At 58.3% G+C, this 219,006-nt stretch overlaps 10 protein-coding genes across 15 annotated transcripts; 7 read left to right on the forward strand and 3 right to left on the reverse strand.

Moving 5' to 3' along the window:
• Window positions 1-1,998: 1,998 nt before the first annotated feature.
• Window positions 1,999-20,506, forward strand: THAP8 (THAP domain containing 8). Its single transcript, XM_075915104.2, has 4 exons — window positions 1,999-2,167; window positions 6,458-6,650; window positions 8,912-10,006; window positions 19,958-20,506. Exons 1-4 carry the CDS (start codon window positions 2,085-2,087, stop codon window positions 20,102-20,104), a joined length of 1,518 nt encoding a protein of 505 aa, XP_075771219.1. The 5' UTR covers window positions 1,999-2,084; the 3' UTR covers window positions 20,105-20,506.
• A 13,829-nt stretch (window positions 20,507-34,335) lies between these two features.
• On the forward strand, window positions 34,336-66,683 carry CLIP3 (CAP-Gly domain containing linker protein 3). 2 transcript variants are annotated; one of them, XM_075915305.2, is made up of 14 exons: window positions 34,336-34,468; window positions 37,912-38,066; window positions 51,986-52,125; window positions 52,754-52,847; window positions 53,549-53,710; window positions 54,112-54,230; window positions 55,642-55,878; window positions 57,757-57,892; window positions 58,086-58,214; window positions 58,910-59,044; window positions 59,215-59,338; window positions 59,833-59,901; window positions 61,076-61,148; window positions 63,241-66,683. In XM_075915305.2, the coding sequence occupies exons 2-13, from the start codon at window positions 37,931-37,933 to the stop codon at window positions 61,146-61,148; spliced, it is 1,554 nt and encodes a 517-aa protein (XP_075771420.1). In that variant the 5' UTR covers window positions 34,336-34,468; window positions 37,912-37,930; the 3' UTR covers window positions 63,241-66,683. The 2 variants fall into 2 exon arrangements, with proteins under 2 accessions (XP_075771420.1, XP_075771416.1); XM_075915301.2 differs by having other exon boundaries at window positions 59,833-59,897.
• A 2,719-nt stretch (window positions 66,684-69,402) lies between these two features.
• Window positions 69,403-78,538, forward strand: ALKBH6 (alkB homolog 6, nucleotide demethylase). Its single transcript, XM_089769939.1, has 7 exons — window positions 69,403-69,936; window positions 70,069-70,181; window positions 70,708-70,776; window positions 74,122-74,182; window positions 75,498-75,649; window positions 76,512-76,628; window positions 77,715-78,538. Exons 1-7 carry the CDS (start codon window positions 69,858-69,860, stop codon window positions 77,985-77,987), a joined length of 864 nt encoding a protein of 287 aa, XP_089626065.1. The 5' UTR covers window positions 69,403-69,857; the 3' UTR covers window positions 77,988-78,538.
• A 3,042-nt stretch (window positions 78,539-81,580) lies between these two features.
• On the forward strand, window positions 81,581-109,314 carry SYNE4 (spectrin repeat containing nuclear envelope family member 4). The gene is made up of 13 exons (XM_089769938.1): window positions 81,581-81,666; window positions 85,446-85,525; window positions 92,437-92,690; window positions 93,199-93,349; window positions 95,061-95,243; window positions 95,934-96,071; window positions 101,245-101,439; window positions 102,746-103,028; window positions 103,545-103,651; window positions 105,039-105,129; window positions 106,394-106,548; window positions 107,216-107,277; window positions 108,092-109,314. The coding sequence occupies exons 3-13, from the start codon at window positions 92,563-92,565 to the stop codon at window positions 108,348-108,350; spliced, it is 1,752 nt and encodes a 583-aa protein (XP_089626064.1). The 5' UTR covers window positions 81,581-81,666; window positions 85,446-85,525; window positions 92,437-92,562; the 3' UTR covers window positions 108,351-109,314.
• Window positions 109,315-117,401: 8,087 nt separating this feature from the next.
• On the reverse strand, window positions 117,402-150,766 carry LOC102457390 (Golgi-pH regulating cation channel-like). 2 transcript variants are annotated; one of them, XM_089769941.1, is made up of 20 exons: window positions 150,596-150,766; window positions 147,096-147,162; window positions 144,630-144,718; window positions 138,181-138,300; window positions 137,744-137,788; window positions 134,282-134,515; window positions 133,647-133,752; window positions 133,043-133,107; window positions 132,056-132,239; window positions 131,031-131,130; window positions 130,008-130,101; window positions 128,821-128,891; window positions 128,091-128,197; window positions 127,638-127,696; window positions 126,597-126,700; window positions 125,025-125,104; window positions 123,778-123,839; window positions 123,241-123,293; window positions 122,594-122,624; window positions 117,402-119,518 (listed from the first exon to the last, which is right to left on the reverse strand). In XM_089769941.1, exons 1-20 carry the CDS (start codon window positions 150,722-150,724, stop codon window positions 119,477-119,479), a joined length of 1,842 nt encoding a protein of 613 aa, XP_089626067.1. In that variant the 5' UTR covers window positions 150,725-150,766; the 3' UTR covers window positions 117,402-119,476. The 2 variants fall into 2 exon arrangements, with proteins under 2 accessions (XP_089626067.1, XP_089626066.1); XM_089769940.1 differs by lacking the exon at window positions 128,821-128,891 and adding an exon at window positions 129,364-129,437.
• A 3,491-nt stretch (window positions 150,767-154,257) lies between these two features.
• Window positions 154,258-168,205, forward strand: CAPNS1 (calpain small subunit 1). The gene is made up of 11 exons (XM_075915339.2): window positions 154,258-154,412; window positions 158,140-158,378; window positions 161,447-161,480; window positions 162,987-163,076; window positions 163,527-163,584; window positions 164,112-164,176; window positions 164,627-164,695; window positions 165,342-165,420; window positions 165,516-165,632; window positions 166,843-166,901; window positions 167,323-168,205. Exons 2-11 carry the CDS (start codon window positions 158,182-158,184, stop codon window positions 167,347-167,349), a joined length of 795 nt encoding a protein of 264 aa, XP_075771454.2. The 5' UTR covers window positions 154,258-154,412; window positions 158,140-158,181; the 3' UTR covers window positions 167,350-168,205.
• Window positions 168,206-171,878: 3,673 nt separating this feature from the next.
• On the forward strand, window positions 171,879-186,973 carry LOC102462455 (synaptosomal-associated protein 25-like). The gene is made up of 8 exons (XM_075915335.2): window positions 171,879-171,929; window positions 180,235-180,384; window positions 181,156-181,197; window positions 181,782-181,830; window positions 183,030-183,147; window positions 183,411-183,545; window positions 184,020-184,164; window positions 185,463-186,973. Exons 2-8 carry the CDS (start codon window positions 180,313-180,315, stop codon window positions 185,529-185,531), a joined length of 630 nt encoding a protein of 209 aa, XP_075771450.1. The 5' UTR covers window positions 171,879-171,929; window positions 180,235-180,312; the 3' UTR covers window positions 185,532-186,973.
• Window positions 186,974-187,643: 670 nt separating this feature from the next.
• On the reverse strand, window positions 187,644-194,767 carry COX7A1 (cytochrome c oxidase subunit 7A1). The gene is made up of 4 exons (XM_075915341.2): window positions 194,629-194,767; window positions 190,049-190,138; window positions 188,754-188,838; window positions 187,644-187,993 (listed from the first exon to the last, which is right to left on the reverse strand). Exons 1-4 carry the CDS (start codon window positions 194,641-194,643, stop codon window positions 187,935-187,937), a joined length of 249 nt encoding a protein of 82 aa, XP_075771456.1. The 5' UTR covers window positions 194,644-194,767; the 3' UTR covers window positions 187,644-187,934.
• On the forward strand, window positions 193,207-205,282 carry LOC106732585 (ribonuclease T2-like). 3 transcript variants are annotated; one of them, XM_075915333.2, is made up of 10 exons: window positions 193,207-193,252; window positions 196,363-196,447; window positions 197,306-197,363; window positions 198,062-198,129; window positions 198,226-198,283; window positions 198,770-198,834; window positions 199,118-199,231; window positions 201,752-201,800; window positions 201,977-202,051; window positions 202,468-205,282. In XM_075915333.2, the coding sequence occupies exons 2-10, from the start codon at window positions 196,368-196,370 to the stop codon at window positions 202,633-202,635; spliced, it is 735 nt and encodes a 244-aa protein (XP_075771448.2). In that variant the 5' UTR covers window positions 193,207-193,252; window positions 196,363-196,367; the 3' UTR covers window positions 202,636-205,282. The 3 variants fall into 3 exon arrangements, with proteins under 3 accessions (XP_075771448.2, XP_075771447.2, XP_075771449.2); XM_075915332.2 differs by lacking the exon at window positions 193,207-193,252 and adding an exon at window positions 195,848-196,119; XM_075915334.2 differs by lacking the exon at window positions 193,207-193,252 and adding an exon at window positions 196,218-196,238.
• Window positions 205,283-205,420: 138 nt separating this feature from the next.
• Window positions 205,421-216,452, reverse strand: LOC102458629 (ras-related protein ORAB-1-like). Of its 2 annotated transcripts, XM_089769942.1 has the most exons (8): window positions 216,291-216,444; window positions 213,193-213,277; window positions 212,755-212,827; window positions 211,920-212,015; window positions 208,622-208,717; window positions 207,347-207,478; window positions 206,610-206,835; window positions 206,277-206,410 (listed from the first exon to the last, which is right to left on the reverse strand). In XM_089769942.1, the coding sequence occupies exons 2-7, from the start codon at window positions 213,213-213,215 to the stop codon at window positions 206,611-206,613; spliced, it is 645 nt and encodes a 214-aa protein (XP_089626068.1). In that variant the 5' UTR covers window positions 213,216-213,277; window positions 216,291-216,444; the 3' UTR covers window positions 206,277-206,410; window position 206,610. The 2 variants fall into 2 exon arrangements, with proteins under 2 accessions (XP_075771425.2, XP_089626068.1); XM_075915310.2 differs by lacking the exon at window positions 206,610-206,835 and having other exon boundaries at window positions 205,421-206,410; window positions 216,291-216,452.
• Window positions 216,453-219,006: the final 2,554 nt, after the last annotated feature.

Raw genomic sequence — 219,006 nt, forward strand, 5'->3', positions numbered from 1 at the left:
GATGGTGATTTTATTTTAGTGGAGCACCTGTTCTATAGCTTGGAGCAACAGTTCCAGGGTGAATAGGTTATTGTTTTCTGAATGGAGAGTGGTGGCAGAGTCTTTATGAATTTTCATTTGTGAAACAATCAAGGAGAAATAGTACAAGAACTGGCTGTCTCCAAGTTATAATTTTTTTTATTAAACGTTGTTATATTCCATTTTGACCATTGCGGTTATGTAAAACAAGGGTTTTATCTCTGAATAGGAAGCTTCTTATGTGAAAGTGGTGATCACTATCCTATTAAAATTGAGTAGAGAGGAAACTAGTCTTTTAGGTGTAAGTTTCCAGGAGATTACACACTGCACCACAGAAACAAAAAATGCCTGCTACAAAAATTACTGCTGCACCAGAGAAATAAAGTGCATGTTTTAAAATTGGCACTAAGGATTCATTTCAATAGGATTCTCAAGATTTGAAGCTTTTTTGTATTTTAAAGAGGTTTGTTTGATCAACTTTGTGGTTTCCTTAGAAATAAATGATGCTCCAGTTTCAGTTGCAGTCTCTGGGTCATACTGCACTACACTTTCCAGGTCATACTGCACTACACTTTCCTTCTCTTTTATTCTGTCCTATCCTTGTATGCTGTTTCTTCTGGACTTTTCAGTATATACAAGCCTTGAATGTATTTTAGTGAGTGCTCATTCTGCTAACCATGCATCCAACCAGAGAATAACAAAAAGACAATAAGGCTGTGACTAGACTGGCAAGTTTTTCCGGAAAATCAGCCGCTTTTCCGGAAAAACTTGACAGCTGTCTACACTGGCCGCTTGAATTTCTGCAAAAGCACTGACGATCTCATGTGTTCTTGCGGAAATACTATGCTGATCCCGTTACGGCAAAAGTCCTTTTGCGCAAAACTTTTGCGTAAAAGGGCCAGCGTAGACAGCTCAGATTTGTTTTTCGCAAAAAATCCCCGATCGCGAAAATGGCGAGCGGGGCTTTTTTGCGGAAAAGCGCATCTAGACTGGCACGAACACTTTTCCGCAAAAAGTGCTTTTGTGGAAAAGTGTCCATGCCAATCTAGACGCTCTTTTCCAAAAATGCTTTTAACGGAAAAGTTTTCCGTTAAAATCATTTCCGGAAAATCATGCCAGTTTAGACGTAGCCTAAAAGTGTGGGGTGTCCCTCGTGCTTCTCAGCCCCCCCCCTTCTCAGCTGCCTGTTCCCTCCTGTGATGACCCTGGAGATCAACTCCTCTCAGAACCGCCCCTCCCCCTCCTGTGGTGCTACCCCCCCATCAACTCCTCTCAGAACCGCCCCTCCCCCTCCTGTGGTGCTACCCCCCCATCAACTCCTCTCAGAACCGCCCCTCCCCCTCCTGTGGTGCTACCCCCCCATCAACTCCTCTCAGAACCGCCCCTCCCCCTCCTGTGTTGCTACCCCCCATCAACTCCTCTCAGAACCGCCCCTCCCCCTCCTGTGTTGCTACCCCCCATCAACTCCTCTCAGAACCACCCCTCCCCATCCTGTGGTGACACCCCCCCATCAACTCCTCTCAGAACCGCCCCTCCCCCTCCTGTGGTGCTACCCCCCCCATCAACTCCTCTCAGAACCGCCCCTCCCCCTCCTGTGGTGCTACCCCCCCATCAACTCCTCTCAGAACCGCCCCTCCCCCTCCTGTGGTGCTACCCCCCCATCAACTCCTCTCAGAACCGCCCCTCCCCCTCCTGTGGTGCTACCCCCCCCATCAACTCCTCTCAGAACTGCCCCTCCCCCTCCTGTGGTGACACCCCCCCATCAACTCCTCTCAGAACCGCCTCTCCCCCTCCTGTGGTGCTACCCCCCCCATCAACTCCTCTCAGAACCGCCCCTCCCCCTCCTGTGGTGCTACCCCCCCCCCATCAACTCCTCTCAGAACCGCCCCTCCCCCCCCGTGGTGACGCCTCCCCTGCCGTTCTGTTGACATGGCGGGAATCACTCGGACGGGAGGGGAGGGGAGGAGGGACAGGAGTCCCATGCGTCACCACGCAGGACGCCCCCTGCGTGAGGGCGCGGCGCGGGTCACGTGCGAGGGGAGCCGGCCCGGCGCGGGCGAGCGACGATGCCCAAGTACTGCCGCGCGCCCAACTGCTCCAACTCCGCCGGACAGCGCCGGCCGGGCGGCGAGCGCCTCAGCTTCTATAGGTCAGAGCCTCGCGCGCGCGCGGCCTTACGTCAGCAGCCGTCGCCCCCTCTCCCCCCCGCTCCCCCGCGGCAGCGCGCGCTGGCAACGGCAGGGGCAGGTAGCGGCGGGGCGGGGCAGAGGAGGGGTAGGGCACGGCGGGGGGGGGACATTGTGGAGTGGGCAGGAAGCAGTGGGGGGAGGGGCAGGAAGCAGTGGGCGTGGCCAGGAGGTGGGGGGAGGGGCAGGAGGCAGTGAGGTGAAGGGGAGGACTGAGGATGTGGCAGGTGGGGGGGGGAGGGGGAAGACGAGTGGGCAGGAAGCAGTGGGCGTGGCCAGGAGGTGGGGGGAGGGGCAGGAGGCAGTGAGGTGAAGGGGAGGACTGAGGATGTGGCAGGTGGGGGGGGGGGGGGAGGAGATAGTGAGGGGAGGGGGGGGGAAGACTGGAGTGGGCAGGAAGCAGTGGGCGTGGCCAGGAGGTGGGGGGAGGGGCAGGAGGCAGTGAGGTGAAGGGGAGGACTGAGGATGTGGCAGGGGGGGGGGGAGGAGATAGTGAGGGGAGGGGGAAGACTGGAGTGGGCAGGAAGCAGTGGGCGTGGCCAGGAGGTGGGGGAGGGGCAGGAGGCAGTGAGGTGAAGGGGAGGACTGTGGATGTGGCAGGTGGGCAGGTGGAGATAGTGAGGGGAGGGGGAAGACTGGAGTGGGCAGGAAGCAGTGGGTGGGGGGAGGGGCAATGAGGTGAAGGGGAGGACTGTGGAGGTGGCAGGGGGAGGAAGCAGTGAGGGGAGTGGGAGGACTGTGGAGGTAGCAGCAGAGGGTTGGGGGCAGGGGAGAACTGCTGGGGAGACAAATAAGCTATAAAGGGATGGAGCAAGTCATGGCCCCTATTAAAGAGGATCGTTTGTCTGACATGATTATAGCGTCAGAGGGTAGCCAAGTTAGTCTATAACTAGAAAAACTTTTAAAAAAATGAATAGTCCAGCAGCACCTTAAGGACTAACAAAGCACGTAGATGGTATCATGAGCTTTTGTGGGCACAGCCCTCTTCCACAGATGACTGGAGTATTAAAAGTTCAGATGATTATAGCAGCAAGTAAGTTTGTTAAGAGGGAGTGGAATTCTCCTCCCCCATTAGGGTGCTGTCAGTGGGTGAGGATCATGTGCTGGGTGTTGCCAGGTGCTGGCTGACACTTGCGGGGAAGGCAGGCTCTGTATTTAACAGCAATGAGCCTGAGTGCTGCACGGTTACAGGGTTGCTTACAACACCTGGGTGTAGCCGTAGTTAATGGGTCTTAGGCACTGTATGAAATGGGGCAGGGAAATGTCCTGTGAAGCAATAAACTTTCAGTGCATCTGTGACTATGGAATCTTCACAACTGCTCTGCAATGACTTTGCTGCAGTATCAGCATTTATATATAACAACAATGACCGTACTGGGTCAGACCAAAGGTCCATCCAGCCCAGTATCCTGTCTCCTGCCAGTGGCCAATGCCAGGTGCCCCAGAGAGAATAAACCCAACAGGTAATCCTCAAGTGATCCATCTCCTTTTGCCTGTTCCTGGCTTCTGACAAACAGGCTAAGGACACCATTCCTACCAACCCTGACTATTAAGCATACTATTAATACTAGACGATTTATCTGGCGTTCCTTGGGTCTTTAACTCAAATAAGTGGTTTTTTTTCCTTCATGTAAATCATTGCTCTGGGGTGAGGAGTTCAGTATGTAGGTTACCCTGGGGAGGGAGGACTACCCCAGGCCTCTCTCACTGCAGCAGTTTGGGGCCAGGCAAGAAGTGTCTATGGCCAGTGCCGGGGTGCATGTCCCCCAGCTGGGAGACAGACACACAAAGACGCCTGCCTGTCCTCATTCCCATCTCTGGCCCCTTGCTGACTCCAGTGATCGTATACAGTATAAATGTTCCTGCTAACAGAACCCTCCCCTTCCGTATTATGAGACACAGTCACATTTCAGACACATCCTATTGTCCTGACACAGCTAGACCCTGGCCTTGGTTTAAGTTATAAGAGAGAGCAGTATACCAAATTGGTGGTTCTAGCGCTTACTATGTAGGAATTCTTGGACAAACAGACTCACTGACAGACCAACAAACTTTCTAAAATGTATAGTAGATATAAGACTCCTGAACATATGATGCATTGGTGCAAGTAAAATATACATATAGTCTGGTCTTGTGTACCTTCTCCTGCTCTATGCTGGATCAGACATCTGCACCAGTGACTAATACCTGAAGCTTCAAGGGAAGGCTAAAAATACACACCTGTAATACACCTGTGCGTTGCACTAAGGATTCCTACCTGAATCTGCAGTAATCAGTTGCTGCTCTGAGTATTAAGATTGATTGCTTCATCTTAGCAACTACTTAAATGTGAATTTTTTTTTGTGCTTGTAAGAAAAAAATGAGAAGACATGGATTGTTCCTCGCAACTGGTTTAGTAGCATCCGTCCTTCTCATAGAAGGCAGAATTGTTTGTAGAAGTGCTAGTGGTATTGGTTTCTGGCTGAGCCTATGCAGCCTGCTACCTTGGGAGGTAGGGGAAGGAAGCGCATGGTGTCCAGTGTGATGGGGTGAGGTCACAGTCGACCCCTTGGGGGTGACTCCTGGGATGCTGACATGGCCACTGCCACTCGCCTCCCTGCTCTCAAGGATTCCTTACCGCCCGGTCCTGCTGAGCCAGCTCTGCTGGTCTCCCCCAGCCAAGGCCCCGAGCTAAGGTCCCTGCTCCCACTGAGGAGTCCCCTTTTCAGGTACAAGGAAAGTGCAGTGTAGGGCCCAGCTTCCTGGGATACCACTCCACAGATGGGAGCAAACCTCAAAGAATTAGATAAGGGTAAGCCACCTCTAACAATGAAAGGGGGAATGTACATACTGGTTGCCCCCCCTCCCCTCCAGATCACAATTATTAACACTGAGTTTGATTAAAAAATAAAAATGATTTTATTAAGTACAAGCAGTAGGATATAAGTGGTTATAAGTGAGAACAGACAGAGCAAAGTAGGTTACAAATAAAAAGAAACAAACGCTTAGCTAATTCTGCACTGAAACCTCAGCACAAAACTCTTTAAACTCACCCTAAAACCTCTTTTCCAGCTGCCCCTCCAAACCAGGGCTGTCTCCCCACCCTGATGTCTTCAGCTCCTTTCCTTTAGGTGCAGCCCAGCCAGAAAACCCAGAGCTCTGCTTTCCTATTCTTTTTGTTAAGGAGTTAGGCCCACTCCCTACCAACCCCTGCTCAGACTTAAGGACAGAAGAGATTGGTTAACAGTTGCTCATCAAGACTTTGAGGGTAACACCCTCCATGTCCCACATTCAGGGTACTTCTACATTGCAGAAATTTTCTGGGATACCTCTGGTATCCCAGAAAAACTCTGTCGCATCCAGGGAACGTGTTTGCTCTTTCACTTTTTTTTGTGGAAGTGCAGATGTGCTCTTTCAGAAGGAAGAAGGGATCTTCTGAAGGAGGGGGATTTTCCGAAATTTGGCCCAGTGTAGACTGGTCAAATTTTGGAAAAGCCTCTTCCGGAAAAAAAAATCGGAAAAAGCTGTAGTGTAGACCTAGTCTCACACATTTGAAACCCACAAAGTATTCCCAACTCCATATGTCTAATTTTACATACACAAATGATTCATACATCAAAGATAAGCAGAACCAGCGGATCATGACATGAAGATTGATAGGTTACATGAAATAATTCGTTCAAAACACCTTTAAGTTATGTATATTCATGTCCATAAGTCCATTTCATAAAGAATGGGGGGAGGGCGGTCTGTCACATCAAACATTTGGAATGCTGGAATACTGCCCTGGAATGGATATTCAGTCTCTGCCAGCAGAATCCTGGTGTCAGCTGCCATCTCATTACCTGTTATCTCTTTGGATATTTGATAGAACGTGGGCCAAGAGCAATGCCCTGGGAACAAAGTGTTCTCTAATCTTTTCCATCCATGCGTGGAATACATTTTTATGTGCACCAATGCATGTGTGAATGTGCACCACCAGTAGAAACAAAAAAACTTAGCTGTGCTAATCAGCTGAGCAGCATTTGAATCTCTCCTGAGCAGCCACACACACACACAGCTTACACGGAACACCACCAGGGAGTCATAGGCCCTTTTTTCTAGCTCTAGGGCTAACTCACTGCTTGAATTCTGGCAAATCCCTTCAACTTTCAGTGCATTGATTTCCCCACCTGTAAAATGGGGATCATAACATAGACCCGCCTCAAAGTGGGCTGTGAAGCTAAATCAATGCATGTTTGTGGTGCTGAAGACCTCTTGTGATGTACATGCAGGTTTCCCTTGCATAATCCGGAACGACTCCACCAATGGCTCTCTCAGATGAAACAAGAGAAGTGGGTACCTACCAGATACCAGCATTTATGCAGCGAGCATTTTGCTCCATCATGTTTCGAGTACAGGTGGGGGGTTCGCTATCTAAAGCCTGATGCTGTCCCCACCATCTTTCAACTGTCTGAAAACCCCCTGGTAAGTTCTTGGTCATCAACTGATGTGGGGACTCAGTGGGGAATGCTTGGGAGAGGGTTTTACAAAATCACTGACTTGGGGAGGGAGCATGGCTGAGTAGTTAGTGTAGAGAACAGAGTTCTATTTCTAACTCTTGGAAGGAATTATCCCCACTTTTGTATTTGGGAAAACTGCAGCATAGAACTATGAAGGGACTCAAAGAGCTTTTGAGTTATATTCCCCAGAAAGTGGGGTCCAATGGTTAGAGCATGCGGGGCTGGGTTTTATTCCCAACTTTGTTACTGACTGTGTGACCTTGGATAAGTCTCTTCCCCTCTGTAGCCTAGTCGTCCCAACATAAAACAGGAAGGCTGTGTCTAGACTGGCAAGTTTTTCCGCAAAATCATCTGCTTTTGCGGAAAAACTTGCCAGCTGTCTACACTGGCCGCTTGAATTTCCGGAAAAGCACTGACGATCTCATGTAAGATCATCAGTGCTTTTCTGGAAATACTATGCTGCTCCCGTTCGGGCAAAAGTCTTTTTCTGAAAGACTTTTGCGCAAAATGGCCAGTGTAGACAGCACAGTACTGTTTTCCGCAAAAAAGCCCCGATCGCGAAAATGGCGATCGGGGCTTTTTTGCGGAAAACTGCGTCTAGATTGGCCACGGACACTTTTCCGCAAAAAGTGCTTTTGCAGAAAAGCGTCCTGCCAATCTAGACGTGCTTTTCCGAAAATGCTTTTAACGGAAAACTTTTGTAAAACCCTCTCCCAAAACTTTTCCGTTAAAAGCATTTTCAGAAAATCATGCCAGTGTAGACGTAGCCGAAGAATGATACTGTTCCGTGGTTACATAATTAGATGCGTTTTAACATCCCTAGTGTAAATCTGGCAAGATAATTAGAAACCAGCCTAGTCACTGCCAGGCGTGCCCACTTGTTTATCAGGCTACTCACAGTCTTTCATGCCCTTAGCTCCCAGCGCAAAGAGTTCGAGTATAAACATCTGTCATGTGACTCTTAACAAGGATAATAGCAATGGAAGTAAATAATTGCCTAACTGGAACTAGGAAGGGGAAGGGAGGAGTGTATGAATGTGTCTGACTGTGCATGCCTGTGCAAGATGCTGGATTGACGACTCAGGACCCCAGAGGCAGGCTTTTGACAGCAGTTTAAGTACAGGCAGTTCCTGCAAAGCCCTGGGAATGGGAGATAGTAATGCAGTTGCGTATCTGGCCAGTAGGAAAACCTAAAGCCACTTGGCACTGTTCTAAGGTGTAAAGGAGCCTCAAAGTGAGCAGAAACAGCTGCTTAAGCCTCCCTCTTGTCAGAGGTCTCCCCAGCTGACATAGAGCAGGTGTAAGGTCCCCGAGTGCAACAACAGGCATGGGGGTAGATTAGGGCAGGGCCAGCGCACACAACACTGTGACTGTTCTCTGGTCTCATAGGCCAGGAGTGGGCAGTAATTTTTGCATGAATTTTGGTACATGGTCACTGGCTGGCTCCAGGTCTCCCGGAAGGGGTGTGGTCTCGGATAGAAGGTGTGGGGCTACAGAGAGAGCGTGTGACTCTGAAAGAGAGAGACAGTGCAAGACAGACTTTGTGACACAGATTGTGTGTGTGTGGTGCAGAGATTGTGTGGCACAGGCTGGGTGTGTATGACAGTGACACCAGGTGTGTGCTGGCTGCTGCTGGGTAGGTTTCTGAGAGAACCCGCATGCTGTCTCTTTTAGATGTCCTGCTTTGTTGTCTCCCCCCTCCTCCCTTTGCAGAGATGAGGTATGGAGGGGAAGTGTGTGTATGAAATCTTAGAAACAGTGCACTCCTTCTTAAGACAGACTCCTGGGAGCAGCTCTGCTGCAGGATGGAGCAAGGTGGGGGGAGGGGCAGCTGAACACAGGCTGCTGGCTATAAGTATGCATACGCTGCTAATCAGCTGGATGGGCTGGAGAGAAATTCTTGGTGGGCTGGATCCAGCTCCCGGGCCTGATTTTGCCCATGTCTGTCATAGGCCCTGTAGGGGGTAGATGGGGTTGTGGCCAGAGTGCACTGTTTTGTGTCGTTTCTGCTCCCCAAGGCCCATAGGAGAAAGAGCATAACAGGTCACCCCAATGCTGCTGTAATGGACGCTAGAAGCTAGGTGGGGCTCTCCCACAGCATAGGGGAATGCAAAGGGAGCTTCTAGCCACCTCTTCCTCCTGCCCTAACCAGGGCAGGTAATGGGGCTTCCTCACCATTGCATTGTTCTTCAGAAGCAAACATGTTGTTTCTTTGGTGGCTTGCAGAAACGGGAGAATCCTGCCCGGCCTTCATGTGAAACACAGGCCAAGAAGCTAATTGTTGAGAGCAGCACGGACAGGACTTTGCAGGGGCCACAGGCCATGGCTACCCACCCCACTCATGACACACTGGAAGCTCTCGCCATAGCTATCGACCCAGGTCTGTCCTCTGCCCCGATCTACGTGGAAGCTCAGCCCTCTGTCTCGGATCTGGACCTCCAAGCCCTCTCCTCCCCACTGGTTGGGGCAGTGAACCTGATGCCTCTTGTTCAGATCGTGGAGCCACTCAACGCTGTGGCACTGGCTGTGGCCACCCCCTCGGAGGGTGTAGAGTCCATTCCCGTCCATCTCCCGGGCCAGCCGTTCTCTTCCACCGTGGAGCAGCATGTGGATTTCTCTGTCGAGGCCGCTCCAGACTCTTTTGTGGCAGATGTGCCTGAGCACTTTGCCACAGAGATCATGGTCTCTTGTGAGGACGCTGCTGTGGTGGCCCAGCCTGAAGGCACCTTTGCTGCTGAGCAGTCGCATACGCTGATGGCCACGGTGGACCAAAAGGAGATCTCCAGCCAGGGCACCCTCTTCGTTGAGAATGTGTCCATCCAGCCCCTCCTGGAAACCGATCCCTCCACCGCAGCTGTCCTCAGCTCCCTGCAGGTGTCGACCACCCAAATGGTGGCGTATTTTGAGACCATCCCCACAGCACCGGTGGTGTCCTCCTGTGCCATGGGGCCACTGACCTCCAGTGCCTCGCCTCCCGAAACGGTTTTGTCCTCAGCCCTGACAGTGCCCATCGTTTCCACAGTGCCCATTGTGTCGAACTACGCCACAGGCTCTTTGGATGATGATTCTTCGTCTTCCACCATCGAGGTGGAGCTCTGTGCCGAAGCCCTGGAGGAGCAACTTGAGGAGCACCGCTACCACAAGAACGAGCTGACCACCGAGCAGCTGGTCGACCTGGTAATGGGCCTGCAGAAGAAGGTCAAGGTGCTGCAGCAGAGGCACCGGCGTCACTGCACTAAACTGGAAGCCATGGAGGGTGTCGTAGAGCAGCTGAGGAAGGAGAGCCTCGTGTCGGAGGAGAAACTCAAGCTGTTGGAGATGGTAGGTTGGGCACCTCTAAGGAGAGTGGGGAGAGGGCTTGACTCCCTGCTTGCCTGTCTACGGGTATGTTGATGCTTGCCAGGTATCTCATCACCCTTAGCATGAGGCAGTATTGTCTGTCCCTGCTGTAGGTAAGCTTTCTGAAACTACCAGCCCCTAGGAGCACATTCTCTGCCTTCCAGGTCTCCGCATGCTCTGCTGTCTCTGCACAGGTTAGTGATAGACATGCACAATAACGCCCAGGTCCGTAGCATGTACCCAGCTCTGTTTTCTGAACACTTGACAGCTCTTAGATCCACTATTCCCATAAAGCAGCTTGTAAGACTCAATTCATGATCACCACTTTACTTCTCTCTCTCCCATCCACCACCTAGGCATCTATATTGATGATAAACTTAGTCTTGTTTTCACTATGTTCAGAAATTCCAGTGATAGTAGATAAAAATGTTGGAAACAAATAGTCGCAGAATCATAACACACTTTCTAGAGATTAAATTTAACTAGCACATGGCATTCCCACAAAACCCACCAATGAACCCCCTTGATAGACATCTTTGCACTGAGGGATAGCCAACGAAGACAAGATAGCCTACCCCAAGTCCTTTCCTCAGTGTTTTCAACCAGTATGGTTGAGATCCCTTCTCGTAAGATGAAGCCCCTGTGAGCTTGTTCTTACAGAATGAAGGAATAAGGGGGATGTGTGTCTATAAGCGCCCTTTAGAAATAGTCCTCCAAACCCTTGTTTTAGTTTGCCAACTGGATAAACCCCCTATGGCTTAATTTTTCAGTGTGTTGCTTTCCTGTTGATTTCATTTCTCTCCATTGGTATTCGTCTCAGTATGTGAATGGCCTCCATTGTGAAGCTTACAATGCTTCATTTGCATGTAGCCAAATCAGAGAGAGAAATGTTTCTTAGCTCCTTTATGGTGGATCTAAGGCAAGTCACCTTATGTTGCTTTACAAACATAATTTTTGTACAGAAATGTAACTCCTTAAGGGTACCCTATATGTGCATCTCACAATGATCAAAGGGACCAGTATGAAACCAGCTTCCAGTAGAAACCTTATATGGACCTTTGATGAACTAGAATGTAATACAGACCCAGGAACCTTTGTGCCCTCTGCCAATTGGCAGCAGGAGATCCCTGGGTCTCATTCGTGTATGCATCCATGGGTGTGAATGCAGTATGTGTAAGATGTATCTGTGCCTGTTGCATTCAGGGAGGCTTGTAGGCTAGCTGGAGTACAGCTACAAGACGTGTGGCTGCAGTGCAGACATACCCACAGGTGCTGTCATGGTAGTATCCTTGCACCACACAATCTTTCATGTCCTTTGAGACAGCGCAGGGCACTTATCCCCCGTGTACAGGTGGGGGACTGAGGCATGGAGAGGCTAAGTGACTTGCCTGAGGTCATAGAGGATGCCTGTGGCTGTCTCCCCCAAGCCCTAAGCTAGTGCTTTAAACCACTGGACCACCCTTCTAAGTAGCTGTATCCTGTACAGTGATTTAGGAGTCTGCACTGCCTCTCACAGCTATGGGCCTTTAGCTCAAGCAGAAGCAACTTATATAGTTAGAGCTAGGGGTCTCATGTTCAATCCCCACAAACAGCCTGAGCAGGATGTCATTATAGGCTCTGAATGCCCCATGTGTGGGAATGCACAACGAGGAATTTTTTCTTGCTTTAGGAACAGATTGTATGGCCTCTTGTTCCCTGTACTGTATGCAGAGATAGATTCACTTTTCTTAGTTGAACAGCTCCACGGAAGATGGGGCTAAGTGTGTTTTTGTGGGGACTAGGTGTTGCTGTTCCAAATGGTGGTGTTGCTGCTTGGCAGGGGTGGCAGCAATTTTTGGTGGAGGGGATCACTCCAAAATTTTGGAAAGTGGTCAAGGGCAGCACTTTTCTGTGGAGGAGGTGCGGGGTCTGGGATGGAGGTTGGGTGCAGAAGGGCACAAGGGTAAGGGAGTGGGGTGCAGGAGATGTTGTGAGGTCTGAGAGGGAGTTTGGGTGAAGTAGGGGGTTGTGACCTGGGTCAGGGGATTGGGGTGTAGGGTAAGGGAGGGAGTATGGGAGCAGGGGAGGTGTCTGGTTTTGGGGAGGAGTTCTAGGAGGAGGTGCAAAGTCTGGGGGGAAGAGGAAAAGAGGATGCAGACCGCAGAGGGTTTGGGTGGTGACCTGGGGCAGAGGAATGGGGTGCAGGGTCTGGGAGGCTGTTTGGGTGCGCTAGAGAATTCTGACCTGGGGGAGGGGTGTAGAAGGGGTTACAGGATCTGGGAGGGAGTTATGACCTGGGGTGGCGGGGTGCAAAGAGTTTGGATGGTGACCTGAGTGAGGGAGTTGGGGTGCAGGAGGCAGTGGGGTGCCGGAGGCAGTCTCTGGGTGGGATGCGCTTAGCTATGCAGCTCCCAGCCCTGCAGCGCCCCAAAGCAGGTTGGACTCCTCCCTGATGCAGCCCCAGATCACTTTAAATTGCAGGCTGCTCTCTCCCCGCGGCTCTCAGCTCCCGGTGGGGGAAGAGGCTTGTGCTGCTGCAACCCCCCAGGCCAAACTCAGTTCCTGTTGGCTGGTTGTTTCCAGCCACTAGGAGCTGAGGATTGGGTTGGGGTCAGGGAGATCACATGAAATCCGCCCCTCCCTGCAGAATAGAGAGCCCACAGACTTGGCTTTAAACCATGGCAGATATGTGTCTGAGGGTCCCTGCAGAGTGGTCCGCGGGCCAGATCCGGTAGCTTGGGGGGCCAGATCCAGTGTCTGGACAGTATTTTTCCCAGGCCTGTGCTATGGGATTCAAGGCTACAACAGCCATTTGAATGTTGTTCCCATGTGGCTGCCCTGTATGAGAAGCAGGGGGAGAGAGCTTTTGCTGCAAGCAGGGGTTTGCATGCCAAGTCGAACCACTGACTCTTATGTCTCATTGACCTACAACCCCTTGGTTGCAGGTCAGTGAGACATAGGCAGCAAGGCGGGGGTTAGTCGATAGGATTAACTGAGAAGCCCAGGCTTATTGGTTAATCATGTAGTCAACTACATGTTGGCATTCTCAGTTACTAACTGGCCAGTCAGGCACACACCTTATTTGAAACTGGAAATACACAATCAGACAGCAGCAGAGACAAAAGGAAAAACTCGCATACAGTATAGTGCTGTGTTAAAGGTAAGCTACTAAAAAAAAGGGAAACCATTATTTTTCTTCATAGGAAAACACTGTATTAAGTCAGTGTTCATTTGTGAACTTTTGAAAGAACAACCATAAAGTTTTGTTCGCTCCCTTTATCAGTGAAAGAGAGAGATGCACAATTGTTGTCTCGTCATTCCCCCTCCCCCCGGTAACAATGATTTACACTGGGCTTAATAATGAACAAACGTGATTTTATTAAATACAAAAAGTAGGATTTATGTTGTTGCAAGTGATAACAGACAGATCGAAGTAAATTACTATAAAGCTAAGTAAAACAAAAAATGTCAGCTAAGCTTAATACGCCAAGAAACTTAGAGGAAAATTACCTCATCCAAAATGGGTTCCAGCACCAGGTTACCTGTCCACATGTTTTGGCAGGACCAGTCATAATCCAGGTTTACAGGAAAAGCAAGACTATTCAAAGATCATTGTCCCAAGTTCTGGGCCTTTTAAGTTCCTTGAGTTACTAATTGCCTTCATTAGCACATCTGGATATATAAGCAGACTTAGACTTCATATTTCTAACTTCTAATACAGGAAAGATATGCGCACACAAATATAATGTACATATTCAGCAGATTGCAAGCTTTTCAATGATAGGTTACATGCCACATTATGCATATAGCATATTTGAGTCCGGCATGTTCATATTGAAAAGCAAATTTTTACAAAGAATATGGGGGTGCAATGTCACAGCAATTGATGGATCTATCTTCCATGAACTTATCTAATTCTTTTTTGAACCATGTCGTAGGCTTGGCCTTCACAACATCCCCTGGCAAAGAGTTCCACAGGTTAACTGATTGCTGGAAGAATTCTTCTGTCAACCTAGCACTGTCCACACCAGAGTTTTACTTAACTACATCGCTTGGTGTGGCTCTTTCATGCTCCTGAACTTTCTAGCATAGAGCTGGCCTGTGCTATGGGACCTTTCCAGCCTCAGTTGTGGATGAATGGAAGTCGTAGCCCTTCACAGCTTTCAGTCTGGCACTGAATTGGTGTAGAAGGGTAAGCAGAATCCTTCATTGATTACTGTGGCAGGGAAATGTCACAATAAAAAATGTCTGGACTCAACCATTCAGTATCTTGTAATGGGGGTATAGTTGGGTCAGAACTTTGTGTGGGGGAGAAGGTCTCAAAGCTTGTGACTCACTGGCCTTGAGTTCATTCCCCTTTGGAAGCAAACAAACTTTCCTGTTGGTGCTGCTGCAGCTCTGGCAGTACTACCCCTGCTGCACACTCAGGTTGAGTCCCACCATCCTGGGCTCTGTCTGCTTGGGGGCTCCGACCCTTTCTTATCTTTCTGCCTGGGCCCAAGGAACATGCCGCAGAAGCAAACGACACTCCATGGTCCACCTGCCTTAGGCCCCTGAAGACCAGTGCTGGCCCCTTGCAATATGCACCCCAGTTACTCAAGTCCACCCTCTTCCAGAGCATCACCCTCTCTGCTGTTTGACTCCTCAGGGGCACGAGACCGTTGATGTGCACAACACCGAGACTTTAACAAAAGGGATCTAAAACAATCACTCTGTGCTTTAGGCTGCACAAAAGACACACAGATCCAGATAAAACATAAACACCTGCACGCATTCCCTGCATCAGTTTCCTCACCCCTCTGAAAGATTCTTTGAGCTTCGATTGGAGTAAAAAAGTATGAGGAGCCTTTTATTGACTTTTTGGGCTGAGAAATGACACACAATTTAAACCTTTAAGCCAGGCACTTGTGCGGCTGCTCAGGAGATTCATATGCCACCCAGCTCGTTAGCAGAGTGCCCACAGCTAGGTTTCCTTTCCGTTGTTGGTGCACATTCACACATGCACATAATTTATTCTGCACATGGATGGAAAAAATTAGTTAGAACATTGTACAGAACCATCCTCTTATAGTGCGTGGCTTTTCCTCTGAGCTATAGTCTCTTTTTCCTCTCCAGAGAGCTCCCCTACCCTGACCAGTGCTGCACTCAGAAAAGCTGTCCCCTGCCATGAAAGTATGTTTCTTTTTTCCCCTCTCTATGGTCTCTGAGTTCATAAGGCTTAGCAGTAACATGAAGTTTGTTTCTCCCCTGCTGAGGAGTTCCAGTGCTCCAAACCAAAGGCCTCTTTGGAGGTGCTATAGAAAGCCAGTCCTGAGGTGCTCCCATTTAAATGAAACATTCAGGTCAATGACTGTCCTTGGTCTGGAAGAGAGGCAGTTAGCCCAGTGATACAGCAATATCATTAGATCAGCCAATACTTAGATTCCTCACTGTTACAGAATTCCATTCTTGCAAACAACACAAGCTAGACAAGTGGCTCAGGTGCCAGCACGGGGTACAGGAGACCCAAGTTCAGTTCTCTGCACTGCTACAGACCCCCTGTATGACCTAGCACCAGTCTCTTCCCTCTTTGGATATTGGTTCCCTGTGTGCATGATGGGGATAATAGTAAATCTGAGAACTTTCTGCATCTCCCCTGCCCCTTGTTCAGCTGTGAATTCTCCACGCGGTGGAGCTGGGTTGTTCAGAACCCCGTCTGCAATCCTAAGGAGAAAGGTCTTCCTATTGACCTATGCCATAACCTTCTATGCCCAGCTGTCTTTTGTGGGAGTGGTTTGCATCAGACCTGAAATGCTGAATCAGCAGTGGTTCTTGATTAGCATGCCCGTTCTGAGGTGTGTTCGGTCATGATCCTCTCCCGTCACTGGGCTGGAATGCAAAAAGATTCACACAAAGCTCTTGTATTAGGAGGATTTTAATGGTGAACCTTGAAGTTTCCCTTTACGCATAAACGTCTTGAGGTGGGATGTTTTTTTTTTTTAATTAAGAATTTTAGCATGATAGCTGAGTTTTCTTTTTGCAGGGAAGGGGCTCGGGGGGGCGGGTAAGGGGAGGGAGGGCTTCCCTTCCCTCCCACTCCTGCAAGGGATCCCCCCCTTTCCTCTGGTCCTACATGTCTCCTTAACTATAAAGGAGGCATTGCTTGCAGTGTATGGCTCCAGACTGCCAGACACTGTTCCCTGCTGCAGCCAGCCTATTCAGGGAACCCCGGGGAAGGAGGAGGAGAGAAGATGCTGGCCTGCTGTGGCCTCCCCTTCCTCCCAAAAGGTGTCCCATGAAAGAAGGCTTGGGGGCTACCCTTCCCTCCTGCTCTGGGAACAGATTTCCCTCCACCCACCTCTGGTCCTGCATGCCTCCTTACCAGCGAAAGGAGTTTTGCTGGCAGCCTGTAGAGACTGGGAAGCAGCTCCATCCTCTTTTTCACTGCCGCCTCCTGAAATGCCGCAGGCCTCCAGCACCTGGAGTTCCCTCCCGCCAGGTCTCCTGCGCACGCCTCTCCCATGTGCAGGAGAGGAACCGGAAGTATGCAGCAATGCGGCTCCCAGGACCCCCCCCACAGCGTTTCACGGCTGTGGGGACCTGCCGCCCTCCCCCCCTCAAGGGCCAGATGAAATTGTTTGGCATCTGGATCTGGCCTGGGGGCCGGAGGTTCCCCATCTCTGAACTAGATAAATACATGTGGAGGGAATGTATCCTCTTGTCCTTCAGGTTGCAGATTGAAATCAAATCTCTTCACACCGCTGTACACAAGCATCTCTACCACGTGTTTCATTGAATGCAGTACAAAGTAGGCATCTTCTTTGCTCATAAATCTGTTCTTCCAGAGCAGTCTGTCCCCCAGAACTCCCATTCGTCTGCTATCAGGGTCACACCCATAGCTCCTTCCCCAGGTGCTCTTGCCTAGCCGCTGTTAGCAGCCAGGGCTGTTTCTCAGTTTGTGGCCTAACTCTTGATGTGACATGCAACCTGTTTCCTTGGACAGTCATCCAGCCATGTCTGCAGCTGCCTTCGCTACATCAAGGAGCTTTTTTTAGCCTAAAAGGGAGTGCTTGGCCAGATCCCTTGGCTAAAATGATGTCTGTGTGTTTGTTTGGATCCAAGATTTGTTTGCTGGTAGCCTTTAGTCCTTTCAGCATAACAGTATTTTTACTTAAAAAAACAACAAATGGTCTGGTATCACTTTATAGACTAACAAAACACATAGATGGTATCATGAGCTTTCGTGGGCAGAGCCCACTTCTTCAGATGACTGGAGTTAGCTCTGGTCATCTGAAGAAGTGGGCTCTGCCCACAAAAGCTCATGATACCATCTACGTGTTTTGTTAGTCTATAAAGTGATACCAGACCATTTGTTGTTTTTTTCAGTAACAGACTAACTCGGCTACCCCCTGAAGTATTTTTACCCTCGCTCTCTTTCCTGTAGCATTCTGGAGTAGAGGGTATGGGAGAGGTAGGTGAAGCAGAATTATATTGCATTAAGCATGATCTGTTACCCTGGCCAGGCTAAGATCATAGCATCATGGAAGATTAGGGTAGGAAGAAGGGATGTGACAGTTTTAACCGGTAAGCATGCCCTTAATGGGTGATGCTGAGTGGTTTCAGTTAACCAGTGGGGGCTGGAGCAGCTCCCTGCCCACCAAGCATTCGGAGCAGCCCCTGTCTGTGGCAAGCCCAGCATGTCCCTGGCAGAAGTAGCCTCTGTCTGCCGCTGCGGCAGGGAAGGGTGACCCACTTAATTGGTTAACTGGTTAAACGTGAAGTAAACTTCACATTTAACCGGTTAACCAATTATACAGGAAGAGTAGGAAGAGACCTCAGTAGGTCATCCAGTCCAACAGTGCTCAAAGCAGGACCAACCCCAACTAATTCCTAACAAGATAATGCAGTTGTCCCCTCTAGCCTGAAAAAAGAAATCGGCTGATCTGTGGACGTGATGGTTCTGCCCTTGGAGAAACTGACCCGATTGGCTTCCCTTATTACCACTCTTAATCCATGATAGTTACAGCATTGAAATCCAGACCCTACCTTGTTCCCATGTTGATGAATGGCTTGAGGCCTTGAATAGAGGAGTGGCAGTGTCTTGCTTCTAGGCCAGAGGTTTAAATGGAGGTTTCAGACCTATGCCTGCGGTTCCCCTCACAAAGAGGCCTTTTCCTCACAGCCTGGGCAAGAGAGGCCAAGGAATGTACAGGTCACTGAGACTGAACTCCTGTGTCACTTCCCTTCTCTGTGATCTGCAGGATCCACTCTAGGTCTGAGAGGGGAGAGTTCAGCCTGCAGGGTCCTATGGTCTTTGGCTTCTCTGCTGAGGCTGTCAACGAGGGGTCTAAGCACACCTCTGGTTTCTGCACCGTTGTTTGCTAGCCACTGGAGTAAGACCCACTAAGCTTGTTTTGTCCAGGGGCCATTAGACTGTCAGATGGGAATGACTCGTTCATTGTTACCCGGGGCTGGATCTAATAAGCAATCTGCAGCTAGCGGCACAGAGTCTAATGCAGGGGAGGGTAATAATTTTTGCAGAGGCAGCACTCCATTAATTTTGATAAGTCAGGAGCCAGTTCTGGGCCCCTAGAAGGAGTGGAGAAGAGATTGAGAGAGAGAAAGAATGAAAGAGAAAGAGGTGTGTGTGTGTGTGTGTGTGTGTGTGTGTGTGTGTGTGTGTGTGTGTGTGTGTGTGAGAGAGAGAGAGAGAGAGACTTTGTGACACAGATGGCATATACCATGTTAGTGAATTGCAGGTTTATGAGCCCTTTATGTTGTGGCTTATTGCCATCAAGTGCCAGCAATGTCCCTCTGCCATGTACATTGGCCAGACTGGACAGTCTCTGCACCAAAGGATAAATGGACACAAATCAGGCATCACACATGTAACACACACACCTGTACGGGAACATTTTAACCTCCCTAGACATTTAGGATTTAAAAGCAGCTATTCTAGAAAGAATTTTATCACCCAATTACAGAGGGAGACAGCTGAACTGGAGTTCATTTACAAGTTCACCACAATCAACTTGGGCTTGATTAAAGATCTTAGCTGGTTAACGAACTAAAAAGGCAATTTCCCTCTCTTTGATATTTGCATTTCCCCATCACATGCTACAAATGAGACCCATCCAGCCTGAGTTAATTAGTTTCATTATCACTGGTCCTACAATTGAGAGGTAATTTCTTTTGCTGTTATATGTACCCTGGATTCTGTAATTTCCACTCCAACTCCTCTGATGAAGCGGGTTTTACCCACGAAAGCGCATGACCTAATAAATGAGTGAGTCTCTAAAGTGCCACAGGACTGCTCATTGTTTTTAACATTACCGATTCACACTGCTGCCCCTCTGAGACTTTTTCATGTGTTATATGAAACGAATAGGAGGGACCGAGGGGCACCAGTGCCCAAGACCACAGCAGTGGCAGGGAAATGGTTAAGTGAGAGAGACCAAGATCTTCTTGACAAGTGATCTGCCTCTAATGCTGCAAAGGAAGGCAAAAAACTCTAATGCTGCCAGTCTGACCTGGGGAAGATTCCTTCTCATCTTTACATTTGGTGACCAGTTCCACCCTGAGCAGCAAGAACCAGCTAGCCAAGCACAAGACAATGTGTCTACACTGCAGTACAAAACCCCATAGCACTAAGTCTTGGCACCCAGGTCTATTGACGTGAGCTGCAGGGCTAAATTTGCAGTGTAGGTGCTCGACAGGAGCCCAGGCTCTGAGACCCACTGCCTTGCAGGGTTTGAGTCTGGGTTCCAGTCCAAGCCTGACCGTTTATGCTGCAATTTTGAGGCTCCCCTTCCGAGTCAGCCAATACCCAGCCATGGCCATGCTGTGGATCTTTCATTGCAACGTAGAATACACAGAAATGCCACCTCTGAGCCCCGGTCCAGCCTGTCACGTAAGCAGTACTGCAGGAAAACATCCGCCGGCAAAACCTTTACCTTCCCTCTTGCTCTCCCCCAGGCTTGCCTGCAGTCCAGCACCGTGATGCCAGAAAGTGGCAGCACAGTTGCCATCATCTGCCAGGAGGAAGACCGGGCTCTAGTGTATGCTGTTCCCCAGCTCCCGGAGGAAGGGAATGAGAGAATCATCCACGTGGAAGAGCAGTAACCAGAGACCCACGCGCTAGAGCCCTCCATGCTCTGCTGCAGAGCTGCACATTCAGGGATCGCTCAGGTTGCTCTCCCCTTCCACAGGAGTGACAATTCCAGTGGTGTTGGCAATGGCGCGACATCTGTGCATTCAATGGCCTTAATGCTGTAGCACCTTATTTCGGTGGGGACGGAGAGGTGGGTGTTTCAAGTTGGAATGATTGATTGTAAAGGGTCTTTTCTTGGGGGAGCAAGTTGCAGGCTATGGTCATGCATCCAATGCCCCGAGCATCAGCACCAGGGTAATAACCACTGATTAAAAGCTGATCTTGCCTTAGTTACTCATGTACTCACTCTGCCTGCGTATAAGCTGGTTGCTTTGGTGAGAGAGACAATGAAAATAAACGGGGTGTGTGTATAAGCCAAGCCAACTTTCCCTTTCTTAAGCTGCTGAAAACCACCTCTCAGATCTCTGCTTTGCTGCTGCCCTGTGTCTGCTGCCTTCTTGGCTCTGTTGGAGCAGTTAACCTAACCGACCCCCTGGGTCATCCTTTTAATAAGCCGCTCCCTCACATTGCTGCTGTGGCATCTTAACACATTTCTCAGCCCATGCCTAGGTGTCTGTGCAAACAGGAAATGGAGTGAGCAGACTGAACTAGCAATGCTGGGCTAGAAATATTGAGGATACCTCTGTGTGGTATCTGGACTGCTGAGGTCCTGGTGGGATGTGGGGGAGCTGTATCAATTAACACAGACCAGCTGTGTTGTCATCCAAACTGCTGTAGTTACAAAATTCTCTGCCCGTGTCCTGGGCTTTGTGCAGCTTGCCATGATATTTAAATGGCTTGTTCTAGGCAGTATTGGCAATCCCAAGCTCACCCTCTGGCAGACGGGAAGCAGAGAGGGTCCAAACTGTGGGGAGTTATGAAAGGAGCATCAATCCCTTCCCCGCCCAGAATCAGGCAACCTCTGGGTGGCTGTGGGATCAGTACAGGGCTGGGGGCTCAGCTTCCTCCAGCTGGAAGAAGTTTTTCACTTCCTAGTCAGGTCACATGGTGGCTACCCAGCTGCGCCTGGGACGGGGCAGCCACCAGCCATTCCTCTGGGAGCAGCTGGGGCACAGCAGCATGGCTCTGCTGAGGAAGTGAGCGGGACTGACATTTTTAGTGCCCGCCCACACAGGTAGAGGGAGCCCTGCCCAGGACCCCTTGTTCTTGCAGATACGTGGCGATCCCTGAGACTTGCAGTGAGAGACAGACCCATCGAACCCTTCCCCACACTCAACAGAACCGCCAGGATGATTTCAATGTTTATTTCTCCTCTGCTGGCCCCCCACAGCTGTCAGCCGGGTTCTCCCCCTTTTCTCCCTGGCTGGGCGCACTCGATGGCAGCAGCTCAGTGAAGGGTCTGGTTTTGTTCTTCCCTCCATTTAGCAGCGGGATGGGAATCAATGGTTGCTCCAGCATCAGGGCACTTTCTCTGCCCAGTCACTAAACCCGCAGGCAGGTCACCCCCTTCAGTCCTTGCTTCCGGGCACGACTTGTCTCACGCTGAAAGTCCAACGAGGCCTTTGCATGGGCAGACGTCCTGCTGCTCTGGGTAGGACTTTTGCTCAGACTGTGGCCTCTTCTTGGGCTGGGGACCTTCTCAAGTTCACCTCTAGGCTTCCCTGGCTGCTCTCAACTTCCCACCTCAGTAAAGGCTCCAGTCCTAATGCTCCTGGAAGCAGGGTCTTTCTCCCCTGGGCTCTAGAGGAGCTGGGGACATGCAGGATGCACCGGCTGGAATTGGAGTTGGCTGGTGAGAGTGGTGCTGGCATTCCCCATCCCAGGCTGAGCGGCACAGTGGGGCTGAAGAAACCCCCCAGCTGATGGAGGGGGCGGGAGAGTCAGGTCTCCAGGAGCTGGGGGGTTGGTTTGTTGGGCTGCAGAGGGCAGATGCCAAGGGAGTGATGATCTTCAGCCTGAGAGGCTGGAGCCTCCTGCCAGAAACGCTCCAGGCTGGAGGCCTCTTCCTAGGGAAATACACGGGGGGGGGGGGGGGGGGAGCACTGAGGAGATCTCAGGGGCAGGGGCAGCTCTCGGCCAGGCTATGAATCAGGGATCCCATTTCTCCCCCACATGTTGGCCCATTCCAAAGGGACTGGAGTAACCCTCCCTGAGGCCCAGGTGCATGGCCCAGGGTCTCCCCGCTCCTTCTCCACCCCTTCCCCAAGCTCTGCCCCTTGTCCACCTCATCTCCACTCCCTCCCCCAAGCAAAACATAGCCCTGGGGAGGGAATACAGGGGCCTGGCGTGGCCGCTGCAGGTCTCACGCTCCCCCACTCACCACGTGGGCAGTGGGAGCCAGAGCAGCCTGCTCCACCCTCCCAGCCCCACTTCTGCTCCACCCCCGTGTCCCAAGGAGCAGGCTCTGCCACCCCAGCCTCTGTGAGACCCAGCCCCGCAGGGTGTGAAAGGACGTGATGACTTGTCCTCTGCTCCCTGAGGGGGCTCAGTGGCCAGCTGCACCTGTCTGGGAGGCTGACAAGCCCCAGGACCCGGCCGACAGCTGGGGGAGAGGGGGAGGCTCCTCTTAGCACCCACCAAGACCCTGTGGAAGGGCCCAGGGGAGCACAATGCGCAGGAGGGGAAGCTAGAGGGCAGGCAGGGCTCCTGCCCTAGATGAAGGGACTTGGGGGCAGAGGGACGGAGCCTGCTCCTCAGAGGGGGAGGAGAGTTTCTGCCAGGAGCTCCTTTTCCCCTGCTCGCTCCCCACGGCCAGGCACCTGGAGGTGGGGCAGGAGCTGCTGGCTCCTCACAGGCTCAGCCCCTGCAGGGCCTGGGGCAGCTGTTGCAGGATGGCATGAAGCTGGTGTATAAGCTCGGTTGTCACGTCGTTCTGCTGCAAGAGAACAAGATCCTGTCAGAGACTCCGTCACCCCCAGGCCTGTGGGGCATCAGGCCCTACAGCATAGCCACCCGGATTCACCCTCCCCACCCCCGGCTTGGCAGCTTGGGGGCTCCCGTGTCAGCCCCTCCCTGTAGGATGAGCTTCCCCCCCCCACCCTGCCAGCTCTGTCCCCTCCTACCCCCCAGGACACAGCTTGTGCGCAGAGCCTCTCCCCTGCACTCCCAGGGGCTCTAGCAGGGGCAGGAGGAAAGCTGGGTGGGGGCAGCTCCGGGGAAGGGGGAGGGTCGGACGCCCCTGCAAGGATGGGAAGGAGGCCCCAGCCCTGCCCCGCTCTCCTGCGTCTGCTCCGGCTGCTCACCACGTAGCCCAGGAGCTGCAGGGCCTGCCCCAGTAGGGCGTAAGCCGGGACCTGGCTGGTGGGTGGAGAGCAGCGCTGTCCGCAGGAAGAAATCTCTCTGCTGCTCTGAGAAGAGCTTCCCAAAGACCTGAAACCAAGGAAACACGAGGCTTTAGCCGACAGCCCAGAGCCCAGCTCCAACTCCTGGGGCTAGAACAGCACCGTCCGCCAGTGCCCCGGCAGAGCCGAGAGCGCCAACTCCTGGGGCTAGAACAGCACCGTCCGCCAGTGCCCCGGCAGAGCCGAGAGCGCCAACTCCTGGGGCTAGAACAGCACCGTCCGCCAGTGCCCCGGCAGAGCCGAGAGCGCCAACTCCTGGGGCTAGAACAGCACCGTCCGCCAGTGCCCCGGCAGAGCCGAGAGCGCCACCTCCTGGGGCTAGAACAGCACCGTCCGCCAGTGCCCCGGCAGAGCCGAGAGCGCCACCTCCTGGGGCTAGAACAGCACCGTCCGCCAGTGCCCCGGCAGAGCCGAGAGCGCCAACTCCTGGGGCTAGAACAGCACCGTCCGCCAGTGCCCCGGCAGAGCCGAGAGCGCCACCTCCTGGGGCTAGAACAGCACCGTCCGCCAGTGCCCCGGCAGAGCCGAGAGCGCCAACTCCTGGGGCTAGAACAGCACCGTCCGCCAGTGCCCCGGCAGAGCCGAGAGCGCCACCTCCTGGGGCTAGAACAGCACCGTCCGCCAGTGCCCCGGCAGGGGCCGAGAGCGCCAACTCCTGGGGCTAGAACAGCACCGTCCGCCAGTGCCCCGGCAGGGGCCGAGAGCGCCAACTCCTGGGGCTAGAACAGCACCGTCCGCCAGTGCCCCGGCAGGGGCCGAGAGCGCCAACTCCTGGGGCTAGAACAGCACCGTCCGCCAGTGCCCCGGCAGAGCCGAGAGCGCCAACTCCTGGGGCTAGAACAGCACCGTCCGCCAGTGCCCCGGCAGAGCCGAGAGCGCCACCTCCTGGGGCTAGAACAGCACCGTCCGCCAGTGCCCCGGCAGAGCCGAGAGCGCCAACTCCTGGGGCTAGAACAGCACCGTCCGCCAGTGCCCCGGCAGGGGCCGAGAGCGCCAACTCCTGGGGCTAGAACAGCACCGTCCGCCAGTGCCCCGGCAGGGGCCGAGAGCTCCTGCAGCCAAGGCTGCTCTTCCCCAGGAGGCTTTCAGGGTGGCCTGGCACAGGGAAGCCCCTTTATTCCAAGCTCACAGGCATGTGGGGACCCTGAGCCTCTGGTGGCTCTCACTGGTGGGAGGGGCTGTGGTGGGCTGGCAGTGGATCTCCGTGCATGGCAGCAGCTCACGGAGACAACAAGGGGCCCTGTCCTGCTCCCAGCAGAGAGATCTGCCCCTCGGTGGCTAGAGGCATGTGGGGTTTGGAGCCCTGCTCCCTCAGCACTGTGACGTCTCCAGCAGCCGGATCTGGCATCTGCAGCTCATCGGTTCCTTCCCGGGGAATCCGAAGTGCAGGGAGACAAAGACCAGGAGACTCAGTCACCCCCCAGAGACGAACCCAGGAAACTTCGCTTCTGCTGGAGCCATTCAGCGTGTGGGAGGGGGACAAGCTGACAGCCTCTCTGACATGGGGTCTGCAGAGCAACGCTCTGGGGCTGCACTTGTCCATCCAGAAGCTGCTCCACCACCTGCTCTGTGGCGCTGTGGGGATCCCCCATTTCCCCTGGACTCCAGCCCTGGGTGCTGGCGTGTTCCTGGATGGCGATGTTCTCACCACAGTCGTGCAAAGCAGGGGTCGATGATTTTCTTCTTGTGCCACAAACAGACGCAATGTGGGTCAGCGCAAGGTGTTTCTTTGGCAGCACGGCTGAAAGCTGGCACCCAGCCACTCTCTGGCCGGCCCTGGAGACAGGAGTTGGGCGCATGTGGCCCATCTTGGATTGGAGTCGCTGGGTCCCTTATGCAGTTCCCAGCTTGGGTGCACAGGGAGCAGGGAACCAGCCAGGCTGGCAAGCAGTTCGGTTACCCTGTGCTCTGCTCCCAGGCCCTCGGTCCCAGCCAGGGAAACAAGGAGCAGAGAGACGCCCAGAGCCCTTGGCCTGCATTAGCCCCCACTGACCCAGTGTGACATGATTGGAGGTTTTTGTTGCAGTACGTTTGCCCCTAATGTTGTACAGTGTGGGCCAAGTGAGGTGTCTAGTGAAAGCTGGCGCCTTGCTGAGTCTCGGTGCGCTGCTCATAGGCCTGTGGTGTTTTTGTGTGAGGTGATGAGTGTCGTCTCTGTACTTGTATTGCAAATGTTTGCTTCTGGGAGACATCAACAGGCCTCGCCCACCAACTGTGGAAGGGTGGATAGTCCAGTGACTCGCAGCCCTTGACTGATCATCAGTCTTGGATGGTGCAACCCACATCTAAGGGATGTTGCTGCAAACTTGCAGACCAGCTGGTGGGCAGCGGCTGATGCCCAAAAAGGACATAGACAGGTGAGTTGCTCGTGTGACAAACTCCGGTTTGGGAGGTGCGTTCACACAGAGAGCAATGAGACTCCCTCCGCATGGGCAAGGAGATGAAAAGGGCCCTGGGGATTCTGCTAAGAGCCTGCACCAGGCACAGTGTCATTGGCGTAGTAACTTGTTCCTGTCACAATCCTGCCTGTTCGAATGGCGCAGAGCAAATGAACCAGCTTCGGAACAAGACCAAGTCCTGCCTGGATTCAGCAGGGCTGAGATGTATTGTTGGATCCAGGCAAGGTTCTGACGGCTGCCCACGGAGGTCAGTGCTTGGTTGTCAGACCAGCTGTTCTCCCTCAGGGGTCCAGGGCAGTGTCCCCTGGGAGCTGAGCTCTTGGGCAGCTGCCCAGGAGACCTTCAAATTCTGCCCAGCTGATTAGTAGAGCACCCACAGCCGGCAGTATGTGTTTCCACTGGTGGTGTACATCTCATGCCTTGGTGAATGGAACAAAATTTATTCCACACATGGATAGGGACAATTAGAGGGAGCACTGGCCTGTGGAGCCATGTGAGCAGGGTTCAGCAGGTCCATGGAAATAAACTGCAGAGCAGGGCTGGCACGAGAGGCACCAAGGCTCAGCCAAAGCCGAGCAGCTTAGCTTTGTGGGGCCCTGTGGCCTGGGCGGATGCCCGGCTTGTTATCCCGAAGCCCACCCCTGGTTTTTAATCTGCTGCTATGGGAGATGCAGAAGCTGGGCTGCTGTGGAGCCGGGCTGGGGAATTTTTATGGCTTATTGGGGGCGTCTCAGAAAGAAACAGGCTGAGAGCTCCGGTGTGAGACAAAGCGTCTTGTGCAGCTTTATTCCATGGGGCAGGCGATAGGAGGCCTGAGCCTGAGACAATCATGTATCAAAGGAGATATGCGAATGGGGCAAATGAAATCCACAGCCTGCCTGTCAGCCTTGCAGGAGCCGCAAGTACAAACAAGATTCTCTTGCAACTGAGGAGCGTGTCCTGAGATGAAAAAGGGCTGGGTGCTGAACCTAAAATGTCTTCCACAGGCTCACTAAATACCTTTAAAAATTCCTAGCAAATTTAGGAACCAGCACCCAAGAGAAAAGAAAAGAAAAGAAACCCCTTACAGCTCTCAGGTGATCTATTCCTGGGGGCGTGTCTGTTCATTGAGCATTACAACTAGGAAATCTCCCGGGTGCTGTCAGTTTTTTGTATCTCTGCCATGGGTTTTGCCTTTTCGTTTCCTGGTTTCAAGAGAATCCCAGCCAGAGTTCTGGCATGGGCCAGTGGCTTTTGCAGGCGTGGTAGCTCTTCCCCATCCATCTGCCATTGCTGGCTTCACAGACGAGTTGGCAGGGGATCCTTGCTGAGATTTCCATGTGAGGCTGAAAGAGCAACTTCTACCTCCTCCAGGCAGTCTGGTTGGTTGCTCAGGGCACTCCTGGGATGCTGGAGGAATCCCTTGGGACCAAGTGGGGATTTTACACCCCTTGTTATGTTACATGTGAGATCCACTGTCCTATAATAACCCCATGGGTGTGACTCAGTTTCCCTGCGCATTGCACCAATACCTAGATGGGGATGGAATTTATGTGTGACAACCTCCCGCAGGTACCCAATGGCTGATGCCTTTTGTACCCTGTGGGGGCGGGCGGGAGGGCAGCTGGTGATACCTTTTGCCAGGAAACAGGACAGATGCTGGAGGAGGAGCTGGCTGGGGGGCTGGGACCGGGCTGCTGGGAGTGGGTCAGTCTGGGCTGGCTTAGTGGGCAGGAAAAGAGCCAGGCCGTGGCTCGGGGCCCCCTCTCTCCAGGATGGCTTGTACTGGCCGCTCCTGGTTTCTGTGCTGACAAGTCTGTTCTGTGCAGCAATGTGGAGCTGGCAGGAGCCAGCTTCCCAAGCCAGGATGACACACTTGGGCTGGCCAGACTCATGGGGGGAGGACCTCTAAAACCAGCTGTACTGACAGCACCGAGAGGCCGGACTGAAACTTGGGCTCTGCAGCCCCTCCCCCACCTCCGGCCTTGGTCTCCAAGCCGCGTCCCAGGGCCTCTCCACAGCTGGGCTTGGGGGCAATCGCATGAGCCCCGCTGCCCCCAGGTGAGTGTCACACACGGAGACTTGCTGGGTGGGGACACAGAACCCAGCAGGATGGGCAAGTCTCATAGACTCATAGACTTTAAGGTCAGAAGGGACCATTATGATCATCTAGTGTGACCCCCTGCACAGTGCAGGCCACAGAATCTCACCCACCCCTCCCAGAATAATCCTCTCACCTATATCTCAGATATTGAAGCATTCAAATACTTTGAAGACCCCAAGATGCAGAGAATCCTCCAGCTGTGATCTGTACCCCATGCTACAGAGGAAGGCGAAAAACCTCCAGGGCCTCTGCCAATCTTCCCTGGAGGAAAATTCCTTCCCGACCTCAGATATGGCGATCAGCTAAACCCTGAGCATGTGGGCAAGACTCACCAGCCAGACACCCAGAAAGTTCTCTATAGTAACTCCTATCATCCCTCCATTGACCTATTTCCCACTGATAATGAATGGTCAATTAGTTACCAAGATCATGTTATCTCCTCAAACCATCCCCTTCATAAACCCATCTAGTTTAATCTTGAAACCAGATAGATCTTTTGCCCCCACTACTTCCCTTGGAAGGCCGTTCCAGAACCTCACTCCTCTAATGGTTAGAAACCTTCGTCTAATCTTAAGTCTAAACTTCCTACTAGCCAGGTTATATCCATTTGTTCTTGTGTCCACATTAGTATTAAGCTTAAATAATTCCTCTCCCTCCCTGGTATTTATCCCTCTAATATATTTAAAGAGTGCAATCATGTCCCCCCTCAACCTTCTTTTGGTTAAGGTAAACAAGCCAAGCTCCTTAAGTCTCCTTTCATAAGACAGGTTTTCCATTCCTCAGATCATCCTAGTGGCCCTTCTTTGCACCTGTTCCAGTTTGAATTCATCCTTCTTAAACATGGAAGACCAGAACTGCATACAGTATTCCAAATGGGGTCTCACCAATGCCTTGTATAATGGCACTAACACCTCCTTATCTCTACTGGAAATACCTCGCCTAATACATCCCAAGACCGTATTAGCCTTTTTCACGGCCATGTCACAATGGCGGCTCATAGTCATCCTATAATCAACCAGGACTCCAAGGCCCTTCTCCTCCTCCGTTACTTCCAACTGATGTGTCCCCAGCTTATAACTAAAATTCTTGTTATTAATCCCTAAATGCATAACCTTACACTTCTCACTATTAAATTTCATCCTATTGCTATCACTCCAATTTACGAGATCATCCAGATCTTCCTGTATGATATCCCGATCCTTTTCTGAATTGGCAATAGCTCCCAACTTTGTGTCATCCGCAAATTTTATCAGGACACTTCCACTTTTGGTGCCAAGGTCAGCGATAAAAAGATTAAATAAAATTGGCCCCAAAACTGATCCCTGAGGAACTCCGCTAGTAACCTTCCTCCAACCTGACAGTTCACCTTTCAATATAACCCGCTGTAGTCTCCCCTTTAACCAGTTGCTTATCCACCTCTCAACTTTCATATTAATCCCTATCTTTTCCAATGTAACCAATAATTCCTCATGTGGTACTGTATCAAATGCCTTACTAAAGTCGAGGTAGATTAGATCCACTGCATTTCCTTTATCTAAAAAATCTGTTACTTTATCAAAAAAGGAGATCAGGTTGGTTTGACACGATATGCCTTTTGTAAAACCATGTTGTAATTTGTCCCAATTGCCATTAGCCTCAATGTCTCTAACTACTTTCTCCTTCAAAATTTTTTCCAAGATCTTGCATACTACAGATGTCAAACTTACAGGCCTATAGTTACCCGGGTCGCTTTTTTTCCCCTTTCTTAAAAATAGGAACTATATTAGCAATTCTCCAGTCAAATGGTACAACCCCTGAGTTTAGAGATTTATTAAAAAATTTTGCTAATGGACTTGCAAGTTCATGTGCCAGTTCCTTTAATATTCTTGGATGAAGATTATCTGGGCCCCCCGATTTACTCCCATTAAGCTGTTCGAGTTTGTCTTTTACCTCGGATATGGTAATATCTACCTCCATATCCTTAGTCCTATTTGTTATGTTACCATTATCCCTAAGCTTTTCATTAGCCTCATTAAAGACTGAAGCAAAGTATTTGTTTAGATATTGGGCCATTCCTAGATTATCCTTAACCTCCACTCCATCCTTAGTAATTAGCGGTCCTACTTCTTCTTTTTTTGTTTTTTTCCTATTTATATGACTATAAAACCTTTTACTATTAGTTTTAATTCCCTTTGCAAGGTCCAACTCTACCTGACTTTTAGCCTTTCTCACTTTGTCCCTACATGCTCTAACCTCAATAAGGTAGCTTTCTTTACTGATCCCTCCCATTTTCCACTCCTTATATGCTTTCTGCTTTTTCTTAATCACCTCTCTGAGATGCTTGCTCATCCAGCTTGGTCTAACACACCTGCCTATAATTTTTTTCCCTTTTCTTGGGATACAGGCTTCTGACAGCTTCTTCAACTTTAACTTAAAATAATTCCAGGCCTCCTCCACCTCAAGATCCATAATTTCTTTAGTCCAATCAACTTCCCTAACTAATTTCCTTAATTTATTAAAGTTAGCCCTTTTGAAATCAAAAACCCTAGTCTCAGATTTATTTTTGTTTATCCTTCCATTTAATTTGAACTGAATTAGCTCATGATCACTCGAGCCAAGGTTGTCCCCTACAACCATTTCATCTATGAGGTCCTCGCTACTCACCAAAACCAAATCTAAAATAGCATCCCCCCTTGTTGGTTCAGCAACTACTTGATGAAGGAATTCATCAGCTATCACATCTAGGAAAATCTGAGCCCTATTATTATTACTAGCACTTGTTCTCCAGTCTATATCTGGAAAGTTGAAATCTCCCATTGGGTAGGATTTCACATTATTGGGTCACATTATTGGGTAGGATTGCCAAGTGTCCGGTTTTGAACCGGACCATCCAGTATTTGAGCTTTCTGTTCGGGAAACCAATTGAAAAAATAGAAATGAGATAATATAAATGTCGGGTATTTTCTAAATAAGATGTATTGTAGATTGTGATGTCATGTCAAGCATGTCTGGTATTTTTATTGAAACGATTTGGCAACCCTATTGGGTTGTAATAGGAAATTGCAGGTCACCGTGGCACCTCCTGGTGTGTGCTCGTCCCATGTTCTGTGCAAAGTGGGCCAGCGGAGGTGCCTAATGACAGTGGAAGCTCGGCTGATTCTATGCTTGCTGCTCATGGACTTGTATGATTGTTCTGTGAAAAGTGATGGAAAGGGGCTCTGTTTGAAATGTGCTCTGGCTGACAGACAGCAATAGGCCTCAACCACCCATTGTGCGGAGTGGTTATTCAGTAATGAACTGGGCTCCTTAGCGATGCGGCATGGACAAAGGCTTTCAAGGTTGCCAATCAACAGCTGAGGAAGGCGGCTGGGGACCTGCAGACCAGCAAGTACCCCACGGTTGCCTGCCTGAAGGACGTGGGCAGGTCACTCAATCATGCGATCAGCTCCAGTTTGGGCGGTTCCAGGAGAACAACGGATTTCCCGCCGTATGGGCAGCCTCGCGGCATCACTCAGGGCTGTGGGAAATCGGTGCGGGCGGCCACAGTCCGATCAGCGGGACCCCAGCACAGACATGGCGGCCAGCAGAATTCTACCTCGCATCTCTTAAAGAGGAGGATTAACCATGTCAATAGAAAATCCCCTTCTGTCGGTGCGGATGGCAGGCGTACAGTGCCAAACCGCTGCCTCACCAGTGTCAGGCTCTCTGCAAACTCAGGCAGAGCCTGCATCCGGCACATTCTGATTTGCAAGGGAAACAGCCAAAGCTTTATATATTTTCTTTCCTTGATGCAAAAGTTGAGGCCCTGGGGAATGCTTGGGTGGTCTGGAGACACCTCTGCTCCCACTAGTTCTTCAGGGGCACCCCCCATTCTTTGTGAAGCCAGGTGCTCACAGGAATGCAGCCCTAGCTGGTGTGGTGCTGCTGGGTGCTTTCTAGCACACAGCGGCAGGGTGCAGCATTGGCCTGCTGCAGCGTTTGCTCCCGCACGAGCTGCGTATGTGCAAATTGATTCTCTCCGGGCCGAGCAGCTGCGTGGAAAAGCTCTCTCGCCTCCCGAACGAGCGGATGCTTGACTAGCATCCACTGTACTTGCTCTAAACATAAATCTCCCAGGGGCATTGCAGCCTCCATTTTGTCCAGTGTGTGTGGCAGGAGAGCCGCTGATGGGGGAGGGGGGGAAACGGAGTTTTATAGCTGCTCTTAAGGTGATTTGTAGTAATGGACGGGCTCCATGCCAGCTCCCTCAGCTGATTTACCGGCAAAATTTCTCACGCTTGAGACAAAGGATCACACACACTCTGCAGAAGTGGGCCTTCTCCACTGGAAAGCTTTTCTCTAGAGCTGGGAGGGACTTTACTACCCGCTCTCCATCCTGACCTCTGAGCTCCTCGCCTGATTTGGCTTCTGCCTTTATCAAGGTGGGGGTGTCCAATATTGAAGGGGAAAGAGGTCATGCTTGAGCAATGACTTGTAAACCCCCCGCAAGTCTGCCCACCATGAGGAGTGGGGGAGTAGTTGCCATTTTGACGGTGTACGTTCATCATTAGGCTCCAGAGTTATCATTCTTTGCCGGCTGCCTTCCCAAACAGAGGAAGCTGCTGTAGATGGGGATGCTGTACAAAGGGCCCGGGTTGGGCAGCACTTGGAAGGGATGCATAGCTTGAAACGGTTACGAGCTATAAAGGCTTTGAGTGACAGGCAATGCCCATGGGTGGGAAGGAAGTCCACAGAATCATGGGGTGTTTGGATTGAGGGTGGGTCTCCCATCTCGGTTCTGTTCATCCCGGCCAGGATTCGTCATTAGGGTTCTGATCTGCAGCTCAGAGGAGGATGCTCCTTAATCACGGGGGGAGGTGGGCAGTAGCCCAGGGGTGCCTAAAACCCTTGGGCACAAGAGGGGCTTAAGCACTGAACTCCAGTCTCCGGATCTTGCCCCGGACAGTGGAGCATGGCTGTGCACTGTGAACACACCACAAGCCCCACCCCAGAGGCAGCTGCATTTCCATGGGCAGGGTGTGCAGCCACAGTCCCTATGCACTTTGGGGTCCCATTTTTGGGGAGAGGCATCTAAGTCACCCCCCCAAGACTGTGCCCACTCTTCCTTCCAGTGCCTCTCTACCTACGCAGCCCTCCACTTCTCTATAGCTCTGCTCACCCTGTTTTATTCCCATATCCCCTGTTCCTCTCCAGCAACCCCCGTCCCCCGGCTCCTACACCCCATCCTAGGGCCACCTGCACCTCCATCCTCTTCTGCTGGGCACACCCTGCCTCCTTGCACTCCTCTCTAATCACCATAGATCGCCTGCTCTGCCCTGTACAACCCGCAGACCCCTTCTCCTACTCCACCCCATAGCCTGTTCTCCCCCCTTCTCCTCTGTGCCCCATAGCACCTGTTCACTCACACAGCCCCCACCCCCTGTTCTTCTCCTGTGACCTCACACACCCAGAGCCTCCTCCGACCCCATCCCCCTTGTTCTCCCCCTAGAGTCCCCATAGGCAGTAACCCCCATCCCAAACCAAGTCTCCTGCCCCTCGCTGTTCTCTCAGCTTACTCCACAGCCTCCTGCTCCCCTATAGCTCCTATAGCCCCGCTCGCCTCTCAACCCCACCCCCCTTCTCTAGTCCCACAGCCCCCTGCTCCCCTATAGCTCCTATAGCCCCGCTCGCCTCTCAACCCCACCCCCCTTCTCTAGTCCCACAGCCCCCTGCTCCCCTATAGCTCCTATAGCCCCGCTCGCCTCTCAACCCCACCCCCCTTCTCTAGTCCCACAGCCCCCTGCTCCCCTATAGCTCCTATAGCCCCGCTCGCCTCTCAACCCCACCCCTCTTCTCTAGTCCCACAGCCCCCTGCTCCCCTATAGCTCCTATAGCCCCGCTCGCCTCTCAACCCCACCCCTCTTCTCTAGTCCCACAGCCCCCTGCTCCCCTATAGCTCCTATAGCCCCGCTCGCCTCTCAACCCCACCCCCTTCTCTAGTCCCACAGCCCCCTGCTCCCCTATAGCTCCTATAGCCCCGCTCGCCTCTCAACCCCACCCCTCTTCTCTAGTCCCACAGCCCCCTGCTCCCCTATAGCTCCTATAGCCCCGCTCGCCTCTCAACCCCACCCCTCTTCTCTAGTCCCACAGCCCCCTGCTCCCCTATAGCTCCTATAGCCCCGCTCGCCTCTCAACCCCACCCCCTTCTCTAGTCCCACAGCCCCCTGCTCCCCTATAGCTCCTATAGCCCCGCTCGCCTCTCAACCCCACCCCCTTCTCTAGTCCCACAGCCCCCTGCTCCCCTATAGCTCCTATAGCCCCGCTCGCCTCTCAACCCCACCCCCTTCTCTAGTCCCACAGCCCCCTGCTCCCCTATAGCTCCTATAGCCCAGCACCCCTCTCTCCCCCCACATCCCACGCACAGCCCCAGCTCCCCTATGGCTCGGCTCCCCCGGGCCGGCAGCCCACCCCCCGAGGAGGCGGGGATGCGCCGCTGATGCTGGTGCTGATGCTGCGGCGGCGCATGGGCTCTGAGCGGCTCCGGACCCAGCGCCAGCCCCGCGCCCGGGCCCCGAGCAGACGGAGCGACCCGCGGTAGGTGCGGCCGGGCGGCCCCTTCGGCCCCGATACCTCCGCCCCGGGGGAGGGCAGGGGTGGGGGGCGGGTGTTTATCGGGGCCCGGCCGAGATCAGCGCCCCCCCGCCGGGGGGAGATCAGATCCCGCCCCTTCCCCATCGTCCCCAGACCCCGGTAGCCCATCGCCCCCCCCATCGTCCCCCATCGTCCCTCCATCGCCCCCAGCCCCCCGGTAGCCCATCGCCCCCTCCATCGCCCCCCCATCGTCCCCAGCCCCCCGGTAACCCATCGCCCCCCCCATCGTCCCTCCATCGTCCCCAGCCCCCCCCGGTAACCCATCGCCCCCCCCATCGTCCCTCCATCGTCCCCAGCCCCCCCGGTAACCCATCGCCCCCCCCATCGTCCCTCCATCGTCCCCAGCCCCCCCGGTAACCCATCGCCCCCCCCCATCGTCCCTCCATCGTCCCCAGCCCCCCCGGTAACCCATCCCCCCCCCCATCGCCCCTCCATCGTCCCCAGACCCCTGGTAGCCCATCGCCCCCCCATCGCCCCTCCATCGTCCCCAGCCCCCCCGGTAACCCATCGCCCCGCCCATCGTCCCTCCATCGTCCCCAGACCCCGGTAGCCCATCGCCCCCCCCATCGTCCTCCATCGTCCCCAGACCCCGGTAGCCCATCGCCCCCCCCATCATCCCTCCATCGTCCCCAGCCCCCCGGTAGCCCATCGCCCCCCCCCCATCGTCCCTCCATCGTCCCTCCAACGTCCCCAGCCCCCCGGTAGCCCATTGCCCCCCCACCGTCCCTCCATCCTCCCTAGCTCCTCTTCTGCCCACATTGCCCCCAGCCCCCCGGTAGCCCGTCGCCCACCCCATCGTCCCCCCCCCTGGTACGCGATCACCCCGCTCCTTCCCCATCCATGGCTGAGCCCCCGTATCCCATCGCCCTCCCCTCCCATCACCCATCGCCCTCCCACCCCTGTACCCCATTTCCCCCACTCCTTCCCCATCCATGGCTAACCCCTAACACCCCACCTCCCATTGCCCCTAAATAACCTCCATCACCCTCTCTTCCTCCCCTTCCATCACCCCACTAACCTGCCTGTTCCCCATCCCCCACCCTGCCCCCTTCCTTTCCCTGTCCACCACCATCATCCCCAATCTCCCTGTATCCCACCCCTCCTCTCCTCCCATCTCCCCACTCCCACAGATCACCTCCCTGTACCTCTCCCTTCCCCTCACCCCATTGTCTCCAACCCACCTGCCTGTTCCCATTACCCCACAGCCTCTTCCCCATCCACAGGTCACCCCTGTACCCCACTTCCCATCAGCCCCCAGACAACCCTCCTGTACCCCATCCCCCACCCTCCCCATCCCCCAGCCAACCCACCTGTACCTTGTCCCCCCATTCTTCGCCTCTCTACCCCATTACTCCCACTCCCCATCCACAGATCCCCCATCCCCAGTACCCTACCTCCCATCACCCCCACATGTACCCATCCCCCATCCTCCTCTCCCTTCCTTCCCCTGTCCACCCCATCACCCCCCTGTACTCCAGTCACCCATCACCCCACATGTGCCCCACTCCCATACTGCCCTAACCATGCCCCTCTTTACCCCAGACATTGTCCCATCTCCCCGCAATGGCCATATTCCCCCAGTGCCCCTCCATCCCCCAACTACCCCATCACCCCACCTGTCCCCATCACCCTTTCCCATCTGTGCCCCAGTGCCCCACCCCTCCATCCCCCAACTACCCCGTCACCCCACCTGTCCCCATCACCCTTTCCCATATGTGCCCCAGTGCCCCCACCCCTCCATCCCCCAACTATCCCATCCCCCACCTGTCCCCATCACCCCTTCCCATCTGTGTCCCAGTGCCCCCACCCCTACATCCCCCAACTATCCCATCCCCCACCTGTCCCCCATCACCCCTTCCCATCTGTGCCCCAGTGCCCCCACCCCTCCATCCCCCCAATTACCCCATCCCCCACCTGTCCCCATCACCCCTTCCCATCTGTGTCCCAGTGCCCCACCCCTCCATCCCCCAACTACCCCATCCCCTACCTGTCCCCATCACCCCTTCCCATCTGTGTCCCAGTACCCCCACCCCTCCATCCCCCCAACTACCCCATCCCCCCACCTGTCCCCCATCACCCCTTCCCATCTGTGTCCCAGTGCCCCCTCCCCTCCATCCCCCCAACTACCCCATCTCCCCACCTGTCCCCTATCGCCCCTTCCCATCTGTGTCCCAGTGCCCCACCCCTCCATCCCCCTCCATCCCCCCCTACCTGTCCCCATCACCCCTTCCCATCTGTGTCCCAGTACCCCCACCCCTCCATCCCCCCAACTACCCCATCCCCCACCTGTCCCCCATCACCCCTTCCCATCTGTGTCCCAGTGCCCCCTCCCCTCCATCCCCCCAACTACCCCATCTCCCCACCTGTCCCCCATCACCTGTTCCCATCTGTACCCCGGTGCCCCCACCCCTCCATCTCTCCAACTACCCCATCATCCCCACACCCCCTCTTTTGAGACCAACTCCCCTGCTTTCCCTTTCCCATTGTACACAAGGGCAGGGGAAGCCCCATCCATAGTGGGGCAGAACTTCTGGGCCGCAGGACAGGCCTGGCTCATCTTTCCCATAGACACCTGTGGGGGTGGGGGCTTTCCTATGCAAGAGCAGGAGCCAGCAGTGTGTGATCTGGTGAGCAGGGTGGGGAGAGTGGGTTAGAGCCTCTGTCACCAGCTCTGGGAGGGCAGTGGGGTCTAGTGGTTAGTGTCAGGACGCTAGAGCTCTGTCACCAGCTCTGGGAGGGCAGTGGGGTCTAGTGGTTAGTGTCAGGACGCCAGAGCTCTGTCGCCAGCTCTGGGAGGGCAGTGGGATCTATTGGTTAGAGCAGGAAGGACTGGGAATCAGGACTCTTGGGTGCTATTCCTAATGCTGGAAGGGGAATGAAGTCTAGTGGTTACTGCAGGGGAGATTTGGCTTTGGGGTTCGATTCCCAGCTCTGAGATAGGGGGCGGTCTTTCTGTTGGGATTGCTGGGAGACACAGCCAGCTGATAACTCAAGGCCCTCTCTGTGTGGAAGAGGGGGGGCAGTGAACCCCAGGCTGAGTGAGTCCGGGGGAGAACTGATGAAAAGGCAGGAGTGGGGTCTAGTGTTTAGAGAAGGGGACTGGAATTTGACACTGGATTTCAGTTCCTGGTTCTGCCTTATCTTGTGATGCGGTGAGGAAATCCTGTCACCGGTCTGTGCCTCAGTTTCCCCTGACTGTTTTCGTAGTGTGTGGGGTCAGTATGGGAGGGGGGCTATGGGGCTTAACATGAATGTGAGCACGTGGGACGGAGGGTGCCGCGGAGATGCCAGGGGGGCAGTGAGCTGATCCTTGGGCGGGGGCAGGGCTTGGTGGGTTCTCCTGATGGCCCCAAGGACTGGACATTTCTCTTTCCCCTCTCCCACAGCCAGGAGTAACAACCAGCCATGACCAAAGACGACTCAGCCGAGCTTCCCTCTGAGGGGGCGCGCCAGCCGCTGGAATTCCAGAGCCCTGTGCTGGAACGGAGAAAGAAACCCATCGTCCACCCCTCCGCCCCAGCACCCTTGCCCAAGGATTATGGTGAGATCTCCCCGCCACCTACTCTCACTCCCTTCCCATTCCCCATTTCTGCCCTGGCTTGGGACCCAGGGACCCCCTCGCCTGAGATAGCTGTGGGGGTAACATTTCCCCTTGCCAAAGGGCCTAGTCAGCTAGCAAGAGGTAGTGTGGCCTACTGGCTAGGCCATGGAAGATGGGTTTTGTTCCCAGCTCTATCACTGATCTTCCAATCTCTGCCTCAAGTCCCCCTCCAGCCTGTATCGACTATGCACTCTCTAGGGCAGATGGTGTGTGTGCGTGGCTTGCTGTGTAGCACGCAGTATGGTGAGACCCTGGGGCCTGGCTATGACACAAGAGCAGCAGCGGGTACTCAGAACTTCTGGAGACCAGACCCTAGCCTAAAAATCCCACTGCTCTTAGTTGGGGAACTCAGAGCCCCATTTTACAGAGGAGGAAATTTTGCTATGCCTCAGTTTCCCCCAATCACCAAACAGGCAGAGCAGGATTAGAACGCAAGTTTCTCTTGTCCTAAGCGGCTGCTATATTCACTAGGCAACACTGCCTCCCCAGATTGACTGGAGAATGAGGAGGAGGCGGTGATGTTCTTCTCCCCACGTAGCGCTGTGTCATTCAGCTTTTAATCCCAGGGCCAAACACCCAGGAATTTGAATCCTCCTTATCCACCATGTGTCCGCCACTCACTCCCCCGCCCCCCATCACAACGGCTCACCACTGCTCAGCCAGAGCCAGCTCGGAGCCAGGATCTTCATGGCCCAGTCAGTCCCCGGTGTCTCGGCTGAGGCTGCCAACAAGTGACCGAGTTGTCTGACTTCTGAGAAAATGGGCTGAGACTGGCCAAATTTGCCCCTTGTCAGTGCTCATGTAAATCAGCCATGGCAACCGAGGCAGATCTGAGCACAGACTCAGGACCTGTTTGTGCCAGGTAGGGAGATGCTTGTTATTCTCAGGGATGTGAGCTGGAGGGGTTACGCTGGGGATTAGTTATTCACAGATGAGCACCTCTGAATTTGCATAACACCACCCTCACCAGGGGGAGTTCTGTTGTCACTAGACCGACAACTTGCGTGAGGAAAAAAAAAATCACTAGGCTAGATTTGAACCTGTGACCCACATGTTTTGAAACCCTGCCTCTGGGAGGGACTAGCTCTGCAGCCCTCTAGTTTACCCACACCAGGCCCTCTCACAGGACCTGTTCCAGGTTAACCATCAGTGGAGCTGAGCCGGGGACAAATCGGCAGGTGATCGGCTTCTAAACACAGCCCAGTGACTCAGTGTTGCTAGATGCAGACATAGTGCGTCATCAGATGCCATTGATTCTGGAAAGGCTCCTTAACCCCCAGCTGCTTTTGTACGAATTTGGCTAGGACCGTGGCCAGAGCAGTACAGATTTTTGTTTGGGGGGCTGGGTTGATAAGAAAAGGACACGTGTTTCGCCAGCAACAGAAGGGGGGGTTGACTCTGGATCTTTTCTGTATTATTATTGGATTATGCTGCGAGTATTTTGGCAAATAAGATTAGCTGCGAGACCCATGCTAGGAATATGAATGTGCTGATGCAATAAGATTGGTGGGGGGGGGAGAGTTTTTGTAGCACGGATTGCATGGGAGACCCAAGGGCTCTGTGCGGGTCTCCAGCTGCCTAGACTTTGCTGTGATTAATTTAAGAAAAAAACAATTTAAAGTGAAAGGAAGATGGAGTGGAAGACTGATCCAGTTTGCTTGAGACTCGGCAGGGAGAGGGTCAGTCCTTGGTTTTGTTACTGTGATCTGGGAAACGTCCCTCAATCTTTCTGGGCCTCAGTTTCCCCACCTTGAAAATGGGGAGATCAACCCTGCCTTTGTCTCTTTGGAGTGTGCGCTCTCAGGGACAGGAGCTGTCACTCACTCTGTGTCTCTGCCGTGCGCAGCACAATGGTGCTCGGATTTTGGTGGAGCTATAATCAGCACGGGTGGAAATGTGGGTGACTGGTGCCTGCGGGAAGTGGGGGTACAGGGAGGGCACCTGGAGGGGCCAGGAGAGGTCTCTCCATTTAGCAAATAAAATGTTGGCAGGGGCACAGGGGCACCTCCCAAGTGCTCCCACGAGTCACCTGTGGCACCTGTGAAGGCATCAGACGGATGGCCCCAGAGAGACAGAAACACGGTTGACTTGTCTCCAGAGCAAACTGCCCCCCAAGCTGACCTGGAGACGGAGAGAGTGTTCCAGCTCCACTGCCCCTTTAGGCCCTGATTCTGTGCTTGCTGTGAGCTGAGACCTATGGGTCACTACCTGCCTGGCTAGGACTGGAATCAGTGACCTACAGGTCTCAACCCACACGGTTTCTTATGCAGCTAAGACAGTCATTTGTTTGCTAATAATGATTGTCCTTTATTTAATGTATTTATTAGTAGTAATACTCCAGTGGCCAGAAGCCCCATATACAGACCAGGACTCCACTGTGCTAGGTGCAGTACATTTGTTTGGCTATTAAGAGTATTACGGTAAAACCGAGACTCCCCAATCACAGACCAGGACTCCAATGTACCCGGTGCTATATGTTTTCATTGCTATTAGCTGTATTATGAACGTAGATGCCCCAGGGACAGAGCAGGACTCCACTGTGCCAGGTGCGGTACATTTTTATTGCTTTTAGATGTATTATGGTAGAACCTAGATGCCCCAGTGACAGATCAGAACTCCACTCTGCCTGGTGCGGTACATGTGTATGGCTATTAGGTGTATTATGGTAGAACCTAGATGCCCCAGGGACAGAGCAGGAACCACTGTGCCAAGTGCAGTACATTTGTATGGCTATTAGGTATATTATGGTACAACCTAGATGCTCCAGTCACAGACCAGGACTCCACTGTGCCAGGTGCTGTACATTTGTATGGCTATTAGGTGTATTATGGTAGAACCTAGAAGGCCCAGTCACAGACCAGGACTCCACTATACCAGGTGCTGTACATTTGTATGGCTATTAGGTGTATTATGGTAGAACCTAGACAGCCCAGTGACAGACCAGGACTCCACTATATCAGGTGCTGTACATTTGTATGGCTATTAGGTGTATTATGGTAGAACCTAGATGCTCCAGTCACAGACCAGGACTCCACTGTGCCAGGTGCTGTACATTTGTATGGCTATTAGGTGTATTATGGTAGAACCTAGACAGCCCAGTGACAGACCAGGACTCCACTATATCAGGTGCTGTACATTTGTATGGCTATTAGGTGTATTATGGTAGAACCTAGACAACCCAGTGACAGACCAGGACTCCACTATACCAGGTGCTGTACATTTGTATGGCTATTAGGTGTATTATGGTAGAACCTAGACAACCCAGTGACAGACCAGGACTCCACTATACCAGGTGCTGTACATTTGTATGGCTATTAGGTGTATTATGGTAGAACCTAGATGCCCCATTTAGCTTAAGGAGCTGGGCTTTCTGCTCCGAGAGGCCTGCGTTCAAGGCCCACTCCCACCCTGCAGTGGCTGCTCTGGGCAGGACCGGGAGAACGGTGAAGTCTTAGGCCGTTGGGCACTTTTACAGCATTTCCCACTATTAGCAACCCTCAGAATCAGCAGGCTTGGAAGCAGCTGCCCGGGCTGGCGATGGCTCCCAGAATGTTTCCTGCCAAATGCAAAGAGCAGCTGATGTGATGCAAATGGGCGGCTGGCTCAGTCTAGTAGAACCCAGCAAAGGCAAATGAAAGGCCGGGGTGCTGGGATTGAGAACGCACGGGGCTGGGGAATGGGACCTTTCCCATGGAAGGCGGCCCAACTCCGATCCAGGGCAGGGTGGGGGATTGGCTGATTCAAGGGGCAGGGAATGGGACGCAAGGCCTTTCCCCTCTTGGGAATCCAGTACCTGGGAGTGTGGGGCTTGGGATAAAGGACTTCTCCCTTCTGGGGGTGTGGGCTATGATCTGGCCCTAGACTGGGAAGACTGGCTGGGGAATGGTTCTCTTAGGGTCGCATTTCTCAAACTGTGGGTCCTGATCCCCTGGGGGTCACAAGCAACTTAAGGGGGGGTCACAAAGTTTGAGTCCCCCGTGCTAGGGGATTGATCCTGTGATCGGAGGGTGAGGGGAGGAGGAGGAGCCAAGCAAGGCAGCTGCCTGGTTTGCAGAGATGCCATCAATCTGGCAACATTCACCAGAGCGAAACAGACTCAAAAGCCTCCCCATCACACAATCCAGCTCTTGTGCTGATCACAGCCTGTGTTTTATCCCCATAGGCAGCCTCCTGACAGGCCATTCTGAACAGCTCTAGATCTATAGCTCAGCCCCTGAGTCAATTAGCTGATTGAAACCATGTTTATTCCTCCCCAAATCAACTTGAGAAATGAAAAGTACAGTGCAGTGCATTAGAGCAGGTTCTGCTTTTATGAAATAGAGTAGAAGACATACCTGATGATGCCCGGCTCCTTCAAGGCAGGGGGCTGGGGGGTGGGGGGTGCAGAGTCAGGGCAGGGCCCTAGGGGGTGGAGGGCAGGAAGCTGGGGGCATGCAGGAGGGAGGGTTGAGGGTGAGAAGAGGCTCAGGGTAGGGAGGTCCCATTTACTGAGATTTTCTCTCCCAGCCCCACAGCCGGTGGGGCCTTTTTCTTCCCCACTCCCTTGTTGGCAGGTTCCTTCTCTCTTCCCCCCAGTTCCCCTTGCTGGCATGGGCCTTCTTTCTCCCCCACAGATCCTTGGCTGGCAGGGGCCTTCTCCCTCCCTCCCTCCCGCTGTCCAGCAAGGCTTTCTCCTGCCCCCGCAACAGTGCTGCGGTCAAGGGCCAGGAGGCAAAGGGTTTGGGGCACAGGGTCTACTTGCCCAGTCTGGTGGCAGGCAAGATGGTGAGTCCAAGCCCCAGCTCTCTCATCTCTAGGTGGTGTGGCTACCCCCAGTGGCCACTCTGCAGTGTAGCTCTCCCCATCACATCTCTCCAAATAGCAGCCCCCTCCCTTTCCGTGTTCTGGAAAACAGTCCCATTCCCGACACTCCTCATTGTCCTGGCACAACCAGATCCTGACCTTGCTTTAAGCGTGGGTCAGAGGAAGTCCAATACCAAATTTGGTGGCCCTCGCTCTTACCATTTGGGAGGAATTCGTGAACAAAGAGACTCACAGACGGACAGATGAGCTCACAGACAGACACACTCTAAAATAGATGCGTAGATTATGGTAGTGACTGGATCCCCTGTCCTAAACCAGGACCCTTTGTGCTGGGTGTGTGGACACGGAGTGAGAGAAAGTCACTGCCCAAAGAGATGATGAGTGTTGGGGGAAACTGAGGCACAGAGGGAGGCCATGGCTGCCTCAAGGCCGCAGAGCTATGGCTAGTGCCCAAAGGTCCCAAATCCCCAGTCAGTGCATCATCCACTCCAGCATGCTGCCTCCCCGTTTTAAAGACATTTTCCTTTTTTTTAATGAAAGGAAAGGGATTTTTGAAATAGATTAGTGATTTGAGGTGCTGTTACAGGAGGGGGCCCACCTGGGGTCAAGATCCTTAGAAAGGCTGAGCAGCTCTTCCCCCTCCCAACCACTTGCCACTTCTGGAAATCTTGGCTTCCTATTTAAGAAAAAGAAAGAGAGAAATCAAACCTCTCTACGTGGGTCAGAGAAACACCGAAACACTGGGAAGTGTTACAGCTGAAAACAATTCATAGAGCTCTTCCCTAAGGCCTTGGTACTCACCCCCCCACCCCCAGCACTGGAGGCACCACAGTGACCTGTTTTGCTGCCCAGACGCCGCGTGAGATGGCCCCTGCCCAAAAAGCTTCCAGTCTGAAGAGACCAGGCAAAGCAAGGCTGGATTATTCCCCCGCTAGCACAGCTACGGCACCCGAGGGGCAGAGAAGGCAGGGTCTTAACTGCAGGGCCTAGGACAGGGCCAGGGGTCTGTAGCCAAGTCCAGGGAGACGGCACCTTGCTTAGGGAGCTGCCAGGAAGTGTTTGTCAGGTGGAAGGGGGCGTAACACTCCTGTTGTGCTTTGCTAAAGCTGCTTTAGGTTTTGGGTTTTAAACTCGGGCTTGAGCCTGTGGGACTAGGCCAGAGATGGCCAGCCCACGGCTCTCGAGCTCTTATTAGGGTTGCCATATGTCCGGTTTTTCCTGGCCATGGCCTTGTTTTCCCATGTTAAATTGCCGCCCGGCTGGCTTCTTTACAACACAAAATAAAAATTGGGAAGGGGGTGGCAGCACCTGGCTTCAAGAGAACGTTCGACTGCCTTTCGGAGCCGCCCGCCTGGACAGGTCACAGCCGCTCTGTGTACACGCCCTGGCACCTGGGGGAAAAGCACGTGGCAGTGGATCTGCATGTGCCCGGGTCAGTCCTGCTCCCCGCCGGCCGATTCTCTCCCCCCCACTCCCATCCCCGCTCTCCCCGACACCCTCCCAGCAAGCCCTGCTTCCTGCTGGCTGGTTCTCCTCCTCCCGATCTCCCCCGACTCCCCCCGATCTCCTCCAGCCATCCCCAGTGCCGCAGACCCTGCCCCCGACCAGCCCTGCTTCCCTCCAGCTGCCCCCCCGATCTCCACCAGCCAGCCCTGCTGCCCCGACCCCCCCCAGCCAGCCCTGCTTCCCGCCAGCAGCTCCCCGATCTCCCCCAGCCAGCACCGCTGCCCCAGACCCTGCCCCCGACCAGCCCTGCTTCCCTCCAGCTGCCCCCCCGATCTCCACCAGCCAGCCCTGCTTCCCCGACCCCCCCCCCCCAGCCAGCCCTGCTTCCCGCCAGCAGCTCCCCGATTTCCCCCAGCCAGCACCGCTGCCCCAGACCCTGCCCCCGACCAGCCCTGCTTCCCTCCAGCTGCCCCCCCGATCTCCACCAGCCAGCCCTGCTGCCCCGACCACCCCCAGCCAGCCCTGCTTCCCGCCAGCAGCTCCCCGATCTCTACCAGCCAGCCCTGCTGCCCCGACCCCCCCCCCCAGCCAGCCCTGCTTCCCGCCAGCAGCTCCCCGATCTCCCCCAGCCAGCACCGCTGCCCCAGACCCTGCCCCCGACCAGCCCTGCTTCCCTCCAGCTGCCCCCCCGATCTCCACCAGCCAGCCCTGCTGCCCCGACCCCCCCCAGCCAGCCCTGCTTCCCGCCAGCAGCTCCCCGATCTCCACCAGCCAGCCCTGCTGCCCCGACCCCCCCCCCCAGCCAGCCCTGCTTCCCGCCAGCAGCTCCCCGATCTCCCCCAGCCAGCACCGCTGCCCCAGACCCTGCCCCCGACCAGCCCTGCTTCCCTCCAGCTGCCCCCCCGATCTCCACCAGCCAGCCCTGCTTCCCCGACCCCCCCCCAGCCAGCCCTGCTTCCCGCCAGCAGCTCCCCGATCTCCCCCAGCCAGCACCGCTGCCCCTGACCCCTCCCACCAGCCCTACTTTCCATCCCCCCCTCCTCCCGGCCAGTCCCGCTCCCCTCCCAGCTGGTACCTTCTCCACAACCCCCCCTCCCCCCCCCCGATCAAGTGTGTCTGGTATTTTTTCTGAAGCTACCTGGTAACCCTAGATCGGGTGAGACCGAGGTGTTAATAAAAGAATACATCTGGGGCTGCCTGGCTCTGGGGGAGGGGAGGTTTAACTGGTAATTCAGAGTAAGGGGTTTATTTCGGAATCGCCCTTCTCTGCCCCGTGTAGACGTGGGCAGTTATTCCAGGCTAGTCAATTTCCAAAATGGCGACTGCCCGGGAACATGCTAATGAAACGCGGGATATTTAAATCCTGTGCTTCGTTTGCAATTTTGGTCACCCTCGTTAGCCTCCCTATTTCGAACTAGGGGGCTAGTGTAGACAAACCATAACGGGTTGGCCACCCCTGGACTAGGCAGTAAAACTCATGCTGGTTTAGTGGCGCTGGAACATATGTATAGTCCCTTGCCCTTGTCCTCCTGAGCGGGGGCTGGGAGCCGGGCCGTATCTCCAGGAGGGGGACCCAGACAGGCATGCGGGGGCCGAGGCTAGAGCCAGAGCTGAAGGTGGGAGCCAGGAGCCCAGGCGCAGGGCGGCAGCAGAGCCCTGGGTAAAGCATGGGAGTGCTGCACAGTGTTCCCTGTAAACTGAGCGCTTGGGCGGCCAACCAGGAGAAATGTAAATGCTGCCCAGCTGATTAGCAGAGTTCCCATAGCTGGCAGCAGGTATTTCTCCTGGTGGTGCACGTCTGCACGTGCCTCGGTGCACAGAACAAAATGTGTTCTGCACATGGATGAAAAAAATTAGAGGGAACCCTGCCACAGCACCTTCCCCCACATATGCACTGATTTCAACAGCAGCCAGCTCCAAGCCCCTCTCACTCGCCTCACGTGTCCCCACCCGGTGGCCTTCCCTCTGCGCCTGGCTTCTGCGCTGCACATCCAAGAGGCCGTGTGTGTGGTGTCAAGGCACATCCCCCCCCCCTCACACGTGGCGATCCGGCTGAATCCGCTGGTGTGGCTCTGTGCACAGAGGGTCAGAGAGCTGCTGTTCCCTAGAGATGCCGTGTCTGGCGTGGCTCTGTGCACAGAGGGTCTGAGAGCTGCTGTTCCCTAGAGATGCCGTGTCTGGCGTGGCTCTGTGCACAGAGGGTCTGAGAGCTGCTGTTCCCTAGAGATGCCGTGTCCGGCGTGGCTCTGTGCACAGAGGGTCTGAGAGCTGCTGTTCCCTAGAGATGCCGTGTCCGGCGTGGCTCTGTGCACAGAGGGTCTGAGAGCTGCTGTTCCCTAGAGATGCCGTGTCCGGCGTGGCTCTGTGCACAGAGGGTCTGAGAGCTGCCGTGCCCTAGAGATGCTGTGTCCGGCGTGGCTCTGTGCACAGAGGGTCTGAGAGCTGCTGTTCCCTAGAGATGCCGTGTCTGGCGTGGCTCTGTGCACAGACGGTCTGAGAGCTGCTGTTCCCTAGAGATGCCGTGTCCGGCGTGGCTCTGTGCACAGAGGGTCTGAGAGCTGCTGTTCCCTAGAGATGCCGTGTCTGGCGTGGCTCTGTGCACAGACAGTCTGAGATCTGCTGTTCCCTAGAGATGCCGTGTCTGGCGTGGCTCTGTGCACAGAGGGTCTGAGATCTGCTGTTCCCTAGAGATGCCGTGTCTGGCGTGGCTCTGTGCACAGACGGTCTGAGAGCTGCTGTTCCCTAGAGATGCCGTGTCCGGCGTGGCTCTGTGCACAGAGGGTCTGAGAGCTGCTGTTCCCTAGAGATGCCGTGTCCGGCATGGCTCTGTGCACAGACAGTCTGAGAGCTGCCGTGCCCTAGAGATGCCGTGTCTGGCGTGGCTCTGTGCACAGACGGTCTGAGAGCTGCTGTTCCCTAGAGATGCCGTGTCTGGCGTGGCTCTGTGCACAGAGGGTCTGAGAGCTGCTGTTCCCTAGAGATGCCGTGTCCGGCGTGGCTCTGTGCACAGAGGGTCTGAGAGCTGCTGTTCCCTAGAGATGCCGTGTCTGGCGTGGCTCTGTGCACAGACGGTCTGAGAGCTGCTGTTCCCTAGAGATGCCGTGTCCAGCGTGGCTCTGTGCACAGAGGGTCTGAGAGCTGCTGTTCCCTAGAGATGCCGTGTCTGGCGTGGCTCTGTGCACAGACAGTCTGAGATCTGCTGTTCCCTAGAGATGCCGTGTCTGGCGTGGCTCTGTGCACAGAGGGTCTGAGATCTGCTGTTCCCTAGAGATGCCGTGTCTGGCGTGGCTCTGTGCACAGACGGTCTGAGAGCTGCTGTTCCCTAGAGATGCCGTGTCCGGCGTGGCTCTGTGCACAGAGGGTCTGAGAGCTGCTGTTCCCTAGAGATGCCGTGTCCGGCATGGCTCTGTGCACAGACAGTCTGAGAGCTGCCGTGCCCTAGAGATGCCGTGTCTGGCGTGGCTCTGTGCACAGACGGTCTGAGAGCTGCTGTTCCCTAGAGATGCCGTGTCCGGCGTGGCTCTGTGCACAGATGGTCTGAGAGCTGCTGTTCCCTAGAGATGCCGTGTCTGGCGTGGCTCTGTGCACAGAGGGTCTGAGAGCTGCTGTTCCCTAGAGATGCCGTGTCCGGCGTGGCTCTGTGCACAGAGGGTCTGAGAGCTGCTGTTCCCTAGAGATGCCGTGTCTGGCGTGGCTCTGTGCACAGAGGGTCTGAGAGCTGCTGTTCCCTAGAGATGCCGTGTCCGGCGTGGCTCTGTGCACAGAGGGTCTGAGAGCTGCCATGCCCTAGAGATGCTGCAAGGCTCCCGCATCACAGTCACCCGTGCGTGCAGCTCAGGCAGGGTTTCATAGGAAGCTTTGCTGGGGGCGGGGGAGGAAGAGCCAGACGCTGTGGTTCCCTTGCAGGCTGAGGCAAGCTCTTGCGTTAGTGCCCGTTGCCTGGCTATGTCTCCCTCGGCCGCCTGCAGAGGGGATGAATGTGACTGCAGCAGCCCGGGTATGTCAAATTCACAGAGCTGTTGGCTTGCTCGGCTGCTACCCCTGGGCCTTGGGGAATTCAAAGGACCCATGAGTCAGGGCTGAGTCAGTGCCCCAAGGTGATGCTGTGGGGGGATCGGTCCAGCAGAGTGTGGGCACAGAGGCTGGTAGGAGATACTCCTTCCTCCCTCTCAATTAGTACCACCCCCGGCACTGCTGCAGGGAGTAATGTGTGTGGCCCAGTAGGGGGCGCTCTGCCTTGTATTCAGTGCTGCCCCAGGACCCCAGTGGGGGTGCTGTGGGGCAGGGGTTCAATAGGGGGCGCTCTTCCTTGGTAGTCAGGGCTGATCCCAGTGTGGGTGTTGTGCTGCAGGGCATCAGTAGGGGGCGCTTTCCCCCTGCATTCAGGGCTAACCCCAGTGGGTCACTAGGGGCGCTTCCAGATCAAACGCAAAACCGAAACTGGAACTCAGGGATGGGCAATAATTTGTGGTGGGGGCCACTCCAAGATTTTGGTAAGTGGTCAAGGGCCACACTTTTCTATGGAGGGAGTGCGGGGTCTGGGACGGAGGCTGGGTACAGAAGGGAGCTCAGGGTAGGGGACTGGGGTGCAGGAAGGGAGGTGGGGTCTGAGTGGGAGTTTGGATGAAGGAGGGAGTTGTGACCTGGGGGAGGGGTGCAGCGAGTTTGGGTGGTGACCTAGGGGTGCAGGGTCAGGGAGGGGGTACGGGTGCTGGGGGAGGGGTGCAGAAGGGAGTGCGGGGTCCGGGAGGGGGAGTGACCTGGGGGAAAGGGAGTGCAGAGGGTTGGAGTGGTGACCTGGGTGTGGGAGGAAGTGGGGTGTCAGGTACAGACTCTGGCTGGGAGGCGGTTGCCTAGGTGACTCCCAGCCAGCAGCCCAGCGGCACCCTCAGGCAGGCTCCAGTTTCCAGCCAATGGGAGCTGTGAAGATTGTGCTGGGGGTGGGGGCAGCACACGAAGTCTCCTCACCCCCGTGGTCTCCCCCTCCTCTGCGAGAGGCACCCCGTGCAGAAAGGCCCATGGCCCCAGCAGCCAGCCTCTTGGAGCGGCCTGGGGCCTGCCTGAGGGTGCCGGTGGGCTGCGGGCCGGATTCAAAGGGAGCAGCCCGGGCCAGAGGGATTCTCCTGCTGCTGCAGTCCAGGGGCGGCGGGTATCATAGGCTCTGCCTTCCCAAACTGCCAGGCCTGGCCCCGCCCATGCTCTGCCCCCAGAACACCTACTGTAAGCGTACCAGGGCAGAGCATTGCTGCCCCCAGTGCCCGTCCTCCCTGTGCCCCTGGGCCAGCGATGCGGGGGCTGCGCGCTCTCCTCCCTCCCCGTGGTGCTGGGGGGCGGGGCCTGGGTAGAAGGGATGGGGGGTTTCCTCTCCGAGCTCTACCTTCACCCACTGTCCATGCTACAGTTAACCCACTTCCCTGAGACGCTGGCGTGACTATGCCATGGGTAGAGCCCTGCCGTCCATGTGGATGACGATGTGGATATCTGCGGCTGATTTTTGCAGATATGGATACAGATGCAGATACACGTTTTTTGTTTAGAGCCCTGCAAATTTTCAGATATCTACTTTATAACCATGGGTATAGGCATGGATGCAGGTATCTGCTTTATAGCCATGGGTATCCATATACATGCAGATATCCGGTTTATATCTATGGGTATCTGCATGGATGCAGAAATCTGTTTTATATCTATAGCTATGTGCATGGATGCAGATATCCGCTTTATAGCCACGGGAATCTGCATGGATGCAGATATCCAATTTATATCTATGGGTACTCACATGAATGCAAATATCCACTTTATATCTCAGAGTATCCGCATGGATGCAGATATCTGTGCATCATTTTTGCAGAGGCAGATATGGATACAAGTTTTGTATCCTTGCCGGACTGTCATCATGGGCCGCTGACATTGGTGGGAGACAGATTTCCATGTAGACGCACATGCAGCTAAGACAGTGCTTCCTAGTGTAGAACAGGCCTAAGACAAGTTTTCACTCGCACCCTGAGCAAACACCCATTGCCAGCTGGCCAGATGTTACGGGGGGACGAGATCAGAATTCTAAACTGGACCAGCACGTGACTGTCGGATTCCTAACGGGGCTTGTTCTGGGCACGAGCTGTTAGGAACTTGTGGCCACAGAAAAACCACCGGGTGGGATTTGAAGGGCTGATCACTGGCCAGAGCCCTTAGTGGAGCCGAGGTGACTCTCTGATCCGTGCCCTGCGCCAGGGCACTAGAAGAGCCCCCATATCCACGCAGGGGGATCCCAGAAGCTTTGTATTTTGGATCTCTCTGCCACACTTATAGTTCTGGGGGCCAGTGACGTAGCGTCACTTGATCAGCACGTCTCTAGATCATCTGTTAGCTCCAGAGCGGAGTCCATCAATAGCCCAGGGCTGGCAGGGGCCTGTCCGCTGGGAGACGGCGCAGCCGGTGACAGGGTCGTTTGTGTTTGCCTGCCTGTGTGACAACGGAAGGGCTAGTTAGAAAACTTTGTTGGGACTTCAGGCGACTTTCAGGGCTATGTCTTGGATTGGCGTTCGACAATGTGCATTTTCCTCATCGGCGTGCAGAATACTTTTTGTCATGTGCACCAAGGCACATGCAGATAGCAACCACCAATAGCAACCCCCAAGGCACCACCAATAGCAACGCATGCTGCCAGCTGGGGGCGCTCTGCTAATCAGCTGGGCGGCACTTGAATCTCTCCTGGGTAGCCGCCCAAGCGCTCAGCTTACTGGGAACCCTGGCGCTTAACTCCACTAGCCACCTCCTGGGGTCTTGCAGGAGGAGCAACACGGCCGAGGCAGGCAGATGACCTGGACATACCCAGTAGGACACACGACTCTGCCCAAGAGAGGCGATGGCTCCAGGGAGTGCCCAGCTGGACCCTGGAGTGGGAGTCCAAGCGCAGTTGGCCTGACCTGTGACCAATGACTCCTTCAGGAGTGCAGAGGAGAAACCAAATGGCTGCTCCCAAATCCCATCCAGCATATGGAGCATCTCCATGGCCTTCCCTGTCCTGGCATCACATGGAATCGCTAACCAGCAGGCCTTTAAACTGGCTCCCCCTTCCTGCGGTGACGGGGGTGGGCCACAGCTCATGTGGAGGTTTTCAGGGCAGCTGGACGAGCTCGTCGGTTGGTGAATAAAGCTGAGATTCTGGAGAGCGAGCGAGAAGGCTGGAGAGGGGCAGGACTGGAGCGCCGGGACATGCTGGCTTGGCTGAGCCCTGGTGGACAGGATACCTGCATGCTATTTGCGACCACCTCCATCCAGGGGCTGGTGTCAATGAAAATGCTCCGAAAATGCCCCGACTCTTCATCACTCCCAGCTCTGCCACTGGCCTGCTGGGTGACTTTGTGCATATCCCGTCTCTGCGCTGTGCCTCAGTTTCCCCTCCCATTTCTGACTACATAGGCAGTCTCCCTCTTTGTCCGTGCAGTACACAGCACAGGGGGCCCTGCTCTGTGTTGGGACCTCTAGGTGTTACGGTCATACAGGCTGGCTATGGCCTGGCCTCGATTTTGGATGGGGTGCTACCGTAATGCCCCTAATAAAGGGGAAATCCCTCTTCCCCCTTTTAAAGACCTTCTTTCTCTTTTCAGCTTTCACTTTCTTTGACCCGAATGACCCGGCTTGCCAGGAAATCCTCTATGACCCCCAGACCACAGTCCCGGAGCTGTTTGCCATCATCCGACAGTGGGTCCCCCAGGTGCAACATAAGATTGACGTCATAGGCAGCGAGGTGAGTGGGGGGTGTGGGCGGCACCTTACCCAACGCCTGCGTGTGTGGCCCGGCACTGGAGAGAGGCTGCCGGCCGCCTGCCCTGGGATGCGCCAGCGGGGCTGCAGCTGGTGGAACTGGTACATCCTGCTCAGAGAAGGGTCTGGTTGCGCTGAGGCCGGAAACCAGCCTGCAGGAAATTCCGAAGGGGATCTGGTGGGCTGAGAGCCGGGAGTCCTGGGTTCTAGTCCCGGTTCTGGGAGGGGTGTGGGGCTGAGCGGGGGAGAGCCGAGGAGAGCTGGGAGTCGGGACGGCTGGGTTTTACCTTCAGCACTGCTTCTAATTCACTGGGTGGCCTAGGCAAATCCCTGCCCCGCTTTGTGCCTCAGTTTCCCCCTTGTGGCAAAGGGGCAGTGCCCACCTTGGCGATCTCCAGGGCAGATGGGCACCGTGACGCTGCTGTTAGAAACCTCCCCTCGGACCCTGAAACTCGCTTGTCCCCTGCACCTGTCAAGCTGCCGCCACGGGGGACCCTGACATGGGGTGCAGTGGGATGGAAGTGGGGAACGCGGCCTGACCAGTTCTGATGCACCCTTCCCCCCGCCTGCCCCTTTTCCCCCTCCCCCGGCCCCATCTCCTCTCTCCCCAGATCCTGAAGCGTGGTTGCCATGTCAACGACCGGGATGGCTTGACCGACATGACGCTGCTTCATTACGCCTGCAAAGCCGGCGCGCACGGTGTCGGTGAGCCGGGGGGCGAAGGGGCGGGGAGAGGGCTGCAGGCTGGGAGGTGGGGGAAGGGCTCCGGCTGCATGGGGGTGGGGTTTCCTTTGGGGGCGTCACCCTCTAATTCCAGCCCAGGTGTGAAGGGCCGACTCTTGTAGTTGGGGGCCGGGGGAGCCTGGAGAAATTGGGACAATTCAAAGGACTCAGGCTCCCAAAGGGCTTGGCCCCCCGCCCGCCCCTGCATGGGCCCTTTTGCCACTTCGAGGGGGACGCTGGCAGCCACGGGCCCGTGAGGCGGGGCTAGCGGGGTAGGGCCCGTTCTCAGCGCCCGTCCTTTCTCCCACACCCCGGGGCAGGTGGGTTACTCAGGGCTCTCCCCAGCAGCTGGGATGTCTCTGTTGGCTGGGCCCGTTGCACCTTTCCCCATACAGAGCTCCCTGCAGGGGTAGGCTTCTCCTGGCCCCCTGGAGCAGGGCAGCTGGCAGCCCACTGAAACCCCCAGGGCAGCTCCCCCCTCAGGCCAGTGGGCTCAGGCTCTCGGCAGACCCAGGCTGGCGTCCGTCACAGTCCGGGTAATTTGGGCTTTCCCCCAGTCACCATGGCTGTTAGGGCCCCATGGCCCCGGGGGGACCCACCGCCCCTCTGCCTTCCTCTCGCCTGCAGTGTGCGGCTGTCCCGTAGCCTTGGGGGCGGGTTCTGACCCCCTCCCCTCCCCCCAGGTGACCCTGCCGCTGCCGTCCGCCTCTCCAACCAGCTGCTGGCCCTGGGGGCGGACGTGACCCTGCGGAGCCGCTGGACCAACATGAACGCGCTGCACTACGCCGCCTACTTCGACGTGCCCGAGCTCATCCGCATCCTGCTCAAAAGCTCCAAGCCCAGAGGTGAGCCAGAGCGATGGGGAGGGAGGGGGGACGTTTCCCCGACTCCAGCCGGGGCCCCCCGAGCCTACCGCCCAGAGGCTCTGGGCTTGTGCTGGGCTGGCCCCTGTGGCCCCAGCCATGTTTCTGCAACCAGCGAGTGTCAGAGCCCCAAGGAAGGCGCCAGGACTCCTGGGTTCCGCCTCAGCTCTGGGAGGGGAGTGGGGTCTAGTGGTTGGAGCAGGGGGCTGGGACTCAGGAGTCCTGGGTGCTGTTGCAATTCTGCCATTGACTCGCTGTGGGACCTTGGACAAATCCCTCCCTCCCCCGCCTCTGTTTCCCCTCAAGTCCCTGGCACGAGGGCTGGTCCGTCCCCGGCAGGGCCTGACGCCCCCCCGGGGCCCTGTCTGCGCTTTGCCTTGCAGTGCTCAACTCCACCTGCAGCGACTTCAACCACGGCACGGCGCTGCACATCGCGGCCTCCAACCTGTGCCTGGGGGCCGTGAAGTGTCTGCTGGAGCACGGGGCCAACCCCACGGTCAGGGTGAGAGCCCCGGCAGGCCTGAGAGCTGGAACTGAACTGCTCGGGGGGGGGGGGGTCACAGCTTAAGCAAACACGAGACCAGCGGGGGGCAGACACCTGAGGGAACCCCAGATTCTCAGGTTATGGACCAGTGGCAGAGAGAGGGGAGCTGGCATCAAACAAGGGACCTGACTGGCAGGATATGGACTCGGGGAAGGGAGAGGGGAGGATATGGACTCGGGGGAGGGAGAGGGGAGCTGATTGACAGGGTATGGCCTTGGGGGAGGGAGAGGGGAGCTGATTGGCTGGATATGGACTGGGGGAGGGAGAGGGGAGGATATGGACTGGGAAAGGAAGAGGGGAGCTGACTGGCAGGGTAAGGACTGGGGGGAGGGAGAGGGGAGCTGACTGGCAGGGTAAGGACTGGGGGGAGGGAGAGGGGAGCTGACTGGCAGGGTAAGGACTGGGGGGAGGGAGAGGGGAGCTGACTGGCAGGGTAAGGACTGGGGGGAGGGAGAGGGGAGCTGACTGGCAGGGTAAGGACTGGGGGGAGGGAGAGGGGAGCTGACTGGCAGGGTAAGGACTGGGGGGAGGGAGAGGGGAGCTGACTGGCAGGGTAAGGACTGGGGGGAGGGAGAGGGGAGCTGATTGGCTGGATATGGACTGGGGGAGGGAGAGAGGAGCTGACTGGCAGGGTAAGGACTGGGGGAGGGAGAGGGGAGCTGATTGGCTGGATATGGACTGGGGGAGGGAGAGGGGAGGATATGGACTGGGGGAGGGAGAGAGGAGCTGACTGGCAGGGTAAGGACTGGGGGAGGGAGAGGGGAGCTGATTGGCTGGATATGGACTGGGGGAGGGAGAGGGGAGGATATGGACTGGGGGAGGGAGAGAGGAGCTGACTGGCAGGGTAAGGACTGGGGGAGGGAGAGGGGAGCTGATTGGCTGGATATGGACTGGGGGAGGGAGAGGGGAGGATATGGACTGGGGGAGGGAGAGGAGCTGACTGGCAGGGTAAGGACTGGGGGAGGGAGAGGGGAGCTGATTGGCTGGATATGGACTGGGGGAGGGAGAGGGGAGGATATGGACTGGGAAAGGAAGAGGGGAGCTGACTGGCAGGGTAAGGACTGGGGGGAGGGAGAGGGGAGCTGATTGGCTGGATATGGACTGGGGGAGGGAGAGGGGAGGATATGGACTGGGAAAGGAAGAGGGGAGCTGACTGGCAGGGTAAGGACTGGGGGGAGGGAGAGGGGAGCTGACTGGCAGGGTAAGGACTGGGGGGAAGAGAGGGGGAGGTGGCAGCAAAGAGGGGCCCTGACTCTGGATATGGCCCGGGGGTGGGGGAGCGCACACAGACACTCTCTGGTGCCCCCCTCCTCCAGCTGCCCCGTCCCCTCCCCCCGTCGCAGCCTCCCTCCCGCTCTCCCCCCTGCAGAACAGCAAAGGGCAGGTGCCGGCCGACGTGGTGCCCGACCCCATGGACATGACGCTGGACAAGGCCGAGGCGGCCATGGTGGCCAAGGATCTGAAGCAGCTGCTGCTGGACGCGGTGCCTCTGAGCTGCAACCTGCCCAAGGTCACGCTGCCCAACTACGACAACATCCCTGGCAACCTCATGCTCACCTCCCTGGGCCTCAAGCTGGGGGAACGCGTCCTGGTGGACGGGCAGAAGGTACCGGCCCATCGGCCCCCTCCCGCGAAGGGGCAGGGCCCGGGCTGGGGCTTGGACAGGGAACTCCTCTGCCCCGGTGCTGTTGTGGAGAGAGAGGGCTGGGGCGTCCTCTCTCCCTCTGCCACAGCCCCCGGGCAGCCTGCACCCCAGGTCCCTCGTCTCCAGCCCCACCCTAGAGCCTGTGCTCCCAGCCAGAGCCCTAACACCCCTGCAGCCCTCCCGCACCCTGAACCCCTCATCCCTGGCCCACCCCAGAGCCCTTACCCCCCCCCCCACATACCCCAACCCTCTACCTCAGCCCTCAGCTCCTCATCCCTGACCCCACCTCGGAGCCCCTCAGTGAACCCCAACCCTCTACCCCTGCCTTGAGACACCCCCCCCCACACACACGCCAAACCCCTTGGCCTCACCCCCACCCCATGAACGTTGGTTTTTTGTACCCATTCAGAGGTGAAGTTTCACACACCTCCATACTGGTGCACATAACCAAATTAATTCCGCACGTAGGTGGGAACAGTTAGAGGGAAGGTTGGTGGGGGTCTCAGTAGAGGGTGCTTTCTCCTGGGTATCAGCGCTGGCTCTAGTGCAGCAGTAGGGGGCGCTGTGCGGCAGGTAGCTGGGTGGTGGCTCAGCAGGGGGCACTCGCCTCTCAGTGCCAAGGGCTGGCCCCAGTAGGGGGCGCTGTGCGGCAGGTAGCTGGGTGGTGGCTCAGCAGGGGGCACTCGCCTCTCAGTGCCAAGGGCTGGCCCCAGTAGGGGGCGCTGTGCGGCAGGTAGCTGGGTGGTGGCTCAGCAGGGGGCACTCGCCTCTCAGTGCCAAGGGCTGGCCCCAGTAGGGGGCGCTGTGCGGCAGGTAGCTGGGTGGTGGCTCAGCAGGGGGCACTCGCCTCTCAGTGCCAAGGGCTGGCCCCAGTAGGGGGCGCTGTGCGGCAGGTAGCTGGGTGGTGGCTCAGCAGGGGGCACTCTCCTCTCAGTGCCAAGGGCTGGCCCCAGTAGGGGGCGCTGTGCGGCAGGTAGCTGGGTGGTGGCTCAGCAGGGGGCACTCTCCTCTCAGTGCCAAGGGCTGGCCCCAGTAGGGGGCGCTGTGCGGCAGGTAGCTGGGTGGTGGCTCAGCAGGGGGCACTCTCCTCTCAGTGCCAAGGGCTGGCCCCAGTAGGGGGCGCTGTGCGGCAGGTAGCTGGGTGGTGGCTCAGCAGGGGGCACTCGCCTCTCAGTGCCAAGGGCTGGCCCCAGTAGGGGGCGCTGTGCGGCAGGTAGCTGGGTGGTGGCTCAGCAGGGGGCACTCGCCTCTCAGTGCCAAGGGCTGGCCCCAGTAGGGGGCGCTGTGCGGCAGGTAGCTGGGTGGTGGCTCAGCAGGGGGCACTCGCCTCTCAGTGCCAAGGGCTGGCCCCAGTAGGGGGCGCTGTGCGGCAGGTAGCTGGGTGGTGGCTCAGCAGGGGGCACTCTCCTCTCAGTGCCAAGGGCTGGCCCCAGTAGGGGGCGCTGTGCGGCAGGTAGCTGGGTGGTGGCTCAGCAGGGGGCACTCTCCTCTCAGTGCCAAGGGCTGGCCCCAGTAGGGGGCGCTGTGCGGCAGGTAGCTGGGTGATGGCTCAGCAGGGGGCACTCTCCTCTCAGTGCCAAGGGCTGGCCCCAGTAGGGGGCGCTGTGCGGCAGGTAGCTGGGTGGTGGCTCAGCAGGAGCTGCGTGCTCTTGGTGCCTGTGCCCCCCATGTGCGGTGCAGCAGGGAGAGGGATGGAGGGGTCGGTAGGGGCTGCGTGCTCTTGGTGTCTGTGCTGTCCCCCATGTGGCAGTAGGGGGTGCTGTGCGGCAGGGAGCGAGTGGGCGGGGGCTGGGTAAGGTTCTAGCATCTGGCTCCGACGCTGAGTCTGCGTCTCTGTAGCTGGGCACCCTGCGTTTCTGCGGCACGACGGAGTTCGCTAGTGGCCAGTGGGTCGGAGTGGAGCTGGATGAGCCGGAAGGCAAGAACGATGGAAGCGTGGGAGGAATACGCTACTTCATTTGCCCTCCGAAGCAAGGTAAACGGGGGCGTGCTTGGAGCAGGGAGCCAGGACTCCGGGACTCGGCGCCTAGCTCTGGGGTGGGAGGGGGGTCTCTGGCGCGGCCTGGGTTCCCCTCTCGGGAAGGGGCTCAGTGGTTAGGCATCCGGGGCTGTACAGCTACGCAGTGTCTGAGCCCCCATTCACTGTTGTTGGGTTTGTCCCTTCCCAGGAGTTTTCGCCTCTGTGTCTAAAATCACCAAAGCCACAGACCAGATGCCGTCTTCAGTCACGTCCACCCCCAAAACGCCCCGCATGGACTTCGCCCGCATGGCCGGGAAGGGCCGCAAGGACAAGAAAGGTAGCGGGGCCGCTCTAGGGGCAAACCCGCTGGGGGCTGGGAGCCAGGATTCCTGGGTTCTCTTCCCGGCTCTGCCCCTTTCCCTCCACCCCTCGATCGTCCCCCTCTGGAAGGCTCATGAATCTGACTTTGCGGGCTGCGGGGCGGGGTCTTGACATGGCAGCCCAGAGGTGACGGGGGCAGGGCTCTGCTAGATGAGCCGGGAGCCCCCCCAGAGCCGCGATTTGGATCCCGCCTGCCCTGGTGGGGGAGGTGAAAGCCCCCGCAGGCTGGGACAGCAACGTGCTGAAGGGCAAATTTGCATGCTATTTACATATGCAAATTGGAAAGGCCCAGCCTCCCCACAAACCAACCCCACCAGTTCTCCCCACCCACATGCATCGTTCCTCCCCATATTCCATCCAGTGTCCTCCCCTCCACCTCCTGACCCCTTTCCACCCTCTCCTTCAGCCCGCCCGGGCCTGGCATCTCCCGCCAAGGGCCTGGCCCCCGCCCCCTGCTCCCTCTAAGTCGCTCATTGGAGGAGAGAGGAAAAGGGGACGGCAGGGAGGCAGCCGGATTGGTTGGCAGGCGGGCAGGGGGAGGAGTTTCATTCCCTGCCCTTCCCCGCCCTCTCTGGCCCCAGGCTCCCAGCTGGGGCAGGTGCGGCTAGAGGGCTGGCCAGCGCCCGGCGGCCTCACTGCCTTTCCGCTCAGCCCTCAGGAAGAAGTCTCCTTCCGTGGGCAGCCTGGACCGAGAAGGGCTGAAGATCGAGCTCGGGGACCAGGTGCTGGTGGCAGGGCAGAAGCAGGGCATCATCCGGTTCTACGGCAAGACGGACTTTGCGCCGGGTGAGGAGGCAGGGCTGCCGGCTGCCGGCTGGCGGGTGGGAAAGGCTGTGAGCCTCTTACGGCCCGCGGACCCCACAGGGTCTTTTAGGTCTGGCTGGAGTCCAGGGCGCTGGGGTTTGGTTCCTCGTGCCGAGAAATCGAGAGCTGATGGCTCCTTATCCCCTCGCCAGGTTACTGGTTTGGCATCGAACTGGACAAGCCCACCGGGAAACACGACGGCTCGGTCTTCGGGGTCCGATACTTCGCCTGCCCCCCCAAACACGGAGTTTTTGCTCCTCCTTCCAGGGTCCAGAGGTACGTCCCTCTGGCTCCGGCCACGCGGGTCTGGGTGAGGGTGAGCGATGGCCGTCTGGCGGCTGGCTCCCTGCTGGCTGTAGCTCGAGGCTGGGTGCCTGGGCTTGTAACACTCCAGGACCTGGGTTCTAATCCTACCTCTTGGAGGAGAGTGAATGCAATTTCCTGGGCTCTGATTCTAATGGGCAAGGCCATGTCTGCCTCCAAATCATCCCTTTGAGTAGCGGATCATTGCATGGGGGCCTCAGCTGAGGAAAGTGGCTTCCTCCAGATTATCTGCCTCTGGCCCTTAAGAGGGTTGGGGACAGACCTCAGGCCTTGTGTATGCTTGATCCCCGTCAGCAGCGCATGAGGCCCTGTACTAGCCATGACACTGGTGCAAAAAGCATCGAACGCTGGTGGGTGGAATCTGGGCAGATCCCTGGTGTAGGTTCATTGTGGCTTCACCTCCCTTGATCAGTTCTCTCCTGGCCCCCTTCCCCCACCTTTTGCAGAGTCGGCGGCCCCAAAGACTCCCAGGGAGATGGCAGTTCAGTGAAGAAGGTGCACCAAGTCACTAGTAGGTATACTATGGATCCTCTGCCTTTCCATCCTTCTCCCGCCCCCCAGCAATGGGAGGGACCAAGGGCCAAGCCTGTCTCCCCTTGTGACTCCACTGGCTTTGCACCAGAGGTGACTTTAATAAAACCTCGGGGGGGGGCTTTGCATCTACCATAAGAGCCTCCCTTGCACAGATGGGGAAACTGAGGTGCAGAGTAAATTAAATTAATGGAGATTGCCTATCTCCTAGAACTGAAAGGGACCTTGAAAGGTCATTGAGTCCAGTCCCCTGCCTTCTCAGCAGGACCAGGTACCATCCTGGACAAATTTTTGCCCTGAATCCCTAAATGGTCTCTGCAAGGATTGAACTCACAATCCTGGGTTTAGCAGGCCAATGCTTAAACCACTGAGCTATCTCCCCCCACTGGGTTATATAGGGGGGTGTGTCTTTGGCAGAGTGGACTACATGAGCGAGCCTCCTTTGCCTCAGTGGGCCGCAAGATTGAAATCAGCCATGTGTGCTAACCAGGATCCCGAGAATTTACACTGACTTTACATCAAATCTCTGCCCGGCCTCTGCCCACCTCCTCTCCCCAGCATGTCCCGCCCCTGCTCCTCCCCCTCCCTCCCAGCACGTCTGGGGTGCCAGTGATTCAGGGCGTATGAGCTCTGGGAGGGAGGGAGAGGCGCAGGGATGGGAGGAGAATCAGCTGATTCATGGCACTCCGGGAGTGCTGGGAGGAAGGGGGAGGTGTAGGTATGTGCTAAGCGAGTGGTGTGGGGGAAAGGGACAGAGAGGGGGTTCACAGGCCAAACATGGAACCTCAGTGGGCTGCAGGATGCCCACCCCTGCTCTAACCACTACTCCATGCTCCCTTCATTCTGCCAGTGCCACTCCCTCACCCATACTGCTAGTGCCGCCCTCAAAGCAGCAGCAGCCTGCCACCCCTCCCCGGTTTTAGCTGAGTCTCGGCATCTCCACACTCGTTTGTAACCACCGTGCAGGGCATCGAATCCAGGCGTCCCAGGCGAGCCCCCTAACCACTAGGCAGCACTGCCTCCTGCCAAGACATTGATCGCAATGAGCTTAGCTTAGGCCCGTGCCCGCTACAGGTCTTGTGATGGAGAGGGGGGTTTGTCGGAGGGTTCTCGGTGGCTGACGCCGCTGAAGTGACTGTGTTGTCCCATCTCTCGCAGTGTCACAGCCAAAGCGCAACTTCACGGCGGTCAGGACCCCAAAAGACATCACATCAGAAAACTCCATCTCTAGGTAAGGCTGGGGAGGAGCTGGGGGTGAAGGCCAGAGCTCTCCCATCTGGGCTTGGGGGAAGAGCCATCCCCACCCTGGGGCCTGGCCAGAGAAAGGACCCTCCGCCCCCCCGCATCCAGCAGCATGCTCTGTAGCAGCTCCAACCCCGCCCAGCTTGCAACTGGAGCCAATGGAGAAGAGTGCAGTGCAAGTTCCCTGTGCTGGAAGCTGCTCTCCGGCTGGGGCGAGGCAGCTGGAGGAGCCAGACAATCAGCGAGCCCCTTAGGAATTGTAATGTACGGGGGTCACACTCGGGCCCCCAGCAGTGAAATATATAGTAGGCAGCTGTCCCTTTCTCCACCCTTGCCCTCTGCTGGCCCAATGGGGTTATAGCTGTCCCAGTCCCCATCTCTGGCTCCTTGTGCCCCCCTGTGGTCATTTTACAGTGCAACTGTCCCTCCAACCAGACGCCTCCCTTCCCATTTTATGAGAAGCAATTCCAGGCACATCCCATTGTCCTAGCACAACCAAACCCTGACCTTGCTCTTTAAGATATGATAAGAGCAAACTGCCTACCAAATGTGGTGGTCCTAGATCTCACCATTTAAGAGGCATTCTTGAATGGACTCACAGATGGACAGACAGACAGATGCACGTTCTAAAATATAGTGTAAGAAGATTATGGTAGCACCTCAGTCATGGACAGGGGCCCCTTTCTGCTAGGGTTGTACCTTTTAATTGCTATTAGGTGTATTATGGTAGCTCCTAGGCACCCCAGTCATGGGTCAGAACCCAGTTGTGCTAGGGGGACTGTACGTTTTATTGCAATTAAGTGTTTAACAGTAGCACCCCCCCAGGCAAGACCCCCATGGTGCTACATACTGTATGTTTTTATTGCTATCAGGTGCATTATGGTAGTGCTTAGGAGCCCCAGTCTTGGACCAGGCTCTTGTGGTGCCAGGTGTTATACATTTCTGTTGCTGTTAGGTGTATTATGGTAGTGCCTAGGAGCCTATGTTGGACCAGGCTCCCATGGTACCCGGCCTTATATTTCTGTTATTAGGTGTATTATGGTAGCACCTAGGTGCCCCAGTCTTAGAGCAGGCTCCCGTGGTGCCAGGCACTGTATATTTCTGTTGCTATTAAGTGTATTACGGTAGTGCCTAGATGCCCCAGTCTTGGAGCAGGCTCCCGTGGTGCCAGGGGCTGTATATTTCTGTTGCTATTAGGTGTATTACGGTAGTGCCTAGGAGCCCCAGAAGAGCCAGGCACTGTACATTTCTGTTGCTATTAAGTGTATTACGGTAGCACCTAGGAGCCTCAGAAGAGCCAGGCACTGTACATTTCTGTTGCTATTAGGTGTATTACGGTAGCACCTAGGAGCCCCAGAAGAGCCAGGCACTGTACATTTCTGTTGCTATTAGGTGTATTACAGTAGCACCTAGGAGCCCCAAAAGAGCCAGGCACTGTACATGTCTGTTGCTATTAGGTGTATTACAGTAGCACCTAGGAGCCCCAGAAGAGCCAGGCACTGTACATTTCTGTTGCTATTAGGTGTATTACGGTAGCACCTAGGAGCCCCAGAAGAGCCAGGCACTGTACATTTCTGTTGCTATTAGGTGTATTACAGTAGCGCCTAGGAGCCCCAGAAGAGCCAGGCACTGTACATGTCTGTTGCTATTAGGTGTATTACAGTAGCGCCTAGGAGCCCCAGAAGAGCCAGGCACTGTACATGTCTGTTGCTATTAGGTGTATTACAGTAGCACCTAGGAGCCCCAGAAGAGCCAGGCACTGTACATGTCTGTTGCTATTAGGTGTATTACAGTAGCACCTAGGAGCCCCAGAAGAGCCAGGCACTGTACATGTCTGTTGCTATTAGGTGTATTACGGTAGCACCTAGGAGCCCCAGAAGAGCCAGGCACTGTACATGTCTGTTGCTATTAGGTGTATTACGGTAGCACCTAGGCGCCCCAGTTTTGGAGCAGGCTCCTGTGGTGCCAGGCACTGTACAGACACTGACCACAAAGCCAGTCTCTGCCCCGCTTCCTTCTCATTTCCTCTTCCCGGCTGCGAGCTGCTAGGCGAGCGCTTCCCCCTCTCTCGTTTCTTTCAGATTACTCTTCTGCTGCTGGTTCCCCTGGATGCTGCGCGCGGAGATGCAGTCCTAAGGCCACGGCGCTCGCCCCTGCCCTCCTCCGCTCTGTCCTCTGCTCTCCAACTAACCGAAAGACTGCTCTCCCCGTCGGGCTCTCCCCTCCCCCCCGGTCGCAGTTCTAGTGAACCCCAGTGCCTTGGTACCATTGAACGTCGCCCCGTCGTCCGTGAGAAAGGCTGCACTGACCCCACCCCCACGTGCGTACGCACCCCCACCCCACGTAGACGTGATATGGGCTCGGAGGCTCCCCTTTGATTTCTCCCCCGACCCCCTTCAGGGAGTGGTGCCACAAACGCCAAGCGTCTCGGGTACCGATTTCCCTCTGCGGTTCGATTGCTCTCAGCCTGACACCCGGGCGAGGCTGATCCAGCGCCCCCCGAACCCGGCCCTTTGTTTTGCTCCTCAACGAAACTTGATCTAACCTGGCCTGTCTCTGCATTACTGCAGCGGCATGGACAGGGTCACATCATAACACCCCGAGTGTGGCAGCAGCGCTCCTCCCCAGCCTAAGCCACCTTTTTCAGGTACTGCTCTCTTTCAGGATGAATGGTATTAGATTGCTCAGTCCCTTCCAGGGAGGAGAAACTGGTCCCAGGGCCATCTTTATCCATATGCAGAAAACAAAGCAGTGTAGGACACCTGAAAATGTGGGGCACCACTGGGTCTTAAGACCCATCCCCCTACCTCTTTCTGTCCCTGTTCTGTGGCTTTGCTTCCTCCAGAAAGCACCTAGGTCACTTGTAAGTGACCTAGCTTGCTGGAGCTATTAGCAACACATGGATCTCATGAAAGAGACATTTGAGTGTAAGGAAGCCAATTCACAGGCCAAGCCCCGGTCAGTTTCTGAAGTTGCCGTGGGAGCCGTAACTGAGTTTAAAATTTGCTTTAGACATATTCCATTAGTGTGTGCTGAAATGTATAAAATCACAGCCCTAAAAATCGTCATCGGCCCCCCCACGCCCGTGGAGCACCAGTTTAATAGCACCACATCAACCCGAAGGACAATCTTGACTGGTCCTGTGTTGGGCTGTAAAGAGCAGTGAGATTTGGGGACGCTCTGAAAGCAGTGGAGAGAGCCCCAGTCCCTCAGGCATTCGCTCTGGGGTGCACAGGTCAGTCACTATGGGGGGAAATCTGTAAGGTAGATCAGTGCTTACAACGATTGCTAAGCACTCCCCTCGTAACACAACCCCACCAGGGGCCAACTGATGTTGGCTTCAAAGTTTGGAGTAGCTTGCACCAGTTCAGGGCAGATTTGAGGGGTCGGGTCTCAACACAGCGGGTTGCCAGACACACCCTGATCCCTCCTTCATTCTCATTTATTCGCTCCCTTCAGCGCGATTACTTTGTATTTGCAGGCAAACCCGCCAGACTTTTTTCCTTTCGAGCGGTTTACAAAAAAAAAGTATATTTTTAAAAGAAAATCACCCTTACTATTTTAAAAGAAAAATTAGCCACGGACAAATGGGAGCTGGCACGTTGCTGTTCCCCACCGAGCCGAAGGTCTTGTCTAGACACGGACATTGTCCCACTTACAGCAATCCAGTGTAGTTATACAAAGTTCCCTCTAATCTTGTCCATCCATGTGTAGATTTTTTCCATCTATGTGCGGAATATTTTTTTTCCGTGTGCTGAGGCACGCGTGAATGTGCACCACCAGTAGAAACACAACCAACCTGTGCTAATCAGCTGGCCAGCATTTGGATTTCTCCTGAGCAGCTGCACAAGCACAGCTTACAGGGAACGCAGGATGGGGAACAAGCTATATCCGGCTACAAGTCACCTTTATCCCTTGTGACTAAGCCTACACAGGAGTTGGATTGCTGCACCAGGATCAGTGAAAAATCGCAGCTCTGGCCCCTGTGGTTGCGGCAGCACAAATTCTGTGTGTAGAATTGGTGCAAGGGTCTCTCCACTCATGGCCACAAGCTTGGTAAATAGAACCTGCCACTCACCTGCTTCAGCCAGCTTTTAGCTGGCATGAGCCAGGATACAGGTGCCTCGTACTGGGGCAGCTTATTCCGCGTCCCATGTGGGAATAGCTACCCCGGTGTAAGCACTCTGAGCTGGGGATAACTGCGTCCACGCTGGAGGGGGCCTTGCCTGGTCTGGAGAAAGGGCTTTCGGGGCAGGCCAGGGGTCGGGAATGCTGGAAAGCTGGAGGTGTCCGGGATGTTCCCAACCGCCTCCGAGCGTCTTTCAGGTGAGCGGCTGCTTTAGAGGATGGTGTCGTGCTCCCTAAGTGGCCAGGCGTGGCTCCGGGCAGCTGAAGGTATTGCAGGCTGCTGTCTGGGCTAGCTGGAAGGGTACTACCCAAGACAGGGTGTGGTTATTGCTAGAAACCAGGAGCAGCTGCCTAGACTCTCTCTCCATCCATCTCATTTTATCCTTACATCCATCCATCCTATTCCTCCACCCATCGTTCCTCCTGCCTCTGGCCTCGAATCCATCCCTCTATCCTCCACCATTGCTGCCATGTCCCCTAACGTCCTGAGGCAGCTAGGTCCAGTGGTTAGAGCTGGGACAGCTAGGACGCCTGGATTCTCATCCTGAAAGGGAAACCCGTTCCTGACACCAGGAAAAGCATGCTGGGCATGGGAATAGAGAGCCAGGACTGCTGGCAAGGATCATGGCTCAGTGTTTAGAGGGGGGAGACTCCTGGATTTTCTTCCTAGCTCTGCTCAGCACCTTATGGGCAAGCCCCTGCGCCTCGTGTGTGCCTCAGTTTCCCTATCTGCAAAACAGGGATGAGGCCATTGCCCCACCTCACTGAGGGACCATGAAGCTTGCATAATGAAAAGGCTTTGAGACCCTCAGTGCAGTGGCTGCCCCTGCGAAAGGAACAGAAAGCCTAGACTGGCCCCGAATGTTGTCCTTTCAGCTGTTACGGCACTAAACACAGGCGTAGCCTCCTCCTCTTCGCTCCCTCTCCAGCCCAATAAAAAGTTCCATCCCCTCTCATGTTCTTTTCTCTAGCAATAAAACCCTTGCAATTGCTCAGCTTTGCCCTTGTCACTAGGGGTATCTTGGGTCTTCCCCATTCCATCCGCATCTCGAGTCACCCCGGCCGAGCTTGCGTTTCCGATGCTCACCGTCAGGGCCGCCAGCGACACGCTAACCTGGCCCCGGTCTGGCTCCGCCTCCTTTGCAGTGGTCCTCCGTGTTTGTATAATAGAAATCACGTCGGGCGAAGTCTCTTTAACACTATTTTTAAGATTTGTAACCCACGCTCCTTGTCAATTGTTTAGCGAGTGGCTTGTTTCTCCCGCTGCTGAGCTCACTGTTGACTCTGCATGCCTTGTTCCTTCTCCCTTCCATCCAGGCGCTCTGGAAAATTCAGCATGAGAAGAAATCAATATGCCTATTGCTTATCTGTCATTAATAAAGAGTGTTTCTATGTGCATTGTGTAAAAGGTCTCTGGCTTTTCCTCCTCTCTGCACTGCGCTGCCCCATCCCCCCGACTCCAACCAGCTCATGTTTCGGGAGCAAGATGAGGTGAGGGAGAGAAGGAAGGTGGCATCTCAGCAGGGGGGTTAAAACAAAACTCACGCCCTCCTCCGCAGCATTGCACTCCACAATCACAAGCCAATGAGGTTTTAAGGTCACGCTTTTCTCCGCAGCTATGTGGGCCAGAACATGAGTGTTGCTTTCTCCAGCATGCACTGAATAGCTCTGAGAATTGCAGAAGAAGAGGGTTGAGAGAGACCTCAGGAGGTCATCTAGTCCAGCCCCCTGTGCAAAGCAGGGGCGGGGGGGGGGGGGAAGCATAAGGGGTTGGCCAGCCCCTGGGCGGGAGGAGCTGGCTACTAGCCAGCAGGAGGACTAGTGGGGTCAGAGGGCCAGTGACCCTGCCCCCCACATCACCAGCAGGAAATGGAGCAGCATAGCCAAAGAGCAGCATGAGCTGGTGAGTGCGGGGGGCTGGGGGGGAAGATGTCTGCTGCTGGAGCCAGCCCTACTAGTCCCCTGGGGCCACCTTGTCTGAGGGAAAAGGCAGGGTGGGCGTGGAGGAAGGATGGGACAGAGCAGGGGCAGGACTAGAGCAGAGAGAGACAGGGTCTGGGGTGGAGGGGGGGTTGTCCTGGCCCTTCCCCTGGTGGGGGGGGCCTCATGAGGCCGGTGCACCCCCCTGTTCCCCCTCACCAGATGCCTCTGCCCCTTCAGGTAGCTGCAGGCTGCTCTCAAATCCCTGCTCACGTGTGTCTTCTGCAGACAGCCCAGATCCCTCAGCCTCTCCTCATAAATCATCTGCCCTAGTCCCATGGTCTTTCCCACCTCCAGCCCTGCCTCCGAGCCAGCATCCTTCCCATCAGAGCATCTGAGGAAGCAAGACTCTCCGCTGTGCTCCCAGGGATCCCTCTGGCACGCTGCAGCATCAAGCCCCATGATTCTGGGTGTTTCTGGGTGTCACTGAGCAGCGCTCTGTTGGTGGGGGGAGTGGTGAGGGACACGGGGCAGGGTATGCGGCTCCAGATAGAGTGCAGCTATTCCTGCCTTCCAGCACAACAGCCTCTGGGCTCTGCCTGTCCTGCCAGGAGAGCTGAACCAGTGGATGACTTAGCGCCGGGACAGAAGGAGTGATCGTGGTGCGGGAGGGGGAACAGATGAGGGAACGAAGGGGCACACACAGCCCTGGCCGTGCGGGGTGCTCACAGGGCTGCTGGCATGGAGGGAGAATGGGGGATCTTGGTGCGGGAGGAGGGACTGAGGGCGCAATGAACCCCTGGCTAGGGGGATACTGGGAGACCCTGGTATGGGGCAAATTGGGTGGAGGGGGGTGGCACAAGCCCCTGGCAATGGCACAAGGAGAACAAGGAGCACAGAGAATCCCAGCCATTAGGAATGGGGGGGTACACAGAGCCCCTGGGGTGGGGGGACATCGAGCCCCGGGGGTGGGGGAAGGAGAATGGGGGGCACACAGAGCCCCTGGGGTGGGGGGGACATGGAGCCCCGGGGGTGGGGGAAGGAGAATGGGGGGCAGGGGAATGGGGGGCACACGGAGCCCCTGGGGTGGGGGGGACATGGAGCCCCGGGGGTGGGGGAAGGAGAATGGGGGGCAGGGGAATGGGGGGCACACGGAGCCCCTGGGGGGGGAAGAGGGGGAAACACGGAACCCATGGGAAGGGGGGGTGGGGGAAGGAGAATGGGGGGCACCTGGAACCCCTGGGATGGGGGAGGGGCAATGAGGGGGGAAGGAGGCCACGGGGATGGGCTGGAAGGTCTCCCCGCCCTGTGCTGGCTGCGCTCGCTCACGTGGTGTTGTCAGGGGCGGGGTGGGTGGGGCTCCCGCTGCCTAGATTAGAACCTTGAGGCGCTCGAGGCCCGCCCCCATTGGCTGAAGTCGGCCCCTCCTTTTGCAAGAGCCGATTGGCCACTCCGCTCTCGCTTTTCCCCCTCCTCCGCTGATTGGCTCAGCGGTGGCTTCTGATTGGAGGGAGGGGGCGTCGGTCAAGAGGTCCCCGGAAGTGGCTGTGCTGGTTTCTCAGGTAGGGAGGGAGGGTCTAGGCTCAACCAGTGGAGCTTTTCCCATGAGCCTCTGCGAGCCCGGGCTCCTGGGGTCTGCCCCTGGCTGGGGGGGGAGGGGTAGCCAGGGCTCCTGGGGTCTGCCCCTGGCTGGGGGGGAGGGGTAGCCAGGGCTCCTGGGGTCTGCCCCTGGCTGGGGGGGGAGGGGTAGCCAGGGCTCCTGGGGTCTGCCCCTGGCTGGGGGGGGAGGGGTAGCCAGGGCTCCTGGGGTCTGCCCCTGGCTGGGGGGGGAGGGGTAGCCAGGGCTCCTGGGGTCTGCCCCTGGCTGGGGGGGGAGGGGTAGCCAGGGCTCCTGGGGTCTGCCCCTGGCTGGGGGGGGAGGGGTAGCCAGGGCTCCTGGGGTCTGCCCCTGGCTGGGGGGGAGGGGTAGCCAGGGCTCCTGGGGTCTGCCCCTGGCTGGGGGGGGAGGGGTAGCCAGGGCTCCTGGGGTCTGCCCCTGGCTGGGGGGGGAGGGGTAGCCAGGGCTCCTGGGGTCTGCCCCTGGCTGGGGGGGAGGGGTAGCCAGGGCTCCTGGGGTCTGCCCCTGGCTGGGGGGGAGGGGTAGCCAGGGCTCCTGGGGTCTGCCCCTGGCTGGGGGGGAGGGGTAGCCAGGGCTCCTGGGGTCTGCCCCTGGCTGGGGGGGGGGTAGCCAGGGCTCCTGGGGTCTGCCCCTGGCTGGGGGGCGGAGGCAGTGGGGTTCAGAGGTTAGAGCAGGGGGCTGGGATTCGGCTCCCCGGGGGTCTGCCCTGGTGACCCTGGGACAAGTTGCTGCCTGGCTCCCTGCCTCAGTTTCCCTGGATACGAGGTGAGGCTGGCCCTGTACGGACGCCGCGGTGGGATGTCAAGGCTCGATCCGTGCCCCCTGCTAAAGCCAGTTGCGCTGCAGATCAGTGGTTCTCAGCCCTGCTCCCCGTTCAGGAACCTCAGTCTCCAGCCCGGTGTCCCAGGGCTGGGGCATGTGACTTAGCTTTACTGACCTGATCAGTCAACCCTGCTTTGCCACCCCTTACTGCCTGCTCTTGAAACACCCCTCAGCCTTGTCCTGTGATCCCTTCGGGGGGTGACTCCTAGGATGAGAAACACTGATCCAGAGGAGTTGACGTGCCCCCTGGAAGGTCTCTGTGTACCCCCAGGAATACACGTTCCTCAGGGTGAGCGCCACAGCTGTACAATGCCTGTTGGACTCTCCGTGCAGCTTGGAGACTTTGAGGGTTTGCTCCTGTTTGTGGCTCTGAGATAGCTAATGGTGCCTCCTCTGCTTCCTTTCCATGGATCTGCCGCAGTCCCAGGAGGGGAACCCAGAAGACTGGACCATCCAGCCATTGCAGGCCCCTTGTTTGAAATGGAAGAGCCCGGCACCAAGATCCCGGCACTGGAGGCCTTTCGTGTAGAGCAGGTAACCAGCTAGTGAATGGGAGTAAAGGAGGGAGAGGTTTAAACGGGGGGGGTTTAGCCTGTGGTTGTCCTCCACTAGTGTAAAACCCTCGCCTGGATAAGAAAAGTGCTGTGGAGGGAGGCCCGTTCTATGCGTGGAAAGGGAGTTCAGGCTGCGAGGTGCATTCAGCCATTGGGTTCTCTGCTCCCATGATGTGGGGAGTGGAAGGGCAAATAGCATAGATCCTACTAGTGGGTTTGTCTGAGGGGCACCTGTCTCGCTGAGACCCAGCAAACTCATTGCATAGGGTGTTTGCAAGGTTGGCATAGAACTTGGTGGATAGAGCACTGGGCTGGCAATTGGGGGACATGGTGTCTGTTGTTGATTTGGCCTGTGAGGTGACTTTGGGCAAATCTCATTCCATTTCAGTGCCTCAGTTTCCCAGTCGGTCAAATGGGGAGGATGACCCTGGCCTCCCTTTGTAAAGTGCTTTGGGGCCTACTGACGAATAGCTGCTGGTGGTGTTATTAGTATGTTTTGATTGCAGGCTCCTCCAACGGTCTATTATGTGCCAGACTTCATCTCAGAGTCGGAGGAGGCCTGTCTCCTGCACCAGGTACGTGTGATTTCCACTGGGTTTCCTATCTCCATGGTATAAGAGGCCTGCTGCTGCTCTTGCAGGGAAGAGTTCCCTGCCTGATTCCGATAAGAGCAGGCTGGTTTGTCTGTTCACTTCCCTTTTGATCTCGATCCCAGTCCCTTCGTGCACAGACAGACCCAGCCTTTGTAGATGTGGAGTCCCCGTGTCCTCCCACCGCCCACCCCATCCCGGTGCGATAGGCCCAGTAGACACCTTACGTACATTGGCGTGTTACAGTAGCACCTTGAGATCTCAACTCAGACCAGACCCCCTTGTGCTGGGCGTGGCACGGACCCAGAGCGAGAGGGACAGTCCCTGCCCCAGAAGCCTAGCAGCCTCCGTAGGTGGGAGGGGTCGTTAGCCCCATCGACTATATATTTTAGAGAGTCTGCCTGTTTGTTCCAGAACTCCTCCTAAAGGGGAGGAGCTAGGAGCACCAAATTCAGTACAGGCAGTTCCGACTTATGTCAGATACGCAGTTACGAACAGAGCTTTTCTCGCCCCGGAGGATGGGAGCGGCGGGATGCCCAGATGCGCCGTGGTCCACCGCCCCCGTCCTCTGGGGCGAGAAAAGCTGCTCCCCATCTCCCTGGTCTGCAGGGAGACGGGGAGCAAAGCCTTGGAGCACGCCCGCAGCGGGACAGCCCAAGCACGCCTGGTCTGTCCTACTGCGGGCGTGCTCCAAGGCTTTGCTCCCCGTCTCCCTGGTCTGACCAGCAGACCAGGGAGATGGGGAGCAAAGCCTCGGAGCACGCCAGCAGTGGGACAGCCGCGGCGCGCCTGGACTGTCCCGCTGTCCGCGTGCTCTGCGGCTTTGCTCCGCGTCTCCCAGGTCAGCAGACCAGGGAGACGGAGCAAAGCTGTGGAGGACTTGGGCGGTCCCGCCACCCCCGTCTCCCTGGTTTCCTGGGGGGGTGCAGCTAGTGCCCCCCCCCCCCCCCCAGTAGACCAGGCTTTTCTTGCCTACCTCTGGGGTAGAGCAGCTGGGGGCTGCCGGGTTGGTCCCGCAGCGCCGCTCCGGACCAACCCGGCAGCACCCCAGCTGCTCTGCCCCAGGCGTCCCCAAGTCAGCCGCTGCTGAAACTGACCGGCGGCTGACTACAGGAAGCCAGAGGCAGAGTTGCTCTGCCCCAGGCTTCCTGGAATCAGCCGCTGATCAGTTTCAGCAGCAGCTGACTTGGGGACGCCTGGGGTTCTTAAGTTGAATCTGTATGTAAGTCAGAACTGGCGTCCAGATTCAGCCGCGGTTGAAACTGATCAGTTTCAGCCGCGGCTGACGCCAATTCCGACTTACATACAGATTCAACTTAAGAACAAACCTACAGTCCCTATCTTGTACGTAACCCGGGGACTGCCTGTATTCAGCTTCCTCTGATCGTAACTTAAAGCAGGGTTAGGGAAGCTTTTTTGGGATGGGGGCTGCTGACCCACGGAAAAATCAGTCGGGCGGGGGGCTGCAGGGGCTGGCTTGCCAATGTGGGCTCCCTGATGCTGGGGGCAGGAGCCCCGGGGGCCAGGGCCAGGCAAGCCAGGTACCACATCTGGCCCCTGGGCCTAAAGGCACGTCCACACAGCCGAAATAAGCTACGCTGCTTGAGCTACGTCAGTTGCGTAGCTGAAGTGGAAATGGCTAATTTTGGCTTTTGGCGCTGTCTCCACAGCCGGAAGTCCAAGATCTTCCTCCAACTTCCCTTATGCCTTGTAAAATTAAGTTCCAGGCATCGGAGTGAGAAGTCCTCCAGCTTGTCGTTCTTTTGACATGAGGTCGAAATAACGGCTTGTAGTGTAGACACGGGCTATGTTATTTTGGAATAATGTCAGTTATTCCGAAACGACGCTGCGGTGTAGACGTACCCTCAGGTTCCCCACCCCGGCTTAAAGCCAGGAGAGGATTTGCTTGTGCTGCCTTTGTAAGCATGAGATCGCTTTTTGAATTTAAGTGCAATCCAGGATCCACCTCAAACCCAAATCCCCTGGCCCCACCCCCTTTGTGCCTCTTCTCTGAGGCCGCGCCCCTGCTCACTCCATCCTCCCTCCTTCCCCCATCCTACTGCACTTTCACCAGGCTGGGGCAGAGGATTGGGTGTAGGTTCTGGACTTGGATTAAGGGATTTGGAATACGAGAGGGGCTCTGAGCTGAGCTCGGGGCAGGCAGTTGGGGTGCTGGAGGGGTTCTAGGTGCAGGCTCCCGGAGGGCGTTTGGATGCAGAAGTGCTCAGGGCTTGGGGTGCAGGAGGAGGTTCCTGACTGGGGCAGGGGTTCAGGATGTGGGCTCCGACTGGGCCCTGCTTTCTTCGGGTGGCTCCTGGGTGGTGGTGCCATGGGGCTAAGGCAGGCTCACTCCTGCCCTGGCCCTGCACCACTCCCGGAAGCAGCCAGCAAACTCCATCCCAAGTCCTGTTGTGCCCCCCACTCTGCTCTGTGGAGAGAGGTGGGGGGGGGCACTGTGACATCAGCGCCCCTTTTCTCCCTCCCCTGCCCTGCACAGCAAGCAATAGGCTCCTGGGGGGGGGGGGGGGGGCGGAGGGCAGGCAGCTCCAAGGCAAAGGGCAGGAGATGCGCAGCAGTAGGGAGAGGGGCAGCTGAAGCGCTGGCACTTAACAGCCTCTTGGCCAAACCAGCCAGGATCCCCGTCAGAGGCTCCAAGATCGACCAGTAGATCCCGATCGACTGGTTGGTGACCACTGTGCTAGGACAATGGGATGTGCCTGGAATGGGACTGCGTCTCGTGCCAACCACACGGAAAAGAGGCAGAATCCCCAGGCACATGAAAGGGGCTAGCTGGGGGTGCCCCCCTCCCCTGGTCTGGGACTGCCCCCGCCCTGAGCCTCCCAACCTCCAGGTGCCCATTAGGGAGGGCAGGGGGGCTGAATCCCTTCCCCCCAAATCCTACGGGACATTGCTGGCTGGTCCCCCTTTGTCAGGGAACGAGGGGGAAGTGCAAGGGGAAAGCGCCCAGCTTGCTGCATTCCGCACTGGCTGGGGAGCGCGGGGGCAGACTGGCTGCGCACTTGGCTCTCGCTCCCTGACAGGGACCGGAAGGGGAAAGGGAAGCAGCCCCGGGGGAATCGGAGTTCCAGGTCAGAGTGCTAGTGTCTGTGGGATTCGAATATCGGTTCCCGCGGCGACCAATCGCGATTAATATTTTCAGTCACTTGACAGCTCCGATTATCAGCTCTGCCTGGCAGGGCTGGTCCCCTACTCTGTGCCCGGCAGTGCCAGCACAGTGGGTCCCACGCTGTCCCAGACACTTTGTTCTCCCCCCCGCTCCCTCCCCCCCAAGCAAAGGCCTCTCAGCCCTTCCCTGTGTTCGCCCCACAGGTCTATGCTGCCCCCAAGCCCAAGTGGACCCAGCTGTCCGGAAGGAAGCTGCAGAACTGGGGTGAGTTCTCTGCGTCCCTGTGGCGGGCGCCCAGGTGACCCCAGGGGCTGGGGAATTGGCTCCCACCCGGGGTCTAGTCGGGGTCGGTCAGGATCAGAAGGCGTCCGCTTTGGAAGCCAGGCAGAGCAGCCGGCCTCAGGGCGGGGAGGCGTGTGCTTTGGCTGGGGAACAGCCGGGACTCGCTGTCTGCAGAGCTGAGGGGACGTGTACAGCGACCCTGCCTCGGTTTCCCCAATCTCACGCCACTCCCTGGCAGGCGAGGCTCCCTCCAGCGTGGGTATTTCAGCCCCTTTCCTCCAGGGCCAGGTTTGTTGCTCGAGGACCGCCCCACAGGTAACCCAGGCCCCTCCTCCGTCCCAGGCTGCCGGGGGCTGCCCTCAGTCAGGTCTTCCCGTTAGCGGGAGAGTCTCCCTGAGCCCAGCCCCCTCCAGGGGACCCCGGGACCCAGACTCCTCCACCAGTGTTGCTCCAGAGGGGACTCCTTGCTGCCGCTTGTCCGGGGCTTAATCAGCTTCCCGGCAAAACGCCTCTGGAGCGATGGGCCCTCTAATCCTTCCGTCCATGCTGGGGTGACGCATGGGGAGGGGGGTATGTGCCCCTCCCCACGCCGTGGGGGGAGGGGTGCGACGGCGCGTCGGGGAGCCTCCGGCCCTGCACCCTCATCCGCAGCCAGACCTGACTCTTCGCCAGCCAGTACAATAAAAGGTTTATTGCTTCTCCATGATCCAGTGCAGCGCAGGCTCCATGTTCCACAGGAGCCAGGGCAGACAGCCTAGTCCTCTTGGGGGGGGCCTTTCACCCGCTGGGCCTTGGCCTATGCGCCTCCCCCCAGGGCTCCCTCCCCCACTGGGCCCTGCACACAGACGCACACACAGTCTCTGCAGACAAGCGTCAGGCAGGAGGGATCACACAGCACAGCAACCAGTGAATGCAAAACCAGAGTGGATCCAGGTTGGACAACCCCTCCCCACTCCCCCCGTACGTCACAAGGGCCCAGCAGCCGGTGTGGCCAGGCCTCTGGGTGCAGGGACTTGCAGGGGCAGGGAGGGTGCCTCAGTGACTGGGCCAGGGAGCAGTGGTTCCCAGCCTTGTTTCTACCAGGGACTGGCAAACCCATTCACAAACTTTCGGCAGCCGGGTAACATTTAATTCGCATATTTCGCCGGAGCTGGTAAATCCTGGCGAGCGGCCAGTAGGGGGCGACTCCGCCCAGCAGGGCGGGTGGGGGTGTCACACAACACCTCCCTCCCTGGATCTCTGGGCCCTGACGGGTCCCTCCCGTCGCCGGCTCCCCTCTGTATTCTCTGCCTCCCAGGAGGGCTGCCCCACCCCAAAGGGATGGTCCCGGAGAAGATGCCAGCCTGGCTGCAGAGCTACGCTGAGAAAGTCTCCGTCCTCGGCGCCTTTGGAGGGAAACTGGCCAACCACGTACTAGTGAACGAATACCTCCCCGGGCAGGGGATCATGGTAACGCCACTCGCCGGCTGCCTCGAGACTCGACTTCAGGGCGGCTTCCCCAGCCTGGGGCAGCCTCCGAGACTCACCTGATCAGCATCTGGGGGGCAAACCCTACTGCAGAGGGGCAGAGTCCAGAGAGCCAAAACGGGGCTCTCCCAGGAGTGTCCTGGTTAGTGAGGGGGTGGGAAGGAGGGCCTGGGAGCCAGGATTCTATCCCTGGCTCTGGCGGGGGACTGATACCTAGTAGTTAGATCCGAGGGCTGGGAATCAGGGCTCCTGGGTTCGTCCCCGGCTCTGGGTGGGAAGTGGGGTTTAGTGGCTAGACTTGGGGGGGTTCTGTGTCTGGATTCCTGGCTGCCATTGTCCTCTTACCTTTCCATAGGCCCAATGTTCCTTCTAATCTTTTCCATCCATGTGCGGAATAAAATGTGTTGTATGCACCAAGGCCTGTGCGAATGTGCACCGCCAGTAGAAACAAAACCCAGCTATGGGGGCTCTGCTAATCAGCTGGGCAGCATTGAAATCTCTCCTGAGTGGCTGTACAAGCGCCCAGCTTACCGGGACCCCTGGAGCCTTCAGATTGCTTCCCAGCCATGTTTCTATCTCGGGTGTGGAGCACGGCACCAGTGACATGAGCCCAGGGCACGTACACCCCTGCGCTCACTCCCGGCTTTGCCTTGTGCGCTGGCGGGGAAGGCTGGCATGTCAGGCAGGCATCTGCTCCGCAGCGGGGCCTGTGTGTGATGGGTTGGCACCCGGGTCTTTGGTGTGTAGATCCGTGTTCCACGCTGGGTGCTGAGAGGAGAGCCGGGGTGGGGGGAGAGAGATCCTTCTGTGTTTGTGTTTCGTCTGATACCTTGGCTCCCCCTAGCCACATGAAGACGGGCCTCTGTACTTCCCTACCGTCACCACCATCAGCCTGGGATCGCACACGCTGCTGGACTTCTACCGTCCGGTCAGCAGAGGGCAGCAGGCGGCCAGCGAGCAGGTGAGCCAGAAAGAATTGCAAACAGCCGCCGGAACATCCCATTTTATTTTCTCCCCTTTGGGCTTGGTGGCAGTTCTGAAAAATAAAAACAAATTGGTTTGGGTCGGGGCATTTCCTGCTGCTCGGAGATGAATCAGAAAGTTTGGTTGGGGTTTGCTCCCAAGCGGGAATTTGTACCTGGTCCCTTCCGGGCTGAAACCCCCGAGCTGGGCATTGTGTGGGGTGCGAAGGCTAGTAACAGCAGGAGCTGCACAAACGCAGAACAGAAAGGCCTCCCCTGCCCCATAGAACTGCTCTACTTCCTACCGGGAGTCGAGGCGTAAATTGCCTTCTCCCTCTCCCCTACCCCAAATTTATGACTGGCCAAAATGACCAAATTGGCAAATAGTTTGGCATTGGCCAAAATCACATCTTTCATTGAATCAACTAATGGTCTGAGATGGTTTGCCCGGCTGTGCTACAGTTCACAAGACGGTGTGCCCGAAAGGGAATCACACGGTCCCTGAGATCCGCACCTCTGAAAGGGAGCTGAGAAAATAACACCACTTCTGTTTGTACTTTGTGTCACCATTTCTCTCTCTCTTTTTTTTTTTTTTAAATGGATGAGTCAGTGTCATTTTTTTGTCCTGTCAAGGCCTGTGGCGGAGCAGAGAAGAAGGGTGGCTGAGTGGTTAGGGAGCTACATGGGGATTTTGGAGTCCTGGGTTTGAGTCCCTGCTCTGCTAGTGCCATCTTTTATGACCTTGGGCAAGTCACTTAGCCTCCCTGGGCCTCCGGTCCGTAAGGTGGAGATCTTTATATTACAGTAGCGTCTCAGAGCCCTAATTCTGATCAGGAACCCACCTTGTCCAAAGGGCTTCACAAACGCAGAACAGAAAGGCCTCCCCTGCCCCGACAGAACTGCTCTACTTCCTACCGAGGGTGGAGGGGTAAATCCATTGCCGACAGCCAGACACTCAGCCGGTGCCCATCACTGTGGTCTCTGATGGAGCAAGTTCCTGCCCTTCTTAATCTGGGGTCCAGATCTGTGGGGCGGCTGCAGACAGACCTGGCTTCCCCCTGAGCATGCGCTGCTGTCCTTCCCAGGTGGCTGCGCCCCAGACGGCGGAGCAACGCCACTTCTTGTCCCTGCTGCTGGAGCCGCGCAGCCTCCTGGTCCTGCGTGAGGACATGTACGTCCGGTACCTGCATGGGATCCAGCCCACCACCTCCGACGCCGTCACGCAGAAGGTGGCCAACGCGGCAGCCTGTGGCGCGGGGCTTGGGGATGAGCTGCGCCGGGGAACCCGGGTCTCACTCACCATCCGCCACGTCCCCAAGGTGCTGAAAACGGCCATCTTCCTGGGCAGAGGGAAGTGAGGGGAGGAGTTTGCTCCCTCGCCCGGTTCTGGGCTGAGAACCCTGCTGTGAAACATGCAATTAACGAGGGGCAGGGTGGCCCCGCCGAGACCCCTCTCGCTGCGCATGGGGAGGACGGAGAGAGCCGGCCCGCAGGAGGCGAGAAGAGGAGCCGTGGGGGGCGCAGAGCCTTGGACAGGATGCAGCATGGCCTAGTGCTTAGAGCCGGAGGGCAGCGTGTAATGGAGTCCTGGCTCAGGGAGGGGTGTGGGGTCTAGTGGTTAGATGAGACCTCCTGGGTTCTGTTTCCAGGAGGGAGTGGTCGGAGCAGGCGATCGGAAGCCAGGACTTCTGGTTTCCGACTGCCCAGTGTTGCGGCTGCTTCACTGTGCGACCGTAAGGGACTCTGCCGTTGCCGCTCAGTGCCTCAGTTTCCCTGTTGTGCAGGGGTGGCTCTCTGTTTGCAAAGCCCTCTGAGCACTGCAGAAGTGTGCAGCCCACTCGCCTCCTGGTGCCGCCCGTCAGACACGTTCACGTGAAACACCAATAAAGGGCTTGGCCGTGACTCTCCACCCACGAGTGTTGTACTTTCCGAGCTGGCCCCGAGCTCTGGCTGATGGAAGAACTGGGGTAGGGAGCGGCTCCGGCTCGGCAGGGGGTTAGCGCCTCCAGAAGGAGGCGAGGAGGCTGACGGGGGTGCACTGGGGGACCCAGCACGGAAGCCAGGAACACCAGCTACTGTTCTATTGCTGACACTGGGAGGAGAGCGGGGTCTAGTGGTTAGAGCAGCAGGGGAAAAGGGTCAGGGCCCCTGGGCTCTATAAGCCTGGCTCTGAAAAGAGCATGCTCAGAGCCCGGGAGTCAGGACGCCTGGGTTAAGTCAGGGCGTTGCTGTATGCCTCAGTTTCCCCATCAGTAAAAGGGGAGAAATGTCCTACACCTCCCCTCCCCCTGAGGGGCTTAATTCACAAGCACAGGTGAAGCGCCGGGAGAGCCCCGATGGCAGGTGCCGAAATGCACAGCGTGGCTGTCATGGCCAGCTCCTGCGTCAAGCGGGGGGGGGGGAGGCGCCAGGGGGCGCCAGTTGGTGGGAATAGGCCATTGCCCCCCTGGATATTGATTTCACCCTGTGGGAGTCGGGCCTTCGTCACATGCATCGGAGGGAAGGTGGTAGAGGGGCTAAGAGCCTGGCTGGGCACCGCCCCCTTGGTTCTGCGCTCCGGCTGTGGTGTGCACCGGCCGTGGGAAAACCGCGGGGCTGGCGTGGGGCATCGCAGTGCCGCAGCCGCCTCTCCTGGCTCGGGGCAAGAAGAACAGGAGGCAGCAGGGCTCGAAGAGATGGCGGGGGAGGGAGGGGATCGCTCACGGACTTTCCCCCGCTCTGTACATACGGCAGAGCCAGCTCTGGGAGGGAGCCTGGCTGGTCCTGCATTCGAGTCCTAGCTCTGCCCCTGTCTTTGTTTCCCTGGGCTACAGCACTTAGCCGCTCCGTGCCTCAGTTTCCCCATCTGTCACGGGGGGAGGGTGATGCCGCGGCCCTACCTCTCCGAGGGGTTGCGAGGCCCTTGGCGATGGGCACTAGAGAAGCGTGGTAGATCTGCACCGCGGGGGGCTGTCGCGCACAGTCCCCCTGAACCGCTCCCGTCTCCTCGGGGGAAATGGGGCAGAGGGGAGGGGCTGGGTGTCCTGGGGGTTCCTAAGCGGGAATGAAGGGGACTTGCTCCATTCTCAGTCGGTGGCCCGAAGGGATGGGCTTTGAGCTCAGTGATTTATGCAGCGCCTAGCACAATGGGGGCCTTGTTCAAGGGCGGGGTCCCTCAGCGCTACCGTAGTACACCTAATACGCCTGGCACAAAGCGGTCCTGGAGTGGGAGCGGGCCCTCAGGTGTGACTGTATAAATCGTCAGCTGGTCTTCCCAGCTGCACGGCCCAGGCCAGGGATTCCCAGCCAGCCCTCCATCTCCAGCCCCTCTCTGGTGGTCGAGCTAGAGTGCACCGGACGCCGTCCCGTCTTGATTTAAAGGCTCTAGTGAGGGGGATTTCTCCCCCAGCCTCCAGGCCCTGGATCAGTTGTCCTGTTGGTTCATTCCCTCGCTGTTTAAACGTTTGCCTCTTTCCCTGTCTGCAGCCTTGTGTGCCGGTGCACCAAGCTCCCCCCGCCTGCCTAGCTACTTACCGACCGGATCAAGCAGCCTTTCGACGTTCCCTGAGCTAATTCCGCTCGGGCTCTGCACATGGGGAGACCTGCCGGCCTCTTCCCCCTCTCAGACAGGACTGGCTTTGGGGCCCAGCCTTCGGGTCTATGGTGGGGCATGGGGCAGGGCTGTAGCATGGTGCGTGGTGCCCATTTCTCTGCTCCCCAGGGCCCAGCGGGGTGCGTTAGAGCAGGCTGCTGTCCTTCCTGTCGCCACGGGGAGGGGCTGCTGTACACGCAGGGCGTGCAGATGGGTTATCAGGTCTCCCCACAAAGGTCCCATTCAGTTCCCCTCCAACTCTCCAAGAAATGGCCTTTGCAGATACAAGATCCTGCCTCTGAATGCGGACAGGTCAGGGAAGGGAGAGCCCGGGGAAGTTTCAATGGGGCGAGATTAGAGTTTCCCTTTGTTGGGCTGCAATGCAGCCGGGTTCCTGCTCATCCGTGGCCGTGGTGATGTTCTGATTAAGGCCTTTGGGGACCGCCCCGTGCGGGACAGAGCTGTGCCTTGCCTTGTCTTCCAGCATCTGCCATCAGCCAGCCTGTGTGGGAAGGGAATTCGACCCCTAGAGCCGTCTCAGTTCCCCCTAGCCTGGGGGAGGGCTACAGAAGCAGGATTGGGACTCGGATAGTCCCAGCTCTGTGGAGGGAAAAAGGCGGGGGCGGGAGCAGGGAGACAGGACTCCTGGGTTCTCATTGGAGTTCTGGGAGAGCAGTGAGGTCTAGTGGTTGGAGCAGAGAGGCGGCTGGGAGTTGGAACTCCTGGAGGAGGAGAGTGAAGTCTAGTGGTTAGAGCAGGGAGGCGGGACTCCTGGGTTCTCACCCCTGCCCCAGCTCTGGGAGGGGGCTTGTCTAGTGCTTCGAGTGCGTACGGGAGCCCGGACTCGGGTTTTATTCCTGGCTCTGTCACTGCGTCTTCCTGCTCCTCAGTTTCCCCATCTCTGGGGCGACTCTCACCCTGCTGGGGAGCTGCAGTGGCATCCGTCCGGCGCTCAAACCCTCGTGCGGTCGCATTTCCTGGCACCTCTCTGTCAACCCAGGCTGTCTGGGGCCAGACCAGCCACTGAACTGGGTTCCTCTTTGCCCCGGCTGAGCCCGGGGGGCGGGGAACGCCCCAGTGCGATGCCCCTCCTGGTGCTGAGCCCCTGGCCCCCTCTGCGCCCAGCCGAGCCGCTTTGCATGCGCCCTGTTTGTTTGAGCAGCTGGGTTGGGCTGGGCTTCCGCTCTCTCGTACCTGTCAGGGGAAGGTCAAGTTACTTGGCACCCGCCAGCCTCCCTCTGCCTGCGCTGCCTTTGTGCTGTTTTCCTGGCCCAGCGCCCCTGCCCCGCGAGCGCGCCGGGAGATCGCTCGCCACCCGTCTCCGGCCAGGTGGGGAGATGCGCGGGGCAGGGGGCGGGGCTGTTAGCGATTGATCAGCCGGGCAGGTGCAAAGGGGCCTCGGGGCTCGGTGGAACTGCGGCTCCGGCGGGTCGCGGAGGATCTGAATTCAGCTGGCTGCTTGGCAGGTAGGGTGCGGGCAGCGCCCTGGGCGGGCCGGACCCGGCGTTACGGGCCATTCAGCTTTCAGCCTCTCTGAGCTGCTGCCAGCCATGCTGCTCTCGGCTCCGCATCTGTCACGGGGGTGAGGGAAATCGGAAAGAAAGGGTCCGGTGCTCGTAGCAGGGACTGCAGGGTGGGTCCTGATCATAATTACAGCCTGGCCCCCCATCTCGTGGGGGAGTCTGTGCTGCACCTATCACAGTGGGGGGGCCGGTTTTGTTTGGGGAGGGGCTGTGCTGTGCCCAGCACAATAGGGGCTCCTGATGCGGGAGGGGGGCTGGTCTGTGCTGTGCCTGGAGCAGCCGGGGGCCCGGGCAGGGTCTCGCATGCGGCGGGGTGGTGCCGGGATCCACGTAACCGGCAGCAGCACTAGAAACACGAGGCTCCGTTCTCCCCTCCAAGCCGCCCCAGGCTCCCGCTAGCTCGGAGCCGCTTCCCGGCCGGAGCCACGTTCCCAGAGCTGAGCAGGAGGAGCAGGTGCGCTCGGCAAGGTCAATATTGATTCTGTAGCTTTCCCCCAGGCTGCAGGCCGGAGACGTGGCCGGGCGATGACAAAGTGCAAAGTTTGTGGCTTGCCTGGGGCTGGCAGGACATCGCGGTTCGGGTAGGGGGGCCGTGCCTTAAAGGGGACGCGCTGCAGGAAAGATGGGTTAAGCAAGCCAGGATCGGGCCCCATGGTCCTGTGTAATGTCACGGGCCCTCCAGGCCTTGGCTTGTAGGAGCTGTCTGGGCAGGGTGGGGGATCTAACCAGGGGCTCCTGGTGGCTTTGCTGGCAGCCCCACATGCCTGCACCTGGCCGGAGCGGGCCCTGCCTGGCTACAAAGGGTTTCCTGCCTATCTGGCCCTGCCTTGTAAAGCACTTTGAGGCCTCCCGTTGCTGAGAGCGAGAGTCTCCCCCCCCCCCATCCCCCCGTCTTCTGTGTCCCAGAAATTAATTTGCCATTTCTCCATTGGAGAATACGAACTAGGGGATGGAGAGTTCTTCCTCCCCAGCCCCCTCTTCTCTTTGCTGCTCACCGTTCGATTGCAGGTGGGAAAACAGAAGGGTGGGTGTTAGGGCTGCCACTGATCTCGGTCACTGTGCGGGCCCCGATCTCGGTCGCTGTGTGTCTGGGCGGCGCCCGGCCCGACGGGCCCTGATCTCGGTCGCTGTGTGTCTGGGCGGCACCCGGCCCGACGGGCCCTGATCTCGGTCACTGTGTGTCTGGGCGGCACCCGGCCCGACGGGCCCTGATCTCGGTCGCTGTGTGTCTGGGCGGCGCCCGGCCCGACGGGGCCCTGATCTCGGTCGCTGTGTGTCTGGGCGGCACCTGGCCCAATGGGCCCTGATCTCGGTCACTGTGTGTCTGGGCGCCCGGCCCGACGGGCCCTGATCTCGGTCACTGTGTGTCTGGGCGCCCGGCCCGACGGGGCCCTGATCTCGGTCACTGTGTGTCTGGGCGGCGCCCGGCCCGACGGGGCCCTGATCTCGGTCACTGTGTGTCTGGGCGGCGCCCGGCCCGACGGGGCCCTGATCTCGGTCACTGTGTGTCTGGGCGGCGCCCGGCCCGACGGGCCCTGATCTCGGTCACTGTGTGTCTGGGCGGCGCCCGGCCCGACGGGCCCTGATCTCGGTCACTGTGTGTCTGGGCGGCGCCCGGCCCGACGGGGCCCTGATCTCGGTCACTGTGTGTCTGGGTGGCGCCCGGCCCGACGGGCCCTGATCTCGGTCACTCTGTGTCTGGGCGGCGCCCGGCCCGACGGGGCCCTGATCTCGGTCACTGTGTGTCTGGGCGGCGCCCGGCCCGACGGGCCCTGATCTCGGTCACTGTGTGTCTGGGCGGCGCCCGGCCCGACGGGCCCTGATCTCGGTCACTGTGTGTCTGGGCGGCGCCCGGCCCGACGGGGCCCTGATCTCGGTCACTGTGTGTCTGGGCGGCGCCCGGCCCGACGGGGCCCTGATCTCGGTCACTGTGTGTCTGGGCGGCACCCGGCCCGACGGGCCCCGATCTCGGTCACTGTGTGTCTGGGCGGCACCCGGCCCGACGGGCCCCGATCTCGGTCACTGTGTGTCTGGGCGGCACCCGGCCCGACGGGCCCCGATCTCGGTCACTGTGTGTCTGGGCGGCGCCCGGCCGGACGGGCCCTGATCTCGGTCACTGTGTGTCTGGGCGGCACCCGGCCCGACGGGCCCTGACCTCGGTCACTGTGTGTCTGGGCGGCACCCGGCCCGACGGGCCCCGATCTCGGTCACTGTGTGTCTGGGCGGCACCCGGCCCGACGGGGCCCTGATCTCGGTCACTGTGTGTCTGGGTGGCGCCCGGCCCGACGGGCCCTGATCTCGGTCACTGTGTGTCTGGGCGGCGCCCGGCCCGACGGGGCCCTGATCTCGGTCACTCTGTGTCTGGGCGGCGCCCGGCCCGACGGGGCCCTGATCTCGGTCACTCTGTGTCTGGGCGGCGCCCGGCCCGACGGTGCCCTGATCTCGGTCACTGTGTGTCTGGGTGGCGCCCGGCCCGACGGGGCCCTGATCTCGGTCACTCTGTGTCTGGGCGGCGCCCGGCCCGACGGGGCCCTGATCTCGGTCACTGTGTGTCTGGGCGGCGCCCGGCCCGACGGGCCCTGATCTCGGTCACTGTGTGTCTGGGCGGCGCCCGGCCTGACGGGCCCTGATCTCGGTCACTGTGTGTCTGGGCACCCGGCCCGACGGGGCCCTGATCTCGGTCACTGTGTGTCTGGGCGGCGCCCGGCCCGACGGGGCCCTGATCTCGGTCACTGTGTGTCTGGGCGGCGCCCGGCCCGACGGGGCCCTGATCTCGGTCACTGTGTGTCTGGGCGGCGCCCGGCCCGACGGGGCCCTGATCTCGGTCACTGTGTGTCTGGGCGGCGCCCGGCCCGACGAGGCCCTGATCTCGGTCACTGTGTGTCTGGGCGACGCCCGGCCCGACAGGGCCCTGATCTCGGTCGCTGTGTGTCTGGGCGGCGCCCGGCCCGACGGGCCCTGATCTCGGTCACTGTGTGTCTGGGCGGCGCCCGGCCCGACGGGCCCTGATCTCGGTCACTGTGTGTCTGGGCGGCGCCCGGCCCGACGGGCCCTGATCTCGGTCACTGTGTGTCTGGGCGGCGCCCGGCCTGACGGGCCCTGATCTCGGTCACTGTGTGTCTGGGCAGCGCCCGGCCCGACGGGCCCTGATCTCGGTCACTGTGTGTCTGGGCGGCACCCGGCCCGACGGGCCCCGATCTCGGTCACTGTGTGTCTGGGCGGCGCCCGGCCTGACGGGCCCTGATCTCGGTCACTGTGTGTCTGGGCGCCCGGCCCGACGGGGCCCTGATCTCGGTCACTGTGTGTCTGGGCGGCGCCCGGCCCGACGGGCCCTGATCTCGGTCACTCTGTGTCTGGGCGGCGCCCGGCCCGACGGGCCCTGATCTCGGTCACTGTGTGTCTGGGCAGCGCCCGGCCCGACGGGCCCTGATCTCGGTCACTGTGTGTCTGGGCGGCGCCCGGCCCGACGGGCCCTGATCTCGGTCACTGTGTGTCTGGGCGGCGCCCGGCCCGACGGGCCCTGATCTCGCTTTTTCATGCTGTCTTCCAGTGAGTTCAGCCGCCACTCACAGCGCAAAGGACCGAATGGTGTTTCAGACTTGGAGAACTGGGGTTCAGCAGCTAAAGCAAAATACATTTTGTGTTTCTCAGTTTGCTGCCTTCCAGGGCTCGGCCTCGCGATAGAAACATCTCCCTGAAACCTTTTTCTTCTCTCTCCTTAGCAAAGAATTTGTGGCAGCCCCAACACCCAACCTCCTGTTTTCTCCCTTTGGAATCTAACGGGGACCAGCAAAGGATTTGGGTAAGAGGGGCTGGGGAGGAAGAAATATCCATCCCTTATTTCGTATTCTCCCATGAAGAAACAGCAGATTATTGTCTGGGACGCAGACGTGGGGGGAGATAATGAGAATCCCGAGCTCTTAGCAGAGGGAAGCCTCCAAGTGCTTTACAAGGCAGGGCTGTATCAGTATCTCCATGTTTACAGAGGGGAAACTGAGGCACAGAGCAGTGCTGTGACTTGCCTCAATGACTCTGCCGTTGTCATCTGCAGCTGTGGCATCGCCACCTGCCCAGTCGTCAATAAAAATGTTCCCTCTATTTTTTTTCCCATCCATGAGCGGAATACATTTTGTTCTGTGCGCTGAGGCAGGTGTGGATGTGCACCACCCAAGGCAACACATGCTGCCGGCTGTGGAGTTTCTGCCACTGGGCGTCATTTGAAGCTCTGCTGGGTGGCTGCCCAGATGCACAGCTTACCGGGAGCCCTGATCGATACCTGTCCGCCCAATTTCCAGGATCCGCCATGGCCCTCCCCCGCTTCACTTTGCAGGCCCCTCCCCCTGCGACCTCCCCCTGTTCTCTCCCAAACAGGGACAGTCACAAAGTCATGATCAAAGTCCAGAGGCGGCAGAATCCAGGACTTCACGCTGTAGCTCACAAAGAACAAGAATTTCCATGGTTAAGGGAGCAAAGGTGGAGCAGAAAATCAGCAGGCAGTTCCAATGGGTTTCACTTTTTTTATATTGGAGGATTTACCTGATGTCACTTAGGTTCAGGGGTGGGGGTGGGGGGCTCAGGGCAAGGGGTGGAGGGTGCAGGAGTCAGGGAAGGGGGCTGGGAGGTGGGGGGGCTCAGGGCAGGGTCTGATGGGTGCAGGAATCAAGGCAGGATGTTGGGGGCTCAAGGCAAGGGATGGGAGGGGTAGGCGGAAGGCCTGTCAGACGGGCCTGGCCAACGCTACAGGCCACACGGGCCGGGTGCCAAGGTCTCCGCTGGAGGCAGGGACGGTCTCGCCACGGTCACAGCTGCTGCTCAGACTCTAGGCCCAGGGACGGGGCGCTCTCCATGGCCACCCGGCACTGTGGGGCCCTCCCACGCCACCCCACGGCCAGGCAAGCCCCTGACCCTCGCAAGCCCCACCTGACGTCCCAGGGCCCAACCCCTGGGCTTTGACCCCGGAGCTCGTGGCTGCACTGGAGAGAAGCCGGGTGGGGTGCGGGGGCAGAAAGCGAAGCAGGTGAGGCCCCGGCGGTGCCGGAGATCAGGGGTTTGGGTCCCCTGGCTCGCTCCTCCGTACGCCTGCTTGCCAGGGGCGCCCGGGCCGGCCCGAACAAACCGCTCATTCCAGGGGACGGCACATGGAGCCTGCGCAGGGGGAGCCAAAATCCAGCCTGTCCTCTGGGGTCTCCTCTCACACCGCTGCCTGAGCAGGGAGGGAGGGAAACACTCACATTTCAGACCGTTGCCCCTCCGCCCTTCCCAGCCTGTGTGTGCATCTGGCACCGCCGGCAGCTTCCCCATGTAGGACCCCCGCTCTGTGCCCCTCCCTACATCCCCTGGGCTCCCACCATTACCCCCGGCCAGGGCAGCCTCGCTGCTGGTGACCCCAAACCGGCTCTGGCTACGCCCCAGCTCCAAGTACAGGCTTTCCCTTGGCCGAGCACTTTCCCCGGCAGCAGGCAACGGCTGGAGCTCTGCCACCAGGGATGCAGGCAAAAGCAGCAGCACGAGCCTGGGGGCAGAGCCCTACAGCGGAATGCCACCGACCTTGGTTCTAGTCCTGGCACTGCCTTTTTCTGTGCCTCAGTTTCCCCTCCCACCCTTTGTCGAGTTAGACTGAAAGCTCGCTGGGGCAGGTCCGTCTTAGCAGGAAGGGGCCCAGGACAGAGCCGCCAATCAGCACTGTGGTCTATATACTGTATATTTGAGAGTTTGTGCGTCTGTCTGTCCTGCCGCCCATGAGTCTGTTCAAGACCTCCTTCCAAACGGGACGAGCCAGGACCACCCCATGCGGCGGGCAGCCTCCTCTTACAGCAACTGAAAGCAAGGGCAGGGCTTGGTTGCGCCAGGACAATGGGATGTGCCTGGAATGCGACTGTTTCGCATCACACAGAAAGGGAGGGCTCTGATAGCAGGGACTGTTATACTCCAGAATGACCACACGGGGGCAGCAAGCGTGGCCCCCACCACCCCAACAGCCCTGGAGAGCCACAGAGCAGCTGCCGACCAGGCAGTGCAGCACCAGCCATCCCGGTTGGCCCAGAGAAGAGGCCTCCGCCACTCTAACAGCCCGGGAGAGCCATGGAGCAGCCACCAGCAGCCACCAGCAGGTCCAGGGAGCCTGAGCCGACCCCTCCCGCCCGGCTCTGCCCGAGGCAGTGAGCAAGGCTTGGGAGACTGGCTGAAAGCAATCAGAAATCCTCCCTTCCCCCAGCCCTTCAGCATCCCTGAACGTTGCATCCCTTGCCCCAGCACCAGCTCTCAGCTGGGAGCCAGATCGGTCCAGCCTGGCTGTAGGTCTCCCCTTGGCCCTCTGCTCAGCTCCACCCGCCCCCCCTCCCCCCCCGCAGCCTGGGTCTCCCCGGATGGGCCCTGGGAGGCAGAGACCAGCCAGATCCACGTCCACACTGGCCCCTGGCGGGCGGGCAGGATTCTCCAGAGGCTGTTCCACCCCAGTGTGGCGCGGGGGGGGGGGGGGGGGTCTCAGCGTGCCTGCGACTCAGGGCCCACCGAGGCCGGTCACCCCCGCCCAGGGGGGCCAGAATCATGCCCGGGCTGACAGTGCTGGCTGCAGGGGGGCGACCAGGCCCCTGCACTGTGCCCGGCGGGGTGGGGGCGGGGGGAATGGTGGACTCCGGGCCCCTCTGTGTGTTTTTCATTGTTGAAACGCAATCGAATTGGCTTTTTCCGCCTCTTCCGAAGGGCGCGGCTGTTTGCCGAGCGCGGGGTCTGTGTGCTCAGGACCTGGGGGCTCCGCGGGCGGCTTCATTCCAGAGGGGGACGGCCCCCGGGAGGGGGAAAGGCCCAGCCAGGCAGGCGAGCGAAGGCGACGGGGGCGCGCTCAGACTTGCAGGGCGCTGCTGGAAGCCGGCCCGCGTCACCGTTTCTTTATGTCGCGTGAGGCAGCCCCGGAGGGGAGTGGGTGGAGCGGTGGGTGCTGGGCAGCAGGACGCCTGGGTTCTTTCCCCAGCTGCCAGAGGACAGTGGCGTCTAGTGGTTAGAGCAGGAAGGCCTGGGAGTCAAAATTCCTGGGATCTAATCTCTGCCCGGCTCTGGCAGGGGATTGCGGTCTGGTGGGCTAGTCAGGGCCTGGGAAGCAGGACTCCTGGGTTCTGTCATCGTCTCAGGAGCTGGGTGGAGGGGCGGGTTCTTTACCTCTGTAACTGACACCACGAGGCCAGGGCAGTGAAATGCCAAGCCCTGTGTATCCGGGGATACTGTGATTTCTGAAGGTTTAGTGCCAAGGGGCTGTAGGCAGCAGCTCTGGCTCCTAGTCCTGGCTTTCCCCTGACGTTTTGTGGCCTCCCCATGTGGTTGAAGCCCACCCAGCAATGAAGGGGCCCATCCGTGGCCCCCCCTCGCTGTGTGCCCCCTCCACGGCTCCCCTAGCTCGCTGTGCGATGCTGCCGGAAGACGTTCCCCCGGCACCGCCGGCCGGGATCCATGCGCTGAAGCTGGTGGCCTGGAAACCGCCCAGCAACTGTCCGGGGAGGGGTGTTAAGGCTCCTGGGGCACAACAAACAAATCTCAGGCTGGTTGGCGCGCAGGCTGCTGGGGAGCAGAGGACAGGGCAGGCGGGGGAGGGAGTCGCCCGCGCTGCCAGGGGCCTTCCGGGTTTGGCTTTCAGATCTCCTGCCTGGCAAAGGAGGCGGCAGATGCCAGGCAGCTCCCTGCCGGCTGCGGCAGACCCTAGGCAGTGAGTTCTGTTGTGGGGCGGGGGCGTGCTGCAGGCTGGCACAGCTGGAGGGGAGAGACCTCTGGCCGGCGGGCGGGGTGGCAGGTGGGGGCTGATGTGATGAGACCCTGCCTGTGTTGCTGCCCAGCACTGTTTCCTTGTGCCCCCCTCCATCTGGCCTTGTACTTGGCTTAGAAACTCTCTAAGGAGGAGAATGTACAGCGCCTAGCACAGCAGGGTCCTGAGCCATAGCTGGGGTGCCCTATCCCCTACCGTAATACACCCAATAGCCATGCACCTGTACAGTACCTGGCACAGTACTGGGGGCCCTAGACACTACCATAATTCACCTAATAGGAATAAAAATGCACAGTCCTTAGTACGGTGAGATACTGGGGTGCCGAGGTGCTACTGTAATACACCTAGTAATAATAGTGCTGTTCCCTTGGCTTGAGCCCCTGGGAGAGGTCTTGCAGGCAATGTTCCCTCTCTTTTGTTCTGTCAATGTGTGGAATACATTTTGTTACATGCACCAAGGCATGTGCAGATGTGCACCACCAATTGGAACGCCTGCTGCCGGCTGGGGGCGCTTGATCCGCTGGGCAGCATCTGAATCTCTCCTGGGTGGCCGCCCAAGCGCCCTGCTTACAGGGAACGTCGCTTGCAAGGTTCTCTGTGCCCGAGAAGCCCTGTCCCGCTGCCCCCCGTCAGAGTCACGCTCCTAATTCTTGCTTCCAGGCGTCAGCCAGCCAGGCAGGTGCCTGCAGAACCAGGAAGGTTTCTCCCGCCCCTCCCGCGATGCACAGTTGTAATCTGAGTGCTGGGAAGGGCAAATTTCCTCTTCCACTGGGGACTGGCTGCAGCTGGGGGCGAGGCACTGGATGGGGTGCCCAATGCTCTGGGGTGGTCTTAGATGCCTGGCTGGTGGAGCTCACATGCTCCAGGTCCAACAGATGCCCAGATTCGGGGCCAGGAAGGAATTTCCCCCATGTCGGATTGGCAGGGACATTGGGAGTTTGGTTTTTTTTTTTTGGCTTTCTTGCAGCAGGGGCTGCTGGGATCATCCAGGCACGTCTCACCTAATCAGGTCTCTGCCGGGACAGGGGGCTCGGGCCCTGCTGGCCCCTCGGTCTCTGCTGGCCTCCGCCTGCCATTCGCAGTTTGATCTCAGTCCAGCTTGGTGCGAGACACGTGGGCGGAACAGCCTGTCCGGGAGAGCGCGCTGCAGGAGGGCAGGCACGCCGAGTTAATGTTCCCCTGCCTCTGCCTGCTCCCACCACGCCCTGCTGCCCTTCCCCGGCCCGGGCATTGCTCTGCCCGGCTAGTGTGCTTCAGGCGGGCACCCCTCCTCGGGCAGCTCCATGCGGGCGCTTGGCTGGCTCCCTGGGCCGGTCCTGGCAGAGGGCACGGCTGCGTTAGCTGCAGTGAGATCTCTGGCTGTCGGGTGCAAGTTCCGGGGGCGCCCATGAGCCCCTTTCAGCAGAGCAGCCATAATAGCAGCAGGAGCCGGGCCACGGCCCGTGAAACGAGACAAAGTCAGACTGGAAAGAGTGGGCGCCGTTCCCCCCGCAAGGGGCAGGCCGGTTTCTCCAGCGCTGGACGCAGGAAGGGGCAGGCTGGGTCAGACGAAGGGTTTCCAGTCCCCCCTGGCTTCCCGGATATCAAACGCAGGTTGCCCTGGAGCAGGACCCGGCTCTTGCACTCGGAAGGCAGGATAAGGGACACCTGGAAGGGAGCTTAGGTGGGGTCTGGAGTGGCCTAGGAGCTAGGGCAGCCTCCTGGGGGACCAGGGAGGTGGGTTTGCTACCCACTCCCAGGAGCAGCTGGCCACCCAACACCAGCCTTGCAATGGACAGACCTGGCACCCTTGGGACATAGGAAGGATAAAGGGGGCCAATGCCAGGTGCCTGTGGACAGAACAAGGCAATTTTAAGGGATCCAACTTCTCTTCTCTCTCCCCTGTTCCACGTCCCTGTCTCTGCCTCCCTCCCCAGTCATATGTCTACACTGCCACTGCCACCCTAGTTTGAACTAGGCTGGCTAATGTAGGCATTCGAACTTGCAAACGAAGCCTGGGATTTAAATATCCCCGACTTTATTTGCATGTTCCCAGGCGCAAGGAGGTTTAACGGTAGTTTGAATTAGGAGCTTTAATTCGAACTACCTAGCCTGTGCCGCGTGTGGCTGCGGGTAGGGAGTTTAAACTACGAGGCATTTAAAAATGGCAGCGCCCGGGAACATGCAAATAAAGCCCAGGATATTTAAATCCCAGGCTTCGTTTGCAAATTCGAATGCCTGCATTAGCCTCCCTACTTGGAACTAGAGGGCTAGTGTAGACGTACCCTTAGATTCCCAGGTCCTCCGCCAAGGCAGGCTGCTGCTGGGATGTGCCATCTGTCAGCAAATGGCTCCCTGGCTCCCTGCCATTAGCCCAGTCGTGTCCCGCAGCCGGCACAAGCCCTGGTTGCCACCTACGCCTGCTCTCCACCTGGGGGTGGCAGATTTAAGCCTCCTTTGCTCTCTGTGTTCTTGGCCCAGCCTGCACCCTGCTGTGTCACTTAGAGCCGCCGCGGAGCAGGGCCGAGACCCGTCACACTGCGGAGCGCTCTGGCTTCCCCTCCCTGACCTACCTACCCCCCATGGGCCCGGGGGGGCAGAGACGAGCCCCTGTGCAGCGAGTCCCAGCCACACCCCTCACCTGCTCCGTATGCCACCTGCACCCTGGCAGGGGGGACTGGGCAGGCTGCGGGAGGTGGCGGGGCGGGTTCTCGGAGGCTGGTTCCACCCATTTCCAGGCTCCCCTGTGTGGTGACACCCTTCACCCCCCCCTTGGGGATTCCAGGGGCCTCCCCAGCCTGGCTGTACTTTACGAGAGCAGACCTGCCCCCACCCCCCTGCAGAGGCAGGATTCTCTCTGCACCTGTTGCCCGTAGGACTTCCTGTCGCCCCACCGGGGCCTTGCACTCTGGGTTCTGACCCGGCCTGCTGGGCGACTCTCCCAGTGCCGTCAGCGTCAGACGAGATCCCTTTGTGCCCAGACAGGCCTGGCAGGAGGGAAGTGCCGTCATGGGCCCTCGGCCGACGCTCCGGGCTCATCCAGACTCCTGGTCCCCCCCGAGCTGCCTGCTGCCCCCGCGGGGATTGTGACGTGTGGGGAGCCGGAGATGCAAAGGAGCAGCCGGGCTTGGAGCTCTGGGCCTGCTCGTCTGAAGCCTGGGATGTCCCCTGCACACTGCGGGGAGCCGGTGCCCGGCTGCGGCGTCTGCGCAGCCTCCGTGGAGAAACGGATCAGGTGAGGCCGGGATCCAGTATCCGGGGGTGGGGGGAGAAGGCGACACCCAGCATCCGGGCGTGTGGGGAGGGGTGTCGGCCTTTCTGAGTCCCACCACCTGCAATGGGGCTATGACCCACCTCGTCCCACCACCTGCAATGGGGCTATGACCCACCTCGCCCCACCACCTGCAATGGGGCTATGACCCACCTCGTCCCACCACCTGCAATGGGGCTATGACCCATCTCTTCCCAGCATCCTTTGAGGGGGCAAAGGACCGTGGGGCGTTGGTCCAGGGGTCGTACTGTGGGCAGCAGGAAAAAGGGGGAAAAGAGCTGAGGCGAGGCGGGTGTGGGAGGGGGAGGCGAGAGGGGGCCGGATTGTATTGGAGGGGGGCTGAGTCTGTCTCTCCGGGAGACGCCAGACCTCCCCGGCCGCTGCACCAAGCTTCCCCGTCCTGCCGGGCCGTGGCAGCCTGGAGGAGCTGGGATGGCCGGGTGCTGTGAGGTTCCTTGCGGTCTCCCTGCAGGGCTGAGCAGGCCTGCCGGCTGCACGAGCTGGTCCTGGACTCCCTGTCCCGCTTCCAGGACTGGCTGCAGGCGGCGGAGCGGTGGGCTGCCTCCCCTGCCTCTGCCCAGGTGCCCTTCCCTGTGGCCAAGGAAGAGCTCAAAAAGTTTGAGGTGAGAAAACAGCAGGGAAGAAAGGGCAGCGGGGACCAGTGGGTGGAGCAATAGGCTGGGACTGCGGCCACCTGGGTTCTGCTCCTAGCTCTGCCACCCTCCTGTGGAGTGACCGTGGGCCAGCCCTTGTGCCCCCACGTGCCTCAGTTTCCCCTCCTACCTGTTGTCTAAACACTTAGCACAGTGGATTGGCATGTAGGTGCTACCGTAATACACGTAATAGTGCGCAGCATGATGAGGCCCCAAACTCCAACAGGGCTTTTAGACAATTCCGAAATATACCTAATCAGACTCGCTCCAGTGGGGCCTCAAACCCTGATGGGGACTGTAGATGCTACCGTAATATTCCTAATAAAGCTCAGGCATTGGGATCCAGGTGCTGGATGGGGACCGGTAGCTGCTACCGACATTAACCTAAAAGGGTTCAGTGCGGCGACAGTAGGTGGTGGAGTCCTCAGCCATTACATAATACTGGGGGGAATTACTGCTTTCTTCTGCGCAGGGATGTTGGCACAGCGGGAGGAGAACCGGGCTGGCAGAAAAGCTCCTCGGGGGAGGCCCTGAGTTGTGTTTATTTAAGTCCTTTTATTTCAAAGGTGCCAGGAAAAGCAAATCCACAGAAGCTCAAACAAGGGAAACACTTACCCCCCCCTCCCCCCAGTCCTTCCCCTTGGCAAGAGGCTAACGAGTTCTCCCATTTCCATGGTGATTCATGGATCTCGGTAGCTCCTTGGGACCCTTCATTTAGATTCACATTCCCCCCTCCCTGGCCTGGGTTATTTCCATTTGACAGACAGGGAAAGAGAGAAAGTGTCTCACCCCAGTGGCTGTGTCTAGGCTACACAGTTCTTCTGGAAAAAAATACACAAATTGCAAACCGCAATTTGCGTATCTTTTTCCGCTTCTTTTTTCAGAAGAGGCTTTTCCGACATGTGTCCCATCTACACTGGGCCAAATGTCGGGAAAAAAGCTTTTTCGGAACATCCCTTCTTCCTCGTAAGACGAGGGATGCTGAAAAACCACATCTGCTCTTCCAAAAAAAATTTCGGAAGAGCAGACGCATTCCTTGGATGTGGCAGAGTTTTTCTGGGATACCTCTGGTATCGCCAGAAAAACTCTGCAGTCTAGATGTACCCAGTGAGGGTCAGTCTACACTGCAGTGTTTTTTGGGGAAAAACCAGCCCGTTATTCCGGAAAAACAATACTTGCATCCACACTGCCCTTGAGTTCTTCCAAGGGAAAATTGAAAGACTGGAGGGGGTTTTCTGATGGCAGTAAACCTTATTCTACGAGGAAGAAACCTTTTGCCAAAAAAGCTTTTTCAGAAAAAGGCGTGTGTGTGGACACAGAAGAGGGCGTTCTTTCGAAAGACACAAGGAAATAACACAACTACCCTGGTGGCCACGCCGCCCAGACTAATCACAACTTAAAGGCGAGATAGCGTCCAATCAATGTGGCCGCTATCTTTCGAAAAAGCACGTTGCTTTTTCGTTGCGCTTTTGCTGTGTGGACGCTCTCTTTCGAAATACGCTTTTCTGGACGATCTCTTCTGGAAAAGCTTCTTCTGAAAGAGGCCTGCAGTCTAGACAGAGCCTGAGAGAACTGGGAACAGAACCCAGGGGTCCTACTGCCCTGCCCCCTTGCTCTAACCACTAGCCCTTACTCCCCTGCTGGAGGTGGGAGTAGTACTGGTGTCCCTTCCTCCCTCGAGGTGCTGCAAAGGCAGATCCAGGAGAAGCTGCACCACCTGGAGTCCTTAAACAGGCAGTACCGGCAGCTGGTTCAGGCCAGTGGCACCAGTTTGCAGGGCCGGCTCCGGGCTGTGGTCCAGGACAGCAACCAACGCTGGGACAACCTGCAGAAGCGAGCTGCTGCCATCCTCAAGAGGCTGAAGGTACCGTGCAGCTGGTCCCAAGGTGGGAGGGGCATTGGCACGGTGGGGAGGGAGCTCCGGGCGCCATCGGGTCCAGGAATTTGGGGTTATTAATGGGCAGATAAATGTGTCCCTGTGTCTCCTGCCTCCCAGTGATATTTGTTTATACTGGGGGTCCCTTGATGAGTAGGGAGACCCGGACAGGGAAACAGATCAGCTCCTCGGCTGGTGTAAAATAGAGCAGCACTGATCAGAGGGGGATCTGGCCCAGGACGTGACATTGATCAGGCCAGATTCGTGAACTCAGCTGAGCAAAGTGTCGGGAACGTGGGGCTCCCGGCCAGGCATCTGACCGATGAGTATTATCACTGATTCCCCATTTGTCACACGGGCGCCCCCGGATGCCACAGCCATGGCCCAGTACCCCGCTGTGCCCAGTGCCGAACAGACACCCAACAGCAACTGTCTGCCCCACAGAGATGCTTCGGCTTCAGGCCAGAACAGAGGGGTTTCTGAAAATTATCCGCTGTTTCTGCAAGCGGGTCTGTTGAGAATTCACAATCCTGGGCCTGGCTGATCGTAATCCGTAATCGCCAGCACCATCAGAGGGAGGCCAGCCACAGGCTTGCAAATGGAGACACTTGGCTGTCCGACTTCCCGCCAGACCTGTGGGCTTGGCTGGATTTTTGTTTGTTTCCTTCCCCCCACCAGTATGTTGTCAGCCAGCGGGAGGAGTTTGAGTGGGAGCGGGAGACCGTGCAGGTGAGGCTCACGGAGCTGGATCTGCGGCTCACGGATGTGGAACATTTCTCAGGAGGCAGCTCGCTGGAGAAAATTGTGCAGTTGCAGGTACAATGGGAGTGTTCTCTCGTGAAGGGTAAGGGATCGGGGGAGGGGCTGTATATATCACATTGGCCCTTCGCAGCTTCCGGATGCAGCCGTGCAATGCACACGTCCGTGCAGCCGTGCAACGCACACTTCAGTGTAACTGTGCAACGCCCGTCTGTACAACTGTGCAATGCACACGTCCGTGCAGCCGTGGAATGCACACTTCCGTGCAGCCGTGCAACGCACACTTCAGTGTAACTGTGCAACGCCCGTCTGTACAACTGTGCAATGCACACGTCCATGCAGCGGTGGAATGCACACTTCCGTGCAGCCGTGCAATGCACATTTGTTCAACCGCGCAATGCACATGTCTGTGCAGCCGTGCAATGCGACCACATCTGAGACTGATCTGGCATAATATGGGTCCAACATGCTGGGGGGCAGATCTGCAGGGAGCAGGGCAAAGCTGAGTAGAGTGCTCTCATGGAATTGGTCCTGCCCCCAGTGTGACTCTAGGGGGCGCTGCACTGCAGGCACCAGGCGCAGGACTCAGCAGGGGGTGCTCTCCTCTCTGACTCAGTGCGCACCCCAGTGTCCTACCGCGGTGGATAAACAGCTGCCACATCCCATCCCAGAGGTGGCTGCATTTCCAGGCTGGGCGAAGTGGATCCTTGCCTGTTTTTCCCCAGCAGGGAGGGCTCCTAGTTCAGGAGTTTTAAATTAATGTCCGTGAGGAGCTTTGAACAAGAAGGGCTTTTAATACCAAAGCAGCCCGTTGTTCTGCGGGCTGGTAGCGCGAGCGGCAGCAAAGTGAGAGTGGGAGGCGCACGTGCAGACACACGCACACACCCTGACCCTCTGTTTACACAGACAGTGTTGTTGGTTCACCGAAGGGGGAATTTATTTCTAGATGGTGACGTGCAGCCGGACTGGTTTCGGGTCCCTGTTTCACTTAACCGCTCAGGTGCTGAGATGCCAAAACACTCAGCTAAACGGTAGTGACCAAAGGGTTAAAAAACACAGAACGGGGTAATTCCAGCCTGAAAATGTGGCCCAGTGATGCGCTAGCATCTGCCTTCCAAGGGTCCCCAAACACCTTAATAACCTCAGTCCCCCAGGGATACACGTCAGTATCCTCTCAGTTTTACAGACGAGGAAACTGAGGTACAGACCAGGGAGGTGACTCTGCCCAAGTCTTACAGGGAGGCGAGGAAGAGAACCCAGATGTTCAAACACAAGCTCAGTCTTCCCCAGTACTCAGAGTCATTCAGATCTGGGTGGGTTGGGTTGGTCTCAAATCTCCTAGGAAGTTACCTCTCCTCTCTTGTGCTAGTTTGAGTCTCAGCTCTCTCGCACACACAGAGCAGGGCTCGGCCCCTCCATCTGGGGACAGGGGGCAGCAGACGCCCCACCCCTGTGTTATTAACCTGTTTAGTAAACTTTAGAAGTCTGAAGGGACAAGGTGTGGGGGTTTTCACAGAGGAAACCAAAATATTTCCTGCTATCAGCTGGGCCAAAGAGCTGCGTGAGGATGAATTGCTGCAGGCTGCCTGTATAAAACACCTGACTGGGGCCTGGGGCTGGGACCCTTTCGGGTTTGGATCACTAGTTCCCATTGGGCTGTGGTCAATAGGAACTGGAACATGAAGGGTGTGTCTCTGGACGGATAGTTGGCCACCCAGTGTGAAATGAGGTTGGCAGGCCGCAGGCCGGTAGCACCTTTCCCCCCAAGCATCCCTCCTGCGTTCCTTGGCAGATCGCAAAGGAGGCAGTATCATAGGCCCCATTTTACAGGTGGGGAAACTGAGGCACAGAATGAGGGCGTGGCTCCCGACCCAGCCATCTCAGACACCTTACACCCATGTCTGTGTGGATGGACTTTGTCCTTCTGCTGAAGGCACCGAGCAGCAGTAAAACCGCTCAGGGCTGATTGGTCTCCGGAAGCCTCCCGGGGCGGGGAGGGAACAGGTGTTGAGGTCTATTAGCAGACCTCGGCTTGCTCAAACCAGCCGGCCTGGAAACCGGGGATGCCAGATCGATGCTGAGATTAGTTTATTGCTTCGGGTATCGCTCGCACCTGTTCTGGGCTGCGCCACAGCACGTAATAAACCCAACGGCTCAGCTGCTGCAGTGCTGCGACCTTGGGCGCCCAGCGGGTTACACATTACAGGGGCGCGCACGCCCACAGCTGTGGGACCCACCATTCGTGGGGCTTGCCCGTCTCTCTAGGGCACCAATGAGACTGGGGCGCTAGGGCAGGAGTGGGCAAAAGGGCCTCCGTGGGCCGGCTTCAGCCCACCAAGCGGATTGATCCAGCTCACAGAGGCCCTGCTGATCCCCCACCCCCAGGCCAACTAGGGCCTGTCCCGAAGCCTCCACCCGCCCTGCCAGGAGCACATGGTGCTTTGAAGCGCCGCGTGCTGCTCGCAGGGCGGGGGAGGGGGTGAGCGGAGGAGGCTTTGCGCGCTCCCCTGCCCCCAGGCCAATCAGGGTCGGGGGGGGGGGGGTGGAGCTGCGTGAAGCTTCCTTCGCCCTGGCCCTGGCCCTGCAAGGAGCCCGTGGCACTTCAAAGTGCCACGTGCTCCTCTCAGGGTGGGAGGAGGCTTCCTGTGCTCCCCTAACCCAGACCCTGCTTGACCTGGGAGTGGGGGAGAGTGCCAAGCCTCTTCCAGGGCATGGGTGCCCAGTGGAAAGGGCGGACAAAGGGGCTCCCCCACCTCCAGACCAATAATGGTCTGGGGGTGGGGTAGCTCTGCCTCTTGCCATTTAGGCCCCGCCCCTTCCGGGGTGGCCTGGGGCTACTTCGAAAATTTTTGAAGTGGCACTTAGGCAAAAATTATTACCCACCCCTGCACTAGGGGGTGCTGTACTGCAGGGTGGGGCACTCTCCCTGACAGTATGAATCCCAGAGCAGCACCAGGGGGCGCTGTGCTGCAGGGCTCAGCAGGGGCACTCCCCCAGTGCTGCACCAGGGGGCACTGTGCTGCAGGGCTCAGCAGGGGCACTCCCCCAGTGCTGCACCAGGGGGCGCTGTGCTGCAGGGCTCAGCAGGGGCACTCCCCCAGTGCTGCACCAGGGGGCGCTGTGCTGCAGGGTTCAGCAGGGCACTCCCACAGGGCTGCACCAGGGGGCACTGTGCTGCAGGGCTCAGCAGGGGCACTCCCCCAGTGCTGCACCAGGGAGCGCTGTGCTGCAGGGCTCAGCAGGGGCACTCCCCCAGTGCTGCACCAGGGGGCGCTGTGCTGCAGGGCTCAGCAGGGGCACTCCCCCAGTGCTGCACCAGGGAGCGCTGTGCTGCAGGGCTCAGCAGGGGCACTCCCCCAGTGCTGCACCAGGGGGCGCTGTGCTGCAGGGCTCAGCAGGGGCACTCCCCCAGTGCTGCACCAGGGGGCGCTGTGCTGCAGGGCTCAGCAGGGGCACTCCCCCAGTGCTGCACCAGGGGGCGCTGTGCTGCAGGGCTCAGCAGGGGCACTCCCCCAGTGCTGCACCAGGGAGCGCTGTGCTGCAGGGCTCAGCAGGGGCACTCCCCCAGTGCTGCACCAGGGAGCGCTGTGCTGCAGGGCTCAGCAGGGGCACTCCCCCAGTGCTGCACCAGGGGGCACTGTGCTGCAGGGCTCAGCAGGGGCACTCCCCCAGTGCTGCACCAGGGGGCGCTGTGCTGCAGGGCTCAGCAGGGGCACTCCCCCAGTGCTGCACCAGGGGGCGCTGTGCTGCAGGGCTCAGCAGGGGCACTCCCCCAGTGCTGCACCAGGGGGCGCTGTGCTGCAGGGCTCAGCAGGGGCACTCCCCCAGTGCTGCACCAGGGGGCGCTGTGCTGCGGGGCTCAGCAGGGGCACTCCCCCAGTGCTGCACCAGGGAGCGCTGTGCTGCAGGGCTCAGCAGGGGCACTCCCCCAGTGCTGCACCAGGGGGCGCTGTGCTGCGGGGCTCAGCAGGGGCACTCCCCCAGTGCTGCACCAGGGGGCGCTGTGCTGCGGGGCTCAGCAGGGGCACTCCCCCAGTGCTGCACCAGGGAGCGCTGTGCTGCGGGGCTCAGCAGGGGCACTCCCCCAGTGCTGCACCAGGGGGCGCTGTGCTGCAGGGCTCAGCAGGGGCACTCCCCCAGTGCTGCACCAGGGGGCGCTGTGCTGCAGGGCTCAGCAGGGGCACTCCCCCAGTGCTGCACCAGGGGGCGCTGTGCTGCAGGGCTCAGCAGGGGCACTCCCCCAGTGCTGCACCAGGGGCGCTGTGCTGCAGGGCTCAGCAGGGGCACTCCCCCAGGGCTGCACCAGGGGGCGCTGTGCTGCAGGGCTCAGCAGGGGCACTCCCCCAGTGCTGCACCAGGGGGCGCTGTGCTGCGGGGCTCAGCAGGGCAATCCCACAGGGCTGCACCAGGGGGCGCTGTGCTGCAGGGCTCAGCAGGGGCACTCCCCCAGTGCTGCACCAGGGGGCGCTGTGCTGCAGGGCTCAGCAGGGGCACTCCCCCAGGGCTGCACCAGGGGGCGCTGTGCTGCAGGGCTCAGCAGGGGCACTCCCCCAGGGCTGCACCAGGGGGCGCTGTGCTGCGAGGCTCAGCAGGGGCACTCCCCCAGTGCTGCACCAGGGGGCGCTGTGCTGCGGGGCTCAGCAGGGGCACTCCCACAGGGCTGCACCAGGGGGCACTGTGCTGCAGGGTTCAGCAGGGCAACCCCACAGGGCTGCACCAGGGGGCGCTGTGCTGCAGGGCTCAGCAGGGGCACTCCCCCAGTGCTGCACCAGGGGGCGCTGTGCTGCAGGGTTCAGCAGGGCAATCCCCCAGTGCTGCACCAGGGGGCGCTGTGCTGCGGGGCTCAGCAGGGGCACTCCCACAGGGCTGCACCAGGGGGCACTGTGCTGCAGGGTTCAGCAGGGCAATCCCACAGGGCTGCACCAGGGGGCGCTGTGCTGCAGGGTTCAGCAGGGCAATCCTACAGGGCTGCACCAGGGGGCGCTGTGCTGCAGGGTTCAGCAGGGCAATCCTACAGGGCTGCACCAGGGGGCGCTGTGCTGCAGGGTTCAGCAGGGCAATCCCACAGGGCTGCACCAGGGGGCGCTGTGCTGCCGGCGGTCTTCTGGGCAAGATATAGACCTGAGGTCCTACCCATAAGATTTCCCTGGCAGTTTGCAGGGAGCAAGGAGGGTCCAGACCCATTGCCTGTGCTAACGTTGCCCCCTCTCTGCCTGGGACTCTGCCCCAGGAGTTCCAGGAGGCCGTGCAGTCCAATGCGGAGCGACTTGACTGGCTGCTGGTGTCCGGCGAGCGGCTGATCCAGAGGAGCGAGCCGCAGGACGCTGAGATCCTGGAGGAGGAGCTGCAGGATCTGAGCTGCTACTGCCAGGAGGTCTTCTGGCGGGTGTCCCGCTTCCGCCGCCGGCTGGTCAGCATGAGGCTGGTATGTGTGGGATGGAGCCTGCGCCACGGGGCACAGCAGCTAAATCCTCACCGGGCAGCTGGGTGATCTTGTGCTGCAGTCTTGATAGCTCTCCCCGGCTCCATGGGGCCACAGGGCTAGCAGTGGGGGTAGCTCTCCCTTTACAGTCAGTGCTGACTGCAGTGCCCCATGGTGGCATGAGGGGGAGCTCTTCTGCAAAGTGGGGTGGGCGCAGTAGGGGGCGCTCTCCCCTAGCATTGAGGGCTGAGCACTAGGGGGCACTGTACTGCAGGAGGCGGTGGTGGCATGTGCCAGTCTGAGTCAGCTGGTTCCAGTGGCCCTGCTGCAAGGAGTCCTCATGGTGCAGGCTTGGTGGCAGAGGCTGCCCTTGTTCTGCGGGGGGGGGGGGGAGAGATCTAGCCTGCGGGGGCTCATTGTGGTGCTTTTCCTAGAGTTGGGCCATGTGAGCTGCTGCTTTTTTACCTTCCTACGTACCCCTCTGCCTTTTCAGCTGGTTAGAATATTCTTCCCTTCTTCTCAGCTGCTGTGTGAGTCATCGCTCTGCCGCTGTTAAATGGCTGCTGGGTGTTCTGCCCCAGAGGTGGCTGCATCTCAGCACTGAGTCAGGGAGCTCTGTATCAACAGCTGCTCTGCCCCACCCCAGAGGTGGCTGCATCTCATCACTGTGTCAGGGAGCTCTGTATCAACAGCTGCTCTGCCCCACCCCAGAGGTGGCTGCATCTCAGCACTGAGTCAGGGAGCTCTGTATCAACAGCTGCTCTGCCCCGCCCCAGAGGTGGCTGCATCTCAGCACTGAGTCAGGGAGCTCTGTATCAACAGCTGCTCTGCCCCAGAGGTGGCTGCATCTCAGCACTGAGTCAGGGAGCTCTGTATCAACAGCTGCTCTGCCCCAGAGGTGGCTGCATCTCAGCACTGTGTCAGGGAGCTCTGTATCAACAGCTGCTCTGCCCCAGAGGTGGCTGCATCTCAGCCCTGGGGAAGGGATAAACAACTGCTGTTGTATCCACAGAGCTAGATGAGGTGATATGTTTCCAAAGCATTTGGGGATCATAAGGCAAGGTATTATAATTTACAAGCTGGTGCGTGAGTCACTGCCTTCTGCTGTTAGAATTTTAAAAAAATGGCTTGAATGTGTGTCATAGCACCTGTACTGCCAATGATGACGGGATTCTCCAGTAGCTCAGGTGGCAAGAGCTTTGAAGCAGGGGTATTGGAAGGGTTAGTTAGGCTACCAGAGGGGAGATGGGAAGGCCTGGGAGACAGACAGCAGCTCCCTGCTGACCCTCCTTGCTTGCCCACCCACAAGGTCTTCGAGGATGAGTGGCTGTCAGACCGAGACACAGATGTGGAGTCTGACTGCTTCGAAGATGCATCCCTGGAGTCTGAGGTCCAGGGTGAAACTGGGGGGTCCCTTCCCACTGCTTGGATCTACCAGTCCACCCCACACAAGGCTGTCTGCTGCCAGCACCACCACCGGTTTGAGGCTGCCGGGGGGGACACCTTGGACCTGGAGTGGGACCCCTCGGTGGACGTGGGGGGGTCCACATCCCACGATGAAGAGGATTCGTCTTATTACAGCGCCATCACAGGTACGGGCTGCCGTGGGTCGTGAGCCCTGGCTGCCTGAATTGGGGATCCCACAGGCATGGCGAGCGGTGCCCACCCTGGAGCGGGGAGGGGGGCGGGGAGAGGAGTCCTTAAAGGGCCAGAGTCTCCCAGGCTGCCCCAGATGATGGGCAGGGGTTGGAACCCAGGAGTCCTGACTGCCCCACACTCCATAAAGATTCCTCCCCCCCACACACACACGGCAGGGGAGGGCCAGGCTAAAAGGGCCAGTCCCCCCCCCCCGACAATGACCCAGCTGCCACCTCCCTCCTATGCCAGCTGGGCCAGAGCGAAGGGATTCTGGAGATGGAAGGGGCTGGACAGACCCTCCCCCCGTGCTTTAAAGGGGGCAGCGGGGAGCTCTCAGCAGCGCTCGACGTGCCCGGGGGAGGGGGTGCTGCCCTGGGCCGGCCTGGCACTGCTGCAGCAGGTCCTGCAGGTGTGGGGGCCCCGGGGGACCTTTGAAAGGGGCAGATGCCACCAGCCGCCTCCCCTCTCAGGTGTGTGCCCGTGGGAGGAACCGGGCCGGGGCTGCAGACACCAGCTGAGCCCGCCCGCCAGCTGGCCGTGCGGGTGCAGGAGCGGCGCCAGCCACGAGGAACGGAAGGTAGGCTGCTGCCGTGGTCCCCCCGAGGGGCTGGGCTTGAGACGGGGCACCGGGCAGGGCCATGCCGCTCAGGGCAGAGCCTCGGACAGTAGGTGAGAGCTGCGGACGGGCGGGGACAAACCGAACCCCTGGGAGAGGGACCGCAGGGGCTGGTGTTTGGCCCTGACCCCCCCAGCCAGCTGTGTCCTGGGGGGCTCCTCCTCTCCACTGCACCCCTGCGGAGTCCAGGCTCTGGGGGGGAGGGGGAGGCTGGACCGTCTTGTTTAACAGCCCTTTGGCCTCCCCCCACTGCCGGCACCTCTGCAGTGGCCCAGGGGTTCGCTTAATTCCCAGGGCCCCTTGGCTTGTTTTTTCCCTCCCCACAGAGAATCCGTCCCTGTCCCGTTCTCCCTCCCCTGGGCATCTGCTTTCCAGCCACAGCCCTGTGGCGAGTCCAGGCCGCGCGGAGCTACGCAGGCACCACCCAGAGCCAGTAACCGAGCAGGGCCCCACCCTGTTAGCCCCTCCCTGCCTCACACAGCACGGCAGATCTCTGTGGGGAGCCAGTGCAGGGTCACGCAGTGCTGGGACTTGAACCCCTGTTTCCTGAGTCCCAGCTAAGCACCTGTCCGGCCAAGCTCTGGTTAGCTCTAAACCAGCCATAGCCTGGTCAGGAGCAGGGGGAGCGTCCCTTGCCTAACACAATCCCCTGCTGCTAAGGTGCTTCACTGTGAGCCAGAGTCAAACTGAGTCCGACTTAAGATGGTAAGAGGGGGTGGTGCCTAGTGGTTATAGCTGGAGGGAGCCTGGACTCCTGGGTTCACTCCCTGGCTCTGGGATGGGGAGTGGGTCCAGCGATTATAGCGGGGGGCGGGGCTGTCCATCAGGACTCCTACGTCCTAGCCCAATGTTCCCTCTAGTCATTTCCATCCTTGTGTGGAATAATTGTATGTGCACCAAGGCATGTGCGCACCACTAGCAGAAACACAAACCTAGCTGTGGGCGCTCTGCTAATCAGCTGGGCGGCTTTGGAATCTCTCCTGGGCCATTACACAAGTGCCCAGCTTACAGGGAACCCTCCCGCTCTGGGAGGGGAGTGGGGTCTAGTGGGAGGAGCACCAGGCAGTGGGGCACAGGACTCCTGGGTTCTGTTCCCAGCTCTGGGAAGGGGAGGGATTTGGCACTAGTGTAGGGCGATGGGAGGTGCTGGGATTGGCCCTGCCGTGGGCAGGGGGCTGGACTCGATGACCTCCTGAGCTCTCTTCCAGCCCTGGGATTCTGTGACTCCTGTTACACCCAGTTAGGGGGTGATCTGGGACAGTGCCCGGTTCCCCACGCCCTGGACCCCAGGGGAGGAGCTGTCGGGGTAATGGAGGAGGCTTTGGCTGAGCATGACTGTTGTTAACAGCGGGAGACGCCGGCGCGGCTGGGCTCCCAGGATGGGCTTTGTCTCTCCCCGGGGACTGGAAGGAAACAGGAAGTTGCCAGGGGCAGTTCTGGTAAGTGATTTGGTTCCTGGCCCATCACAGAGCAGCCTGGCTGACCCCTGTTCAGCTGCTACCAAGAAAGCCCCTATGAAGCCTAATCGTAGACCCAGGGAATACTGGAACGGGGAGGGACCACAAGAGTTCGAGTCCAGTCCCCTGCCCTCACGGCAGGACCAAGCAGCATCGCCCGTCCCTGCCAGGCATCTGTCCATCCTGCTCTTAAATATCCCCAGGGATGGAGACTCCACAACCCCCCTCGGCAGGTGGGACGTTCTTCCTAATGTCCAACCTCAACCTCCCTGGCTGCAGTTTAAGCCCCTGGCGTCCTGTCCTGTCCTCAGAGGCCAAGCAGAACCATTCTCCTCCCTTCTCCTTGTGTAACCTTTTAGGTACCTGAAAACCGCTCTCCTGTGCCCTCTCAGTCTTCTCTTTTCCAGACTAAACCAGCCCAGTTCTTCAGTCGTCCCTCACAGCTCATGGTTTCTAGACCTCGAGTTGTTTTTGTTGCTCGTCTTTAGACCTTCTCCAGTGTCTCCACATCTTTCATGAATTGTGATGCCCAGAACTGGCTCCCATCCCCCCGCCCTGAGCCTTCTCATCCCCCCATTCTCCTGCCCCAAGCCCCCCATCCCCTCAACCCCCAAACCCCTTTGATCCATTTCACACGGGTACTATCCTATCGCACCTCCCCAACCTGCTACCCCTGGCCCCACGGGGCTGCCTGTAAGAAATGTAAGTTACTGTCACCCCGGCTCTGTGCGCGCTGCTCTTGGTCCCTCCTGCCTGGAGTTTTGGCTCTCGATGGGCTTCAATTTGCCCTTCTGTTGCTGGAGTTCTGCTGGGTGGGGGGACTCGCCAGGAACCGGACTGAGACCCGACACACTCAGGTCACTGAAGAGCCATCGGCTGGTAGAATTTACTGCCGTGGGTCAGTAGCAAAGCTGCACCCCCAGGCAACGGGCTTGCTCACTCCACCAGCTCTGTGGCTCCCCGTTATTAACTCTGCTGGGCCTCCTCCTGATGCCGAGTGCCTCGCACTCTGTAGCCCCTCTGCCCTCCCGTGAGGCTGGTACCCCCACTGCGCAGAAAGGGAAACTGAGGCTCAGCGTGGCTAAGTGATTTGCCCAAGCGCTTGGTGCAAAGCCGGGATTCGAACCCAGCCCTGCCAAGTCCCAGCTTGGTGTCTTCATAACGGAGGCTGCTGCCACCCCCAGCCTGGCATGTCTCTGGGAGCCCTGCCCCCTGGCAGTCATGCCCCCGCCTTTCTCTCCCTTAGGCGATGCCCCTCTGCAGGGCGGCCAGCTCCCCCCGGGCCTGGTGCAGCGGGACGTGGCCGGCTGTGAGACAGAAGCGCTGGCCTTTGACCCCGAGCGGATCCAGAGCTGGCTGGGCCAGGCCTGTGTGGAGCAGGGCAAGCCGGAAGCCACGCAGGTGAGCGCTGCTGCCTCCGGGAGGGAGCGGGGGTCTCAGGCCAGGCACCCCCCTTCCCCAGCCCCAAGCTCCAGGCCGCCGCCCCTCCCCTGCTGGGGCAGCACGGTGGTCCAGGATCAGCCCTGTGACCTCTCCGTGTCTGGGATCCCCACACCATGGGGGAACCCAAGGGGGAGCTGCTAGTGCAATGGGATTTGGGCTGGGGGACCCCCCTGGCCCCAGTGTCTCCTCCCTGGCCAGCAGGGCCAAGCGTGGGTCGTCGCAGCAGCGGGTGGCGCAAGACAAGGATTTGGTTAGTAACCTGCAGGCAGGGCAAGGTGGCTGCGACTCTGCCGTGGTACCTGGTGCTGGGATCCTGTTAGGGTTCTGAAGCTAAGTAGGGTTGTGTCTGGTGGTTCTTGGGAAGGGAGACCCACTTGTGCTGGAAAGAGCTGGGCCTGCCTATGTAACCCCCTTCCTGGATAGGGCATCCTGGCTCCCTAGATCTCTCCCTTTCAGGCCTGGAGCCCCTGCTCCGGACAGCACCGCTCCTGCTGTGAAGTTTTGTGCCCTGCCATGAGTTTAAGTTTGGGAAGTGGGCTCAGGGCTGGTACCCCGATGCGGTGGCTGCCCTGAGTTCGAGGCAGCCTGCACTAACTCCCCCGCCCCGGATCTCTTCCCTTTGCAGCCCGGCGAGAGGAGTCGGGCCAGTCCCGGCTCTGAGGACGTGGCTATCGTCATGGAGACGGGGTAGGGGCTAATGCTTGGAGCCAGGGTGGGGGCGGGGCAGGAATGAGGCAGACAAATGCCCTTTGCCCCCCGTCCAACTCCCCAGCCCCAGGCCTGGCAACTCCCCACCTCCCAGCTCACCCTCCGGACACAAGCTCCCAGCAACCCGCTGCCCCCAGCCGTGTTCCTGGCGTGTGGGGCAGGGATTATGACGGTGCCTCAGTGTCCCCTGGCCCAGGCGTCCCCTCTGGGGCTCCTGCCCTGTGAAGCGTTACGGAGGGCAGGAGCAGATGTGCCCAAGGGTGTCTGGCGCAATCTGAGCTCAGCCGGCGGCACAGTCTCCCGACGGGCTCTGGAGCCTGGTTGCACTGGGACACGAGGGGCAGAGGCACTGGGAATGGGCTTCCCAGCCAGCTAGCCAAAAAGCCAGCCCGGTCTTGCTAGCATCCCCATCTCCTTGCATCTAACTACTCCCAGTCCCTTCCCAATCCCAGTCAGACCAGACCCTCTCCCACACCCACCCACCTGGCATTTACCTGCCCCTCCGGACAGCCCTGCCAACCCTCCCACGCCTCCCACAGTCTTCTGGAACGAGACTCTCCGGGCCAAAACGGCCTCCCTTCTTCACTCCCCTCTGCGGAGGAGGGCACTTGCTCCACAGCCAGGGGGCAGCGCAGTGCAGAGAGAGGGACACTGGGAGCAGCAAGTCCCATTGGAGCCCATTCCCGTTTCCAGTGGCAGGGAGTTCCACAGCTCGTGCGTCTCTTTACCCTGCAGGGAGGGTGTTGAGCAGTCGCAGGCCTCCCTTGTGACTCTCGTTCTGTTTCCTTCCAAGCGCCAACTCTAATCCTGCCACCTCCTGTTGCCCCCGGCCCAAGGTGCAGCTCTTGGTTCTCTCAGGTCAGCCTCAGCCGGGCCCCAGGCTCCTGGTTGGAGTGAAGAGGCTGCTGCTGTCGGCCGCTGCGCTGCTTCTGCTCCTCCTGGCCAGCGTCTCCCTCCTCTTCCCAGCTGACACAGCCTGCTCCAAAGCCAACGACTATGCCCGCTCCTTCCACTTCATGCTGACCTACGTCAACGGGCCACCTCCTACGTAGGAGTGGGGAGAAGATGCCAATGGGAGCCCATGGCTCCCCCAGCGCTGGGGTGGCTCCTAGGAGAGGGGCTGTTTTCCATGACTCGGGGCTGCCCTGGAGTGGATTTTCCTCCGGCATCTGCCATGGGGAAGGTGACACTGGTTCCTGGCAGGGGTGGCCGGCATGGCACCACGGAGCCCCCATCTCTGTGATAACAAAGGGCCCTGCCTCTCCTGCAGCAGAGCAGCCAGGAAAAGCTCTTTGCAAGAGACCCCCTAATCCAGTGTCCTGTCTCCCATCTTCCTCCAGCTCTGGAGGAAGGTCCCACCCTTTCATGGGGACCAGTTATGCAAGGAACCTTTTGGATCCCTCCGGGGACTTTGGAAGAAGCGTGATGAGCCCTGCCAGAGGCTGCCCCACCCCCAGAGCTGACCCACCTTTCTCGGCTACTGTAGGGCCACAGTGAACTGGTACCAGCCTCTTTGGGGCTGGGGAAACCAGCGCCGAGGGGTGGGATCACGTTGCCGCGCAGGTTTTGGGTGAAGGACGTGAACTTTACCATGCATAACTCAGTCAGGGAGCGCGTCTCATTGTTAGGGTGAATAGCTCGAGTCTAAGGCGTGTTTTCTAGCACCAGGGCAGCATTTCTGACCTGAGAGATTCTGGGGGGCCGGGTGTTCCTTAGTTCTGAAGCAACCACAAGTCACACAAAGTCAACGCTACGAGGCCTTCCACTGGGTCAGATTCCCATTGGCACTCAAAGCTCAGCTGCAATGGAGAATTTTCCGACCAGACCAATTTCCTGAGGCCATCTGCCTGCCGAGGGGCTGGGCTGGCAACACAGGGGCTCCTGGATCAGAGGGCTGGTGGGACCTGCTGACCTCATGTGGCTCCTTCCAGCCGTTAACGTCTGTGATGCGGGTTTATTGCGATACTTGGCGCTGCCTACACAGCACTTATTGTGAAATAAAGCGCGATTCCAAAACACCCCTCACTCCTCGTTGACAGAGCTGTTGGAATAGCGAGCCCGAAATAATGGGCACGCTCAAAAGATGCGGGATAGTATTTCAGGATACCTCCATTATCCCAAAATAGCACTGCAATGTAGACATAGCCTTAGTGGGCCTGTGGCTGCCCTGCAGGGTGGCAGATTTCAACTGCATCACTAGCCCAAAGTCCCTTGTAAATTAGCCCCAAAGGTCACCCATCCATTTAGTAAAACCATGGTTTTTTAATCAGATTCTGAGAAAAACAGGTGTGTCGACAAATCTCTGGTCCAGAATAGATTTGAAAAAAGTGACAAACGAAAAGAAGACTACTTCACGCAGTGCACGGTTAACCTGTGGAACTCATTGCTGGAGGATGTTGTGAAGACCAGGTCTTTAATAAGGTTAAAAAAAAACTAGATACATTCATGGAGGTTAGGTCCATCAATGGCTATTAGCCGTAGAAATGGTGTCCCCAGCCGCTGTTTGCCAGAAGCTGGGAATGGGTGACAGGGGAGGGATCACTTAATGATTCCCTGTTCTGTTCACTCCCTCTGGGACACCTGGCATTGGCCACTGTGGGCAGACAGGACACTGGGCTAGATGGACCTTTGGTCTGAGCCAGCCTGGCCGTTCTCACGTTCTAATGTTCTACCAGCCCCAGCAGTTCATCCACATTAGCAACAAAGCTATGAGACGACTCTCCAGGAGACCTTGAATGATCTACAAATCAAAAGCAGTCTTCCAAAAAGTGGAAACTAGGTCAAATGACAGGGGAATATTAACAACCCACTCGAGTAGGAAGGGGCAAGATTTGAAAGGCAAAGGCACAAAACAAGGTCAGGCCAGCAAGAGACATAAAGGGTACCAAGAAGACATTCTATAAACGTATTAGAAGCAAGAGGAAGACCAAGGACAGGGTAGGCCCTTTACTCAAGGAAGAAGGAAAAACAAGACCAGAAAATGTGGAAATGATGGAGGTGGTGCTAGTGTAGTATTGGCTTAGTAGAGTGAATGCTGGAGAAAATGAGATGGGTTCAGAAATTAAAATAGGAAAGGAGCAAGTTAAAGTTTACTTAGCCAAGTTAGTTGTCTTTAATCACTGGAGCCTGATAAAAAGCATCCTCGAGGAGCTGACTGAGGAGCTATATGAGCCATTAGCTATCATCTTTGGAAAGTCATGGGAAATGAGAGAGACTCTAAAAGACTTGAAAACAGCAACTCCAGTGCCCGTCGGTCAAAAGGCAAGCCATGTGCAAACATCTAGAAGATAATAAGGTGATAAGTTACTAGCAGCATGGCTTTGTAAAGACCAAATCATGTCAAACCAACCTGATGCGTAACAGTTCTGGGCACCACATGTCAGGAAAGATGTGGGCACATTGGAGACGGTCCAGAGAAGAGCAACAACAGAGGATCAAAGGTCTAGAAAACGTGACCTGTGAGGGAAGAGTGAACGAACTGGGTTTGGGTCCCATCACTCTTTCCTTTTTTTCCTGAGTGTTGGATTGACAGGCAGCATAGCCTAGTGGGCAGAGCACTGCACTGCAGCTGTGGGGTGTGTTCCTGTTCTGCCACTGACTGGCCTGTGAACATTCCCGTCCTGTGTCTCAGTTTCCTCTCCCAGCCTGTGTCTAGTGAAAGTGAGCGCGCTTCAGGGCAGGGACTGTGTGTCGCGTGGGCTGTGTGTACAGCGCCTAGCGCAGTAGGGCCTGTTGGTGCCAAACTGACAGACCATAATCACCCCCTCTGAGCTCGCCCCGCCCACCCCAATGCCTGGGGGGGGGGGGGGTGAACAGCAGGTGAAATGATTCACTGCCCTTCACTTTGTCCTTGGCTCAAAGCTGGTTTATTGTCCCTGCTCAGTAGCTCCCAGGCAAAGCAAGCGCCAGGCCGCAGGGGTGCTGGGTGAAAGGCCCATTGCGCTTGAATTAACCCCCCTTTGTGGGACTCTGCAACCTGCCCTCCTCCCTCCCGGGGCCTTCCCGGACAGGTGGGTGAGAAGCGGTGGGCGGGGTCAGCGATGGGGCTGCCCTGTGGCTGCAGGGACTCAGCGTTGGACATGGGGCCACTGGCTGACGACCCCGTAGAGGGCGACCCCGGGGCAGCTGGTGGGGGTCAGGTCGCGGTGCCCCTTCAGGGTGGAGCTGCGGCTCAGGACGCCCCGGGAGACGGCGCATCGGACCAGACGCCTGGCGGTGCTCAGGGCTCTGCCTGCAGGACAAAGCAGCCCCCAGTGAATCCCGCCCTGGCCCTAGGGCAAGGCGAACGCCTCGGGCCCTGCGCTTCTGGGATCCCCACTGCTGAGAATTCACCATCCGCCGGCCGGGCCGGGGGCCCCGCTCCCAGCGTCCCGCCTTGGGTCCCGCAAGCCCTTTGGCCGGGCCTGGGGGTGACCTCGAGAAATCCCCTTCCCCCGCCCACGCTCTCGATGGGCCACATTGATGTCACGCTGCCCTCCCCCGGCCAGTACCCCAGACTGGCGCCCTACGGGGGGCGCTCGGCCATGCTGGAGCCCAGTGAGGCCCAGGGCAGATCCCTCCCTGAACCCCAGCCCCTGCCCCCAAATCTCCCAGCTGGGAGGGGCAGCGAGGACCAGTTCATCCAGCCAGAGGGATAGTTACACCGGGAGGGACGCAGGCCCAGCCGCCAGCCTGGAGGAGGGCTGCAGCCCAGTGAGCCGAGTTCTGGCAGGATCAACTCGCCCACAGCTGCCTCTCCCCCGCAGCTGGGGGTCTGGGTGCACCCCTCCCCCCATTCCCTCTTTGTGGCCAAAAGCAGTACATTCTCCAGGCTCCAGCTCCCCCGAGTGCCGTCTCCGCTTCCCCTTGGGGCTGCCAGGACTAGGTACGTTCCCGGAGGACAGGCCATGCTGGTGTCCCTGCCTCTGCTTGGCAGGAGCTGGGAACGGGCCACGGGAGGGATTCCCTGTTCTGCTCACTCCCTCCGGGGCCCCCGGCTTTGGCCGCTGTCGGCCGACAGGACACTGGGCTCCATGGGCCTTTGGTCCCACCCAGTCTGGCCGCTCGTGTGTTCTTGGGCTGGGGCGGTGACCCCGGCTCTGCCCCTCTGCCGTGGGGAGGCCCCGCCCCACTTGTAGCCGATGTCGGCCCGGCCCCGCGTGTCCGTGTGGTCGTTCTGGATTCCTCTGACCTCCTGGCTGCAGGCGGCCTGCGAAGTGCAGTGATCCCCTTGTGTGCGGTGGATGACGACGTGGGGCACCAGGGTTTTCAGCGGGACCTTGCTCTTTGGGGGTCGGGCCCCTCACTGTTGGTGTGAGACAATGGTGGGGCAGCCTGCGCCACGCAGTGGGGGGAGAAAGGGGTCAGGCCCAGGGCTGGTGCTCTGAGCGGGGCTGGAGCTGCCGCAATGGGGCCAGCCGGCCAGCAAAGGCCGTGGGCTGGTGGTCCAAGGTGCCCCGGGGCCAGGGAAGCTCCTACCCAGGGTGTGTGACTCAGTGGCCGCCTGTCTCCTCTGCCCCCCCTGCATCCCTGCAGCCTGTCCTCGCCGCTCTGCGCCTTTTCCCTCTCCCCAGACCCAAGATCTGCTCTCCCAATGCAGACGCACATGACCCCAGGACCTTCCAGAGATGGGGCAACCAGGGGGGAATCCAGGGCCCGGCCCCGGGCCTGACCCAGCCACTCACTGAAAGGAACAGAAAGGACATTCCCCTATCATCCCTCTCCAGTGCGTCCACATCCTTGCTGTAGCAGGGGGTCCAGAACTGGACACAGTACTCCAGGGGTGCGTCTAGACTGGCAAGTTTTTCCGCAAAAGCAGCCTCTTTTGCAGAAAAACTTGCCAGCTGTCTACACTGGCCGCTTGAATTTGCACAAGAGCACTGACGAGCTCATGTAAGATTCTGTGTTCTTGCGCAAATACCATGATGCTCCCGCTCAGGGACAAGCGGGTATTTGCGCAAGAGGGCCAGTGTAGACAGGGGAGGACTGTTTTGTGCAAAAAAGCCCTGATGGCGAAAATGGCGATCGGGGCTTTCTTGCACAAAACAGCGTCTAGATTGGCACGGACGCTTTTCTGCAAAAAGTGCTTTTGCGCAAAAGCGTCTGTGCCCATCTAGACACTCTTTTCCGCAAATGCTTTTAACGGAAAAACTGTGGCCTCACCAGAGCTGAATAAAGGGGAATAATCACTTCTCTAGATCTGCGGGCAATGCTCCTCCTAATGCCCCCTAATATGCCATTCGCCTTCTTGGCTACAAGGGCACCCTGTTGACTCATATCCATCTTCTCATCCACTGTGATCCCCAGATCCTAGGGGAGCACCAGGCACTGCTAGCTTCACTGTGCAGCAGGGGGCGCTGTAGCCACCCCAAGCTAGGAGATGCCTGGAGCCCGGAGGAAGGGAATATGAGGGGGTCCCTGCACCGGCCCTGCCTCTCCGTGGGCCAGCAAGGTGCACCCACAGGTGGGACCTGCCTTGCTCCCCCTCCTGCCCAAGGCTCTTGGCTGCCAGTGCATTTGCTCTGGTTCATCCCAGGTCAGACAGGCTGAGCTGGCCGTTTTCCTGACCCCTCAGCAGCTACAAGCCCCCCCGGCCCCGCCCGGCTCCCTGCCAGGGTCCCCCCCATCCCAGGCAGCCTGGAGCAATGGAGGGCTCCGATCCGCTGTCTGGTCCTTCCTATCCCAAAGCACAGACGAGGGGCCACCCACCCGCAGCCCCCAGCCCTTCCCGGCTGTGGCAGAACAAAGGGCCCTGCACTGGGTCTATCAACCCTCGGCACCCTTGGGGGCGTTTGATGGGTCATGACCACGGGGGCGAATCTCCCGCCAGCCACTCACACCAGGGAGCCAAGGCCAGCCTTAGGGAAAACGGTGCCCTGGGTGAACGTGTGGTTTGGTGTCCCTGACCCCCATGGACATGGTACCCACCCTTTCCCCTGGACCCCAAATAGAGATCTCCTATGCCCAGCCCCCTCCCACCCACAGACCACCCCCACGGCCGAGTGCCCCCTCTCAGGCCCCGAGGGAGTCCAGCACCAAAACAGGAGCCATTCTGTGCACAAGATGTGAAAATTCTGCCCAGTTGCTCAATAAATAAATGGGGAGGCTCCAGCCCGGCCGGGGCAAGTACCAGACACTGGCTGCGTGGAGGTGGGAGGCCATCCTGCAGCCTTCCCCTGGCCCCGCCAGCCCCAGGGGCTCAGCCTGGTGCCACAGGACCATCCTGCTCCACCAGTCAGACCCCTTTGCACCGGCTCCCACCCCGGTGGGCACCCTGGGCCAGCCCGAGGCTGCAGGAGAACGCAGTATGGCCCATGCAGCTGGGACAGCTGGCATGTGCCCGCTGAGGGAAGGGGCTTGTCCATGTTCCCCCCGTGCCAGGGGGCAGCTGGCCAGCCCAGAGGGCAGAGCTGGGGACCCAGAGGAGCAAGTGAAGCAGTTGCTGTATGCCACCGTGGCTGAAAACAGTGTGTTGGGGGGGGGGCCAATCACAGCTATTAAACAGGGGATGAGCAAGAGCTTCACACTGTTCCTCCATGGGGCATGCGCCTTGGCACTGCCCGCAGCTCCATGCCTCCCTCTTCACCCATCTCTTACATCGGGGCAGCCAAGAAGTGGCCCGCCAAGCCACTGGATTCGGCCCACAGGCTGCCGACGGGGCCCGCAGGCACAGAGTAGCCCCACGCTGCTTTAAGTCGCTGGCTGCTCCCTGTGGCTCTCTGCTCTGGGTGCTGGGGGAGGCTTCACATGCTGCCCGCACCCCTAGCAAAAGCTCTAGCTCAGAAACCGCCAATGGGAGCGGAGAGATTTTGCTGGAGGCTGGGGGCAGTGCCTGATCCCTCCCCCCGCCCAGGTCCCGAAGTGGAGAGCAGCCAGCCCTTTTGAGCTGTGACAGGTAGGGAGCCTGCCTTGGGGTCCTGCAGGGCTGCTGGCCAGGAGCTGCACCCCAGCTACGCTCCTCCCTCTGACCGGAATCCTCTCCTACACCCATACCCCTGCCCACACCCTGCACCCCAAGCCTCAGCCCCAGGACACAACCCCCCACCTTCGCCCAACCTCCCTCCCAGACCCACAGCCTCTCCTGCACCCCAATCCCTTACCCCAAGCTTCTTTCTGCACCCAACCTCCCTCCCAGGCCTCGCACCCTTCCATAGAAAAATGTGGCCCTTGACCACTTACTAAAATCCATCAAAAATTATTGCCCACACCTGTCTTAAACGGAACTGGTCAAGTTCAGAACAGTCTGATTCGCTATTTGGTGTTTGAGTCAATGAACCCTGTAAACAAATCGAGCCTGGAAATGCAGGGAACTTGACTCAAAGCAGAGACGCAGGCTGGGCTGCAGCAGCTGAGCTGACAGATGAATTCAATCAAAGCCTTCAGCTACTGCTTTCTGGCTCTCAGAGAACATAAGAACGGCCAGACCGAGTCAGACCAAGGGTCCGCCTAGCCCAGCATCCTGCCTGCTGTTAGCGGCCAAAGCCAGGTGCCTCCAAGGGAACTAACACAACAGGGAATCACTGAATGATTCACCCAGTCCCAGCTCCTGGCAAAGAGGCTGGGGCCACCATCCCTGCCCACCCTGCCCAATAGCACTGATGGACCTGTCCTCCAAGAATTTATTTAGCTTTTTTTTTTTTTTGAGCCCTGGTAAAGTCTTGATCTGCACAACATCCTCTGGCAGGGAGTTCCACAGGTTGACTGTGTGTAGTACCTCCTTTGGTTTGTATTGAAGTCGCTACATAATTTCATTTAGTGACCCCTACTTCTTGTGTTATGGGGAGGAGTTAAACTCTTCTTCATTCCCTTTCTCTACACCACTCATATCCCCTCTTCGTCATCTGTTTTCCAAGCTGAAAAGTCCCAAGTTGATTAATCTGTCCTTATAGGGCAGCCGTTCCAAACACGTCATAATTTTTGTTGCTCTTTGAGATGAAGCAAACATCTGCACCCAATATTCAAGGTGTGGGTGTATCTTGGATTTATATAAAGGAATAATATATTCACTGTCTTATTCTCTATCCTTTTTAATGATTTCCAGCAGTCTATTTGCTTTTTTGACTGCTGCTGCACACTGGATATTTTCAGAGAACTCTCCCCAATGACTCCAAGACCTCGCTCTTGAGTGATAACAGCTAATTTAGTCCCCATCATTTTATAGGTGGAGCTGGGTTTTCCAATGTGCATCACTTTGCATTTATCAACCTTTAGTGTCATCTGCCATTTTGCTGTCCAGTCACCTAGTTTGGTGAGGGCCTCCGGGAGCTTGACCCAGCTCTGAGAGCTTGGATCCTGTGGTTAACCGGTGGAACTCCTTGCCGCTGAGGCTTGTGAACAGAACAGAACAGCCAGAGTTAGCGCGCTGACTGGGAAATAACCACAACTGAGAGAAACACTCACAAGCCAAGGAACAAACCAGTAAGGGGGCCAGAGGGCACATTCCCTGCAGCCAATAGGGATGAAATCTTCATGGGGGCTGCTGGCTTGAGCTCCTCCGAAGACACAGGCTCCCAAGTCTCCCCTGCATCAGTGGGAGTTAGGCGCCTACATCACATTGGGCAACTGGGCCCCTCACAGGGTGCTGGGGCGCAGCCGGGTTCAGGGCTGTGTAGTGACCCCTGCCATTCTGACAGCCTAGGCAAAGATTTAAAGGCTGTTTGAAGTGGCCACTGCAGCTGCCCCAGGAGTTAAGAAAGGTAAAAAGTTGAGGCCTGCCTAGAGCCACTGGCCCCGCCACAGTCCCCAGGTTCTCTGCTGCAGCCTCTCCCTGTGTCTAGTAACTCCGCGGCCACCACACAGGCTCTGAGCCAGCCCTGCTGCTGCGCCAGGTGCTGTACAAACCAGCCCAGCACATGCCCTGCTCCATGGAGCTGGCCAGCCAAGCAAGCTGGCTCTTGGTGGAAATCCTTGAGGACACAGCCTCCTTCCGTGCAGCACCTGGCACAACAGGGCCCCTGCCTTGGCCAGGGCAAGACTTGTGTCTACACAGCAGCTGGCTACGTGAGCCCTGCTCTGTTTGTTGGCGGCCAGAGGGCTGGGAGCCTGAGGCAGAGACCCTGGCTCCAAGGGGAAGGCGCAGGGCCGAAACGTCACTGTGGAAATTAACACACACACACACACACGGATGGTTTCAAATCGTGACTTTTTTTGTTGTTGCCATTAGTGGGTGTAACACAAATCAGTCCCCCGCCACAAAGCAAAAGCAATACCCCATGCCCCCGCAATCGGGACACAACGGACAGCGGTGGGGGCAGAATGTGACCCCCCACAGCCTCTCAGTTTGAAATCAAAAGTCGGGGGCAAGGGGCCCTCCTGGCTCAGTCAGAGCTGGCAGGAAGTGGGGAGAAGGGAAAAATCTCCCAGGAGACACGGCATCAGGGGACCAACTGCCTCCAGACCCACGAAATCAATGTAAACACAACGGAGGGGAGGGTGCCTCAGGGCGAGGGATGGGCACAGGCTGGTGTGGGGGAGGCGGAGGATTATTACATTCCAGTAGGGAAAGGTTTGGGGTGGGAGGGTGAGGACGTGCCAGGCTAATGGGGCGTGGGGAGGGGCTTAACGGTGAGGACATGCCAGGCCATCAGTGTCAATCTCTGAAGGCTCCCGTGGGTTCCACTATGCCCACAGTGTGGGGAAGGGCCCTGGGGCTCCAGCTGGGGGAAGCCAGACAGGGGCAGCAGCAGCCCCGGGAAAGGCTCAGGGCCCAGCGCCCGTGGGGGGAATTGGGAAACCGCACCTGCAAGGGGAGAGGGGTTGGGGGGCTGCTCAGCGGTGCCCAGAGGTCCGGCGGGCCGCCCCTCGCGTAGATCCACGGGCTGCCCCGATTCCGCAGGGCCCTCGAGGGGCACAGGGAAGGGGCAGGTCTGGCAGGGCTCCGGGGCCGAGCTGTTCGGTGGCCCCCGTTGCCCTGTGACTGTACCGTGGGCTCAGGGTGGAGGAGAGGGAGTTGGGGGGAAAGGGCGCTGGCCCCGCTGGCAGGCTCATCAGTACGACGCCGGGAGCAGCTGCTCTGCTGGCGAGAAAGGCAGGTGGCCCCGCGAGGCCAGGGAGCCGGTGGGCCTCGCCCGGCGGGGGTGGGGACAGGCTCTCTGGCTGTTACCGGGGCTGCTGCTCCTCCTCAGGTCCAGGCAGCAGCCACGTGTTCGCCCTGGCACCAGGCACCGACTCGTGACCCTGGCGAGTTCCAGAACGGGGGTCTCTGGCCACAGGCCCAGCGGCGGATCTTGGCACGAGCTCTGGGGCAGGCAAGTCCTGGTCCTTCATCTGCCTCACCGGGTGGCCAGCAGCTGGGGGAGAAAACCCTGAGTGGCCCCCGCTGGAGTGGAAGAGGCTCGGCAGCAGCTGGCACGTCTGCGGACGCCAGGCCACGGCGCAGCCGCCTGGAGACTCCCCTGTCCAGAGTCAGCGCCGAGCGGGATCCCAGGCTGCGGCGTCCCCAGGGCCGGCGGCAGAAGCACGCGGGTTCCTCGGGCCGGAAAGAGGAAGCGTCCGTCTGGGCAGCAGAACGTGAGGGGTCCGGTGGTCCCGACCGAAGCCAAGCAGGAGCCGTGCTGGGGGCGGAGACATCCGGCCACTGCCCCAGGACACAGCTGGCACACGGAGAGCCATGCCCGCAGCCCCAGAACCAGACTCCCTACCCCAGTCCTGCCCCCATCACCGCCCCCGCATGCCTCCCCCACACAAAGCCGCTGGCCTCTCAACATACAACAGGGCCTCACCCTACTCAGATCTACCTCCCTTGCCCCTAGCACACACCCGGCCGTTGGGCACGGTCCGGAAAGACGGGCGCACGAACCCCGTTAGTGGCACGCCTAATACACGTCTGCCCACCACTCCCCACATGCATCCCAACAGGCCCCATTAGAAAACCACGTGCACGTGTCCAGGCAACGCCGCTCCCTGGTGGGACGGGGGCCGGCAGTCTCCAGCAGTTCCCCGCCCGGTCTAAGCCACTTCGCGTAGGAAGCCAATCCTGGCCAAGGCGCGTCCTGGTCTTCCTCCCCAGGCGGGGGCTGCTAGCAGGGGGAGCTCCCCAGTCCACGAAAGCCCAAGTATTAGAAACGTAAAGGTAATAAAATAATCTTTTAACCATATACAAATATATATATTAAAAGAAACCCCCCAGCAGCGCTCCTTCGCCGGCGGGCCGCCGAGGGAAGCCAGGCCTGTCCTGCAGCGCAGTGTGCCGATTCCTGCCTCACTCCATCTTGGACATCTCAAACTTCGTGGTCACTATTTCCTGGGGCCGGGAAGAGAAGAGAGCCCGCGTCAGGTGCCACGGGGAGGAGAATCGTGTCCCCCACGCCTAGGGCAGCAGCTTGCTCGCCAGCCGAGCGCTGGCCCCCGAGATCACCACGCCGGCCACCTCTGGGGCGGGGGGTGGAAGGCAGTGAGCCGGGCTTGCTCATGGTGCCGTCCCTTGGGAACGGGGACACAAGGGCACGGGGCCGGGAGGGAAGGAAAACGCTGCGCCCAAGGGGACACAAAGGCAGAACGGTGTCACCCAGCATGGATCGGGGGGGCCCTCCTGTTTTGTGGCGGTGCCAAGGGCATCTCTGGTGATCAGGAGTGGTCGGCTCCCCGCAGCACAGCGCCCCCTAGTGCTGCACTGACAGGGGAGAGCCCCCCCCAAGGGAACACCCACCCGGCTCCCCGCAGCACAGCGCCCCCTAGTGCTGCACTGACAGGGGAGAGCCCCCCCCGGGAACTCCCCACCCGGCTCCCTGCAGCACGGCGCCCCCAAGTGCTGCACTGACAGGGGAGAGCCCCCCCCAAGGGAACCCCCTACCCGGCCCCCTGAAGCACAGCGCCTCTTAGTGCTGCACTGACAGGGGAGAGCCCCCCCCCCAAGGGAACCCCTCACCCCGCTCCCTGCAGCACGGCGCCCCCTAGTGCTGCACTGACAGGGGAGAGCCCCCCCCAAGGGAACCCCCTACCCGGCCCCCTGCAGCACAGCGCCCCCTAGTGCTGCACTGACAGGGGAGAGCCCCCCCCCCCCCAGGGAACCCCCCACCCGGCTCCCTGCAGCACAGCGCCCCCTAGTGCTGCACTGACAGGGGAGAGCCCCCCAAGGGAACCCCCCACCCGGCTCCCTGCAGCACAGCGCCCCCTAGTGCTGCACTGACAGGGGAGAGCCCCCCCCCAGGGAACCCCCCACCCGGCTCCCTGCAGCACAGCGCCCCCTAGTGCTGCACTGACAGGGGAGAGCCCCCTCAAGGGAACCCCACACCCGGCTCCCTGCAGCACGGCGCCCCCTAGTGCTGCACTGACAGGGGAGAGCCCCCTCAAGGAAGCACCCACCCGGCTCCCCGCAGCACAGCGCCCCCTAGTGCTGCACTGACAGGGGAGAGCCCCCCCCCCCAAGGGAACCCCCCACCCGGCTCCCTGCAGCACAGCGCCTCCTAGTGCTGCACTGACAGGGGAGAGCCCCCCAAGGGAACCCCCCACCCGGCCCCCTGAAGCACAGCGCCCCCTAGTGCTGCACTGACAGGGGAGAGCCCCCTCAAGGAAGCACCCACCCGGCTCCCCGCAGCACAGCGCCCCCTAGTGCTGCACTGACAGGGGAGAGCCCCCCCCCCCAAGGGAACCCCCCACCCGGCTCCCTGCAGCACAGCGCCTCCTAGTGCTGCACTGACAGGGGAGAGCCCCCCAAGGGAACCCCCCACCCGGCCCCCTGAAGCACAGCGCCCCCTAGTGCTGCACTGACAGGGGAGAGCCCCCCCCCCCAAGGGAACCCCCCACCCGGCTCCCTGCAGCACAGCGCCTCCTAGTGCTGCACTGACAGGGGAGAGCCCCCCCCAAGGGAACCCCCTACCCGGCCCCCTGAAGCACAGCGCCCCCTAGTGCTGCACTGACAGGGGAGAGCCCCCCCCAAGGGAACCCCCTACCCGGCCCCCTGAAGCACAGCGCCCCCTAGTGCTGCACTGACAGGGGAGAGCCCCCCCCCCCAAGGGAACCCCCCACCCGGCTCCCTGCAGCACGGCGCCCCCTAGTGCTGCACTGACAGGGGAGAGCCCCCCCCAAGGGAACCCCCTACCCGGCCCCCTGAAGCACAGCGCCCCCTAGTGCTGCACTGACAGGGGAGAGCCCCCCCCCCCAAGGGAACCCCCCACCCGGCTCCCTGCAGCACGGCGCCCCCTAGTGCTGCACTGACAGGGGAGAGCCCCCCCCAAGGGAACCCCCCACCCGGCCCCCTGAAGCACAGCGCCCCCTAGTGCTGCACTGACAGGGGAGAGCCCCCCCCCCCCAAGGGAACCCCCCACCCGGCTCCCTGCAGCACAGCGCCTCCTAGTGCTGCACTGACAGGGGAGAGCCCCCCAAGGGAACCCCCCACCCGGCTCCCTGCAGCACGGCGCCCCCTAGTGCTGCACTGACAGGGGAGAGCCCCCCCCAGGGAACCCCCCACCCGGCTCCCTGCAGCACAGCGCCCCCTAGTGCTGCACTGACAGGGGAGAGCCCCCTCAAGGGAACCCCACACCCGGCTCCCCGCAGCGCAGCGCCCCCTAGTGCTGCACTGACAGGGGAGAGCCCCCCCCAGGGAACCCCCCACCCGGCTCCCTGCAGCACAGCGCCCCCTAGTGCTGCACTGACCCCCCCCCCAAGGGAACACCCCACCCCGCTCCCTGCAGCACAGCGCCCCCTAGTGCTGCACTGACAGGGGAGAGCCCCCTCAAGGGAACCCCACACCCGGCTCCCTGCAGCACGGCGCCCCCTAGTGCTGCACTGACAGGGGAGAGCCCCCCCCCCAGGGAACCCCCCACCCGGCTCCCTGCAGCACAGCGCCCCCTAGTGCTGCACTGACAGGGGAGAGCCCCCTCAAGGGAACCCCCCACCCGGCTCCCTGCAGCACAGCGCCCCCTAGTGCTGCACTGACAGGGGAGAGCCCCCTCAAGGGAGCACCCACCCGGCTCCCCGCAGCACAGCGCCCCCTAGTGCTGCACTGACAGGGGAGAGCCCCCCCCAAGGGAACCCCCCACCCGGCTCCCCGCAGCACAGCGCCCCCTAGTGCTGCACTGACAGGGGAGAGCCCCCCCCAAGGGAACCCCCCACCCGGCTCCCTGCAGCACAGCGCCCCCTAGTGCTGCACTGACAGGGGAGCGCCCCCTCAAGGGAGCACCCACCCGGCTCCCCGCAGCACAGCGCCCCCTAGTGCTGCACTGGCTCCTAGGGGAGGAGACTCGCTGCCTTGCCCTCTATATACACAGATGCTCTTTGGAGCGGGCAAGGTAACAGCCCAGGAGGGCTCTGCAAGGCCACCCGCCAGTTCAGAGAAGGATCTGTGGGCTGTAACTAGCAGAAGCAGAAGCAGGATTACCTCGTCGGAGTCCAGCAAAGGGGGCAGCACGCTGCAAGAGGGAGGAGAAGGAAGAGTCAGTCCACAGGGTTAACACGCGGCGCTCGGCAGGCGCTCCGAGGAACAGGACGATCAGCAAGGGCGCGTAAGGAGTCATGCCCCTCAGCGAGGGGTAGGGGAATCCAGATACTGTCTGGGAGGGAGGAAATTCAGCCAGGACGCTGGAGTCAAATATCCCAAGCCCCACAGCACAGATATTACTAGAGAGAGGTTGGAGGGGAGGGGTCATTCCTCATCCAGGTATCTGCACCTCCTGCTCCACAGCGCTCCCCGAGTCACCCACCTCGCCCCTGCAGTGCAGCGCCCCCCTAGTGCCCGTGCAGCCTCAGAGGTGGGCACCCTCTACCGATATCCTCTCCGGGCATTCCCCGCTCAAGCGCTGGCCTCGCTCAAAACCTGCTTAGCAGGAGATCTAACCAGGCAGCCGCCCAGCCCACCCATAACAGGATGGCAAGCAAAGGCCCTGCATACGAAGAGACCCTCCTCCTCAACACAAGAGCACCCTAGGCTGCCTCTGCCTCTGTCAGGGGAACGCACGATCAGCGCTTAGATCACCCTGGCCGATGGAGCAAAGGGCCCGGCGAGGTCAGGGATCGCATTCAACCTACACGTCGGCCATCGACGACGGGATGTTTTCCTCCACCCACTTCAAATCTTCATCCTGCACAGAAAGTCAATGGGGGGGGGGAGGGGGGAGGAGGAGGGAGAGAGAGACAGACAGTCAGTGCTGGGCCGCATCAGCTCACGGTTTACACCCCCACAAATAATTCACTGACTCAAGCACCACTAGGTGGCAAGTACCACCAGCGCACACACTGGGCAGCGAGGGGGAGTGCACAGTGGTCTGGGGTCTCCCATCCACATATTAACCCAGTCAACCCTGCTTAGCTTCCCAGCTCCAAGAGGAGCTTAGCCTGAGGTGCCACAGCTGCTAACAAGGTGCCTCCATGGCCCTCTTGTGAGGTGGAGGAAGTTGCTCGCTACAGCTTACCCCTCTACCGCCACTGGCTGCGTGGGTAGGGTTGTTAGGGGCTGACAGGGCCCAGTCCCACGGCCCATCTCTGGAGGGGAGGAGGCTCCTTTGGGGAGCCACAAGGCAGATCAGCAGCCCCGGCACAGACCCCCGCCCCAAGCCCATTCCTTACCACTCTGTTGCCTTTGAGGATCCCATTGGGTTCATTTTTTGCACCCCTCATCTTCATCCCTTCTGCAAAACACACAGCCCCCCCGCCCAAGCCAGCCGGTCAATGAGGGAGCATCAGACTCCACCCACCACATGCTCCAGTTGTCCAGGGCGTGCTCACGTCATTCACGCCGGCAGAGCCGCAGCTGCTGCCCTGTTTGATCCCCCCCTCCCCGGCTGGCAGGGTAAAAGGAGCCACTGACAACAGGGGCTTTGGTTAGATGCCACCCTTGCCCAGCCGACGGGGCTCTGATTTCCCCCATCGCTGCTCCACACTCCTGTGTCCTTCATCGTAGGGATTTCCACACTCCACAGCCTCACAATCCCTCCCCGGCCTTATCCCTAGCACGCAGCAGGGGCTGTGTTGTGCCCACAGTCACACAGCATGGCAGAGCCAACTTCCCTTGCTCCCGCCACTAGACCCCCCTCCGCAACCGACTCCGGGAAGAGAACCCAGGAGTCCTGACTCCCAGTCCCGCCACCTCTCCTCCAACCATTCTGCAGCACTGCCTACCCCATGCTTATGTAGCCGGGCAATTGTCCACCATCCCTACCTTTCTGTACAGGGCAAAAATAACCTTGATCTCTCCATGTGTACACAGGGTAGATGCTAACTGGGCAGCAGTGCAAATAGTCCCCCTCTCCCTCCCCGCAGCTGGATCATTGCATGGCTGTGGTAATTTACAGCCCTGCTAAGGAAAGGAGACAGCAAGCTTATGCTTCAGGGAAGGGGTCAGGAAGGCCTTCACTTGTCCTTTCCTGCACACTGCTCCACGGACCAGGTGAATTACGGGGTGGACTGGATGACTGGCTACTGCTGCAGGGCACGCTGGGCGCCATGACTGACCGGGGTGCACTTGGTCAGTTGCTACTGCTGGAAACCTCAACGGGCCCCGACTTTCCCGCCCTGGAGAACGTAAAGGGCCAAGTGCACCAGAGAACAGTCACTTGCCTAGTATCACTCAGGTACAGAACAGATGGGGGAAGGGAAGGGAGGAGCCAGCCACACGCCAGAGCCCTGAGATAGCAGGGAGAGCGAGCAGGGTTGGTGTGGAGGGCGGGGGGACTCGGCTCAACAGCCAGAGCCCCCCCACCCCGCCCTCCCGAACCTGGCCAGAGAGTCACTCGCGTTTGGGCCAGCTTCTTCCTAGCCAGCCCCGAGCAACGTACAGCGGAGTCCAGGGGAGAATCCTGCCCCATCAGACTTACCGAAGGCCTCGTTCACCATGTGCTCCTCTTCCTCGTCCTCTTCCTCACTCCCTTCATCCACCAGAGGTACAAACGCGTATCTGCAGAGACAACACAAGTCAGTGGGGTGGAAGTGCAAGGACTCCCTGGCTAGGAGCACCTCTGATCATTCAGCGCGGCTACCTAGCTTACAGGCCAGGGCTGGGGCCGATCTTGGCTCTTTTTATATACCTTCAAAGGATCTCAATGTATTTTATGCACTTTATCTACAATAGACCCTCGGAGCTATGAAGACCAGAGCTACAAACTGACCCGTCGTCCACACGCCAAACACCTAGGACCAGAAGCAGGCAACCAGGCGGCAGCAAGAGACAAAGAGACGGTGTTAAAATGGAAGCTACTAAACATATAAAGGGAAAGCAGTGTTTTCCCTCGGCCCAGCAAAGCTTCCAAGCTGTGTTAAATCTACAGTCAGTCGTCAACTTTGAAAAGAATCAGAACGCTTAGTTCAGCGTTACCAACAACCTTAATTCCTGAGGGATTTGTAACTCGGAGGTTCTACTCCAGGGGCGGCCAATCCATTTAACAAAGAGAGCCAAAACAGGCTCCAGAATTGTCCAAAAAAAAAAAAAAAACCACCCCCTAGAACAGAATTGTGGAGCAAAAACAAAAAAATTTTTTTTTTTTAAAAGGAGGCTGCCCCTTTAAGACGGCCGCCATTTTGGGCGCCATTTTTAAAACCCTGCAGCTCGGACTGGCAAGCACAGGAAAGCCAGGGGCCAGGCGGGGGGGTGGGGCGGGAGCGGAGAGCACAGGGGCGGCTTCGCGAGCCGCACTTTTGGGGGGCAAGAGCCGCGCGCAGTTCATGAGCTGCGGGTTGGCCATGGCTATTCTACTGCACCTACATTGTCACAGTTGCACAAAATGATGGGGTTTAAGCTTTTTTTTGGTTTACTGTTTCACAGTTGTGGGAAATTATGGGGTGAGGACAGTTATTCAACCACAGAGGAGAAGATTAAAAAAAGTTACCGTTTTAATCACCATTAAAACACAAGCCCATGTCAAAACATAGGCGGTAAAGAGCCCGAAACCGAACGCTAACAAGCTCTCAAGCAGCATTCGCCTGATTGTGCCAATCTAGACCTTTGCATTAATCTTGATGGAAATAGTTTCCCACTGGTTTGTGAATTTGTGGTGAAATCATTTCCTGACATTTACCGAACAAAATCGGATTCTTACAAGACTGTAACGCAGCCACAGCCCTTCCCCCAAATAATCCGTCTGGGAACAAGAGCAGATCTGTTAGAAACCACGCCAGCTGCAGGGATATTTTTAAGGGGGCATCACTTGAGGGTTCTCCCCCCCCATTGGAGATGCAGCCAGTGACCGGGGGAGAGAGGGGTGGAATCTTTAAGAGATGTGATACTGGGGTCAGCAACGGTTCAGTGGGAAACAGGGGACTGATCCCCCCCCCCCCCGTCCCCATGAGGATGCCCATCACTGGGAAGAGCCAAGTGCAGCTCTCAGCCAAGTTCCCGTCTAGAAGCCCCTCTCCCCCAGGTGCTCTGTGCTGGAGCCCAGGACTCCAGGTACCTTTGGTTGTTGGCCGAGGGCCTCCACAGGAACATGATCACCAGGAGGATGATGGAGAAGAGGAACCTCCAGAAGGCGTCATCGATCCACAGCTCCCGCCAGTCCTAGGAAGGGACGAAGGAGCAGCAGGAAAGGGTGAGAGGAGGAAGGGGAGCAGGAGGGATACTGAGCAGCCCCGTCCTCCCCAAGTCGTCCTACGATACCCCTGACATTCAACCACACGCTCCCATTGGAGACAGGAGAGTTACAGTACAATGGGGAAACTGAGGCAGAGGGTGGGCAGGCCTTGCCCACAGGCACCCAGTGAATCAGCGGCATTGCAGGGAATAGAATCCAGGCACCCTGCCTCCCAGCCCTCTCCTCTGCAACCCCTCTAACCATTGGACCCCACTTCCCAGATTCAGGGACAAGACCCAGGAGTGCCGCCCACTCGTGTACGGTTGGGCAGGCCAGGCTGGAGCACCCTCTGGCCCCGCCTGCTGCTATACCCAGGTTCTCGCCACTCAGCCTGGTTAACTAGTTACCTATCGAGTAAGCCTAATGCTTCCCAGGGAACCGGTTAACCAGGCAGCCATTTGTATCCCTCCGGGGAGTAGAACCCAGGAGTCCCACATCGGACACAGCAGCCTGCAGACTCCGGCTCGTGGCACCACAGGTCGCAGCCAGCCAGCTGGCCCCCAGGGCCGGGTGGTTAGATGCTGCAGCACAGATCAGCAGCCCATGCCTGGCTCCTCCCCAAGGGACCCGACCTCCTGCAGGAGCGCTCTCATTCACCAGGTTCCTGTACCGTCCTGGAAACTGGCGGCCAGCGGGGCCAACAGCCACCGCAGACCCTGGGACAAGGCTCCCACCCCCAGAAGGCCCGGGGCTTCAGGCGGAAGAGGCACGGGCAGCCAGCCCTGAGTGCCACCCCTCTGGCAGCCAGAGCCCCGGGCCCTGAGGCAACTGCCCCCTTTACCCTCCCCGTCCAAGGCACCCACACGCCATACTGGGGGCAGGGCTCCCTGGGATCAGAGTCTGCCGGCAGCCCTGGCTACTCACCGACTGGCACTTGGAGAGCCGAAAGGTCTTGGTGGTCCACACAATGAAGATGACAGAAGCTGGGGAAGAGACAGGTTGTTATCAGGGCAGAGGCTGCCAGGCGGGTCCCCGACACCTCGTTCAGTTTTCCCATTGCTTCTGATGGCAGCTGGGAATGAGGCCTTCAGGCTGCCTTGGGCACCTTCCCCAAAGACAGGGGGGTGGCTAGATCCCCCAGCACTGGGGGGCAGAAGCCACCCCTCCCCTAAACACTCCCAACTCCCTGTAGGCACCAGGGGCCAGCAGAGCCCCCCAATGGGCACCGGGAAAAGGCACCAGCTACATCAGGGCCCACTCCAATCATCCCCAGCTGGGCACAGACTGCTCCGGGGGAACGGCCGCCCACGAGCCAGGGAAGGGATCCCGGCCCCCCCAGAGCCCCGCTGGCAGTGCCCCCCCCCACGCCCGGCTCACCGATCACAGCGAAGATGAGGGTGTTGGTGAAGTGGCGAAACAAGAAGAGCTTCACCGTGTTGCGCCGTAGCTTCAACAGCTTCATGGTCTGCACCAGGCTGATGAGGATGTGTGGCCCGTTAAGGAAAAGGAGGGTTCCCTGGGGAGGGAGGCATCCAGGGAAGAGGGGCTACGGCCCACGTGGCCCTCCCCTGCCCAGTCCACGACAGGCCCCATATGCCAACAGGCAGTACTGCAAAGGATTCTGGGACACTCAGACAGGAGGGACCTGGGGATCAGGTGGACAGATACACGAGCAGACAACACACGTCCTCCCCACCCGCTGAGGGGCTGCCTCCTCCAGCCCCTTCTGCCCCAAGATGTGTAAGGGGGTGAGCATCATGCCCCCCCAGTTAGAGACAAGGAAACTGAGGCACAGATGACGACAGGGTCTGCCCTTATTACCAAGCAAACCTTCGGAATACAACCCAGGAATTCTGACCGCTTGCACCCACCACAGAGCTGGCAACAGACCCCAGGAGACATGTCTTGCAGCCCCCTCCTACTCCAACCACTATACTCCACTCCCCTCCCCAAGATGGGTCCTGACACCTGGCTCCACTGCTCCATGAATCCTTAACCGGACAGTGGCTGGAGCGGTGGGATGCGGCCAGAGGAGGCTCTGAGCAGGCTGGAGAAGGGGGTGGGGGAGGAAAAGCCGTGCTCAGACAGAGGGGCGGAGGCACAGGATATCCACCAGCAGAGAGCAGAGTCAAGCATAGCCAAAGGGATGGCAGCCAGCAGCACCAAGTCGTCCTGCGCCTGGAGGGGGGGGAAGCAGAGAGAAAGGTGAGCAGAGGGGGAGAGAGGAGGCGTGGCTGAGGGATGGGGTGAGCGGTTAGTCCAGAATCCCCCCAGACACAGGTTAGAGTACAGGAGTCCCACAGCTGCAAGGCGAAACAGAACACTAGCCCCGCCCCCGGCCATCCTCAATTGGCCCCGCCCCACCTCCCACAAGGGGAAACTCCTCCCCACATTCCTATTAGGCCCCACCCCCAAGCACTCCTGCTCGAGCTAGCTCCGCCCCTCTCCTCCACCAGGAACCCCAGGGCAACTCCCCCCAGACCGTCCCTGCCAGGAGTAATTCCACTCCAGACACGCCAGGGCCTGGACCACGAGCCTGGGCTGAGCTCGCTCCTGTCCCTGCCTTCCGAGCATCAGGTCTGTCCCCTCCACCCCGAGCGACCCTGCCGTGGGGCGGGGCCGATGGCCCTGGGGGTGTTGGGTAAAGGATATCCACCAGACGATGCAGGAATCGACAAAGGCCAACACAATGTCGCACACTAGGGTGGCCGTGCTACCCTGCTCCTGGGGGGAGGGAAGAGCCAGATGCTGAGGGACCAGGGAGCAGGCCCAGCCAACCCCGCCCGCCCCTGCAGGCCCGGGCTATCTCCCGGCTAGGCCCCACCTCACCCCCAGGAGCCCTAGGTCACCCCCAGACAATCCCGCTGAGCTCTGTCCCCTTCCCCAACAAATCCCCCACATTTAGCCCTGCCCCCCCAGAGCCCCGGGCAATCCCACTTTAAGCTCCGCTCCCTGCCATCCACCTCTCCCCACAGAGCATCACGGTGCCTCCTCCTCTAGCTGAGCCCCTGCCTGCCCCCCCCCCACACCTTCAAGGTTGGGGGGTGACTCCCCCTGGGGGCTGGACTCCAAGAAGGAATACCAGGAGAGAGCCCTGCCCCACAGACGGCTGCCCGCAGCTGGCAGTGCCCCAGGGATGCCCCTGCCGCTCTGCTTTGGGTGCCCCCGCAAACCCTGTTCAGATGCTCTGTCTCCTACCCACCGCAGGGCAGCTGAAGCACCCCCTTTGCTGTCACTTAGGCCCCAACTCCAGGCTGCCCAGGGCTGGTTACCGCACCCCTAGGTCCCACTCACCGATTTCACCCGCAGGACGCCCTCAATGATGGAGAAGAGCAGGTACATCAGCCCCACCCCCACCACCCGGTTCAGCAGGGCGCCCAGCCGCGGCCTGCCAAGAAGCACAGACAGCAGGGGTCAGGGGAGAGAGGAGGGGAGCCTCTTCCATGGGATACCCTCCTCCAGGCCCCCCGGCTGCACGTAGCCCCCAAAGCCCCATGCGGTGTAACCCATCTCCACCCATATACCCCTTGGCACAGGCGCCAGACCTGCCCCCCATGGGAGTCCCACCCCCGGGCACACGCCCAACCAATACATTACACCAGGGGTGGGGCAAAAGGGCCTCCAGGGGCCGGATCCAGCCCACGAAGCCGACTGATCCAACCTGCACCAGCCCGGCCGCCCCCCTGCCCGCAGGCTAATCAGGGCCTTGGAGCGCATGGAGTCTCCTTCCCGGCCTGCAGCGCGCAGCGTCAACCTGCCAGCGTCACGCGCCCCTTGCAGGGCGGGGGCAGGGAGCGAGAGACTTCCCCCTGAGTGGCGGGGGGGGTAGAAGAGGAGCACCTAAAGTCTCCTCTCACTGCCCCAGGTGCAGGCGCCTAGAAGGAACCGCCAGCTGTTTAGAACAGCTGGCATTTCTCTCTGGTGGGGGTGGGGGCAAAGACTTGATGCACACCCCCAAACCCAGGCCAATCAGGGTCTGTGGGCGGAGGAGCATGCAGTCTCCAGGCCCCGCCCCTTTCACCTGAGACCCCGCCCCTTCCAGGGTGCCCCGGAGCCACTTCAAAAATTTCTGAAGGGGCCCCCCTGCTACCTTTCCTGCAGGTCAGGAAGGGGAAGATGAGCGCTCAGGCTTCAGGATGGACACGCCTCATTGGCAGGGCGGGGCAGGAAGGTAACTGCCTGTTCCTTTAAGCAGCATTCCCCAGGGCTCATCCACCAGGATGCACGGGCTGATCTGCCACGCGCCCCCCCACCCCAAGTCTGTTCATTGGGTACCAGCCCCCACTGCCCTCTCCCTGGGCTGCCCCAGGTGCTCACTTGACAATGCCGTATCCCAGGCTGGCGATGATCACCAGCACTCGAGCCAGCATGCGCTTGACGGCACACAGCACTTCCGCAAAGATCACGGCCCCTTGCACTGCGGCGGGAGAGAAAATCAAGGAGGTGTCACCGGGCGGGGAGCGGGCTCAGGGCCCCAGCCACGGCCCAGCTGGGGCGCCAAGAAACCAAGGAAGTTCCCAAATGGGAACCGAGCCCAGCGGATCCGGGGCGGCTGGTGACAGCGTCGGAGGGGAGAGCAGCTCCACCCCTCCTGGAGGAACAGCACTCAGGCCAGGTGAGGAAGCTTTGGAGACATGAACTGGGAGCCTGAAGGAAATGCAGAGGGGCCAGCGGACCCAAGCAGGAGCAGCAGCAGCTACGGGGAGCAGACTTCCCAGCAAGGGATGTCCAGCGGAACAGAGGCACCACGCAATGCCCAGTGTAATCTAACGATTACAGGCAGCAGCGCTGCTCTCCTGGAGGCCCCTCCGCAAATCCGCCGCTGAGACAGGGCAGCAAAAAGGCCTGATGCTGAAAGGGGAGAGTGCCCCCCGCCTTGCTCACCAAAACTAGGCTGATGCATGGTACAGCTGGCTGCAGGGACAGCAACCCCTGCTGGTCCTCAGTACCCCGCAGCACAGCACCCCCTAGGGGCCAGCACTGAATGCCAGGGCAGAACGCCCCCTACTGACTCCCATCCTGCTCCCTGCAGCACAGCGCCCCCTAGCGCTGTACTGGGGCCAGCACCGCCAGGGCAGAACGCCCCCTAGTGACCTGCACCCATCTCCCTGCAGCACAGCGCCCCCTTGAGCTGCACTGGGGCCAGCACCGCCAGGGCAAAGCACCCCCTAGTGACCTCCACCCATGTCCCTGCAGCACAGCACCACCAGCACTGTGAGTGGAGAGCCCTGCCAGTGAGCCCCCACCCCACTCCCTCTGGCACAGTGCCCTCTAGCGCCGCACTGGGGTCAGCGCCAAGTGACCCTCCGGAGCGGGAGCTGCCCCGGTGGCCGGGCACTCACCAGACACGCCCTGGCTCTGGATGCTCTGGAATTCAGCGTAGAAAACAGCCTTCTCCAGCATGCCCAGCAGGATGACGCCGCCGATCCAGAACTGGATGCGCAGGATGTCCCGCCAGTAGCAGGCCAGCAGCGCCAGCCACAGCACCCCATAGAACACGTACACCACGCACATGGCCATGTAGAACTGCGGGCGAGAGAGGGCGCAGCGTCCGGGCCTGATCGCAGAGCTCCGCCTCCCCCGGACCCGAGGGGCCAGTGCCCCCTACTGCTGCCAGGGGAAAGCGCCCCTAAGGAGACCGCTGCTTCTGGCAGCACCCCCTAGCACTGGGATGGGAAGCTCTGATTGCAAAAGGGAAGCACCCCCTACTGGGCCTCCCAGCCCCTGCAGGACAGCATCCCCCTATGCCATAATGGAGCCTGGTCCTGAATTGGACAAGATAGGGCCCCCTACCAAGTCCACAAACTCCCACCAGTGCCATGATGGAGCAGCATCCCCTTCACCATGCTGGGCTTAGAACTGGCCCAAAGAGGCTACCACCCCCCCATCCTTTCACACAGATATTCTCCAGCAGTCTCCCATCCTAGTACTGACCTGACCAAACCCTGCTTAGCTTGCACAGCCAGCCAGCGTCCCAGCTGGCGGTGCTAAAGGGGGGCATGTACCCTCAGTGGAATGCATGGGGACAGGCAGAACTGGGCAGTTACCCGCAGGGGCAGGCAGACCCACTGGGAGGCCCCAAAACAGCCAGGAGTGAGAGACAGCAGCAGATCCAAGCCTGGGGCGAAGAGACATCCCAGGAAAGCTCCTGCAGGGGGCCCAGCCAACGCGGCGGCTGATCTCCACTTAATGCCGTTGGCACTCAAGCCGAGGATGGCAAGGGGGAAATGTTAGATCCCCCAGGCTGTGCTCCCTACACTGAGCTACCGCGGGGGTTTGGGGCCTCCCCGGTGCCTTGACCCGGGTCAGGAGCCGCTCCTCTCACTCACCGCCATGAGCGGCCACTCGGAGGCCGAGATGTACTGGTAGACAGGGTGCTTCATCTGGACGTCAACTGGGGAGGGAACACGCAGCTGGGAACGGGAAGCAGCGAGAGGCGAGACGCCCGCCCACCACAACAGCTGTTCTCCAGGCCCATTCGCTGTCCCTTTCACCATCCCTCCCCTCCCCCCATTTTCCCTGAAACAACCTCCCACCAAACCCCCTTCCCCCCCACTCTCCCTGGGATGACTGCCCCTCCTCCCTCATCCCCCTGGCACTAGCCCCCCCACACCTGCTCACAACCCAGGACATCCACCCAACATACACACCCTCCTCTTCCCTCTCTCTATGCCCCCTCCCTCTGCTTCCCCCGCCCCCCGGGGAGGGTCACTACACACCTCTACCCACCATGGGGCAGCTACCCCTTCCCTGCCCACAACCTGTTCACCTGGGCTGGTCACCCTCCTTCCCCCGCTCCCTGGGACAGTCACCCTTCCCCTGTACAGCTGTCCTGTTCAAGGGCCACCAAGACACCTGCTCCCCCAGTGATTCCAACCCAGGCCGTGGGAGTGGAGGGGCAAAGTTGCAGCAACCTAACCCAGCTGCACTTACTTGTGAGCTCCCAGTTCGGGGCCACTTTTGGGTCCTTGCTCTGCCCCTCGATCTTCAGAATGAACATATAGGGCCCATCCTCCCAGGTCCTGGCTAAGGCATATAGCTGCAAACAGACAAGCCTGAGCGACAAACACGAGGTGCTCTGTCCTTCCCCCCTCCCCGACCCCCACACTAGCAAAGCAGCAGACACAATCAGCAGTTCTCACACCCTGGGATGGGACACTCGTTAACCCCCCAGAGACAGCACGAGGGGGAAGAGGACCTAGGGTGTGGGCTGAGCAGCACTGAAGGAGGAACCCTAGGCACAGCCTGGGGAGGAAAGCCAAGCTGTGGACGACTCTCTGTTGATGTCCATGTTGGAGACATAAAAACCCACGGGGGAAGGGGGGGCAGACGTGGGATTATACATACAATTTTGGCTCAGCCAATGACATGCTTGAGCATTGCTGATTATAGCCAGTAGGGGGCAGAAGAGTGTGCTGAGGAAGTCTATCCAGGGCAGCATTTGCCAGGCAGGGGTAGAGAAGAGCACCAGGATCGTACAGACACAAGCTGCTCCTTGAAGCAACTCTACCCCAGACAAGCCATCCAGCCGGCTCCCCTGGGACCCGCCAGCTGTCAGGGGCACCAACCTCCGACTTCTCCTGCCTCCCTGCTTTTAATTTCTTGGTTCCGTCGGTCTTTCCCGGGCCCAGTTTCTCTCCCTGGGTCTCGCTCGGCTTTCCGGCCGCCTCTGGCTTTTTGCTGGGCACACTGGCCAATTCAACAGCAGACGATTTCTGCTTCCCTGCGGCATCTTTGGCGGCATTCTCGGGCTGCACTCCCACAGTCTCGCGCCGCTTCACCTGCGCTGGCTGCTGCAGAGACTGCAGAAATTGAGACACAAGGGTGTGTGTCGGGAGAGGATTTTAGAAGACTCCAAATATGGTGTGGGGTATTTACAACACTTCTTTCCTGGTACATTTCAGATGGACAAAGGCCACAAAACATGCTTCTATTCTGCTGCAGAAATTTCCTCTAGATTAGAAATCCAAGCCTTCTCTAACTCAATTTTTGATCTTGGGGAACTCTAAGGACAACTGGACATTGGTAGGGTCAGGACATGTGACGGAGAAAGCAAGCGGGTTTATTCAGACAGTTTCAAGTTGTAACACATTTAAACTCAAACGATCAAACAACTGGGGGAATGACTCTTTCTAAAGAGTCCATAAACTGCCAGAAAAACTTCCTGTCCACATCTCTCAGTCTTCCAATCAGACATCCAACATAGTTAAGGTTTAATGGTTATTTTGTAAGGAAATACACAGAAAATTATGTAAATTGAAAACACACTTCCAGCCTTTTTATCCCTCAAAAAGAAGCAAGCAAGAAAAGGCCCAAAGTGAGCTGCTTGGAAAACAGATGGTCCTGTAACAAATAAATAGTTCAAGAAATTAATTCATCCCACGTCGGGGCAAAAAGCCAAAATTTCAAATTTGTTACTAAACAAATACCTGGGAAAAAATGAGTCATTCAAAAGGTTTTGTTTAAATACACTCACAATTTAGCTTCAAACTCCTGCCTTTTTCACATATAATAAAGTGTGTTTCTAAACTAAAAACTTCTGATCTTTCAGTTTGAACCAGGAAAATTTAGAAAATGGCAATAGCCTATTTTTTTTCCTCCCGAGAGGAAACACTGTAGAAATTAACATGATTTTGTGAAAGATTCCAGTTTAATCAAATAGCCTTTTCCAACAGAAAACTGGTTTGATGGAAATTTCCTGACCAGTTCTAGGTACGTACCCTAATTGATTTTGAATAGAGATGTTAAAACAATTAACTAGTTCACCATTTTAACTCAATGTCTTCCACAGCCACAGCCATGGGGTCCTGACATGGGTGTGGGGTCCCTGCTGCCTGACCCGCCGGCCCCTCCATGGCCAGGGCTGCTCCAGCCCGGCCAGAGTTCACTGGCAAGGGCTTCATGCTCACTAGTTAACTGTATTAACATCCTTATTATTTACCTGACTGGACACTTGCGAGTAAAATCAGAACCACTCTTCTTGCCACTGTTCAGGATTGGTTTCAAAGCAGCTTTTTGCCACTGCAACATCCCAGACAGAACGGATCACAGAATCCTAGAACACTAGAACTGGAAGGGAGCTCAAGAGGTCATCAAGTCCAGTCCCCTGCCCTCACGGCAGGACCCAGCACTGTCTAGACCAGGGGCTGCCAACCCATTTAAAGAGAGCCGAAACAGCGGCAGAAGAAATGTGAAAAGCCACATCAGAATTGTCAAGCAAAACAAAAAAACAAACAAACAACAAAACAAAAAAGAGGAGGCTGCTCCTTTAAGAAGCAAGCTTGGGCATTTTGGCCATATCAGGCTCCCGTTGACGGCTGCCATGTTGGGCGTCATTCTGAATTGCTACCAGTAAACACAGGGGAGCCGGGGCAGTTGGGGAGGAGCACAAGTGCAGCTTTGCAAGCCGCACTTTTGGGGGAGAAGAGCCACATGCGGCTCGTGAGCCATGGGTTGGCCACCCCGGTCTAGACCATCCCTGACAGATGTCTGTCTAACGTGCTCTTAAATATCTCTAGTGATGGAGAGTCCACAACCCTCCCTAGGCAATTTATTCCAGTGTTTCACCACCCTGACAGATAGGAAGATTTTCCTAATGTGCAACCTAAACCTGCCTGGCTGCAGTTTAAGCCCCTTGCTTCTTGTTCTAGCCTCAGAGGCCAAAGAGAACAATTTTTCTCCCTCCTCCTCGTGACACCCTTTTAGATACCTGAAAACTGCTGTCCTGTCCCCTCTCAGTCTTCTGCTTTCCAAACTGAAGAAGCTCAGTTCTTTTAGTCTTCCCTCATAGGTCATGTTCTCTAGACCTTTAATCTAGACCTCCAATCCTTCTCCAATTTCTCCACATCTTTCTTGAAATGTGGCGCCCAGAACTGAACACAAGACTCCAATTGAGACCTAATCAGCACAGAGTAGAGCGGAAGAATGACTCCTCGTGTCTTGCTCACAACACTCCTGTTCCTGTAGCCCAGCATCATGTTTGCTTTTTTTGAAACAGCGTCACACTGTTGACTCATATTTAGCTTGTGGTTCACTATGAGCCCTACATCCCTTTCTGCCGGACTCCTTCCTAGACAGTCGCTTCCCATTCTGTACGTGTGAGACTGATTGTTCCTTCCTAAGTGGAGCACTTTGCATTTGTCCTTATTCAACTTCATCCTATTTACCTCAGACTATTTCTCCACATTGTCCAGATCATTTTGAATTATGGATGCTGTAGATATAATACTGTGACAGGTAGCAGGCAAAGGAACATTTCTCCCTGTATCATATCTCACAAGAGCAGCAAAATATTTTTCCATTGCAACTAAGAAATAACCTCAGCTCATGCATTTAGGAGGGGGAAGAATTGCTGTCCTGTTGAAACTGCAGAGGGGAAGCACAGGGAGGCCAGAAAGAAACTCCTAGGAACATAATTCAGCTGGGGTACCAGGGCTTGCAGCTGACTCCATTGGCTCTACCTTCAGCATGAGCATCAGCCTCTTACCCTGATTGTCCCTCGATGGATACAGAGCATTGGGGTCTACACCGATCTGGAGGGGGAAAAACCCTCTACTGCACCCCTTAGCACCAGCACTGGCTGTGAGGTGGGAACGCCCCCGATAAGTCACCCAACCGGCTGCCTGCAGCACAGCGCCCCCTAGCACTGCTCTGGCATAACCACCCATAAAGAATCCAACCCCAGATCCCAAAGAGTTCTGGGCTAGTGATGTTAAATATTAGTCAATGGAATAGTCAAATAACCTCATGAATTCTTTCCGGTTAGTCGACTAGTCTTTAGCTCCCGGGGGTGGGGCTGGCAGACAATGCGCCTCCCTCCCAAAGAGCCCCCTGCCACTCCGTGCTGCTGCCTCTATTAAGAGGCAGCAGCAGGGGGTGCCAGGTAGGAGCTGGTCTATGAGGGGCACTAGTTTAAAAAACAGATCCCCTTGTGGACTAGCTGCCTGTCACCCTGTGCTGCTGCCTCTGATAAAGAGGCAGCAGCAGGGGGTGGCAGCAGCCCTTGTCGAGGGTGGAGTGGGATTACTCACCTGCAATTCCTTGGGGTGATCCATGTGGGCAGGGAGCTTGAACGCCTCCATATTCAGCGAAAGCAAGAGAGAGAGGAGAGTCACCAAGAGCAGCTGGCAGAAAGCAGGGGGGCACCCCGGGATCCCCGCAGCCATCAGGGCCCCCAGACCCTCCAACAGCCAAAGAGCCCCCAGCTACTCTTCTTTTTCAAGCAGCTGAATGAGAATCCCCAGGGCCACAAGCCACCCCACCTGCCCACACAATCAGCCTGCGCTTGTATTGCCCCCCATGACAAGGGCACCCCCCAAACTGGCCCCCCCAGGACCTCCCAGCCACCAGACACCGCCCCGCACTCCCATTCCTAAGAGCGCTGTTCAAATGGAGAGATCTGGGCTCTGTTCTCTGCCCAGCCCCCCCACCCCAGGTTTCCCAGCCCTCAGCCCCAGAGGGAACTCACCTCCAGGGGGATCGGGTGGCTGCAGTTGAAGGGTTTGTAGGTGTGCAGCATGTACTGGCCAGAGCTCTTCGGCTCCATCTCCATCTTGTAGTTTGCCAGGTAAATCTCTGCTCTCTTCTCCTGCAGGGGTGGGGAGAGACTAGAACCGAGGCCCAGAGATCTTCCTGACCAGACTGATCCCAATAGCCCATCACCCGCTCAGTATGCTCCGGCCAACATCCTAGAGAGAAGGGCGGGTGAGCCGCCCCCTCCCTTCCCCCCAGGGGTAGCCATGACATTGTGCATCAAGGAGAGTCCAGCAGGGAGGGGTCATTTCCCAGCAAACGAGTGGAAAAAAATCAACACCCTCCTCCCCTTCAGCTCCCCCCAAGGGAAAGAACTGTGAATGAATCTGGTTTAAATTCACAGCTTTTAGTTCACACAAGAAGGGCCAGACCAAAGGCCCATCTAGCCCGGTGTCCTGTCTGCCAACCGTGACCAGTGCCAGGTGCCCCAGAGGGAATGAACAGACCAGGGGATCAAATATTCCCTCCCGTTGCCCATCCCCAGCTACTGGCAAACAGAGGTAAGGACACCGCCCTGCCCAGCCTGGCGAATAGCCATTGAGGGACCTATTCAGCTCTTTTTTGGTACCCTGCTATAGTCTTGGCCCTCACAGCATCCTCTGGCAAGGAATTCCACAGGCTGACTGTACGTTGGGTGAAGAAATATTTCCTTTCCTTTCCTTTGTTTTGAACCGGCTGCCTATTAATACATCTGGCGACTCCTAGTTCTTATGTTATCAGTAAATAACACGTCCTCAGTTACTGTCTCCATACCCCATGATTTATAGACCAGTGTTTCCCAATTGGTGCTCCGTGGAACTTCAGGGTTCCGCAAAGCGAAAGTAAGGGTTCCGCGAGAACGCGGCATTGCCCCGCCCCCTCTTAAAGAGACAGAGTATTTTGCAGGTTTTTTTGCTCAACCAGTTCTGGAGGGGCTTTTTTTTTTTTTTTTTTTGCACTTGCCAAATTTTACTCTGGGTTCCTTGAAATTATTTTAAGCTGAAAAGGGTTCTGTGGCCAAATAAAATCAGGAAACACTGTTACAGACCTCTTCATATCCTCCCTCTCCCCCCAGTTCTCTCTTTCCCAATCTGAAAAGCCCCAGTCTTAATCTCTCCTCATACGGAAGCCGTTCCATACGCCTCATCATTTGTGTTGTCCTTTTCTGAACCTTTTCCAATTTCAATGTATCTTTTTTGAGAAGAGGCGCCCACATCTGCCCGTAATTTCAAGACGTGGACATACCATGGGTTCATACAGAGGCAATATGATATTTTCTGTCTTACTATCTATCCCCAACATTGTGTTCACTTTATTCGCTGCCACTGCACACTGGGTGGATGTTTTCAGAGAACTATCTCCAATGCCTCCAAGATCTCTTTCTTGAGTGGCAACAGCTAATTTAGACCCCATCATTTTGTATGGAGAACTGGGATTATGACTTCCAATGTGCATTACTTTGCATTTATCAGCATTAAATTTCATCTGCCATTTGGTTGCCCAGTCACTCAGTTTTGTGAAATCTCTTTGTAACTTTCTGCATTCAGCTTTGGACAGAATTATCTTGAGTTGTTTTTTATCATCTGCAAATTTTGCCTCCTCACCATTTTCCTCTTTTTCCAAATCATTCAGGGTATGTCTATGCTGCAAAGTTAATTGGAAACAACAGCTGTTATTTCGAATTAACTTTAATAGTGTCTATACATGCCAACTTTAATTCATATTTGGTAAATCTCATTTTCCACCATTTTCGAAATATTTGAATAGCTATTTTGAATTAAGTGCTGTGTAGACACTTAATTCGAAATAGGTGGCCTCCAGCCCTTCCCAGGGAGCCCTGGTGGCCACTCTGGGCACAATCAGGAAAACTTACTCTCCTCTCCCCCAGCACTGGAGCCATTAAAGGGGTAGACCCTGGCCACAGCGCCTATGCCAGCTCCAAGCCTGTCAGCCCAGAGCCAGAAGTGGCCACTGGGGCCCCTGACCCAGTGGCCCCAAAACATAAGCCAGCAAGCCACTGGCAGCCAGCCCTCCACCACTCCCCAGGAGCAGTCTGCCAGCTCCCAGGAGCCTGACAGGGGCTGGAGAAGGCAGGCGCCTTCCTGGTCCAGGATGGAGATCCTGGACCTTATTCAGGTTTGGGAGGGATGCCCCCAAGGTCCATGATCTCCACACTAGACGGAGGAATGCGGCCATCTATAGCAGGATAGCTGCCAGCCTGGCCACCAAAGGCCACATGCGAACCCAGGAGCAGGTTTGATGAAAATCAAGTTGGTCTGGCAAGACCCCCAACCCTGGGCCCTGAGCTTCCCCTCACTTTCCCCTTCCAGCTCCCTCCTCCCAGGATAAGTGGAAGGACGTGAGGGAGGAATGGGCACGAGCCCCCAGTGGGGAGAACCGCGGTGGCTCTGAGGGCTCTTCGGGGTGGATGTTCTCCCGCAGGGACTCCTGGATCCTGACAGCCCCCCTATGGACTCCTCGGATGGCAGCCTGCAGCAAGTGCAGCTGGGCTGAGGGCAACAACCCCACGAGATGCACCGGCGTGCCCAGGGGCAGCTCTGGCTCCATGTGGCCGAGTGCTGCGGTGTCCTGAGTGCGGGCACTCAGGGCACTCCAAGACAGGAATGCTTTGCTGTCCCTCATTGAGGTAAACAAGCAAGCGGGGAACCCTGACAACTGTCTGTCCAGGGTGGGGGTAGGGTCCCTTTAAGCACAGAGCTCAGTTAGCCTCAGACAGCAGCACCACACACTAATTCCTAACCTGATGCCCTGCCGACACTGGTTCCGGCCAGCCTTAACTTCGGTTCAGGGTCCACTCAGTGTGGACACGATATTTTGAAATAGCAAAACGCTATTTTGAAATAGCTTTTGTATGTAGATGCGTTAATATGAATTAGCTTAATTCGAATTAACTATTTCTAATTAAGTTAACTCGAATTAACGCTGTAGTGTAGATGTACCCTTAGAAATGTGTTGAACAGCTCTGGTCCAAGTACAGACCCCTACGGGGCACCACTAGTCACCTCTCTCCATTTGGAAAACCGACCATTTATTCCTACCCTTTGTTTCCTGTCTTAATCAGTTACCAATCCATAACAGGACCGTCCTCCTTATCCCATGACAGTTTACTGTGCTTACCAACTCTTGGTGAGAGACCTTGTCAGAGGCTCTCTGAAAAACTAAGTACAGCATATTCACTGGATCCCACTTGTCCACATGCTTTTAAACCCCTTCAAAGAATTATAGCAGTTTGGTGAGGCACAATTTCACTTTACAAAAACCATGTTGAATTTTCCCCAATAAAACATGTTCAGCTCTGTGTGACAACTCTGTTTGGATGTCTACACTTGCACCCTCATGCAAATGAAGACATTCGAAATTGCAAATGAAGCCGGGATTTACATAATCCCGTTACGTTTGCATAATCGCATTATGGCGCTATTTAGAAGTAACAAACGCAGCATAGATGAGGCTATTTCGGGAGAACACCCTTCTTTCGAAATAACTGTTAAACCTCATTTTATGAGGAATAAGGGTTATTTCATGGGAAGGGTGTTCTCCTGAAATAGCTGCATCTACACCGCGTTTGTTACTTCTAAATAGCGCTATTTTGAAATAGCGCCATAATGCAATTATGCAAATGAAGTACGGGATATGTAAATCCCGGCTTCATTTGCATCGCTCTCTTGAAAGTATAGACATACCCTTCTTTACTATCGTTTCAACCAGTTTGCCTGGTACTATAGTTAGACTTACTGGTCTATAATTGCTAGAATCACCTCTGGAATTATTTTAAGAAGCTGGTGTCACATTAACTATGCTCCAGTCATCTGGTATATACACTGATTTAAATGACTGGTTACAAACCAGTTAGTTGTTCTCCAATTTCACATGAGTTCTTTCAGAACAGTAGGGTGAATACCATCTGATCCTGGTGACTCATTAATTTATCAATTTTTTCTAAAATATCCTCTAATGACACCTCTCCTCCGATCTGTCAAAGAACGGCTCAGATTTGGGAATATCCCTCACATCCTCAGCCGTGAAGACTGATGCAAAGAATTCATTCAGTTTCTCCACAATGGTCTTGTCTCCCTTCATTGCTCCTTTAGCATCTCAATTGTCCAGCGGCCCCTGGGTGTTTAGAAGGCTTCCTGTTTCTGAAGTACAGGCGACCCCAGACTTACGAACACCCGACTTATGACCCCCCACATTTCCAACCATTTTTTTCCCCATGCGAGAGAGCTCCTAAAACCCCCCAATGTACGTCCGCCACTCGCATTTATGACAGATTCAACGCAGACTCCATGCATCATCCCAAAACAGGAAACACACAAGGTCAGTCAGACTCTCCAGTCTGCAGCTCCTGCTTGAACGGTGAGCGTCTCCGCCACGTCGGTTTTCACTTTTTAGTTATTTTTGTGCATTATTTGAACCATTTAGTTTAGTTTTCCTCCATTTCTGTAGTCAATTTTGGTATTTTTAGGGTATGAAATGGGTTTCCAGGAACAGAACCGCTACTTATAACATTGCGCCTATGGGAAATAAGGGTTTGACTTACAATGGTTCTCCAGGAACCAATTAGGTCGTAAGTGCGGGGGTCGCCTGGGCTTAATGTTTTTCCTGTTACCTTTGAGTTTTTGGCTCACTGTTCTTCTAATTCCTTTTTGACCTTCCTAATTATATTTTGTACATTTTGTTTGCTAGAGTTTATGCCAGAGTCCTTTCTATTTCCCTCACTAGGATTTAACTTCCACTTTTTAAATGATCCTTTTGAACTCTTATTGCTTCTTTTACTTTGTTTTTAGCTTCTCTGATTATGTTTTTTAATCTGGGGCACACATTTAAGTAGAGACTGTATTATCGGGTCTTTGAAATCACTAAGCATGAAAACTTTTTACTTTTGGCACTGTACCTTTTAATGTATAATTAACTTCCTACACATTTTTGCTTAGTTCCCCTATCTGAAATTAAATGCTATAGTGGTGGGCTGCTCTGGTGTTTCCGCTACCACAGGGATGCTAATTATATTACAGTCACCATTACCAAGAGAAGAGTGCAGGGGGATGTGATAGCAGCACTCAGCTACCTAAGGAAGGTTCCAAAAAGGATGAAGAGGTTCTTCTCAATGGTGACAGATGGCGGAAGGAGGAGCAATGGTCTCAGATTTCACTGTGGGAGGTCTAGGTTGGATATTAGGAACAACTATTTCCCTAGGAGGGTGGTGAAGCACTGGGCTGGGTTCCCTAGGGAGCGGTGGAATCTCCATCCCTAGAGGTGTTTAAGTCCCAGCTGGACAAAGCCCTGGCTGGGATGATTGAGTTGGGATTGGTCCTGCTTTGGCCAGGGGGCTGGACTCAATGACTCCTGAGGTCTCTTCCAGCTCTAGGATTCTGTGATTCAAGAGATTTCTCTATTGCTCCATGTGGACATTCAGTGACCTTAATTTCATTAATCTGAATTTCAGTGAATTCAACTCCACTGAATTAAGGCCACTTATTCCAAAGGAGCAGCCACACAAATCATTAATCTGGTTTAACTGTCCCAGATTGGCAATTCTAAATTTTCCTTAAAATTGAGAAAATCCCTAAAATACCTCCACGCCAACAACAGTACCACATGTCCCCACTGTCCCCTCCTCCCCCACTCCCTGACACTAAAGGATTTTAACGATAGTTTGTACTGGGGCGTCTTCCATCCAATGGCTCCAAAGCGATTTATACACATTAATGATGCCTCCCAAACCCAGCTCCCACCATTCACTTGCAAGGTCAGTATCATCCTCGTTTCACAGAGGGGAAACTGAGGCATGGGGTGGGGAAAAGAACTCGCCCAGGATTATAGGGAATCCATGGTACAGTTGGGAACAGAAGCCAGGAATCCCGACCAGACACCATTCCCCAGTCTCACGCACTACACTCTGAGTGCCAGGAATAGAACCCAGCACTCCTGGCTCCTGCTCTAACCACTGGACAAGGGTCCCTCTGGGAGAGTAGGTGTAAAAGGCCTCTATGCTCAGAGCTCTCATGTAGGGATGGTAATCATTTAATTTGGTAACCGTGTAATTGCTTAAAAAAATCTTAGCGGTTACACATGCTGCGGACTCTGCAGTATATCGATTAGCTTTATTCTTCAGAGCCTGTAGCAAAGTCTCCCCAGAAGCAGAGCTGGCAGCCCTTCCTCACCCGGCTCCTGGGGAGGAGACTTTGCTGCACTGCCACAGCAAAGCATCAGCTAATTGGTTAATCAGTTAAACTCTAACATCCCTACTCTCATGCCAACCAATCTGTTCTGAATCCCTCGTCCATCCAGTCACCCCACTTCCTCCGCCTTTCCCAAGCGTCTCCTGCTCCCCTCATCACCCAGCAAGCAGAGCCCAGGCCACGAGGACACGGAGGGGCTTACATCTATGTAGACTTCGTTGTGACAATGGGAGCTCCGCAGGTACCAGGTCAGGTTGAGGGTCAGCCCCGGGGAGCACGCCTTTGGCAGCACTGCAAAACAGAGGAACCTTCATCACCCAGCCAGCGAGCACCCAACACCCCGGCAGTCATGACCCATAATCCTTCTAGTTTTTTCCACGTGTGGAATACATTTGTATGTGCACCAGGGCACGCATGGATGTGCACCACCAGTAGCACTGCATGCTGCCTGCTGTGGGCACTCTGATAATCAGCGGGGTGGCACCTGAATCTCTCCTGGGGGGCTGCACGAGTCATTGATCACGACAGGGTGCAATGCAAGCCGTTTGCCTCCTCAACAGAAAAACACAGAGATAACATCAACATTGGAAAAAATATGGAGATAAAACGGGGAGCCCTTCCCCCACCACCAGAGTATGTAGTGGTGTGATGGGGGTGAGACCGGAGATTAGATAAGATTAGAAGATGCTAAACTTGGAAGGACTTACGACTGTTCGCATTTACGACCGAAGCTGTCATAAAAGGCGGACCCCGAGTTACAAATGCGATCCGTGCTTATGAACAGCGCGGTCGTGTGTAACTCTATGGGGTCCGATTTACGAACAAACCGAGTTATGACCAATTGCTTGGTCTGTAACCAGTTCGTAAGTCGGGGAGAGGCTGTAAATCTGAAATTATTTTGCAAGGGGAGCTGGGGCGGGGAGGGAGAGGAAAGGAGTATCATTAACCCCACTTCACAGACAGGGAAACTGAGGCAGGGATGGGTCGGGTCAGCAGTTGAGCCAGAAGCAAAAACCAGCTCTCCCACGTCTCTGGTCAGAACTCAAGCCACACAACATCTTTTTCGGAGAGAGACCAATTTGCTTCTGTCCCACCAGCAAAGGCTGAATATTTGGGACTCCACAGGCCCAGGGACCTTGTTCAGCTGGAAGGGCCAATCCGCAATGGGTCAGTTTTCCTTTCAGTTTCTCTCGCTTCCTCTCCAGGGTACAGGCACTAAGCAAATCCACCCTGTGTGTGGCTGCCAGAGAACGTCAACCCCCAGCATGTTGCTGTTACATCCCTCACTTGAAGCGTTGCCAGCTCAGCTGATCTCCGGCACTTAAAGCCCCAACCACTGAATTTACACAATCAGATGAGACTCAAGACAAGCCAGAAAATCTGACTCCCTCAAGCATCTGATACCAGAAATCAAAACACGAGGTGTGTTTTTATTAATCATTTTTCAAAATCTCATCATTTGCCAGTCCATCATGTGATGCTGGGGGAGCCGACATGCAGGTTTTAAACCCCTGAGCTCAGCAATACAGCACAAGGGACTCACTAGCAGAGCCCTGTGCAGATACAAACTTTGTAGCTGTAAATATAAAACAGGTATCTGTGGATTTGCAGAGTTCTACTCATTAGCTTCAACAGAAACAGATTCCATGCTGAAAACTTAGTTATCCTGCTAACTCAGGGCCTGTGTTTCATATTCTTTTGCAACTGAGATTTTTTATTTTTTTTAAAAAAAAGCAAAGACATTTTGTGATGCTTTGGAACATTGTCCCTGGCTCCCAACAATAGGACGAGACACATATTTTGTATGTTCCTTGGTGACATGCACAACTGTCGCTGCTGATCTTCGCTGAACACTGGGGCTGTTTTAAATGTTTTCTCTCTCTCCCTGGAGTTCTGAGCACATAGCATAGCAGCTGCTGAAATGACACATAACAGAGTAGTATTTTGATAGAATCCAAAGGGCTTTTCAAAACAGGACATTTTTAAATGCCCCAGCTCAGTGAGTTACCTATCACAGAGTTCTTTCCGTTTATTGGACAGCTCCAGTTCTTTAAGATTTAGTATTCCCCTCTCAGGAAAGCTGAGATGAAAGGTTTCAAATCTGGTTGCCTAAAACCGAGCTCCGTAAACTCTGTATTTAGGCTCCTAATGAAGGGCTGAACATGCAAACACTTAGGCATATGCTTCTCACAGCATGCTAGATCTTCTTTGACACAGTTTCCCATTAGCAAATAGTTTTCAAGGAACCACGTGAACCGAGATGAAGCTTTGTGGAAAACGTTAGGAAAATGGTTAGAAAATGGCCAGACATCCCCCAAATGCTCTATGGAATCTGAAAATCCTGCCCCCATTGGGCTTTAGGAGCTTTACACATCTGGGTCTCCCCTGTTTTGGCTCAAACGTTTTGCATGGTTTAGCTGATGGATATTGGGAGGCCCAGTTATCATACACACAACACCCCTCCCTGTTCTAAGCCATGTTTCAGGTAGGGCTGTAGATGATTAACTGGTTAGCGTCACCTTTACTAGGTGACACTTTCCGGTTATGATTAACTGGCACAGCCCCCACCTGTCCTGCCGAATCATGAAATTATTAAACCATGCTTAACTAGTTACCTAATTAAATGAGATTTTACATCCCTAATTTCAAGACCTCTGAAGCTACTCACCCTGGAGAGCGATTGAAGAGCCATTGAACATTGTCTTGGAGAACACAAACAGGTTCTTGGTGTTATTCTGAAAAGGCAAGGGTGGGCGGATTATTTCAGTCACAAGATAAGAAAACCCACGGGGGGGAGGTGTTTGTCCCCTAAATAAACTGATGCAAGGGACTCCAGAAATGTGCACTAGCAAAACATCCTAAATAAATCACTCGGGCAAACTGCTTTGCAAATAGCCTAGAATGGAAAAAGTTTAGCACGGCTGCTTCCAGGAAGGACAGAAGAAAGAGCGGTGTTTCATCCCCCTAACTTGTCATCAGGAGAGCCAATGAGAAAGGGCAATGAAGGAGGCAGCATGATCCAGTGGTTAGAACACAGGCTGGGTACTCACTAGGACTGCATCCCACTCTCAGCGCTTTCCCTTCCCACATTTTATCATGTCTCTTTGGATTAATCTCTCTTACTAGGGGTTTGCACAGCACCTAGCATGACGGGAGCTTGGCTGGTTCCTCCAATAAAGGCAAGAGTACTAGCAGCTTCCAAGCGGCGAGACTGAGAGGAGATTAGAGGACTCAAAGGACTGAGGTTGTGAGTTCAAATACAGTCTGCTGCTAGCGAGGAATAATAAATGGGATGGGATTGGACTGTTAGGGCTGTACAGGTGAGGAGACAGCTGAGGAAACCAAGGGGAGTGGTAGGAAGTCACTGAAATAGAGATGGTGGGAGATAGGGATGGGGATAATTAGCGAAAGCAATGAGCTTAGTCAAACACAAACACCACAATGTGCCGGGCTGTAGGTGTTATGGGCTGGAGATCACATGACCCACACTGACCAAGTTCCTGGCTCTTCCCCCCAAGTGGCTGCTCCAGGGCAGGACTAGTGGAAGGTTCCTGGGAGGGGAGGGGATCAGGTGGACTCTCAAGCTGGTGAAGTTTTAACAGCCCAAATGTGGTCACGCTGGGGAAAACCAGTCAAATCTGTAAACACGCGGCCACCTTCAGCAGAGATCTCCAGGATGTATGAATTGAAACTGGGTCGCAACACACCTCTGCAGCAGGTGCAGACAGGGAAGCAAGACACCGTGTTACGTCCAGACACAGCGGAAGAGCCACAATGAAGACCAAGGAGTCCTGACTCCTAGTTTCTCTGCTGGAACCATGTCCTCACTCAGACCCAGAATTAGGCAGAAAACCCAGGAGTCCTGACTTTCATTGCTCAACATCCCCCATTCCTACTTTGTGAATAGAAGGCAGGTTCCCAACTCCCAGTCACCTTGCTGTAACTTCCTCCTCTGTTTGGTTTGATGAGAAGCAATCCCATTCCAGGCACATCCCATTTTCCTGGCATAACCAAACCCTTACGCTGCTTTAAGTTGTAACAACAGGAAGCTGCCTACCAAATTCGGTAGTCCTAGTTCTCACCGTTTGGGAGGAGTTCTTGGACAGACAAACTCTCTCAGTTATATAGTAGATAAGAACAGAACAATTATTTCCTCTGCATATTTTATACTAGGAAACCTGGCAGCTGTGGGATTGAGGCACTAGACGGGGATCCAGGAGATCCATGCTCAGAGCTCGACCATTAGTGTAATCTACTCGCCCGTGGTGAATAGATTACAAGCTGGCACAGCGGTGCAGCGCAATAAGTGCATGCGCAGCATGCCGAACCATACGGCTGGCGAGCAGGGCTCGCTGCCGCTTGGCGAGCCCTGTACAGGCAGTCCCCAGGTTACATACAAGATAGGGACTGTAGGTTTGTTCTTAAGTTGAATTTGTATGTAAGTCGGAACTGGTACATATTGTAGGGGAAACTCTAGCCAAACATTTCTCCAGTGCTCAGTTTTATTCTCCCACACCTCACTTCCCTCAGTCCTTTATTCTCAGGTGTCTGCTGAGAAAAGCCGCTCCGCGTCTCCCTAGTCTGCTCGGGGGGGGGGGGGGGGGCACGCTAGCTTCGTATCTCCCTGGTCTGCTGGGGGGAAGCAGCTAGTGCGGGGTTGCCTCACTCCGTTTGGAAGTAGGGATCCAATGTAAGTCGGATCCATGTAACCCGGGGACTGCCTGTATATGCTTAATTCCCAACTTTGCATTGGATTTACCTTACAGAAGTCATTCTTTGAGCCTCGGCTCCCATATGGCAATTTAGGGGCCAAAATTCACCCTCCCTACTTCCCTTTGTCTCTCAACTATTTAGACAGAACGTTCTTCAGGCCCGAAAAGCTCTCTCAATCTGCATAGAGCCCAACGCAATAGGGCCCTTTCTCAGCAGGAGATTCCAGCCTCTACCATTATAGGCTTGTTGTTAAATAATCATGTCTTGTCTGATGCAGGACACTTCGCAGCGAGTGGACAACCAGTGGCATTTGACATCGCAAGATACTGAAAGCTACAGCAAGTCAAAGAGGGAGGGATTTGCAAAGCAGATTGCTCGAAACTTTAGGGAGTGTAAACATCTCTTTAACCTATAAAACTAAAACACATGCCGGAGAAAGGCTATCTCTGGTAAAAGATTTCCATGCACACAGGCCTGCGCTCAGAGCGTCCATACTTAGGTAGCTTCCCAGCCCTGCAGGCACTGGAAGGCTCAGCAGTGCACTGCCAAGGCTCTCACACCAAGCAGCAGTGGGCACAGGGCTGCTGAAGTTGTACCCGTGGGGATACTTTGACCCCTTTCCCCAGTGTAGGCTGTAGGTGAAGTGAGGAAGCCCCATGGCCCCTAGGAACAGAACAGACCCTAAGAGCACGTCTGTTTCACAGGACAAGGCAAACAAGCAGGTGGAACAGCCTGAGTCATGCAGGGGACCCCAGCCCTGTGCCAGTATGGGAGCACGTAGGGATCCAGAGCAGGGCACCCCCGGTCTCCCTCGCCATAGGGGCCCGCAGCAGGGCACCCCCGCCCCCCCTCTACAGGGCCCCCCCCGCAGGAGAGCCCCTCACCCCACAGGGCCCCCCCCGCAGGAGAGCCCCTCACCCCACAGGGCCCCCCCCGCTCTCCCTCCCCCCACCCCCCCCGCAGGAGAGCCCCTCGCCCCACAGGGCCCCCCCCCGCAGGAGAGCCCCGCCCCCCCCCACAGGGCCCCCCCCGCAGGAGAGCCCCGCCCCCCCTCGCCCTACAGGGCCCCCCCCGCAGGAGAGCCCCGCCCCCCTCCCCCCACAGGGGAGCCCCTCACCCCACAGGGCCCCCCCGCAGGAGAGCCCCGCCCCACAGGGCCCCCCCCGCAGGAGAGCCCCGCCCCCTCTCCCCCCATAGGGGAGCCCCTCGCCCCACAGGCCCCCCCCGCAGGAGGGCCCCGCCCCCTCTCCCCCCATAGGGGAGCCCCTCGCCCCACAGGGCCCCCCCGCAGGAGGGCCCCGCCCCCCAGGGGCCCGCAGCAGGGGAGCCCCGCCCCCCCAGGGGCCCGCTCTCGAGGGCTCTGGGCGCCGGGCCGTGGGGGGATGGGAAGGCGGCCCCGTAGGGGGCGGGGTCTCTGTCGCGACAGGCCCCGCCCCTCGCGCGCCGCCGACTCACGCTGTGGGCGCTCAGGAGCCAGCGGCCCCGCTCGGAGCCCGCCCCGCCCGCCAGCGCGGGCCCCAGCGCCAGGAGCAGCAGCAGCGCGAGAGGCCGCGTCCCCGCGCCGCCCCGCCGCGCGGCCGCCATCCTCTTCCGGCCCGGCACCACGTGACGCGCGTCGTGGCCAGGGGCCGGCGGGAAAGTGCCAGCCCCGGGGCGGGGCGAAACAAACCCCGAGCGGGGACCGGGGGGAAAGTGCCAACCCCGGGGAGGGGCGAAACAAACCCCGAGCGGGGACCGGCGGGAAAGTGCCAGCCCCGGGGCGGGGCGAAACAAACCCCGAGCGGGGACCGGCGGGAAAGTGCCAGCCCCGGGGAGGGGCGAAACAAACCCCGAGCGGGGACCGGGGGGAAAGTGCCAACCCCAGGGAGGGGCGAAACAAACCCCGAGCGGGGACCGGGGGGAAAGTGCCAACCCCGGGGAGGGGCGAAACAAACCCCGAGCGGGGACCGGGGGGAAAGTGCCAACCCCAGGGAGGGGCGAAACCAACCCCGAGCGGGGACCGGGGGGAAGTGCCAACCCCGGCAGGGGGAATCATTCCTCCCTTTTCTGACAACGGGCTGGGAAGCAGGCTCAGGGAAGGGTGAAAAAATACCCCCCCCCCCCGCCACCGCAGGGGCTAGGGCATAAAGCCACACCCGGGCTATATAGAGCCAGCCCTGACTGCCAAGGGACAGCGCCCCCTACTGCCCTTGCCCTGCAGCACAGCGCCACCTAGCGCCGCACTGGGGCACTGCTCAGCACTGGCTGTCCGAGAAAAGCGGCCCCTCCTGCCCTCCTGCAGCACTGCACTGGGGTCAGCACTGACTGCCAGGGGACAGCGCCCCCTACTGCCCTCGCCTTGCAGCACAGCGCCACCTAGCGTCACACTGGCTGTCCGAGAAAAGCTCCCCCTACTGCCTTCCTGCAGCACTGCACGGGGGCAATGGGGTCAGCACTGACTGCCAGGGAACAGCGCCCACTATTGCCCTCGCCTTGCAGCACAGCGCCACCTAGCGTCACACTGGCTGTCCGAGAAAAGCTCCCCCTACTGCCTTCCTGCAGCACTGCAGGGGGGCAATGGGGTCAGCACTGACTGCCAGGGAACAGCGCAGCGCCCCCTAATGAATCAGCCTACCATACTGCAAATAGGTTCAATCCTAGAGACCCTGCCAGGCCCCCTGCAGGGAAGCTTGTGCTCTGCTTGAAAAGTACAAATGAGGCTGCCTGAAAAATCTCTCTCCCCCTGCGGGCCGCATGGCGCTGCATTAACCAGCTGCTGGAGAGTGTACCTAAGCCTTCGCTAATTCTGCCTTAGTCCCTGACCAACATGGCCTAGCGACAGAACTCAGCACTAAACTGCAGTTCAAGTTAGGAATGAGAAAGGCTGTGGGGGCAGGGGCAACGTTTCCTCTAATTGTTTTCATGTGCAGAATAATTTTTTAGTGTGCACCCAGGCATGTGTGAATGTGCACCACCAATAGAAATGCATGCTGCTAGCAGGGCGCTCTGCTAATCAGCTGGGCAGCATTTGAATCTTTCCTGGGCGGGTCTCTCTTCATGCCCCAGCCAGGTTCTCCGAGAAAGCCGGTGCTGCAGCTGACACGCTCCACAGCCCCAAACAGAGATAAAGGGATGCATGAGTAGAAGACACCCTCCCTATCGCCTCTGAGCAGCTGGTTCCCCAATATGTTGCATTCAACACAGTTCTGCTTTGGGGGTTGTTTCCCATCTACTTTACATGGAGAATGACTGTGCTAGGCCGGGAGTGATGGAAACTCAATCTCACTGGGTATCTAGATGTATAGGATACAGGATGCCAGCTAGCCCCATCTGGGAGCACTTGTACTCTGGAAAAGGACCTGAAGCCAGATCCCCAATATAACGTGGCACCTATCTATTGGCTTTGATGAGCCAAATTCCCAACGGTGGGAATCAACCTAGCTCTGTTGGACTCAGAGGGGTGTCCATGTTAGCCTGCAGCTTTAAAAGCAGCTTTTTCAAAATGAGGAGTAGTCCTGTGGCACCTTAGAGACTAACACAAATACATCTAGTGTCAGGCGCTGTCGTGGGCAAGTGGAAGAAGAGGCTTTTGTCCTCCAAAGCTCATGATGAGTCTCTAAGGGGCCCCAGGTCTACTCCTTGCTTTTAAAAGTTGTTTTTAAACTCTGTTGGGATCACTGGAGACATATTCCCCCACGGGAGTAAATCAGTGACATCGATTTACGCCATGTGGGACTCAGCCCATTGTAGCCAACTTTCTTCTTGGCATATCCCTTGGAGGCAGGAGGGTGCTGGGACCCTGCGCGCTCACATTCCAGGCAGCTGATTCAGAGCAAGGCGCTTCCTTCTCCCTCCCTCCCTCCCCCCCCCCACCCCCTTTCCTGGGGAAACCACGACGAGTTTTCACTCTGCCTCATTGCTGCGCTGCTGGCAGCTAACCGGAGATGGGGGAGGGGGAGGAGTTAAGGGGCGGGGATTCATTATCCAACTCCCTTAAAGAAAGAGGATGCAGCTAAATCTGCCCACAGTTTGTTGCGTCTGGCGCTGAATTCGGTTTTGTGTTTACACAGGGTAATCCAAAGTCACTCCGGGATCAGACTCGATCCCCGGTCCTGAGCGGCCAGGCACACAAGTTCTGAGCATGGGGCCTATGTTTCATGGGTCAGGCCAGTGCCCATGCAGAGAGCCTCATTGGCCTGCACGTGGATCAGCTTGCAGGGATCTCAGCCCTACAAGTCCTGTCTTTGTGTGTGCCACTGGAGAGCGCCTCACACAGGGGAGCCGCATATGAATGGGGCTCCCCGGTACTACCCTAGTACAAGCAATAATCTAACCATTAGACTTCACTCCCCTCCCAGACCTGAGAAGGGGGCCCCATTCCTTTTGCTTCCCAGCTCTAAGTAGGAGACTCCAGATCTGGGAGGAGAACCCAAGCATCCGGACCCCCAGAACTCCATCCCTCTACACATTTTCAGGAATAGCTCCCAGAAGTCCTTAGTGCCCCATCTCCCAATACTAACCACTAAAAGCCACCTCCTAAGGATTCGCAGGGCAGACCTGTTTGCTGGTGCAAAGCTCCCACTCAGGCAAGCAAAAGACCTGCCCCCGGGGAGTTACCCAGCCACGCAGGGCTACTTGGGGTGGCCTTCTCTCAGGGGTGTGGGTTGGCGCCTGCATGAGGTTCCATTTAACTTCGTGCTGGGGTGCACTCTACCATTGGTTGTCTTGAATCAAACTTCTGTCAGGGTTGGCAGGATGGGGGCTGAGAGTCAGAGGCACAGCGTATCCAGGACTCTTTCCCTAGCTCTGGGAGGGGATCTGGTGGGTTAGAATGAGGGAGCCAGGACTCCAGGATTCTTTTCCCCGATCTAGGCAGGGAGTGAGGTCTAGTGGTTAGAGCACGGGAGGGTGGGTGTCAGGACTCTTGGGTTCTTTCCCCAGCTCCGGGTGAGGAGCCAGGAGCCAGATCTAGTGGGGAAAGCCAGACGTCTTGGGTTCTAGCCCAGCTCTGACCAGGAAGTGGGGTCTAGGGGCTGGAGGGGAAGCCGCGAGGCAGGACTCCTGGGGTCTGTCCTGGCTGTGGGTGGAGCGCTAGGCAGGGCTCCTGGGGTCTATCTGAGCCGTGGGGGCAGGCACAGGGCCCTGGGGGAGGAGCAGGCGGCTCTAGGACCCGGTGGCTGGCCCGCCCCGCCGCAGTGACTCGCTTGGGCGTGGTGGGTCCCGCAGTCCCGGCCCGGCCGCTGACTCAGGCCCGCTGCAGGCAGAGCCCGGAGCCCCGCATCGCCTCCCACAGGTAGGGCCGGGACCCCCGCCGGCTCCGCGGCTCCCTGCCCTGGTCCCCGGGGCGCTGGTGCAGCGGATCCCCTCCCCCATGCGCCTGGCTCCCCTCCCGCTCCTTCCCCGGGATCCCCCAAGCCGGGTCCCCCCCCCCTCGGGGATCTCTGGTCCTTGCGCTCTGGCTCCTTCTTCCCTCCCCTGGAGCGTCCAGAGCTTCGCCCGCGGGGCTCAAATGCCTCCCCCGGGTGGGTGGGTACCGGGCCCCGCTGGATCCCGGGAAATGTGCCCCCCCTCCCGCGATTTCAGCCCCTAACACGCGGCTGGGGCCCGGACCCGCAGCTACACTCCAGCGGACCGCTGCCGTGTAGACGGGGGAGGTTTCCGTTTGCACCGGCGTGGCTAGTGCTGCCTGCACTTTGGGAGCCGCTGCTCTCGGGGTTCCTCTCAACACTAGAGTCGCTCCCCGGGGACATCTTGCTCCTTTTTACACGGGGTCACCCGCCCCCCCCTCCCGTTCCTGCTGCTGTGATTGTCTCTGGGGGAGATCTCTGCCCCCCCCCCCTTTACACTGGATTTCTTCCCTTCCACCTGGAGTTCAGGGAATCCCCTTCTTCCTTTCCCACCCGGACCTCTTGACCCCTCCCCTTTTACACTGGATTCCTTTCCCCCACCCGGACCTCTTGACCCCTCCCCTTTTACACTGGATTCCTTTCCCCCACCCGGACCTCTTGACCCCTCCCCCTTTACACTGGATTCCTTTCCCACCCGGACCTCTTGACCCCTCCCCCTTTACACTGGATTCCTTTCCCCCACCCGGACCTCATGACCCCTCCCCTTTTACACTGGATTCCTTTCCCCACCCGGACCTCTTGACCCCTCCCCTTTTACACTGGATTCCTTTCCCCCACCCGGACCTCTTGACCCCTCCCCCCCTTTACACTGGATTCCTTTCCCCCACCCGGACCTCATGACCCCTCCCCTTTTACACTGGATTCCTTTCCCCACCCGGACCTCTTGACCCCTCCCCCTTTACACTGGATTCCTTTCCCCACCCGGACCTCTTGATCCCTCCCCCTTTATACTGGATTCCTTCCCCCCAGGGATCTGTGGACCCCAGCCCTTCCCCTTTACACTGGATTCCACCTCCTCTGTTTACACTGGATTCCTTTCTCCCATGGGGATCTCTTGACTCTGTTTACACTGATTCTGTTTACTCCAAGTCCTCTCTTTCCCCACAGGGACTGTGTGCTGGTGGGTTTGTGTACAGGAGACTCTTCCCTCTGCCACAGGGGGCAAAGTTAGAGGGGACTGGGGGCCATGTAGGCCTAGAGGGAGGCTGAATTCTCCTTGTTGCCCCTCAGGATTGGGGAAGGGGGGGAAGCCTTGAAGGGTGGGATGCCGTGGCGGGGAGACATGGCCCTCCTTCTCTTCCGGGAGGAGGGAGCCAGCCAGGAGGGTGGGCCAGGTTTAGGGGAGTTGTGTGTGTTGGGGGAGGGGATCTCCTATCTTTGGCTCATGCCTCCCCCCCATTATCCCTTCCTCCCACAGATGGGGTGGCGAGTGGCTTGTTCAGCCCTGGGCCTGACTACACTTCCTGCAGGCCCGTTGCTCTCTTTTTTGCCCCCCTCACTGGAGCCTATAGACCTGCTTGGCCTCCCTCTCTGACTGTGCCTGGAGCCAACGCCCCATTGTCTCTCTCTTCCCCCATTCTCCCAGGCCTCTGGTCCCGTGCCCGGAGGCCTCCTGCTGCTCTGGCATCTGTTCCTTTCTCTGTACCCAGCTCTCCTGCCCCCTGGGCTGTTGCAGTTCCTGCTCCGGCGCGCTCTTCTGTGTGGCCTGGAGGATGAGGCGGGGCCTCCTAGCTCCTGGGTTCTGTTCAGGGACCTCAGGAACAGAGGAGCAGGCAGTGGGGTCCGCTGGTTAGAGCAGGAGGGGGGAGCAGGACCTGTGGGGTCTCTTTACAGGGTGGAGGGGAGTAGGGTCTAGTGTTAGAGCAACAAGGCTGGGTGCCAGCACTCTGCCTTTTGTTCCCGTTTCTGGGAAGGAAGTAGGGTCGAGTGGTTGGAGCAGGGGAGACTTTGGAGTCTGGACTCCCTTTTAATCCCCCCACCCTTCTTGAAGAGGGAAATTAGTTGCTAACGAGCCAGAATTCTTTTGTGACGGTCACTCCGCAGCCCCAGCCCCATTTGAAATTACCCCTCGTGGTCCCACAGGGGGGTGGGGGAGGATTCTTCCTGTTTGACAGCAGGGGAAACTGAGGCACTGAATGAGGTCCCACGGTCATGTGAGAAGTTAGTGGCAGAGCTGGGAAGACCTGACACCTAGTCTCTCTCAACGTAGCTTCTAGGCTAGAGATCTGCTTGGCCTTAATGCGTAAGCCTGCCCGGGACCTGAACTTGATCTGGCTGAGTAATTTTCTGACCCAGCCCTTCCCTGGGGGTTGGCAGGGAAGCCTGTGGTGTTCTGCCCAAGCCATCGCCTACCCATTGTTGCATTGTGTGAGAGAGATGCTGTTTTCCTACCCCATCCTGACCCAGCACTTGTAGGGGGATTCTGTGCATTTGAGGCAGGTTGCAGGGCCCTACACTAGACTATCTCCCACTGTCAGAGCTGGGAATAGAACCCAGGAATCCTGACCCTCCTTTCCCCCACACATTGGTCCTCTCCCAGCTAGCTGCACTTCTCTCTCAGAGCTTTGAACAGCTGTCTAGAGAGAATTTCCAGTTGCGTCATTTGTATTGCTGCCCATCACCACTGCATCTGGGCTTTGTCCATGGAGAATCGATAACACTAGCAAAGTACCCTGTGAAAGTCTCTGCCACGTCACCCTTTTGGGGGGAAGGGGGATGAAATCCTCCCTGGGATAGGGATGTGGGGTTTTGTTTTGCTAGTTGTTCTTAATTTCCCTTTTTTCTTGTGTGTGTGGTTGCTGCAGGGTGGGTTGGCTGGGGATCATTGGGTGGCAGGCATTGTCCATGTTACCCTGAAAGGTTTTCCTCAAAGTTGGAGACTTTGAAATGTTTTCAGAGCTGGGGATAGCACTCAGGAGTCCTGGCTCCCAGCCTGGCTGCTCTAACCACTAGATACCATTCCCCTCCCAGAGTTCTGTCTACGGTACCAGACTCCAGTGATTACTCATCAGCTCAATTCCCTGTTTTGGCAGCACCCGATCCAGACCCCCAGGGAGTTAGTAGGAGTTAGAAGGCACCTGGCAATGTTCCCTCTAATAGTTTCCATCCACGTGCAGAATACATTTTGTTACATGCACCAAAACATGTGGAGATGTGCACCACCAATAGAAACAAATGCTTCTTTCTATGGGCGCTCTGCTAATCAGCTGGGCAGCACCTGACTCTCGTCTGGGTGACCGCCCAAGCGCTCAGCTTACAGGGAACACGACTGCTCGGTCCCTGCGGAACTGGCCCCTGAAATTGTCCGGGAGTGTTCCTAAGTAACCAGACACTTGTGCCTGCCGCTTCCCAGAGCATCTTGCTTGCCCAGGGGTGAGCAGTTTGTGTCATGAGGTGTCCTGGGGGAGCGCGCATTGGCACCCGGAGCCGGCCAGCAGGTTACTCCTGCCAAAGGGAAATGTACAGGATAGTCAGTGCTGAAAACCTGCCTGGCAGAGATGTCTTCTCCCAGGGGGATAGAGGTGGAAGCTGCTTTGACATGGGCCATTGCAGAATGATCAGTGGACTGAGAAAGGGTGAAACTGACCAGCCTCTCGTCTGTTTGCTTTCCAGTTCATCTTTTCACAGATCTCCCTCCAACTAGGAGCTGCCCAGATGTTCCTTGTCAAGAACTTCCTAGGAGGAGGAGGAGGCGGCGGCGGTGGCGGTGGCGGCGGCGGGGGCGGCTTCGGCGGGAACATCGGGAATGTGATCGGAGGATTCCTGAGTGGTGGTGGTGGAGGAGGAAGGGCTGGAGGAGGAGGTGGTGGTGGAGCCATGGGCATTATCGGAGGAGTGATTAATGCCATCAGGTTAGTGTGTCCCTTTGTCGTTGGTGCTATCGGTATTGTGCTAGAGCACCTGTGCTCCAAGACTGAGATCAGGGCCCCGTCGGGCCGGGCCCCGCCCAGACACACAGTGACCGAGATCAGGGCCCAGTCGGGCCGAGCGCCGCTCAGACACACAGTGACCGAGATCAGGGCCCAGTCGGGCCGAGCGCCGCCCAGACACACAGTGACCGAGATCAGGGCCCCGTCGGGCCAGGCGCCGCCCAGACACACAGTGACCGAGATCAGGGCCCAGTCGGGCCGGGCGCCGCCCAGACACACAGTGACCGAGATCAGGGCCCCGTCGGGCCAGGCGCCGCCCAGACACACAGTGACTGAAATCAGGGCCCCGTCGGGCCGGGCGCCGCCCAGACACACAGTGACCGAGATCGGGGCCCCGTCGGGCCGGGCGCCACCCAGACACACAGTGACCGAGATCAGGGCCCATCGGGCCGGGCACCGCCCAGACACACGGTGACCGAGATCGGGGTCATAAGAACATAAGAACGGTTGTACTGGGTCAGACCAATGGTCGTCCTAGCCCGGTCTCCTGTCTGCCGACAGTGGCCAGCACCAGGTGCCCCAGAGAGGGTGGACCAAGGACAATGATCAAGCGATTTGTCTCCTGCCATCCCTCTCTAGCCTCTGACAAACAGAGGCCAAGGACACCATTTTATCCCCTGGCTAATAGCCTTTTATGGACCTAACCTCCATGAAATTATCTAGCTGCCCAGACACACAGTGACCAAGATCAGGGCCCCTTTGGGCCGGGCACTGCCAGGCACACAGTGACCGAGTTCGGGTCCCATCGGGCCAGGCGCTGCCCGGACGCACAGTGACCAAGGTCAGGGAGAGAAGATGTGTCTTGAACAAAGACTGTGTCTTGCTTGTTCACTGCGTCTCTGGGATGTGCATTGTCGCTTTAATTCCCTTGCCTTTATCCCTGCGACTTGGCTCCTTTGTTAATCCGCTCCCGTTCTCACTCCCCAGTGTGGATGGAGCTCAGTCAAGCCTGCGCCTGGACAGCTGACAGGCTGCAGGGCTGACTGCAGAGGCAGCAAACCTGGTGCTCCCTTGCTGGGGCCCAGTGGGAGGGGCTGGTCCCTCCAGCCCGATTTGGGGGTGACTTTGGGGCTCGAGGAGTCCTGGTTTCAGCCTGCAGACAGGGAAAAGCCAGGGCATTGGAGGCACCACAGGCTACAGGATAAGCGATGACCCATCCCCTTGCTATTCTGGCTTGAAGCCCAGGATATTGCTTTGAATGTGGTGCCCTGCCCTCCTGGTGGGGGCCGGTTGGCTCCACCTTGCTTTGGCTTTCAGTCCGACTGGTTTGTCCACATCGGGGACTAGCTTGGGGCACTGGCCCCGGTACACCCGCCCCATCCCCCTGCCGAGATGAGCGCAGGGAAAGCCCCCGTTTTCTGTGTCCTTGCCCCCTCGGTTCCTCCCCCAATTCTGGGCTCCTCTGTCATCTCTGATGATTTCCCAGCGCTTTCCATGCAAAACATGCCCCAGAACTTTGCATATGGCTCACCAGCCATCTAGGCAGGGCCCCTTCACCCAGCACTGAAAGGCAGCCGCCTCTGGTGCTGGGGCGTGGCAGCTCATGATACCGGGATCTTCCGCTGAATTGAAAATTGATCCTGCAATTTATCGTGCCCTGTATTGTGCATAGGGGGGGTAACACGCTCTAGTGGCTAGGAAACTGGGCTGGGAGATAGGATCCTTCAGTCTTTGTGTGAACCTGGTGTGGTTCCATGCCTCGGTTTCCCCATTTCTATAGCAGGAATAGAAAACTGAATGACCTTTGCGAAGTGGTCTGAAAGCACATGGAGCTTTAGGGATGGATGGGGCTCTTACGTGTATGATGGTGGCACCTGGGAACTCCGGACAAGAGAAGACCCCATGGGACATGAAAACTGCATACAGCTGTGGTAGCCTCCTCTCTGAAAAAAATATCTTGACATTGGAAGAAGTTAAGAAAAGGGCAACAAAAAAGATGAGGGGTTGCGATGGCTGCAATATGGGAAGAGATCAATAAGCTTGTGACTATTCAGCTTGGAAAAGAGACAGCGAAGAGGTCTACAAAACCATGACTGGTGTAGAAAAAGCGAATAAAGAGGAGTTATTTACTCCTTTCCATAACACAAGAACTAGGGGTGAGGGAACCAAATGACACGAATAGGCAGCAGGTTTCAAACAAGCCAAAGGAAGTATTTCTTTACCCAACGCACAGTCAATCTGTGGAACTCCTTGCTGGGGGATGTTGTGAAGTCCAAGACTATAACAGGAGTAAAGAAAGAGCTAGATAAATTCATGGAGATTAAGTTCATCAATGGCTATTAGTCAGGATGGGAAGGGATGGTGTCCCCAGCCTCTGTTTGTTAGGGCTGGGATTGTGCAGCAGGATCACTTGATGATTCCCTGTTCTCTTCACTCCCTCTGGGGCACCTGGCACTGGCCACTGTTGGAAGACAGGGTACTGGGCTAGATGGACCTTTGGTCTGACCTAGTATGGCTGTTCTTATGTTCTTATGCGCCAGGCACTGTACAGACACAACGAAAAGATGGCTCTCGGTGTGACTTTCTGGTGCATTGTTTTACTTGACAACAGCCGTATCTGCACTTTGGGAATGCTTTTGCCTCTGCCTCCTCTCTTCTGCAGCACCTGCAAAATATTAAATATAGAGGAAGTGGGCAGGGGCTCAGGGTTTGTTGTTTGCCTCTGCCACTGGGCTCCCTGTGTGATCTTGGGCAAATCTCTGGGAAACTGAGGCCCAGTGAGATACAGTTTGTAAAACAGGGATAATAATTGCTCCCTTTTCCATGCCGACTGGAAGCTCTTGGGAGCAGGTACTATCTCAGCCGGGATGTGGGCAGCGCCCAGCACACCAGGGCCCTGATCTCGGTTGGGGTCTGGACAGCGCCTGGCCCCTGATTTTGGCTGGCGCTGCCTTCATGCAAATATATAATAACTTTACCAGATGGACTCATGTGTTTTATGAAGGACCCTTTGTAATTATTTCCTCTTTCTTTTCCCCTCTGTCTCCCAGTGAAGCAGCTGCTCAGTATAACCCGGAGCCACCGGTAAGCACTGATCAAAACTCTCGTTATAGCCCTTCCTGGCCTGCTTCTAATGACTCATGTCACATATTAACATGGGCCCTGAACATGCTGAGTTGGCAGCGAAGTGCGAGGCTGGGGGCGTTTCTCAAGCACGAAGCCCAATGTTCCCTCTAATCTTTTCCATTCAAGTGTGGAATAATTTTGTGTGCACCAAGGCATGTGCGGATGTGCACCAGCAGAAACCTTGCTGCGGGTGCTCTGGTGATCAGCTGGGCGGTACTGGAATCTCTTCTGAGAAGCCGCACAAGTGCCCAGCTCACAGGGAAGGCAGAGGGAGCCCCATTGGCTTTGAGGGGGTAGGCGTGAGTGCAGGGAGCTATGACTCCGTGTTCTGCGTTTTGTTTTGTTTTGTTACGGTGATTTGCAAAGAGAAGCAAATGGGACTCGTGGCCTTAGCTGCTTCTTTATGCAGCACACGGGCAGCCCGAGAACATCGTGTTGTACACTAGAAATTCTTTGTTCTTCTTTGCTCTGTTCATAGAATCCTAGGGCTGGAAGAGACCTCAGGAGGTCATCAAGTCCAGCCCCCTGCCCAAGGCAGGACCAACCCCAACTCAATCAACCCAGCTAAATCACCTGTTTGTCCTGGGGGACTCTGTGGATGACAGGAGAATGGGATTGTGCCCTGTAAATAAAACTGCACTTCCTGGAAAGGGAGGGGAAAGCGGCTTTTCTGAATTCAGATGGTCTCTCTGGTAGTGTAAAGTGGCTCCAATGGAGTAATGATCCCATTGACGCTAATGAAATGACACCCATTTACACCAGCTGGAGCAATGGGTGTCACTCCTTTGGTGTCAGATCCCCATTTGGTATAAATGGGTGTCACTCCACTGGCTTCATTTGACACTAATGAAATGACACCCATTTATACTAGCTGGGGATGTGACAGCAGAGGAGTGACACCCATTTACACCAGCTGGGGATGTGACAGCAGAGGAGTGACACCCATTTACACCAGCTAGGGATCTAACACCAGTGGAGTGACACTCATTTAAATCAGCTGGGGATGTGACAGCAGAGGAGTGACACCCATTTACACCAGCTAGGGATCTAACACCAGAGGAGTGACACCCATTTACCCCACCGGAAGCCTGTTTCATTCCTGATTTACATCGTCTGAGTGTCTGGCCCTTTGGGGGTTGTCAGTATCCAGCGCCCTATTTAACTCAGAGGCCAGGGGCATCTACTGTGCCACAGACCCACCCCGACCTGCTTATGAAATATCCCAGCCCACCTTGCAGGGAGACTGGAGTCTCCTTTCCTTGTCCACCCAAAGAAGAGCTGGGTTCCCTGCGCCCAGGCTGCCCGGGTGTCTCTTCTTCGACCATGTCTCCAATTCAGATGCTTAAACATTTAAAATCCCTTTTGGGTCCCAGGGCTTCCCCTGGGGGTAGGGGAGGGACGTAGCTACATTGGAAGCCCGGGGGCTATTTCTATTTTGTAACTTTCCCGCTCTTACCCTTGCAGCCTCCTCGCAGTCACTTCTCCAACGTGGAAGCTAACGAGAGCGAGGAAGTGCGTCAGTTCCGGCGCCTCTTCACACAGCTGGCGGGAGACGTAAGGGTTTTGCCGTCCTCGGTCTTAGCATCAGTCGGGAAAGTTCCTGGCCTAGCCCTGGGCCACGTTTTTCACTGAAGTCCTCTGGTTTTTATGTTAGGGAGGCTCCGAACCTGAGACCTGATTTGAGGAGGGGGGGGTCTGATGGGCAAGGGGGGAGCTGCATCACCCCCCAGCCAATTCACAGCCCCATTTGCAAATCAGGCCCTGGAATTAAAGTCGTCTGGTCATGCTGTGGGCTCCCCTCCCTCCCCGATTCCTCCTTGTAGATAGTCCTGCCCGGATTCCTTTGCAACATAGGACTCTGTGGGGTGCAAGTAGTCAGCCGCCTCCATCCCATGGCAGCCTGGGAGTGGCTCCCCGTGGGGTGAGCTGGCCCAGGGAGGCCAGGCAAGGCGAGAGTTCCTCCGGCCCGGTGTGACGACCCCGTGTCTCTGTGCTTTGCGGCAGGATATGGAGGTGAGCGCTTCGGAGCTGATGAACATTCTCAACAAGGTGGTGACCAGACGTAAGTGGGGCCCCGTGGCCCGTGTAAATCCATCGCTCGGTGCATTTACAGCGGGGTTGAAAGGCCCGTGCCGGCCGGACCTGACCTCCCCGAGCAGTGCTTCTTGTGGCACTTGGTAACGGTTCGTCCTGCTGCTGCAGAGGGTCCCAAAAATACCAGGGGTCCCGGGTTTCATTCCCAGCTGGCTCGGAGTGTGACCTTAGGCAAGTGGCTGTTCATGCTTTGCTTTGGCAAGCCTTCTCCCTTAAAGTGGATGAGACTTCTGTAGTCACCTCGCCTGGCCTGTATAATGCCGGCCAGGATTCCTGTATCCAGCCCTTACCTGGCTTCCCTCTCTGTGCGACGGGAGATGACGCGGAGCTTTAGGTATCGCCATGGCACTGACATTCCTGGTGTTGGACCCCGCACTCCAGGTGTGGCCGTCCAGAGCAGGAGTGGGTCCTCCCGGCTCTGGGGTCCGGAGCCATGGCTTATTTACCCCTCCCCTGTCCTCTGAAATCGCCCAGACGTGCTTTCTTGCCTTCCAGATCCCGACCTGAAGACGGACGGGTTCGGGATTGACACCTGTCGCAGCATGGTGGCCGTCATGGACGTATCCTTGTCCCAAACGGATGTCTGAGCCCTGGAGCCTTTACGGAGGCCAGGGCCTGATGGACAACTCCTGCACCCTCTGGGCTTGGGGTAGGGATGGGCCATCTCCCTGCGTTCTAGGCCCTGCCCCGCTGCTGTGGGCTGTCCAGGCTGCCTTAACTCACACTTCGCCCCCTCTGGGCCCTGGGGGGCAGAGAACAGACGCAGCACAGCGCACCCTGGCCAGGTCCCCAGTCTGCCCCCTCTGGCCCTAGGGGCAGAGAATAGCCACAGCCCGGTGCACCTTGGCCATGCCCCCAATCTGGCCCTAGGGGCAGAGAATAGCCACAGCGTGGTGTGCTGCAGCCACACCCCAGTGCTGGGAGATCCTTTGCGCAGGTGCGGATCTCGGGGCCCCCTCGGAGGCCCGGGTGGCTTTGGGCAGCGTCTTTGTTCCTTGACGGCGTTTCAGAGCGACACGACGGGCAAGCTGGGCTTTGACGAGTTCAAGTATCTGTGGGGGAACGTCAAGAAGTGGCAGGTAGAGAGATGGGGGGGCTATTGCTCATGGCTCGTGCCCCTCTGGGGACGGGGGGAGGTGAGGCCTTGGGGCCCCCAGGCTGAGGGGCCTTTTCCGGAGTGCTGGCCTCTGAGGAGCCTCCCCGGCTGGAATTGACATGTGTCCATGTCAGCCCTGCCTAGGGGGGAAAGGGTGTTGCGGCTGCATTGCCTTCTGGGTACCCTGAATTCCCATCATTGCCCTGCCAGAGGAACGGGGGTGGGGGGGGGGTGGTCCAGCAGGGAGGCAACTGTGGGTCTCGGGAATGGCAGCTGGGATTTTAACAGTCCCCTCCTTGGGGGCAGAGTTAAGGGGCTGCTTTGCCTGTGATGTCCCCCTCTCCCGCCCCCCCCTCCCATCTGCCACCTGCTCCAGCCATCCCAGTGTTCTAGGGAGGAGCTGCTATTTCGGGGGAGGGGGTGTCACTCTCTTATTTCCCTCCCCTGCTGTGCAGTTCTTGGGGGGGGGGGGAATCTCTCAAGTTCTGTCCCTTCCTCCCTCACCTGTATCTGCCGTCTCTGCTTGTAGCGCCCCTCCCTGCCCAGCCTCAGTCTGCGGCGGTGTTTGCGATGGGGGGGGGTATTCTCTGTCCCATAACCAGCTCCCCCTCTCCCCCCACCCCCCGCAGTGTATCTACAAGCAGTATGACACGGACCGGTCCGGCACCATCGGGAGCAGCGAGCTGCCTGGTGCCTTCGAGGCAGCGGGTAAGGAGCTGCAGGGGGTGGGATTGCCCGGGGGGGATCCAGGGTGTCTCGGGTCGACAGGGAGTAACAGTCTCCCCGCCTGCTCCCGCCCCCAGGCTTCCGGCTGAACGAGCAGCTCTACCAGATGATCGTGCGCAGGTACTCGGACGAGAACGGCAACATGGACTTCGACAACTTCATCAGCTGCCTGGTTCGCCTGGACGCCATGTTTCGTAAGTGGCCTGTGGGTTGGTCCTGGGAATGAGGGGTTCTGGGGTCCTCTGCCCCCCTCTCCTCTCATCTGCCCCCCACCCTGCTAGTGTGAGCTGGGCCCCTCCCATCTGGCTTTTGCTCCATATTTGTACAGTGCCTGGCATAGTGAAGACACCTACCTGCTACCGTAATACACCTAATAGCTCTAAAGTGTTCAGTGCCTGGCACAGTGGAGACACCTACCTGCTACCGTATTACACCTAACAGCTCTAAAGTGTTCAGTGCCTGGCACAGTGGAGACACCTACCTGCTACCGTAATACACCTAACAGCTCTAAAGTGTTCAGTGCCTGGCACAGTGGAGACACCTACCTGCTACCGTAATACACCTAACAGCTCTAAAGTGTTCAGTGCCTGGCATAGTGAAGACACCTACCTGCTACCGTAATACACCTAACAGCTCTAAAGTGTTCAGTGCCTGGCACAGTGGAGACACCTACCTGCTACCGTAATACACCTAATAGCTCTAAAGTGTTCAGTGCCTGGCACAGTAGGGACCTGGTCCATAATTTGGGCGCCTAAGTGCTACCATAATGCACCTAACAGCTCTAAAGTGTTCAGTGCCTGGCACAGTGGAGACACCTACCTGCTACCGTAATACACCTAACAGCTCTAAAGTGTTCAGTGCCTGGCACAGTGGAGACACCTACCTGCTACCATAATACACCTAATAGCTCTAAAGTGTTCAGTGCCTGGCACAGTAGGCACCTGGTCCATGATTTGGGCGCCTAAGTGCTACCGTAATGCACCTAACAGCTCTAAAGTGTACAGCACCTGACCCGTATCCTAATGCAAAACACCAACAGCAATTGTGGACAATGTTCCCCTGAGCTGGTTTCTCTCTCATGCGGACCCCTCCACCCTGGCATCTGGAGAAACAGATTTCTGTCAGAGGGAGGGGAGTGGGATCTAGTGGTTAAGGCGCAGAGGGGAGGGGCCTGGGTGCCAGGACTCCTGAGTTCTCTCTCCAAGATCAGGGGTAGTGACTGAGGAGGCTCCCGTTGTGCCAAGATACACGGAGAGTCCCTGTCCCAAATCTAGACAATCCAGAGTGACAAGGGTGGGGCGGGGAGAGGCAGGATTATCACCCCTCTCTGGGGGGCTCACGGGCTGGCCGAGATCTCCTGAGTCCCAGCCCAGTGTTAACCACGAGGCCGCACTTCTCCCGCAGGTGCCTTCAAGTCCCTGGATAAGGACGGAAACGGGCAGATCCGGGTGAACATCCAGGAGGTGAGTGAGGCTGGTTCCCTTCATGCTCTCTAGCACGGGACCCCGACTGGGTTCTCCCTGCTGTAGCCTCCTGGCAGGGCTGGCTGCGCCCTCCTGGGCCAGCGGGTCCAGCCCGGCTTCCGCAGACCCCCCCAGTCCACGAGGCTGGCCGGGACCTTCCCAGCAGCGGGATGGGCGGCCACAGCCCCAGCCAAGCCGCCAGCTACCCGTCCAGGGATGCGGGCGCACGTACCCCATGGGGTGGCCCTCCCCAGCCCTGCAATCCCACCCTATTGGGGTCTATGGGGAACGCCCTCTCCCCACACATGCTACTGGATCCGTGGGGAATGCCCCTCCCACCCCCATAGCTAACTCGGAGTGGTCTGTATTTGTATTTCCCTGCTCTGCTCTCTCTCCTGACCTCTCATCCCCTCCCCCGCAGTGGCTGCAACTCACCATGTACTCCTAAGGCCTGAGCGCCAGCCGGGACCGGCGGCCCGGGGCACGCCCTGGCCCCTCTGGGCTCCATGCTGCGACCTGGGCCTCTGCGCTCCAACTGCAACCAGCCCGTCTCTCTGCTGTTTGATTTCCATTGGGAAGCCCCGACGTCCCCTGCACCCCGGGGTGCCCAGCCCCACCCCTCTGCGCACTCGGGGAGGGGGCATGAAACGGCTTCCACATTTGCAGTGTGTTTGCTCCCTTCGAACTGCTGCCATGCGCCCTGCACTTAATTTATCCCCCTCCGGAGCGGAGCAGAAATAAAGCCAAGCGCAATAATCCGGGGAGCCGTTTCTCCCCTACGCTCCAGCAGATTTTAATTTCCAATCTGCCCTGCTTCCGACTCCCTCTGCCTGGAATTTTTCCGAGAGCCGACCAGGCCAGGCTCTTCCCTGCGTGTGATGTCCCGCCCACGCCCTGAACCGGCTGGGCATGGGCCAGGGGGCAGGTGGAAAATCTCTGCCTGAGGCAGACCCACAGTAACCCCCTGGCTGTGTTCCTTTAGTGGCTAGGCTGTGCATAACGATGTATCAGGCTGCTGCAGTAGAGGCTTGTGCTTTTTAGGTCCAGAGGAGCTGGGTTTAATCCCTGCAGACCACCAGGGGATCCGAGTGTCCCATGCCCAAGGGCATCTGGTGAGACCGCTCCCTAGTGGGAGCACATGCAAATCAGGGGCTGCCCCACTCCATGGTGGCATTTCAGAAGGCAGGAGGGATGCCCTTACAGTTGGGGGATTGCCCAATGGAGCATACCAGCTGTCTGTATCACTGACGCCTACCATGTTTTCTAAAGCTCAATAGAAACGATAATAAAGTTCTATAATAACATATCGCCAGAGCTCGGATGCGTCTCTTTTCCGCCCCTGCACTGCGTTCCCCTTAATCATATGCTCCCCGCCAACCCCCTGTCTAGGAGCTGTCGCTGTTTCCATACTTCGTGCCTCTCCCCACCCTCTGAAGCACTGACAGTTTAAGTCACTGAAATGCAGCTGCTTCTGGGGTGGACCGCAGTGGCTGTTTTTAACAGCACACAACAGCTTAATTGGCCTTACTGTGGGGTGGGCCCCATTGTCCAAGGGCCTCACGTATCCTCCCAAAGTAGAGCAGTGCTACCCTCCCTATGTACAAATGGGGAAACCGAGGCACAGTGCAGCAGTGACCTGCTTGAGCTCACGCAGGAGGTGCAGGCAGTTCAACCCAGATTTCCTGAGAGCAGGTTGGGGTGCTAACCACTGGGCCATCCTTCCCCTTAAAGTAGGGAGTGAGGACTGATTCCCATTTCAGCAGCAAAGGGGAAAATTGTAGAGATGCATTATCCAAACTGGGATTTAACCCGCTCCATGTTTAGCAGCAAAAAGTCAGTGGAAAAATAAATGGGTCCAAGTTTACATTCACCCCCCCCCCCCCATCTGTTATAACTACATGTCAGCATCAAAGGATTTGCACCTGGTTTAAACATGTGAACTGAGATCAGAATCTCTCCCTGATGCTGAGATTTTCCTCTCGTTCCACCCGGAATTGTTCCCTGTCAGCTGCCTATTTCTGTCCTACCAACCAGGTGTTTAAGTCTCGGCTTAACAAAGCCCTGGCCGGTTTGATTTAGTTGGGATTGGTCCTGCCTAGAGCAGGGGGCTGGACTTGACGACCTTCTGAGGTCTCTTCCAGCTCTATGGTTCTAACCTGGGAAATTCCTCTTGGCATCCCCGGCTGAATGGGGGATGGGCTGTTTAGGGTGGGGCACCTGATACAGAGTAGCCATCACCTGCCACCCCAGAGGTGGCAGCATTTCAGCCATGGCTGAGGGGGGTTCAGGAAAACACTTGGGAGAATGCTCCATTGGCAGCAGGGGAGAAGGTACAAGGTAACAAGGAGGGATAGGGCTCTGAGTAAGTGTGGAAGATGGGGAGCTAGTCCTTCCCCCCCAGAAGCAGTGTGGCCTAGTGGTTAGAGGGACAGAATGGTTTCCCAGGGCACGTCTACACAGCAGGGCTAAAGTCGACAGACGCTACCCAATTTCAGTGACGTCAGTTGCGCAGCTGAAGTCGAAATAGCTTAACTCGGCTTTTGGCACCGTCTGCACAGCAGGAAGCGCTCTTCCTCCAGCTTCCCTTCCTCCTTGTGAAATGAGCGGTACAGGAGTCGGAGTAAGACGTCCTCCCGCTCAACATTATTTCAGAATAAAGGCTCATAGTGTAAGAAGGTATGAATGGCCATACTGGTCAGACCAATGGTCCATCCAGCCCAGCATCCTGTCTGCTGACAGTGGCCAATACCAGATGCCCCGGAGGGAGGGATCATAACAGGTAATCCTCACGTGTTCCCTCTCCTGTCACCCCCCTCCGGAGAAACAGAGGCTAGGAACACCATTCCTACCCATCCTGGCTAATAGATTCATGGAGGTTAGGTCCATCAATGGCTATCTGGCTTTTTTTTGAACCCTGTTAAAATCCTAGCCTTCTCCACATCCTCTGGCAAGGAGTTCCACAGGTTGACTGTGCGCTGCGTGAAGAAAAAAGTGTAGACATGCATTTTGTTATTCCAAAATAACCCTTCTTTGTAGACGTACTGATCTGGGTTCTGGTTCTGTTTCTCTGCTGGGGAACTTGCTTCAAACCACAGCTCTTCTCTGAGTGTTTCTCTCTCCCGCTGTCCGTGGATCAAGGCTGGCAGCCCTTTAGGTCAGGGATTGTCTCTCGTTGGCACAATGGAGCTTGGAGTTGGGTTGCTATGTGCTAAGTGCTTGTGTGCCTCAGTTTCCCCATCTGTAAAATGCCTATTTTCTGTGTTCCAGAAGCCAGCAAGGCCTAGGGCTCCTCTATGCTACCATAATACACCCGATAGCAATACAAATGCACAGTGTCTGGCCCCACGAAGTCTCTCTCTGTGTCTCAGCCTGCCAGTTACAGAAAAGCCCGTAGTATCTCTCATTACTCTCCGGGGGAGGGGTGAGAATGAATTGGTGCATACATTCGTGACCGTGCTTAGCAAGGGGAAACTACGCCCCAACTTTAACTATTCAGTAGCAGCTCAGCTGAGGATTCCTTGAGCTCCCACCTCCTGCCCCACCCCTCGGGGACAGGTGCAGTTGGCTTCAGGCATGAACTGACTCAGCACACCCAGTGCACAGAGGAACTGGTTCAGTGAGTGTCCCGGGCGGCCCGGCCCCAGCAGAACCGGCAGGCTGGGGCACGTGGGACTGCTTGGGTTACACCTGCTGCATGGGGGTTGTTTGCAGTTCAGCCGGTGTCCCCATGAGACTGTTACGCCTTGGAGAGGAGCATGCTAGGATTGTGGTACCCACAGCCTGCGGGCTCACGGCAGCGCCTCACCCCACCGCCTGCCTGCCAAGAGCCTGCGGGCTGCCAGCTTTTAAATGCCTGGTGCTCAGCCTCCCTGCTCTAACCACTAGACACCACTCCCCAGGTCGGAGTGGAACCCAGAGGTCCCGGCTCCCGGTTCCGCCTGCTCTAATCACTAGGCTCACATGCTGGGCATGGAACCCCGGTGTCCTGGCTCCTAACACTGACCACTAGACCCCACTTTTCTCCCTATGCTGGGGGGGAGGGAGCGAGCAGAACCCAGGAGTTCTGATTCCCAGCGTCTGCCCTCCCCCAGCTGGGAGAACAAAGCCGGAGTCCTGGCTGCCTGCCAAGGCAGTCACTGTGTACACAGCCCGGCTGGGGGCCTGGAACGTGGATGAAAGCAACCATCCCATCAGATGGGTCTGTACATCTGGCAGCAGGTGGATCCATCACCCCCTGCTGGATTATCCCAGGTCGGCACCTCCCAGGCAAGGTCCATTGCAGGGGGAAGCAGCAGCTTCCCAGCTGGCAGCACCAGGATCTTGTTCCTCCTCAGGGGCACGGGCCGGGAGATTTCAAGGGCCTGTTGCCAGGCTGCTCAGCAGGCTCCCAGATTGCCATCAGGCCAGGCTGCCCGGGTTACAAGGATACCCATGATCCCAGGCCTGGTCACCAGGTTGTCCAGGTTACCATGACAAATTGCCCAGGCTGCAGTACCAAGCTGCCCAGGTGAGTTGCCTAGGTTACCATGCCAGGTTACTCAGGTAAGTAAAATGACCAGGTTGCTCAAGTTCCCATGCCAGGTTGCCCAGGTTACTGTGCCAGGTTGCTGGGCATGTAGCTCAGGCTACCATGCCAGGTTGCCCAGGTTACCATGCCAAGTAGCCAAGGTTACTGTGCCAAGATGCCCAGGTTACCATGCCAAGTTGCCAGGCACGTCACACGGGTTACCATGCCCAGTCGCCATCTCCATCCTCACTGCTCCTAAGCTAACGTCAGAGGCTGGAGGTTGCCCCTGGTAACAGCATCCTCAGGTGGGTGGGAGGGTACCAATCTCAGGCTCTTAACCCCCCCCCCTGTCCCGACCCCCTTTTGCTGACAGCCAATGGGAGAGCACCCTGGGCTGCTAATCAGGCCAACTGTCCAATGGGAGCCACATAGAGGTTGGGCCAACACCCCCCTCCCCTCAGCAGCAGAGAGCTGTTGCGACTAGAAGCAGAACAGGGATCCTGGGACTGAAGAAGCAACAGGTACAAGGGGAGGAAACCTGTCTTCTGGGGCTGCAGGGGGTGGGGTGGGGTGGGGTGGGGAAGGAGGGGGGGTGGGGCAGTGATGGGGATGGAGGGAGGGGGGAAGGGGCTCTGGAGGAGGGTCTGGGTAGGAGGATGGAGAAAGGATAGTCTGGTCTGGAGACAACTGGGGTGTCTAGAGAGGGGAGGTTGGGGATTGGAGGGGGCTCTGGGCGGATGGGGGTCCCTGAAGAGGGGGATCCAGAGAGTGAGAAAAGCGGGGGACCTGAGGTTTGGAGCACAGGTTCCAGACAGAGGGGATGAGGGTCTGTGGGGCGGGGCAGTCTCAGGCTATCTGGCGGGGAGGGGAAAGGGGCGTATCCCTGGTCTTCCTCCCTCTGCACCCCCTCCCAGCTTCACGCTCCCATCTGGATCGTTCCTGGGACTTTCCCTGTCTCTGGGTTGGTCCTTTGCAGACCCCCACCCCCACCCCAGACAGGCAGGATGCCAAGGGCAGCAGGTGTTGGATCTGAGGGGGAGGGGCAGGGCGCTCTGGCATGGAAGCTACGCTCAGGGGAAGATCGATGGCTTCTGTCAAGGAGGAGCCAGCCTGGCACAGCTCACAGCGGCCGGTGGGAGGGGCAGGGCGGGGCTCCATTAGGAGGATGGGCAGGGACCCTGGAGTCTGCACCCATCTGCGATGTCGTACCAGGCATCCAGGTGTTAGATGTGGCGCCTACCCAGCTCTTGGTGAACGAGAAACACCAAGCTGCATGTAGGATCTTGCTGTGCCTGGTCTAATCTCTTCTGTTCCTGTAACCTGTGGACTAGGACCCCCCTCAGTGTGCTAGGCACTGTACATTTGTATTGCTACTCGGTGAATTACGGTAGCACCTGGGTACCGCAGCATCGGACCCAGTCAGGCGTGTACAGGCACAGAACAGAAAGGGGATCCCATTCTATTGTTGAGTCATGTCGATCGTTTACTAATTTCCATTTGCTCTGTCATGTTTTGACATGATCAGATCTGTTCCCCTGGCTCATTTCGAAGTTTCCGCATTGGCGTTTTTGGAAGTGTTACTTCATGAACTATTTCAAATGTTCAGCTTTTGGGACGCTGCCCAACGGCCAGATTTCCTGCGAATTTCAGTTCTGGGAGTTACAAGGGTGGTTCCCTCCATTTGCAGATTTGAGTGAGACTGCACTTGCCTAGTGGTTAGAGCAGCGTAGAGGGACTAGGAACCAGGACTCCTGGGTTCTTTCTTCAGCTTTGGGAGGAGAGGTTGGTGTGTGGTTAGAGCAGGGGGGACTCCCGAGTTCTATTCTGGCACTACTGCTGGCCGGCTGTGGCCTCCCTCTGTGTCTCAGTTTCCCTCCCTGTAAAATGGGAGTAATGATCCCTCACAGGGGATTCAGACACATCTATGCCGAGTTCTGAGCTCGCCAGGTGATGGTTGCCGAGTTGCAGCACGATTGACTAACCCTGAGTTCAGTGGAAATTAAAGGGCAGGCCTGCTTAGACCCACATGCCCCTTCCGTGACGCTGATCATCCCAAGAGCTCTGAGGACAGGAAGGACTGCCTCCTCCCAACACCACCCAGGATTTGGTTCAGTATTATACACCCCATGTTAAGATAGGGAAACTGAGGCACAGAGCAGGGAGGGGACTCGCCCAAGGTCACTGAGTGAGTCAGTGGGGGAGCTGGAAGGAGACCCAGGATTCCTGTAGGTCCTGATTCCAAGCCTCCTTCCCCATCTTAAATATGAGCTAGTGTGCCTTCCCTCCTCCTCCAGCGCCCCCTACTGGGAAAGGCTGGGACAGGAGTAGCTGGGAGCTCCCCACAGTGCCCCCTGCTGGGAGAATCTGTCACTTGACACTGTATCTGGATTGTGGAAGAGCTAAATTGATCTCAAGCCAAGGCATCTTTGGGGTCCCCTCTCCATTTCCACCCCGAGATTCCAGACCCTATGGTGCTTGTTGATTTCAGCAAAAGTTAGGGTTGCCAGGTGTCCGGTATTGAACCGAACAGACCGGTATTTTTGCTTTCTGTCTGGTAAAAAAATTCAGAAAATACACGACATCTAAAATATCTGGTATTTTTGGATTTCCCGGGCGGGACCTGGCGTGGCTCCCTGCGGAAGGCCGCTTGGGACATGCAGCACAGCCCCATGCTGGTTCCCAGTGGTGCCTGGTGACAATGGGTGGAGTGGTTGGGGAGCATCCTGGCACTTAAAGGGGCCGCGACTGCATTTTGGCCACGGTCAGTTCCATCACTTTCCTTTTTTTTTCTCTCAACATATTTTTTCCCAGCGTGGCTTTTTTTTTATTCAGTATTTTTTGGGAAACCTTCTGGCAACCCCAGCAAGAGCGGAAGGGCTCTCAGCACCGCCCAGGAGGCACTTGGCTCTAGTCAGAGTAGGGGGGACTTGGCACCCAACAGGATCAAATTCTACATTTGATCACCTACAGAGGAGCTGGCTTTCCATCTGGCTATGGGTGAAATGGACCCAAGAGACACCCACATGCCAGCTGTGGGGGGTGATGGGGTGGAGGGAGACACACCCTGCCCCATTACCAGTGACGGCAGAAGGGGTCCCAGGGTTGCAGAGGGCTAGATTCTGTCTTGCAATGGGGCGGGAGGGCTGTTCCCAGAACCTGAACTGCTTGTTAAGGGGGAAGGATCCAGGGGATCCAGGGATGGGATGAAGGCAGGGGTCTCCTCAAAAGTTAATCCATCCCGGGCTCCAAGGGTCTCATGGAGACTGGGAGGGGAGGAGGGTTATTACGAACCTGGCTCAGGTCCCCAGGGATCAGACAGCGCATCAGGTGGTGAGTCATGGCCGGAAGCTGAGACCTGCCTGTCAGGCCTTGGGACTAGTGATGAGTCTGTTGCTATTGCTCTGACAGCGGAAGGTGCTCAGACGTTACGGTGATGGGCTGCAGTGACATACAACACGAAGGCAGATGTGCTTGAGATTCTCTCTCAGCACTTCAGCCTCTCCTGCCCCTCCTCCAACCAGAGGGGTATGAATCCTATTTTACAGATGGGGAAACTGAGGCACCAGGAAAGGCTGTGATTTATTTGCCTGATAGGGCAGGCAGCCAGCCAGCGAGAGAGCCAGGAATAGAATGCAGTTGTCATAAGTCCATTTCCAGCCCCTCCCCTTCCGGTGCTGGAGTGAGACCTGGGCAGCCTGTGTCTCATTTTTGTCTGCTTGAAAGATTAGAGAAACTCCCTGCCAAAGTGGGGAACAGAACCCAGGAGTCCCTGCTGAGTTCTCCCACCCTGCTCCTTGTGGCACAGCGCCCCCTAGTGCGCCTCTGGGGCCACACTCACTGCCAGGGCAGAGCACCCCCTATGGACCCCCACCCTGCTCCCTCTGGCACAGCGCCCCCTAGCGCGCCTCTGGGGCCACACTGACTGCCAGGGCAGAGCACCCCCTATGGACCCCCACCCTGCTCCCTCTGGCACAGCGCCCCCTAGCGCCCCCTTGGGGCCACACTGACTGCCAGGGCAGAGCTCCTCCTATGGACCCCCACCCTGCTCCCTCTGGCACAGCGCCCCCTAGCGCCCCCTTGGGGCCACACTGACTGCCAGGGCAGAGCACCCCCTATGGACCTCCACCCTGCTCCCTCTGGCACAGCGCCCCCTAGCGCCCCCTTGGGGCCACACTGACTGCCAGGGCAGAGCGCCTCCTATGGACCCCCACCCTGCTCCCTCTGGCACAGCGCCCCCTAGTGCGCCTCTGGGGCCACACTGACTGCCAGGGCAGAGCACCCCCTATGGACCCCCACCCTGCTCCCTCTGGCACAGCGCCCCCTAGCGCCCCCTTGGGGCCACACTGACTGCCAGGGCAGAGCTCCTCCTATGGACCCCCACCCTGCTCCCTCTGGCACAGCGCCCCCTAGCGCCCCCTTGGGGCCACACTGACTGCCAGGGCAGAGCACCCCCTATGGACCTCCACCCTGCTCCCTCTGGCACAGCGCCCCCTAGCGCCCCCTTGGGGCCACACTGACTGCCAGGGCAGAGCGCCTCCTATGGACCCCCACCCTGCTCCCTCTGGCACAGCGCCCCCTAGTGCGCCTCTGGGGCCACACTGACTGCCAGGGCAGAGCACCCCCTATGGACCCCCACCCTGCTCCCTCTGGCACAGCGCCCCCTAGCGCCCCCTTGGGGCCACACTGACTGCCAGGGCAGAGCTCCTCCTATGGACCCCCACCCTGCTCCTTGTGGCACAGCGCCCCCTAGCGCGCCCTTGGGGGCCACACTGACTGCCAGGGCAGAGCGCCTCCTATGGACCCCCACCCTGCTCCCTCTGGCACAGCGCCCCCTAGCGCCCCCTTGGGGCCACACTGACTGCCAGGGCAGAGCACCCCCTATGGACCTCCACCCTGCTCCCTCTGGCACAGCGCCCCCTAGCGCCCCCTTGGGGCCACACTGACTGCCAGGGCAGAGCGCCTCCTATGGACCCCCACCCTGCTCCCTCTGGCACAGCGCCCCCTAGCGCCCCCTTGGGGGCCACACTGACTGCCAGGGCAGAGCGCCTCCTATGGACCCCCACCCTGCTCCCTCTGGCACAGCGCCCCCTAGCGCCCCCTTTGGGGGCCACACTGACTGCCAGGGCAGAGAGCCCCTTTCTGACTCCCACCCCTCTCCCAGCGGCACAGCGCCCCCTAGTGCCGCACTGGGCCCACACCACTTGTTTGCAGCCAGGGGCTGCCAGGGCAGATCTGCAAATGCCTTTCTCCAGGCTCTGCCTCTGCTCCACACGCCAGAGCTTCGCTAGAAACTCTGCCTGGGAGGCACAGCCCCCGGCTGACAACCCGTCATCGCGTCCCACCTCCTCTCGCTGGGCTGCAAGCCGGCGCCAGCCAAAGAGCCTTTGTTACCAGGCAGCTGATGGCAGCTGCTCGCTTGTTGTGAGCTGCGAGGTGCTGCGCTCGCTCAGCTCCTGTTGCGTTGCCCCCCCGGCCCGCCTCCCCAGGACGCCTGTTAAAAATAGGCTTTCACTGGCGCCCTACACCCGCACAGGAGAAGGGGAATGTGGCGTGCATGTGCGCGCGTGCATGTGTGTGTACGTGTGCATGAGTGTGCACGTTTGTGTGTGTGCATCTGTGTACGTGTGTGCGTGTGCATGCATGTGTGCACATGCACATGAGCATGTAGGTGTATGTGTGCGTGCATGCATGTGTTTGTGTGTGCATATGAGTGCACGTGTGTGCATTCATGTGTGTGTAGCCGTGTGTGCGTGCGCACGTGTAAGTATGTGTGTGCATGTGTGGTCATATGAGTGCATGTGTGTGCGAGTGCGTGTATGTGTGTGTGTGTGATATTTGGCAAATCTCTCCATACATTAGCAGAGGGGAGGCAACAGCTGAGCTTCTTGGTGTAACAGAGGCAGTGGGGGGAGCTCATTCTGATCTAGCAGTGAGGGGCAGGGGACTAGGGTTCCAGCCCGGTTCTGACCCCTCAGTGGTGCGGGTTCCAGGGCTTGGCCCATGCCATATTGGGGGAGGAAGGGGGGTGAAACTGAATGAAAAAAATAAAACATCAGCTGAGAGCAATGGAAGACAAACACAGAGAGGGTGTGACATGCGCGCTGAGGAACAATGGAGGGTGTAGGAGATTTGGACTCATTTCCTGGCTCTGCTGTCCCCTCCCTCGGTGACAATGGAGCAGTTCCTGCAGAGCTCTGTGCCTCAGTTTACCCATCTGTAAAATGGAAAGACTAGCCCTTCCTTTGTCTGGTTAGCTCTTTGGGGCAAGGACTGCCTCTTACTTTGTGTCGGGGCAGTGCCTGGCACAGTGGGGTCCTGGTTACGTCCGGGTGTGGGCAGTGCCTGGCACAGTGGGGTCCTGGTTACGTCCGGGTGTGGGCAGCGCCTGGCACAGTGGGGTCCTGGTTACGTCCGGGTGTGGGCAGCGCCTGGCACAGTGGGGTCCTGGTTACATCCGGGTGTGGGCAGCGCCTGGCACAGTGGGGTCCTGGTTACGTCTGGGTGTGGGCAGCGCTTGGCACAGTGGGGTCCTGGTTACGTCCGGGTGTGGGCAGCGCCTGGCACAGTGGGGTCCTGGTTACATCCAGGTGTGGGCAGCGCCTGGCACAGTGGGGTCCTGGTTACGTCCGGGTGTGGGCAGCGCCTGGCACAGTGGGGTCCTGGTTACGTCCGGGTGTGGGCAGCGCCTGGCACAGTGGGGTCCTGGTTACGTCCGGGTGTGGGCAGCGCCTGGCACAGTGGGGTCCTGGTTACGTCCGGGTGTGGGCAGCGCCTGGCACAGTGGGGTCCTGGTTACGTCCGGGTGTGGGCAGTGCCTGGCACAGTGGGGTCCTGGTTACGTCTGGGTGTGGGCAGCGCCTGGCACAGTGGGGTCCTGGTTACGTCCGGGTGTGGGCAGCGCCTGGCACAGTGGGGTCCTGGTTACGTCCGGGTGTGGGCAGCGCCTGGCACAGTGGGGTCCTGGTTACGTCCGGGTGTGGGCAGCGCTTGGCACAGTGGGGTCCTGGTTACGTCCTGGCACAATGGGGGTCCCCGATATTGTTTGAAATCTGTGCAGCATCCACGGCAATCAGTCTTGACTCCTGATCAGGCAGCTGAACACAGGAGCTACCAGACTGGGTCAGAATCAAAGCTCTCTAGCCCGGTCTCCCGTCTCGGATAGCTCCCAGCACCAGATGCACTGGGGGACAGGTGTAAAAGCCCTGCAGTAGCAAGCACAAGACAGACTGCCCCTCAGTCATCTCCCACTCAGAGCAGCTAATGCCTGAAGCAGGAGGCTTCTCCTCCTGCCTGCCGGGCCCTGGATTGGCGCCTGCGCAATGAATCGTTTCCAGAGAAGGAACAGAACCCAGCGGAACTCTTTCTGGGCTGAGCTTTCAGACCGTTGAGTTCCGGGGAGGACTGTGAAGGACCCAGCGAGACAGAGAACTAACGAGCGAAAGCAAATGGGCGTTACGCTGGAACCAGCCCTGGCTTGATGCTCGCCTTGCAAGAGGGAATGGTCATCCGGGCCCGGTGAGGAGGATGCACAGAGCACCCCGATGGCAGATGTGGGCACTACTGTAAAACTGGGGCACCCCCCTTTGCTCAGTCAATTATAATGACCCCTCTTAATTAATTCATGCTGCCTTTTACCAGATCTCTAGTTTGGCTGCTGCGTTTCATTTCTGGGCCCCCGATAACATCTCTCCCGGCTCTCATCAAACCTTGTTCGAATTGTCATTTGTGTGGATGCAAAATCTGTGTCGCTCTGGTTCCCCAAATTCTCCTACGACAGCTGCCGAAACAAATCCACATTTACCACCTGTCCCAGGCCAGGCCTCGCCTCGCGCCTGCTAATCCCCCGTGTTCACATTCAGCTTTAATTATCTGGAGCCGAAAACCCTGTGCTGAGCTTCCATGGCCCCATAGGCCACTCTGCCTTCTTAGCCAGATCGCTTACACCCCGGCAAATCCTTGTCCTTGCTCAGGGTCTGATCCCTCTTTGATTCATGCCTGCCCTAGGAGGCAGCACCTTGGGGGCGGTTGTCAGCGGCAGGGCTGGGACCTGGGACTTCAGAATCTTAATGCGTGAACCTCTCCGACCTGAGCGAAAAGCCCCCGCCCAATTAACCACGGCTGAAGCAGGTCCCACCCCCCGTCTGTACCCACCACTAGAGGAGGAAAAAGTGTCACTCCGAGGCAGTGTTGGTTCCATTAAGCTCTCACTCTCAGTGTCATCCAGTGGCAGTGAGTTCCACAGGCTAACGCTTCCCGTGTCAAGCGCGCTCCTGCTGCTGCGATCAGTCCCAACGCCTGTGCAGGAGTGAGGAGACAGGTTCCGCCCTGTCCCAGCCTTCCTTCTTGCGCCCGGGCAGTGTTACAGGCTTTTCTCTCCTTCCCCTCTGATTCATGTCTCTTTCAGTTTCACTTCTTATAGGGTTCTTTAGGCACCTGGTCTTTCTCCATCTGTCCAGGACAACCCCCCCACCCCCATCTATCCCTTTCACCCCAATCACTCCCTCTCCATCTCTCTCAGGACCCCCCTTCCTTCATCTCCCGGACATCTCTGGTCATTCTCCATCTATCCAGGATAACTCCTCCCATCCATAAATAAATGCCAGTCCCTTCTAGCCCTGGAGCCTGTGCTGAACTATCCAACCAATAGGATTCATAGAGGGGAGGCTAGGGACTCCGATGGAGAGTTTTCCTGCAGCCTAGGGGATTTAGACACCTCCCCCATGAGCAATGGGTTGAGGGAACATGATGGATTGGAAAACTCAGCTTCCCTCTGCCTCTGGCAGGCCTCTGGACGCTAGTGTGGCCTCTCTTCATTGCTTCCTGCAGGTGATCCAGGGGAGGGCATAAGCAGAGCCTGTGACCTGCGTGTTCCCAAGGGTGTGTGCCCTCTGCCAGGGAGCCAGGATGGCAGCCAATGGCCCAGCAGGGAACGAGTCGCAGGAGACACAGCGCCGTGTGGATCATGTCACGGACGAGGTGAGCAGGGAGCAGGGAGGCTGGCTCTAGCATCCCTAGAGCACCTGGCGCTGGGGTGGGCATGTGACTACCCTACCGCGGAAACTGAGGCACAAAGAAAGGAAGTGACTTGGGCAAGGCCATGTTGCAAGTCAATGGCAGAGTCCCGGCTCCAGCCTGCTTGCGCTAACCACTAGACCCCACTCCTCTCCTGAAGCTGGGGAGAGAACCCAGGAGTCCTGACTCCTAGCCCTGCTTGCCCTAACCCAGCAGTACCCATTCCTAGAGCTGGCGATGGGAGCTGGGGGGGTTGTCAGCTGGGGAAGCGGCAGCTCCCTACTAGGTGCTGTGGGGCGCACCCCTGAAAGGCCCCTGGGAAGCAGCTGGCGCCGCCCAGCCTTGTTCCCTTTTCAGCCAGAACAATGGGCTCTGCCGAGCAGGCGCTGTATCCACCCCTCCCAGGGCAGCCTGCGTGCAGGGCAGGAGCCAAGAGATTTCGGGAGGGGGGGGCTACACCCCGGCAGGACCACAGGTGTCAGGGAGCTCGTTTCAGGGGGCCAGGCGGGGACAGATTCAGTGAGCACAGGGCAGAGGCATCCCTGGGTCTCTCAATGCCTAGCCCAGAGGGACGGATTATTACAGTGACAGTCACACAATGGAAATCAGGGCCCGTCGGGCTGGGCGCCACCCAGACACGCCGGCTACGTCTACACTGGCCCCAAATTCCGGAAAAGGTCTGACCCAGGCTGGCCACTCTTATGACCAGTGCCCCGTTCTCTGTTCTCCCCTCAGTCTCTGGAGAGCACCCGTAGGATGCTGCAGATGGTGGAAGAGGTAAGAGCTGAGCAAGGGTTAGGGGTGGGGAATCACTTGGTACCCCCTTTAATACAGAGCTGTGTAATAGCTGATGGCAAAGGCAGCTGTCCCTTGGAGCTAGAAACTGGAACTGGTCAGGGCACTGCTGTGGGGAAGCTCACAGCACAGGTGTTCCTGGCAGGGCACTGCTGTGGGGAGGCTCACAGCACAGGTGTTCCTGGCAGGGCACTGCTGTGGGGAAGCTCACAGCACAGGTGTTCCTGGCAGGGCACTGCTGTGGGGAAGCTCACAGCACAGGTGTTCCTGGCAAGGCACTGCTGTGGGAAGGCTCACAGCACAGGTGTTCCTGGCAGGGCACTGCTGTGGGGAAGCTCACAGCACAGGTGTTCCTGGCAAGGCACTGCTGTGGGGAAGCTCACAGCACAGTTGTTCCTGGCAGGGCACTGCTGTGGGGAAGCTCACAGCACAGGTGTTCCTGGCAGGGCACTGCTGTGGGGAAGTTCGCAGTCTCTGGCATCAGAACACTATTCTGAGGAGGGTGTCCTGGGCTGCCGGTGAGCCAGGCTTTGCCCCTCCCCCCCTTACCTTCTCTCCTCCCGCAGAGCAAAGATGCCGGGATCCGTACCTTGGTGATGCTGGATGAGCAGGGAGGTGAGGAACAGGCCGGGGGGAGCAGGACAGAGCCAGTGGGGGGGGGGGACACTCCCAGACATGCCCCCCCCCCACACTCATGTCAATCCTGCCACTGACCCACCCGGTTGGATCAGCACGGCTCCAGTTTGGGGCTGGATCCCCTGACGAGCTCTGCTGGATCCCGGCCAGGTCCCCAATGGACCCGATTCCTGAGACCCCTCTGGCTCCAAACCCAGCCCTCGGCTGTGGGGCTTCCAACTCCCATAGGCACAGGTGGTGCCGGTGCTTGGAAAGGGGAAGCACTGCTGGCACTGCCCAGGGCACTGCTGTGGAGAAGCTCACAGCACTGAATTCTCAGTGTTGGGGGGAGGGTCCCCCCTGCTGTTACTCTCATCTGCGAGGAGCGAATCCCGAACCCCATTCGGTTTGTACCCGAGAACTCCTGGTACTCCCGCCTCCCTATTGCCCTGCCGTGGGTCGTGCCTCACATCAGTATCAACCCTACAGCCTGCCCCTAGGGCTCCTCCAACACCCAGGCCTCCCCTGTGGCCTCATGTGTCCCCAGCAGCTTGCCCCATGGACTCCCCCAGCCCCACGGCCTCATGTGTCCCCAGCAGCTTGCCCCATGGACTCCCCCAGCCCTACGGCCTCATGTGTGCCAGCAGCTTGCCCCATGGACTCCCCCAGCCCCACGGCCTCATGTGTCCCCAGCAGCTTGCCCCATGGACTCCCCCAGCCCCACGGCCTCATGTGTCCCCAGCAACTTGCCCCATGGACTCCCCCAGCCCTAAAGCCTCATCTGCCCCTCGTCACCCAACCTCACAGACTTCCCCAGAGCTATGATCTCGTCTGACCCCCCTCCCCGTAGGGATGTTAAATTTCGAGTCACTGACTAATCAAATAGTTGATGCATTTTGCATGGACTATTCGCTTAGTCGATCAGGTGCCTCCGCCTTTGCAGTGTAGCCACAGCCGGGATGCTGCACTCCGAAGGCGAAGGCGCTGCGGGGAGCCTGGGGTTAAGCTGCACAAGGCATTTCAAACCCGGGGTCAGCGGGGGAGTTTGAAGCACCCCTCCTCTCTCCCCCCCTGGCTGCCTCTTTCCGACAGAGGCAGCAAGGGGCGGGGGAAGCGGGTAGTCGCCGACCCCATAAGCATTTGCTTCTCCGACAGTCGACCAGTCCTTCACATCCCTCCCTCCCCCCTCCCCTCTGCAGAGCAGCTGGACCGGATCGACGAGGGGCTGGACCAGATCAACCAGGACATGAAGGAGGCGGAGAAGAACCTGACGGACATGGCCAAGTGCTGCGGACTCTGCGTGTGCCCCTGTGCCAAGTAGGCCCCCTCCCCCGCCTCCTCCGCCCATCACCCGCCCCCCCCCCGGTGCTCAGATCCCCATGTGACAGAGCAGCCTCCCCACACTTCATCTCAGGGCGCCTGGGGCAGCCCTGTGGGGTCAGACCCCAGCCGGGATTGGGGGCAGCCCTCTGGGACCAGACCCCCGCTGGGTTTGGGAGCAGCCCTGTGAGCTCAGACCCCCAGTTGGAGTCAGCCCCCTATGCCTGTCTCACTGGCTCCCTTCTCCTCCTTTTCCCAAGGCTGAAGAACATCAAGGCCAGCGAGGCCTACAAGGCGGTCTGGGGCAACACCCAGGATGGGGTGGTCTCCACGCAGCCCTCGCGGGTGGCGGACGAAAGGGAGCAGATGATCATGAGCGGTGGCTACATCCACAGGTAGGTGGGAACCTACAGGGGATCCCAAACCCCTTAGGCACTTGGGGGGACCTCAAGACCTGACCCCCCACCCCAGGTTCATTCTTTTCGAGCCAGGCCCTGGACCATCAGGGACTCAGTGCTTCAGCACGGTGGCAGGGGGCAGGGTGGGGAGGTTCAGTAGAGGGGTGCTCGCCCCTCACAGTGGGTGGTGGAAGGGGGGCTCCGAGCAGGCGGTGCATGAGGAGCGGCATGAATGGGAAGGAAGAGGTAGGAGCAGGCTCCATAAAGCATATGGATCTGCAGGCTCTGGCGAGACAGCGCCCTCTGGTGGCTGCAGCCTGCAGAGAGGATAACCACCTACTACTGCCCTTGCTGAGGGAGCTACTCCCTTAGCCTGGGCGGCAGAGAGGCTGGTGCTGCTCCTGCTTGGGGCCCGAGGGGCTTGTCCCCGCAGGCCGCTCACCGCCTGGGGGTGGGCGGGGCACCTTCCAGAATAACGAATGACGCGCGGGAGGACGAGATGGAGGAGAACCTGGTGCAGGTGGGGAGCATCCTGGGGAACCTGCGGAGCATGGCCCTGGACGTGGGGAACGAGATTGACATCCAGAACAAGCAGGTGGACAAGATCATGGAGAAGGTGAGCGCTGCCCCCTCCCCGGGCAGGCCCTGGAGACCCAGCCTTTGGGGGGACGCCCCGTTGCCTCCTGCAGGGGGCGACAAAGGCGTCGCAAGGCCTGTTGGATGCTGCTGTTGGGGACAGGTCCTGCAGCTCGTGCCCCACTAAGGACTTAGGCGAAGAACCCCCCAGCTCGGTTCTCTGTCCATGGGGACCGGCGTTCGTTGCTGCCTCGAGCCGGCTCAGAACCGGCCTTGGGTGGGGAGGGCGCTGCCAGCTGGGAACCGGCTGTGTGCTCCCAGCAGGCTCTGCGGCATCCCCTCCAGAGGTCCTTCCAGCGGGTGGGTAACAGCCCAACTATTGCTGCCAGCTGGGAACCGGCTGTGTGCTCCCAGCAGGCTCTGCGGCATCCCCTCCAGAGGTCCTTCCAGCGGGTGGGTAACAGCCCAACTATTGCTGCCAGCTGGGAACCGGCTGTGTGCTCCCAGCAGGCTCTGCGGCATCCCCTCCAGAGATCCTTCCAGCGGGTGGGTAACAGCCCAACTATTGCTGCCAGCTGGGAACCGGCTGTGTGCTCCCAGCAGGCTCTGCCGCATCCCCTCCAGAGGTCCTTCCAGCGGGTGGGTAACTGCCCAACTACTGCTGCCAGCTGGGAACCGGCTGTGTGCTCCCAGCAGGCTCTGCGGCATCCCCTCCAGAGGTCCTTCCAGCGGGTGGGTAACGCCCAACTACTGCTGCCAGCTGGGAACCGGCTGTGTGCTCCCAGCAGGCTCTGCGGCATCCCCTCCAGAGGTCCTTCCAGCGGGTGGGTAACGCCCAACTATTGCTGCCAGCTGGGAACCGGCTGTGTGCTCCCAGCAGGCTCTGCGGCATCCCCTCCAGACGTCCTTCCAGTGGGTGGGTAACAGCCCAACTACTGCTGCCAGCTGCAGGAGCCAGTCCCTCCTTGAATTCAAGCCGTGGCAGGGCAGAGAAAGGCTGCTAGGACAATGGGAGGGGTTGGGGGGGGGGCTGGCAAAACACAGCCGGAGGGGAGCTGGGGGCTGTCTAGAAATACCCCTAAGGCTACGGCTAAAGAAATGGAGATAAACTGGCCAGCGACGAGCGGAGGCTGGAGATTAGGAGCAGACTGAGCCGCACCAGCAGGGCCAGTGCTCCCAGGTGGCCCTTGCCTGCCCATGCGCTAGGTTCCTGGGCTCTGTGGGAGTGTTTGCAGCCCCGTACAGGGTGCAGAGCCCCCCGGGTTCCTCGTCCCCTCCTCTGGGATCACAGCAGAGGACCCTCTGTGATTCCGTTCCCCACCGCTCCGCTCCCTGCAGGTCACTGTGAACGAAGATCGCATCCAAGAAGCCAACACCCGGGCCAAGAAGATCCTAAAGAACGCCTGAGACACCCTCTGCTCTACGTGTCCTCCCGCTTCGCTGCCCCCACCCCGGCTCCCGGTCGCAGTCCGTCCGTCCGTCCCTGCTGTTCAATCTGCCCTGGAGTCTCTGGCGCCGTGTGTTAGGTGGAGCCTCGGCTGTTTGGGGCTGGCGTAGGGGGTGCGCCCTGCTGTGGTGCGTAGTGGATAACAGCCTTACTATTGCAGGGAGCTCAGGGAGCTCCTCCTGGAGTTCAAGAGGGAGCGGGCTGTCCGTGGGTGCTGAAGGTTGTAGGTTCAGCCGCAGCTGGGAAGGCGGAGTATGTTATAGACACAGCAGCTTTGTGTGTTCTGGCCTCGTGGAGGGTACACAGGTGAATCTCCCCACACTAGGGAAGGCTTGCCCTAGTGCAGTGACTCAGATTGGGTCCTCCTGGTACCCATGTCCCTTCCTCTTTATCTGTTTCTAAAGAGCTCTGCCTCTACTAGCTGAGCTTGGGTTTTCCAAGCCCAGGGGCAGACCATGGATGCTGGGGGAGGGGCTATCAGTTGAGGGACTGGGCAGAATGTGGCCCTCTAGTGACAAATAAGGGCAGGGAGGGGGTAAAACAGGAATTTCCTTGTGCACTATCCCAGGCAACTTTGGGTTCCGAGCAGCCTCTGATTTTATGAAGTGTGTTAATCTGTGGAACTCCTCACCACAGGATATTAATAATCCCTAGATTTTATCATCTATAGATCTTAAAGCACTTTACTGGTGTGATGTGGGGGAGGGGGGCTTTCAGTATCACTATCCTCATTTTACAGATGGGAAACCTGTAAAGGCACAGAAAAGGGAAATGACTTGCCCAAGGTTACCTAGCAGGCCAGTGGCAGAGTTGGGACAAAATCCATGTCTCCTGAGTCCCACCTCAGGGCTCTATCCACTGGGCCCCACTGTTCTGAAGAAAGCCTCAGTATCAAGTGACACAAATCCTTCAGTAGCTAAATGAAGTCAGACAGGATTGATAGGACAGATGAATCAAAGAGGGGTTGGGTCAGTGACTCAATTTGCCACATCATCCTTCCCTGTTAACACGTGGAACCCCCCACCACTTGATACTCTCAAAACAAATGTTTCATTAACTAACTAAAGAAAAACAGGAGAGAAGAGGGACATCAGAGATTTCCTTAGTACAGTTCCTCTTCCATCCTTTCCTGGTAACCTGTGGAACTCCCCTCCATAATATATGCCCAAAGTAAACATGTTATGAATGGAATGAAGGGAAATAGGACTGATGGGATGGCTGGATGGGGGAGGTGGGGCACATGCCGATGACTTCCTGGGATCTATCCCTCTGTGTGTGTGTGGTTTTCAAACGTGTCTATCACTGTGACACTGAAGCCCCTGTCTGTGTGAGGGCTCTGTTTTCTTTTTATCTGTGTTGTAAGCGAGGTGATTTTTTTTTCAAAGCACAATTAAAAAAAAAAGCAAAGCACCTTTTTCTTTATGATCAACTCAAACCAGTGTCCAATTCGCGGGCGGGCTGGGAAGTGGCGCCGGGGGTCAGGATGGGTCTCATCTGCCCCACAGAATCGAGGAATATTGGGCTAAAAGAGACCCTCACAGACAGGGCCATACTTAGGATGGATGGGGCTCTGTGCTGTGCTGTTTAATGGGTGCCCGTCTACCCCATGGCAGCTTGTTTGGGGGGTGTGGGGACAATGCTTGGTTAGAGCTGGGATTTTATAATCTTCAGCCACACACTAATGAACTTTCTTTAAACAACTATTTAAAACAAATTTGAAACTAAGGCCCCGTCGAGTCACAGTAACTTCAGAAACTGACCGTCTGTACCGGGGCTTGGCAAATGCCTGTCAAACAGCTTCCTTGCCTCCCCAATGGCTCTCTCGCAGGTCGGATGTCCTGCTACTCGCTCGGGCAGGCTGTCATTGGTACGTTATGTAGCTCCTCTCCGGGGGAAGCAGGGATAGAAAGGAGGAAAGAGGATAGCTGAATCTGGGAATGAGGGTACTACGATTTCCGTTCTGCTCATTGGGCTTCCCTGTTAACCTGTGGAACTCTCCACCACAGGAAATTCCTGAAGCAAAGACAGTGCAGGATCGAAGAAGCTGGGAATCAGAATCCTTGAGTCTTGGATCCAGCCCAGCAGCAGTGGAGAGTCATTCAATCACTTTTATTATCTGTATTTGGAAAGAAACAATGCTCGCTTCATTGTGCTCACTGTAGACCCACCCTTCTCTCCTCCTGCACTCCCAAGGGGGGGTGTTTTATTTTGGGACAGTTTTTCAAGGTGCTTTTTGGTTGATTTCTGAGCATTGGGGTTTGCTTACGGAGCATGGCTCGCTGCTCTCAGCTTCCAGCCCCGATCGGCCCCCGTGGGACAGGAGAGAGGGGACCAGCTACTTTGGGGACATCCATGCTGCCATCTCATTTGTTCTTCTGCGGGAAAGCAGCTTTGACCAGCGAGAAGACAGAGTAACAGGAGCCTGGAATGGCAAGAGAATGTCTGGTGGGTTTCTCGGAATAGAGCCCTAAGCCATAGCGCTGCCCCCATGCATATGGAACCCAGGAATCCTGGCTCCCAGCTCCACCTCCAAACCCAGAGCTAGGGGTAGATCCAGGAGTCCTGGCTCTCTCTTCTCCCTGCTCTAAGACCCATCGCCTCCCGGAGCTGGGACCAGAACTCAGGTATCCTGATTCCCAGTCTCCCTTGCTCTAACCACTAGGAAATGCTACACACGCCAACCCATTCACAGCCCAATCTTTTCCCCTCCAGAGCTCTGTGAGTTCCCAAGGGGGCTGAACTCACTCATAGAAAGTGATCAGTTTCGTTTCTCTGTCTGGCCTGGGCTTTTATTTTAAGAGCTAACGGGTTTATGTTTTATTTAAATCAAGCTCATAACCGGGAGGGAGGACTTTGCTGCAGCTCCATTAAACAGCTAATAACTGAACCTGAAAGCGATGTTTCCTCCTCCCTGCTCTAACCACTAGTCCCTGAATTAGAGCCAGAACGCAGGAGCTCTAGCATAAGCACCCCCCTCCCCACTCTAACCACTACACCCCACTTCCCAAGCCAGAACCCAGAAGTCCTGCCTCCCAACACTGTAATCATTACATCCCACACCTCTCCCTGAACCTGGGATAGAACTCAGGAGTTCTGCCTCCCCTGCGCTAACCACTACACCCCACTTCCCACCCCGAGCTAGGGCTAGAACCCAAGTCTGCTGAGCAGGAAGCAGCATCTACCAACGACAGTGATGGTCATCGTGAATCGATACAGCAACGAATCCAGGGTGCCCCCCTTCAGATGCACAGGCAGGCCGTTATCCTCCTAGGCAAAAAGGGAAACGGAGCGGGGGGGGGGGGGGTGGTGAGGAAAACAGCCCCCCAGTAATTCCAAGGGTCCCTGCACTTCCAATCAATGGGGAGTCCTTTATATAGAGAAGGGGACAGATTCAAAGAGTCTTCCCAGCCAAGGAAGGACCATGGAGAGGTCAGTGTGGGGTGGCAGGTGGTGGGCCACCTCTTTAGAGGCCATAGGTCCTGTAGCCAGTCAGCCCCATCCCATTAGCCCTGCCCCCACTCCTGGGCCAGAGTGGGAGGGTTAATTAGCAATGCGGGGGCAGGGCGGGGGACAGGGAGCTGATGTCCCTATAAAGCAGTGTTTCTTAAAAAATATTTTTTTATGAGGAACGCCAAGGATTTTTTGTTGAGAAAGAAGGAAAGGTTGGGGCGAAAGTTACTGAACAAAACAAAACAAAACAAAAAAAAAAGTCATCTGCCCCTTTAAGGGTGGCCATTTTGAATTCTGTTGTTCTCCACACTGCTATAAAGAGCAGCAGGATGCCCCAGACGGAGATGGCTAGGGAGGGAGTGCCTGCCAGTGTTCCCTCTAATTTTTCCCATCTGTGTGTGGAATAAATTTTGTTCCATGCACTAAGATGTGCAGATGTGAACCACAGGAAGACACATGCTGCCCATTATGGGTGCACTGCTAATCAGCTGGGCAGCATTTTAGGCTCTCCTGGGGGCTCAGTTTATAGGAAACCCTGGTGCCTGACTGCCTGGGAGAGTCCTGCTGGAAAGATAAGTGGCTGACGAGTAAGCAGTGCGTTTGGGGTGATGCTCATGTTGTTGTGGTAACAAATCCAGCCCCCGGGAGGATGTTGCTGAACCAGAGACGGGTTTGTTCTCATAGCTGGATTGAGAGGGCCCTGAAAAGTGGGGAAACTGAGGCAGGTATGCTTTCATGTGACCCCAGGCTCAGAGGGGGTGCAGTGGAGGCAGCTGACCCATTTCCAGAGAGGCAATGGTATAGTTTCCCTCCCATCCCCCCACTAACCCTGCCAGCACCCCCCATGTGGCTACCTTCCCCATTCAATGGGAGGGAACTGACCCCCAAATTACACCCTGCTAGAGCTGAGGCTGGAACCCAGACACCCTGACTGCCAACCCCCCCCCCCCATTCAACTCCATCTTTTGGCCCCTCTCTCCCCCTTTGCCTCCCTCCACCCCCGAGAGCCAAGCAGGGCCTGTCTCACCTGGAAGAGCTTCTGATGCTCACGGACTTTGTTTTTCACCTGGTGGCGGGTGGAGGTGGCGAAGGAGCGGAGGATTCCCAAGCGGGAGCTCTGTGACAGGGCCAAGGGGAGGGAGGATGGGTGGGGGGAGAACAAAAGTGAGGTGGGACCTATGGAATAGAGTGAAATCAGCCCCCGCCCCCGCCCCCACCCTGTGCCCAGAGCCAAGGTGAGTTCAAGTCACAAACTGCCGACTGGCCAGCCAGTGCGGCTTGGTCCTGTTCTCACGGCACAGATGCCAGGGGAGTCCCTCTGGATTTACACCGGGCTGAGCGAGGTCAGAATCAGCTTGCTGGGTTCTGCACGCCTCCCCGTGGTGCGTCTGGTAAGGGGTGTGTCTAGGGGTGCCAGGTGTCCGGTTTTGAACCAGACAGTTCGGTATTTGAGCTTTCAGTCCGGGAACCAAACTGAGAAAATATCGGACAGAGAAATGTCGGGGATTTTCTAATTACGTAAATTTTATTATCAGGAGTATCAGTACGTAGTTGTACGCAACTATGCAGTAGAGAGGAGGGGGTGGGGGCGGGGCGGGATGGAATCCCCCGGGCCGGAATCGCCCGTGCGCCCCGCCAGGACCATGTGCGGGACTGGCAGCACCCTGGGATCTGCGTGTGCCCGGGCCAGCCCCTCTCCCTGCCGGCCGGTTCCTGCCCCCACGTCCCACCGGGCCAGCCCTGCTCCCCCCAAACCCTTCCTGGCCAGCCCTGCTTCCCGCCGGCCAGTTCCTTCCCCTGATCTCCCCCGGCCAGCCCCACTCCCTCCAACCCCCTCTCAGTGTCCTGCCAAGTCAGTCCCCAGTGTCACAAACCCAGGCTGGGGGTCAGGGCTCCTGGGTTCTGTCCCTGGGATGGGAGGGAAGTGGGGCCTAGTGGATTAGAGCAGGTGGGTAGCTGTGTTCCCTTTAACATTTCCCATCCATGTATGGAATAATTTTTGTTCTGTGCACCAAGGCCTGTGCAGCTGTGCACCACCAGTAGAGACACGTGCTGCCAGCTGTGGGTGCTCTGCTAATCAGCTGGGTGGCACCTGAATCTCTCCTGGGGGCCACCCAAGGGCTCAGCTTACAGGGAACACAGGTGGGCAGGGCTAGGGGTCAGGACTCCTGGGAGCTGTCCCCGTGCTGGGAGGGAAGTGAGGCCTAGTGGCCATGGGCAAGGTGCCAGGCAGGCAGGATCCCCCCATGCCAGGCTAGAATGGTCGGGCTGGACCAAGGGAGGTACAGGGCAGGGTGGTATAAGGGAGGCCCTTATACTGTGTGACCCTCCCCCAGGGCTTTGCCCCACCTGCGCCCAGGGCCGCTTCCGGTCCCTGAGCAGGCAGAGTGAAAGCAGCAGCTGCTTGGAGCCTTCCGCCGGGGTAGCGAAAGCACATGTGAAAGTGGCCAGGCTGGGACAGTGAGCAAGGCGGCCACGGGGGACATACGGTCCCCTGCAAACAGGGGTCTGGCTAATGGGATTGCTGTGGGGGCAGGATCTGGTTCTTGCTGCGGGATCTGGGCTGCCGGGAGCACCCACACAGCTGATGAGGCCCAGGCGAGAACCCTTTGGTTTGCTACCAAACCTCATTGTGCTGCCAGAGGCTAAGAAACTCTCCGAGTGGCAGAGCCTGTGATGGGTCTATGGTTCCCAGGGCAGCCTCAGTCTGGACTTGAGGCCACTGCAGGGAGCAGGACTGGGAATCCCACTGCTGACACCAATAGATCTAAAGTCACCTTGGGAAAGTGCAAATGCAGAGGCCTCTGTGCCTTTTTCTCTCCCTCCACCCCACCCGTCTCTGTCTAGACCCTCCTTCTGCTTAGCCCCCAAAGCAGCTGATCTAAGCCCCCTAGGAATCATCTCCACAGCCCACCACGGACTTCACAGGGTTTATGGACACCACGGAATTTTAACACCCAGACTTGCTGTCTCACTTGCTGGTAAGCTGCTCCCCATTCCGGACTCTCTGCTCCCTGGTTCCAAGGCTTCTGTATCCTTCTGGCGGGGACATTTCCTTCCCCTAAGCTAGCCACCCTGCGGTTTTATTCTTACTTGTGCACGTGACGCCTGGATGCCTTGAGTAAGAGCTGGGCCCCACTGTGCAGAGCCTGAATGAGATCAGGGCCTCGTTGTGCCGGGCGCTGCACAGACCCGGAATGAGATCAAGGCTCGGTCATTGTAGGTGCCAGGCAGAGGCGGGCCCTGCCTTGAAGAGCTCCCAGTCTGACCAGCCAAAGGGATTACATATAGGGAAACTGAGGCCTGGGAAATGCGGTGACTGGCCCAGATCACACAAGGAGAACCCAGATCTCCTGAGTTACTGCCCAGCCCACCCTGCCGCTCCCAGGCAGGCCCCTGCCCCTCCCGCCATCATCCCAGCCCACCTGTCTGCCTGGTTGAAGCACACGGTGCACCGGCATGCAGCTGGGCATGCTGCGCGCTCACTTCTGGGCTTTGCTCTGCTATTGGTGGCTTTTGGGACCCGCTTCCCCAGGCACCTAACAAACCAGCCCGGGGCACCGTTTTCACTTTGTGGGGCTCAGTGCACACAAGTGCATGTATACACATGGGGGCGGGGCTGTTTGGGGGCGTCGCCCAGAGTCATTACGGGATGGATCAGAAAACCAAAACTAGTAGGATCTGGTGCAGTCCGAGTTCTGTTTGCACTGAGCCTCACACGCTGGGGCCCCGGCTTGTGACTGAAGCTCTGGGGGTGCTACCATAATACAAATGTACAGCGCCAGGCAATGGGGTGCTACCGTAATACACCTAATAGCAATACAAAATACAATGCCTAACATACTGGGGGCCAGGCCCTTGACGGAGGGTCTGAGACGCTACCGTAATACACCTAATGGCAATACAAATGTGCAGCGCTGAGAACAGAGAGCATCTGGGTGCTACCGTAATACACTTAATAGCAATAGACAGTACAGCACCTAACACGCAAAGGTCCTGGCCCATGACTGGGCTACCGTAATACACGTAATACACACGTCTCGCCGTACTCATTGGGTCTTGCTTACCCCAGGTGTAAATCAGGATTTCTCCCAGTGTTTACACTGGGGTGAAGCTGCCACACAGCAGAGGCGGGTCAGGACCTAGCTATTTAAAGACACCAGACTGACAGGTTTAAAAAAAACCAAACAAACCGCACAGGCAAACAGCAAGAGCCCAGCAGGGAGCAAAGGTTAGAGACAGAGGCAAAGTGGAGGAGCATAATTCACATGCAAGCTGCACTTGAAGGGGGAGTGTTTAAATCGAGGGGGGGGGGTGGCCAGTGGAGTGCTTGGAGCTGGGGTGTGCATGGATCTGATGGGGCTGCTTGGATTGGGGGCTTGGATGGGGGGGGGAGGGCTGGATCCCTGTGGACTTCATTCCTTATTGAGATGTGGACGTGTGTCTGGAAAGGGGCAGGATCCGCTGGGGTGTTTAGATTGGAAGGTGGCTCTGGAGGGGCTGGATCCACGGGGGAGGCTCTGGAGGAGGCTGGATCCATGGGGGAGGCTCTGGAGGGGCTCGATCCACGAGGGAGGCTCTGGGGGGGCTGGATCCACGGGGGAGGCTCTGGGGGGGCTGGCTCCATGGGGGTGGCTCTGGGGGGGCTGGCTCCACGGGGAGGCTCTGGGGGCGGCTGGCTCCACGGGGAGGCTCTGGGGGGGCTGGCTCCACGGGGGTGGCTCTGGGGGGGCTGGCTCCACGGGGAGGCTCTGGGGGGGCTGGCTCCACGGGGGTGGCTCTGGGGGGGCTGGCTCCACGGGGAGGCTCTGGGGGGGGCTGGCTCCACGGGGGAGGCTCTGGGGGGGCTGGCTCCACGGGGAGGCTCTGGGGGGGGCTGGCTCCACGGGGGAGGCTCTGGGGGGGCTGGCTCCACGGGGAGGCTCTGGGGGGGCTGGCTCCACGGGGGAGGCTCTGGGGGGGCTGGCTCCACGGGGTGGCTCTGGGGGGGCTGGCTCCACGGGGAGGCTCTGGGGGGGCTGGCTCCACGGGGGAGGCTCTGGGGGGGCTGGCTCCACAGGGGAGGCTCTGGGGGGGCTGGCTCCACGGGGGAGGTTCTGGGGGGGCTGGCTCCACGGGGAGGCTCTGGGGGGGGCTGGCTCCACGGGGGAGGCTCTGGGGGGCTGGCTCCACGGGGTGGCTCTGGGGGGGCTGGCTCCACGGGGTGGCTCTGGGGGGGCTGGCTCCACGGGGGAGGCTCTGGGGGGGCTGGCTCCACGGGGAGGCTCTGGGGGGGCTGGCTCCACGGGGGAGGCTCTGGGGAGGCTGGCTCCACGGGGAGGCTCTGGGGGGGCTGGCTCCACGGGGAGGCTCTGGGGGGGGGGCTGGCTCCATGGGGGTGCTTAGGTTGCGGGTGGATCCCGAGGGGACCTGGGTGTGGGGCACTGCACTGCAGTGAGGGGTCCGGCTCAGGGGCTGGCTGCTGGGAGGGGGGTCTCAGGCGGGGCAGCTGGACCCGGGGCCTGTTTCCGGTGAGTAAGGGCTGGGACGGGGTTGGTGCCACGGGCCTGGCCTGGGATCCCGCTGCCCCCCACGGTCCGGGCCTGGGTGAGAGCTGGGCGTCGTTACCAGACGGGCCGGCATCGTCCTGGGCCTGGCGTGCGCTCGCCTCTCCCCTTCGCTGTCTCCTCTCCTGTGCCTGTCGCCCTCGGCCCACCCTCCAAGGGCACTCGGGGGGGGGGGGGGGGCGCTCCGGCTGTCCCGCTGCCAAACTAAGGGCAGCAGCTGAGCTCAAATCGCAGCTGAAGCCAAGAGACCTTGGCACCTCGCCAGGCCGGGCCAGGGACTCCCCGCACGGCCTGGGAGGGGGGCAGGAAAGGGCCAAAGAGGAATAGGAAACAGCCCCCCCAAACCCCCCGCAAAGGGGACTCCCGCCTGGTGCAGAGTGGGAAGAAGAACCCTGCGCCCAGTCCTGTGGCCCGGCCCGGGGTGGGAGTAAGAGGGGACGTGGTGGCAAAGGACAGGAGTTATTCTCTGCCCCATGGGGCGGGTCGGGGAGTGTCCGGAGCGCACAGCGCTGTGTCTATTCTCTGCCCCCCAGGGCCCACAGGGGGCAGGTCGGGGCGTGTCCGGAGCGCACGGCGCTGTGTCTATTCTCTGCCCCCCAGGGCCCACAGGGGGCAGGTCGGGGCGTGTCCGGAGCGCACGGCGCTGTGTCTATTCTCTGCCCCCCAGGGCCCACAGGGGGCAGGTCGGGGAGTGTCCGGAGCGCACGGCGCTGTGTCTATTCTCTGCCCCCCAGGGCCCACAGGGGGCAGGTCGGGGAGTGTCCGGAGCGCACGGCGCTGTGTCTATTCTCTGCCCCCCAGGGCCCACAGGGGGCAGGTCGGGGCGTGTCCGGAGCGCACGGCGCTGTGTCTATTCTCTGCCCCCCAGGGCCCACAGGGGGCAGGTCGGGGCGTGTCCGGAGCGCACGGCGCTGTGTCTATTCTCTGCCCCCCAGGGCCCACAGGGGGCAGGTCGGGGCGTGTCCGGAGCGCACGGCGCTGTGTCTATTCTCTGCCCCCCAGGGCCCACAGGGGGCAGGTCGGGGTGTGTCCGGAGCGCACGGCGCTGTGTCTATTCTCTGCCCCCCAGGGCCCATAGGGGGCAGGTCGGGGAGTGTCCGGAGCGCACGGCGCTGTGTCTATTCTCTGCCCCCCAGGGCCCACAGGGGGCAGGTCGGGGTGTGTCCGGAGCGCACGGCGCTGTGTCTATTCTCTGCCCCCCAGGGCCCACAGGGGGCAGGTCGGGGCGTGTCCGGAGCGCACGGCGCTGTGTCTATTCTCTGCCCCCCAGGGCCCACAGGGGGCAGGTCGGGGAGTGTCCGGTGCACCTCTCTGAGATGATCTCCCCACCCTCTCCCTTGGCCGGGAATGGAGCATGTGGCGTATCCACGCTGGGAGACACAGGAAGCGCCCGACCGTGGCGGCGAAGGGCCCACGTGGCCCCGGACAGCTGTGCTCCAGGCCATGCTCTGCTGCACGGGGAAGTGAAAGCATCTCTAGGTCTTTCCAGTGGCAGCTCCGCCCTTGGCCCCGCAGTGTCTCTCTCCGGCACCGGCCGCCTCGCACGAGCCGGGTAAGCTGGGGGTCATGAACCAGACTCTCCAAGCCCAGATCCCTCCAGGATACAGACCCCAGCATCCTCCTCCCGGTGTCTCCCCTTTCCTCCCCCTGGGGAGGGAACCAAGCCCAGAGGTGGGCTGTGCCGTTTCCCCCCCATTCTCCCCCGGGGCGTTTGGTCCCACCTGCCTGGGCACCGGGGCCGCCCCGGGGGGTTTGGTGGCAGCGCCGTATCAGCAGTCCTGTGCTTGCCTTGCAGGGACGATGGTGCGTGGGGCCCTGCTGGCGTTGCTGTGGCTGGCCGGAGTGGAGCTGCTCCCGGAGGTGCCTGGGGAGCGAATCGGGTAGGTGCTATGGGCTGCGACTCCTCCTTTGCCCTGGTGCCCGCCGGCGCGGGGGGCAGAGAGGGGTCCAGGGCTCCTGTTCTATTCCTAGGGCCCAACTGAGACCTAGAGGCTGCGGATCCCCACCCCCAGCGGGCTTAATGTGGGGCCACCCGGGAGACAGACCCCTAGATTACAGCACCTGCAAGCACATTGCAGAACGTCCCCTAGCTAGGGACTCTCCTGGCTTGGCCAAGGGGTGGGTTTGCATTGGTGACCATGCGGAGCGCAAGCTGTGTTGAAGAAACACCGATGTGGGAGCTGGGGGATTCCCCACGCCCCTTACCTCTGGCTGGCGAAAGGGCCCTGATCCCCACGTAGGAGGTGGGTTGGGGCCGAGGCTGGAGTGCACTGCACTGTGGCTATCCTCTGCCCCCGAGGGGCGGATCGGGGGGATGGCTGGAGGGCCCCATACGGTTTCAATTCTCCGCTCCCAAAGGGACTGGGCAGCTCTGGCAGGGCCAAGAATGGGGGAGGGGGCACAGCAGGGACATAGAGCCACGTCCCATCGTGTCCCTGCCCTGAGCGCAGGACGGGAGTGACTCTGGATCCATCTCCGTGTTTTCCACTTCTGGCCGGGCTCACCAATTGTGCAGCCCCTTGTCGCCGCAGCCCTCTCGGCCCCTCGCAGCCGTCGGTGCGTCTGCCCCCCGTGAGGCAGGTACGGAGGGGAAACTGAGGCACGGGGCCATTAAGTGACTCGCCCAAGGGCAGGGAGCCAATAGGGAGCTGTGGAATACACCCAAGGGCTCCCACCACTGGGCCAGCTTTCCGTTCCGAGCCCGCCAGCCCTGCAAAAGCTCTGCCTCGCCTCTCTAGGGCTTGCAGATGGAAGTGCATGAAGTTTGTCCAGATGTGGCCGGGATCGTTCTGTGTGGTGAGCACCCACCGCCCCCCTCCCCATCCCGCAGCTTTCCCCCCGGGATCCCTGCCCCCCAGCACCTCTGCTGCCCCAGCCCCCACCTGGCTGCTGCTGCCACCATCACGGAGCAAGCAAAACAGCCACATGTACAGTTGGAAAGTGCCTCAAGGAAGTAAACCAGGAGTCGCTGCTTCGCTGGGCCCGTGTCTGAGCTGGGGCAGGGCGTGGGGCTGGCTGGGCCAGTGTCTAACCTAGAGTAGGGTCATGGGGCCAGCTGGGCCCGTGTCTGAGCTGGGGCAGGGCGTGGGGCTGGCTGGGCCAGTGTCTAACCTAGAGTAGGGTCCTGGGGCCAGTTGGGCCTGTGTCTGAGCTGGGGCAGGGCGTGGGGCTGGCTGGGCCTGTGTCTAACCTAGGGTAGGGTCCTGGGGCCAGTTGGGCCTGTGTCTAAGCTGGGGCAGGGGATGTGGGGCCAGCAGGGCCTGTGTGTAACTCAGCTCCCGCCCCCTTACACTAAACCCTGGACCCGACTCCTTCCTGCAGAGCTAGGGAAAGACGCCAGGAGTCCTACTGCCCATCCCCCTTTCCCCCCTGCTCTAACCACTAGACCCCACTCTCCTCCTGGAGCCAGGAGTCCTGATTCCAGTGGGAACAGCTCAGTGTGGGGTGGTGGCCGACAGCGGGGCGTGACCATGTCCCTGTTCCTTTGCCTGGAGGCTCTAGGGCCGCGGTTCGGCTGCGTCCTGCCGGAGGCTGCCGACAGCTGGACCATCCATGGGCTTTGGTGAGAGACGCGGCGCGCGAGGCGGGAGGAGGCGGGTGAGCGGGCGGGGGGGGGGGACAGCGAGGCCTTGTCCCTGACGCTGCCTCTCAATCCCAGGCCCAGCGACGTGATGAATTGCTGCAGCTGCTGGCCCCTGTTCCCCTCCGACCTGATGGTAAGTGATGCCCGGCCCACTCCGTGTCCGGTACGTCCCAGGCCAAGGACCCAGTAGACTCCCAGGTTCTATTCCTGCCAGCTCCTCATGTGCCTGCTCTGGCCCATGGCGTCCTCTCGGGTGCCTCAGTTTCCCCATGGGTGAGACCCGTGTCTCTTTGGCAGGTGTGGTGGCTACCGACGGGCAGGGCTGAGGGCCAGAGCTCAGGAATGGAAAGAGGAAAATCCACCCTCTGCCAACCCCATCCCAGGGGTATGTGGCTTTGGGGAGGGAGGGGCTGCCTCCCCCTAGAGCCCTGGCAGGGAGGCAAAGGGGATGATTCCCCCACTCGGGGGAGGAGTACTGGGGGCGTGTGTCCTCCTCTGAGCGGGGCTGGCGATGGAGCAAGGCCTGCTGGGAGTTGATGGCTCTTCTGTGCAGGGTTGACCCTGGGCCAAATTGTGGGGCTCCCCCCCCCCAGCCCAGCCTGCTTTTCTCTCCCCCCAGGATCTGCCCAAAGAGCTGGCCCAGCACTGGCCTACCTTCCTCAACATCAGCAACTTCAAATTCTGGTAAGTGGGGCAGCCGGGGCGGCGGCGGCAGTGGGGGGGCTCTAGGCCCCCCCGGGTGGGGGGGGGGAGCCGAGCTGGGACATGGGGTGGGAATGGGGCGAGCTGCAGGGAGAAGGCCTGGAGGGGGGGATGTTAAAGGGCGGGAAGGCGGGGGGTGATCAGGTGGGAGGGAGCAGGGAAGCTGTCGTACAGGGTCGGGGTGTCCCCTTGGGTCCCCAGGATCCCCCGACTCCCAGCCTGTAGGGGCAGGTGCCTGACCCTGGGGCATTTCTGCCCCATCCAGGAGGAACGAGTGGCAGAAGCATGGGACCTGTGCTGGGTGCATGGAGGCCTTCAGCTCCCCCAGCAAGTACTTTGGGGCGGCCCTCGCCCTGCGCACCACCTACAACATTGACAGGTGAGCCGGGCCCTGGGGGGATCCAGGCAGCAAGGCCGGTGAGCAAGGGAGACTGGCCCCTGGGGGGGACTCTCCCCCACTCCCTGGTGACAGCAACACTGCCCCTGGGGCAGGGACCCGGAGGGGGTTCAGACCTCACGGGCTGGGGCCAAGGGATTTTGGCTTGTGAGTATGAATGTGCATAGCTCAGAGGGCTTCAGACAACATGCCGCAGATGTGGCCTCACCAGAGCTGAATAGAGGGGAATCTGCCGACAATGCTCCTCCTAATGCCCCCTAATCTGCCATTAGCCTTCTTGGCTACAAGGGCACCCTAGTGACTCATCTCCAGCTTCTCCTCCACTGTAACCCCCAGGTCCTTTTCTGCAGAACTGCTGCTCAGCCAGTCGGTCCCCAGCTCGGGATTCTTCCATCCCACCTGCAGGACTCTGCACTTGTCCTTGCCTCATTTGCATTGGCTCTTCTGCAAAAAGTTCGTAGTGTAGGCAAAGCCTCAATGGATTGGGACTAGCTACGTGGTGTTTATTCATTTTAATTTAGTCACTTACTAGGACCTGTTTTCAGGAGCGACCGCTTATTTCTTACTTTTTGTACTTAATAAAAACACCTTTATTTATTATCAAGCTCAGTGTAAGTTAGGATGTGTCTACACAGCAAAGTTATTTTGGAATATAAATAATGGAGATATACTCATCTCATGGAGATGGAAGGGACCTTGAGAGGTCATTGAGTCCCGTCTCCTGCCCTCATGGGAGTGCCAAGTACCATCCGTAGCAGATTTACCCCAGATCCCAAAACGAACCCCTCAAGGACTGAATTTACAACCTGATGTTTAGCAGGCCAATGCTCAAACGATCCCTCTCCCACAGCTGGTGCTCCGCAATAGCCATGGGAGCATCTACACAGCTAATCCGTTATGTCGAAAGAATGTCGAAATAACGGACGGCTTATTCCGACTCCTGCAAACCTTTCTACGAAGAAAAACGGGATTCTGAAATAGCTATTGTGAAATAAGGCGTGTGTAGATGCTTCCTTTCTGTTATTTCAGACTAGTCCCTCCCCAGGGTCATTCTAAGTTACTCCTCCTGGTGCTCTAAACCGCGATAGCACGGCTACATTAGGAAAGCCGGCCTCGGACTCATTTGGAGGCTTCCCTGCAGTATAGACGTGCTATTTCGAAATACGCTGTTTGGGACTAACTCTTCTGGAATAGCTTATTCCGAAATAACTGTGCAGTGTAGGGCTGTGTCTAGACTGGCAAGTTTTTCCGGAAAATCATCTGCTTTTCCGGAAAAACTTGCCAGCTGTCTACACTGGCCGCTTGAATTTCCGGAAAAGCACTGTCGATCTCATGTAAAATCATCAGTGCTTTTCCGAAAAAACTATGCTGCTCCCGAGAGACTTTTGCCCAAAAGGGCCAGTGTAGACAGCTCAGATTTGTTTTCCGCAAAAAAGCCCCGATGACGAAAATGGCGATTGGGGCTTTTTTGCGGAAAACTGCATCTAGATTGGCCACGGACACTTTTCCGCAAAACGTGCTTTTGCAGAAAAGCATCCTGCCAACCTAGACGCGCTTTTCCAAAAATGCTTTTAATGGAAAACTTTTCCGTTAAAAGCATTTTCGGAAATTCATGCCAGTGTAGACGTAGCCTAGATGTAGCCTAAAAGTGTCACCTTCTCATTGACAAAGAGGGCAGAGCGTGTGAGCGTTCTGTGCACAACTTCGACAAGGAGCAGATGGCTTTATTTAGGGTTTTGGCCCCACTAGGGGATTGGTTTCCTGGGTGCTTTCCCGGAGAGCGGAGCCCTCTCGGAGCCAAACTGATTCAGTGTCTGTGCTGCTTTGCAGGGGGCAGTAACCCCAACCCTGTGTCTTGTCTGGGGGAGCAGAGGAGCTGGCCCAGCAGGGCAGGGTGGTGGGGAGCCCCCGGGAGCAGGAAACCGGCGTCAGTGACTTGATCGGGACACCCTGGGACAAACCCCAAGGGGCTGGCTGTGGGGAGATGGGGATCTCTTGAAGGGTTCCAGGGGGGTGGGGATCTATAATTAGCGATCTTCATCTATGGAAGATCTGTAGTGCGGGGATCTTGCTATGGGGGAATTGCTCAGGGTTGGGGTCTGTAGTGTGGGGTCTGATTGTAGGGGGACCTATAGGGCGGGGCTCTACAGAGGGGGATCTCTAGCTCCCCCAACATTCACAGGGAGGGGCTCTTGGGGTTGGGGGTCTCTATAGAGGGGGAGTCTAGGGACTCTACAATCCGGGTCGGGGCAGTCTGGGGCAGGGCTTTGGGGGATCTCTCTCTCTGGGTCTTTATAATGGGGTGATGTACAGCTCAGCCCATGCTCTTAGGGGCCTGTCTCTGGGGTGACTCGGGTCTCTGCTAGGGGATGGGTCTGTCTCTGGAGAAGGTGGGGCTCATGGGGGAGGTGGCTGTCCTGGTGGCATTGCAGTGCTGCTGTCTTGGGGTGATTCCCTTCCTCCCCTCTCCAGCTGACCCCAGTTCCTGTCCCTTTCACACAGCGCGTTCCAGAGTGCTGCGATCATCCCGTCCTGCAATCACAGCTACCAGGTACCCTCAGGCTGTCTGGCTGCAGGCTCCCTGGGCCCCTCACTGGCCTTTTCTGACTGGGTTTGCCCTTGGTGGCTGATGGTTTGTGGAGGGGGAAGTCCTCCCCCTCCCCCCAGTGCCCCTTCCCCCACCATGCTAGAGTCCTGCTCTCTGACCCGCCCCATCTGCCTTCACAGCTCCACACCCTCCAGCAGGCGTTGGTGCCTGTCATGGGGCAGGCGCAGGAGCTGCAGTGTGTGACTGACGGCCAGGTAGGTCTTTCTCGTACTCCTCAGGGGCCTCTAGGTGACAGCTGTAGGGCAGGGCTGAGGCTGCCAGGGATTCTGGGTAATAAATGGGGCACTGGGTATGAGCAGGGGCTGTGAGGGTAAGCACAGACTGACGTCCTGGGGTTGGGCAGATCCCCAGGGGATTCCGCGTAACAGAAAATGGGACACAGGCGAAGGGGGTTAGTGCAGGAACACTAGGAGATTGTGGGTATGGGGGGGGGGGGCTGCGTCTCAGATAATGGGGCTGTACGGGCTATGCTGAGCATCCCTGGGCTTTCCAGAGACAGGAGCCGGCCCTCCTGCAGCAGGGAGTTCCACAGGCTGGCGTGTGGCAAAGCTTTTATTTCTGCTCCTCGGTTCTATGCCTCACCGCCCTTCTTCCCTCCCACTGTGTGCAGGGTCGCCAGGTACTGGTGCAGCTCAAGGTCTCTCTCTTCAGCAACTTCTCCGCTGGGTGCCTGGAGGAGGGAACCCAGGATTTCTCCCCCTACCGGCCCTGCGAAAACCAGAGTCGCGTCTTCTACTTTCCTCCGAACCAGAAGAATCCACGGGACCCCTGCCCCTGACTGGTAGGCTGGGGTGGAAGGGTCTTGGGGCTCCGCACCAGAGATCCCATTGCAGAAGTCCCTGCAGCCCCCCGGCAGGCTGGGAATCAGAGCCCCTTCCTCTGAATAAACTCCTCAGGAAGATCGAACGAGTCTTGTCTATGGGATTATTGTGTTAGTACGGCCCTCGGCCACTGGCTACCCAGGACTCAGGCATCGAGGCTCCAAAGTCTCTGAGTCGGTGGGCATGCACAGCTGGGCATGGGCTGATGGTAGCTGTTAGCCAACTGTGAATGTCTTGCACGGAAGAGTTGTGCGAAGTGTGTCCGGACGGGCCTGGCGTGGGTTATTTACACCAAACCCCCACGCCCGTGCGTCCTAGAGCCGGAGTCTATTGTGCCCTGCCGCTCCCTGGCTAGACTGGCATGATTTTCCGCAAATGCTTTTAACGGAAAAGTTTTTCCATTAAAAGCATTTGTGGAAAAGAGCGTCTAGATTGGCACGGACGCTTTTCCGCAAAAGCACTTTTTGTGGAAAAGCGTCTGTGCCAATCTAGACGTGGTTTTGCACAAGAAAGCCCCGATCGCCATTTTCGCCATTGGGGCTTTTTTGCGCAAAACAATACCGTGTTGTCTACACTGGCCCTCTTGCGCAAAAGCATTTGCACAAGAGGGCTTTTGCCCGAACGGGAGCAGCACAGCATTTCCACAAGAACACTGACAATCTTACATGAGATCGCCAGTGTCCTTGCGGAAATTCAAGCGGCCAGTGTAGACAGCTGGCAAGTTTTTCCACAAAAGCAGCTGCTTTTGCGGAAAAACTTGCCAGCCCCTGTGTGCTGTGGTTCTGGGGGGTTCATGCTCTGGGCAAACAGGTTGGCCTGCCGGATCCTGGCAGCACCAACCCCCCAGAGGAAATGGGAGTCTTTCCAGTGCCACGGGACCCTCGTTTTTACGTGCCCTGTCAGACTGAAACGCTTGCCCTGCTCATTGGTTCTTGGCCAGTGGCTGGGTGGGACCCCAGTCTGCCCTGGGGGGCTGGCTGCTCTGGCCCCTACCCAGCCTGATTCAGCGTGAGACCATTTGGCCTAAGGAGTCAACCGAGGCCGGAGCTGCTGGCCCGGCGCGTCCTGGCTCTCGCCGCAGCAGAGGGACTGGAGCCGGAAGCTTGTCTGGGGGTTAATCGCAGCCGTCAATTAGCTCAACTGTGCTCGTTAGTGTCGCTCTCTGAGGCAGATTTTTCCAGCCCTGGGATCAGCCTGGGTGCACCTGTGGTGTGGTTGCCATGGCGTTCCAGGCTGCGGCCCCCAGCCCCAGTTCCGGGGCCCTGGCCGGCTGGCGGGGGGGGGATTGCGTGTCCCCAGCCATTGATTAGCCTGGGGCTGCTCCCCCATGGCAGAGGGTCTGGCCTGGCTCCTTCTGGGAGGTGCCTCGTACCCACTGGGGGAGGCTCCCTGGAGGGTGGGGGTGACACCAAGAGGCAGTATGGGCCTAAATGCCTGCCACGCGGAGGGGCCAGGGCCCTTCCCCAGCCAGCTGCTTTGGCCAAAGGCTGCTCTGCGGTGCCAGGGAGGGGCACGAAACCTGCCCCGTTGTGTCCCTCTTCCCTAGGGCTGGGACAGGTTCACAGCCAGCCCCGCTGAGGCCCAGACTATTTCAGCCCCCCTCCCCTCGCGATTCTGTTTCGGTCGGACTGTTTTGCGTTCAGTGTCTGCCCGGGCCTCGGCTGCGAAGGACTCGCTGCTCCGGCCCACTTAGTGAACGTTATATTTCCCGCCAAAGCTGCCGGCGCTGACGCAAGCCGCGTCAGGAAAGCAAGAGCGTCAACGACACAGCGAAGGCTGCTGGCTGGGGAACGTAAGCCAGGAGGGCGCACAGCCCCACAGGTAGAACCCTGGACACCCGCGCCTTACTCCTAACCCGACCTACCTCCGTGCCTCAGTTTCCCCCTCCGTAAAATGGAGCTAAGGCCGAGGCTCTGCTTTGCAAAGCACATTTACGCCGGGCTGATGCAAAGCTGTGAGTGGAGCCATTAATTTGTAGGGCACCTGCAAGGCCTAAAAACCTGGGTGTTAAATAGCTGGAATGAAGCGGTCTTCAGCCTGCATGGGCCATGCCTGGTCCCCGGGACCGACCACCAGTGGGGGCCGGGGCCAGTCAAACACTGGCAGACGAGCTGCTGTTTAGGGTTAACTATATTTCCAAGGCAATAAGATAAACATCAAGGGCAAGTTTTCCAGTAAGCCCGTTACCCCAGCTGCCCCCGACCCCACCCATCCCTTTAAATCTTCCCAACCCTCAGCACAGGGACCGGCCAGCTCACACAGGTTCAAGCCAATTCATGCTGCAGGGTGCTTTCCTCTCCAACGAGCCGCACGCTCCGTGGGAGGCATCCGGCCAAACCGTCCATGGCTGGAGGCAGCTTTTACAAACAGCAGCTCTGAGCCCGGGGGCCATTGCTGCAAAATGGGGGGACTGATATTTGTCCCCCTGAACCTGGTCCCCATTTTTCTTCTCAAAAACCTTGCAACGCCCCATTCGGCTCTTCCCATAGAACCTGCAGTGTCACCCAGGGGAAAGCCCCACCCAATTTGGCATTCAGCCCCTAGCTGGTGGGGGAGCTAGCTGGGCTCTTGGCATACAATCTCAGGCTGTGGCAGCAGAGACAATGCAAATGAAGCGCTCATTAGCATTTCTCACCCTCTCATTTGCATAGTCTCTTCCGCTCCGTTTTGCAGAAGAGGCTTTCGTGCAAAAAAACCGCGGCGTAGACGGGGCAAAACCCCCCGTTTGCGCAAGATCCTGTCTAGCTGCTTTCGTGAGGAAGGGTTCTCGCGCAAAAGGGTTTTTTTTTTTTTGCACAAAATGGCCCCGTCTACACTCCGTTTTTTTGCACAAAATCCTCCTCCGCAAAATGGAGTGGACGAGACTATGCATATGAGAGCTTCATTGGCATAGTCTCTGCCAACAAAGGCTGCAGTGTAGACGTAGCCAGAGAGAGACAGAGAATCTGGCCCAGCTTGGAAAGCAGTTCCAATGGTTCTCCCCTCCACCCCCTTCTGTGTAAAAACCTGCCCCCCTGTTTCCCAGCAGACTCTGCTCAGTCTCTCTCCGGGGTAACAGAAATCACCTCTAGCTGTCGGGCCTTTGCGACCCGGCTCCAGCTGCCTTCCTACACCAGCTTGGAGTTTTCAAGCCGCCCTTGAGCCGGGGGAAGGAGGGGGCGAAATTCAAGCGTTTGGATGTGAAAAGGGGGCACCAAGGGGGTGTGGGAAGAGCACTGATGGGCCCAGCCGTGGGGGGTGAGAGAGACAAGCTTTGAGCCCCGCTTTGGGCCAGCTGCCGAAAGCAGAAGCTGAGTCACTAACCCGTATTCCCTCACCCAGCTTGTCCCTCTCGTGCCCTGGGACGGGGCTGCAGCCCTGAAGCCACCCGACATTTTAACCCCCCCCCCCCCGATTCCATTTCACCCCAACCCCCGGCAGAAACCAAGTCCAGATGCCCGACGCCACTAACTCGGCGCTCGGCTCCCCCGGGGCTGCGTTAAGAGGGGTGCAGACGACGGCGCAGCCCGGATTTCTGCTTTTGTCTTCGCGCCTCGGGCTGGGTGGATTCAGCCTGAACAAGTAGCCACTTCCACCTCCACGCAGGAAGGGGCCCCGCGTCCTCCGGCCCACAGGGAATCCGTCCTCACTTGGCGAGGCCCTGGCTGGTGTGGCGCAGCTTGTCCCCGGTGGAAGCCCCGAGGGGCGCGAAGCAGGGCTGGCGGAACGGCCATGCAGCGGTGCCGGGAATGGCTGGGGGAGGAGAGGATGGCTGGAGGAGTAATTCAGCCAGCCAGGAGCCAGCGACAGGGGAGGGTGCATCCAGGCGGCTGGACGGAGCTGCATTGCAGCCTGTAAAAATCTATTGCAAATAAATAGGGGCCTGCAAGGGGCCCCCTGCCCAGCAGTTCTGGCCCCCGGCTGTGGTCCCAGACACGGGGCGGCTCCCCACCTTAACAGCAGCCTGCGCCCGCGTCGCCGCCTTCTGCGCCCGCCCGGCTCTGCCGCAGGGGGGCGCTCTGGATGTGGGGGCTGGGCTGGTGGCTGTCATTGGGGGTGGGGCCGCTGCCCACCCGGTTCTTGATCTCAGCCGCCATGGTGATGAAGGCCTGCTCCACGTTGGCGGCCGTCTTGGCACTGGTCTCCAGGAACGGCACCTCTAGCGAGTCAGCGTATTCCTGCCCCGGGGGGGAATGTGACAGGCCTGGTGAGTGCCAGACGGCGGCTGGGGGGGTGCAGGTGCAGCTCCCCCCAGCACACAAGTAGTGGACACTTCCCGCCGGAAAATGCTGCATAGTTTCTACGGCAGCTGTTTCAACAGCCGCGTATCCCTGCACAGCAGGAGCTGCGTCTCTGCATGAAGTGACATGATCCCCGTCTAGAGAGCAACTGTGCCCTACCCCAGAGGTGGCTGCAACTCCGTACGGAGTGACATGATTCCGGTATAAACAGCTGCCATATCTCCCACTCCCCAGAGGTGGCTGCATCTCAGTGCGGGATGAGGGACCCATCTAACCAAGCGGGCAGCAATCAAACCACCCACCAGTGCAGAGCAACACAAAGACCTCACCCTGCCAGCTGACCACGTCTTACTCCAGGCGCTCCTTGTTATTCACTCCCCCCCAGACAACTGGTGCTTGTGGGCTGGGTTTAAGCGTGCGACACGTGCACTATTTCACTATTACTGACCTTGGCCGTGGTGTAATCCACCACTTTCTTGCAGGTCAGGTCGTTCTTGTTGCCCACAATCAGCTTGTTGACGTTCTCGCTGGCATAGCGGCCGATCTCCTCCAGCCACAGGTGCATGTTGCTGAACGAGTCCTGGGGGAGCAGAAGGGGGAGAAGCTGCGAGACAGCCCAGCCCTGGCAGTGACTTCTGAAGAGCCCAGCTCTTCCCTTATTCCCCCAGGGGCTCAGGCTTGTGCTCCAATCCCATTCAGCCTTCCCCTCGTCTACCCCCAGCCAGGGTGGGACTGGCTCCTAAAATTGGGGGAACATGGCAGCTTGTGTCTCCGATATAGGAGACCGTCCCATCCAAACTGAGCCACCAGCTTCTGTCACACACGTGTCCCCCAGAGGGGCCATTAACCAGGAGTGAGGTTAAGCAGGACTTGAACCTGCAGCCTTTTGGCAAAGGTGACAGAAGCCCCACCCCACACAGCAGAGCTAGCCAATCGGGCCACAGCTCCCCTTTTAAAGGGACAGGGGCACTCCAGCGTAGGCAGCTAAGATTCAGCCCAGCAGATTCACTGACATTTCCCATGTGACTTGACTTCTTCCCCTTGACTTTCCCGTGTTTAAAGGTCAGAGTTGTTATATATACAGAGCCCTGGCTGGCAGATCACTTGCTCAGTGCTCAGGTCTCACACCAAACACATGCAGCTGCTGCAAGCGGGGGGAAGTGGCCGTTGCTTTAAATAACACGCAACGCGCCACCGCACTGAAGAAATCCTGCACCGGAGATCAGCCCATAGCAGAAGGCAGCCAAGTCTGTACTCAAGCCCCAGAAAGGGCGTCCATTAAAAATTAAACCTCCATGCAGATACCATTAACCTCTCCTCTGGGACAGTGGATTCTCCTTCCCTTCCTACCTGAAAATGTAGCGCAGTTTCCATACAGCTGTTCCACCAGCTGCCATATCCCAATGCAGAGGCAGCTTCATCTCTACACTCAGTGACGTGATCCCTGTATCTCCATATCACAGCAAAGGTGACCGCATCTCAGTGCTGAGTGACATGATTTCGGTATAAACCGCTGCCACGTCCCACCCCAGAGGTGGCTGCATTTCAGTGCTAAGTGATAGGACCCTGGCAGCAGCCACGCCCACTCCTATCTATCGACAGGTTGGGAAATATTTCAGGATAAAGAACTCAGGAAGGCCACAGCCTTTTTAACCAGCAGCTCCAGCAAATCCACCCCCCCGTGCAACGCCCCCCTTGGGAAGGGCTCCGTGCTCCGACTCACTTGGTCTGTTACATCGTACACAATGATGATCCCGTGGGCACCTCTGTAGTAGCTGGAGGTGATCGTCCGGAACCGCTCCTGGCCAGCTGTGTCCCACTGCAGGGCAGGGAAAGACAGACAGACAGACTGGCTGACCCTCAGCCCTCCCCATGTGAGTGGCTGCATCTCACCCCCCTCTCCCCCTGCTGCCAATCATTCCTCCTGAAACTTCAGCTGTGGGGACATTCTGTCAGGGGTTCCATGTCTGTGCAGCACCTGGCGCAACGGGGGAACCTCCTCCCCAACTGGCCTGGGGTCTGTGCAGCACCCAGCGCAAGGGGGAACCCCCCGAGCCTGACCCGGGGTCTGTGGAGCATCTGGTGTGAGGGGGGAACCCCCCGAGCCTGGCCTGGGGTCTGTGCAGCATCTGGTGTGAGGGGGGAACCCCCCCAGCCTGGCCTGGGGTCTCTGCAGCACCTGGCGCAAGGGGGCCCCCAGTCTGTCCTTGCAGGAGCAGGTGCCTTATGCCAAGCAGGCAGGGAGAACCGGTGCACGGGGACAGGGGGGCGGGAGGGAGTTTCAGGGGAAGTCTTGGCACTGAGAGGCTGGCAGGCGAGGGAGAGGGGAGCCCTGTGCATGGGGGACCAGCAGGGAGGTGGACCCCCAAGGATTCTCGTGAGGTGGGGGGGCTCCCACTGTGGATCGGGGCTGGGGATGGAGGGTGGACCCTGCTGCCCTCACAGTCACCGCTGCTGGGTCAGTTTCTGCCAGGCTCTGCTGTGGGGTGTTTGCACGGAGCAGGACAGGCCCCATAGAGGTTAGGGGGCGAATGGGGGTTTCCTCTCCACCGGGATGAGCCCCTCTGTTTGCTGCCCACGGAGCACAAGGGAAACTGGCCCCAGGAGCCTGGCTTGGAGTTTAGTTAAACAGCTGATCCTAGCTCTTGCTACCCCCCAGCCTGGCCAGCTCACGTGCCTGCTCCCAGGCCCCACAGGGAATCGGGCATTTATCCTGGGTCCAAGCAGCCTCCTTGCACCCTCAAAAGGACTCCAGATCCCCCGCCCTGAGCCCCAATCCCCACAGGTCCTCAACGCCCCGCCAAGCACCCCCAGATTCCCCTGCTGAAGAGCTCATAGGGCTAGAAGGGACCACAAGGGTCAGCCGGTCTGAGCCCTGCCAAGGTGCAGGACTTGTTGTGTCTGAACCACCCACGACAGGCGGCTCCAGACTCCCGCGAAGGAGCGCCCTCCACCTCCCCCGGCTCCGTCCCCTCGTCCGACTGTCCCTGCAGCTCGGAAGCTTTTCCTGGGATTGCATCTGCCGGAGTTCGAGCCCAGGGCCTCACGTCCTGCCCTCTGCGGGAGACAGAACAACTTTTCGCCCTCTTCCTATGGCAGCTTTCGTCCCGCCTTAATCGCCTCTTTTCCAGTCTAGCCACGCCCGGCTCCTTCCGCCTTCGCTCGTGCGGCTTGCGCTCCGTCTCTGAGCGTCTGGATCCTTTCCAGCGTCCCTCCGTCCTTCCTGCACAGCGCTGACCGAAACAGGCCACAGCGGAGGCCCGGCCAGCGCCCAGCAGCGGGGTCCTTGCCACTTCCTGCGACTTGCAGCGATGCCTCAATGCAACCTCAAACTGCATCTGTTGTGTCTGCCACCCCCCCCCAGCTCCCTCTCAGCTGTGCTGCTGCCTGCTGGACCCCCCCAGCCTGGGTTGGTGCGTGTGGTTTTCCTGCCCCAAGGGCCACACCACACAGGGGGCCGTGTTGAATCGCACTCCAATGGCTACAGCCCAGGCCTCCTATTTGGCAAGCGCTCTCGGATCTCAGCTCTGCTTTCCAGCCCCAGCTCTGAGCCCTCAGCAACCTGAGCCGCACGTCGCCTGCTCCGCCATCCCGGCACTAGCGCAGCCGCGAGACACCCGGCCTGGCAGAGCCCGCTGGGGCCTCCCTCCCCACCGCCCCGCTCCGACCGCGCTCCCTTCCGCGCGCCCGTTTGCAGCCGCATAACCCGCTCCGCAGCCACTTCCCGGCCGCTCCACCGAGCCTGCGTATCCCCCGTGGACTGCTCGGGACGGCCCCAGGACTGGGTCCCTGGCTGGAGCCCAGGCGTGACGCCCACGGCACCCCCAGCCAGCAAACCGGCCACCTGCCGAAGGGCTCCAGCTGGCGTGGTGGGGTTTGCTCGTGGCGAGTCCCTGCCGGCTGCTGGGGACCCCCGCAGGGAATCGCACGCTGCCTGTTTCCTACATTGCTCCAGTAGCCCCAGGCAGCCCTCAGCTCCTGGGCTCCGTTGGAGAGGCAGGGGCTTCGTCAGCCCGTCCCCAGGCCTCCAGGGCCTCCTCAGCCATTCCCCTGGGGCCGGTTCTTCAGCCAACTCCAGCCGCCCCCTCGGGGAGACAGCGCCCGGCCCCGCGGGTGTGAGTTCACCCAGACTCGGCTGTCGGGCTCTGGCGGGTTCTTTACCTCTCCCGACCCGCGTCCCGTTCCCTGTGGCACGGCGCCAGCCGCCCGGGCCCACGGCGTGTTTGTGAGGAGACGGAAGCAGTCGGCCCCGAGCAGCTCTGCCGTCCTCGCCCGGCACCAGCTCCCGTTCCCCAGTGAGCAGAGGCCTCCCCTCCCCCGGCTGCTCCCCTTTGGTGGGTGTATTCAAACCCTTCGCGTTGTCTCTCCCCTCCCCTGCCGGCTGTACCTCCTGCCTGGCCTCGGCTTGCCTGACGTCATCCCCACACTCGCGCTGTCCCCGCACGTGCTGCTTGGGGACGTGTCTGTCCCTGCATTCCCTGCATGGATCAGCCCCTGGGGACAGTTCGAAGGTCTCCCCCACCTTCCTCGTGGGAATGCGGAGATGGGTCAGAAAGCAAGATCGGACCCAGCTCCATTTGCCTTTGGGGCAGGGCCTGGTCTGGCTCCACCCCAGGTCTGGCTCAGAACCTGTACCCTGCTCGGGGGCAGCTGAAATCTTCTGAGAACACGGGAAATCCCAGGAGATTGTAGCTGGTCAGGAAGGCGGGAGCATCGTGAGGTTGGTCTGGCAAGAGCGAGGTGCCATCAAACCTGAGCCATGGCCTCAGCCGAGGCTGGATCCAACCCCCCCGCCCCGATTTTGTAGGTGGGTGGGAGAAGGGTGGGGAACGGGGTGTGTGTGTGGGGGGGGGGGCTTCTCAGTTCTGCAGCTGGGCCTAGCTGTTCATTCAATGTGTTGAACCTCTGAGCCTGGTTCCCAGCTTTAGCCACTAGACCCCACTTCCCTCCCAGAGCTAGGACTGGAACCCAGGAGTCCTGACACCCCGAAAGGCCATGGACTCTGCCCTGCACACACTCACGATCTGGAGTTTGATCGTCTTTCCCTCCAGCTCAATGGTCCGGATTTTGAAGTCCACCCCGATGGTGCTGATGTAGCTGTCTGTGTAGTTGTCATCCTGGGGAACAGAGGAGAGAGGGAGTGATGGAGGCAGGGTGAGCAGGGCAGTGCCCCTCATCTTCTACTGCCATCATGGTACCCACCCCCATGGGCTCTGGAAACTTCACAGCAACCAAAGGCTAAGAATCTGCTTCCCCTTGCTCCAAAAGCCTTTGGAGAATCCCCATCAGCTATTAGCAGTATAGGAGCTAGGATACACAGATGAGCAGTTCCAATTCCATCCTGGCAAGGACAGTGGCTTTATCCAAGTAAGATGCACAAGCCCCCAGCCCCATGTGGTCAGGCCATACAGTATTTTTGTCACAGCATAGATGGGGAAACTGAGGCAGCAACTTGCTAAAGGTCACACAGCCAGGGGCTGACTGAGCTGGGAAGAGAAGCCTGGAGTCCTGATTCCCCCCTCCCCATGGCTCCACCCCACAATGGCTCTAACCCACTGGACTCAGGGGAGAAATTCCTTCAGCAGGGCCCTGGCCCATCTCTGGGCACGGAGAGGGGACCAGCAGCTGGGCTCAGTGCATCCCAGGAGTGGGTGATCTGGCGTCTAGGTGCTACCGTAATCCACCTAATAGCAAGGCAACTGTACAGCACCTGGCACAATGGGGGCTGGTCTGTGAGCAGGGCTACCATAATCCACCTAATAGCAAGGCAACTGTACAGCACCTGGCACAATGGGGGCTGCTCTGTGAGCAGGGCTACCGTAATCCACCTAGAAAATAATCATCCCAGATACTCACAGCGAAGCGCAGCAGGAGGCAGGATTTCCCAACCCCGGAGTCCCCGATCAGGAGGAGTTTGAACAAGTAGTCGCTGTGGGGGAGAGGGGAGGGTGACTCCCTGAAATGCCGGGGCGGGGGGAGGGGAATGGGGGCGGGGATGGAACGGCTCTGGGGGGTGGGTGGTTGAGGAGGCTGCGGGGGCCAACAGGGGGCGACCTCACGCCACACGCCAGGTGGAGGAGCCCAGCAACCACCCCCACCCCTTTTAATGTCTGCTAGGAGGCTGCAGGGCTCCCCCTGGATGTCTGCATCCAGACACCTCCCCAGCCCCCGCCAGCCAGCGCCAGCTGCCTTGCTTGTTTGCGCAAAGGGGCCAGCTGGCCTCTAGGAGCCAGGCTGAGATCCCCCAACTCGTTGCACACAACGGCGCCTCCGCTCAGCACCCCCCCGACTCACTATTCTGGACTGATGGCCGCCATGGCGGCGCAGGGGCGTCAGGTGCAGCGTCGTGGGCAGGGGGTCCCCAGGTTCTTGTGGGATCCTGCAATGCCAGTGACAGGGGAGGGGGAGGGGGAGACAGAAGGGTTAATGCAGCCGGTGGGTGCAGTCTAAGCCCCTGGGGGGTATATTCGTGTTACTTGTGGGGAAACCAGGCACCGAAAAAGGAAGAGACTTGCCTAAGGCCCGGCCAACTGATGGCAGAGCTCCTGCCTCTCAGGCTCCACCCTGCTCTAACCACTAGGCACCAGGCGCCTCCCAGAGCTAGGCCCCTCCCATCCCAACACATTGTGCTCCCCTGGCTCCTTTCATCCCCCTTCTCCACGCCCCAGTGCGTTACCCCTGGCAGCCCATGCTGGGGATCAGGCTGGCACTCCCCTCCCAGCCCCACTGAGGGGGAACCGGTGCCGGGGGGAGGGAAAGGACTTTCCAAGGTCACCCAGAACTGGAGCAGAACAGGCCACCCTGCCCCAGCCTTGGCTGCAAACGCCTCCTCCAGGAATGGAACCAGGGAGTCCTGACTTCCAACAAAGCCTGTACCCCCTGCAGCCTGCCTGTCCCCCATTCTCCCATAGCCCCTCCAGCCTGCCCCCTGCCTGTCCCCCATCCCCCATAGCCCCTCCAGCCTGCCCCCTGCCTGTCCCCCATCCCCCATAGCCCCTCCAGCCTGCCCCCTGCCTGTCCCCCATAGCCCCTCCAGCCTGCCCCCTGCCTGTCCTCCATCCCCCATAGCCCCTCCAGCCTGCCCCCTGCCTGTCTCCCATCCCTCATAGCCCCTCCAGCCTGCCCCCTGCCTGTCCCCCATCCCCCATAGCCCCTCCAGCCTGCCCCCTGCCTGTCCCCCATAGCCCCTCCAGCCTGCCCCCTGCCTGTCCTCCATCCCCCATAGCCCCTCCAGCCTGCCCCCTGCCTGTCCCCCATCCCCCATAGCCCCTCCAGCCTGCCCCCTGCCTGTCCCCCATTCCCCCATAGCCCCTCCAGCCTGCCCCCTGCCTGTCCCCCATTCCCCTATAGCCCCTCCAGCCTGCCCCCTGCCTGTCCCCCATCCCCCATAGCCCCTCCAGCCTGCCCCCTGCCTGTCCCCCATCCCTCATAGCCCCTCCAGCCTGCCCCCTGCCTGTCCCCCATCCCCCATAGCCCCTCCAGCCTGCCCCCTGCCTGTCCCCCATACCCCTCCATCCTGCCCCCTGCCTGTCCCCCATCCCCCATAGCCCCTCCAGCCTGCCCCCTGCCTGTCTCCCATCCCTCATAGCCCCTCCAGCCTGCCCCCTGACTGTCCCCCATCCCCCATAGCACCTTCAGCCTGCCCCTGCCTGTCCCCCATCCCCCATAGCCCCTCCAGCCTGCCCCCTGCCTGTCTCCCATCCCCCATAGCCCCTCCAGCCTGCCCCTTGCCTGTCCCCGTCCCACCATAGCCCCTCCAGCCTGCCCCCTGCCTGTCCCCCATCCCCCCATAGCCCCTCCAGCCTGCCCCCTGCCTGTCCCCCATCCCCCATAGCACCTCCAGCCTGCCCCCTGCCTGTTCCCCATCCCCCATAGCCCCTCCAGCCTGCCCCCTGCCTGTCCCCCATCCCCCATAGCCCCTCCAGCCTGCCCCTTGCCTGTCCCCCATCCCCCATAGCCCCTCCAGCCTGCCCCCTGCCTGTCCCCCATCCCACCATAGCCCTTCCAGCCTGCCCCCTGCCTGTCCCCCATCCCCCCATAGCCCTTCCAGCCTGCCCCCTGAATCATAGAATCATAGAGCTGGAGGAGACCTCAGGAGTCATCAAGTCCAGCCCCCTGCCCAAGGCAGGACCTATCCCAACTAAATCAACCCAGCCAGGGCTTTGTCAAGCCGGGACTGCTCCCTGCCTGCATCCCCTCCCCCTGTGCTCCTACAGCCTGACTCCAGCCCTACCCCAGACCCTACAGCCTGCTCCCTGCCTGCACCCCAGCCCTCCTGTGCTCCTACAACCTGCTCCCTGCCTTTACCCTCCCCGCAGCCCACCCCATCACCCTGCAGCCCCCCCAGTCCCCTCCTGCCCGTACCCCGCTAGTGTTACCCCAGCCCCCCAGTCCCCTCCTGCCCGTACCCCACTAGTGTTACCCCAGCCCCCCAGTCCCCTCCTGCCCGTACCCCACTAGTGTTACCCCAGCCCCCCAGTCCCCTCCTGCCCGTACCCCGCTAGTGTTACCCCAGCCCCCCAGTCCCCTCCTGCCCGTACCCCACTAGTGTTACCCCAGCCCCCCAGTCGCCTCCTGCCCGTACCCCACTAGTGTTACCCCAGCCCCCCAGTCCCCTCCTGCCCGTACCCCACTAGTGTTACCCCAGCCCCCCAATCCCCTCCTGCCCGTACCCCGCTAGTGTTACCCCAGCCCCCCAGTCCCCTCCTGCCCGTACCCTGCTAGTGTTACCCCAGCCCCCCAGTCCCCTCCTGCCCGTACCCCACTAGTGTTACCCCAGCCCCCCAGTCCCCTCCTGCCCGTACCCCACTAGTGTTACCCCAGCCCCCTCCTGCCCGTACCCCACTAGTGTTACCCCAGCCCCCCAGTCCCCTCCTGCCCGTACCCCGCTAGTGTTACCCCAGCCCCCCAGTCCCCTCCTGCCCGTACCCCACTAGGGTTACCCCAGCCCCCCAGTCCCCTCCTGCCCGTACCCCACTAGGGTTACCCCAGCCCCCCAGTCCCCTCCTGCCCGTACCCCACTAGGGTTACCCCAGCCCCCCAGTCCCCTCCTGCCCGTACCCCACTAGTGTTACCCCAGCCCCCCAGTCCCCTCCTGCCCGTACCCCACTAGTGTTACCCCAGCCCCCTCCTGCCCGTACCCCACTGTGACCAGCCCCCTCTGTCCCCACCGCCCGCCGGCTCCAGGAAAGCAGCCCCCCGGGCCCAGGCCCCTGGCGCCTGCCCCGCGCTGAACGCACTAAGATGTCTCCCGGGCCCGGACCGCAGCATCCTCCCAGCGCATCCGCCCCGGCCCCGCCGGCAGCGCCCCGGCCCCGCCAAAGGGGGACCCCGGCGCCGCCCCGCCTCGCGAGGGGGGGGGGAGCAGGTGCCGCGCACAAGCCGGCGGGTACCTGGGTGCGGGATGCGGCGCCCCGAGCGAGACCCTGGCGATGGGGCCCGATCCCCGCCGGAGAGATCTGAGCAAAGACCCCCCCGCCCGGCTTCCTAGCCGGTGCCCCCGGCTGTAGGGTCCTGCGCCACCGGCCCGGCCGGCCTCCGCCAGGGATTGGCTGGGCCCGGCTCCCATCGGGGCGGGCTCTTAACCCTACAGCGGCTGGAGCCAGCGGGCTGAGCCCACCCCATCGCCCTGCAGCCCCCCCGTCCCCTCCTGCGCGTACCCCGCTAGGGTTACCCCAGCCCCCCCGTCCCCTCCTGCCCGTACCCCACTAGGGTTACCCCAGCCCCCCCGTCCCCTCCTGCCCGTACCCCACTAGGGTTACCCCAGCCCCCCAGTCCCCTCCTGCCCGTACCCCACTAGGGGTACCCCAGCCCCCCCAGTTCCTTCCTGCCCGTACCCCACTAGTGTTACCCCAGCCCCCCCGTCCCCTCCTGCCCGTACCCCACTAGGGGTACCCCAGCCCCCCCAGTCCCCTCCTGCCCGTACCCCGCTAGGGTTACCCCAGCCCCCCAGTCCCCTCCTGCCCGTACCCCACTAGGGTTACCCCAGCCCCCCAGTCCCCTCCTGCCCGTACCCCACTAGGGGTACCCCAGCCCCCCCAGTTCCTTCCTGCCCGTACCCCACTAGTGTTACCCCAGCCCCCCCGTCCCCTCCTGCCCGTACCCCACTAGGGTTACCCCAGCCCCCCCAGTCCCCTCCTGCCCGTACCCCGCTAGGGTTACCCCAGCCCCCCAGTCCCCTCCTGCCCGTACCCCACTAGGGTTACCCCAGCCCCCCAGTCCCCTCCTGCCCGTACCCCACTAGGGGTACCCCAGCCCCCCCAGTTCCTTCCTGCCCGTACCCCACTAGTGTTACCCCAGCCCCCCCGTCCCCTCCTGCCCGTACCCCACTAGGGGTACCCCAGCCCCCCCAGTTCCTTCCTGCCCGTACCCCGCTAGGGTTACCCCAGCCCCCCCAGTCCCCTCCTGCCCGTACCCCGCTAGGGTTACCCCAGCCCCCCAGTCCCCTCCTGCCCGTACCCCGCTAGTGTTACCCCAGCCCCCCCAGTCCCCTCCTGCCCGTACCCCGCTAGGGTTACCCCAGCCCTCCCGTCCCCTCCTGCCCGTACCCCACTAGGGTTACCCCAGCCCCCCATCCCCTCCTGCCCGTACCCCGCTAGGGTTACCCCAGCCCCCCCAGTCCCCTCCTGCCCGTACCCCGCTAGGGTTACCCCAGCCCCCCCAGTCCCCTCCTGCCCGTACCCCGCTAGGGTTACCCCGCTAGTGTTACCCCAGCCCCCCCAGTCCCCTCCTGCCCGTACCCCACTAGGGTTACCCCAGCCCCCCAGTCCCCTCCTGCCCGTACCCCACTAGGGTTACCCCAGCCCCCCAGTCCCCTCCTGCCCGTACCCCACTAGGGTTACCCCAGCCCCCCCAGTCCCCTCCTGCCCGTACCCCACTGTGACCAGCCCCCTCTGTCCCCACCGCTTGCTGGCTCCAGGAAAGCAGCCTCCCCCCCCCCCCTTAGGAACCCACTTCGAGCTGAGATCAGACCAGGCCCCCGTTTAAACGGGATCAGGGGGGATTCGAGTCCAAAGTGCCCCTTGGGATCCTAGCCCCCCCAACTCCTTGGGGTTCCCCAGGAGGGACTGAGGGGAGACTGGGCGACCACCCAAAGCAATAGATGGAAAGGGCCCCTCCGGGCGCCTGGAAAACTCCCAGGCTGGATCCCACCGGGTCAGCTGTTGGGGTTTATTTAGGTGTATTGCCCTGCAAGGGTTTTCTGGCTATTAGGTGCATTACAGTAGCACTTGGCAGTAGGGATGTAATAGTGTGGCGGATTAACCGATAAGCAAAAGCGTATAGGTTAGTGCTATAGACCACACGCATCCTGCCACACCAGGACACTTTTTAGCAGGCTGGCCAGCAGCCCGTGGCTCGCGCGGGTCTGGGACCTACCCCCGCTGCTGCGGCTCTGCATCTAACGTGTATTAGGAGCAGGCAGCCCGGCTCAGTTCCAGCTCATGCTGGGTCCAGGAGCTCAGACCACTCCCTAGACAGGGGCTGCTGTCACCCTGCACTGCTGCCTCTGGATCAGAGGCAGCAGTGCAGGGCAACAGGCAGCTGGTCCACCAGGGGAGCTGGTTTTTAAACTGGCTCCCTTGCAGATCAGCTCCCGCCTGACAGCCCCCGCTGCTGCCTCTGATATAGAGGCAGCAGCCCGGAGTGGCAGGGGGCTCCCTGGGAGAGGGGCCGGGGTGCACTGGCTGGGGGACTATAGAATAGTTGACTAACCAATAAGAATTCATGAAGTTAATCGACTATTCAATTAACCGATATTTAACATCCCTACTTGGCATCTCAGTCATGGGTCAAGACTCCATTGCACCAGGTGCTGAGCATTTTGATGGCTATCAGGTGTATTACGGTAGCACCTGGGAGCCCCAACCATGGAGTGGGCCGGCATTGTGCCAGGCGCTGTACATTTGTATTGCTGCTAGGTGTATGGCAGTAGTGCCTAGGCACCCTGCCTGGAGTAGAACCCCACTGGGGCAGGCCAGGTACAAACAGCTGTGGGCTGTAATCTCAGCTGGACCATGGGCAAGTCATGGCCTCTCCGTGCCTCAGTTTCCCCACCCATGGAATGGGGAAAATGATACCAAGCCCCTTGGCTCTACTAGGGCTGGTTGT

This window comes from Pelodiscus sinensis, chromosome 18, assembly GCF_052426305.1.
Source record: "Pelodiscus sinensis isolate ZL-2025 chromosome 18, ASM5242630v1, whole genome shotgun sequence".
Lineage (NCBI taxonomy): Eukaryota > Metazoa > Chordata > Testudines > Trionychidae > Pelodiscus > Pelodiscus sinensis.

Coding starts and splice junctions, on each gene's coding strand:
- THAP8 (XM_075915104.2), top strand. CDS start 2,085: ATGCCCAAGTACTGCCGCGCGCCCAACTGCTCCAACTCCGCCGGACAG. Junction 6,651..8,911: donor AACTGTCTGAAAACCCCCTG/GTAAGTTCTTGG, acceptor GGTGGCTTGCAG/AAACGGGAGAATCCTGCCCG. Junction 10,007..19,957: donor AACTCAAGCTGTTGGAGATG/GTAGGTTGGGCA, acceptor GCTCTCCCCCAG/GCTTGCCTGCAGTCCAGCAC.
- CLIP3 (XM_075915301.2), top strand. CDS start 37,931: ATGACCAAAGACGACTCAGCCGAGCTTCCCTCTGAGGGGGCGCGCCAG. Junction 38,067..51,985: donor ACCCTTGCCCAAGGATTATG/GTGAGATCTCCC, acceptor TTCTCTTTTCAG/CTTTCACTTTCTTTGACCCG. Junction 52,126..52,753: donor TTGACGTCATAGGCAGCGAG/GTGAGTGGGGGG, acceptor CTCTCTCCCCAG/ATCCTGAAGCGTGGTTGCCA.
- ALKBH6 (XM_089769939.1), top strand. CDS start 69,858: ATGAGAAACACTGATCCAGAGGAGTTGACGTGCCCCCTGGAAGGTCTC. Junction 69,937..70,068: donor AGGAATACACGTTCCTCAGG/GTGAGCGCCACA, acceptor GATCTGCCGCAG/TCCCAGGAGGGGAACCCAGA. Junction 74,183..75,497: donor AAGGAAGCTGCAGAACTGGG/GTGAGTTCTCTG, acceptor TCTGCCTCCCAG/GAGGGCTGCCCCACCCCAAA.
- SYNE4 (XM_089769938.1), top strand. CDS start 92,563: ATGCAAAGGAGCAGCCGGGCTTGGAGCTCTGGGCCTGCTCGTCTGAAG. Junction 92,691..93,198: donor TCCGTGGAGAAACGGATCAG/GTGAGGCCGGGA, acceptor GTCTCCCTGCAG/GGCTGAGCAGGCCTGCCGGC. Junction 93,350..95,060: donor AAGAGCTCAAAAAGTTTGAG/GTGAGAAAACAG, acceptor TCCTCCCTCGAG/GTGCTGCAAAGGCAGATCCA.
- LOC102457390 (XM_089769940.1), bottom strand. CDS start 150,724: ATGGCGGCCGCGCGGCGGGGCGGCGCGGGGACGCGGCCTCTCGCGCTG. Junction 133,753..134,281: donor GGAGGCAGGAGAAGTCGGAG/GTTGGTGCCCCT, acceptor GTCTGTTTGCAG/CTATATGCCTTAGCCAGGAC. Junction 125,105..126,596: donor CCCTCGGCCAACAACCAAAG/GTACCTGGAGTC, acceptor TTGTCTCTGCAG/ATACGCGTTTGTACCTCTGG.
- CAPNS1 (XM_075915339.2), top strand. CDS start 158,182: ATGTTCCTTGTCAAGAACTTCCTAGGAGGAGGAGGAGGCGGCGGCGGT. Junction 158,379..161,446: donor GGAGTGATTAATGCCATCAG/GTTAGTGTGTCC, acceptor TCTGTCTCCCAG/TGAAGCAGCTGCTCAGTATA. Junction 164,177..164,626: donor GCATGGTGGCCGTCATGGAC/GTATCCTTGTCC, acceptor ACGGCGTTTCAG/AGCGACACGACGGGCAAGCT.
- LOC102462455 (XM_075915335.2), top strand. CDS start 180,313: ATGGCAGCCAATGGCCCAGCAGGGAACGAGTCGCAGGAGACACAGCGC. Junction 180,385..181,155: donor TGGATCATGTCACGGACGAG/GTGAGCAGGGAG, acceptor TTCTCCCCTCAG/TCTCTGGAGAGCACCCGTAG. Junction 184,165..185,462: donor TGGACAAGATCATGGAGAAG/GTGAGCGCTGCC, acceptor CGCTCCCTGCAG/GTCACTGTGAACGAAGATCG.
- COX7A1 (XM_075915341.2), bottom strand. Junction 188,839..190,048: donor AGCATCAGAAGCTCTTCCAG/GTGAGACAGGCC, acceptor CTTTTTGCCTAG/GAGGATAACGGCCTGCCTGT. Junction 187,994..188,753: donor GATGACCATCACTGTCGTTG/GTAGATGCTGCT, acceptor TTGCCATTCCAG/GCTCCTGTTACTCTGTCTTC.
- LOC106732585 (XM_075915333.2), top strand. CDS start 196,368: ATGGTGCGTGGGGCCCTGCTGGCGTTGCTGTGGCTGGCCGGAGTGGAG. Junction 199,232..201,751: donor ACCACCTACAACATTGACAG/GTGAGCCGGGCC, acceptor CCTTTCACACAG/CGCGTTCCAGAGTGCTGCGA. Junction 201,801..201,976: donor CCTGCAATCACAGCTACCAG/GTACCCTCAGGC, acceptor CTGCCTTCACAG/CTCCACACCCTCCAGCAGGC.
- LOC102458629 (XM_075915310.2), bottom strand. CDS start 213,215: ATGGCGGCCATCAGTCCAGAATA. Junction 208,718..211,919: donor AGACGATCAAACTCCAGATC/GTGAGTGTGTGC, acceptor CCTGCCCTGCAG/TGGGACACAGCTGGCCAGGA. Junction 207,479..208,621: donor TGTACGATGTAACAGACCAA/GTGAGTCGGAGC, acceptor CTGCTCCCCCAG/GACTCGTTCAGCAACATGCA.